This window comes from Periplaneta americana, chromosome 2 (genome assembly GCF_040183065.1).
Source record: "Periplaneta americana isolate PAMFEO1 chromosome 2, P.americana_PAMFEO1_priV1, whole genome shotgun sequence".
Classification (NCBI taxonomy): Eukaryota; Metazoa; Arthropoda; class Insecta; order Blattodea; family Blattidae; genus Periplaneta; species Periplaneta americana.
In genome coordinates this window covers 101,065,393-101,330,592 of record NC_091118.1, presented here as the reverse complement: position 1 = coordinate 101,330,592, position 265,200 = coordinate 101,065,393, and the positions used below count along the sequence as shown (strand labels likewise).

The 265,200-nt window shown below is 35.3% G+C and overlaps 1 protein-coding gene across 4 annotated transcripts; it reads right to left on the bottom strand.

The window, feature by feature from the left end:
- Positions 1–47,463: 47,463 nt before the first annotated feature.
- LOC138694468 (uncharacterized) lies at positions 47,464–223,263 on the bottom strand. Of its 4 annotated transcripts, none has more exons than XM_069818210.1 (15): positions 223,118–223,263; positions 162,437–162,767; positions 160,302–160,465; positions 138,980–139,217; positions 130,884–131,016; positions 124,384–124,541; positions 113,772–114,010; positions 110,858–111,046; positions 104,583–104,728; positions 97,851–98,141; positions 89,891–90,001; positions 85,612–85,765; positions 78,204–78,339; positions 65,422–65,639; positions 47,464–55,336 (listed from the first exon to the last, which is right to left on the bottom strand). In XM_069818210.1, exons 2-15 carry the CDS (start codon positions 162,571–162,573, stop codon positions 55,182–55,184), a joined length of 2,469 nt encoding a protein of 822 aa, XP_069674311.1. In that variant the 5' UTR covers positions 162,574–162,767; positions 223,118–223,263; the 3' UTR covers positions 47,464–55,181. The 4 variants fall into 4 exon arrangements, with proteins under 4 accessions (XP_069674311.1, XP_069674312.1, XP_069674313.1 ...); XM_069818211.1 differs by lacking the exon at positions 223,118–223,263 and adding an exon at positions 179,113–179,593; XM_069818212.1 differs by having other exon boundaries at positions 47,465–55,336; positions 162,443–162,767.
- Positions 223,264–265,200: the final 41,937 nt, after the last annotated feature.

Genomic DNA, 265,200 nt, shown 5'->3' with positions numbered 1-265,200 from the left:
CTGGAAAAATATGTCAGTGGCGGCATGGACATGTCGGAAGGACAGACATTGTGGTGTGATAGTGATGGAACATCGGACACTTTATCTGAAGATAACGATGTGCTCGGTAGTCCAGTTCATAACACGGCAACCAGTTCCAGTTCCTATGAACCATCACCTCCCAAATTCAAACGGAAAAATATCCACGAGCGGTTCTCTAAAATAACAATGCAAAGGATTTATGACAGTTTCAAGATTGGAAAGAAAAGCGTTGCAGCAACTGTCCGAAAATTTAAGACATCACCGGCAAAAGTGATTCAAATAGTAAAGGCTCTTGTGAGAGATGGTACGATAGAAAACAGACATGCTCGCATTCGAGAGCATATGTACACCAAATTCAGGAATGCGCGTAATGTTGGAAACGCAATTCACTACTGGCATTTAAAGACTTGGGCGAAAGAAGAAGCTATTTTCGTGGGCACTCCCAGATAATAATAATAATAATAATAATAATAATAATAATAATAATAATAATAATAGTAGTAGTAGTAGTACGAGGCGCATCCAGAAAGTAAGTTTCCCTATTAAAAAAAAAAGAACACAAACTTTCAGGAAAACATTTATTGGCAACAGGTACAGCAATATTTCAGCTATTTTTCAACATAGCCACCATTAGAATTGAGACACTTGTCGTATCGTGGGATCAACTTTTGTATCCCTCTGTCGTAGCACTCTGCCGCCTGTGAATGGAACCAGCGTGTGACAGACGTCTTCAGCTCTTCGTCGTTGCCAAAACGCTCACTGGAGGACAGGAATTTCTTGAGGTGGAAGAAAACGTGAAAATCGCTGGAAGCAAGATCAGGACTGTAGGGTGGATTATCAAACAACTCTCAGCCAAATTCCGTCAAAACAGCTGCTGTGCGCCGAGCCGTATGTGGACGAGCATTGTCATGGAGGAGCACAACACCTGCAGTAAGCATTCCACGCCTCTTGTTTTGAATGGCACGTCGCAATTTTCGCAGTGTTTCACAGTAACGGTCAGCGTTCACTGTTTCACCTCTTGGAAGTCAATGAGCAGAATGCCCTTCCTGTCCCCGTGCACATCACTTTCCGTACCGGCAGCGTCTGTTTGAATTTCATCCCGACCGGAGATCCACTATGCCTCCAATGCATTGACTGCTGCTTGGTTTCCGGGGTGAAGTGCGAAATCCAAGTCTCATCGCCCGTGACGATCCTGTCGAGGAACTCGTCGCCGTCATCATGATACCGTTGCAAAAATGTCAGTGCTGCTCCTAAACGTTGAATTTTGTGTTCGGGTGTCAGGTTTTTCGGCACCCACCTGGCACACACTTTTTTGAACAGCAGGTGCTTAGTGACAATCTCATGCAACAAGGATCGCGATATCTGCGGAAAATGGCTGCTCAGCTCCGTAATCATGAAGCGACGGCTCTCCATGATGCACTGCCGCAATAGCTCAACACGATCATCATTGATGAGGGACGGTCGCCCACTGCGCTCTTCATCATGGACACTTTGACGACCTTCGGAAAACTGCCTACACCAGCGACGCACAATCTGCTTACTCATAATGTTCAGCCCATAGACCTGACAGAGCTGCCGATGAATTTCGGCGCAGTGCTTTGTGGATTAAAGAACTTTATCACCGACCGAAACTCGCAGGCGGCGGGAGAAGGAATAAGAGCTTCCATTTCGGACCACTGCTGCCACGCTAATGGCACCAGGCGGGACCTGTCCGGCTGGCATATGATTGATACGTCATAGATCTGTTACGCATGCGCAATTGACACGGCTAATTACGTTTACTTTCAAGGAGAAAAAATCGGGAAACTTACTTTCTAGATGCGCCTCGTAATAATAATAATAATAATAATAATAATAATAATAATAATAATAATAATAATATCATAATTATTTTTTCACCAAAAATTATACCTTACTTTCACGGAATTTGAAACCGAGTAGAGTCAGAGTTTAATAATAAAGAATATAATTAACGAAAGGAAGAGACACAATTTATTTGAGCTGAAACTTCAGTGAATGAAAGCGAAAATACATTGTTTGTTATTAACTATACTTTGAATTCCAGTAAATACAAACACAACAATTACACACATGTTTTTTGATGAACTATGTATCATTGCTGCACTCCTAGATTTAGGCCTACGTGCCGTTTCAAATTGGTGAAATGCTTCAATTTTTAAATTTGGCACGTGTAGCTTGATCCATTTTCCGAAAATATACGTACTAATAAGCTCTTGTTTTGGAATCAGCCTCGAAACCACTAAACAATCCAACTTGCATCGATCTGCAGACCAAAGGACTCCCAAAATCAATTAGGCCTAAGTTACTTTTAGGAAATGGAACACATATTGCAGTTTTAAGATTATCTTGAAAACAGTGTGTAGTTTTCTGTAAGTTAAAATAATGCCATTTACGTTCATCTGCTGAATATCCCATAGTCTGGCAGTTAGAAATGTATTCCATGTCGCTGGAAGATGCTAGAGGCACTATCTTAATAACTCGTCTGTATCTGTGCACGTATGCCTCCACTTTTAAGAGAGCAAGATCATAAAATCCATCCTTAGAAATGTAATTTGGATGTACTACAATCTGTTTAACACGGTGTATTTCTTTGCTATCCTCATCGAAACTTACAAATCCCACATATATATCCAAATTCTGTTTACTCTTTGCACAGCGTGCTACTGTTAGAATCCAGTGATAAGTTATTATTGTCCCAACGCAGGCATTTTCACGATCTAATGGCTTATTTTCACCAAGAATTATAGCGAGATAAGGAAACTGATTACGTTGAACCACTTCAAAGCTTTGGATACCAGCTATTGGCAAAATGAACGACGATATAATAAAGACTTCATACCTGTAGCATATTTCAATTTGTTGACACATCTTCGCTCCTTTTATCTGACTGAAACTAGAAAAAAAAAAAACCCATCCGAAACAAACCTCTTGCAATACTGTTCATAAAAGAAAATAATAATTTTAGGCGAATATAAACAATCGTGTACAATCACTGCCTACTAGATACTGATAGATAATTGTACAGTATGGACAAATACCTTACTATAATAATACCGGACAGCTGATGGACACTTCGCGTCGGTACCTTTGTTGTAGCAGGACTGATTTCAATGACCTTCAAACCAATTTGAGCGTGATATTCTGCTTTCTCCCAGGAGTTGGCACTGACATCACACCAGCTACGGACCCTGACCAGCTAGCAGTTGACACAGCGGAAATGTAACACATACAATTAATACATCTAGGTACATTATGTATTCAAAATAAATTGGACCGATGAAATAATAAATCCGCCATTAACTGTAATGTCTAGACTCTAGAGTTCCTTTACAATGAGAGTTGAGACGTTGACTCCAACAACATTAAAATGTCCTAATGATTTGATAGCGCTGAAAATTGAAAAACAAAACTCTTATGAGAAGTAAAACCATGTATACAAATATTAAACTAATTTGATACATAATTTTATAATGTATTATATTATTTTATAATATAATTTATTATATCTAAAATACAAAAAATCATTATTGCAACTAGTTTGTCACTGAGAAATAAGGAAAATCTGTTAACTTGAATTTATTTGAAGCAAAGCGTTACTGGATTATGCAGTAAGGTAGGCGATGTTTGGATTCTGTGTCTCAACTCTACTCTCAATTATTATCTTAGCGTGTGCCAGGGTCCGTGGATATCTAGAGTAGTGCAATCAGCCGCCATTGTTATTCTATTTCAACCACTTGGGATAGCAACATTTAAAGTAAAACTCAATTTAGGCCAATGTCCGTGGCCCTTAAAATTAAAAAACCTGATTCTGGTTTAGGCTACATAAGGTACATTCATTCCCTTACAATTGTATACGTCAAATAGCGCGCGCTAGAATAACATTTGTCGGGATTTTCGGCGCAAAGAATTGCGGTACTCTGGATATCCACGGACTCTGGGCGTGTGCTCGATTATACTAACTTCTAGCGATTGAAAGTGGAACCACAGTCTAGCTCAATACGTAGTAAATATGCAAACATTAGGTAGTTGCTCACCACTAGGATCGCTAATATCGCCTCATTACAGGCAATGCAAAATAGTACCGTCACAGTCTATTGTTTATAGCACCCTCAAAACTCAAGCTTCGTGGAACTAAACGCCGGCGCACAGAGAAATAAAACACAGGAAAATTCGCTCAGTGTCAGAGTCTCCTTCAGTTACAAGCCGGAGCCATACGTTGCACAGTGTGCAATAACGCAAACCCAGCTGGACAAAATTCATAACTTCTCTGCATTCCAACGGATTGTTATGAAACTTTGTACAGACCTTATAGATAGCGCATATTCTTTGTGTACAAACTCCGACTACGATTGTGTAAGAGGAATTACCCCTTTATACGGGGTGATTTTAGATAAAAATAGTAACTTCTCTCTTCTCTAACAGATTTTTATGAAAAATTGTACGGAAGTTACAGGTAGGATATTTTTTTTTTTTTGTGTATAAACTATATTTACAGTTCCAAAAGAGGAAGTACCCCTTTGCAGGGGTGCAGTTACACAAGATAACGTCTCTCCTACAACACAATTTCAGTACACACACTATTTGACTCCACTTTTCAACACCTTTCAACAATCAAACGCACCCACATAACAGGCAGAGAAGTTCGATACGACGCCGAGATTTAGTAGGCTCTGAGGATGGTGTGTGAGACACCGAAACAGCTGTAAGCCGCACAAACTTACATAATTAACACGAGTAAGTCCGCTAGTTAATCAATTAATTGTAAAAGAATTGTTGTAACCGGATGTGACCAGCTATACTAAAGGTAAGCGCTCATTATATCGTATCGCACTCATCGGAAAAATCACACGGATCGGAAAAAGACTATCTTTGCTGTAATAATTATTGTTATGTAACTGCATTCACTACATCGTATGGCACGCATCGGCTCTTGGAAAATCCGTCCACGTTTCTCGGATGAGCAAGTTTTCCGATGCGTGCGATCATGGCCTTCCTTAATAAATCAATTTTAATTGGTCAACTGTTACTATTATGTTGTGCCATGTTCAGTGTCGCGCCAAAATGGCAGACGGAAAACTTATTTCGCTTGTAGAAAATTGCGAAGAATTATGTAATTTGAGGCGTCCCCACTACAGTAATCAAGTAGTTTCTTACATATATTATGTAACCAATATCTCTTTCGTTTCTTCCTCTTCAATTAAGACGCATGAAAAAATTACAAATTCTTATTCGCTAATACTGGTGACAGACTACAGTCGCTATTATTGAACACCACTACATTTAAGCAAGCTTAGGAATCTAATAAATATTGTAACGAATTTGGAAAACAATTTTCTCCACCAGTTCAAATGATTTTCCTCAGTGGCGGTCGGTGACTGTGGAACCTAGGGAAGCTACTAAGAAAGCATTGTTTTAAGAAACAGAAGGTGACCTCCACACTTACTTTAAGCCAGTGGTTCTCAAAGTGGGGGTCGTGTAAAGAGTGATGGGGCTCGCGAGATGATTTACAAAATAAAAAGAAATCCTTATTAACATACAATTATTTTGGGTTTATAAACCTAAACAACTTTGAATATAAAAATTAAAAAAGTGTCAGCAATAATAAAGTAAAAATAATTAATATGATAACTGTGCCTGTTTTTCAGAACATATCCTCTCAAATCTGGACTATGTATTGGATACACACACAGTGATATCATTTTCAAATTTGAGGTTTCTCGCTTTTGTGTTGATGGCAATCATAGACGAGAAACTTAATTGCCATGAATTACGAGGTGTTGCAAATGTTATAAAAAATTTAAGAGTTTCTTTTGCAAGCTCAAGATATTCTTTTCATACAAAACTAGTCAAGCTCTGCGAGAAAGGGTCTAGTGTCAACATCCCATCATATTTATCCTACATATACATATATACTTTTTTTTTATTTTGAATTTCAGCCAGTTGAATGCAACGGATTTAGTATCTATCCGTGACTGTCGTGATTGTTTTGAGTTTTTTTTCGGAAAGTACTCACGAAGCTGTTGCTTAGAATCGTACTTCTGGTAGAAACTTATTTACTGGTTTTGTATAAAATTTTATTATAGTTGCTTAAATTTTACAGGTATTTCTATTTTTGAAATGGAGTCGAGAACAGATATTGTAGTGAGGATACGAGGATCGCAAACTGAAACTCGCCCAAAAGTGAATCGCGGCTTCAAAAAGTTTGGAAATCACTGCTTTAAGCAAATGTTGGGGTAGCGTCTTAATTCAGTAATTACAGTATTGAGAAGAACAACATCAGAAGTATCAAAATGAGACAATTTTATCAGACAAGTGATGAGTAAATTGCTTTACATCTTTCGAATACTGTCAAAATACGAGTAAATAACAAAGTGCGTTTTTACTTTATAATTATGAGCAGAAATTCATTAATAGAACAATTTACAACATTATTTTCATGCTAGCAAAACAAAATAAAAAAAAATCTTCTCCTTCCTTTCCTGGCAAAAATGCCTATTACATTGTCAATGAAGTTTGAAGTCTGTTTCAAGGACAAAAGAAGCTCCTTTTCAATCGACATGAGTCCAAGTGCCGACAGTCGTTCCTGCCCCTGAGTATTCCTGCAGTATGTTTTGATCTTTTTATTGTCGAAAAGGATCTCTCTACAGAAGCACTAGTTGCAGGAAGCGTTGAAATAAGTGTACACAGTTTATAAACTTCCGGGAATGTATCACTGTCTAATTTTGTAAAACTATTTAGGAAAACACTGTCAGTGCTGTATAAACTCTGGCTTAAATTTTGCAAATGTTTCCAACACTAGACTACTTATTGTAGCTGTCCAAATATGAGAATAAAGTTGTCAATTACTTTTAAAAGCAGAAACACCTAAAAGAGCATGAGAGACACAAAAGTCAAGTCGTCATTCCTGCCTTTTAGGGATTATCTTAAATTAAGTTAATGCCAAGCTAAGTAACTCTATGAAGTCGTCAAATATTAATATTGAACACCACTACACTTCAGGATACATGGGAATCTAATAAATCTTTTAACGATTTTGGGAAAACAAATTTTCTCCACCAGTGCAAGTGATTTTTCTGCCCTCCATCTATAAGTATAAGTAATTCATTATGAAACCCCAGTTAGCATCAGTATTTTATACATCATGGTAATAATTTAGAAATCATTGTACAAAAACAGAATCCCTGTTCCAGCTGTCCAAATCTTTGCATGAAGTCCCCAAACATTATTCAACACTAGTAAACGTAATCAAGAATGGGAATCTAAAAGATCTTTCTATGAATTCCATAAAGATTAATCTATACTTCAGTTTTCATTCCAGCTCTATCAGTGTGACTATATTACAGCCATTTCTCATATAAAACTATTTAAAAAAGCACTGTCAGTGCTGTATAAAACCTGGCTTAACTTTTTCAGAGTCCTTATTGCAGCTGTCCAACTATGAGAATAAATTTATTTACTTTTCAAAGTAAAAACATATAAAAAAAGCATGAGAGACCTAAAATTCTAATTTTTTTCCAATTGTAAATATTTATGCATGAGCTCAGTCTGTAATGGAGCCTTATGAATGATAGATTTAGTGTTCGTACATTGTAAAATCAGCAAACAAAAGCACTTTCAGTGTTGTATAAGACCTGACAAGAATTAGCAATCACTATACCGAAATAGAGTCCCTATTGCAGCTGTCCATGTGTCACTATGTTGTCGTCAAATAATTTTCAACATCATAACACCCCTAGGGACAGGAGAATGTATGGAATCTTGCATGGAATTTAGAGAATATTTCAACTAAACACAAGTCGACATTCCTGCCATATAAGTACTGGTATGATAGTAAATTTAGCTACTCTGAAAAATCAATAACCTAAGTAACTCTCAAGTGTTGTATAAGTCCTGTCATGAAATTAGCAATCATTATGCAAGACTATAGCTCCCATTTTGCAGCTTACCATGTGTCAATATCAAGTCGTCAAACATTAGTCAACACCACTTAACCTATCAAGCATTGGAATGTAATACATATTACTTTCAGTTTGGAAAACATTATCCTACATCTCAGTTCTAATTCCTCCACCATAAGAGTAAGTATAAAGTGATTTATTATGAAAAAACATTAGCAGAAGCACTGTCAGACTTGTAAGGGTCCTGGCATGAATTTAGCAATTTCTGCGTGAGTCTAGAGTCCCAATTGCAGCTGTCTAATTATCTATATAAAGTCGTCAATCATTGCTCAACACCAATTATCCAAATATGAATTGAAATGTAATAGCTTTTACTTTCAATTTGAAAAAAAAAAACATATCCCCTACAAGTATTAGTGTAGTATTATTTCTTATCAAAATACATTAGCTAAAACATTACCAGTACCAGTCTTATGTGAGACCTGGCATGAATTTAGCAATTAGGATGCAAGTCTAGAATCCCAATTGCAGCTGTTCAATTATCCATATGAAGTCGTCAAATATTATTATTGAACACCAGTACACTTAAGCAAGCATGGGTATCTAATAAATCTTGTAACGAATTTGGAAATCAATTTGCTCCATCAGTTCAAGTGATCTTCCTTTCCTCTAAGTATGAATATAAATAATTAATTATGAAATACCACTGAGCAAAGCACTATCGGTCTTCTTATATATACCGGTATATATATATATATATATATATATATATATATATATATATATATATATAATGATAGTAATTTAGAAATCATTGTCCAAAAGTAGAATCCCTGTTCTAGCTGTCCAAGTCTCTGCATGAACTCCCCTAAAATTATTCAACACCAGTAAACGTAAGCAAGAGGGGTAATGTAATAGATCTTTCTATGAATTTAAAAAAAAATAAAGCTGTACCTGTACTTCACTCGTTTTACTGCCCTATAACTATCAGGTTTCTGATCATTTATTATTAAAAAACACCTAAGCAAATATACTGTCAGAGTTTTCAGAATTCTAGCATTACCGGTAATTAGGAAATATTAATATCCAAGAACTGAGATCCTAGTTCAGACGTCAGAATCAATATTGGAATCTAGTCATCTATTTCTATTCAAAACAATAAGCCGACAAAGTGTATGGAAAAGTAAGAAACCTTTCTATGAATTTGGAAAAAGTTTATCAAACAGTTCACTTGTCATTACTGCCCTATAAGCATCAGAGTAGTCATTTATTATGTAAACCACAGAACAAGAGCACTGTCAAGGTTATACAAATCCTGGCGTGAATTTAGAAATTCATTATGCAAGTCTTTGGTCTTTATTGCATCTATTCAAGCATCAGTATGAAATCTTAAAAAATTATTCAAAATCACAACACACTGAAAAGCATGGGAGTGCTCAAATTCTAATTTTTTCATTTTGTAAACATTTGTGCTAGCACTTAGTCGGTAATGCAGCTGTCTGTATAGCAGATTCAGTCCATTACTCTGTATAACCACATAACAAGGGTAGTCTGAGACTAGCATTAAAGCGTGACATGAATTTGGCAATAATTATTTCAAAGAACAGATTATGCCAGCTTTGCAATTGGCAGAATGATGTCCACGAACATTATTCAAAACCTAAGCAAGCATGACAATGTAATTAATTGATCTTGCTATGAGTATGGAAAATAATTAACGTAATTACACATCATTCGTCATTACTGCCCTATCAGTGTAAAATAATTTATTAACAAATACCATGAAGCAAAAGTACTGGACATTTGTAAAAAAAAAAAAAAAACCAGCAACTAAGTACCGATCACAAACATTAATATGCAAGAACACAGACTCTATTTCATCTGTCCAAGAATTAGGATGAAATCGTCAATTACTATTCAAAACTACAATATCACATGATGTATGGGAATGTAATAAATATTGCTATGAATTTGGAAATTTTTATCAAACAGTTCAGTCGTCATTACTTTGATGCTTACAACGCAGTAAAGTCTTTTATTATGTAAACTCACTATAAACAAAGTGTCAGTGTTATACAAGTCGAATGAATTTAGAAAATCATTATGTAAGACTAGATTACTTATTGCAGTTGTCCAAGTACGGTACTGGGTACCTACCAGTGTAAAGTCGTCAACAATTATTCAAAACAACAACATTCCAAAAGCTACAATTCTAATTTTTCCAATTTGTAAACATTTATGCAAAGTCTCAGTCGGTATTGCAGCTTCATACATAGTAATATTAAGTCCATTACTATGTAATAGATAAAAAAAAAGATGCTCTTAGATTTGCATAAGACCTAGCATCAATTTGGCAATAATTATTTTATAGTAGACTCCCTATTCTAGCTGTCCATGTGTCAGACTGAAGTTGTCATACATTACTCAACAACTAAACAAGCATGGAAAGTAACTAATCTTGCTACGAATTTGGAAAATATTTAACCTACACTTCAGTCGTCATTACAGCACCATAACTATCAGTGTAAAGTAATTTATTATGAAAGACCACTAAGCAAAACACTGTCAGAGATGTAAAATTCCTAGCATGAATTTAGCAATCATTATGCAATACCAGAGTCCCTATTTCACATGTCCAAGAATCAGAATCAAGTCGTCACTTAAGGTACTATTCGAAACTACAAGACCACTAGAACTATGGGAATATTGGGAATGTAATAAATCTTCCTATGAATTTGAAAAATTTTTATCCAACAGTTCAGTCGTCATTACTACCCTATAAACAACAGAGCAAAGTCATTTTCTATGAAAAGACACTCAACGAAAGAACATTCAATTATACAAGTCCTCGTATTAATTTAGAAAAACGTTAGGCAAAACTAGTGTCCCTAATGCAGCTGTCCAAGTATCGGTATGAAGTCGTCAAAAATTATTTAAAATAACATCCCAAAAAGAATAGCAATGCTACCATTATAATGTTTCTAATTTGTAAACAGTTATGCAAGAGCTCAGTTGGTAATATATTATTATTTTAATGTACCGAAGTACATATGATATTTCCATGCAGATATTCTGCGTCGTCATAAGATGAAAGAGTAATGGAACGGAGAAAAATTCTCTCTGGCACCGGGATTTGAACCCGGGTTTTCAGCTCTACGTGCTGATGCTTTATCCAATAAGCCACACCGGATACCCATCTCGGTGTTGGACAGAATCTTCTCAGATTAAGTTCCAACTCTTGGGTTCCCTCTAGTGGCCGCCCTCTGCACTATGTCATAGATGTCCACACACATGTGCTGAGGTGCACTCGTTATGAGTGACTAGTTGGCCAGAATCAGACGGAATAAGCACCATCTTAAATCACGAAGTGATTTACGCATATCATATCTTATATTATTATTTTAATGTACCGAAGTACATATGATATTTCCATGCAGATATTCTGCGTCGTCATATTGTTCCCGGCCAACTAGTCACTCATAACGAGTGCACCTCAGCGCATGTGTGTGGACTTCAGTCCTATGTTCATAGACGTCTATGACGTAGTGCAGAGGGCGGCCACTAGAGGGAACCCAAGAGTTGGAATTTAAACTGAGACGATTCTGTCCGACACCGAGATGGGTATCCGGTGTGGCTTAGTGGATAAAGCATCAGCACGTAGAGCTGAAAACCCGGGTTCAAATCCCGGTGCTGAAGAGAATTTTTCTCCGTTCCATTACTCTTTCATCAGTTGGTAATGCAGTTCTATGCCTAATAGTTTAATGTAAAAGCACAAGATTAATAATGTAATCTGGGACTTGCATAATTCTTGGCATGAATTTCGCAATAATAATCCAAAAATAGAATAATTATTTCTGTAGTCCAACTGTCAGTACAAAATAGTAAAACATCAGTAAAAACTACAACGCATAAGCAATCATGGGAATCTAATAAATATTATGTACTTCGGTACATTAAAATAATATATCTAATAAATATTGCCAAGAATTTGCAAAATAATTAACCTCAACTTCAGTAGTTTACTGTCCTATAAGTATCAGTGTAAGTTTATTTAATATGGAAAACAAGCAAGCAAAATAATGCTAGAGTTGTAAAATTCCTGGTATGAATTTAGCAATCATTATGCAGGGCTAGAATCACTATGTCAGCTGTTCAAGAATCAGAATCAAGTCGCCAATTACCAGTACCTGTACTATTCAAAAGAAGAAGTGCACAAGACTATGGGAATGTAACAAATCTTCCTATCAATTGACAACATTTTTATCCAACAGGTTAGTCGTCATTACCACCTTATAAGCATCACAGTAAAGCCATTTCTTTTGTGAAACAAGAAGAGCACAAGACTATGGGAATGTAATAAATCTTCCTATCAATTGACAACATTTTTATCCAACAGGTTAGTCGTCATTACCACCCTATAAGCATCACAGTAAAGTCATTTCTTTTGTGAAACAAGAAGAGCACAAGACTATGGGAATGTAATAAATCTTCCTATCAATTGACAACATTTTTATCCAACAGGTTAGTCGTCATTACCACCCTATAAGCATCACAGTAAAGTAATTTCTTTTGTGAAACAAGAAGAGCACAAGAACTATGGGAATGTAATAAATCTTCCTATCAATTGAAAACATTTTTATCCAACAGGTTAGTCGTCATTCTTTCATATCTAACATTATTATGAGACTTTGTACAGAAGTTATAGCTCTTGCAAGGAACAATTACTGAAAAGCAGTGGTGGCGTTACTGTCTGTTTTGACGTGTGTATGTAGGCACGTCGAGGGGGCAAGTACTGTATCTTCCAAGTAGATGAACAAATGAGGACATTGCTGTGGAAATAAACATAGCAAGAGAAAAATTCGAAGATAATTAAACGCGCAAAATATGAATGAAATAATGATACCGTGTGATACAAAACACATATTCACAAGCAATGGAACAAACTAAAGTCGTAATGTAAATATCACAACGCAAGACTGATTCTAACGATGTCATTTCTCTTCCGACTGTACTCTTGAATATCATTCTAGCTATCTCGTGACCTTTCCTGTCACCCGCTCTTCCTTATTGCATTGTTTCATTATTCACATTCCTTCCATCAGTATTCCCTGCCTGCGAGACCTATACACATAGCATATATATATATATATATGTATATATATATATATATATATATATATATATATATATATATATATATATATATATATAGTGTTTACAAACAATGATTACGTTTGTATAAGAGGAACTACCCCTTTATAGGTAGTGCATTTAAACAAAATTAATAACTTTTCTCCTACATAACAGATTTTTATGAAACTTTGTGCAAGTTACAGGTAGCATATGTTTTCTGTGTACTAACTCTTGATTATGTTTGTATAAGAAGAATTATTCCAATTAGGGTATGTGTGCACACATAATATTAATATTAAATAATGAAGAAGATAAATGAGACAAAATTGTGTGTGTGTGTGTGTGTGTGTGTGTGTGGGCGCACGCGTGCATGTGCTCATGCATGCGCGCTCAGAATAGTCCCTACTATCACTCCTCAAATATTTACTATTTGTCCTGAAACTCTCGGTATATATTTTTACTGACTAAATGTAATATTTTACAGAACAGAATGAAGAGAGATTTATCAGAATTACGAGCTGAAGTAGAAAGAAAAAATGAAACATTATTAGACTATGAAGAACAGTTAGCAAATATGCAAAGGAAAGTAAACATTCTCACGAGCAGGAATTATACTGCTGTATCAGTGCTGCAGATATCCACACAACAAAAGGACCAACTAATAGCAACGTTCAGAGAACTTATTATTTATATTGATTCTCTTCAAGACAATATGAATGCAGAATTTCTTAAAGTTACAGAAAATTTCAATGGACTAGAAAATCTGATAAACGACTTGCATGAAGATCTGCAGTCTAAAGACAGTGATATGGGTGAAACATTGGACTATGAAGAACAGTTAGCAAATATGCCTGTTACTGAAGAAAAAATTGACAGTATCAGAAACCAACTGAAGAAAGCTATTGAAAATGTAGAAGCAGGTTATAAGCTATGTCATAACTCACAGAGAGCTTCAGAAGCTGAAACACGAATGAAACTAGAGGAAATTTCGATGAAGCTACAGGAGCAGCAGGATGAGATTGATTGCCTGCGCTCACTAGTTGTTAAAAAAGAAGAAATTATACACAAAATGAGCATTGAGAGACATCGTTCAATAGCTAAATTCGACAAACTCCACATTTGTGAACGTGAAGCTAACTCAACTTCGAAGGGAGAAGAAAATGCTTCGATTTTCATTTCCTCGACCTGTGACATCTTAAAGGAGAAGTTCTCAACATTTAGTGCACAAAATTATAATCTTAAAGAAAAATTGGGAATATTACCAGGTAGGAACAACTTCAAAGGTACAAAAATACAAGTACCAACACATGAAAACACTAATCCAAAAAAGAATTTGAATTAAAGAAAGAAACAGAATTTCACTGAAGGAAAGGTAGATGGTGCGCAAGGAGAGTTAGAATTTATTGACAAGCAACGTAGAGATGAGTTGGAGAAAGAAAAGGCACAAAGATCTCACTTAGAGGCACAAGTTGAGGCACTGAAAATAGAAATCGTTAATCTTAAAGAAAAGTTAACATCTGTTCGAGTAGAAGCAGTTCACTTGAGCTTCTTTGATGACGTAGGTTCACCTTCGTCATGGCGATAGGAAATAACTTTTCAACGTCTTGGCAGAAAAATCGACCATGGTTAATATTTACTACTACTAACGATAAAGACGGACTATTGATGTTGTGCAGTGCTTGCGTTAAACATTCTCAGCAAGTGTGTAAAACAATTAGAACTTCATCTAGTGATTTACCTTGGTCAGGAGACGGTATAGCAAAGAAGAATAAGAAGAAGAACCTTGACGCCATATATAAACATGAAAAAATGTGTCATCATTCGGATTGTGTGCAGCAGGAAAAAATATGCAAAAAGCAGATCTTAGAAACATGTACAGTAAATGCACGTGACCTATACTTACTTAAAAAATCAAAAGGAAAAATGTGCTCCGATCTTAAAGTGAAATTTCTATCTGATATTGACAAATTAATTCGCAGCGCTGTTAAGGAAATAATTAACATTCCTACTGACACCCCGGATGCTATGTTGTATGCACCAAGAAGATTGCGAGGTTTAGGAGCATTTAAAGCCCAGTGGGAAGCTTACCTTCAGCACTTAAATATTTGTCAAAGACTTTTACACGTTGACATCCCTCATGTAGCAGCCACTCGGAATCTTCCAAACGAAATTGAACATTGCATCAAACAATTACCAATTACCTTCGATTCAGTGGCGGCTCCTGCGTATTTCTTAAGAGAAGGAAAGAAGGTAACAGGACGAATTGACACCTTCTTGAATTAAACATGCTACAAATTAGCCAACATGCACACATGTAAGACCAGGTAGTGTTGGGGTTGGCCTTCCCTTCTGTATAGCAATAATCTGTTCTTGTAAACTGAGTTTCCTAAATTTTCCATAAAATATAATGTTTTCACTTCCCTTCATTGTTGAATAATTCCACAAATTAACAATTACAAGGAAATTCACCTCGCAGCAGTTTTCGAGCACACTACAGCATCACACGAGTTGGAAGAGACTATAGCAACTAACTCGTAATCGGAACCACGGAAATGGGAATGGGAAATAATCTGAGGAACGCGAGAACACTGCACTCACCCACGTGGTCTGTGTTGTCACATGTACATTGTACAAGTTCCGTATCACATGCTTTTGAAGAATATCATTTCTTGTAAAGTCATACTACCATTATTGTTCAAATTTGCCAGTGCCCAATTTTTTATGTTAAAAATAATGTAGTTTGGAGAACCTACTTACTTTCAATTTCAAATATATTTGTACAAAACTGACAACTTGGCTGTTGCCCTGTCTGGTACACAATGAACGGAAGTGAATTGCAGGGGCCAAAAAGATCTGCGATACTAACGTAGAACTACTTCCTCTTTGTTTTATATAAACACGACTTTAACTTTCAAATATCCTTGAAAGTTTCAAACCATGAATAGTAGCCTATATAAAGTGCAATGAATAAAATTTTTGATTTATAATTAAAAAAAAAAAAGAAGTTTATATGGTGTCTTTCATGGCGTTACGTTAAAACTGTTTTATTGTGCCTCCTCCTAGTTGTGTTATAGTCTGGTTGAATGCAAGATCGTTAGATGGCTGCGGTAGCGAGCTTGCTGCACGACCAGTCGGTTTCTATTTCCCGCCCATGCGCTGATTCAGAGGAGGATCTCCTCCCCCTCCGTTCATTTACTCGCTTTAAAACTCTGCTTCTTTCTCTGGCAGCTAGTGCGCTGTTGTCTATGTCTGCTAACTGCAGTAAAGGAGGAATGGATTGGCTTTCCTCCACACAAACAATCTCGCATCTTTCTCACAGTTTTCTAGCAGCACATGAGCGCGCATCGTTTAAAACTCGATCAACCGAGGTTTTCTTATAGCTGTGAACTTAAAAATGATGGAATCTTCCTTGAAATTCAAGGCACATATTTTATTTGGTATTTACTTTCAAAAGAAAAATGTGAGGAGGACATTCCTCCCTTCCCTCCCCCGAGGAACCGCCACTGCTTCGATTGCTCTGAACGTATTTCTTCTCAAAAACTAAGAAAAGCATTGCGTGAAGATTCTTTTCATCAATGGTGCAAATTGAAAAGTAAAGGTTTGGGAGTTGTTTTCTATTCTCACTGGAAGAAAGGTAATTCGTGGATCTCAACCAAAAAGGGACTTCCGAGCAGTCAGTGGACGCAAGCCATTAAGATGAACTGTAATACAATACCTGTACGTACTCTCCCTGGTAGAACTCTTGACTCAACCCGTTGCAGAAGATGCGACGAGCAAGAAACGCTTCCTCACGTCTTGGGTTTCTGCCATCATGGAGAATTGCTCCGAATCAACAGACATAATACGGTTCGTTTTCTCATCGCAGCTTCAATCCGTCAGAATGCTTCCTATGAAGTTTATGAGGAGGTTGGTTGCGTCTCTTCTGATGGCTCTACTAGACGGGCTGATATCATCATAATTGATCAGCAGAAGGATAAGGGTGTCATTCTTGATCCCACAATCCGTTTTGAGATGCATGAGCAACAGCCACAAGAGGTGTGTCGTGGAAAACAAGTCATATATGAGCCTTGTTGTCAGCATCTTGGAGCACAATACCACATTACACATTGGACAGTTTTTGGGCTCATGTTCGGTGCCCGTGGCACGATCCCACGTGAAACTTTAAATCAACTTAAACAATATAAAATTTCTGATGCAACGATTGATGCCATAGGATCTCACGTGTTAAAAGCATCCTTAGCTATAATTAGTAATCATTTGTACCCAACAAAATTTTTATTGTAAATGATTTCCTACGTTTTCTTATCTTAATGTTTTTTCTTTTTCTTTCCAAGTGTCACAAAATTGTTTTGTTTACTTATTATTCTTTATGAATTGATTAGTAGGCTGATCTATCGAACCCTTATTTAGGGCGGCTTTTGTTTATACAAATTATCTCTGCTAAGGTGTTACGATCAGTTTATGTAGCCACAGAAAGAGAGTGAAGTTTTCGTAACCATCCAGAACTTAAACAGCTACAAATTGCGAATGGTGTAGATATGGGAACACATTTTCATACAGATAAGACTGCAGCAACAATGACTAATTTTATTGCTGAACAATTACTTTTAAAATGGTTAATTTTTTTAAATCGACTGACTTTTTTCCATTTCTGTGGAGGAGTCAACCGATAGGTTTTCTGAAAAACACTTGATTTTATATATTACGTATGTGAACAAACAAAATAACGCATGCTGCTGTTTCTATAACCTAGTATCAGTGGAAAATGCTGATGCAGAGTCCCTCGAAGAAAAAATGATCCCAGCTTTCTCAGAAGACGCTATAGGTGTGGAAATCCTTAAAAGCTTGTAGGATTTGGTTCAGATGGAGCTGTAGTATTTACTGGTAAAAAAGAAGGTGTTGCAGCTAGAATTAGGAAAACATATTTCCACATCTGATTGGTGTACATTGTATGGCTCAGAGGATGGACCTTGTTTCTGAACAAGTTTTTAGTGACGTCAATGCTGTTCATAACTTTGAATGCTTGCTAGATGAACTTTATAAAATTCAGTAAACCATATACAGCTGCAAAACTTAAAAACATTGCGGCATCATGGGTTATCTGAAAGTTAAAATGCAGTTTCATATTCGTTGGATTTCTAGTGAGAAGGATGCTTTGTTGGCAGTGTTAAAAGATTTTCGTTGTATCATGCAGTTCCTAAACTTAGAATCTGAAAGCCGTGAATTATTAAGTAGAGATCGTTGTAAATTGGCAGGGCTTTATAAAAAGCTTTCACTGAGAAAAAATATTCTATTGCTGGGTTTCTTCTGAAGTGAGGCTGAGGACTCACCATAGACCATCCAGCTTCAGTCCCATGGCTGGGGAAAACCTCCGAAGAACCAAGTATGTATTCAGCATTAAAACATTTTAAACGATGCCATGAATTCATTGTAATAAATTCCTAAAGCTAATAAATAACTTATCTTAATGAACTGAACTGATATTTTTTCTTCACTCCTTAAGAAAGAAAACTTGAAATATTTCAGAATTTACAATGAAAATAGGCTATATGAAACTCACAGTACATGGTACAAATTGTTAATTAATTATTTTTCAAATTTTGAAGGTTTGGCCAGCAAGGCAAAAAAATGACTCCATTTTTAAATGCAGCGTTGGTCACGAAAAATTCAAGCAAACCTAGAAAAATCCTTCAGCTTATCTCCCGTATTGTAGGTTACATCATACTGTTCGTGTCTTTGTAATTTAATTTATCGTAAATTATGTGATGTTATTTTTTCTGTAATATTAATTGTTTAACTTACACGTAATTATGGTAGATAAATTGCTCTTGTTTTCATTACCGGTATTGTACTGTAATATGAAATTACTTCTTGAAATTAATTACTGGTAGTAGTTTATTGTCAATAAATTTGTTCTTGTAATTCTTGAATAATCATTATTTTATCATCATTTTCACCATTATCATCATCAATAACAACATTGACCATTAACACTTTCATCATGGTTACCATTGTAAATAATATAAAATTAATAAAAATTGAAAACTGTGTTTGCAATGGAGTTATGATTTCTCAGTACAATTAAAACATTCTTGAGAATTTATTTTTCAAAGCTAGATTTTTTAAACAGCTGACCAATTTGTTTTGATGGAACAGTAGTATACTTGGGCTGACATTCACTTATGTGATTTTTTGCAGAAAGCACATGTCACTAGTCCCGTCACAAAATTTCAAAATAGCGAAAAGGAGGTCAATTCTGACTTAGTGCAATGGATATGTACGAAAAGGTTTCAGCAGAAAACTTGTGGTTCTCAGAAATTTATTCGTTACACCTTATGGTTTTCAAAGAGCAACATGGCACTGTTGAATGTGATTCTGATAATTCTGATACTAATGGAAAGGGTGTCGCAAGTGCCACTTGCTTTTTGTCGCTGGGTCACATTAGAAACTCCTTTCCTCATACAGTTGCAGTGATCGTAATCACGTTGTACCCAGAAATACAAATTGCTTAATGATCTAGTTTTGGTGGACTGATCGAGGGCAGCAACAAGAAGCATCCCGCGACTTCCTCAATCAATCTCCCTGAACACCCACTATCCCTTCACAGGGCAGCCACGACTGTATTTCCTTTTACCAAAATTACTTTCTTCACTTTCAACGACCTTTCCCTCACCACCTATAGGTAAGAATTTGACTCATTGTACTCGTAGATCGTCTAGTGACAAGCGACAGAATTGTCACCAATCAGTCATAGTTTTCGAATCAAATCTTTATTCTATCATGGTGGCTTTGAGTGACATTTGTATAGTCCCTATTATGTCGTGGGTTATTAGAAGCATCTACGTACGGAGTTAATCTTCTCAGAAGAATATTGGACAAAATTTTGTACGAAGTTAACAAAAGTGATATTATTGGAGATCATAAGTGCGGTTTTAGGCATAATAGATCGACTATTGCTCAGGTTTTTTGTATTCGACAGATACTGGAGAAAAAAATGGGAGTATAAGGGTACAGAACACCAGTTATTAATATTTCAAAAAGGCATATGACTCGGTTAAGAGAGAAGTTTTATATAATATTCTTATTTAATTTATTTAAGAAACTAGTTCGATTAATTAAAATTGTTTCAGTGTAACTTACAGCAGCATCTGTATAGGCCAGTTTCTATCTGATGCTTTTCCAATTCACTGCGGGCTAAAGCAAGGAGATGCACTATCACCTTTACTTTTTAACTTCACTCTAGAATATGCCATTAGGAAAGTTCAGAATAACAGACAAGATTTGAAATTGAACGGGTTACATCAGCTTCTTGTCTATGCGGATGATGTGAATATGTTAGGAGAAAATCCACAGTTAGGGAAAACACGGAAATTTTACTTGAAGCAAGTAAAGAGATTGGTTTGGAAGTAAATTCCGAAAAGACAAAGTATATTATTATGTCTCGTGACCAGAATATTGTACAAAATGGAAACATAAACATTGGAGATTTAGCTTTTGAAGAGGTGGAAAAATTCAAATTTCTTGGAGCAACAGTAACAAATATAAATGACACTCGGGAGAAAATTAAACGCAGAATACATATGGGAAATACCTGTTATCATTTGGTTGAGAAACTTTTGTCATCTAGTCTGCTGTCAAAAAATTTGAAAGTTAGAATTTATAAAACAGTTATATTACCAGTTGTTCTGTATGGTTGTGAAATTTGGATTCTCACTTTGAGAGAGGAACACAGATTAAGGGTGTTTGAGAATAAGGTTCTTAGGAAAATTATTTGGGGCTAAGAGGGATGAAGTTACAGGAGAATGGAGAAAGTTACACAACGCAAAACTGCACGCATTGTATTCTTCACCTGACATAATTAGGAACATTAAATCCAGACATTTGAGATGGGCAGGGCATATAGCACATATGGGCGAACCCAGAAATGCATATAGAGTATTAGTTGGGAGACCGCAAGGGAAAAGACCTTTGGGGAGGCCGAGATGTAGATGGGAGGATAATATTAAAATGGATTTGAGGGAGGTAGGATATGATGATAGAGACTGGATTAATCTTGCATAGGATAGGGACTGATGGCGGGGTTATGTGAGGGCGGCAATGAACCTGCGGGTTCCTTAAAAGCCATTTGTAAGTAAGTTATTAAAGCATATCTAACAGCGTCATGTTGCTCTTCGAAAACCATGAGGTATAACGAATGGATTTCTGAAAACCACAGGTTTTCTCCTGAAACCTCTCGGTACAGATCCATTGTACTAAGTCAGAATTGGTCTTTTTCCCTCTCTTTCATGTCTTTGCCACGTGGAAGACAACATGACAGCGAAGAAGCCCAGAGAACTGGAGCAAACAAAGATCTTCCTCTTGGTCTTCGAAGAGTTTAATGAAGAAATACCTTGACAGAACACTGTCAACACTAAAAAATTATCTCCCATAAGAACTATGGGGAACACGTGTGATCTCAGACAAAGAGCCTGATAATCCCTAACAATATAAAAAATCTAGCCATTATTTAAATTTAAATGTAAGTAGCAGTGGAAATATTTCAGGAAAATTTAAACTGAAATAATACTGTTATCAAAGAATGAGGAAAGCCCACAAAAAAACATACAGAAAACTAAGTAACTTATTATGATTAAATTGATATAAAAACGCTCAGAGAACTAGTAATTATAATGAAATAGATATAAAAGCAAACAGAGAACTAATTAATAGAGCCCGGAACTTAAGACACAAAAAGTTAATATTGTTACTGGCTATAGTTTTTAAATATAAGAGCCATGCCTCCACTTCTTTTAGATGTCATTCTTGTCATTGACTATTTTCCCTTTGGAATAATCCATTTATAAATTAGCACACAGTTTACAAGATCCATTGCCATAAAAGCTATGTCTCTTCTCCTTTTAGATGTCATTCTTGTCATTTTTCCTTTGGTACCATTGAAGGTCTTTAATCCATTTATAAATTAGCGCACAGTTTACAAGATCCATTGCCATAAAAGCTATGCCTCTACTCCTTTTAGATGTCATTCTTGTCATTCGGTACTGTTAAAGGTCTTTAATCCATTTATAAATTAGCACACAGTTTACAAGATCCATTGCCATAAAAGCTATGCCTCTCCTCCTTTTAGATGTCATTCTTGTCATTATTTTTCCTTTGGTACTGTACCATTAAAGGTCTTTAAACCATTTATAAATTAGCGCACAGTTTACAAGATCCATTGCCATAAAAGCTATGCCTCTACTCCTTTTAGATGTAATTTTAGTAATTCACTATTTTCCCTTTGGTATCGTTAAGGGTCTTTAATATATTTATAAATCAGCGCACGGTTTACAAGATCCATTGCCATAAAAGCTATGCCTCCCCTCCTTTTAGATGTCATTCTTGTCATTATTTTTCCTTTGGTACCATTAAAGGTCTTTAATCCATTTATAAATTAGCACATGGTTTACAAGATCCATTGCCATAAAAGCTATGCCTCCACTTCTTTTAGATGTCATTCTTGTCATTCAGTATTTTTCCTTTGGTACCGGTACCGTTAAAGGTCTTTAATCCATTTATAAATCAGCGCATGGTTTACAAGATCCATTGCCATAAAAGCTATGCCTCCACTCTTTTTAGATGTCATTCTTGTCATTCAGTATTTTTCCTTTGGTACCGTTAAAGGCCTTTAATCCATTTATAAATTAGCGCACGGTTTACAAGATTCATTGCCATAAAAGCTATGCCTTCACTCCTTTTAGATGTCATTCTTGTCATTCAGTATTTTTCCTTTGGTACCATTAAAGATCTGTAATCCTCTTTTAAAAATTTAGCGCACAGTTTACAAGAGCCATTGACCAGACCTTGTTTCTCTGTTGTCAGTTATTACATATCGGACTCTTGTGAACTACGCTTAAAAACCCTCCTTACCGACAGCACATCTATTCAACTACACTCATTGTCATTTTTAACTTTTAGTGTCTAAAGTTCCGGGCTCTAGTAATTGTAATGAAACTGTTATGTATGTATGTTTAATCAACAGTCCGAAGGCACCAATAAGGCATCATTCACGAAGAAACTAAGCCAGAAAAAAATGGGTTAGGGTGGCCAATTTATTTATTTTATTTATTTAACTAGCTAGCTAGTACAAATTAAAATTATAAAACAAAAATGTTTCTAGCTACTATCGTAAGAGCCAGGTTCATGTACGGTGTGGTCTTAGCCAATAATATAACGTAAAATTTACAAGGACAGTTTACTAAATACAGTAAGTAACTTAATTCAAACCAATAAATAACACAAGAGAAAAAAAAAGAAGGAAAAAGAGAATAAAAACACATTTAATATAAATTGACAATCAGACAGAAACATGAATATATTCGACAGAAATAAAAGGTAAAAAAATACACATGTTTGTTGATATTATATATCATGAATAATTTTATAAATTTATTTTTTAAAAGCTTCAATTTTAAAATATTTCAAATATAGAAAATGGTTTGTAATTTTATTATAAAGTTTTGGGCCGAAACTAGCACCATGTTTAAGAGCTGCACTTGTATGACATTTAGGCTCAATTAATGGGAAAGTAGACTTTTGTCTTCGAGTACGATATTCATGTCGATTTTTATGTTTTTTTTATTTGGTTTCTGCGGTAGTAAGTTAGTAAACTATATTTATAAATTTCCTCAATAGTTAATACTTTAAAATCTGTATAAATTAAATTTGTTGGGTAATCCATATTTTTGGTTAGACAAATTTTTATTAATCTTCTGCGTAATAAAATTAATCTATTAATCCATGTTGAATCTTTCGTACGCTACTTTTAACACTTGAATATAAATAATTGAATAAATGGCGATCTTACTCGTGTTAATTATGTAAGCCACACATGCTTAAATAATTAACACGAGTAAGATCGCCATTTATTCAATTATTAATGTATTAAGTACAGATTTATTATACCATATTGTATTAATGATTGTACTAAGGCTAAAAATATTATTCTCAATGCCTCCTTAGTGATAGAATTTCGAAGTATTATGAATTTATAAATTGTCTTTCTTATACTTGTACACATAAAATGAATTTGTTTATCCCAACGCAAATGCTGATCTATAATAATTCTTAAATATTTTACTTGTGTGGAAGGTGTTAGATGTCGGCTATTACAGTAATTATTTGTTAATTCATTACATGAAATATTATGTATTACTAAGTGATAATTATTCATAGGTGGAAGTAAACCTTTCGTTGTTAAAGAAAATGGAATATAGGTAGTTTTATTAGTATTTAAGGATAGAAGAATAGAGTCAAGCCAGTTTTTCACTACGTTAATTCCATTGCTAGCATTTAAATAAGTGTTATCCCAATTTTCCTCATTAAATTTTAGAACAGTATCACCTGCAAAAGAAAATATATTACCATCGTATTTTTTTAGATCAATTTTCAACAAATTATTAATATATAATTATAAATAAGACTGGTCCTAATACTGTACCTTGTGGAATTCCAATATCGATCAATTTATAAATTGCTATTATAATTGTCAATTTTGACTTTTTGATATCAATTTTCTAAATATGAACGAAAAAGTTTGAGTACATGCATTCATTCATTCATTCATTCATTATATTCCATAGATCTTACATGAGCAATGAAGCTTTAAGATGTGGAACAAGTCAAAATTTTACAATATTACAATTACAATTTTTACAATATTCTACAATTTTTACAGTTTAGTAATTTTCTACAACGATGAGATGAGGTCCGAGGATTCGCCAAAAGATTACCCGGCATTTGCCTTTTGGTTGGGGAAAACCTCGGAAAAACTGAACCAGGTAATCAAATCAAAGGGGTGAAATGAAGTGATGCCGAGGACTCGCCATAGACCATCCGGCTTCAGTCCCAAGGCTGAGGAAAACCTCGGAAGAAACCATTCAATGAGACCAAAGGGGGATCCAACCCAAGCCCGAACGCAGCTCCAGATCAGCAGCCCTGCAAGTCTGCTGACTGAGCTACATCGATGGCTCTACTAAAAATATACAATACATAGCCAATCAGATTATTAAATTTACAAACGCAAATGATCATTCATCAGTTGAGCTATATATATAATACAAAACAAGTAAGTTAATTAAATTTAAGGCATAAATAATTCAATCAGTTGTGATATACAGAAACTGATAATACATATCATGCACACTACTTCAAATTACAAACACAAACAATTTATCAAAAGAGCTATACAGATTACTATTCATTTTAAAGCATATACAATTCATCGGCCAAAACTAAACAAACATAATACAATACAAAGTAAGCAGATTAATTCATTAAGCTATACAAATTTGTCCAATTAATATCAAGTAACTCTTCTAATACCAATGTTTTCTAATTTTGAAAGAAGGATATCGTGATTAACTGTATGAAATGCTTTTTTCAAATCAAAAAATATTCCGAAACATTTATTTCCCATATATAATTTTCTCATAATATTCCATGTGACAGCTAGAATAGCATCATTTGTCCCTTTAGATGTACGAAATCCAAATTGAAATTCGCTCAAAATGTTTTTTCTAGATAGTTCACTAATCTTTTTTTAATACATTCTATTAGTTTAGCAAGAGATGGCAGCAGAAAAATAGGTCTATAATTGTTAAAATCAGTCCGATCCTCTGACTTATATAAGGGAATTACAATAGGAGTTTTCAGTTTTGTAGGAAAAACACCCTGTATGAAACACAAATTAATTATACATAAAAGTGGTTTTAATATATAATTTTTAATTTTCTGTAAGATAGAACTGGCTGTGCCATCATTACCAGGAGAAAGATTAGTTTTTAATTATAAATAATAGAAATTAATTCATTTTCCTTAATTGGAAACATAAACATTGAGGTACGGGGTAGTGATTGGTTGGAACATGGTTTTGTAAGTGATTTACAATTTCATGACCTATTTTCGTAAAATGATCATTAAAATTATTACCAATCTCGTTTTTATTGAAAACTGATACACCATTTGAGTTAATGATTTCCATTAGTGTAAAATGTTTAGTGGAAATAGTGTTTGTAGCTGCATTCATTATTTTCCAAAAAAAAATATGGATCATGTTTGTTGTTCATAAACTTTTTTTCATAATACTTAGTTTTTGCAGTTCTGATAAGAGTACTTAAGATACTTCTATAATTTTTGTATTTAATTAATAATGTACTATTAAATGGCTGCTTTCTAACCTTATTCGCTAATTTATCTCTTTTACGAATAGAACGAATTAAATCAATAGTAATCCATGGTTTTATTTTTTTTTAATTTATTGGAAATTTTTTGTGAGGACTGTAATTTACATTTATTAATATGACAATTTAATTGTTCATGAAATATATTAAAGCTAAATCAGCATCATGACATGTGTTTGTTTGTTCATGTTAGACATTAAAGTGTCAAAGTCAATATGATATTTTAAGTGAGGAGTATCTCTATTAGTTTCTTAATTATTATTATTATTATTATTATTATTATTATTATTATTATTATTATTATTATTATCATTATTATTATTATGTTCCTTTCCCCTGCCATTGCATACATCACTGATTAATACCACATTTCACTAATCAGGCTTAAGATGTATGCAACAATTGTTCTTCCTCTGACGCATCATCAAGTGAGATGTACCATCTGATATTAGATGTATCAGCAGCAGTGGCGTAGCGTCAATGTAAGCTAAAAAGCTCAGCTTCCCCAGTTAATAATAATTTCATAACAAACCTACAGTTTATGAACAAAATTATTTATTATTTTTAATACAATTTATATTTACGCGTTAAATATTATGATGCGGCAGCTTAGGATGATTTGTGATGCAGCAGTAAACATGAAGCCTGTACACACCAGCTTCCAATCCCCTCATTCTTCTGTGTAACCCACCCCGCAGATTTTCCATCTCTTTCTAACAAAACTACCCTGGTCACAAGGCTCGCAAGAAGCTAGCTTTACCATTGAAAAGAATTTAGTTTCCGAGTTATCCCTTTCGTGAGTTATGTTTAGTTGAAGTGTTAGTGTGCATTGTGGCTGATATAATAAATAATGAGTGAAATAACAGTTTCTGACACCAATTTACTTGAATGTTTAAGACGATTACATTTTCAAGACTTTTAAAGACTGTGATTTAAAAAACGACCGACTTCCTTGCTATCAGTGAAGGACACAACCAAGACAGACGCATACTTACGTAATTAATTACTAATACTGTATTTATTGACCGTTAATATTGTGATTTCTCTAAAATATGACAGGGAGTAAGCTATTGTTAAATTATACCTGTATGTATCTATTTGTTAGAGATATGTGTAAACCATGAAATCATAATTTACTACGTACTATTTGAGGTCATGTCTTATCGGTGTTACGAGGTTCCAACCAATCTTCGGACTGCTGACATTGACTACTATTTATTTTAAGACTATATTTTTGTAATACGTATTGTCACATGTACAGTAGTGGCAAAAAAAAAAAAAAAAAAAAAAAACTGGACCGACCCTTGTAGCTGATTTCAGAGCCTTGTTCACTCCAGAGCACGATAGACTGGTAACTAAGACTTTCATGGTTCGAATCCTGCCTGGGAAGGAAACTTTTTCTTTTTCCTTATTCAAATTTATTCCCAATACTTTTCGATTGCTGGTAAAATTCATGTTCTGGGAATAATAAGTTAATTAAGTGGTAAAATATCGCTGCAATCGAAAAGTATTGGGAATAAATTTGAATAAGGAACAAAAAAAAAGTTCCCTTCCCAGGCAGGATTCGAACCACGAAAATCTTAGTTACCAGTATATCGTGCTCTGAGTGAACAAGGCTCTGAAATCAGCTACAAGGGTTGGTCCGGTTTTATTGTCACTACTGTACATGGAAGACAATTTGAGTTAGCTTCCCCTGATCAAAATTTCATGCTGCACCACTGATCAGCAGTATCAATAATAGGTGGAAGCTGATATAATAAACTGAAACTATTTAACGGGAACGAACTCAACAATTACAGTACAGTAGTGAATAAAACAGTCCTTCTAAGACTGAAAGGTTCCACATACATCTTCGTTCACTGAACAAAATAGAATGGTCTGAATCGATACTGTGAATCCATTGTTATTAATAGTTATTCAACATGCACACAACAAAATAGCAGTGAAGTGACATCTATTTGCAACTCTGCAAAGTGAAGAGGCTACATCCGTCTAATTCTTTTTAGAGAATTATTAGGTATTCCAAAGCCAAATAGAAAATTTTCTGTTTACCCAATAAGAACCTCGTAGCCAAGGATGTTAAGACACAATTTGCACAGAGTGTTACAGCAGCACGTCAGCGGTTCGGGTACATGTCCGAGTGAAATTAATATAAGTAGTGCTGTCATGGGGGCCATATGGGACCATACGGCATATGGGAACCTACAGTTTTTTAATTAATCTTATGGGAGAAAATTCTGCCCATATGGAGCCATTCAGCTTATGAGTGTCTAACTTTTGTACATTGAGATCTGTACTGATCTTAGACTATTTCTTCCTGTTCTCAATATCAGGATTTATCAAGAAAAGTATGCCTCTACTGCAAAAGTTTGATGTAATCTTCTTTAAATTAAGCTGTTTCACAGTTTTATTAAAAGATAAATCAAAATAATTTTTTACTTCTTCAATAACATATAAACATTCATTAAATGGCGGTCAGAGGGATAGAGAAAGGAGAGTAAAATATATTTCAAGGAAGAAAATTAAGTCGTGGGTATGGTCAAGAAAAAAAGTACTATGACAGCACTGAATATATAAGTGTCACTTGTTTTTCTAGTGTACTCGTGTGATTTCTGAAAATGCAGAGAAAGACATTACCGACAAAGTATTTCGCCTTTGCCTCCAACATCGTGGATTCCCGGCAAAATGCTTTGCCAACTTTGTGAGTTAGTTTCCGCAAAACAATGTTGTTACATCTCTGAACTTTATGATCCAGAAATCAGACGTCTTAAACTGCAATTGAATGTGGACATCATGGCGCTTCTTTATTTGCATTGCCCAGAGCTTAATAAATTTCTGGTCATGAATAATAGCATGCTGTGCATGCATTTGCATAAAATATTCAAACACTTCACTGTTTAACTGTTGCATCAGATATGTTTTAGTCATAGCAGCAGGCGTTTTCAGACCTTGTTCAAACTTTTGAAGGACAATTTTGTTCTTTATTCTTATTAGGGTCATAACGGTCTTGAAGCTCACTCGAAACAAGTCATTGGACAAGCCTGAAAGGCACGATTGGGGAGGGTCGTCGTTGCCACCTTTCACCCTTGGTTGCTTTGTCCAAATTTTATATGCATCTGCCAAGTATCCATCTGAAAGTTTGGTTTGCACCCTCTTTGGTGATGGTGTGTAAGAGGAACTGCTGCTTTCGTGATGTGGCGATTGTTGCTCGTCATATGTTGGGGTATCATCTCCAAAGTCACTGTCTATGTCCTCATCAGATGATAATGCATCATCATGGACGAGTGTATATACTTCCTCCACAATAAGTTCTCCTCCAACAATTCCTTCTCGACTTGTTTAATTTTATAAGTTCAATTTGACGTGGTGTTTCCTCTGACAGGCCGAAGAAATCTGCCAATAGTTTCACTACTATTGCTGGAGTAGGCTAATAATTTCCATTGCTGGTGGGTGTGTGTCATACACGTTCATTTCCAGACAAGTTGAGCCTGTTGACACTGTTTCCTTACTTGTCAGCCAGTTCCTGAAAAAGAAAGACAATGAACATATGTTGCAATATAACACTCATAGTATATGTATAGGGCCATTCCATGTCAAATCAACACAAAAAAGTGGACTTTTCAACCCGACCACCTTAGATTTTCATTAAATTTGGTGGGATGGTAAATAACCTTAAGTTAATTAATTATGTAAAATTTTAGCCCTCAATAATGCACGATATCCATACAGCAATTCTGTCAATACGAGAAAAAATGTAAAAATGTCGCATACTATGTCAACAAAAATAATTCATAACTTCTCTTCTAATAGAGGTAGAATCTTAAACTTGGGCTTATTTTAAAGCTAATGGATCATACGTTTCAATAAAAATAGGTTTGCATCAAAGTAATGAATTCTTTATTGAATAGTCACGTGAAACACATTTTAATATTGAATATCTATAAATGCGGGACATAAATTATTTCGCGAAAAATGTATGTTATAGAGGTAAGAGTATTCTCCCCTTGGTGTAAGTTTCATTTTGGAAAAGTTTCAGGAATATCAGTAAAAAAATATATCAATGTATTGGTTTGTAGCACTTAAACCCGTCTTACACCAACACTGCATGCGCACGAGTTCCTACTTGTCTGATAAGATGTGTCATCGATCTGTCAGGCCCTCATGAGTGGCAGTTTATACAGCCTTCAATTTATACAAAACGTGCAATCTGTTTCAAGTGCAGTGTCGTTAGTTTTTGTAGTATGTGGTAGTTTTGTGCGATGTAAGGGAGTCTCGTTTTAAGTTATAGGCCTATGTTTGCTGCAATCCCTTCGAGAAATGAGGGCATTGTAATTAGAGGAAAAAGAAATGTTATATCGTGGATGCTTCATGTATTTCCTGATTTAAAACAGGAACAAAAGGTGTGCGTTATGTGTCGCAAAGAAATAAAAATATAATATGATGCTATTACGCAGAATCCTCATAATGACCCTAGTAATGAAGAATACGTCGACTCTACAGCAAATGTAAGTTCATTAAATACAAGTCTTTTCGACCAAGGTATGTTCCTTATTAAACACAAAAGTCTATAACAAGAGAAATATAAGAGACAGAAATTTGAAACTATTGTAAAAAATAAAGTCTTCGATATTAAAGACGCCGAGGAACCAGGACCTTTCTGATTCTGAAATTTTGTCTCAGTTGCAGGAAAATTTTCAAAATTCAGGTAAAAGTGAGAAAATCACCATTTTAACACTACTACCTAAAAGCTGGAGCGTAAATAGTATAAAAATTAGTTTCTTTCAGCTTTCGAATACATAATTCGGAAAGCAAAAGTCCTGGCAAAGGGAAAGGGAATTTTGTGTTCACCAAATCCGAAACCTGGAAAACCCTTGCTCGCGGCTGTTGCCGGTAAAGTTAAAGAATTCTGTTGTTCTGATGAGATAAGCAGAATGATGCCTGGTAAGAAATATTTGTTGTGATTAAAGAATCAGGGAGTAAATCACATGAGAAGACATTAATTATATGCAGTGTTTAAAAATTCTAACCCTGACCAAGAAATTGTATTCTAGCTGGAGTTAGTGGAATTATACTGTCTGTGTTTGTGTCCTTATCAGAATGTAAAACTTATGCCGGAAGCAATTTATTAAAGTTTCAAGTCTATGTGGATTTCAAGAAAATTTTTCTTTATACCTTCCAACTTAACATTTCTTGGCTACTATGGTGTGCAATCCTCCTCATATAAATTGCTTGTTCAGGAAATGTGCAGAATGTCCTGAATGATTCAAAATAAGAGAGGGTTTAGAGAAATGTTTTATATAAAACTTCAGTGAATCAGTGACCGACAAGCAGTGGACAATGACTGACTGATCAATGCTTGAGACCATAATGAAACCCACAGACAAATTTTTCGACTGTTTCTTCGAGAAACTTGGTGATTTACTGACTCATTCATTTATATCATCTGAACAAAGTACGTTTCTACGTGATATGAAATATTTTCTACAGCCATGCCAACTTGTTGTGTTATGCGACTTCGCTGAAAACTATTATTTCGTAATCCAAGATGAAATTCAGTCATATCATAGGACTAATGTGCAGACAACCCTTCACACTTTCGTAATATATTACAACGAATCGTCATCCGATACAGTCTCTATAAAAAATTTGGTAATAATTTCACACTGCCCGAAATATGACACTACAGCTGTACATCTGTTTAAAAAATATCTAATGGAGTCATTAAAACTAACATCTATAATTCACCACAAAAATTATGTATTTCTCCGAAGGATTCTCTGCTCAGTATAAAAAGAGGAAAAAATTTCCTGAACCTCACATTACATGAAGAAGATTCTGGATTTCCAACAGAATTGCATTATTTTTGCATATCGCATGGCAAAAGAGCATACGACGTTGTAGGTGGAACACTTAAAAGGTTTGCGGTTTGTGCTAGTTTGCAGAGACCATCCGATAAACAAATAACTACACCTAGGGAATTGTACGACTGGACAAGGGATCATCTCCCAAACATTAATACCGTTTATGTGACTTAAAAAAGCTATACTGAAGAGGAAAAAATGCTTGCTCTTCGATTTGCAAAATCCACCGCAGTGCCTGGAACACAAGTTTCATACAGTCCTGCTGTTTAGGATGGGTATTATACTTGCTAAGCAGTTTTAAAATGCAGCTGAAACAACGGAGCATCCTGTCTGGAAAGATGATCAGGCTATTTCATCTCAGCAATGAAAGGTAAGCATTTCTTACAGAACTTCAGGTTTAACAAAATCCATGTGACAATAATTTATTTCAAGTAATAATTTAAAAAATTCGAATTATGTAATACATGTTAAAGTACATAGTGACATTCAAGAATATGATCAAATATAATTAAATACAACGAATGTGTGGGACATAATTATCGCGACTTATACGGTTAGCTTACGCTTGCAGTGACATAATAATTTTTATCTTTGTAACTTATGATGATTCCAAGTTGAAACTTATCAGTTCATTATATCACTGATTGAGCCGTACTATATATTTTTTTCCTTAAAATAGAACCCCTGCATTTTTAAATATGAATATATGAAAATTGTTTCACCATGTTTTTTTAGTGTAATTTAATACATGCAGAAAACAATATAAGCAATAAAAACTATCACATATTAAGAATGTATCACCCAATTTTTGTAAATTTATCTGGAGACGTTGTTGAGATATATAATTTTAATTGAAGCGGCGTGCTTACAAAAATATGATTTTTCTTCATGTTTGAAACGCCACTGACAGAAAACGAAAAGCACAGGACATATGAAACTCGGCAGTTTTAGTTAGAGCGGCAGGTAAAACAAACCCTCAAAATTTGAAAGAAATCTGAGTCGGTCGGGTTGAGCACCTTGTTGATTTGATATGGAATGACCCTATAAGAAATATCATAGTGCTCATGAATATGACTGTAGAGTCTCTACCTGATGACCCTTGCACCTTAAATTTCGTATATCAAATCTTTGATACCCTTCTCTGTAACGCACATGCGTTGGTTCCCCAACCAGCAAAAATGATATCTACTATACTAAGTTACTGTTCCCTTGTTAGATGCCAGAATATATCTATGTGGCTAGATCTAATCTGATCACTATTTTTCTCTATGCCTCACATGTTTACAAAAAGAAAATCCCCTTGAGAACATTTAAATTGCAAAGTAAGTTTATTCAGAGTTAACAGCGTAATTTGGCTTAACAAGAATGAAAAATATTATGACATAAATATACAGGACAAGCGAGAAGCATATAAAAATATCTTTCTACCAGCAGCAAAGACGATAAAATTAACTATCACAGGAAAAAGAGCAATAGTAAAGAGAGAAGTCAGGAAAAACATAGGCAAGTTGGCAAGAATCTGTAGCCTATTTGGAGAACGACATAAGATTATCAGACATTTGAACAATGAGGAGAAAGATAATTTAATGATCAATGTTAAAAAATTGGGCTCAACATTTCAGAAATGTATGATCTTAAATAAACGAACATCTAGAATTATCATTTTCTGATGGAGCAATAATTGATTCGATTACTGCAGAAGAACTTAACGAAGTTATGAAAAAAATTTAAAAAGAAAAATAAAGCTCCTGGTGAGGATTTAATTGTTCAAATATTCTAGCCAGACGTCATATTTATCCAAATGTTAAATCTAATATAGCAAGAAAATAATTTCCCCGAAATCAATTGTAGTACCTATACACAAAAAGGGCATACTAGGTGTGATCATTAAATTCTAAGACCTGTCCCATAAATTGAAATAAAATTACCTGAGTTAAATTTGGCTGCCATTCCCTTCAAAGTAGTCCTCTTGGCCAGCTATACACTGATCCCAACGTGTCTGCCATTTTTGAAATGCCTCCTGGAAGTTGCGTTCTTGAAGACTGTCAAGCACCTTCTGTGATCTCCTCCACTGTGCCAAAACAGATCCAGATCCTTTAGCTTCACTTTCATCTTCGGAAACAAAAAAAAAAAAAAATAGTCGTAGGGAGCCAAATCTGGAACGACGACCATCTTGTTACGGATGCAAAACTGGTGTGTTGCCAGAGTTCTATGATCTGGCGCATTGTCGTCATGGTGCATCCATTTGTTCTCTGATCAGAGTTGTGGTCGTTCATGTTCAGAATGGACGAGGATCATTATGCACAATTTGTCGAATTTTTTCGATATTTTCGGCAGTGTTGCACGTGTGTGGTCGACATGGCCTCTCGTCGTCCTCCAGTAATATTCTGTTATTTATGAAACACGTATGTTTCCTGGACCAAATGTATTATGTAAAATCTTAGTTACAACGAACTTAATTTATATTCCAATTTTAATCGAAATCCGTTCAGCCATTATCGCGTGAAAAGGTAACAAATATCCAGACAGACATACAAACAAAAATTTGAAAAATGCTATTTTCGGTCTCAGGATGATTAATTGTACATGTTAACACCTATTATTTTTGGAAAAACGAAAATTACCAGAAAAATATCGGTTACAGATTTATTATTGGTATAGATTGGAGACAAACACGTCATTGATATACAGGCCCTGTGAGAGGGTATGGAAGGCATGGCTGTATCCTGGGGGCCCAGGGCTTTCAGGGGGCCCGGATAACGTGCTGGTAATACTACAAGGGAGAATCAAAAAGTAGCCTTAATAATTGTTTTATTACTTGAATATGTACAATAAGACTACAAACACTTCATCACTTTTCAATATAGTCCCCAGTACTTTCAATGCAAGTGTTCTGTTATACTATGTTGAAAAGTGATAAGTATTTGTAATCTTATTGTACATATTCAATTAATAAAATAATTATTCATCTTGATTACACAACTTTTAATACTGTATCACTTCGGAATATGTATGATAAGAACTTTCTTGTGTTAAATATTATTAACGTACCTTGTTAACATGTTTCGACCTATTTTCGGTCATCTTCGGAACTGGTCGTTGTTGGTCTGGCGCCTCTTGTTTCCTGTGTGGGTCCTCAACACACTAGAACAATATGAAATATACAGACACACGAAAACACACCCCAACGATATTCTCAACACACAGCTCAATTTTAAAACACATACACTCTTTGACTCTACACTACAAACGCACCCACACAGAAAACAAGAGGCGCCAAGACCAACAACGACCAGTTCCGAAGATGACCGAAAATAAGTCGAAACAAGTTAACAAGGTACGTTAATAATATTTAACACAAGAAAGTTCTTATCATACATATTCCGAAATAATTTACTTTTTGACTCTTCCTCGTATATAGATCATTTAAAATGTAAAACTGAAAGTAATAATATTATTTAACTTTTGCGACATTTTTACACACACGGATCATAGTGAAATCGTTGCATTGGGCGTGGCATTTACCGGGAAAACAGTTCTCTACCACGATAGATAGTACATGCTTGTTCCATCTCCATTCCACGCCACACACAGACTAACAGTCGTTTGGTTGGCTTGTTCGGAAGCTGACAACCGTGTATGTTAATGATTTAATCAATTTTGTTTGCAGATCATGAGTTATAATTTTCTTTACTTGGTTATTTAACGACTCTGTATCAACTACGAGGTTATTTAGCATCGATGAAATTGGTGATAGTGAGTTGATATTTGGCGAGATGATGTCGAGGATTCGCCATAGATTACCTGATATTTTCCTTACGGTTAGGGAAAACCTCGGAAAAAATCCAACTAGATAATCAGCCCAAGCGGGAATCGAACCCATGCCTGAGCGGAACTCTGACTCTGCAGGCAAGCGCCTTAGCCGACTGAGTTACGCCGGTGGCTGAGTTATCATCCTAAATCTGGTGCTCAGAAAAGGAAGGAGAAGGAGACGAAGGAAGAATTATCTAAGAAAGGACAGATAACATTTGAAAGCTTTGGTTTTATGTTGAAGAAAGTTAGAATGTGTGAACAGCAGGAGGAAGTGGAAAGTGAATATTTGGATCAAAGAAAAGATATTCAAGATGAAGACGAAGTAAAATCAGGATCTAATGAACGTTCCGAATAAATAAATACAACACGATCAGATTTTCCTTGCCCTACTTGCACCATGACCAATATCATGGGCAGCAACCTCTAGACCTTTTGATTTTGACATCGGGACACTAAAAAATTTGCAGTTTTCTACTGGGTTCATTCAAGAAGTAGTTCTTCGTGGGCCTAAATCACTCCTCAAAGAGTTTCCATGTGACATGGATGTGTAATTTAGTTTCTCATTGTGTTCTGCAATGAACCTTGAAAAATGGAGAAAGCGTACCAAGAGACTGACTGCCGTATCTTCAGCAAGTTGCACGTTCAGTAGTATGTTCTCTTGGAGGTTTTTCTAGTAGAAGAGACTCTATGATAAATTACCTACAGATAAAAATAGTCCTAGGCATAAGACTTCTTATCTAGAGTGGCGGAGCTTGGAGAAACCTTTAAGTGAGGATTTAGCAGCTGATGTGTTACATTCTAAAACCTTTAAGAATGAAGTGGACAATTGGAGAAAGATTTTAATCCGTATTTTGGATGTGATTCTGTTTCTAGGTGAAAGAGGCTTGCCACTGAGAGGGGATACCCACCTTATTGGTGAACCCAGGAGTGGCAACTTCCTTGGGATCTTAGAATTAATTAGTCTATTCAACCAGTAAACTTTAAGAATAACTTAAAAACCCTTCAACTCCTGAATGTCCTTACTCAAAAGAAACTGATCAATCTATCTTCAAATTCTGCATTGCTATGCGCATATTTACTACATTGCCATTAAAAGTTGTTTAGCCTATCAGCGCGTGCGAAGGGCTACTTCGCTCAACAATGTCGCAAGGGAGACTATCAAGTCTTGGCACCTTAGCTTTGGAAAGCAGTCTTGCACGAGAGTTGGACTTTGAAGAAATAATAGACTATTTTGCGAGTTGAAAGGCAAGAAAAGCTCCACTGTAGATTTCTTAAAAGTAATGTTCTCCTAAAATGTAAGTTAGTGACTTAGTGTGTGTGTCTATATTTAAAATAAACAATAGAGAATAGAGTAGTATAAAATATTTGTTCACTTTTGTAATGTCTATAACAAAAAGCATTGTTCAGTGTTATGCTACTTCACATACGAGTGTTCTCAACACTCGCATATCGTTTGAAAGAGAGGCCCGTAGAATCTTAGCCAGGGGGCCCATTTCGGCTCTCTATGGCCCTGTTGATATATACAAACCAACAGCAGTACACAATTCATTGATTGACTACTTTTTGCAAGTGATTTGGCTGTCATAGCATCCACTGAAAATGACTTTCAGTACTCAGTAGATAATTTGTACATCATACTGGGAAAATGTGATCTGAAATTTAATAATTAAACATATAACACTGGTAAGTTGCCCATTTATCAAACTTCTGTAATAAAGTGTTAAAAGTAGTGTACGCAAGACTCAAAATGAAATTTAATGTTGCAAGATGAAAGATGAGATTTTGCAGCCGAAATCCTGCACCAATCAAAATTTGTTTACAAAAATACATTTTGGATATAAATTATTTATCATTTGTTGATAAAGTTGATATACCAGAAAAAATTCCCAAATCTTTACCATTTGTTAAAGTTGATATACCAGAAAAAATTCTCAAATGTTTCAAAACACTGGGAAAAATAAATAAGATAATGAAATCCACAATAGTAAAGCACAGAGTAAATTACTAGAATATACCTTTACAATACCTTGGAAAGCCTTGTTCTCTGCAATAGTAGTGAGTCCTGGACAATGAGAAAGAAGAATAAAAGTAGAATAACACCTAACAAGATATGGTTTTTTGCGATCAAGTGCTGGTTATACAAGAAAGAATAATAAAAGAAATGAATATGTAATGCAAGAATTGTTGTTAGAAACGTCAATTCAGTGCATAAAACACTATCAGAATAATTAGAAGCATCATCTACAGCATATATATGAGACATTCCGTAAGAGAAGGGCGAACCTGCCAAATGTATCTGTAGAGACAATTGGTGTGTAAAGTATTTTACTTGTAAACGAGATAAGGGTGAAGCTGTCAAGGGCACGTCTGTAAATAATAATTACTTTATACACTGAAAAATCAATACCTCTATTGAAAATTGCAATTAAATGTCCAATTTAATATTCCAACTTAATAGTGATCATAGATGGCATTATGAATTCATGAATATTATGGGAATAATTTGAAAACAGTATACAGTATATTAGAAAAAGCAAAGGGTGTAGAATGAACTCAATAGTGCCAGACATTAACAGTGGCGTAGCATGAAATTTTGAGCAGGGGAAGCTAACTCAAGTTGTCTTTCATGCAATATGAGAAAACGTATTACAAAAATACAGTGTTAAAATAAATAGTAATCAATTTCAAGTCAGCAGTCGAAGATTGGTTGGAACATCGTACGTAACACCAATAAGGCATGACCTCAAATGATACGTAGTAAAATATGATTTCACGGTTTACACATATCTCTTAACAAATAGACACGTAAACGTATAACATTAGCTCACTCCCTGTCATACTTAGAGAAATCACAGTATTAGTATCATTACGTAAGTATGCGTCTGTCTTTTGGTTGTGTCCTTCATTGACAGCAAGGGAGTCGGTCATTTGTTTTTTAAATCACACTAATGTTCGTAAGTCAGTCTTGATAATACAATTGTCCTAAAAATATTCAAGTAAATTAGTGTCAGGAACTGTTATTTCGCTCGTTATTTATTATATCAGCCACAATGCACACTAACACTTCAACTGAACACAACTGACGAAAAGGGATAACTCGGAAACTACTTATTTTAAATGTTAAAGCTAGCTTCTTGGCTTCTTGCGAGCCTTTGGGTAGTTTAGTTACAAAAGGATGGAAAATCTGCGGGGTGGATTACACAGAAGAAACCAGTCTGCTTGGAAGCTGGTGTGTGCAGGCTTCTTGTTTACTGCTGCATCACAAATCATCCTGAGCTGCCGCATCACAATATTTAATGCGTAAATATAAATTCTATTAAAATTAATAAATAATTTTCTCCATAAACTGCAGGTTTATTATGAAATTATTATTAACTGGGGAAGCTAAGCTTTTTAGCTTACATTGACGCTACGCCACTGGACATTAATAACAATATAATAATAATAATAATAATAATAATAATAATAATAATAATAATAATAATAATAATAATAATAATAATATTATTATTATTAAAAAATAGCAGTAATAATATTAATAACAATAATAATAACAACAACAATAATAATAATAAGAATAATAATAATAATAATAATAATAATAATAGTAATAATAATAGTATTAATAGTAATAGTAATAATAATAATAATAATAATAATAATAATAATAATAAAAACACTTAATCGTACTGTGATGTGACATTTAAAAAGTGTCTGAAATTATTAATAAACAAAGATAAGTAGATGTCTGTCAAGTTATTACCCTTGCTATCAAAAGTGGTCTCACTTGTTCTGGGAACAGAGGTGCTAATAATCCATTACATCATCTTCATGAAGATGTTCCTCTGAGTCTGTCACTGCTAGTTGCACATTTTGTTTCCTGATCACGTCATCCAGAAACGTTCTGTGGCACATAGATAAGGAGAGCTTTCAGATCCTTTACTTCATCAGAAGTGAGCTTTATTGGCGTGAAATAGTACCTCTTTGGCAAAACCAGATGAGAGAGATAGGCCCATTCTCAATGCGACATCTGTTCACATCAACACTGGTTACTAGCTTAGAAGAATAGGCATTCTGGAGATCATAATCATCCAACTTCCAGAAATTACGAAATACAGGTTGTATTTTCTCCATACCTAATGCATTGAAGCACCCACAAGTACATGGCGGGCCTATACCACGAGCTTGCACATGTCGAGATGTTTTCGTACTAATGTACGATTCACCTTTGTTTCTTTTAATCTTTGCTTGTACATTTATCCATTTTTCGACATGCCTCTGACGTTTCCTACAATAACCAGATATACCTGGTTGATTATCACTGTCACTATTACTCATACTAAGCTATTACAATGTCCATAAATATACGTAATTCCTCACTATGGTTGTACTCGTCTGTGTGATTACAACACTGAGACAATGAATGGCGCGTACCTTCAGGCGGAGTGGCATACTCGCCCTTCTCGTACGGAGTAATACTGGGTGTTCATTTCAAAGTGTGTCATGACGTCACTGTTGTTGGGTCACCGATTTGAAGCGAGTTTCAGCTTATATGTTAGAGAAGTTGCCTATTATTTAAGGCGTTCTTCAATCTGAACTTGAGAACGTGTACGATATAACTTGAACGTCGTAGCAACAGATGGCGGTCTGTACGGTCTGTGTGCTACCATAACCTCTTTCGAACTGTGTTTTGCGCCGGCAAGTCGTACGCAGGGTATTTATTATCATCGGTTGCGTACGGTAACATTCCACAACACAAATCAAATGCTCCATGTCCATGTTGACCGTCGAAGTTAGTAATGTCAACAAATAAGTAAGTAATCGTCTTAACCCTCTCCCCATATCCCGACAGTACGTATTTCCAAACAGTTCACATTCCTGCCACTACCGGCGTTACCGTACGTATCAGTATGTACTCTTCAGAATGAACGCCGTACTTGCTAGGCAACTTTTCTGCCTCTTAGGTTATGCACCTCTGCGGAAGTGTAGGAAGATTGAATTCTCTAGGCTCATCGGCTAGCCACATGACGGCATACAGCGAGCAATGACACATTTTGAACTGAACACCCAGTATAAATACTATGAACTGTCACAGACTACGCAGTTTCTCCAACCTTACAAATAATGATAATTTCGATGTAGTAAGGGAGAGTCCGCCAACGTCTGCCAGGCTTATGTTGCAAATATGTGTCTTAAATATTCGGAGGAGTAAAAAACACAAAATTCGACCCTTGGTGGGCTTGTCCTTCTCTTACGGAATGGCTCATATGCATTGCAGCAGCACTGCCAATCAATTAAATTAAATTTTAATATAAGCGGGAAGAATGTATCTATGACCTCCATAAATTGTAAAGGTGTAGAATAAAAAATAAATTAAAAAACAAATGTTGTGCATTACTTTTGGAGCGACCCTCGTATTTGTTCCTCATTGTTATATTTTGCAGGAATGATTTTCTAGAGGATATCCTATGAGTTATATACAGTTTGTCCATTTGTGGCCATTTCCATCCACTGTTACTCATTAACACTACTTTAACATAAGCTGTACTTTTATTTCTGTTTACAACAAAGTCCAGAAAAAATTCTTCTTCGTATTGTACAATTACTTAATCATTTACTTTTAACTCCATTGAAGAAATGTTACAAAAGCTTGTGACTTCTCTACACCCTGGTCATTCTCCTTCTCTTTCGGATTCTAGCAACACATCAATAGGAGAATCAGATGATTCTTCAAAAGATGCCTCTTTCTTCCGTCATAAGATAGCACCTTTTTCAGTTCTCGTGTCTCCTTGTTTTCTTCTCTTTTATTTCGTCTTCCTTTCTTTTCTTTTTCTATACGATCTTTTCTTTTGTATTCTTTGCATGATATTTTGTACACTCATTAGATGTCGCAATTGATACAATCTTTTCTTAATTCTTTTATTAGATGTGCTTTTTTTCTGTATTTTGTTAAAATTAGGTCAGAAATTGCTGCTGCTGTTGTGTCCTCACTTACATCACAGAAGCACACAAATTGCTCTACCACCCTTCCTTCAATCGTATATCGATAAATGAGAGAAAATTGTAATTTATTCGAGACGTCAGTTGTCTGATCAGCTACTGTAATATGGTAAAAAAATCAAATTTCTGTAATTGCTGTTTAATTTCCTTATTAAGTGCATTGGCAACAGATTCAATTAAATCATTTTGAATACGATTTGATACATCTTTGAATACTGTAAATGTCTCCAAATGACTTTTTAGAAGAGGATCACACTGGGCGGTGTAGTTCAAAAGTTCTAAATAATTACTGCGGTTGTTGGACATTTTCGACTCATTGTTTCCTCTAAATGAAAGTTCCAATTTTGCAAGTAAACAAATGGCGTTTATAAGCCTTTTCAGAATGTCTCTATTGCATGTTACCTTTTCATTATGTAGAATAATACTTTGTTGTGTTTGGTCACTTAGCTCAGTTTCAATACACATAGTTCCAAAAGTCGCGAGTGTGCATTAGAAGCACATATATGAACAATGGGAACATCATGATTCCGTATTGTTTTAGTTAAATTATTTAGCTTGCTGTATTCTGTAGTTGTCCAAGTGGAGCTTCTGTCACAGCTAAACAGCAAACAATTCCAACAAAACATTCTGTTACACTTAACACTTCCAGTAAGCCAATCGCATCTTTCGTAATTGGTATTCTGAAAATAGCGAGTAATATTCTTTTGTTGCTGAATTAAATTTGACAATGCAAGCTTTGGTCTTCCTTTATAAATCAAAGTTTTCTTTTCTTCGAATGTTCTTCGGGAAAACGATATTTGTAACAAATCGACTATAATATTATTAACACCAGACATAATCAAAACTTTTTATTCACTTACATACACGTATATAATGTAACTATAAAATACCGGTACAAACACGAGAGAAACAGTACGTTTTACACTCGACTTCGCGCACACAGCCAGCCCAGGCAGGCTACTGGCTGCTTGGGGTATATGCATCTACTATGGACTCGTGAGGCTTCTCTCATTGGTTAAAAATTATGATGATGTGGGTTGTCATGGCAACTTCCATGCTAACCTGCATTCTGCACTGCTGGCATGCTGGCTGTCAGCTAGGGACCACAGTATGTGCATTGTATATGCCCCATCGCGCGACTTACAATTAACCAAATGTATTTAGAAACGTTTCAGAACTTTATGATTAAATAAAGAGAAAGTTTAATCATGGATTTACGTATATGTCGTGATTCTTATAATCAATCAGTGTTGCCCAAGCCGTGCTTGGGTTGCTTGGGTGGACTGCACGTCACTGGAAAAGAGGAATATGATTGATATTTGGTTTTCAATTTCGTTATTTCAAGAGACCTTAATTTAAGGTGATTAAAGAGTGAATCTTTAATATTATTCTTGTTGACATTAGGACTAAATCTAGAAACAAAAAGGAATTTAGTTCTGATTCTCTCTGGAGCCATTTATAAGTTGTTAGTAGTTAAGACTGCCAACTTTAGGACCACGTTTCTTAAATTTTTTACGAATTACAGTTTGAAAATCGCCAGAGTCATTGTTACTTGATAATGCAATAGTGCTGTTATCTGAGAGCACAGCAAGAGAGACGACCTCATTACCGTTATGTTGAGTAAGAGGAAATGAAATATTTGGTGCTGACTTCACATGATTGCGAGATTTTACAGTGTCAGACAAAACACTCCTGTAGGATTTAATAACAGGGTTAACAGTCTACTTTTGACCCAATTTAAAAACACTATGATCAGGCTTAGGGGGACAGGAATTTTTGACCATAATTTCAACCACTTGAATTTTGAGGGCAATATTCTTACTCTTTAACTCACCCATTTCTTTTTCCAGGTTTTTTACATGTTCTAGAATAACAGTTAAAGTATATAAAATAGTCACACTGTTGAGCTTCACCGTCTCGACTTGGAACAAAAAGAGATTCTGTACATTGCAGATTAGGTAGATCAAGTTGTCTAGAAGATGAGATGATCTTCTTTTCAGCCTTATTGTTGGGTTAACTGGAGTGTTAACACCATGAACCACCTTTGCAGTACTGACACACTTTACACACTTAAAGGAAGAAATATCTCCTTCCATGAAAATATCATATTTCACATCACTCAAATTCAAACAATCAAGATGAAATCTAAGGCCACAAGGCCCTGCACAATTTAAGAACTTTTATCTACCGAAGAAAGCAGCATTACATGTAATACATGTATCTTTGCTAGCTGATATTTTAACAGTGTTAACTATAAGTTAGTTATAGTATAGTTAAATGAGCATGCAGACGAATGTTATAATAACTGTGAACACTGTGAAAACAGCGGAGCTACACAAAAAGTCGACTGCTTTCCATGACGACTAGAATAATAATAATAATAATAATAATAATAATAATAATAATAATAATAATAATAATAATAATAATAATAATGATAATTTCAATCATAATAAAGTACCTATCATTAATAGTAAACATTTTGTTTGAGAGGAGCCTACTTAAACTAGTTACATCAGACCTCACCAAGGATTTCAGTCACAGGCTGCTACTGAGGAGATATTCAAAATGTGGATTGCAGGGGCGTATTTTGCGGGCTACCGGCGGTAGCCCAAGGAAATTACAAAAGAAAAAGTTTATAATATAACATAATGTAATAATTTTATATTATTAGTTTTACCATAGTAATTAAAATTAAAGTAATTGTTAGATATATTTTGTGTAATAATAGGGTCAGCGGTAGCCCAAACCCTTTAACCAGTATACGCACTGGTGGATTGAATATGGACTAAATAACACCAAAATAATAGAATTAAAGCATAACATAGCAAAAAAAAGAAATATAGTAATAATAAATTAGGCACATATAACCAATTAGGGTTGTCAGCTTCAATGAATGTTGGGCTGGACAATCCTTTCATCCACAAAGACCTATGAACAAACCGAGTTTTGTTAATTAAGTCTACTTTATACCATCTCACAAGATAAATAAGGGCGTGGTCACGAAAGTAAATTAATTGTTCTATAATAGGTGATGCTCTATCTTGTAAATTTATATTGGCTCATGTTGCAATTTGTTTTTTTGATAATATTGTTGCTATTATTATGATAATAATTATTGAAAAAATTGGTACAAAAACTTTAAATTGAAAATGATAAGTAACCTATTTTCTGTATTTCAATTTAAAATTAAAAATTTCCAATCTGAGCATGAAAGTAAAAATTCATTTTAAAAAAGTGTCAATATTAATAATTTGGACCTAAAGAATGCCCTTTATCACCTACTCCATTGAACATCTACTGTACGATACTTGGAGGATTTAGTGAACTGTTTTCAAAACAAGGGAGGAGCAATAGTAGAAAGAAGAATGAAGTTCATAGGTAGACCACGAGCTTCATACACTAAAAATCCTGAAAATATGCATGCAACTATGCAGTAAAAACTGTTGAAATATGTAGAAAAAAATACACTTTAGAGCAGTGGTTCCCAAACTTTTTGAAGGCGCGACCCACTTCTGGGTGAAACTTTCTGATGTTTATTGTTATTTGTTAATACGAAGACTTCCTCTTCCAGATGCTGGAGTATTAATTTACTTTTTACGTCAGGCTTGTCCACGCGACAGTGTAAATCCCCTGCTAGAATTATGTTGTCTTCTGTATCTATGTGCGAGAGGGCTTCAAGTATTATTTCAATAGCGTCGCTTGCGAATGTTGTTGGGTTAATATATATGCCTATAATTGTGAGAAGGTTAGTCTTTATGATGACAGTGTTTTCTGCAGCATGGGTGTACATTGGTTTTTCAATTCTTTCATTATAGAAGCAGGAGACTTTTCCGAAGGGTCTGCCTTTCTGATTATCTTTGACGAGTGCATGTAATGAATAGGGGCCTTCTATTTCATACTCTGTTGTCAAAAAAGTTTCTGTGAGGACAACAATGTCGAAGTTTTCAAAAATATTTTCTGGCATCATTGTAAGTGCGTTTCATAGATAGTCCTTCTATATTCCATAGCATCATATTAACTTGTGTTAGTTTCTCTTTCTCCTTATACATCAAGGGAAGCACTGTTGTAGCGTTGCCGGTGAAAGAAGAAGCACCTGATGCTTATTCATTTGAGTCAGAAGTCTGGTGTCTCTATTTCTGGGAGTTGGGCGAATGGGACCCCTACTCTGAAAGCTTTTATGTTTCCTCTTGTTGGAAGCTCTTCGCAGTCTATGTTATCTCGGTTACCTTTTCTATGCAAATATTTTATTAAGGTTTCCAGTGCGGTGTTTTCCCTCAGTTTTCCTACATAGAATCAGGTTCTCTTCAGTGCTGGTTGGAGGTCCTCCTCCTCCTCTTCTTTTGTTCCAGTTATCATAGTCGCCTAATTAGATTAGTGGCGTGTTCTTCTATATTTTCCTGAGACCATATCTGCCCATGATGGTGTTGCGGTGTTGTTTTCTGGCTCTATTGCCTGTACCTCTAATGTTGAATTTTGAGTTATCTGCATTATAGTGTTCTTTTTCTTTGTTGTTCTGATAGTTTTTCTGGGAAGGGTTGTTTGTCTGATCTTGCTCGAGACTCGAGTTTGAAACCTGTAGACTTTGAGCAGTAGGTCTTTGTGTTTGGTCCATGACAATTACCATGAGTCTATCTGTCATATTGAATTTTGCGGAAATTGTTTCTTCTATTTTTCTCTCTATTATTGTGGAGAATTTTTTTGAGAGGTCTATTTTGTGGTTCATCTTGCTACTTAAAGTACATATCTGTGTTTCTTTCGGGTTCCTTTGCAGCTGAAGTGGACTCTTTGCATTTCACTAATTAAATTTACAACTTTTTTACTGTGTTAATATTTAGGATTTACCTTAGCTGACTAGTTTCGAAGTCTTGTTCTTCATTGTCCAAAGCCTAGGACAATGAAGACTTTATTATTAAAAGTGTATATAGAAAAATGAAGATCTGTACATTTATCGCAGACAGTTTCCTAGTAATGATACAGGGATAACCAAGTTTTCTAAAAAAGCACGTAAATAATAATAAATTAATTTCAAAATAAGAATAAATAGAGTAATACTAGTTCAAAAGCCGCAATAAATACATTTCATAACGATTGCCAGTACCACGGCTCTAAATAAATCCACAATGACCATGGTGTAATATATCAAATTTTCATTAAATTTTATATTCCTTTAGTTTATTTTTACTTTGGGCCTAAATTATATATATAGACGTAAATTGAAACTTAATCTATGCCCCACATTATTAATATTTCATATTAGAAACTTTACCTTCGTTAATAATAGCCTACTCCCAAGCAATTTCAATGATGTGGGTTGGGGGGAGTATTCCCGCCAAAATTAAGTTTTGTGCACTTGAATATTCCCTCAAAATAATAATAAAAAAACTGCTGGTGCCACTACTGCTGTACTGTGTAGAACTGAAAACGCTTTATTAATATTAATTTATGACTAACATTTTCAGTATGTATGAAAAATTATCTGTATTCTTTTTCTGTCGTATTTAAATCTAAAACTTAAAAAAATATACTACAAGGCATCTGCGAGTTACCTGGGTATTGTTTATATTCATGTCTAACCAGTCTTTAGTGCAAATTCATATGGCAAAGAAAGGTAATAGTTTTCAATTTCAGTTTAATAACTACAAATCTACGTCACTTTTATATGTTCATCAATCAATCAATCAATCAATCAATCAATCAATCAATCAATCAATCAATCAATCAATCAATCAATCAATCAATCAATCAATCAATCAATCATTTTTCTTATTGACATAATATATTAAAATATAGCAAACATTTTTAATAATTCACAATTTCATAATACATTTTCAAGTTTCAAACTGCAAGAAACGATGTCTTTCACTGTAATAATTAGGCTTAATAGCATAATTGCTTCGTGTATAATAGCTACTTGGGAAAAGTAAAGTGACAGGCACTGACCTAAGAGTTCCTAGAAATTTTCATGCAGAATTTGAGCTATCACATAAAACTCTGCTCAGTTTAACTCCTTGTAGCCGATACCTTCCACTGGTCTACGTAGTAATCACATTAGTATTCACGATTTCACTGCAATACTATCTCTTTATAACTATTCTGAACGTTTATGTTTTTATATTTTAGAGTAGATTCGACACTTAGATCAGAGTTCTCCTCCTGCTAAAAAAATCCATGTCTAAAATGGACACCAATCTCAATTCTTAACTTTTTGTAATCTTTATTTTATTTATTTCATAAAGTACAGGACATATTATTAATTTGTCATTAGCACCGTAGGCCTACCGAATTACATTATTAAAACCAGAACAATTATACCTGCAGAATGACTCTTCTCATTTTTCTTTTTGCTCCCTATTAGATCGACCTTATTATTCCTTTTATATCCTTGTTTAGAATAAGATCTCTTTGAAACGTAACAAATTAACAATCATAATATACGGTATGGTACATACTTCCATGTATGCATTATTTTGATATTTATCAGAAGAAAATAAGGATGTTGCTCTCGAGGACTCAACGTTGCAATTTGCAAACTTTAAGCTAGCATAGCAAACTCCAAACATTACACATACACAACTGATTAACAATGACTTAGAAGGTGTCACTATTGATCAGTTGTGTATGGAAGGAGGTATATTGACTACATTTAAAAAATCTGGGATTAAATGGAAAACATTTCTACAAAAGAGTTTTCATTAGAGTTATATGCATTAGGTATATTAATCTAGAGTTGCTCTAATGACTCTTATTAAAGAATTAACGGTACACATTTATTAACATTTTTCCTCGAAGTCTCAAATATCTGAATTGCATCAGCCTGCCCATAAATTGGCAACTTATATCGGTCAACAGCCAAAATGTATAGGAGATGAAACCAACGAACTTTCACTGATTTTAGGCTGCTAAACACGATAATGACATTCATTTTGCATGAATAGTTCGCATTTTGCTCAATTTTCGGGATTGTAATGACTACATACTTCTTAAACAGTCGGTTACAGCCTCTACAAGAGTGGAGAAGGTTTTATTGCCTCCTGTAGGTCTAGTCAACATCTTCTCATCGGATATAAATATATTTGGTTGGGCTTTTGGTTCTGTGTGGTAAACGAGTGTCTTGTGGATGTGGATTTTGTGTCTTACTTCGTCTTAGAATATTTATATGTATAGTAAACATAAAGAATGTCTTTGTGAGTGTTTAAATGAGCTATTTCTAACACTAAATATAAACATGTCACGTAGATGTGTCAATAAACCTAACAACTTTTGTTAAATCTGTGTTGAAGTGACTTTTAAAATGCAGAAACGACACTTGACTTGTGTAGTTAAAAAACGTACTACCTTTACTTTGGTTGTAAATTGGGAGACATGGACAGGATATGGGCACACCATATTCGCTTTGTAAGTTGTTCTACAAATCTACGTGAGTGGCTAAGAGAAAAAGTGACGTATATGCCTTTTGCTGTGCCCATGGAGTGGTGGGAACTAGCATCATGCATTACAGGTGCTATGTTCGGTTCAAGTTTGTCGAGTGTAATGAAGTTCGATATTTAACGATGTTTGCTCTGCAGAAGAGGATCTGTCGTGTTTGTTCCACCTTGTTATAAAAGTATTCGCTGTCCTCCACTCCCATCCCTTCATGTTTTAATAGTTTAAGGATTTTAGCACAGATCTTGCGATTACTCTTTTATATGAAATAAGACGAAGTTTGTAATGTTTTGGTTGCCTCTCTCATGTTCGAACACTGCAGGACACTAGTGTGAATCGCTAAACAATGTAGGCTAAACATCTGTTATGATTCCTCCCATTCTCGGCATAAACAAGAAGAAAAAACGTGATGTCACCTATCCATATATTTTTTCTGAAGTCCAATGCTGTGGAGTAACAGCACGTCTGACCGTGAAACTCGTGGGCTCAGGTTCAAATCCTGGCTGGGACAAATTACCTGGTTGAGGTTTTTCCGAGGTATTACCTCAACCCATTAAGAACAAATGCTGGGTAACTTTTGGCTGAACCCTGGACTCATCTCGCTAGCATTATCACTTTCATCTCACTCAGATCTAGATAACCATAGCAGTTGATAAAGCATCGTAAAGTAACCAATTAAAAAATATATCCCCTCAGACTTTTGCCTTGTACTCCACAGTCATGGATTACCTGTACCTGTCCCTCCTATCTCCTACATAGATAATGATTGTGACAAAGGAAGCTCATTATCATCACCATCAGATGAAGCCATTTCCAGATCAGCATCACAAGATAAAGAGTATTTGCCAGAAATGTTACCTTCTAAATCTCACAGTGAACTAATTGATCTAGTATAAAGCAGAGTTGCCAGCAGGGGCGTATTTTGCGGGCTACCGGGGCTACCGGCGGTAGCCCAAGGAAATTACAAAAGAAAAAGTTTATAATATAACATAATGTAATAATTTTGTATTATTAGTTTTACCATAGTAATTAAAATTAAAGTAATTGTTAGATATAGTTTGTGTAATAATAGGATCAGCGGTAGCCCAAACCCTTTAACCAGTATACGCCACTGGTTGCCAGTATCGCGACTTAGGCAATAGGATGTACTTGAACAAAATGTTGTTGTTTTCTAATGCCAGGCATTTGACAATAAAGTCATTTGACCTCTTGCACTCCAATATTTTTCAAAGATATTGTCATGGTTAGCCAATGACGCACAGATTTTGAGATGTTCTGAATCCATTTCTTGATTTGAGTTGCACAATGGACAGTTCGGAGACTGATATATTCCAATTCTATGCAGATGCTTGGCCAAACTCATGGCCTGTTGCCAATCTAAATGCAGCTACAGACGATTTGCGTGGTAAATCGGGAATCAACTGTGGATTATGATGCAGAGAGTTCCATTTTTTCCCTTGAGATTGTGTTATTGTTTAACAAAATGTTAAAATACCGATATTGTGTTATCGCGATCGTCAGATTCCTTTAGAGAATTCTTTTTCCACTCAAGATGATTTATCTCGTATTTTGTGAAGACGTTGATGGCCTTATGGAAGCTCGACATATACAACATAACCCAAATGAATGGCGGTTTTTTATGGACTACTCGAAAGTCAGCTTGAAGACAGTATTGTTGCACAATTGCAATCAATTACCTAATATTTCAATAGCACATGCTGTTCATATGAAAGAGACATACGATAATATTGAACAGTTAATTAACAGTGTGAATTATGACAAATATAAATGGAGTATATGTGCAGATTTAAAAGTGGTGGCTATCATACAAGACATTCAGCATGGTTATACAAAATATTGCTGCCTCTTTAGTGAGTGGGACAATCGTGCATGATACAAATATTATGTACTGTAACTAAACAGAGATCCCTTCGAAAGAATATGGAACCAGGTACTAAAAATGTCGTCTTTGAACAATTGAGATCAAATCAAAATAATAATGTCAGCATTACATGTTAAATTGGGAATTGATGAAAAATTTCGTAAAAGGAATGGACCGAAATGAAGAAGTCTTTAGATGCCTCTTTCACAAATTTCCCCGACTAAGTAAAGCTAAAACCAAAGAAGGAATTTTCTTAGGCCCCCAAATAAGCAACCTGCTTGTTGATTAGTATTTTGTTGAAATTTTGAAGAGAGAGGAGAAAAAGCATGGAAATCCTTCAAGTCAGGAATTTTCAGGGAATTAGTGGACAATTATGTGTATGGTAAAATGGAGTGCAACGTGTCTCTTAAAATGCAATTTCTCCATTCCAGGGGCGGCTCGTCCATAAGAGCTGCGGAGCTGCAGCACTCCCTGCTTTGACAGGAAAATAAAAATAATATTTATTTTAATTTGTAGAAGAATTGTTATAGCTTTTATTGGTAAATTGCTTTATATTTCATCTGGCCGGAAATATGTACTATTATCTTATTCATTATCTTTTTGCGCGTCGACTGTATTGGAATTGACACTGCATTCAAAGTCGTCCTGGGATCTGCAGGGTGGTCAGCTCATAACGAGTGTGTCTTGCTAGGTCAGGGGGTAGAGAGGTGAAAGGAAGCAGAGGGAAACTGCCGCTGTTTAAACCCATATCTCGCTGCAGTGGCTTGCAGAGCCAGGCCACAAGGGATCTTTCCTCTCCTCCAACATCGCTATTGTAATGCTCCGTCAAATGGATTCTCTATTCCCTTGAAACTTAATAACAAAATTTTTATTTTCTTTTCACATACCGGTACTTATTGTTGTAGAATCTTATCGAGTTAATATAACGAAATTAATAATCTCTTTTGCCTTATTATTACGTACATATCCAGCCTCCAGCAGAACCTAATATTTGCCTTAACTCAAAATGATGGCACGAGTAGAATCCTTTTGATACAGCACGTAAAATACGAAAGAGACTTCTTTTCCAGTTTTAGAAAATTGTTGACCATCAGTTATATCTGAGTGTTGCTTTGGTGTGACGTCTTAATACCGTAACTTAACCAGTGCAAATTTGCAAGCATGAGTGTGTGTGAATTACAGAATATTAATTTTATTTTCCTCAACTTTCCCTCGCGGAGAAGATTGATGTAATGAAGTGTAATTAAAGGGTCGTCCGTTACCCGACTTAAATCTTACTTAAGCTTCATCCAAGCGAAATAGTGCATATATGTAAGGAACTATAACAATGAAATTTACGCTAAGCTAAGGTTACGTGGATGTGAACAAAAAAAATCTGTATTTTGTTTTCCTTGCCTCCTCTTCGGTGGTGATGCTGCGTGAACTAGGAGTGGTGTGACAGATTTAGGACATTTGCCTCTAAAAAGCAAAATGCACGAATCTTCGCAGTCTCACCTGAAAAATGTTGTTTCATTGGCTATGTTACGCAACTCATACTGCTGTGCAATTAAGTGAAACGAACAGAACAGACATTCTCAAACGTAATCAGGAAGTGAGAAAAAAACGTGAAATTATTTAAAAAAAAAATTGATTGTATCAAATTTTGTGGCCAATATGAACTTCCCTTTAGGGGACATGATGAAAAAACGATTCGAAGAACCCTGCTGTATTTCGTGGGTTGCTACAGTTCGTGTGTAATCTAAACGAGCCTCTTAAAAATGCCACTGTTTAAGGTTATTCTAAGACAATTCAGAATGAACTGGTAGATTGTAAGTTGAGTGTCTGCCGATCTGAAATTCAGACTGAAATCGATGGTATTAGTTTTTCTTAGGGATTAGCAAATGGTCCCACAGACATCTCCCAACTAAGTCAGGAAGTTTTGGTTTTTCGATATGTAGTGCATTTATTTTTGTCCTATACTTATTAGCAATGGTATCAAGAAGTGAAATTTGTATGTACCGAAATCTACTGCAGCTCTCCCAATCCACAAGTTCACGAGCTGCCACTGCTCCATTCGCATTCGGAATTTTTTCCTTGATAATCTTGGATCAGCAAACGATTTCACTGACAATTTTTTTACTCTGGAAAGGTGTTATAAGGGGAAATGAAGCTCATAAATGATAGCTGCTTACAGCTGGACATTAATAGGAACTGCCCCTGAAGTGAAATATAGAAGAAAGGCCAAAGAGAACGTTTGGAAGGTGAGAGAAAAGTTTTTAAAGATTTGCATACCATATCAGCGAGTTTGCTTATGGTAGTTTCAAATATACAAAATATTTTCAAAACATGAATTAACTAAGTTTTTTCATTGTCATTTTCGAAGTTAGCGGGAAAAATACATAAGAACTGAATAATTTTCTTTCGGATACACTCAACTTATAAAAATTTCTTGACTGGTATTACATTAAAATTTTTGTAGCTTCTCTTAAAAGTATTACACTAAGACTTAACTCACATGGACCACAGCACAACCACAAAACGGTGGTTCACTTGTGAGCGGTCAGGAATTAGTATGGAAACAGATGATAGTAAATCACACAGACCACCAACTAAAGTCATTGTCGACGTCGGTTGCAATGAGTGGTCAGTATCACCCTCAGAATTGTCGCTGTCGGTGGGCGAACACAACTCACACAGTGAGACATGCCGACCACTTGCCACCAAAACTGTATCTTTGGAAATGACAGGCACTTTCTTAAACTGTCGACGGCAAATACTAAGCTTGTGGTGTAGTTGTCGGTGTCCAATATGGACTTCAAGAGACTACAAAAAATAAGTCTGCATGTGATCAGTTCTGCTGACAGCATACCACATGAAACTGCAAAATAATCGCAAAGTTGTGGTCCGTGTGAGTTCAGCCTTAGAGTTAATGTTTTTCGAATATCAGTTCTTGATTTTATAGTATTCAATAGTAAACTTTACCAAATACAACTTTGATTACACGAGTGAGATGTTGTCATTTCATTCTTGTTTATACATATTACATATTTTTAATTAAAGAATTTCGGCATCAAATTGTATTTCAGAACCATGGATTTCAGACAATGGAGTTTTTGTCAACTAAGGAAAAAAATAATTTTTAAGCCCGCACAACTCAGAAGATGTACCATTATCAATACAGGAATTGAAGTTAATATTTCAATGCATTTTGTGATGGACATGGACAGCACTGAAACTGGTTTTTTCCATATTATTTTTTCATCATTCTAATCTATCACGAATGTTATCAGTACTGTACACAAATCAATGAGAAATTACAGTACTGAATATTATTACTAACGAAGTAATAAGGAAAATACTTCTCACTCATAAAAAGGAAATGGAAACCCTAAATTTAACGCCAAAGTATGAAATCAGGCAAAGTTATCGAGGAAATTACTTTACTTGATTGATTAATAATGGCAGAAGAGAAAAGAAGGAGGAAGATAAACAGGATGAGGCAGAAAATGAGAAACACGAGTATGAAAATCAGGGAACCGAAGAAGAGGAAACAGATGGGGAGAAAGGACAATGAAAAGATAAAAAGAGAATTAAGAAGTAAATAAGGATGAGAGAGAAATAGAAAAGAAGGAAGAGTATAAGAAAGAAAATTGGGAGAAAGAAGAGGAAAAAAAGAAATGGCAAAAGAAGAGAACAGAGGGAAAAAAAGGAACTACGGAAAAGGGACAGTCTCTCAGAAGTGGAGTTACAATCCTCATAGATATGTTTTGTATCTTCTTTTGGTATACATAGAATTTTAAATTAACCTTACAGATGGACTGATAAGAAATTAGTTATGAAAGTGATAGTATAACAGTAAAATCATTTTGACCGAGAGGATTACTGTCACATCAAATCCTTCCGTCATGTGTAATACTTGTGCAGGCTGTTATCAGCTACTGCAACACAAAGAATATACACCACACAGGCCTTTGTGTCTTGGAGCTCGTAATTCTAGCCATTGTTCTTGATTAGGGACGAACATTTCGGCCGGCATTGTATCCTGTCCCTCAGAATGGAGAGAGCCTCGAGGCGAGTTTTTGTCTCCTGAAAACAAAGGTAAACTTTGTAAGTTCAGCAAAAGATAATATATTACTCATTATCAAGAATCATGCAACTTATAGTTTTTTAAGTTTTTCATTACGTTTTTGCAAGAAAATTAATTAATATTAGTCAGATCTTTGTGATAAGTCTAATTTACTGCCATTAATGGCAGGTAGAAGAGTTCTCCTATTGTATTTTATTTCTCTTTTCGGTCACTATTACCAATCAATTACAACTAACATTATTTTAGCAAAGTACTTTCGAAATGGGGCATGTGGTGGTTAAGGTGTTGCTCTATAAACCGAAAGGTCGCGGGTTCGATGTGTCAGAGGAAGAACAATAATTGTTGCATACATCTCAAGTCTGATTAGTGAACTATATTACTAGTCTGCAATGTTTGCAATGGAGGGGAAAAGAAACTGGCCATCCTACCCCATTATCTTCTGGTTTAGTTCCCTCGAGTGATACCTAATTGGTGTCACTTATGAGGTTCTAACCAGTCTTCGAGCTGTTGACTAAATATAATTATAATTATAATAATTATTATTATTATATTATTATTATTATTATTATTATTATTATTATTATTATTATTATTATTATTATCATTATCATCATCATCATCATCATCATCGACATTATTAATATTTTGTAGATTTGTAGACATCCCCAACTAATTCAAATATGCTCGTAAATGACAAATTTCAACAGCTGACATCACCTTAGACGATATCACACAGAAGAATTGGAAGTTGTATTGAAAACATTAAGACAGAACAAAGCACCAGGAGAAGATAATTTAAATCTGAACTCTTCAAACATGCAGGACATTTTAATGCCAGATTTCTCACCTTCCTAATCACAGTATGGTATGGAGGCGAACCTCCTAGAAGCTGGCAGAAGACAGTTTTAATACCAGTCAGAAAAAGGGAAATATTAAAAACTGTGAAAACTATGGGGAAGTAAGCCTTTTGAATTCTGGATATAAAATATTTGCTAATGTGTTAAAAAATAAATTATATTACTTTCTGGGAGAAGAACAGATTGGTTTTCGGAAGGGAAGAGCATGTAGGCCTACTGATGGGTTCTTCACTCTTAAAATTCTAATAAAAAAATAGAGAGAATTTAACATGGGTACACACATTGCATTTGTAGATTACATTAAGGCATTTGATAGAGTAACAGAAAAAATTATTTACAATTCTACATAATGATGGAGTACCAAAACAAATGATTATCAGCGTATTTAACTTATACAGAAACAACTTAATATCTGTTAAAGTAAACCAATTAACAGAGGTCTCCGACAAGGATGTGGACTATCCCCTTTGTTATTCATATTAAATTTACATTAATACCATAATTAAAGACTGGAGACAGCTACCTCATGGCAATGTACCAATTACACGTAGACTCAAATTGACACTATGTTGTATGCAGACAGTGAAGTATTATTTGCTACTCTGAAGATGACCTCCAAATATCACTACATAATTAGAAAAAATAATCAGAAATTATGATAAAGAAAATTTCATATGATAAAACCAAAGTGTTTGCATTTAAAGGAAAAGATCCTATACCCAGCTAAATATGCCTCAATAACAAATTATTAGAAAGAGTGAACAACTTTAACTACCTTGGATATTCGTTATCATTTACTATAACCTTGACATACAAAATAAAATGATCAAATTTATAAAAACATTATGCACAATAAATTCAATTTTGAAGCCATTATTAGTTCAGGGGAATATACAAATAAAAAATTATAAAACTCTTGCCCGACAGGTTTTATCTTACGAATGCGAGGCTTGGACCATAAAAACTCCTGACTCCTCAAGAATAACCGCTGCTTAGCTGAAGTTCATGAGATGTACAGCTGTCAAAAGAAAAAGTGGCCGCTCTCCTGAAACAAAGTTCCCTTCGGGTATCTTCGCTACAATTCGGAGACAGGCGATGTTACATGTTGTTGGACCACGTTGCCTGATATCTACAGTTATAATTGAAGTATACTGTGTGTTATTCGATAGCATAATGGTAGCGTTCAGGCCTCTTATTCATGAGGTCCTGCGTTCGACTACAACCTCGTGCTCTTTATGTCCTTTTTTGTTCTGTTTTTGAGAGAGACAAACTAGACATAATGGCTCCTTTCTCTTTTATGATTATTTTAGTAATTAACATCAGGTTCATTAATATATTATGCCATGACTTTATCATTGTCATTATGATATTGTGGCTGCAAATGGAAAGAAAAAAGATTTTATTCTCAATAAAATATCTTTCGTGGCATAAACATAACAAATTTACTGGCGTCGGCCTTAAAACATTCAAACAATTAAGCGTTCAAAAAACAAAACAAAAAGCCACAATTCAATATTTAGTCTATCTTCCTCTTATCTCGATCATCTTGCAGTCGAGTGGGCATGGAATTGACTAGTCTTTGCAAATAGCGACTGTTCTTAGACACGATATTCCAGGCATTCTGAACATACACACATAAATGTTCTGTCCATGGGCAGGTCTTTCATTGCAAACCCAGCAATCTCCAATCTTTCCTATTTTCTGCCTTCCTCTTAGTCTCCGCATATGATCCACATATCCTAATGTCGTCTATTATTCTTTTCAACCAGAGACCCAACCAATTCCTTTTTCTCTTTCTAATCAGTTTCAGCATCATTCTTTCTTCACTCACTTTTTCAAACACAATTTTATTTCTTATTCTGTCTGTCCACTTTACACGCACCGTTCTTCTCCACATCCACATTTCAAATGCTTCAATTCGTTTCTCTTCATTTCGTCGTAATGTCCATCTTCTTTCCCCATACAATGCCACACTCCACACAAAGCACTTCACTAGTCTCTTCCTTAGTTCTTTTTCCAGAGGTCCGCAGAAGATCCTTCTTCTTCTATTAAAAGCTTCCTTTGTTCATGTTTGCAGTTTTCTTGGGAAGTATAGGCCTAAATGTGGTAACATCCCGTTGCTTTCCGCACACCACTATCTCTTTCGCATCTTATTAAATTCCAGGGGGCTCAAGCGTGGAGATGAGGAGAGTGGATTTGACTAATTGGGCCCTCTGGACTTCACCGAAAGTCACGGCAAGAGTTAAATATTAATTCTATCAGGATGTTTGACCTGGTCAGAGACCGGGAAATCTCAATTAGCCTTTGCCCCCCGCATCCTGGACTAGCTTCTACGAATCATCAGAAAATCTTAGAGTGTGATTGGGCCAATTTTTCCGAAAATGTTTCCACACTTTTGCTCTCGTAGCTCAGAGGACGAACGTCGGAATTTAGATGTCAACGTCTCAGGTTCAATTCCTCATTACTCCTTTTCATTTTATTGTGGTTCAAGATAGTATATTGTAATAATACAAAAAGAAAAACTAATACCAGTATTATGCAACTGGATTTTTCCAAACCTAATATTAAATTTATGTTATTTATATCGCTAAAGAACGATTACAATATAAATAACTTGAATATTATTTATACAGTATCACTAAAGAACGATAACACAATATAAATGATAAATATAGGTTTGTTTAATTAATATATTGCGAAAGAACAATAACAATATAAATAACTTGAATATTGTTTTATAATGCTAATGAAGGAAAACAGAATATAAATGATAACTTGAATATTATTTAAATCGCTAGAGAACGATAACAATATAAAAAACGTGAATATTATTCATATCGGAATTTCACAGATTTATTACAGATGTATTTAAGAAATTGTAGAAGAATAGTAATTAGTAACAGTGTCCTATTTATTCTTCTTGGAGCCAAATTTGTAACTTTTAAAAGTGTGGTTACTATGTTGAAGTGTATGTGTTGTAACGGATGCTTGATTTGTTATGTATGTGAGTCAGTTATGGGATGCTTGATGTCGTCGCAATGTCGTAATTATAGTTTGATTGTGTTTGTGTGACTATTGTGTATTAATTTATGATGTATGGTACGGAAAGCTGCATATTTGTGTTATAGAAGTGTTACGTATATGTGTTGTTAATGTTTTTGTATGTTTCAAATTGATACCTGATATTTGTTTTGCAATCGCAATGCCTAATTTACGGATTGTTTATGTTTTGTTTACATCGCGTAAGCTAATTTAATTTTCTTTTCCATTTCTCTTTATGCCTATCTTTTTTTGTGTATAAAACTATAGCCCTAACATACATATGTAAAATAGGGCTAACCCCCATTGGAGATACAATAATAATTATTATTCATATCGTTGTAATACGATAACAGAATACAAATGATGACCTGAATTTTGTTCATATCTCTAAAGAACGATAACAAAATATAAATAACGTGATATCCATAAAGAACGATAACTGGATATAAATGATAATTTGAATATCATTTACATCGCTAAAGAACGATTAAAAAATAAAATGAAAACTTGAAGAAGGCCCGAACCCACGACCTTTGAATCATTAAACAAGCACTCTACCGCTGGTCTACGAGGCGCAGATGTGGAACACTTTCATAGTTCCGGAACTGCTTATACAAGCACATGCATCGTGTAACATCGCCGCGACCTGAAGTGGACTTTGAAAATATTCACTGTTCACGAGTGCGACCACTTTTTTTTTTGACAGCTGTACTGCAGGAGTCACAAAATGGGATCACAAAAGAAATGATAATATCCTAAAAGAACTCACAACCGAACCAATATTACAATTCATAAACAGTTAAAGAAAAAATTGGGAAAATCATGTAAGAAGGATGGATAGAACACGCATCCTGAAGCAAAGCCTGCAGTATGCTCCTTGTACAAGAAGATTCGTTGGTCGCATGTTGTTTACACAGGACTGTCAGGCAGAAACCTGAACATAAATTTCAACGTCACATTGTCGACAAAGTAACGCTATCAATGAACACAACCACAGAGTATTAAAAGAATGCTAGAGAGTTAACACTGAATTTAAAAAAAGAAAATGTAACAATTTGCGTGTAAAGTAAAATTCTATCAGTATTGTACTACTGGTGGTAATTTTATCATAGAATAAGCATTTTATGGGGTCCATTATCAGGGAAAAAGTATCATCACAAAACAAGCAACCTGAAAAGACGTTATAATAAAGATATTTTCGGAATAATTTCGTAAAATCTCTGCTTGGTACAAATTCTGTCTTTTAAATATGTACCTGGTACTCTAACACGACCAGTTCAATTTAACTTATATTCAGATATAAGATCGAGAAAATAGTTGTATTGCAGTAAAGCACATATTATATATTTTAAATTGTATACTATACATTAAGGGAGAGAAACGCATGACTTTTTCCCAGGTAGGTACATGATTGTAGCATGAGGGCTTTATAGTGAGGGAAAAATTGTGTTTCAATCCTGTGTGGATATATGACCGGAAGTAAATATTGGTTTATAGACTACCAAGTGGTGATTGTGGTGACAGCACATGAGGCCCTTACCCGCTTACCCAATGGCCCCCCTACACCCTCCCGCCTTAGGTTCATACTGCCATGATGACCAAGCAGCACAGGATCCTTTCCAACAGACCTTCTAAGGTGTCGAAGCACTCTCGGAAGTGCTCTTAAGGAATGAATCCAGGCAGAGATATTGCAAAAGGCTTGGAACCCAGAGATGGTTTCGGAGAGACATTGCTCCTGCAAGTGGACGAAGACATGCGTCATGACCTGAATATGCCTATGGAATGAAATGATGAAGATGAATGATATGATATGAAATCCAAATTCTTTTTCTATGGAGAAGAGGGAGGGAAATTAACCATGGCAATGAAAATTCCAACCCAGAATTTGCCTAAGTAACTGTGAAAAACCACGGAAAAACCAGTCAGGTTGGTCGGTCCAGGGATTTGAACCACAGATCTCCCGCATGCGAGTCCTGTTCAGAACACAACCTTGCCAAAGTCGGGAGACAAATATAATATTTCCTCCATGAGGAAGAAATATTTCTCTCCCTTTAGAGTGTAATATAGCATCTTTGATCACATCTAACTGTGACATAGTTCTGTGATAAAAGTTATGGTCATCATCATACCTTTGATAAAATCTGTGACTGAGAAGAAAGAAAATGACGGACATTAAGTACACATGGTCTATGAAAACCGCAAAAATTTTAATATCACATTATGAGTCACATGAAAAGTTTCATCATCCATTATTAAATACACTTAGTATATATATATATATATATATATATATACAGGATTTCACCAGGGGCGGTTTTTCGGGTGAAGCTCGTGAAGCGGCACTTCATCTGTTTACTAAGCGCGGCTTCACTTATTTACAAGTATTTAAATATTTTATTTTATTTTATTTTATTTCACTTCAATTTTGTCTTTTACGTCCTGCATTGTGGTATGTTCTGCACTTAGGTATTCTGCATTATGGAACACCAGTCCCATAGTCTTGGCGCAGAATGGGGAAGGGTGACAATTGCAGCTATATCCCTCTTTCAGAGGTAGAGCTTCTCAATTTGCGGATTTGTTTACGGGTTACCATGGCAACGAATCCTTGTAAGATTTCTATAGAGTCTGTCTGCGAGGGTACTTGAATCGCTGACAAAACATTTCTCTTGCAGCTGCAAACACCTTATAGCTTCCTGCCTTGGCTCTTTTGAAAGGAAAATAACAGCACGCGAATACAATGAGATAAAATGCCTTGTCTTTCACAGTGTTCACACTTCTTTGTACCTGTTAATTTCAATTTGTGAGACGTGTGAATGGAGTGACTGTGTTATGTCTTGTTGCTAAAACGATATATTAGAAGATTAAGTTAACTAAGCAGTTATTTATTTTTAGTCATAGTTTTATAATTATTTTTAAAAGTGGTGACTCAAATATTTTTATTAACAACGAGGAATGTATCCTATAAACGATATAATGTGTAGCGTGTTACAGACACCATTTTCGCGATGGACTGAAGTTGATGAAAGAGATGTATTGTTAGCGGGGAAACCACCAGCATGGCTCAGTCAATTAAGGCGCTTGCCTGCCGGTCTGAAGTTCCGCTCGGGCGCGGGTTTGATTCCTGCTTGAGCTGATTACCTGGTTAGGTTTTTTCGAGTTTTCCCCAACTGTAAGGTGAAAGTTTGGTAATCTGTGGCGAATCCTCGGCCTCATCTCGCCAAATACCATTTCGCTATCACCAATCTCATCGACGCTAAATAACCTCGTAGTTGATACAGCGTCGTTAAATAACCGACTAAAATAAAAAAAAAAATTGTTAGCGGGGAAACCAACACTTGTTATTAATATATCGGCAAAAAAGTTGAAAAGGAAAGGTGCAAGATCTTGCACCAAACATTTTAAAAGTGCGTGGTACAGTGAATATCAGTGGCTGTGCAGTAGTTCTTATTTGGAAAAATTGTTTTATTGGCCCTGTATATTAGTTGGAATAAAAAAAATCGGCATGGAACTCGGATGGATTTTGTGAAAACAGATTAAGTTTTTGTCAGTTTTTTGAAGAGGCTAAAGAAAGGGGTGAATTTTCAGGGCGGAAATATGTTAAGCTGTCAGAAGGTGAACTTTTTCAGAAGTACAAACAATTATTTTTGAAATACTTGATGTCATATTTATGCAAGTTAACACTAGATATCAAGATATTGGACAGCTTCAGTTTTGCTCTTTTGCCAATACTTTAAAATTTCTTCAGTATTCTAATATTTTTCCTTCTAATTCCTTGCCACTCTACAAAAGACTTTCCCAAATTTGTTCAAAGTAAGTCGTTTGAAAACAGAACTAGAGCTTCTCTATGCAGATCATGAGTACCAGAACATTTCTCCTGATACAAGCACTGAAACTTGTAAGAGAAGACAAAGACGTATTGAAGAAACCTATAGGCTCTTTTCCCTTATTGTGACATTACAATCAACAAGCGTTGCAGTGAAGCGAAGTTTTTGTGTTTTTTTATGCACTCAACCGCATAAAGACAAATCTTCGCAATTCAATGGTACAAGAGAGATTAACATCTCTGGCGTGCATCTCCATTCACAAGGACTTGCTACATGATCTGATTGAGAAGCAGCCATTTCATGACGACATCATTGACAAATTCTCCATCCGTTGAGACAGACGAATCAACTTAATCTACAAAAACTAGGTAAGTCGTACATCATGTCCCTTAATAAAAGAGCTTCACCAACTTTTGAGGTTGCGAGCTGCCACTGGATTTCACATCTTCACACTGAAGTTTCCTCAGTAGAGTTTGACGGATTCGTTTTGTATCTTTTCTCCCTACCCAATCTCTAACCCAAACCGTCAGCTTAGTGTGTAAACCTTACTTACTTACTGGCTTTTAAGGAAACCGGAGGTTCATTGCTGCCCTTACATAAGCTCGCCATAGGTCCCTATCCTGAGCAAGATCAATTCAGTCTCTATCATCATATCCCACCTCCTTCAAATCCATTTTAATATTATCTTCCCATCTACGTCTCGGCCTCCCCAAAGGTCTTTTTCCCTCTGGCCTCCCAACTAACACTCTATATGCATTTCTGGATTCGCCCATATGTGCTACATGCCCTGCCCATCTCAAACGTCTGGATTTAATGTTCCTAATTATGTCAGGTGAAGAATACAATGCGTGCAGTTCTGTGTTGTGTAACTTTCTCCATTCTCCTGTAACTTCATCCCTCTTAGCCCCAAATATTTTCCTAAGCACCTTATTCTCAAACACCCTTAACCTATGTTCCTCTCTCACAGTGTGAGTCCAAGTTGCACAACCATAAAGAACAACCGGTAATATAACTGTTTTATAAATTCTAACTTTCAGATTTTTTGACAGCAGACTGGATGATAAAAGTTAGAGTTTAAACCTAACTGACAAAAAGGACATTTTACAAGGAAAACAAAAAAAACTGTTCACACCTGTGGAGTAATAGTTAGCACGTCTGGCCACAAAGCCAGGTGGTTCGGTTTCCAGTCGAGGCAAGTTACCTGGTTGAGGTCTTTTGTGGGGTTTTTTCTCAATCTATATGAGCAAATGCTGGGTAACTATCGGTGCTGTACCCCGGACTCATTTCACCGGCATTATCACCTTCATCTCATTCAGACGCTAAATAACCTGAGATGTTGATAAAGCGTCGAAAACAGCCTACTAAAAAAAATTGAGTATAAATTAACTCAGAAACATCACTATCTGTACTTTGGATTTGGTTCTAAAGTTTCAGAGTTTATTTATACTCAGTTTTTTGTTTCCCCTGTAAAATTTCCTTTTTGTTAACAGGTTTACACTCTAATCCAGCGAAATACGTTTTTTCTTTGATTTCTTCTTTAGTATTAATGCAATAACCATTACTGCATTTTCAGTTGCAACAAACACAGAACTATTGTGGATCCATTATTAGAGCTGTGATGAAAGATATGATAAAAGCTTTGTCGTAGTGTAATATACTCAAAATCTTACATTTGATTATATATATGATCAAAATTTTATCATATTCTGTGACAGATAAATTTGATAGTGTAATAAGGGAGAGACAATGTAGCAAAGAAACATTTCATTAGTTGCTATGACATTTCCTTACGCTCAATGAAATAGCTCTAGCAAACTTCAATAACAAGAGTTTCAGAAATAAATTGCGATAATTTATTCTCGGTCATGGAAAAAATAATACATACATAATGTGATCGAAACACAATTTTTTCGTCGTGATAAATCCCTCAGACTACAATCCTGTACCTCAGAAAAAATCATGCGTTTCTCAACCTTTTCTACGACTGGGAGTGAATTGTCGCATTTTATTTCTGAAATTCTTATTACTGAAACTCGCTGAAGCTATTTTTTTTTTTGAGTGCATATGCACAGATGTAAAGGAAATATCATAGCAACAACGATTTATATGTTTCATTGTTAATATTTCTCTCTCTGCGGAGGAAATGTTACATTTCTCTCCTGATTTTGGTAACCTAGAAACCGGCATTTACTCCCAGTCATGGAAAAAAATGTATTGTTATATACACTCTTAATTTCTATTAATAATAAACTTAAACGTATTTTAAAGATCTCTGCAACATTGCATCGCACTCCTGGAGAAAATGTGTTGCATCCAGACTAGAAGTCACTCCATTTAACGAAAAAAATGAGGAAAACTTACCAGCTTTGTCTTTATTGTCCTTTCTCACATCTGGAGGCGCTACCATTGCCACCAGCTCTCCTGGACGCCTGAGAAGCAAGCGTCCTACACCTTCACATCTGCGTAGCACCTCACTGCGTACCAGGTGATTTCGTACCTCAGTTAACAGCCAAGTGCATCCTTCAAGCCAGTCTGGCACTGAACCGAAGTCTACTAGAAGTTGTAATGCACCCCATTCACTGCAATATGCCATAAAAATTCAGATGATCAGAAACAGAATTCTTGACTACATTCGTACTTGGAGTAATTTTCAAATTAACTCACTTTATCCTCAACATTCAAACACTGTTATTTAATATAGAAATGTTAAATTTTCTTTTAGGAGTAATGTTTATTTACTTTTCTTACTAAATGTATTACTATTGATCATAAAAATATGACAATTTGAAAATTAGACAAATCATCTATCATGTAAAAGAGAAATTAACCCTGATAAAATCTTTTTAATACTACGCAGCATCAGTTAAGCAATATCTAAATAAATTAAATAAACTCATAAAATGTTAAGTAAATACTTTAAGGACCTATGGGGAAATGCAAAAATATGATTTGAAACTTCTATGACTTCGATTGTTTTATCAGTGGCTGCTTTTGACCAAATTGCAAGTTTGCAAAATCACAATTGAGGCCATCAGAACAATAGTGATCTAAGTAACATGAAAGATGCTCTGAGTTATTTAACTTTGGAAGTTGAAACATAGCATACCTTCAGTTCACGTAGTAAACTTTTTGTCCAACACAATGCAACTAAGTGATGGCGCTCAAGTATATCACTGTATCCCTCAATTTATATATTAATATGCCAGTGCACTTTCCTCATTTTTAGAAAATTTGTTGCTTATATCACTGAGGTTCTAACGGCCTCAATTATTCGACAACGCAGTGATCTCAATTTCTTGACACAATTATCGTCATGAATTTTTGTGAAAACTTCGTGAAATATATGTAATAAATAGGTACAACGGACATGTGCTCTATCTTTCCTAATGCTTTATTGAGGCCAACACTGTGCTTAGGCAGTTGCTCATGTAGTGCCACTATTACTGTTACTGTTTTCTACATATTGTAACTTTATTTACAAAACAACAATGTAATTTTATTATTTCAACAATAATTCCTTTCTACAATTCACCTTAAACGCTCTCGTCAACAATAGGATTTGCACTCAACACAGTAACACAGTATTCGTTATTGCACTCCACAGACGACAATGACAATTTACTTGGAATATTGAGAACAACAATGAACTGATAATTTTAACTAATGTTCACAAAGCACTATTTACAAATCCGAACTGTCAGTTCTCAGTTCACAGTTCTTTTAGCTCAATCACTCGAGTTCACATTATCTCGAACCCCAGACCTTAGCGACAGTCCACTGAACTTCGAAGTCAGGTCCCTCCAACTGCGGTCCACTGCACTCGAACTCAGGACTTCCGGCTCCACAGTTACGGACACAACTCAAGTCGAACTTGGTCCCAAAGCTGGCTTCACTGCTACCCAAGACTGGCTGGCTTGCTATCCACTGACTTTAATACTGCCTTACTGACTGACTGATGTTCACTTGCGTCTTCTCTTTTATAACCAAACCATAGTTTCTGGAGAGTTCGCGATCTCGAATAATCCCGATATCTCCCGTCTCTGTCGCGGTCGCTCCCTCTCCTCTCTTCGCCACAACACATGCCCCAGAAGCAGATGCGCGCGCAACCTGCCCATCACGGCCGACCTTGCACTTCCTTCTGCTGGTCGTGAGATCGAATCTCACGTGGCTATCACAATATTTTCAATGTGCGTACGTTAAACAACCCTTCTACCATTATCTATAATCGAAGGATAAGTTTCAGCTTACAGCGTCACGTGTGTTTTCAAGTGCCTTCCTGTGCATCTCACTGTATGTGTTGCTGTAAAGTGATTTATATTCTGAGGTGAATAGAGCACTTTTTTGAAGGGTTAGAACCTAAGAACCATATTAATTTTGTAATATGACGAATAATGTACCTTATGAAGTTATTAAATTTCTCACTCTGAATGATTATTGATTTTTTAAATAATTTATTAAGCTATTTCTCACATTATAGTTCTGAATATATGTAATGTCAGATTAATGTTGTGTGGAACATTTATTTGTAAATGACACTAAAAATAAACAAATTCCACAGTCCGTTATCAAAATTTTTTTCAAGATATTTCTTAAAAAACATTATTATTATTATTATTATTATTATTATTATTATTATTATTATTATTATTATTATTCTTTGTGTTAGTTAAACTGTTCGCAGTATTCTGTCAAACTTTCATAGCTGGTATTATCTTATCTGTGATAGCTAAATGAAATACGTCATGTGAAGAAAATTGGAGAAGAATCGGTAACACTCCATTAACTTTGGTTATGAGTAGTGGCATTATTTTTTCGCAATATACTATGTGTGTTATCGCTCTATTTCCCCTTAAATTTTTGACAAGAAGCTTTGTATTTGATCTGTTCTTTGGTATGTTTAAATTTTACCTTATTAGAAAGGTAGATAATTATATAAATGGCAGTGCTAATAAATATTTATTATTCCTTCATTTTAGCCCTAATTAATACAGTAAATGGATTTTTTTCACACATCTACATCAAATTTACTTTGACAAGCACTGACCATGGAGAGGAGAACAACCAGGTGCTCTGGATTGAAGCTACAAGACGCGGACAAAACCGCAGAGCAGAGATAAGAGGCACTAGGAAAAATCAGAACGGCAATCTGAAGGCAGCAGACAGGACAGGATGGCTATACGTGGGAAAAATACACCCGTCAATGAAAAAAGAGAATGTAATGGAGTACTTACAGGTAAACGGAATAAGCGGTGACATCGAATGAGGAACAACTGGATATGAAAGGTTATAACAAATCATTCAGAACTGGGATACCCTTCAACAGTCTACACGTGGTGAACCATCCAGACTTCTGGCCGGAAGGGATATTGGTTAGACAATACATTTTTCGGAACCCAAGGAACACAGGAGTATGGCTGGCAACCAGTGGCATATACTGGTTAAAGGGTTTGGGCTACCGCTGACCCTATTATTACACAAAATATATCTAACAATTACTTTAATTTTAATTACTATGGTAAAACTAATAATACAAAATTATTACATTATGTTATATTATAAACTTTTTCTTTTGTAATTTCCTTGGGCTATCGCTGGTAGCCCCGGTAGCCCGCAAAATACGCCCCTGCTGGCAACAGAAGTCCACAGAGAGGAAAAAAAAAACTAAGGTAAATGCCCGGACAGGAACACACAGCAAGAAACTAAATGCCTAAGCTGAAATATAGAAGGCCTTCTCAACGCTGTCGACCAAACAAATGACATATTCGAAAATTATGACCTCACAATTCTTGTAGAAACCTTCCTGAGGAAAGAATGGGACACAAACAGTTTTTACGCAGTACTTATGTTAGCAGAACAAAGCCCACTTGGAAGACCCAAGGGTGGAATCACTTGTCTGATACACCCTAAGCTCTCGCCTTTTCAAATGATCCACAAAACGGATCATATACTCGCCATAAGAACAAAGACCTGCTGCATCAGAGGTGTCTACATTCAACCAGAACTCCGGAAAGACCATATTATAGACGGGCTAAGCAAAGCTCTACTGAAAGTAACAAGAAACGAGATGCTAATACTGGCAGGCGATTTGAATTGCCGAATCGATCGCCCAGACACAAAAACAACCACCATAATAAGCTTCCTAGAATCAGAGGGACTGACACTGATCAACAATAAAGATACCAAGAGATACACTGGACCAATTGGGAGCAGCATAATGGATCTCGTCTTCGGAAATATGAACGGAGCAACCCTGGACTGCCAAAGAGTACTATAAAACATAATTATAAGGAAACATCTCCCTATAGAAACAAACTTCCACCTAGAAGATAAAACTGGCATCGCAGATACAGAAAATCATCCTGACACCTGCATATCACGGAGGATAATCGCCGACAATGTAACAAAACTGGCTGAAGTAGTCCCCAACTCATAGAGACGATTCAGAAAGAGAACTTAAACAAATCAGCAAAGAGATTCGAAGAGACAATATAAAGCTCAATTGAGACTATGCCCATCAAAGAGAGAAAAGCGAAGCCATGGTTCGATGCAGCATGCTTCAATGTAAGAAGAACAGTACTGAAGGCTCTACACAAGTCAATCAAAACCACATCAGTGGAAGATCTACAAAAATATGCACAAAAGAGACGTGACTATAAACAATTAATATGAGAAAAGAAAAAACAATACTTAATTAAGGAGGAGTCCCGGATGGTTAAAGAAGCAGAGGAGAACCCTTTCAGTATATTACACCACAGGAAGCAAAGATTTCCTAGGAACATCGATATGGAGACATGGACGACAACACTTCAGCAGAGTACTACAGCACAAGGAGACTAGGCCAAAACCCGTGAGAGACATCAGCGAAATAGATAATGCAGACCTTTTCACAGCAGATGAGATCATAACAGTGATCGCACAAACAAAAGACTGGAAAACTTACGGACAAGACAGGATATACAACGAACACCTCAAGGCAAGTGCCACAGTACTGAAAGATGTATGGACTGAACTGCTAAACCAATACATCCGTATGGCACACATTCCAGACAACTGGAGAAACTCTATTATAAAGGTCCTTTACAAAGGCAAGGGAGACATCGGAGACCCTCATTCCTACAGAGGAATCACTCTAGAATGCACACCTTTGAAGATCCTGACCAAGCTGCTGACCAACAGGTTAACCAAAATGGTAGACAACCACATCCCAGAGGAACAACTCGGTTTCCGAAGAGGATGGTCCATAGTACATGCAGTGCAATGCCTGCAACAGGACATAGCGAAAGCGTTAGAGCAACAAAAAGGCAAGCTTTATGCGCTATTCATTGACTATTCGAAGGCCTTCGACATCATAAATGGAGAGAAACTAGCCAACAAAGTGGGAAACCTACTGGGAGAAGGATCATTCGAAACATACTTACCAATAACTCGGTACAGATAGATGACAATCTAAAAAGATCCTGCTCGCTGGCGCAAACAAATGGGGTACTCCAAGGGGACCCTCTAAGCCCACTCCTCTTTAACATAGCAACAATGGACATAGTCAGAGCAGCGAACCAGAGTAATACACAGATATATATGTACGCAGATGACATGGTGCTGACATCCAGATCACAAGAAGAACTCACAACTGCTTTCGACCGTCTGACAGAATGGGCTAATGAAAATGATCTACAGCTGAATGACAAGAAAACGGTAATGATGGTGTTTCGAAAGGGTGGAAGATTACCAAGTAACACTGGCATAACATACAATGGCACCTCTTTAAAAATAGTGAACAGCTTCAAATACCTGGGGGTGACCCTCTAAACTGAAGGAAATATATATATATATATATATATATATATATATATATATATATATATATATACAGAATATGTCAAGGAAAGGTCGTCAGCAGCTATTGTTACAATGAACGACATCAAGCTTTTAAACAAGATGTCTATGCAAACAGCACTAGACCTTCTCAGACTGAAAATCACCCCCATCACCACTTATGGCATAGAGATAATATGGAAGCATTTGAAAAAACGAGACCTTATGGAGCTAGAGAGAATAAAGTCGACGTTCCTAAAGAAAGCCATGTGTCTCTCAAAATATACACTATCGGATTGGTATACAATCAATCATGGCCTGTTACCAATCTAAATGCAGCTACAGACGATTTTCGTGGTAAATAGGGAATTAACTGTGGATTATGATGCAGAGAGTTCCATTTTTTCCCTTGAGATTGTGTTATCAAATTTTGGTTGTTGACGTCTAAGTATGTAGATTTAATAAATCTTTTCACAGAGTAATACGTAGATTTAGTAACAGATCTGTAAGTAGCAGTGTTGCCCTTCTTTGCTAAAGCATCCGCATTCTCGTTTCCCAGGATTCCACAATGGGATGGTATCCATTGGAATACAATTCTTTTATTGAGTGATATTAATTGAGAGAGCATTTTAGTTATTTCTGCTGTTTGAGATGAAGGTGTGTGTTTAGAGACTATTGATAGAATAGCTCCTTTGGAGTCTGACAATATAACTGCATTTTTAAATTTATTGATGTGGCATAGAAGATTCCTGAGACTTTCACTTATTGCAATGATTTCTCCATCAAAACTTGTTGTTCCCTATCCAAGAGATCTATAAAGTGAGAAGACACAGCACGTAACACCTGCACCGGCACCTTGTTCTCTGGAGATCAAGGATCCGTCGGTGTATAAATGAAGCCAGTTTTGTGGAGGGTACCTAATATTAATTGTCTCTAAAGACAATTGTTTCAGTATTTCAGTGTTTACTTCTGATTTCAGTATTTCTTCTGTTAAATTTAGATTATACTCTATATTTAATAGAGTTAAAGGGCTTGGTTTAATTTGTAATTTTTCTTTTAAATTCGGGATACTGATTTTCTGTTTTAATTCTTGAACCATGGATATGAAACTTTTTTGAGTTTTTAATCTACAGAGAGGACTGTATGAATGCCAATAATTGTTTCCCAGTAATCTGATAAGTTTTTCATATTGAATCAGTGCTTTTTCTTCTATTGTCATTTTTATGCTGTTAATGTTAGTGAGGAATCTCATAGAATCTATTGGAGTTGTTTTGATTCCACCAGTAATGAGCCTGAGAGCTTAGTTTTGAACATATTCTATGTCGTTTATGAAAGGTGAAGTAATTAAAATTTCTCCGCAGTATGTCAGCACTGGCTGTATAAACATTTTGTATGTAGTGTTCAAAGTATTTCTAGAGCATTCCCATTTCTTTCCTGCTAGTCTTTTTAGAAGGGAGAATCTTTTAAGAGCTTTTTCAGAAATGTATTTCAAGTGGTTCCTCCATGTTAACTTACTATCGAAAATAACTCCAAGATATTTGGATTCATAAGTCCTAGGAAGATGTTGGCCAATGTATTGGATATTGAATTCTCTTTCTTTTTTACCAAGTGAAAATATTTGGTAGTTACTTTTGCTTAAATTGAGTGTCATCAAATTTGATGTATTCCATTGATTTAGAGCTTTAAGAGCAGAATTTTGAATTTTCCCTCTATGTCTGTAAGATCCGGAAGTCTACAAAACTATATCATCTGTAAATAGGGCTATTTTCATGTTTTATTCCTCCAATAGGGAGGGTAAGCCATTTATATAAATACTGAATAAAGTTGTACTGAGGACAGCGCCTTGAGGTAGTCCTCGATATGTTTGTCTGTAACTAGAAAGTGAGTTATTGAATTTAGTGGTAATGAATCTTTGACTAAGGAATTCTGATATCCATCTGAACATATTGCTGGAGATACCTAATTTCTGGAGTTTTAGTAATAATTTATTTCTCCAAACAGAGTCATATGCTAACTGAAAGTCAATAAATATTGCCAAGGTATCTTCTTTCTTGTTAAAACTGTCTTTTATTTCTTGTCCGAGGCGTATGACTTGTTCATTAGTAGAGTGTAGTTGTCGAAAGCTTGTCTTGGTGATAAAAGATTTTGGGATTCTAAATACCAAGTTAATCTGTTGGAGATCATTAACTTCACAGTGATCAGAAATATATGCAAATGCATATTTGTATCAGAACGGCATATCTTAATGAAACTTTGTCATTACATGTTTCATGTTAAATTAAGATCACTGACGCATAGTTGTTCGTGCATATATTGGATGTTAGTGCATATTTCGTGCATATGTTTATTATTTTTTCCTTTTCGTAGCGAAAACAGTTTTCTAGTTTTATGGACTTTGGTCAGACATGTACCGTAACTCTTTAAAGGACACATCAGTGTTGCTGGACAGTTGTTATGGAGCAGAGGAATCCAATACGGAACCTTTGTATTAGTAAGAGTTACAGAGGAGGTTCGGAATTCATTTCCGGATGTAAATAGTTTAATATACTCTGTGAAAAAAGTGTTTTTAAAAGCAAATTTCAGGATAAGCACATACAGAGAGATGCTGCAAATGTTCCTTTACCTCCAGAGCCTGTCATTACAAGATGGGGGACTTCTCTTGAGTCTGCTGTTTTTTACAGTGACCATTTTTTTTATAAGAGTGGTATGACATTTTAATTTTGAAATACATAATTTATTTACTGCTCTCAAATTTCCTTCTGATATTAACTCTTACTCATTCAGGTACTAAACTCAATTGACGATGAGGTTGCACGTGTTGCAGTTGCGAAGAAAGCCATGGCTTCACCCATGTGCATAAGAAGCTTGCATAGGTATATAAAATCAAATTTTTACATTCTTTCCAGCAGCATCAAGCAACTACAAACGCAGGGCGTGCAGCTTAGTGAAGCTTTAAAGGTGCTTGATGTTGCAATCAAATGTGTGGATGCAGCTGGTGGTAAACAAGGTGGGGTCATCTAAGAGAAATTGGCTATCGTTCTCGCTAAGAATGAAGGACTAAAGAAGATGAGGGTTATTAGCAAAATCCTTCAAGGGTATGATAGTGATATGGAGTTGACCCTACCATATTGCCGGATTATATGTTTTGTCCCCTCACATCATGTGATGTGGAAAGAACTTTTTATATGTATAAGTTCATATTTATTGACAGGAGAAACAAGTTGGATCCTGATAATATGGAAAGGATTATTGTATCACAAAGTTTTACACAATTATGCCTTATGAAAGAAAATTAATTGTCTGTGTAAAATTGGTTTCAATTAAATTAACAATAGCCATTAAGGCTGTAACTAAGAAATTACAGTGACTTTTTCTTTAAGCCCAATAATTTGAATATTTCCTGTTACCGGTATATGAAAAGTGTTTTGTTTTTCATAGGATTTTATCTATGGTAGGTTTGCCAAATTTTCAGTTTTTAGTGCATAAATGTGCATATTTAGGAATTTTTAGTGCATATATAAGCATATTTCGGCATTTTAATGCATATTTTCCTGCATATTTTAGGTTTTTTAGTGCATATATTTCTCAACACTAATAAGAGTTATGACTTCTCTTGGTCTTTAGGGAATCTGAATAACTACAGACTCAGAGAGATTTTAGTTTGTTGTTACTGAAGTTTACAGCACTACACACATTTCCTTTATTCAGAGACATTATTAAAAATTTATTAACAATCCATGCCCTTTTCATAAGATCGTGCTGGAATTAGCAATATTTGACTATGGTAGCAATCATAAGACCTATTGCTTCACCTTACCAGCCACTTGGGCGCTACTGTCGTATCAGCTGTCAAGTGTTGCCAAAAAAGTGTTGGAGTTGCGCGACTGTATGTATTAGACTGTGACAGTACCAGTATGTATTAGGCATTATGCAGTACCTTATTCTTTACTGTCTTTGGAAGTTAATTTAATATTGACGGGATTTAAACACTCTATCATGCATTTTGTTTGTATATATCAGGCTGTAATATCGATCGTCTGGTTCAAAAGTGCGACAACTCAAAAAAACAAGTTTTGAGATATCTTCAGGTGAAAGTTTCAAATAAATCACTTAGAAAGTAACAGAGTTCTGGTTCATAACCACGACAATTAGAAATGAGTCAGTATTCAGGACGAGTTTATCACAATCTTCCAGTTCATTATTAATACATTTCGAAATGTACTAATAATGAATTAGTAAAGTCCATAGTTATAATTATTTCTAAAGCAGTTTATTTAGTTTTTTTTCTTTTTGGTTGTAAATATGACTTATCTCAATACTGAATCGGAAAGAACTCCGAAAGGGGCTTTCAGTAGTATACATAACTAAAAAATGGCAATTTTTGAGTTGTCGCACTCTTGAACTGGACGATCGATATGATATTATTTTTCCTGATTTTATCAATAATTCAAAGAAAATTTCATAATCTAGTAAAAATGTAACAACACTAAAAGTTTAGCCCCTATATAATTATTTAAAATACATAAAACGAATAAAATCAGTTGTATTATAAATTGAATTAATTCAAATGTGTAGTTACTTTAAGGTACAGAGTATCATCACCTGTCCTGGATTCCTGACGAGAGAACTATATATATTCTTTTGGCCATAAAATTAAATGCTGGGATCTCCTTGTGTCCGGTATTGTATGTGGTTCAACTCGATGGACAGGAAGATTTCAATCATTCATAGCTGTAAAACTTATATTTGTAGCTATATTCAAAACATTAAAAAAAAGTTTCTTCGGCTAGCACAAAAATGTGAGAAAAAGAAATTAATCCAACTGATTGGTTAATGCAATAGATAACTTTTAATTTGTATTTCTTTTAGTTATATTGTCTACAGTAATCCTATTGGGTGCAATAAATAATTATAGCATCTACCTTACTGCAAGGAAATACATTGACTTCGGAATGGGAGTGTCGTCCTTTGAAAAATGGGCGAATAGCTTAGAAGAGAAGAGAAATGCTTATAATAGACTGAAGAAAGAAGTAGTTTTGCTTTGTGAAAAATGGGATCTCCTGACATAGACGTAAAAATATAACAGAAGCCAGAACATTTTTAAGAGTTGTGTGGCAGCCATCTCTGTGATAATGAATCAAATTTCAGAATTAATATTTCATTAAGTTCTACATAATATATGTTTAGCTGAAAAAAAGAAATGCATGAGCTGGAGTTGATGCAAGACTTTACTGATGCAAGAAGGAAACCATCTAATTGACCGTTTGGCACCAAGAATGGTGACTTTTTTCCTGACCCAGGATACTGGTGAGTAATTAATTATCCATGCAGCTTAACTTTCTTTAATTGATACTCATAATAACATTACACCATTAGACAGAATGCATACTTACTCTCATCTAGGTAATCAAATTAAAATAAGGGCCTAGGATAATACCTTTCGGGAGGGGGCTATAAACTATACATCCTCCACTACATGTGGTCACATGCACAAAACTGATAAACTGTTTATGCTTGATAAACTAAATCACGCTACTTACTCTGTATTAATTATCTACTATATATTTTTATATAATTTTCTATTTATTTCACATCTTAAATCTACAGGGACATCATTTTATTTTTACTAACATTTTTAATATTAACCTGGCTATATCTTTGAATTAAAGGTCTAGAACCAGAAACACCGCTTACTCCCCCTTCCAAGACTGGTGTTCGATGATACTGGCGTAAAATACAAATCTCTTTACTAGGTATAGGAGGGAAGGAAAGTAGTTCATCCATTTAATGTAAACTAGGGAATATCGCAATTTTGAGTTTGATAATTTTCATTAGGTTTTTGTTTAACCAAAATACAGTACTGTATTAACACTTAGTGTATTTACTCACGAATTGACCTATCCATTCGGACGTATTAATTATGCAGTATATATTATACTGTTACAGCACATTAGCATACAATATAGAGAATGAAGTTAAATTAAAAAATAATCATAATATGGATATTTAAACACATTTTTAAAATGGTGACCATTCATTTCGATACAGGCTTCAGTTCTTTTGTGCATATTACTGCACTATAGACTATTGTACCTAATTCCAATTACCAGTTTCGTCCTTCGTGCTAGTAACTCAAGTTGAAATAATTCTGTGCCTACTCTATAAAAAGAGTACTTTACGTACTGTAAATTTAATCTTCACTTCTGCCCGATCCGAAAAGATAAAATTACTCAGAAATGCTATCTATTGTCCGTCCAAGTAGTTATGTCGCAGGGTCGTAGAAAGGGGGGATCACATGGCAGTTAATTACTTAACGAGGCCCTTTTACTTAAGTTATTTTAAACAATTGTATAATATTACGTAGACGTCCAATTCCTAACAGAAAGTAATGTTTTTAGAAAAGAGCTAAGACAGCCCAGTTACTAGACTTTACAGAGGAGCGAACAGAAGCAGGTGGGGGAAACCAGGATGCGACATAGGCAAACGGACGACAGTATCTGTGCGAAAATATGATTCTATATTGAAAGCTCTTTTGTCACTGGAAAACGCGAACATATTTCTGGAACGAACTATACTCACTAACTCAGTACCGGTACTGCATATGCGGCCTTGTCTCTGTGTGGCGAACGATTGTAAGTTTACTAGTAGAGGTGGTGGGAGTGAAGTACATTCAAAAACTCAGGTACAATAAAAATTGAAGTAAAATTAAAATGATGTCCCTGTACAATTCTGATGTAAGATCTATGGAATACAATAAATTTAACGTAATATAGGCCTACTGGTAATAAAAAAATATTCAGTACAACATGGACACAATAAAGTTCAGTTAAATTTCTCATTTCCGGTAAAAATTATTCGTCCAGTCATTTCTTTCTCCACTATTTCACTAATAAAGCTTCATAGGTACGACTATGGGTAACTGTTGGAGCTAGACGTAACTTCGTCAACAGATGTCAAATCTTTCTTTACCTGATGTTAATAGTGATAGAAGTGACCTTGGCGAGCAGTTTAACTTGATTATATACAATAAAGGTAATTTTAAATTACATTATTTATCCTATCACAGTGCCGGCAGTCATTCGGCAGGCATTTTCTTTATATGTTTAATTAAATTTTCATATTTATTGGTTTATAATTTATATTTGTTGTTATATTATGGTTGTTGGTAAGTTCTATTTTTTTTAAAGAAAAAAAAAATAGATTGCAAGAAAAGGGAGGATATTTGTGTGTGTATAGATATAAGAGATGGAAATGCTTATTTGACAGTCATATCCTTGATAGACCCCAGCTTTTTTTTTCTCTCATACAGAGGAGGGACCCCAGAGGCTCACCTGAACTTTATGCGATGCATGTAAATATGATCCAACCAAGCTTCACAGAGCAACCTCAAGATCATTGCGCCCACACTTTGTTGCACTGGTATTGGCAGTGGGGAGACTGCAATAAGAACAGGACGCAACACGCGATCTGCAATAACACAGCACAAGTGTCAATAGTAGATTTCATTGTGTTTCTATCATAGACATTTGAATTTAGAAACATACGGTTTTTATGTTCTCTCTCTGTCTGTAAATAATCATCACCACCACTGCCACCACCATGCCATGCCACCGCTGCCGCTGCCACCACCACCATCTTTTAAACCACCTTTTAAACGACCAAATAGTCAACCCCAAAAACCCAGTATTTAATTTATTTAAATTATATTTAAAAAATCAGAATAAATCAGTCCCACTTACTACAATATGTCTCCCACCCCCTTATTACTTCCAGTTCCACCAGATGTTCATTAAACCAAGAACCAATGTGAGCACCGAACGACTTTCAGTTGTAGCCAAGCTAGCGTAGAACACACAACATGTCCAGCCATTGCATGTAAGTTACTAGCTCAATTTATGCATTTGACCATCAATACATTTATATACGTAACAGCAATATTTCATGTTTACAGTGTAAAAGGCTAAGCTGAAAATCGGACGGTGACAACTATAATTTGTAACATTTCAACAACGGCAAACCAAAGGAAAACAATAGCCAGGTATCACTGTAACTTATATTTACGTACCATGTTTCATATTGGTAAAGTTCTTCATTATGTGATAGTGAACATACAAGAACCTTGGTGTAACAACGATGCATAAGACAGGTCAATAATGATTTTAACATTTTAACATTGTACATTATGTGTAATTTAATAATATTTTAATAACTGAATAACTGAATTTGACAGAATAACGTCAATCTAACCACAGTGTTCTACAAGATATGGACAATATAGTAGAAGACCAATTAGTTAATAGGTTTTATTGTTAGTAATAATGAGTGTTTTTAATTATCTATATAAAATTGTTTCTCATGTTATGTTCAAATAATCAAGGGTAGACATTACATGTCTCACTCACACAGTCCATGTGCATCTATTTGAATATGTAATTAGGCAAACTTGCATACATTTGAAAATGGCACATCAGTGCCGAAAACGTTCATGTTATAATTAATTTATATAAAACTAGATAAGCATAGACGGCTCATCTCAAAAAAATTAATATATTATTACTACTTGCTTATCGGAAAAATCATACAAAATGAAATTAATCATACAAAATGAAATTAGACTAGGTTGACTAATGGAATTGTCCGAAAAACTCATATGTGCGGCTTCCTTATATTTCCTCTGTGTCAGAGAACGCTCAGTTTGTAGGATTGAAGTATTTTCCCCACTTTATTTTGTGTTCGGATTCAAAGCTGTGTTGTACTATTCTTGATTTATCTATTAAGCACTGTATATTCCGTTTGGTTTAGTGCCAACATACTGCTGATGACTTCGGGTTTTTCTTAATTAGAATCTCCACTGAAGCCAGGAATCAATCGATCAGTCATACAGAATAGCTGTACGTAACGATCCCAACAGTAGGTTTTTTCCTTTCTCTCCTTCCTTCCACCTGAAGACGAAGGGAGAACCACCCTTCGAAACGTTGTGTCTTAATTTTTTGATTGTGACAACCAGCAATGGAAAAAGTCCAAACCCCTCACCTAAACATTAATGATCCACCATTGCTTTCCAACCCCTCATTTAGATTACTCTAATTTAATTTAAAATTTAATTTTAGAAATAAGACTTTTTTACACTATTTTATTTGCCGACGATCAGGTCATTTTCAGTAATTCAGCAAATAATCTACAATAATTAGCTGTTTATAAACTCAATGAGATAACAAATAAATACAATATAAAAATTTCAGACTAATGTGATGGCATTTAAATGGAAAAATGAGATAAGATATAAAATAAATTATAAAGCAGATTAATAATTTTACGTATCTAGGATTTAATGTGTCTTATTGTCAGAAAGAAGATGTAAACACAAAATTAAACAGATTTCATAGAATCTGTGAAACAATTTGTAGAACATAAAAAAAAAAACAAATGAAAATTACACAGTTAACATTTTATAAAATGATGGCAGTACAAATTTTAACTTATGTATGTGAGAATTGGACACTAAACCTCTAGAATAAAAATAAAATTGAAATAGCAGAGATAAAGTTCCTATGTTTAGTAGCAGGACTAACACTTCTAGATAAAAAAAGAAATGAAATGAAGATATTAGAAAACATCTCGAAATATATTTTAGTCTTGAGGAAAGAATAGATAAACTACAGGATAACTGATACCAGCATATCTAAAGGTTGGAATCTAACAGAATACCATCCATCTTATTAGATTACAGACCTAGATATTGGACGTGCCCTAACCAGATGGACAGATAAATTCTCTTAATATGGAAGCAGATCAAAAGGCCTAAATCCATGAGAGAAGAAGAAGCAATATTTTAATATACTGTACATTAATGTACTAATTAAATTTAGAGATATATTTTATTTTAGTTTAGTTTTCTGTATTAACGTAGAATGTTTAAGTGCACGGGCGTATTTTGCGGACTACCGGGGCTACCGGCGGTAGCCCAAGGAAATTACAAAAGAAAAAGTTTATAATATAACATAATGTAATAATTTTGTATTATTAGTTTTACCATAGTAATTAAAATTAAAGTAATTGTTAGATTTATATGCGCTCTCTGCTCTCGAAAAGAAACAAGTAGTCAAGGCGGCATCGCTGGAGAAACCGCTTGCTACGTGAGGTAGCCTGTGACCATACCGCGCACGCTGTCCTGTAGCACAACTGCCCGTCCCCCCTGCTCCCTACTGTTTCTATCGTGCAGTGCAGGTGGGTGAGTTGCCGCTCTCGTGATCGGCTTCTACGAAGGCGCGAAGCAGCAATACGCTTAGTACGCTAGCAATTGAATGTGATTGTCTTCTTGCAGTGCATTATTTTAAATCTGTGATTTGTTCGAGTGTCTAAGAGTTATATTAATTGTGAATTATTAAGTTTTTAATTTCCCAATTAAGTGATATTGTGAAAAATATGGCAGAACAAGTTTCTGGGGAGGTTTGTGTTGAAAATGACTGTGTAATAGAAGGTTTATTAAAAGTGCCTTTTAACCGTCGTACATAACAACGAGAAAGTTGAAATTGTGAAAATGGAAAGACCAACTCCTGAGTTAAATTTGTTCATGGACGTAAAAGAAAAACAGCGAGAGTACACACGCCATTTCACTTCAACATCATATGGTAAGTGGAATTGGTTGTGTGGTACTTCTAAACTGTCTAAATTATTTTGCTGGGCATGTTTGTTATTTAGCCGCGAAACTAATGTGTGGTCAAAAGAGGGGTTTTCTAATATGAACTCCCTTCGAAAAGCAGTCCTAGAATACGACAAATCAAAAGCTCATATTTATAGTAGCATGAACTTTGCAAACTTTGGGAAGACAAGAATTGATTTACAGCTAGATAAGCAAAAAGCTCTACACATCAACCAACACAATGCTCTTGTGAAAAAGAAATCGGGAGATTTTACTGCATCTTATTAATGCAGTCTGCTTTCTAGGAAAACAAGAATTGGCTTTTCGGGGTCATAACGAGAGTGTGGAATCAGACAATATAGGAAATTATATTGAATATTTAAGTTCCTTAAGTGAATTTGACCATTTACTGGCCAATCATCTTGAGAGTTCAACAGTATTTCGTGGTACTTCTCTCGCAATTCAGAATGACTTAATATTTGCTATAAGTGGGGTTATGATAAAGAACATAAAAACCTTTTGTGGCCATTGTTGTTGATGAAACAAGTTACTGCTCTAATCAGAGTCAATTGTCCACTGTTTTAAGATACGTCGACAGTACTGCCAATGTTCAAGAACGGTTTATAGGATTCACAAATGTCAGTTCGGACAAAACTGCTGCTGCTTTGTTTCAGCATGTGGAAGGTGTTATAGCAGAATACAATGTCGGCAATAAGTTAATTGCACAGACATACGATGATGCTTCAGTTATGGCGGGAAATATTAATGGCTTAAAAACAAAAGTTCAAGGAAAGTATCCTCAAGCACTATTTGTCCATTGTTACAGCCATGTTCTCAATTTAGTTTTGCAACAAACTACTTCATCCATTCCAGAATGCCGCATTTTTTCAAAACACTGTCGGGTTTAGCTGCATTTTTCTCATCATCTCCTAAAAGATCAGAAAACTCAAGGAATTTAAGAACAAGAAACTCCCAAAAGTAGCACCAACTAGATTGAATTTTACATCTCGGCTTGTAAATACAGTAAAGGAATACAGAGAAAAACGGACTGCTTTCTTTAAAAATATCATTTGTAATGACTCTGAAGAAAACTGGGATGATGCTGTAAATGTGCAGGCTCAAGGATATTTAAATTTTTTCACACAGTTTCAGAATATATTTCTTCTTGAAGTCTATGCTAGAGTGTTCGCACATACAGATGTGCTCTACAATATTCTTCAGACAAAAAGTCTAGACATAGCATACTACTTGCAAGAGGTATCAAAGTTAAAAAAAAAAAATACTATATCAGAGTTCAGACGTAGTGGGTTTCCGTCCATATGGAGTAATATGGAAAATGAAAATTCTTCAGCCAATACAATGGAACCACCATTAAAGCGAAGAAAAGGAGATGATGAATTGAAATACAGGCAGCTGTACTGCAGCATACTAGATCGTATGCACATGGAAATTACTGACAGATTTTCTGATTATGGAAAGCTTCAGTTCACACATCTTCTAGATTCTCAAAAATTTTCTGCTTATAGAGAAAACTTCCCGAATTAGGCACTAAACAAATTATTTCAGTCCTATAACAGTCACTTTGATCAAGTACGTTTGAAAAATGAATTAAGTGTAATATATTCAGCAGAAGTCTTTGATTTTTCGAACAAACCTATCCATGAAATATTATCTGCCATATATGAAAACCAGCTGAACCAAGTTATTCCTGAAGTCCTTAAATTGGCAACATTAATTGTGACAATACCAGCTACATCAGCATCAGTAGAAAGAACATTTTCTGCGTTGAAGAGAATAAAATCCTACTGTAGATCAACTCATACACAAGAACATTTATCCGCCTTGGCACTAATATCCATTGAAAAATCATTTCTACAGAAACTTTGCAAGTGGCCCAACTGTAATTTCAATGACGAAGTCATCAACGTATTTTCGTCCCAATCAAGACGTCTGGAATTCACATAAATATGTAAGGAATTTTATTATAGGTATTTTAGAATATATTTTGTGTAATAATAGGGTCAGTGGTAGCCCAAACCCTTTAACCAGTATACGCCACTGTTTAAGTGGGTACCAATTCGGGAAGAATGTTCATTACCATTTCTGTAATACTCTGCATACATCTTGCTTCTCAGCAGCAGTGGGCTGATGCAATCCGCAACTTATTATTGGAAAAATAAATTAAATTTGAGCAGGCACGTTCCACGCAATTATAAGGAGTCGCTTGTCATCTTTCGTAATTCAAAAATTGTTTTTCTCTTCCAAGATACAGTACCTAAAATACGTAAAACTTAATTTATATAATTCAATTTAGGTACATACTTCTAGCTTTCTATATTTTAATTCCAACACTGCTGTCCCCTTCTAAGGTACCGGTACCTATGTATATTGAAATTAAATTTGCGAAATTATACAGAGTGAAAAAAAAATTAAAGCGACAAATTCTGGAAGGTTGGTTTTTCTAATGCCATATTTTCCCCATGCAACATTTATTCGCCCACATCAAGCGTGGTTCTATGTGAATGTGTGAGCATGCATAGATTAACGACTGTCTCATTGGCCTATCTCCTACCTAAGTGGTTAAATGTAGACCATTACTACAATTTATTGGCGACAGCATTGCCAGAACTGTTGGATGAAGTGTCACTTGCTACAGGATAAAGCAAGTGGTTCCAGCACAATGGGGTGCCGGCACATTTTACTCATCGTGTGTATGAGTACTTTAATCAACAATTTCCAGAAAAGTGAATTGGCAGAGGTGGTCCTGTGCCACAGCCTCCCCATCTTCTGATTTGAACCCTCTCGACATTTTTTAATGTGAGAAGAGATGCGTGATCTTATTCATAAATCAGAAGATCTGGTGGCCCAGACAATTGCAACAAAAGGGGAAATTCACGACAATCCTGCTGTTGTTCACTGCGTTAGATAGTTCATGACCCACCAGTATAAGCTTGTGTACAGGTAAATGGAGGCATTTTTGAACCTCGAGTGAAGTGATTATGGTGTGAAAGTGTTTTGTAAGACTCTCAAGGCATTGAAGGATGGTAATGGTTTGTGTTACATTAAGATCTGTTGTCCTCGCAAAACAATGCCTCACAAGAAAATATGACATTAGAAAAACTATTTGTTTTGGTGTCTCCTGTGCAATTTCCCAGTGTGTGTCGGTTTATTTATTTTTTTTAATCCTTTATTTAGCTACGTAAGTTTAGTTTTCCATATCTTAATTCTAACACTACTGCCCTCTTCTGATATGCCTCTTGGTGCCTGGAAAGAGTATTTTAGAACCTGTTTTACTATTTTAAAATCTACTTCAGGTACTTAAATGTGCTTTTTTTTTAGTTTTAGTGTTTAAATATCCTAGGTCTACTCATGAATATGAATAAAATCATTTGAGTAACTTTGACACTATGAGTGTGGATAAATGAGCTGATAGAGTTATGAAAACCACTTATTCGTATTTGTGTGTCATGTCGGAAGTTGTTCTGGACAAATAGTGATTATTATTATTATTATTATTATTATTATTATTATTATTATTATTATTACTATTATTACTTGCTAATAATGTTATTTTTATATACATCATATTTTATAGTTATAAAATTAACATTATGTGACTACTAACAACATCATAGGAATTAAACTTTTTAAACTTTACACAGTATCATGATGCAAACAGTAGCACATACTGCTGGCTGACATTTGTTGCCACAGTACAGTGGGGAAACATCTGAAACAGGCTGGAAGCTATTTGCCACTTACAAAATGAGAGTTATTTAAAGAGAAAAAAATCATAATGTTTCTTTATCTCTCTGTCTCTCTTTTTTTCCCCCAGCAACCTGCGTCACACATGTTCAAATTTACCCCAAATCAAAACATTATATAAACACGAAATAACAAAATATAAGAATACATGAATAATAATTCATCTATCCATATAGAAATAACAATAAAGGAGAAGCAATGTTTCCACCACATCCATGGATGCTACGATTTTGAATTGTATGCTTTAATATTGTCTTCAGTTAATACTCGTAACATCCAATATTTCCGAGCTGTAATGACCACAGTTCCTTGACTGGACTAATAAGACTCACCAAGATAGTCCCGAACATATGAGCTGGCAAGTTTAGGAGTTGCACTTGATGAACGTCTCCAGTAGCGTGGCTCGGGGAAGCACATGTGCAGGTTTGCAAGTCCGATAGTGCGACACACAGTCGCCATGCCTTGGATGCATTCCTCTGGCAACAACTGCAGCAACACAAGCCTGCAGCTCAGGAACACATCAACCTCTTGAGCTCCACCCGCCCCACTCCTGTATTTTATCACTTTACAGCAATGAAATATGAGTTTCATTTTAATATAATCTGAGCTCATGTAAGTCTCATGTAAGTAAATACAATTTACTGAGACCTTTAAGAGGAGGAGGACGAGAAGGAGGAGAAGGAGAAGGAGAAGGAGAAGGAGAAGGAGAAGGAGAAGGAGGAGAAAAAGAAAGATAAAAGCAAAAAAATATACATTATACATAATAAATAAAACAAAATAAAGAAGAGTTAAAAAGTGACATATACTTTCTCATTATGTACACAGCAAAAGAGCTTGGACCCAAACCATTTAAAGAGCCTTTTTCATATTTCAGTATCAACTGAGTTTGATACACCACTTGAATAAGAAAATCATGTGATTATATCACGTTGTTGACATGTAACACATCAATTGACACAACCAGAAAGCTCTAATAGATACTAGAGAGTTGACAATGAATTAAAAAAATACATGCAATTGACAATATAAAACATTCAAAAGAGACTGTTTTAGTTACACAACATGCCTCCTCTGGTTCTGATAAGTGCCTGTAGTATTGTAGTATGAGACTTGGCATATTCTCGATCAGGTCGAAGTGTTGCTGATTTAGATGATCCCATTCCTGGATCACCGCTCTTTTGAGGACTTAGACAGATGGTTGACGATGGCAAATGGCTTTCTTTAGCCTGTCCCAAACATGTTCTATGGGATTCATATTCAGTGAGAAAGAAGGTCATTGCATATAATTTATTCCAAAAGCCTGAATTCACTCATTCATGTAGTTGTCATTTTGAAAAATGAAATGTTTCCGACAGGGGCTGTCAATATTCTGAGTCTGGAAAATCTCTCTCCAGTATTTGATTGCAGTCATATTGCCTATTGTAGTCACTAGGGATGTCCGTAAGTCATGCATTATACCTCTCCCGAACATGATACTTCCACCTCCATTTCTCTAGTATTCTATGGGATGTCAGGCACAGGCTGCATCACTGAGCACTTTTCAAGTTCGAACTCTTTCTGGATCAGGTCTTAGACAAACCCTTGTCTCATTTGTGAATAGCACAGAACCCCAACTGTCTTGGTCCCATCCCTGATGCTTTTGTCCATCTAAACATGCTGTGTGATGATGTCGGTTAAGTGGAGGTATAAGTCATGAGCGCCTTGCATGCATGTTCATCCTGTGAAAACGATTTGTAATGGTCTGAAAGTTTATGTGCTTCCTAGTGGTTCAGTATTTTATACGTTTTACAACACCAACACCATCATGTTTTAAATGATATTACCACTTATAATTTACTTTCTTTAACTATTATTCAAAAGCAATAACTAAATAAAATCATTTAACATGCATCCAAATAAGAAGGTGCCTTTCTTTTCTCTATATTATATTCTGAAGGACTTCTCTGTAGTGTCAAAATAAGACATCTGACTTCATTCATAAGTAGTACAGTACATTTCAATTAGGTACAGTACATTATACAGTATGTATAGTCGCGATGCTGTTATTTCCAGCATGACTCCGCCTCTTTGCTTACGTCTTAGGAAGTGTAGGCTCTATAAAGTCTAGGTAGGTAGTATCGTTCCCGAGCTACCATACGAGGAATCTATTTGCCACACCGTTAAACATTATCATGTCGTAGCTCCTATGATAAATCAAACGCACTGTAATTCAGCAAATAATTGAGCGGCAAATAACGTCTTCGTGTGCTTTCTGCAAACGCCAATGAAAGAACCAAAATGGTGGGCGATTATATTAGGTATTTATGGAGCCTTAAGAAATGAATAACGTCTTCATAAGCGAATCACAAGACGCACACGTTTAAATGTAGCCGACCTGCAACGCGATTGGCTGCCTGAAATTAGAGCGACGGGACTATAGTATAATCATTTAAAATATTATTTTTCCATTGTATTTACAAAAACAGGCATTTAAAGAGATAAAATTGAAGAGTGTGATTCCAAAACACGTTCAGTCCATTTTTATGAAAGGACTGGGGTAATTCTTTTATCCACTGGTCTACGGACTGAGTGAGTTTTCAAGTGTCATACACAAACTTTTAGACAAGGATTGACATTGTTTTGGAAGAAAACGAGCTTAAAATATAATGATAGAGGTATCAAACATAATCATATATACATATGTATAAATCTTAAAATGGCCAAATGGACTGAGCGAGTTTTGGGATCACACTCTTCAATTCTTAGAATATCGGTATATTAGTGGTACCATATTCCATTTTATTTTAAAACTCAGCTTCAGTGGTTGATCCATACGTAATAAATTTAATGTGTTTACAAGGAATGATAAATTCTTGGACAATCAGTTGTTCTGCCTTGTCCTTCACTATAACTGCGATGTTGTAATGCTACATTGGGATTTGAAAACTTGGACCGAAACCGCAATGAAAAGTAAAAACAATTCTGTATAGTCTGTAACAATAAATTTATTTATTTCTCTTGGCCAAACACTTTGTCGTCGAATGATCCTTCTCACTTGTCTATTTATTATATATATGAGTTCTGCCAAATGGCAAGTCTTTCACTGTAAACCCAGCATTCTCCAATCTTTCCTATTTTCTGCCTTCCTCTTAGTCTCCGCAAATGATCCATATAAGGTAGGCCTATCTTAATGTTGTCTATCATCTGATATCTTCTTCTGCTCCTAACTCTTCTCCCATTCACCATAAAAAATCACTTAGAAAAATTGAGACAATTCTTGAGGTTCAACATCATTTTATGTTTTTGAGTACAAATAAAAAGCTATTCCACTTTTTTAATTACCGGTACTGCATATTCAGGAGTATCATTTCTTTAATTAGCTAGTATTCTGAAGCTAAAAATGTGTTGTGAATTCCATAGTTGCTTCGTACAGTTTTTTTTTCTTTTTTTCTACAAAATTACATTTTCTTACGCATTTATTACAAAAATTGTTACAAATCACGTCACTCTTGTAAACTGTTCAAGACGGTACATTAGGATGCATAATTAAACTGTAAGGAATCAAGTTCCTAAAGACGTATGATTTGTAATAATTTTTGTGATAAGTGCGTAAGAATGATGTAAATCTTAGTTGAAAATTAAAAACAAAATCTGTAGAAACCAATTAACAACACATTTTTAGCTTCAGAACACTAGCCAATTTAAGAAATGACACTTCTGAATAGTTCATTCTCTATTTGTAATATTTTTTTACCCTTAAAACTAAAGAAAAAAGGTATTTACTAATAATTTCAAATTACTGTAACTCTGAAAATATTGAGATTAGGACACATGTTTATATGACTTTTTTGCTCAAAATGTCTTTGGAAATAAGCTCCGTAATGGACAGTAAATCCTCGTGAATCGCCCTGTATTATAAATAATAAAACTTTAAATAAAGTGTATGTCCATATGTAAAAATAATGCTGAAACAGAAAATCCGTCATTTCCGAATATTAGTCTTAGATATTAAATACAAAATCTGACCAGTAATTTAGAGAAGTCACTGCAAACGATAGACCAATATCATTTTTCGGTGTCAGAGGTACGTACTGAAAATGTGTATTTCCACGAAAATCTCGAAATTGATTTTATATAAACTCTCAATGATTTATCTAATGAGAAAGTAAAAAATAAATTATGTTGAGGAAGAAGAAAGTAAAGTAAAAATGAAGATGAAGAATGAAAAGGGAAAAAAGAAAGTAAGAAAAAGAAAAGAGGGGAAGGAAACAAGAAGAAGGGAAGGGAGAGGAAATGGAGATAAGAGGAGTATAAAAAATACGGAGAGAAGGAGGAAGAGGAGGAGGAGGAGGAGGATGAGAAGAACAAAAAGAATAAGAAAAGACAAGAAGGTGGAGGGGAAGAATACGATGCATTCTGAAAGGAAATGTTCCTTATTATTTCTTGAAGCAGGAGATATTCCTCCAGTCTAAAAAAAAAATCCTCAAGAAAGCCAATTGAACTGAATATTCCAGAATACAAACCCTACATGCATTCTGGACTGTCTGTTCACACTATTATTTATGTGATTTATGTGGGAATTGACATTGAAAAGATATGAAATTTATAATAGCTGTCAGCTATTTATCTCACCTTCAATTTGAGAATGTTTTCACGGACCTCAGATGTAAGTTTCGCACGCATCTTGGCACAAACCATCACATGCTCACTATGAATCTCGGAGAAGTCTGTGTGATCTGTAAGCTGAGCATGTATTATGACTTCAATCAAATGTAGATAAATTATTAACATACAGTTATTGTAAGTATATATTTCAAGAACATCTTAACATAAATCGTCAGTAGCTGAAAAACAATATGTAGTGCCTCAGACTTTCCGAAAAGATGGCACACAAAATATGGTAACAGGATTGTTTGGTCATGAATAGAGGATAATTCTACTCGAAAAATGATTTCTTGTTAATTTTAAAGTAGGAAAATAATACACTTCTTAAAATGATATATAACAGTATTAAACTTTCAGTATTTCAATATCACAATATGCTGTGTAGTATATGAATGATGATGATTTCTTGTTTATTTTAAAGTAGGAAAATAATACACTTTTTAAAGCGATATATAACAGTATTAAACTTTCAGTATTTCAATATCATAATATGCTGTGTAGTACAGTGTTGTATGAATTGTGTTATACAAGGTGGGCCAGTCATACGGAAAGATTTGATGAGATTATACTGTTCATATGGAGAGGATGAGAATGAATATGACCGTCTCTTTTCTACCTACTTACTTTACAATTTATGACTCCTTAGGCGATGAGGTCACTATCTCCGCATTCCTTAGTAACCAAGTTGTTTGTCTCTACCATCTCAGTGGATTTGTGAGTAGATAAAACTTTCGATATTGGTCTGAGGTAAACCCTCGTTTATTTCATGAGAAACCTCTCCATGCCCAAAAGGTAACAGTATGGTGCTCGGTTTCATCAACTGGAATAATCGGCCCATTCTTTTTTCAGAATGAGGCCGGAAATGCAGTGATTGTTAATTCAGTGCGAATGTTGAAATGATACAGAACTTTTTTACACCACAATTCGCCCATTTTCCACTGTTTCAACAGGACGGAGTAACAAACCACACTGCAAGAATTTCGATGGATGTTGTGAATGCTTTGTTCCCGGACCGCGTCATTTCTTGGAAAGGGAATATTGCTTGGCCGCCTAGGTCACCTGATTTAACGGTATGTGACTTCTTCTTATGGAGACACCTCAAAATGAAGGTGTTTGGGGGCAATCTATCCAGAACAATTCCAACCCTAAAACAATGTATATGAGAAGAGGTCATTGCGATACCTGTCAATATGCTGAGAGGGGTTATGCAACAGTTCGTGGCCAGACTCGAAGAATGTTTCAATGGAGGTCACTTGGCTGACGCAATTTAAAAAAAAAATTTTTTTCTTATTCTAATGTTTATTCATGTACTTGTCATTTTTACTCATTAAATTGATATAATAATTTTTCATTCTTTTTTTTTTTTTTTTTTGCACCTTGAAATCTTTCCGTTTGACTGGTCCACCTTGTATTATACAGAGAGTTTCTATGCTGCCAGAGAGTGTGTTGTATGAGTTGTGTTATATTATACAGAGAGTTCCTATGCTTACCAGTCCAGTTAGTAATGTTCTGTCATGCAGTGGTCCAAAATGCAAATTTAGCGGGACAAACTAATAACTTTTCAGCTACCTAACAGATTTTTATGAAATTTTATACAGTAGTTACAGGTAGCATATATGTTTTGTATACCAGCTCTCGTTACGTTGATATAAGGGGAACTACCCCTTATATGGGGGCGTAAATAGACTAAATTAGTAACTTTTCTCCTATCTCAATGATTTTTATGAAATTTTACACAGCGGTTACAAGTAGCATATATGTTTTGTATACGAGCTCTGATTACGTTAGTATAAGGGGAACTACCCCTTATAGGGGGCGAAATTATACAAAATTAGTAACTTTTCTCATATCTGACAGATTTTTATGGAATTTTACACAGTAGTTACGGGTAGCATATATCTTTTGTATACAAGCTCTCATTACGTTGGCATAAGGGGAACTACCCCTTATATGGGGGCGCAATTAGACAAAATTAGTAACTTTTCTCCTATCTAACAGTCTTTTATAAAATTTTACACAATAGTTACAGGTAGCATATATGTTTTATATACAAGCTCTGATTATGTTGGCATAAGGGGAACTACCCCTTATAGGGGGCGCAATTAGACAAAATTAGTAACTTTTCTCCTATCTAACATGTTTTTATGAAATTTTACACAGTAGTTACAGGTAGCATACAGTATATGTTTTGTATACAAACTCTCATTACGTTGGTCTAAGTGGAACTACCCCTTATAGGGGGCCGCAATTAGACAAAATTAGTAACTTTTCTCTTATCTAACATATATTTATGAAATTATACACAGTAGTTACAGGTAGCATATATGTTTTATATACAAGCTCTGATTACGTTGGTATAAGGGGAACTACCCCTTATAGGGGACCGCAATTAGACAAAATTAGTACTGTAACTTTTCTCTTATCTAACATATATTTATGAAATTATACACAGTAGTTACAGGTAGCATATATGTTTTGTATATAAACTCTCATTACGTTGGTATAAGAGTAACTGCCTCTTAAAAGGGAATGCATTTAGTCAAAATTAGTAACTTTTCTTCTGTTTAACAGATTTTCATGAAACTTTATGCAGTAGTTACAGGTAGTACCTTGTTTTGTATACAAGCTCTACAAGCTCTAATTCTCTGGATTGTTTTTGTTTCGACCTCATACTTGTTGTAATGGAAAAGCTTTCTTGGGCAGCCACGACTTTTTCCAGGGGTAAGTTTTCTCTAAATTTTCATTACTATCACGATGAGAACCTAATTTGATAAGTACTGGGTGTTCATTTCAAAGTGTGTCATGACGTCACTGTTGCTGGGTCACCGATTTGAAGCGAGTTTCAGCTTATATGTTAGAGAAGTTGCCTATTATTTAAAGCGTTCTTCAATCTGAACTTGAGAACGTGTACGGTATAACTTGAACATCGTAGCAACAGATGGCGGTCTGTACGGTCTGTGTGCTACCATAACCTCTTTCGAACTGTGTTTTGTGCTGGCAAGTCGTACGCAGGGTATTTGTTATCATCAGTTGCGTACGGTAACATTCCACAACACAAATCAAATGCTCCGTGTCCATGTTGACCGTTGAAGTTAATGTCAACAAATACGTAAGTAATCGTCTTAACCCTCTCCCCATATCCCGACAGCACGTATTTCCAAACAGTTCACATTCCTGCCACTACCGGCATTACCGTATGTATCGGTACGTACTCTTCAGAATGAACGCCGTACTTGCTAGGCAACTTCTCTGCCTCTTAGGTTATACACCTCTGCGGAAGTGTAGGAAGATTGAATTCTCTAGGCTCATCAGCTAGCCACATGACGGCATACAGCGAGCCATGACACATTTTGAACTGAACACCCAGTAGTTCACTATGACAATGTTCATTTCGTTAAAAAGAAAACTCATATTCTTTATCCTCTTGCTCTCCAACGATAAATTATCTTATGGGAAAAATGTAACATTTTAGGTAGGCTACTATTACACCTTTTGGGCACTCGGGAAGTTTAATTGATACATAATTAACAAGCTGCCACCTTGAATCCCCTGAATTGTACTTCGGAAGCAAATTCGGTTCACAGATATTTAAACAACTGTGGTCAAGAAAAATTGCACTGCTGCACCTGGAAAGAATAGTGCGCATAATTTATTACTTCCGCAAATCTGCGCACCTTAAGATTTCATTTAAAATAGAGTTAAATACTCGAGGAAATGAAGAAAAATCATTTTGGGACGGAACAAAGGGTGTTTTTTTTTTCTCTGCCTTAGCCAACTCTGCACTCTATGGTTACATTTATATTTTGTCTCATGTCCATTCATGCTAATTTGACATGCTATAATAACATTAAATGTAACAAAAACAAACAGTGTTACATACCTAAAGAACTACTTGACATGTTGATACCAAATATGAATGGAATCGACCACTTACAACAGAGTTACAGCACAAAGAAAACGGCAGACTGGCGGCACTTGCTGAGTAAGAATGCTGGGTGCCGAAATGTAGCATGTTACAGCCTTCTTATCTCGCTCTGCAGCCACCTACACTGATTAAGATTATCAATTCAGTGTTACTCAGTTATATAGGAAAAATAATTTAAGGTTTTATTTCATTTTTTACATGTCATTTTTCTACTTTTGTCCTCCTAAATATGGATTTTGTGTCGGCTCAATGATGGTATATGTAAAGATTAATTTTTGGTCCTACAGAATAATAACCAACAATTAATGACGGTAGTTTGGAGCACCTGTCCCGAGGAAACTAAGGTGTAAAGGGTAGAGTGGAACTAGTCTGCATAGAGAAGCGTGCACGGACTTATCCGTATGCCGACATATGACCACTCATCGCCCCCCCAACAGATTTTGATAAGCAAAGGTTAGAATGGGGCCTGTCTGCCTGGGAACTCTCTGTATTCTATGTTTAATGCTATAACATATACTCGTATAATACTATGGGATGATTGGGCTATGTTAAACATATTGATTTCTAATACTGCATCATATATACGTTTCCTATGATGTCACAACCTCTGATTCAGATTCTGGCTGATATGTACCAATACGGAATAAAAAAATGGGCCAAATCTTGGTAGCAGTCCCCCTCTATGTAGGCAACTAGCGAGTAGTATACAGTACATTTAGGCGCTCGTGTTGACTGCACATGCGCAATAAATTGTATCTTAAAACTTAGTAAAATTAGGTGGCCCAAATTTTGTTTGTTTGTTTATATTATTATAATTTGCAGTACATCTCACTTGACGATATATTGTGTCAGAGGAAGAACAATTGTTTGTATACATCTGAAGTCTGATTAGTGTAATGATATGTTACAAGTCAGTGAAGTATGCAATGGATGGGAAAGGAACTTGCCACCCTACCCCACTATCTCCTGGCTTAGTTTCCTCATGAGTGATGCCTTATTGGCGTCACTTTTGAGGTTCCAAACTGTCTTCGGGCAGTTGATTAAACAACATACACACATCAAAATTGTCTAAGGAATAGATGATTTTATTAATAAAATTCTTTCCAAACCAAAATAAGTAATCCATTTTGAATCTTGTGTGCACTGCTTTTAACACTTGGTTATAAGTAATTGATTAACTAGCGGACTTACTCGTATTAATTATGTATGCTACAAAGAACACATTAAAGCAATAACCAGAGGACACAATACATCTACATACGCCGATCACATAACCAATGCTAACCATACATACAATAACATAAATGCAGACATGGAAATCCTACACATACAACCCAAGAACCAAAAACTCAACACACTAGAACAATACGAAATATACAAACACACTAAAACACACCCCGATCAAATTCTCAACACACAGATCAATTTCAGTACACACACACACACACACACTATTTGACTCCACTTTTCAACAATCAAACGCACCCACATAAAAGGCAGAGAAGTTCGAGATGACGCCGGGATCTAGTAGGCTCTGAGGATAGTGTGATGAAACACCGAAACAGCTGTAAGGCGCACAAACTTACATAATTAACACGAGTAAGTCCGCTAGTTAATCAATTACAAAATAAGTACTAAGCATTGGGCACACATAAGTGAGTTATTCATTTATCTATGCACCAGACACCATAGCAACCAGTGTTTTATTTTATTTACATTATTACATTGGAATTTCTCATTTTAGTGCGTCAGCAGGTAGGGTGATTAGTTGATTTGTAACGGAGAATTCGGGTAATTTCAACAGTGTAAAATATTAAAAAATAGTAGAAATGAATGCTCAACGTCGTCATTTAAGCCGCGATGACATGTTTAAGTGCAATTGGTATAACTGAAAACGGTGGAACACAAGCTGACACAGTGAGGGCTCTGAATACTGGAAGAGGCGTAATATCCAGAATGTGGAGTCGATATTGTGAATTTGGTAGTCCAGTATAACAACATCCAGGTAAACCGAGAGTTACAATTGCCGCACAAGACAGATTTCTGTGCCAGAAAGAATTTCAACTGCAAGCATGTTAAGAAGTGCTTTGCAGAATGTTGGGAATGTGGTTGTATCAACCCAGAACATTAGGAACAGATTACACGAGAAAGGTCTTAATGCCCGTCACCCATTGAGATGTCCAGTTATTCAACGTGGAAATCGAGAACCTGGTGTTTTGTGGTGTCAGCAACATGAAGATCGGAAAGATGATCAATGGGGTCAGGTTCTCTTTACTGATAAATCACGCTTCGGTCTACATCCAGATTCCAGAAGAATACGCATATGGAGACAACCAGGTCAAGCAGAAAGACTAAAATATTTTCAGGAAGTTTATAAATTCCAAAGAGATTCTATCATGAAATGGGGAGGAATAATGGCACAAGGAAGACTGACCTCGTTTTAGTTGAAGGAACACTAGGAGCAAATCGTTAAATTCAAGAGATATTGTAGCCTGTAGTCTTTCCCATCGCTGAATAAATTGTCCTGAATTCCTTCTAATGTACAACAATGCCACTGCACATTTTGTCAGAACAACAACACAATGGTTGGGAAGACACAATATTCAAGTTCTAAGGTGGTCTGCTCAATCCCCGGATCTTAATCCAACTGAGAATTTGTGGAATAACCTTCAAAAAAAAGAGTTCTACAACATTGAAAACATTGAGACTCTCGATCAGTTGTTCGCACGTCTCCAAATTCACTGGCAGAACATTGGTCAAGATGAAATCTTTCATCTCATATCTTCAATGCCAAGAAGGTGTCGAGCAGGAATGCAAGAGGTGGTGTTACTCATTATTAATGACAAAAGTTTTGTATGAAGTTCAGAAAAAGAGCGGTATTGTAAAGATTTCAAACCTTTGAGATTTTAAAACTAATCTGAGAACAAGTTATGCGTGTTTTTTAACATTATTACCGGTACACACTTTCATACTGTGTAGAATGTTTTTCTATACATTAATAATACATAATAATACTTGTATGTCATGTAGTATATTTCTTCATTGAGAATTAAATGAAAAATACTGTGTTTCTTCGACAATTTTGATGTGTGTATAATGTCATATAATATTCATGTACTGATACTACTGTATACGTTATGCTGCGCTATAGTATGACATGCCACAAATACAAAGTGTCCACATGAAACCTCCCTGATTTCAAATTCTAATTTTAAGGAAACTATTAGTCCTAGAGATGTGAGGTTTGTGGTGTAATGTAAAACAACTCAAAAAGTTTTGTATTTTCTGTTCTATTCTTTTGTTGCAGATATTGAATAATTAGCAAAGATGACAACAACAAAAAAGAGAGCTCAATGCGTAGTCTGGTACTCTGAAACGAAATCACTGATTATGGTCCAAAAGGAATTATAGATGAACTGGACCCACCAGATGTAATGACAATTAAGGCATGGTTTGATAAGTTCCTAGCCTCAGGGAGTGTTAACCGAAAGTCCGGCTCGGACAAGAAACGCACATCTGAGGAAACAAAGCCAATTCGTAGGCGCCTGAACGATTTCCACTTTATAAACATACAAATGAAGTCTTTTATATAGCACCTTATGGCCTGTTGTCAGGCTTCTAGTGAAGGCCTCCCTGATCTCGTTCATCGTAATTGGTGATTTTGTTTCAGAGTACCGCACTGAGCTCTCTCTTGTGCTGTTGCCATCTTTGCTAATTATTCAACACCTGCAACAAAAAGAATAGAATAAAAAAATACAAAACATTTTGAGTTGCTTTATATGACACCGCAAAACGCAAATCTATATGACTAATAGTTTCCTTAAAATTAGAATTTGAAATCAGGGAGGTTTCATGTGGACACTCTGTATATGTTATGTCTTGTTACATTAAGTTATATTACACTACTTACAGAGCCCATAATATTATCATCATCCACTTTTCCACTGAAAATGAATCATGTTCTTTTTCCTTAAGTGAGCAATTTGATGTTCAGGTGTTTACCTTGAGCATTTGGAGTTCTGAAAGGCACAGATTAACATCGGTCTGAGTGACTAGAAAGAACGCATCCACGGTCCAGGCATTAACAAGATGCCTCGCAGTGTTGGCTGCCCAGAGTCTTGCTGTATGCACAGAGTGATCCAGTCTGTGCAGGATAGGAATCTGCTCCACAAGAGGTAATTCTTCCAGCGCCTTGACAGGCAACTGATCGAAGAGAGTCGTAGGCTCACAAACATTGCTCAATGCTACTAACTGGCGTAACAAGTCGGCAAACAGCTCGCCACAGACCGATCCCTACCAAAGAAAAAACGAAAAACACACATTTTTATTTTATTTTTTTTTTTTACAATACAGTATATGAAAGTAGAAAAATGAGTTAGTAATATTCCAATTTAACATAACTTTATGAGTTGTTCTCCATAGTTGAGTCGAGTTATCATGCTCATCATTACATCCAAGTTTTATACGTTCATTATCTGCCTAGAGAGATGGATTTTTTTTTTAGTAATAAAGCAAAACTTTCTCTTGAAGGGGTTTAAATGTCGTTTACGTTTACACCTGAATGTTGGCAAAAGAAAAAAAATTTGCCTAATTTTTAAATACAACATTCCATTAATTGCCAGACAGACGATGAAAAAGAGGTAACATAGCAGGGGAGTATGCAAAGGGGAGGTTACTGGGTTTTGACCCCTCTAATTTGAACTTAAAAAAAAAAAAAAACATATTTAAATCTCAGTATTTTTTTTATCCATAATAGTTTTCCCTTCCCTAATTTTACACTGTCAGAGTAACAAAATCTGCATCGACATAAGGCATAATCACAGTCTAGTATATACAATCACGAAGCTCAATACGTAGTAAATATGCATCCATAGATAGTTGCTAACCACTAGCATCGCTATTATCGCCTCATTACAGACAATGTGAAATAGTACCTGCACAGTCTATTGTTCCTAGTACCCTCATAATCTCAAGCTTCATGGCTGTATACACTAGACTGTGGCATAATCCTCCTACCCTCCTTCAATATAATCCCTATGATTGATGCTGTGTCACATTCCAATTATGCTATCTCTATTCTAGAGAGACCTAGCACCTAGGTACCGACTTTGTAATAAAATGAAGCTGACACAAATATGAAATTTAACATTTTGAAAAGGTTCTTTTGACAGTTCTGCAATACAGATGTTAAATATTGTGCATTGTCGATTTTAAACTCATTTTAAGAGCAGTATTCACTTGTTGTTAGAGTTCTGACTTCATCATTCAACATTTTGTGCATTTGACAGTTCATATTTTTAATATAAATACTGTACCTATATTATAATAATATTAATAAACACACCTTAACTTGCAAATCTAGTCTTTCAGGTAAAGCACCCTGTGAAGCAGATTTGAATAATTTCAAGGGAAAAATTGTTCCGGAGCCGGGTATCGATCCCGGGACCGACACTGTCTCAACTTTTCCCTTTATATCCACACAACTCGCGTGGGCTGGCGAAACGCCAGAGACCCACATCGAGTGCACACAATCTCTGTGTGGCTTGGAATTGTGGTTTTCTGTTAACATACACAGTGACGTATATATTATGCAAATCTAGTCTTTCAGGTAAAGCTCCCTGTGAAGCAGATTTGAATAATTTCAAGGGAAAAATTTGCAACAGATGGCAGTTTGTACGGTCTGTGTGCTACCATAACCTCTTTCGAACTGTGTTTTGCGCGGGCAAGTCGTACGCAGGATATTTGTTATCATCAATTGCATTCCGCAACATTCAACAACACAAATCAAATGCTCCGTGTCCATGTTGACCGTCCAAGTTAATGTCAACAAATACTGTACATAAGTAATCGTCTTAACCCTCTCACCATTTCCCGACAGTAAGGAAAAAACTCACCTCAGTACGTGTTTCCAAACAGTTCACATTCCTGCCACTACGGGCATTACCATACGTGTCGGTAAGTTCTCTTCTGAATGAATGCTGTACTTGCTAGGCAACTTCTCTAGCACAGAGGTAATACGCCTCTGCGGAAGTGTAGGAAGATTGAATTCTCTAGGCTCATCGGCTAGCCATATGACGACATACAGAGAGCCATGATACACTTTGAACTGAACACCCAGTATAACACAGACATAGTAGAAATATCAAAATACAATACTCGAGTCAATGGACTAGTATAGGCTAGAAGAAGAGGGTTTCCACAATTGCAGATTAGCTAGAGCTTCTACAAATGCCTATCATAATAACCATAACTACAGAAATCATAAGAAAAACAATACATTAGTATGCAAATTATAAAATTACTGTACCGTATACAAGTGATTTAGAAAATAAAAATGAATGTAAAATAAATGTTTAAATGTTGTATCTATTTTAACAGTACCGTACAGAGATGAACATGCAATACATTGATCATTAGAGACTAGATGTTCAGGCTTTAAGAAAGGTAGATAAAGTAAAGCAAAAAATACTTAAAATATATAATATAGGCAGTAAAAATAGTATTTATGTTATTAAACAGTAATATTATTTGCAAAGAATAATCAAGAAAAAAATAAAATACTAGACTCACACCATTTAATGATGTTTATCATTTGTTACACACAACTATTATACAAGAAGCTTTTGTCATCCAGTCTGCTCTCAAAAAAGCTGAAAGTTAGAATTTATAAAACAGTTATATTACTGGCTGTTCTTTATAGTTGTGAAACTTGAACCCTCACTTTGAGAGAGGAACAGAGGTTAAGGGTGTTTGAGAATAAGATGCTCAGAATTATTTGGGGTTAAAAGGGATGAAGTTACAGCAGAATGAAGAAAGATACACAACGCAGAACTGCACGCATTGTATTCTTCACCCCATACACCAAAATGTATAATAAACCACATATTATATTAGAAAAGTAAGCTAAATAAGCTAAAAATACAAAAGACAACAAAATTAAAGCCAATCTAACTTCATAAGAAATTGTCTGAGCAACAGCACGTAGCCCTCCTAACAATGCACAATGTAGAAACATTAAATCCACACGTTTGAGATGGGCACTGCATGTAGCACATATAGGCGAATACAGAAATGCATATAGAGTGTTAGTTGAGAGGCTGAAGGAAAAAAAGACCTTCGGGGAGTCCGAGACATAGATAGGACGGTAATATTAAAATGTATTTGAGGGAAGTGGATATGATAGTAGGAATTGGATTAATTTTTCTCAGGATAGGGACTGATGACGAGCTTATGTGAAGGCAGCAACGAACCTCTGGGTTCGTTAAAAGCCATAAGTAATTAAGTATTGATCGACATTGAGAAAGAAACTGTGCATATTCTCAGCAACACGAATGAAAAGAATGTAAGTACAAGATAAATTATGTGGCACATTGTTGAAAAAAGGTTTTTTGAATTTCTAGTAGCTTTTTTTTTATGTATGTTGCGCTGTCTGTGAGAAATAGAAGAACATCATGATACTGAATTTCCTCTGCCCACTTGCATATTCAAGGCTGTAGTAAATAACTGAGAAATTGTTACGTTATTGGTGTTTTTCAGTTCCTCAGAAGTTAGAAGGAATGGGGTACATCCCTCTTCACATCTGTACAGTCCATGGTTCGATGTTTACCTTGGCTATATGCCTACCAACTGCATCTGTTGTTTTGTCAATGGAGATCCATATTTTATTTCCCCTAATGACGAATGTTTTTCATCATATCTTCATAACTATCATGCACATAGTTTTTTCTAAATGTGGGTTCACTTGATATGGACTGTTAAATGTACAGTATTTCTACAAAAATGTATTCAACGATTTGTTTTCCAATTTCCATAAAGTGATTCCTGCCTCTAGGAATGCTTCATACAAATCCATTGAAAAAGTAACTGCTTATTCATTAAAGCTGATGCTAAGAGTACCGGTAGCCTACATATTTTCTTCTGGTCAGCCATCTTCGTTGTAATAGAAACATGTTTAGCTGTTGCAATATGTTGTGTCATGAAATACTTCTTCTTGTGGTTTACAATCTTTTCACACACTTTACACAGTAAAATTTGTTGAAAAATATGACTTCCAAGCTCTTTAACAAATTTGCTCAGTTTGGTACTTAATGCTCGCTTATCTTTGACATGGTGGCAAATTGTGAACTGAAGTATAACTGTAAGACATTTACTAAACAACTGACTTTTCTTCTCAATATTTTTGTATTAAAAATGAGCATATTATTGTGAAAGGATAGTCTATCCCTTGTCGAGTCTAACAAAGGATGCCACCATAAATTCCTCAATAATTTTGGAATATGTATGATAAGACTTTGTGTTAAATTCTAACGTACCTTGTTTACATGTTTCGACCTATTTATGGGTCATCCTCAGAACTGGTCGTTGTTGGTCTTGGCGCCTCTTGTTTTGTTTCCTGTGAGGGTGTGTTCGTGTGGTATAATGTAGAATCAAAGAGTGTGTGTGTTCTGAAATTGAGTTGTGTGTTGAGAATTTCGTTGGGGTGTGTTTTCGTGTGTCTGTATATTTCATATTGTTCTAGTGTGTATCCTAGTGTTCTAGTATCCTCAATAATGTTTTAAATTGGTATTTCAGTGAAAATTTATGACGATCTGGTAGCGACCTACTTAAATTTGAACAGATTGTTGGTACATTTCCTTCATAAAATGGAATCTGCCGCAAGACATCCTTTCCAACAGCTGCGTTGGAACAAACAATTACTTGTAATTCCTGCCAAAGAAACAATGCACTACAATAACGAAAAATTGCAAAGTAGTACGAAATAGGCAGCAAAGTACAAAAAAGACAAAAATAAAACCTTCCCATAATGTTTGATAGATAACAAATATCATGTTTATACACTTAAATCTTTTCTGATGATCACTAATAAAAAAAAAAGCCATTTTGCCATAATTTGGGGCTCTAGCGATCAGTGATCACACAGTGAAACTCAGTGTAATTAATTATGCCCAGCTATAATTAAAAGCTCACAGTCTTAAGCAAGTTGCAGAGAAAATCGGTTAGTTTTGTGCAAGTCAGGAGATAGTAATATGTAGCAGAAGCGTTGACCTGTGTTAAACTGGTGAATATTTGTGCGTAATAATGAAATGGAGGACAGTACAGAGAAATAAGACCTAATAGCAATGAAGGAGGAGCATGGCAGAGCTAAGAAAGAAGATGGAAGAAATTCAACTGGAAAACGAAATTCTAAAAAACAAATGGGATCACTTTGAGAAGGAGAAAAGGAGAAAAAACTTATTTTTCGGAATAGAAGAAAATGAGAGAGAACAGAGTATCAATACATATGAGATGATATTAGGAGTGTGTTGGGAGTGTTTTGGTATGAATAAGTACAGGAAGCATTAGAATAGGAAAGAAGCAAATACAAAATTCAGAACAAGTTAGACCAATATTAGTCAAATTTAAGAGCGTGATTACAAAGGAGAGGATTTTGAAAAATAGAAGGGTGCTAGTGAACACAGAATAGATAACGACTGGAGCTACGAAATGAGAAATTGAGAAGAGTTTTAATCTCTTTTCTTAAAGCAGCACAAAGAAATGGACAATTCGCGAAACCTATCAAGGACAAAATTAAGATAAACGATTTGATTTTTAGTGTAGAGGAGTGTCTAGGAACAATAAAGGACTCGATTATAGACTCAGAAGAAAGGGAAAAGAACAGAAAAATTTTGAAAGAAAAAAATCAAGAAAGGCGAGGTTAGTGACACGAGTATGGTGAGTGTACATGACAGCAGCGAGGCAAGTGTAAAAGTGTTAAACTCAACGAAAATTTCCGGAAAGAAGGCAGTGACGTCATCTGAAGAAGAAATAGGAGTGACTTGAACTGGTATTCAGCAAGCACAGCAGTACATGACCTCAGTGCAATCGAATGGAAATAGTGAACATCTGACAGGAGCAATTCCGAAGCAGGTGATGGAACTAAGATCCATATCGAGGCTGACGAGAAGTAGAGTAATGCAAGTAGGAGATAATTGAGGTAGCAGTGATGAAGGAAGAGAGGAAAACAAGATGAAAAAGCAGTATGACATAAGGAAATGGTGTGGAAGGGAAATAAACCGACAGAAAAGAAAAGTAAGATCTAAAATAAAATAGCAGTGAAAAGTGCAAATAGTTAGAGATGTGGAGTGAGGGAAAATGTGCCATACAGGATGGGGGTCTAGAATTAGAAGTATAGTATTTTTGGTATAATAATGGGTGAGGAGTAAGGTTAGTGTAAGAATTGATAACGGACAGAAAAGAGTAGTGGAAGAATTGCAACAATAAATTAAAAGAAGTAACGACCTAAATGACTTGTACAAAAGGCGTTGTAAAACGGGGAGATGACACTGTATAGGCTACAGTACTAATAATGTAAAGGGCCGCCTCAACAAAAGGTATGTTGCTTAAAGACAAATATATTCATTCATTCAATTAAAAGCTCTGTGGCAAAGAACAGGGAGGGATACTGGTAATAATGGGCAGAAACTGATTAAACTCTTGAAGACAGAATATTCATTTTGATTTTGTTATGCACTTTTTATGTGATTTGTGTTTCTTTAATGTTTGTTCCATCATTTCCGAAGCAATTACGAGGAAATAAAAGTCCATTGAATCGAGGATAAGCAGGTATTTTATTTGATATGAGTGTGCTGAAAACATATCTTTTGTCTAGAAAGGATTTCTTTATTTTCATGTAAAGAAAAGTAAGAATTATGATTCCAGTTAATAATATCAGATAGAGACCATAGTCTGATTTACCTTATCTTTGTTTGTACTGTAGTGAAACTTTTTTCCTTGCACCAAAGTCTTTCTGAAAAGCTGATCCCATGACGTAATTGCAACATGACAGCCTAATCCATCAGCAAGACTATGAACAGCTGGTACGACGAGTTCTGGCACTACACCTAAAATCACATGAATAAAACACAATTCAGTATTAATTTGTCTCTCTATTACTTGTCTGTGGCAGGTCTTGCAACATGCTGATGCAGGTAGCACTAGTGTGCATATGACAACGAAAATGTTGTAAGCGCCACTTTTTCCGAATGTGATGTTTTGATGGAATAATGGTGTACATCCATATGCCTTTAAAGTGCTGCAGTCTCGTGGCAATATCTGAACTGGAAGTCCATTTATTTTTCCTCAAAAGTTTTGTATCCGTGGAATAATGTTGGATGCAACTTCATTGTCTCCAGACATACTTCATAAGTTAAACAAAGGTAAAAGAGACAGGCAAATGGTAGCGAATGTTAAGGTAATAAAAGGAAGATACGGAAGGGTTGTGGAAAATCAGATACAAGCAGGAATAGAGTTGTTCGAGATGAGAAATCAACACCTAACTTGGTAAGTGGAATAATGTTGCATATTCCTATTTCTCTTGTTTCAATAGCAATTCACCTAGGCATATTTATTTTAAAAAATATATTACGCGATGTATATTGGCAAATATGTATAACATTAGTCCTGACATTATTTATGAGTTATAGACATTCATGTGTCATTTTCGAAATACGTCTTACTACCATCTGCCACTGCCATTGTACTAATGTGAACAACAGGGATTACAGTAGGCTGCTGATATCGATTATATTGATTAGTTTAGAATAGGTTTGATCCTTTCAACAAGTCAGAATGTCTGATCTTTACCCTGAAACCTTAGTATGATATGATTTTATGCTCAAGTGTATAAATGTAAACCAGAAATACTACAATGCCAGACCCTCACACCAGTACAAGAGGAAGGTGCTTTCTTAGCATTCTATAAAGTCACAGATAAACAAACAGCATTTCTTTCAAACAAATGCATAGAAATGAAACCAATAGAATGAAGAATGGTAGAAAAAGCCGTGTCCAAGAGGCACTGTACCATTCGACTGGGTTACACTTATTACTCAGGTTAGTCCAAATAATCCACAGTGGGTTACATGACATAAGAACAGTTTAAAGACCTAAGTCCAGTAGAAAACTCTATTAAACGCTATTTGGAGTTGAAAATCACAAACGTAATTAGGCTCCAAATTTCTCATGATGATCCTATTTCTGTACGCACACAGGTATCACAATGTTCTGCAACCCTGGATGACTTACTCCACCAAGAAACCAAACAGAGGAAGACCTAGCAAACATTCAAGTAATATGGCATCTTGCCTTCCCACACCTGACCAGCTAAGTCCCCTACCAATCTCATTGGCAAAAAAAAAAAAAAAAAAAAGATCTTGTCTCGATGGTAGATTATATTCAAGATGAAGGTGCAGACTTGCTTACAGAATAATGTTTACTAATGTCATGTTCACTGATGTATTTCAACTAACATTTTGTTTTACTTGACATACATGAGTGCTTTAAGTATAAGAAAATATGCATTTTTTTATAGGGCTATCTACAGTATATTCCCAGTGGAAGCTAAGTTTGCTTTTTATTTCAACAGCAATTATTCATATTCTGTGAATGACAATCATTTAATGCTATAGTATAGCTACTGATATTTGCACGTTTCTAAGTAATAATGTCATTATTCAAGTCCATTTACAATTTGTATTCCGTTGTAATGACATGTGTGCGTGGATATACATTATTCCATTAAATTCATGTTGAAAATCTATTTCTTTACATTATGTTTATTTTGGAGACGTGTCTGGGTCGGTGTCTGCGAGTCTCCACGTCCGCGCGTGTCCCTGCATGTCCGCACATGTCCCTGTGTCCACACATGTCCCCCATGTCTGCATGCGCACACTTGTGCGTGCGTGTGTGTGTGTGAGGTGTGTGGGGGTGGGTGGTGCGTGCGTGTGTTTTTTCTAAAATCCATTGTGGTTATGATAACCAAGAATTTTTATTTCAATTTTTTAATGTGGTGATGTTTTTCTTGATTTTCAAACAATTTGCTAAGTGGTGCTTACAACATTATTCGAGGGATCTCTTCAATAAGTTGGGATTTTTTTTATGTATATATATGTGTGTGTGTATGTGAATTCATCTTTAAAATTAGACAGACACATGAGGTACCAGGACAGGAATGGTGATGTAACGTTTGCAGGATGATCCATTCTGACACTATAACTTACTAACTTACAAATGGCTTTTAAACCTGGAGTTCATTGCCGCCCTCACATAAGCCCGCCATTAGTCCCTATCCTGAGCAAGATTAATCCAGTCTCTTACCATCATATCCACTTCCCTCAAATACATTTTAATATTATCCTCCCATCTACATCTCGGCCTCTCCGAAGGTCTTTTTCCCTCCAAGTTTCACAACTATACAGAACCACCAGTAATATAACTGTTTTATAAATTCTAACTTTCAGCTTTTTTGAGAGCAGACTGGATGACAAAAGCTTCTCAACTGAATAATCAGGGCTGGGCAAAATACTGACTTCCAAGTATTTCAAATACAAATACAAAATACTTCAAAGAATAGTATTTGAAATACAAATATAAAATACTTTAAAAAAATTAACCAAAATGCATTTGTATTTAAAATACTCAAAATACATTTGTACTTCAAATACTCGATACAATATATAAAGGAATAAGAATATTACTGAAAATCTAAAATATTATATTAACATTAAAAGAATTTTTAACTCGAAGTTTTATATAAACACTGTAAATGAACATTCTTGCTTTTCCCAGTCAGCAATGAAATTATTCTACATATGAATAATTACTGCTCCCTTTCAAAAAAAAAAAAAACAGTTTCTCAAAAAGTTAATCAGATATGGATCCCCTTGTTGGTGAATGAATACATCCTGCAAAACAGAACAGTCCTTCTACAGGCGCAGAGGAACACAAACTTATATTATACTTTATAAAAGTTTGTTTCACTATTGGGTAATTCTCTAGAGTGCACAGGGTTTCCCTTTTCACCCAACAGTGCACAGGGTTTCCCTTTTCCATTGAAGAATTACATGAGCTCATACTTCGCAGTAGACATCTTCATTTCTTTTTGCTTTTCAAAGTCTGTTGTACTTGAGTTGAAAACAAAAATTGTTTTCATCATCTGAACTGATCAAAAGTGTAGCAGAGAACTGCTCAGCTGATTTCACACACATATTCTGTATCCTCTTCTTATCATTTGGTGAGGTAGTGTCAGGTAGCCATCTCATTTTAAATGATGGGTGGAAGCAAGCTGCCAAAATAGCTCAGTTTCCTACTGGGGTCAGATCAAACATCACTTTATATCTTGATGAAAGCGAACTTATTAGGAATGAAGTTACTTGGAATAGATGGCGTAGATTACTAGATAACAGAATATGTAATCTGCTGTTTTTGAGGAAAATTAATGTGGACAAAAGTTGGCCGTAATAGCACGTCTTCTCATTTTGCATTAAATCATGCACTACAGCAATGGATTCAGAACTGCACAATATTCAAGGTACTGAAACTCAATACTTTTGAAGGTTGGCAATCCCAGTTTTTCACATATACTGTTTATATCATGTTTTAATTGCAATATTTGAGAGGTTGAGTCATAAAGAGAATTCCATCGAGTTGGACAAAGAAACTTCAATGAATATTTCAAGATATCTCATACAATTTCTGAGGATTTGGGTCTCCTAGACCCATTCCATAATGCTGAACATTTAGCAAGTGTTGGGAGATGGATTCTTGATGCTGTTGGAAATTTCTTTAAGGCATTAAGGAAATCAGTTGTGATAAGAAAACTAAGTGTATGGCTGAAATGGATAGACAAATAAGACAAAAGTTCATTCTTCAAATCCAAATCCAAAACTTGAAGAAGAAGGAGAAGAAGAAGAAGAAGAAGAAGAAGAAGAAGAAGAAGAAGAAGAAAGTATTTTGAGTATTTGAAATACAAAATACATCAATTTTATGTATTTAAATACAAAATACTTTCGAAAATCCTTACAAATCACAAAATACAAAATACCAGTACAAATGTATTTCAAATACTGCCCAGCCCTGCGAATAATAACAGGCATTTCCCATATTTATTCTGCGTTTAATTTCCTCCCGCGTGTCATTTATACTTGTTACTGTTGCTCCAAGATATTTAAATTTCTTCACTCTTCAAGGGATATATTCCCAATTTTTATACTTCCATTTCGTACGATATTCTGGTCACGAGACATAATCATGTACGTACTTTGTCTTTTCGAGATTTACTTCCAAGCCTATCTCTTTACTTGCTTCAAGTAAAATTCCCGTGTTTTCCCTAATCATTTGTGGATTTTGTCCTAACATATTCACGTCATCTGCACAGACAAGCAACTGATGTAACCCATTCAATTCCAAAACCTCTCTGTTATCCTGGACTTTCCTAATGGCATATTCTAAAGCAAAGTTAAAAAGCAAAGGTGAAAGTGCATCTTCTTGCTTTAGCTCACAGTGAATTGGAAAAGCATCTGACAGAAACTGGTCTGTACGGACTCTGCTGTACGTTTCACTGAGACACATTTTAATTAATCGAACTAGTGTTTTGGGAATACCAAGGATACCAAGTTAGGATACAATTAATTAATCATTTAAAGTTTGTGTGACTGCAACCTGTGTATATTTTTGTATGGCTTTACTTTGTTTATAGTGTTTTTTTCTCTCTCTCTTTCTCTTTATTTCTTGTGTAGCTTTACTTTGTATATAGTGTATTTTTTTTCTGTTTATTTCTATTATTGTATTTGCATTCCTGGTGTTGTGGAAGAGAAGGCCTGATACTAAAATAAATAAATAAATAAATAAATAAATAAATAAATAAGTAAGTAAGTAAGTAAGTAAGTAAGTAAGTAAGTAAGTAAGTAAGTAAGTAAGTAAGTAAGTAAGTAAGTAAGTAAATAAATAAATAAATAAATAAATAAATAAATAAATTCAATAAGAATATTATATAAAACTTCTCTCTTAACCCAGTCATATGCTTTTTTTTTTTAAATCTATGAATAACTGATGTACAGTACCCTTATACTCCCATTTTGTTTTTTTCAATCTCTGTCGAATACAAAAGATCTGATCAATAGTCGATCTATTACACCCAAAACCACGCTGAAGATTCCCAACAATTTCACCTACATATGGAGTTATCTTCTCAAAAGAATATTGGACAAAATTTTGTACGACGTCAACAAAAGTGATAGATCTCGAAAGTTAATACAGTTAGTCTTGTCCCCCTTAAAGATAGGTACAATTATAGACTTCTTCCATTATACTGGTACAATTTCCTTTTCCAAAATAGCAAGTACAAACTTATAAATTTCGCTAGATAATGTGCTTCCACCCTCTTGTTTTAATTCTGCTGGAATTAGATCGATACATGCAGACTTGTACTTTTTCAGATTTTTTTATCGCAATTTCGACTTCAGAAAATGTGGGTTCGGGTATAAATGGCTCGCTATAACTTAGTGACTAATAACGCGATTGAAATAAATGTGGTCTCGTTCGATTAGGTATACGACTATGATGCAAGCATGATCTTGAGTTGAAACCACGCATGTGTGACGTGCGGGTGGGACCACGGCCATTGTGGGCATGAGCGAAAATTTCCAGGTAATATATCTCGTGACTGCAATGTGCTAGCGCACTGATTTTGGTCCCAAACGAAAGATCTCATCTAGATCTGTCGTTTAAGCAGACGTATTCACGTAAAACCCACGACCATGTTGCCAACACAGCTACACCCTGAGTTTTTCGAATTATTCCGACTGTGCTTTATACCCTGTCAATTGTTCCTTATCATCTAGCAATCATTGCGTCATGGCTAATTGTCCGACCCTAATAACCAGCACCAACACATCTCTAACACATACACTAGGACTTCAAATATGACGAGGCATTTGAACTGAAAACAGATTAAATAAGAGGAAAAAATACTATCAGGCAGGAAAATGTTAATTTCTAAGATTTCACAAACATGTTAAAAATTTTTCTCTCCATCAGTGTTGTGTAATAAACTTAAATGAACTTCATTTTCACTTCGACTTTTATAATGACGACAAGGACTATTATTTTTTCATGATTTTAAACAATAATAATCAATGCAACAGCAATCAATATAAAAAGCATAATCTTTAAATACAAAAAGATAAACTTACCAGAAGATACGAGTGAACTTAACCAGTCACGAAGTAAATGGCAGCTCTCAGCAGGCAGGGCGCCAACGAGAGGACCATCTCCCCACCAAAGTAGAACATGTTCAGAGAAAGCGCCAACTTCACCCCAGAGTACTTGTTGATAATACTCCATCACCTTGATTCGGACTTGCTTCGACACGCGCGGTATGCCTGTATTAGTGTAACATAATATTTTGTCATTATAAAATAATTCTCAAAAAAGAGGTACAGAAACTGAAACTAGAATTAATACGAGGCGCAACCAGAAAGTAAGTTTCCCGATTTTTTCCCCTTGAAAGTAAACGTAATTAGCCATGTCAATTGCGCATGCGTAACAGATCTATGACGTATCAATCATATGCCAGCTGGACAGGTCCCGCCTGGTGCCAGTAGCGTGCCAGCAGTGGTCCGAAATGGAAGCTCTTATTCCTTCTCCCGCCGCCTGCGAGGTTCGGTCGGTGATGAAGTTCTTTAATGCACTAAGCATTGCGCCAATTGAAATTCATCGGCAGCTCTGTCAGGTCTTTGGGCCGAACATCATGAGTAAGCAGATGGTGTGTCGCTGGTGTAGGCAGTTTTCCGAAGGTCGTCAAAGTGTCCATGATGAAGAGCGCAGTGGGCGACCGTCCCTCATCAATGATGATCGTGTTGAGCTGGTGCGGCAGTGCATCATGGAGAACCGTCGCTTCACGATTACGGAGCTGAGCAGCCATTTTCCGCAGATATCGCGATCCTTGTTGCCTGAGATTGTCACTAAGCACCTATTGTTCAAAAAAGTGTGTGCCAGGTGGGTGCCGAAAAACCTGACACCCAAACACAAAATGCAACGTTTAGGAGCAGCACTGACATTTTTGCAATGGTATCACGATGACGGCGATGAGTTCCTCGACAGGATCATCATGGGCGATGAGTCTTGGATTTCGCACTTCACCCCAGAAACCAAACAGCAGTCAATGCATTGGCGGTATAGTGGATCTCCGGTCAGGACGAAATTCAAACAGACGCTGTCAGTATGGAAAGTGATGTGCACGGTGTTCTGGGACAGGAAGGGCGTTCTGCTCATTGACTTCCTTCCAAGAGGTGAAACAGTGAACGCTAACCGTTACTGTGAAACACTGCAAAAATTGCGACGTGCCATTCAAAACAAGAGGCGTGGAATGCTTACTGCAGGTGTTGTGCTCCTCCATGACAATGCTCGTCCACATACGGCTCGGCGCACAGCAGCTGTTTTGACTGAATTTGGCTGGGAGTTGTTTGATCATCCACCCTACAGTCCTGATCTTGCTCCCAGCGATTTTCACGTTTTCTTACACCTCAAGAAATTCCTGTCCTCCAGTGAGCGTTTTGGAATGACGAAGCGCTGAAGACGTCTGTCACACACTGGTTCCATTCACAGGCGGCAGAGTTCTGTGACAGAGGGATACAAAAGTTGATCCCACGATACGACAAGTGTCTCAATTCTGATGGTGACTATGTTGAAAAATAGCTGAAACATTGCTCTACCTGTTGCCAATAAATGTTTTCCTGAAAGTGTGTGTTCTTTTTTTTAAAAAAAATAGGGAAACTTACTTTCTGGATGCGCCTCGTACATTTCAGTCTATATATGGGTGTATCAATAGAACTTTAAAGAAGAAAGCAAAGAAGAAAATACAACTGAAATACTATAACACCCTGCATAGTTGCTCATTGTGCTAAGTTACCTCGAATTATTACTAGTCTTGAAGAAAGAAAAATATCCTTGGCTACGTCTATATATTTAAAGACTGTGGAAGAAGCACTGGAGTTGATCCAGGCAGTTTCAGGCAAGATAGAAATGCAATGAGTAATAAATGCAATAGAGTAGTATCTGCCAATCTAAGCCTAAAAAAGAATATAAAATGTAGGGCAGATTCTCAGCTGTGAAAATGCAGATTCTATAATCATGGACCTGTTGATTATTGCTTGTTTCATATCTGCTCCAATTACCACAGTGGACGTTGAACAAACGAAGCCATGTCTTCACAGATTTTGCTGAAAATACGAGTTTGCTTAGCTCTTTCTCTGGACTATTACAGCAGTGCCACAGTGTTGGTACCTAATAGTTTGAAGTACTAGAAATTATTATAAATTAAAAAACGTCTTTGGTTTACCTAATATTTCGTGTCATTGTTGGACTATATACTTCAATTTTGGTCATTCTTTTTGTGGTATCCAAAGATCTTGAGTAAAATTATCGTTATATTCGATTTTACAAGGATTTGTACTTTTCGAATGGGGTGAAGTAACGGTACAGTCTTTGTTGGTTTGGTTTGTAATTCCTTATTTTACTGGTTTTATTTCTTTTGAATTGGGTTTGTTATTTTTTTTTGTTGTACTAGCTTGGGTGTATACACTGGGGGGGGGGGGGGAGGACACAAAAGGAAGTCTTACCCAAAAGTCTGTCGTGCCTTCAAAAAGTTTGGGAACCACTGCTGTATAGTATAGTCCTCACCAGCTTAGACGGCCTCACTCACACTAATCTCCAGAGTCGTGGCTGACCCAAAATATAATAAATCATATGGAGCATGCCTGTTATTTATGGAGCATTGCCACGTTTTCTTCCTCAAGCTGAATCTGATTCTGAATTAGCCCAGCTGCTGGATAAGTACGATTTTTTTTTCAATAGAGTAGTTAGTAGTTCTCTCACAAGCGTCTTATCAGCCATTACGTCATCACAGTACTGCAATACTTCTGAGGCCTCATGAGCCCAACATCGGACAGTACAATAGAGTCATAACAATGCCGTAGTCTAAATTCTAGAGCCATTAATACACGGCCGTCTACATAAATATAAACATTTGCAGCAAGATAGTTCGAATAAAGAGAGCAGCCTGAGACTTGTCTAAATTTGGCGAGATTAGACATGACTTGTTACTACCTGATGAACGGGATGGCTTGACGCCATTCGAGCCCAGCAGATGTGGGGCACTGCGTGCTGTCACACTCAGTAGAACAGACACATGCGTCTCCTCTTCCACCAGCAGGTGATCGAGTCCTGTGCTGTACGCCAGTCGAGTCTGCAAAGCAGTCAGTTCATCCCCTCCAACAACTCCCACTTTTTCCACAGGTGGCAGCACGGAGTTATTACAAGGCGGAGTCATGTGCCGAGTGAGTGCCCTGTAAAAATGAAAACCTCAATATGTCATTCATAGGCTAGTCGAAAAATCCTTTATTCAAATAATACTTCTACATACCTACTGTAGCTACTCTTTTTATATTTTCTGAGAAAGTGAGAGTAATGCCTTTGTATACCACTGTTTTTCAGAGACTTTTTATTAGATAAAGTTACCTACACAATAATTTGAACCATGAGAATATAGCAGTATATGAGATTTCTTTTTGTAGTTTTTGAAACTGTTTCTAAGAATGGAACCTGTAAATAGTTCCGAAATAATGTAAATTTAGCAAAAGCCACGAACTTAGAGCCAATACATTTCTCAGTAATAATTAAAATTAAATTCTATTTGTATTTTACACAGTGTTCGCCAGGAAACAGGTTTCACTCAGGAAAATGTTGTCGTTCTTTTACTGTTATAATTCGAATGCGAATGTCGAGGAAATTGACTTAATAATAGTAAGTGTTTGAACTGTCGACCATTCTCTTTACTGTATATTTGACATTTTTTAAAAATGATTTCTAGACACACTGGAATCCTAGACACATTGTGTGTTTCATTCAATTAGTATACAGTTGACTTCCATTCGATGCAGTTCAGTTTAGTTCATGACAGTGCAGTGCACATTAGAACAACAAATCTTCATTTATGACACTACCGGTATATTACGAATAAATTGTACATGTCATGGTATACTGTCTTTATATGGAAATATCCTGGAGTTTCGCAACTAACTGATTCAACAATCCAGAATTTAGTGAAAGAAAGTGAGAGACCGGCTGATTTTTAAATAAAAGAATATAAGGCGCGTAAATCATGTTCTAAATGAAGAAAATCTCAATGACAAAGGCTGTAGGCTAGAACAGTGTCTCACGAAATCGTTAAGAAAGTTAGCACAACAGTAGGTGTATCCAAGACATCAGCTTGGAAAGCGACGAAATTGTTAAAACTAAAGACTTATAAGACAACAGTTGTCCATACATTGAATGAAACACACCATGTGCCTAGGATTCAATTCCACCAATAGAGACGAAATCCAATGTGTGTCTAGAAATCTTAAAAAAAAAGTCAAATATACAGTAGAGAGAATGGTCGACAGTTCCAGCACTTACTATTATTAAGTCAATAAATTACAGTTCTAATATAATGTGTACAGTATGTCGCAAGATTTTGTTGCCGAAAAGCTGATATGCTGAATCACTGTTAAGCCCATGTCACTTTTCGAATGGCGCAGTACTAAGCGAAACCCATTTCCTGTCGTATATCCATTATAATATCATTACTGAATGACAAGTAACAATATACGTAGAAGAACAAAATGTTTTGCCCACACTGGTTTATTACTGCATCTGTTTTTACAATTCTATGTAAGTCAATCATAATAGCTTCATAACGACGTGATTTCTACAGCTGCAGTGTTTCATTATACTGCATTATTAAACAAAATCCTAAGAAGGAATAGAATGGAGCTAAGGGCAAGTTTCATTACCATTTCAGTTCGAGTGGATTAATTATACCTAATAGTTATATAAAAATGTGGAATTAATTAAACACTCATGAAAACTTAAATCAGTTCCAGAAGCTGATTCGCAATCTCTTTTGTCAATTCTCTGTCACATATGGAGTTATACCAAATACTGATATCTTTTTAAGTTTAATGTTCACATTCATAGATTCCAAGTCAGGTTGGTCCTTCTAGATTACAAAGTCTACACTTCGGATTTCCATCATTGAGTTCTATCTTACTTATGTGTATTCTAAGAGTGCAGTGTCCGTGAATAGAGGCAGTGCTATCATGAGGAGTTTCGGTGGGCTAGTACAAGGTTAACACAAACATTGAAATTGAGGACCGTTTTAACAAAACTCAACAAACGCCATTTTTTTTCGAAATGCGGGTTTTGACAGATTCTAGTCAATTGTAATGAGAGGAAAATGATGCAATGCTCATAATATCACAAAACTAAACATTTTCCGTTGAAAAGAGTGCCTAAATGTAGAGAGTTTTCACAAAACTCAACATCTCCAGTTCTGAAATTTTCACAAAACTCAACATATCCTCTAACTCAACATTTCACACTTCTATCCTGTTTCACAAGCTACAATATTTTACAATAATGTAATATATTTGCATTTTGACAACAGTGACACATTTCGGAGCTCAAATATTATATAATATTTTGTTGTTTCCTGCGTTAATTCAGTATAAATTTGGCCGCTGTTGTAAGTGCATGTATTTTATGAATGCTGATGAAAATTGGATAAGAACCCTGAGTATTCTAAATCCGTTCAAGCTACTGAAAGGGGCAAGAAGAGTAGAAGCAGAGTACGTTAATATAAGAGTAAGAAATGTATAGTTGCGCCTAAAAATAATGACATACAACCAAACTAGACTGTAATCATTGAGAACAGGAAAAAAGAAAACGTGCTGCAGGTTACTTCTGCTTAAATGATCTAATTAATTTTCGAGACAATTTATACAGAAGTAGCACAAAAGTTGAACAGGATAATTTTTTGCTAAGACATATGAAAGTTGATCTACCTAAACGGCATAGAAGGACTTCAAAAAGCTAGAAAGATTTGTGTCTATTTCATATTTCGTAAGAGGTGAAAATGGAGAAGGTTTCCCAGTAGGCCTATGTGCTGCTACGTTTAGAAAAGTGACAGGTATGTTATTACGACATTGAAGGATGACATAGGTAATTTAGAAAAAAATGTTTACTCACAGAAAAATCCTGAAATTAACTCTTAGAGATTGTTTTCAGATTCTTGTGGGTCTCAGAATAAAAATTTCATACTGATTGCTATGCTTGTTGGTTATCTGGAAAGCTCTGAAGTTTTTAAAGAAAATAAACATTTCTTTTCTATCCGTGACAATAGCTATATGCCTCCGGACCATGTGTTTCGATTGATAGAGAAAGAGCTGAGAACACATGAATACATCATATTGGCATCAGATTATTATGAAATTATGGCAATGTTTGGGGACGTAAAACTTTTGTGCAAAGGCTGGCATACTTGTGATTTAAAATCGATGACAAAAAGTAATGTAAAAGTCAAATTACCATTTAAATTATATGAGATGAGAGTACTTACATACCAAAGAACTTATAAGAATCGTGTAAAGTGTTATTTACAAAACACAAATTTTTCTGCACCAATACAAGTTCAAGTGTTTAAACCAAGAAAGACAAGTTCTTCTGTAATGTCTAAGGCATCTGACCTTTCACTGGTGAACCATGTCAGAAAAAACAAAGCTAATGATATGAGGAAGTTAATGAGTTACTTCCATAATGGTATTTCGGAGAGGGGAAGCAAGGTATTTTATGGTAAAGTTTTAAAGGGATATGCCAAAGATTCTGACAATAGAATAGATTATGATGAACCATTGCACTGAGATTATTCTGCACGATTTTGATCTTCAGTGATCTGTATAATGTATTGCACAAATAGAAACAGTTAATTCGTGCAAATAAAGATTTCTTGTAAGTCAATAACAAATTTTGGAAAAAAAAAAAAAAAAAGCTTGAAATTAGGTTTCAGTCTGTTCAATTAACTGTTTTTTAATTCAGGAGTACTTAAGCACTATTTTAAAATACTTATTAATGATTTTGATGAGGATTTTACAGATGCGAATGAAAAATAATTAAACATTTTAAGGTATGTGCATTTAAAAAAGTGGATGTGTTGAGTTTTGTGAAATTCTTAACTTTTGTCATATTTTTTCCAAATAATTAAGATAACAATAATAGTTCCACTTCATATCAATTAATGCATCTCTGAAAGAGGAACAATGTCCAATTTTTTCAGAATCATAGCATCAAAGGTCTGAGAATAAACTAAAAAAAACGTTTCCTGTAAAATTTTTAAAGTGGCATTTGTTGAGTTTTGTGAAAACGGTCCTCAATTACAGCTAAAAGTTGTTTCATAACACTTCCAAATAAATTTAATTACTGTTATTCAGCTCACAATGTTTTCCTAAGTGATCGCTTCACACCTTTTTATTACTGTGCATGAATGAGAAATGATCGTGTTTTAAATACTTCACATCTTATTTAAATTTTAGCTTCTAATTTTTATTTCGTTTCTCATCTAGGGTGGTGCGTAAATTGAAAATTATATTATGTATATCAATCACTATTACTAACATTTGGAACATTTGCCTTTATCAGTAACAAATCCTCCCATAATATTTTAATTGTGTGGGAGACAAGGAAGAAGAGATATTCAAATTAATTAATTTCTGCCATTCAAATTGTCTCACCCTACATATCTAATAAAAATGTTACTAACATCACTTGTCGTCAGTAAGTCCTTCATAATTCTCATCTTTATCCTTCATGGGCCAAACATTTCTTGGGATAAGATCAATTAATGGACTTTATATCAGGCCAGTCCTACTCAAATGCTACAGTGGCAACTACAGCCACCATGGCGAAAGCCAATTGTCCTGTGGTGTTATGCGAGAGAGACGACAGATGGGGGCTGATTGCTGTAGTGGCGGTAGCCGATAGCAGATAGCAGCCGGATGGAACACTGATTGATGCATGTTGTTGAATGGGGAAGTATTTTATTCAATAAAATTGATTGATAACTTCGGTTAAGTGTAATAGTACCATGCACACAGACTACATAAAACTCTAAAAAAGCAAACTTGAGGTACAATCATTCCGTCCAAAGGTTAATTTCTATTCTGTTGTATTTAGGCTCATTGACTCGACTTTTGTCAGTGTTTGAAAGGAACTAATTGCCCTATGTTTGGGGTGATAGTGTTTGATGAATGAATTCTCAAAACAGCTTCAAGTGATAAGTCTGACAAACAGGATCTCACCTTACATTTGTTGAAAGTCATTAAAATAAATAATTGTGCGCATACGTAGGAACTACCAACATTACAATTGATCTCAGGGTGAGTGAATGAAGACGAGGAAATTAATGTTGATTCAGGCTCTTATAAAATGTAATGAGGTCGCCACTATAATGGTAATATCTGTCTTTAAGGATGGTATCAAACTGAAGTTTAATCAGCTCAAGTTGCAATTTACTCAGTGCCTTGTTAGCAGATATTGAAAAAGATGTCATGAAAACTCCCAAATTAGGTTCAATTGTCACCATTTCTTTAAATCGCTCGTTAAATTGATCGTGCAGCTTTAAAAGAGCAGTACAATAATCTGAATAATCGTCCATTTTGCAATTTGACAAGTCAAGAAAATTAGGAGCAGGGAAATAGTCAAGATTGCTTTCCTGAAGCTGATTTTTGAACAGAATTGGCATTTGAAAAGCTTTGGTCCTATCCCACATGGTGCTAATTAACATGTTCTTATCTTGTAAACTTAGATTTAAGTCATTCAAATGAGACGTTATGTCAGTCAAAAACGCCAGGTCCACTTTCTATTGATCGTCAGACAGAAGTGGTTCCAGAGAACCTTTCATTTCCATAAAAAGTGCTATTTCTTTGATGATAGCGATTTAATCAAAACTCCTACCTGACTTAGCCATCTTACTTGGCAAAAAAAAAAAAAAAACGGAATATCTTGAACTCTGCGTCTAAATCAGTCAAGAACTCATTGAGTTATTGGTGATTGAGTCCCCCTCTCCTGCAAAAGTTTACGCATCAGATGACCATGTCAATAATCTGTTTAAATTTATCAAATATTTTTGAATATAATTGTTCCTGATGCAAGAAACAATGTACAAATGTAACTGAGGATAGTCCAGCCTCATTTAACTTCCTTCTGAGTTGTCCAACAAAACCCTGGCCATCCGATAACACTGCAGCGGCCACGTTGGTAGTAACACCACACATTTTGTCCAAAGGAAGTTCCATGTCTAGGTGTGACACTTACACAGTGTTAAATATATCTTCTCCTGTTGTTGTGTCTTTGAGAGCAATAATATCTAGTAATTCTTCTGTAACAGTAAAGTCTTTCTCTACACCTCTGATGAAAATGGTTAAATCGGCCATATCACCGATAATAAAATTGTATTTTCGTCCAAGACCAACGAGTACTGCTCGAAATTGTTCCTTTATCTTTGCACCAAGCTCTTGCACTCGCCAAGAGATTGTTTGGTGAGAAAGGCTTATCGAATCAAATTGTTTCACTGTAGACAGGCACAAAAATTCAAAACAGGACACCATGCACTTTTTAACGAATTCACCATCCCTGAAGGGCCGCCCATGTTTTGCTATGTTCATAACTACAATGAAGCTAGCAAGTACAGAACATTTAGAATTATTTTCCATATTCTGCAAAGAAAATATTGTTACAATACACTGGACAGGATGTACTAAAATCTAAATAATAAATAAAATTAAATAATAATTTCTAATAATAAATAATGATTTCTAATTTTATTAAATTTTGCAATGGTTGATAAACAAAATGATATATACCTCTTGGGAACTTTCAAACACCAATTTCAGTTTTGCGATCAACTCCTTTCGTTCATCACTGGTGATGTCGTGAGTCGCCGAATGTTTCAAATTGTAATACTTACTGATGTTATATTTTTGGTTTTCCATCCAATGTGACACACTAGACATGTATAATGTGGCGGCAGGCGCGCGTCTGGAGCATTCTAGAAGATCCTGGTGGCCTCGGGAGTGCGTGCGCGTATCCAGTGCGACATGGAGCGAGAGGGAGGCGCGGGAAGCAGAACTCAGGCTTCGCCAGGCGCCGAAGTGCAGCGAGGGGCGAGAAGAAGGAAGACTGTGAGACGACGCAGCACAGCGCGGGGCAAAGGGGAAAGAAGGCTACAGGCTGCGGGGTAGAGAAAGCAAAGGAAAAACATTACGAAACGTCTGGAAACAGATTGTTATGGAGGCCCAGAAAGTTCACGACGCAGAACATTCGAGAACGTGCGATTTAATAAATAAAAGCGCGAGAAGCCTTCGAGCGAGTCAGTTGAATCAGTAGCGAGAAATTGAGCCGGCCTTGGGCAGCGAGTGAGGTGGACCTGAGTTCGAGTAAGTCAGTTAGTTTAGTTTGTTTGTCAGCTGTGAGAGAGCTAGCTAGTCTTCAAGCAAGGTGAACCTGAGTTCGATGTGCAGCGAACTTGAGTAGGTCCGCAACTGTGGCAGCATCCAGGTGAGTACGGCGTATCAGGAAGTCTTGGATTCGAAGTGCAGTGAACTGTATCTGGAAGGCTTGGGATTCGACATACCGTGAACTTGAGTGAGTGAGCTAGAAGAACTAGCCAAGGCGAACGAACTGTGAACTGAGAACTGACAGTTTTGTTTTGTACATAGTGCTTTGTGAACATTAGTTGAAATTAGAAGTACATTGTTGTTCTTCTCAATAATACACGTGAATTGTCATTGTCGTTCGGTGGAGTGCAATAACGACTACTGTGTTGCTTGTTGAGTGGAATACCCATTGTTGACAGGTGTGTGATTTAAGTTAGAAATAAAAGTCGCATTATTGTTGAATAAAAGTTACAATAACCTTCTTCGTGTTGCGCAACGAGGTAATTGTCTTCCCCAAGAACGTTTGCTGCCCTCTCCAGGTGTGTTTACATCTGAATACCTTTTGGCCATTCGTACATAAATGCATGAACTCTTCTTATTTGACAGTACATATATAGTCAGGGAGCTCTCCACTTGGTCTGTCTCGCTCACACACATGCTGCGGTGGATTGAGAGAGTAGGCCTACATATCAAGTGGAGTGGGGTGAGATGGGGTTTGGTTCGCCCTAGACTGGGCTGGTGGCTGAGCCGTTGCTCCACAGCTACCGTGGCACTTGTTGGGCTGGCCTGCTTTATATCATCATCTTAATTCGTGGTATGCTAACTGGCAGTTGAATCTGCTATGGCTTAACTGTATAGCAGCTCTAGGCGGAGCTGATAGGAAAGAAAGCAAATTGTTAAATGTACTCACTTCTTACAGACAATGCTGAAATGTTGTTCTTCGGCTTGTTTACACTGCTGACATTTGCGCATAAAGTTTCCAATGACTCAGCACAGTTAGTCTTCAGAAATTGATGAAATTTCGCGGTGAATGCTTCCTTTTAATTCTTCCTTAGTATGCAGGTTTGACTTACACAAATGAAAGTCACAAGGATTGAGGTCGGCGGGAAAGCGGGCTGGCCATACATTACCTATAGTTACTCTATCTTGAAAAACTACAGACAGACTCACATGTTGTATGAGCCATCGTAGAATCTTGTTAAAACCATGCATACATTTTCTTAGCACTGTACACAAGCCGAGTGATAACATTTCTAGCACCTTCTGTAAAAGATGTGAGTACATTTAACAATAATGTTTTATTTCCTATCATTTCACACATGACAACAGTGGACTTCACACTGGGAGAAGGCCGCAAAATGTTTGCGCCTCTTATTTAAATTCACCTTATATAAAAATAAATAAATAGATAAACAAAAATCCTGTATAAAAACAAAATAAATAGATAAACAAATCTTGGAAATATTCTGCAATTACAGGTATGGTTCGAATTTTACTCACTTTCTGAGCTAGTCAAAATTAGAGTCGATTGTTTGAATATATTTATTTATTTATTTCATCAATCACTGTTCACGTCATGGCAGATTAGATGTATTCCAGTTCTTAATCTGCCATCACTTTTTATACAAATATAACAAAAAATTAATACATTTGAACTTATAAGTATCCTCTGTTTACAATCATAATACTACTAATAATAAAAATAATAATAATAATGATAAAATAATAATAATAATAATAATAATAATAATAATAATAATAATAATTATAATAATCAAATAATAAGTATACCTCTTTTATTTACAACTCCTACTCTCTTAAGAATTATTCTATTACTTCATTGACTACTCTTCGTAGTTTCTCATCATGTGACTACTCAACATTTATAATTCCATCTCCGTTAGAGCTTTGACTTTCTTTTCCCATTTAATTTTAACTCTATACAGAAATTTTCCTAATTTATGCAGATTGCTTGCATTTAGGTGACCATTCATTTTTTATAAGCTATTATAGCGTTTATTTGTAGAAATTTTTTATCCACCTAACTGTTTCGCAAATCATTCGTTGCCTGACACTTTAATGCAATATACATTGCGTCTTCAGCTAGTCCACACAAAGGACATTTATCCTTCTCTACGTTCCCTCTCCTATTCTTGAGTTTCCAGATACCTAATCTCTCTTCCCTTGAATTTAGTCTAACATATTCTTCCTGTTCCGAATATTACTTCACCTCCCTATAGTATTTTAGTGATCCTAGGTCTTTCATATTACTAAAACTATCTTGTCTTGAAATTTCGTTTGCCCTCTCTTTTACTATTCTTCCAATAGTTTTCGTGTTTATAGACCCTAGTTCTCTCCATAGCCAATTTAGACCTAATCTGTTTATTTCACTTTCCAGCTCTTTCAGCCAATTCGATTTCCAATTAGTGGCTTTCATACAAAAGATACATGTTTTCATAACTGTCGAATCATTCCTACACAGAATATTATCTAAATATTTGATTTTTCTTTCTAGAATAATTCCCAGACTCGAATCGGTTCCCATCTCTAGTAACGCTGCCAGGTTAGAAGCATTCTCTGGTATTCCTAGAAATTTTTTTACACATTTTGGCCCTTACTTTATCGATGTTTCTGCTGGATAACCTACTACCCCAGATCTCAATATTATATAATATTTTTTATTCTACTAGAGCATTATAGATGTTGATAAAATTCTTCACCCCAATATTCGGCCATTTATTAAGGCATCTGTCTATTGCTTGGAGTGCATTTTTTCCTTTATTCCGTGCCAATTCATTTTGCAACTTCCAATTTCCCCATCTGTCTATTATCACTCTTAGGTACTTGAATCTGGAAACACAATCAATTGGAATTTTATTCACGTACCATTTCTCTTTCTTACTATGCACGTTGCCCTTTTGCAGATCGGGACTTTTGATTTCTTTTCGTTTATTTTCAGTTCCCACGTTTTACAAACGCTATTAATTTCGTTAATCACCTCATGAAGCCCGTTGACCGAAAATGCTCCAATAGCGCAGTCATCTGCAAAAAGTAGTCCCGGAATAGGTATGTTATCTAACACTGGGCAATGAGAATTCACATTTGCTACATTATCTAAAATATTATTAAGATTGTTTGATTATATTTTCTAGTATAAAACTATTATATGACTTGATATAAACTGAAATTACGAAAGTTTTATTGTGAATTGTACTATGCAAGGTATCGAGTAACACAATATGAGATCTTAAAAAAATGATACCATAGTTAAAATGTTTAAAATGCTATTTGTCAGATACCGGTTCCTAATTTTTACATCATATTGTTGTCCACATCCTATGTCTCAAACAAGTCCTAACTACTAATATCTTCGATTTATATGCTAGTAGGTGTATTGATAGTTGACTTACCGATACACTTCAATACTTGAGTTGTCAGAGTTGTCTGGTGTTAACTCATTGCCACCCATATCTATGACAGAACTGGAGGAGTCAGTAGGCTTGTATGTGTCCAGCAATCCATCCACTAAAGAGCGACAGCATTGTTCAGCACGACACTGAGCCAACACCTGGGTATATAAAAAAACTCAATTTATTATGCATTTTTGTGTTTATAATATGACAAAATCGATTTTTCAAGTCTTAAGTCACTGGTACAGTACCTATGGAAGTTAATACGAGTATATAAATATAATGTCCCCACTTTCTCAAAATTTTGTGAAAGCTTTCAATTTAATGTTTTATTGTTTTGCTATTCATTCATAGGTAAGAAAGTGTTAATTACAATGCTCCCAGTATAGTCATTTTGTAAATCGGCTAAGAACCAAATAAAATAGCTATACAATGTTACACATTATTTAAATTTATATTAACGTCAACTCCTGTCAAATTATAAAATATTAACTCTAGTATACATACTGTATTTACAATCAGATTAAATAATAAATAGATACTGGAATTGTATGCATACAATGACATCAAAATACATAGCAGCTTCTGTGCGGGCACAGGTGGCAAGTGACTTGGCTGAACATTCGTCATCACATGGCTAGCTGATCCTGTTCTACTTGGGATTGAAATTACTTAAGTTACCGGTACCAGTACTCAATTCCGCAAAAAAACAGTACTAAATATGAACTGTTCTATCATTGAATTCACCTTGATTAGTGGTGTTGGAAATAATGCCCTTCTGCTATTACAAAATACTTGACAACTCTAACACATAATTGAAATTAAAAAAAAATTGGTGAAATCAGTTGTTTGAGCACGTAAAGTGGGTGTGGTTGGTCTTCAGTTATACATGTTTCGGGGCTAGTGCTGCCCCATCTTCAGTAATGTTTTTGACAAAATTCATTGGCACGATGTAAACTGTTTTAACCAATTTTATACCTAATTTGAATGATATGTTAGAATTTAAATTGTGAATACTGTAATATGACATGATACACCCAGTATATGATATATATTTCGTCACAGCACTTCTTACATGTAAGTTAATGGTGGATCTCACATTTTCATGTATACGGTACCACCACAGTCTAGTATATACAGTCGCGAAGCTCAATAAGTAGTAAATATGTAAACATTACGTAGTTGCTCACCACTAGGATCGCTAATATCGCCTCATTACAGGCAATGCAAAATAGTACCGTCACAGTCTATTGTTTCTAGCACCCTCAAAACTCAAGCTTCGTGACTGTATATAGTAGACTGTGGTACCACCATTAACAATCATTACAAATAACTTCTTTGCAGTATACTTTATTAAAACTATCATAATCCCACTCCCCTCTTGCTGCTCAGTCCATCGTCTATTTAATACATATCCTCCCTGTTTTTGTTATTCATTATTTATTCGCTAGTTCACATATACCTTACTCTTTATACCAGTCCACTTCTATAGCCGATTCATTATTCAGTTCACTATTTGCTATAATAACTAATATCCACCATCAATAATTCCTACTATTCACACCTTCGTTATTCTGACGGCTTGATATTAGTCTTTCTATCTACTCTTTTCTTAATCTTTTACTAGTTCGCTAATATTGGTCACTCATTAACTCGAAAAATACTATTCACTGCTTTTTATCTTAATAAAACAGGTCGTTATCAACACTGATCTCTTCCTCATTCACTGGTCACTCCTCTCTCTTCACTCGATTATCTTTCTTATACAATCAAATCTCGTCTCCTCCACGTATTTTTCATTAATTTTGGTTATCCCCACAGCTCACTTAATGTTTAATTTAATTCCTCGAGTTTTTTTACCATCACGCTTCTAAAATCTTTAAAATCCACAATAATATCCCCCACACGCACTACATTACAGTCTTTAAAATTTTTTATTTCAAATCCACCCTTATTACTACCCTACCATTTTTTCCCCCATTTTCCTACCATTTCTTCCCCCATTTTCACATCTCGACATGTGGATTAGCTTTTTCCCATCACTCTTCTTCTTTCCTTTTCCCATTCTGCTTGTGCCACTCATCCTCACATTCAAGTGTTTTCTTAGCAGTTCTTAGCAGACTTGCATTCATCTTACTCTGCAGTTTAACGTTGCTTCCCTCTCCATGTCGAGATATCATGTTTAGACTTCCTCGTTCGTCGTTATGTCAGTTTTTAACCTCATTACCATCTCCTGTTGCCATGTGTGACTTCGATTATCTGATGTTCCGTCCTTGCAGTTGGGATGATTTTTTCCCACCATTTCTGTTCTTTCTCTTGGTTTAAGTGGTTATCCTTGACTGTCGGCTGGCTGAATATTTCTTTCCTTGGCAAAACTGGTCTTTTCTCCCTTGAAATCTGTTCGCTGTTCATATTTATTCGTCTCTTCGGTGCCTGTAATCCAAATTCAGAGTGCCCTTCGTTTTTTAAGCAAAACTCCAGATCATAAAATTTACCATTCACTTTCAGCTTATCGTCATACATTTTAGCAAAATGTCCTTTCGATCTTGTGCTTTCATATATGGTAGTAGCCGCTTTCTTTTATTTCTGACTTCAGTTGACATATCTACTTCTATTCTCACTCCTGAATTACTAAGCTTTCTTCAGTTATTCAGAATAACTTCCCTTATTCTTGTATTTTTAAAGCTCAAAAGGACAGGCCTGTTGGGTCCCCTTCTGAGTCTGTACGAATGGTCATCTTCATCCCTCCACTCCAGATTAAAGATCATTCTACACATGTCCTTTACTAACTCCAAGGTTTCCATCTTTTTTTCACGCCCCGTTTCTTCAACGCCAAAAATTATGAAGTTCTTTTTCCTCATATTGCGATTGTAGTCACTCATTTTCTTTTTTAATTTATTGTTCTCCACTGTCAATTCCTTTAACTTCTCACTGATGCTCTCTATATTTCTGCTTAAATGTTCAAAAGTCTGGTTTTTCGTTGGTACTTCACACTGTTTCACTCCTCTACTAAAAATTGAATTCCCTCTCTCCTTAATTCACTAACTTTATCATTTCCTGAAATTACTTGCATCCACTCTTACATCTTCCCTATCTGTACTTCACTTCTTCCTAAATTTTAACTCAGGTCAAAGATCTTTCTACTCGACTAGGTGTAGTGTTGTGCACATGTGACTGCTTTGGACGAAGTTCTGCTGTAGACTCAACACTAGTATAAAACATGACTACAATGTCTATTTTAAGATATTTCTTGACAACTCTTAAGAAAATTGGCGTTTACATGTTCAAGTTTCTACTCAATATCATATTCAACTGTTCAAAAATGACATGAGTATTTCTCTTCTGTATTTATGTGCATTGATCATATCGTCAAAAAATATAGGCTCTATGATTCTTTGTGCTCTTATGGGCATCAAACGCCAGCTTTCTCATCTTGTAGAAGAGTTTCATGCCTATGTGGATTTTCTGCATTCCAATACCGGTAGGCCTACCTTATTGTTTTGGGTTATAACATGGTCGTGTAAATGGAACTATGCTTCTTAAGTAAAAAATATTATTACTGGATCCATTTAATCATCGGCAATACTTTGTAGAACCAAATCACAAAAATTCACTCTCATTACATTAGTCCTTGCTAGCAATTCATGACTAATGTCACTCTGTATGGCTTAAATTTAAGAATTTTAGTGACTCTGAACACTATGGTTTTAGAAACGCCTGTTTTTTTGTGCAAGCATATGGAGAGATTTCTGTGGAGTATGTTCTAATCTTTCGCCTATTTAATCGAGTTTTCCCTCAGTAAGTTTTGTTTGTTCTTAGTACTTTTATTCACTACAGAATCGTTTTCCTGAATTTTTCAGGTTACTGTTCCTATGCAGAATCTGAATGTCCAGAAATTTTGTTGCAAAATGTATTCATCCTCTTACACAATTACGCTCTTGGTAAGTCTCAACCATAAAAATTCTTTGCTGTAGTACATACTTTTTTTGTGCCATTGAACAAGCTTAAACTAATACAACTGTACGAATGTGAACTTAAAACAGGATTGCTGCTTCGGTCTCACAGGCAACTGATCTACTGTACATTATACTATCTACAGAGTATTCTATACTATAAAGTGGTCAGCTACAAGGTCAAGGTAGGAGACCAGGCGCAAGTGCTTTAAATCATCTCAACTATTGAATTTATCGCAACACGTCAACCAGCCATTGCAAGTGCTGTTGCAGTATAGCCCTCTGAGTCCTGAAAGTATAGTATACTATACCATACTTCAAACATGATTATGACATAAAATGTATGTGCAGAGACCCGAAGTTTAGTATAATATACCTGCATTTGTGCCCCAACCGTAACCTGGAGAATTTTTTCCTTATGTCAGTGACTTTTTTTTTAAGTGTACAATTATACTGAACTTTAGAATTAAAACAACAGATGTCTCAGAACTCAGAAGGTAGGTTTACACTAGATGCCTGCACAGAATGTGAGAGAATGCTTTGTAATATGGATTTATAAGATTTATTTTTATGTTCTCATTGCCTGTGAAAGGGCCAGATCTGGACCACTGGCCACCAGATGAATCACAATCAATTAAACAATGTCAATAAAATGACATTGATATGTAGAAAGAATAAAACAAATCTCATTACTTACTTACTGGCTTTTAAGAAACCTGGAGGTTCATTGCCGCCCTCACATAAGCCCGCCATCGGTCCCTATCCTGAGCAAGATTAATCCAGTCTCTACCATCATATCCCACCTCCCTCAAATCCATTTTAATATTATCTTCCCACCTACGTCTCGGCCTTCCCAAAGGTCTTTTTCCCTCCGGCCTCCCAACTAACACTCTATATGCATTTCTGGATTCGCCCATACATGCTACATGTCCTGCCCATCTCAAACATCTGGATTTTATGTTCCTAATTATGTCAGGTGAAGAATACAATGCGTGCAGTTCTGTGTTGTGTAACTTTCTCCATTCTCCTGTAACTTCATCCCTCTTAGCCCCAAATATTTTCCTAAGCACCTTATTCTCAAACACCCTTAACCTATGTTCCTCTCTCAAAGTGAGAGTCCAAGTTTCACAACCATAATGAACAACCGGTAATATAACTGTTTTATAAATTCTAACTTTCAGATTTTTTGACAGAAGACTAGATGACAAAAGCTTCTCAACCGAATAATAACACGCATTTCCCATATTTATTCTGCGTTTAATTTCCTCCCAAGTGTCATTTATATTTGTTACTGTTGCTCCAAGATATTTGAATTTTTCCACCTCTTCGAAAGATAAATCTCCAAATTTTATATTTCCATTTCGTACAATATTCTGGTCACGAGACATAATCATATACTTAGTCTTTTCGGGATTTACTTCCAACCCTATCGCTTTACTTTCTTCAACTAGAATTTCCGCGTTTTCCCTAATCGTTTGTGGATTTTCTCCTAACATATTCACGTCATCCGCATAGACAAGAAGCTGATGTGACCCATTCAACTTCAAACCCTGTCTATTATCCTGAACTTTCCTAATGGCATATTCTAGAGCGAAGTTAAAAAGTAAAGGTGATAGTGCAACTCTCTGCTTTAGCCCGCAGTGAATTGGAAAAGCATCATTTCAAAACAAAAATAGAACTCATCACATTCATACTCAAATCTTAAAAAGCAGATGAAGGTCAAATCTTAAGTGGCACTTTGTAGTTTGTTCTGAAGATTGAATAGATGGTCAATGGATTTTATTCCTGAAGCAGATGATGATGAATATTTTGAAACATAACTGCACATGACTACCTATGCATGAAATTAATTTCAGTTCGAAGTAAAATTTTATTTCATTACTTGAGTTCTCTATAGTAGGTACCTACTAAGTGTTAGGAAATACTGCATGTGTGATGGTTGAGACTTTAAGTAATTAATTTTGATGCATTTATAAGTATAAGCATTACTGTATTTTTTGCTAAATGAACTCTCTCTCCTGTACCTTAAATTGTAAATCTTTGTTGTAATTTCTGGTTCTGTGAAAAATGGGTTAAAGCCCTGATCACATATATGTCAGATTGACCATTCCCATATCATGAAATGGCAACATAAAAAAGAGAACAACCACTAGGATCTCCTCTGTCAAAAATGAATTTTTTGGTAATGACAGCTAGATGGAAGTACTGCTGCAAGCTATTACTCTTCTTTTGCAACCACTAGATGGCAGCATGTGAAACTGATAAACGTAGTTGTCTTGAAAGTGCATTAGCCTAATCAATCTGTTGTATGTGATCAGGAGTTAAAGTTTTCTCCAAAAACGTTATTGTAGCAGATCCTAAGATTAAATGCTTAAGTAGATAAGATATCTCTCTCTTTCTTTCTCTCTCTCTCTCTCTCTCTATATATATATATATATATATATATATATATATATACGGTATATATATATATATATATATATATATATATATATATAATATAAACAGAGAACTAATACCTAAATTCAGTTCCTAATATCATCATACCTGTAGGATCTTCGTAATTGACAGCTTGCGCAAAGGATGTAGCAAAATGGGGCATGTGTTGCGGCAGGAAGTAGCTATACCCTTGTTGTCTTTAGCACCAAGAGCCAAGAGATCATTGTATAAGCTGGATAATCTGTTAAAAAAAAATTAATGCATATAAGACAACTGACTTTAATTTCATCATATGGAACAGCAATTTAATGTGGGATCCAATTATGAATTTAGTGAAAGGTATGTGAAAATTTTAAATTTATTTCATTGCGGTAAATGCAGACAAAAGGAACACACAAACACACACTGACAACATATAAAGCTGGAATATAAAATCACAACCACAAGTACAGGTAACAATAAAAAATATGTGCTGTATGAGGGATACAGTGGCATGTAGAATACATTACCCAGTTTCAGGAATGAAATTGCAGTTGTATTGATTTGAATGTTTTATTTTTATTTTGGTTTACAAATGGAGAGTATAGGACTATAATAACAGAAGTAATTTTATTAATGAAGGGCATGCAACATATTTTCTCTCCATATGAAAAGACATTCCGAAATTAGTTCCACCTCACAACAAATTTTTCACTATGGTTCACTCAAAGTGTATAGTACATATCTTCTTATCACTTTAAAATTGCAGAATTCACGATTACAAATCGAACGAGTGGTCACACAGATCTGTATCTGCTATCGATTCTGAGATGTTACTGAGAGAGTCCACTCTGCATGACTAATTTTATATGTAAATTCGGACCTTCATGCCCATAGCAAGGGAAGTTGGTACCGGTATCATTATGTCGGTTCATGATCTAACTACTAATAACATTAGCATTCGGCTGTACAATAAGCATTTGAAATTTTATCATTTTTTGTTTCACCACGAATACCGGAATGAGTGCCCACACTCAGTGAGGGGAAGTATGTATTCTACGTCAAAACAAAGCATTAGCATGCATACACACATAAGTATACACGCACAACATACAAATTTATGTTGAATCTTTTGTACACTACTTTTAACACTTGGATATAAATAACTGATCAAATGGCGATCTTACTCGTGTTAATTATGTAAGCATGTGCAGCTTACAGCTGTTTCGGTGTTACTTGACACCATCCTCAGAGCCTACTAGATCTCGGCGCTATCTCAACTTCGCTGCCTGTTGTTTGGGTACATTCGTGTGATGAAGAGTTGTGTCAAATAGTGAAATTGATCTGTGTGTGACACACCCTAATCAAATTCTCAACACACAGATCAATTTCAGAAAACACACACTATTTGACACAACTCTTCATCACACGAATGCACCCACACAACAGGCAGCGAAGTTGAGATAGCGCCGAGATCTAGTAGGCTCCGAGGAAGGTGTCAAGTAGCACCGAAACAGCTGTAAACCGCATATGCTTACATAATTAACACGAGTAATATCGCCATTTAATCAATTACACTAGTCTGCGATGAAATTCCTGCCTCCAAAGTTTTAATGTTTTTAGGGTATTTTTAGCATGCTGAAATCAAATTCAAAGCCAAAAAGTTCCTATCACGTACCATTTTTTTGTTATTTTAATTTTCTTATAATATATGACGACAATTTATAGCGTAATTATTTAAACTGTAATACTTTAACATATGTAGGTTTAGTATGTTAGGATATGAAAACCAAATGTATTCAACATATTTTTAAGGTGTTTATATTGAAAACCAAGGACACTGGATGTTTCTTAGCAGATAGGGGGTGCAAGGACATAAGGAAGTTAGGGCGAAATAACGTGCAGCCTTGTCATTATTTTTATTTGTGAAAGATAGAAATGTCAGCCACTCCTTGGTGAGAGACTGAACTCAACTCGTCTAGTTTCTCTCACATTTCATTAGTCTGCGTTTCATCTGGAAACGAAACGAAATCAGTTTGAAGCTTTATTGTGGAGTAGAATGTTGAAAGTTTTTAGTTCAGTAAGAAAGTATTTACCATGTTGCATCGAGGATGTCTAAATAATCCAGACCACTTTTGTTATATAACTTATATAGGATATACACATTGCCTAAGCAGAGGTATAATATTACAGATTTTGTGAAAAAGTCATACCATGCCTATTTTGGAATCAAACTTGGAGACCAAAGTAAAGCTTGTGCACCACACAAAGTATGTAGAGTATGCACTGAAGAACTTCGTCATTTGATCAATTGGAGAAGATCGTTGCTATCTTTTGGAGTACCTATGGTTTGGAGAGAACAGTCGAACCATAGTAATGACTGCTACTTCTGTTCGTGTGATGTGAAGGGGTACGATTCTAAACATAAAAATCAAATCGTGTATTCATTTGTTCGGTCAGCCATTTTATCTGTACCTAATGTACTAATCCCTGTACGACCAGAAAATCTTAAACAAACATCATTCTATTGGTACTGACAACGTGAAATAGGTTTTAAATACTTTTTCTCCGAAGATGATAATCTTGGATATTGCAGTAATGTGAAAGAATTTATGCTAAAACTTGGACTTCCAAACTATGACCTAAGTGAATGGAGACTGTTCATTAATGCTTCCAAGCGAAGTTTAAAGGATTTCCTCCTTCATAACGGAAACATTTTTGGTTCAGTGCCCGTTGCCTATTCAGTGATCCTCAAAAAAATCATACACAAATTTGCAACTGCTGTTATTGCGACTAGACTATAAGAATACAACTGGCAAGTTTGTGATGATTTCAAAGTTCTTATTATGTTGCTGGGTCAACAATCTGGTTTTACCAAATTTCCATGCATTCTTTGCCTGTGGGATAGTAGGACACGAGTTGATCACTGGACTATGAAAGACTGGCCACCTCGACAAAATTTGGAAGTCGGTTGTAAGAATGTTGTGCGCCAAAGCCATGTGAGTTCTTCTAAAGTTGTGCTGCCATCTCTCCATATCAAGATTGGCTTAATGAAACAGCTTGTAAAAGCTTTAATAAGGAAGGAGGCTGTTTTAAGTACATATGTGAGAAATTTCCACTACTATCTGAACCAAATTGAAAGAAGATAGACATTTAATGGTCCTGACATAAGAAAAAATGTCTGGTGCAGCATTTAAAAACAGTATGGATGAAAAGGAGAAATCAGCATGGATGTTGTTTTGTGAAGTTGTTTCAAAATTTCTTGGCAACAAGGATCCTAATTACCGAAACATGTGGCTAACATGTTTGAAGCATACAAGGGATTTGGTTGTAACATGAGTATCAAAATTTTCTGTTTTCCCAGCTAGATTATTTCGCAGAAAATCTAGGATTTTTCAGCTAATAGTAAAATGAACGATTTCACAAGGATCTGCAGGAGTTCGAAAGAAGGTACCAGGGACGCGGGAACATCAGTATGCTTGGTGATCATTGTTGGATGTTAAAGCGTGAAATACCTGAAGAGAAACATAAAAGAAAGAGGAACAGGAGGTTTCTCAACCAAGAAGCAAGTGGTGTAATTTTTTGTGTGATATATTGTGCTAATTTATACATCCAATAGTGAAGTAAACAAGACAAAACAAACCAAAAACACTCTAGTGACATGTATGAACAACCATACACGTAATTTCAGCAAGTTGTGTCTTTTAAATATTGTTTTTGAATTTGAAATAAAAAAGTGAAATGAAAAAGTTTGTGATGAAATTCACGTAATCATAAAATACATTTAAGGTGATTTTGCAAACAAACCTGACGTGATACAAGCAAACGGATTAAAAATTCGGATTCAGCACATCGACATTATATAAAATTACATTACTTAGTTTAGGCAACAAACACAAAGTTGAAATTCGCAGGCTAGTGTTATTTATACAAATTTAATTTTTGTTATGATTAAGAAATTCCTTCATATAATATGTGACAAATCTGTATACTCAGGTAATTTCTCTCTCTCTCTCTCTCTCTCTCTCTCTCTCTCTCTCTCTCTCTCTCTCTCTTTTCCCCTATGTGCTAATTATTACAGAGCTTGCGTCGTCAATAGATTCTTCCAAAGAAAATATTGCAAAATATGGTTTCCTCCTGGAAGAAAGTACATAAAGGAAACTTATATGACATTAAATTGTACTTTATAAAATAGTCACATTCGAGTGATTAATTTCATAAGTAAAAATATCGAACTAATATTTTTAAGATATTTAATTTCAAAGTACCAGATTACATTACTGAATACTTCCTTTCTAAAGGAGTAATATTTTACATGAATTATTTATTAATAAATTGAAGGATTTACCGAAACACATCTCCAGGAATGCTTAATGACGATAGTACTTGAAGGGACAATAAAATAATTGCACATGGGTGTTGTTAAGGGAGATCATGAAGCAAAGAATTTGGCTGATATCTTGAATTCAAGAATTTGTCTCTTAACAATATATCGTCGGTTTACAAGCAAAACACATTATGTCAAAAATATACCAGTACTTCTGAGAAGACGTTTTTGTTCTGAAAAAACTAAATTCTCAAAATATTATTTTTAGTAAGTTGTTTCTCTTTATGTGTATTTCATTTTCCAGTTATTCTAATTTTATACTCCTACATTTTGTACATTATATACATCTTTTTCTTAGATGTAATATTTTTGTTTTTTGCTTGTAAATCGACGTTATATGATGACTGAACTTCATTATATTAAGGTGCCAGTAGAGTTGAGTTTTGTTGACGAGATATTCTGTGTCTTGATGGATCCAAATAGCACGTTGGTTTCTGTCGAGATGTTTAATTGGAATGTAATGAAACCAATATTTATGATCCACCTATAGTTTCTATTTTCTTGTGCAGATGACTCCGCTGAACCATCTGCATGTGATGCCTTCTGACGATAATTTCATAAAAGTACAATAATTACAATTTTACAAGCATTTTCCTTACAAATTTGTAGAAACAGATTCTACAGGTGTTTTACATAAAAAATTATAAATAAACAAGTAGGTACTAATTAATTTTGAAAATTTTGAACAAATAACTACAAATTTACAGGTATTCTGAAAGCTTTTATAAATTATAAATGTGTAACTGTAAAAATTTAAATAACTTTAACCTAGATAACTCAACTACAAACCTATGTTGTTATATATGATACCGGTACTTCAGACGCAGACCTTTCAAGAGAAAACTAAATTATGATTTTCAGAGCGGATTTGAATTTAGTGTAAGATTTAGGATATCAGCAATAATGCTGGAAGAAGAGCTCAGTATCATTGGGCAGAAGATAAAGTCAACCTACGTACTTTTTGAAATCAGACACTGTCATCAAAACAACATTGTGCGTTGCTCTTTATTGATTGGGCTAGTGACTACGAGTATAGTGCAGCGCATTCTGTTGTAGCACCTGAGAGTATCTCATTATTATTATTATCTAACCAACAATATAAGAAATAAACAAATGATAGTCAAATTGCAGGATTTATGACACTGTATAAATTCTTTATGAAACATCTGTACCGGTAATTATTGTACACGTTACATTACATGTGTCTATAACTGTACTATTATGGAATAGATCTCTGGTGTTCGAAAGTAAGAACACTGTTGAAATTCTGAAAGTGACTTCTCAGTATCTTGGTACCATAAGTGCCGTGGATAATATCATCGTCTTCCCAGATAACTTTTGTTTATTGTCAACCAAGAGGGCTATAATAGAGTCCTGTTGTGTCAACAGAAATGGTACTGTAACTGAAATTTTTTCGTGATAACTGGAAGAAAGGAGGAAATAATTCCCTATATTAATTTACATCGAAGTTTTATAATATAAAATTACTGGTACCGGTACCTATAACAAATTAATGTGTCCATTTGTATTTTAATTTACATTTTATTAGCGTTTCTTATGTCGATGGTTTTCAATTGATTCTTTGTTTAGTGTCTGCAAGATAATAGAATAGAGAGTTGACGAATAGGAAGATAAGTCCAACCTTAGGCTACTTTAGTCCTATTGTGTATCATGCCATGACAAATTAACATACATTCTGAAAGAACATTGGGACAAATTGTTTCTTTTATGCACGTCATGCACAGTGAATTGTCGTTCCATTTCAAAGACTCTGTCGAGAAATCATTCAAAACTCAATACTACACCAGTGCTGGATTGAGCTATGCACGGCCTGTATCAAAACATTATAAATGAGCCCCAAATTTATAAAAAAAAAATCACATAAATATTTAAAAATAAGTCAATTAATTGAACAGCAAAGTAATGTAATATTTTCACTTGCTATTCAGCCAGTTAAACATCAGTGCATTAGAGGTGGATTTAGCCTGGCACGATTTTGAAAAAAATTAATAAGTACTTATGAATAATGAATAAAGTACCCAGTGAAGAAAGCATTTTTTTTCTGGCTCAGATTCAAATTTATTGTGAAGAAAGCATTTTTTTCTGGCTCAGATTCAAATTTATTATCTAATAGAAATTTCATGCATGAAAAATAAAATTGTTAATATAAAAATATGTCTGCTTCCTCCCTCTCCCCCCGCCCAGATTAAAGCCTCTGGGACCGCCACTGTTGCTACATATAAATACTGTCAAATGTTAAAATTAACATAACTATAATTTAAAAATTAATTCTTCTAGAGTTAGGATAAGAACATTTGTTGATGATACTGAAAATGTTTATTTAACACAGAACTTCATTAGAGTGAGATTGTTCAGTCTAGTGCCCCTTAGTTCCTTTTTAAATTCTCTTATATTTTGAAAACAAGCGTTCTCCACTGCAGTTAGTAACCATGAGTGATAAATACATGCACAAATCATCTTCTGCATTTAGAAAACGAGACTCCAAATAATTGTCAGTTACCAAACGTTACAACTGTCAATCTACAAGATTTTTTTTGGTGCCAATATGAGAAACAAGAACAGTTTTCAACAGTTCAGTAAACTGCATAACTCTTTACCGAGGCTTTCTGTCAGGTTAGAACCGTTTAAGGATTATCAAAATGATTACGTTGATGTCAAAGCAAATTTCGATCAGCACACCGAAATTGTGAAAACTCGGTGATAAATTTGAATAGTTACGAAGAGGAGAATTTCTCTCCAAGGTTTTCGAGTAGGCCTATATCTCAACTATTTAAGCTAGAAAGGTGTAGAGAAGTACAGAGTGCTTATCGGATAGGACATGGGGCATCCCTTAAGCACTGCAGCCTGATGATGCTTTTTGTGCACCATGATGAAATGAATTCCGTGTATGATCTGCCAATCTTCACAGTTCTATATATTATGTATGAGTCGCCACATACCCTTCAGGAGAAAGGTAAGAACCTGCAGACTTACCGGTACAGGTACCTCTTATACAGAACTATGAGACGTCTAAAACTCTGACAAACAGCGATATGCATCTACTATGGGTGGCGGACAACAGATCCGACATCACACAAATACAGGAGACACCACATTTTTCGATACACATATATGATAATGAAAAGGGAATTTTGGGAAGTGTTAGTGAAATGACTAAGGGCAAACAGGAGAACCACGAGAAAAATCCTTACAACATTGGCTTTGTCCACCACAAATATGTCCATCATCGAGATATGAACTACGGTCTCTGCGGTCGGCATAAGCTAAAGTTTTAATAACTGAGCAACCAAGGACCAAGCAGGCTTAATTTTTAGCTATTTATGACACGTTTTAACCTGAAGGTGAATTAAAAATGAACGACTTTCTTGTCTTCAGTCAGGTCCCACCCCACCAGATACTTTATAAATTTTGTACAGGCACAGATTTTACATGCTATTATTATAGTTAGTGTTCAATTTCAAATCTCGTAATGGAATGGTTTACCCTTAGCAAAGCAGGGTGTGTTCATCAGGTGACTATGCATTTGATGATGATGATGATGATTGATGATGATGATGATGATGATGATGATCACTGATTAAGACCAATCTGGATTTGATAAATAATGAAAGTAAACTGTTAAACAATTAATCTCTTGAATTGCCTGGTGAGACTGAGCAAAAGAAAGATTTTTTTTTCCTTTAGGATAGTTGATTGAACTCATAACAAACAATAGGAAGCTTAGCACTTGATGCTAATTGTGCATAGTTTAGGAGTGCAGCTACTGAATACTATTACAAACTAGAAAAAAAAAAACTTTATGACTTGTTGCTCTAACCTGAACACATTCTCCAACATGCGGTGATTGTGGTTTTGTTCTGCTATATTATTACACCTAGCTAAGATCTCTGTCACTGTCTGGAAAGTTAGGTAAGCCACAGTAACTCGATCCTGCCACAGGATGTCCTTCCATCGTTTCGTTTTGAATTTACATACAGGACTTCTGCCCTTCTTAGGCGGCAAAGGAGAGTTACTTGCCACTCTGTAGCTCCCAAGAGAAGACGAATCTACGCCACCTGCAATCAACAGAGTCCTGAGTACTTAATCCTGCCAGTCAGATGCAAACATTAATTACCAAAAAAGTTGTTCTTCTTTCCAACATTACATTCAGGTATCGTAACTGAAACCTTCCTGGAATTCTAATACTCCAGCAGAGCTGAATTCCGTTTCTGAGGCTGAATGTCATATAACCAATTTTTTTTTTTTTTTTTTTTTTTTAATTCTCACATGATTTCAATATTCTTGTTTACTATGTGGTTCATAGAGATCAGCTACTTCCATATCATCAGCACCTATAGTTGTTAATAACAGGGATCATTTATTGTTTAAAGAGCTGTAAGTATGTTTTGTTGAAATGCAAAGAGGAAAATAAATTAGAGTGAAACTTTGCCTTTTTTGTCTACCCATAATGAAAACACCTGGAAGCCAGATTCAATAGTTTTGTGATAGGATATAAATGAGAATGATGACTAGTGAAATTTAATTTTTTATTTGAACCCTTTCATTCTGTGACAGGGTCCTTTCACGTTCCTCAAATCTAAAGTCATTGTACCCCGAATTTATTTCTCTTCTGAAGAAAGTCGTGCTGCACTTAAAATTCATCTGGTGTTGGTGAATCTGAACCCGCGATTCTAGAATTTAATGAAAAGCATGATAATCAGTTCATTTTAAAGGACGACATTATCAAAAAGGTTCCGTAGAAGTATTTCATTTAGCATATGAATGTATAATATACGAATTATGAGTATAAATGGGCTAATTTGAAGTTGAATGTTATGAATGCAGATTTAAATATACGTACTGTATAAAATAAATCCATAAAATATGTTAGCTAACTTACTATGTTTATTACTTATTTGAGGAAGGGCGTACATTTATAAAAAAATACAGAATAAAAACAGACAATAAGCCTACTAATATATTATCGCAAGATATGGGTTTATTGACGGAGTACTGTGCTCCTAGAAAACACATGCACAGAATAGAACTCTGTTATGGATATGCTAGGTATAGGCTTAATGTTCCAGAGGAAGAGATCATCTTTTAGGTTTTTATAGCTCAGAAGATATAAATTGTTTGATATCATAACACTGGGGCAAGGAATATCACAAAAAGATTTACGGAGTTACCTTCTGAAACTGGTTAAGATTGCAAGGCTACTGCTCCTTAATTAATTTCGCTATTTTAACATATAAGAGTCACAGATGTAACTGGGCCCCTGGAATTTTAGTACTGATCTAACCTGTCTGCATTATATTCTCATTTCAATTCCAACTACTGTTCCTATTTTCAGGGACGAATTTAGGTATAGTGCCGTCCCTAGGCAGTGCTAAAATTTGCCGCCTGCCCAACTCCCACAAACAGTTCGCCATTATACAGGTCATATTTAGCTTAAATTAGTTTTAAATGAAATGTTACAATTCAGAAAACAATAAATTACTGGAATCAAAATACATGCTTCTCACTTGTGAATTATAAAGATTTTCTTCCCACTTTCTTCACAGAGAAAGCATTGATGATGTCATCAAAGTCGATCTGATGAAGCACATCATACTCGATGCAAAGAAACATATTCAAACTTATTCACTGTTGAAACAAAATTGATTTGTGAAAGGAAGGCTGTGGTTTATTTTTAAGCATTGGTTTTGTTGGTGGTATAATTATTACGAGTATTTCTTACTTCGATAGGAAGTACAAAGTAAATTGAAAAATAAACTCCAACTCTTTGTGGAATAAACCTTTAATATCGAATTATATAGTGCACATGCTGGAAAGTGATTAAATTAATAGTCTTGTTGACGATATATTATATAGGAAATGTAACTGTGTGTGGTTACTATTCATAGCGGTCAATAATAAACACATATCCAATTTGATTTTAACAATGCATTCTTGTTTATACAAGCAGTTAAATTTAAGCAGTTCTATAGTACCGGTAATAGTAATGTAATACCGGTATTACAATATAATTATGCAGCTCCACACTTTCCTTTTACTCTTGCCGCAACCGCAACAATGCGACAACAAAACAATATCCGACTTCCACAAGGTGTTCAAGAACAAACTTCAGAAAAGATTTACCAACAAGTGTTTTAAAACAAATTTCACTGTAATATGAAAATGAAAAAAAAGGAAAGAAAAAAAAAAAGGAAGAGAGAGAGAGAAAATGTCGCCCCCATCCCCCATGTAATTTGCCGCCCTAGGCAAATGCCTAGGTCTAAATCCGGCAGTCCCTATTTTATTCTCGGTTGTTCAGTACCTACTAGAATTACATACCGGTACTGGTATGAGGGTTATTTGAAAAGTTCATTGCCTGACATATGAATTAAACTAGGATTATTCTGAAACAATCTTTATTTCTCAACATAATCTTCCCAGAGATTCACACACTTGGTCCACTGGTGCTGCAATGCTGCTATACCCTCCTTGTATATAAATTCCTCAAGGTCTGCAAAAAAAAAAAAAAAAGTCTGCTGCTGCGATAACTTCTTCATTTGACGGAAATTTCTTCCCAGCCAAGTCAGTTTTGAGCTTTGGGATAGGAAAAGAGAGAAGTTTGAGGGTGCGAGATCTGGTTAGTAGGGGGGAGGGAGTGTGCGGCAATAATTCGAACCGTAGCTCATGTAGTTTAGCAACCGCAATTGCAGATGTATGAGAAGGTGCATTGTCGTGATGAAACAACACTTTCTTCTTGGCCACATCTGGCCTCTTCTAGCGAATATTCTCTTTTAGTTGCTGCAGGAGATTTGAATAATATTCTCCGGTTATTGTTCTCCTCTTTGCTAGCTAGTAAATCATAATTATCCTCTTAGAATCCCAGAAGACGGACACCATGACTTTCTCAGCTGATTGAACAGCTTTTGTTTTCTTTGGAGGCGGAGAAGTGCTGTACTGCCATTGTTTCGACTGTTGTTTTGTCTCTGGTCTGTAGTAATGGATCCAGGTTTCATTGGTGGTCACAAACTGCCAAAAAAGCAGACGGGCTTTTGTTTCGTTGTTAACAAGCTTGGAACCCATCTTGAGGAGATCTTGGACATGCCCAAGACATTGACTAAGATGTGGTGCATCCGTTCAGTTGAGGTATGCATAACCTCGCTAATTTCCAGCACTTTCAGTCATTCAACACTATATCGTGAATTTTTTCTACGATATGTTCTACGATATTTTCACTTGTTGCTGTTACTGTCCACTGTCTTCCACACTCTTTCGATCATGTTAAACAGTGATGCCAATTCTTTCACAGTCGAAAACGCTGGAGCAGATTCCCCTAATGTAGCAACCATGTCTGCTTTAATATCTGTTGGACTCATTCCCTTTTTTGCGAAATATTTAATGACAGCACGAAGCTCAATATTTTCCATTTTTGTCAATCTGTTCGGCGCACTAACTTCGAAATTAAACTCCCTACACAAAAAATGGTTAACAGAAAATTATTATTTTTCATACTTGAACTAATGTAAAATGGCCACTAACAATGGTGGCATTGTGATACGTTTGCAATATCATCTATGTAACATACCACGAACTTTTCAAATGCACCTCTCATAAAATAAGCTTATCTGAAAGGTAATACGGTTTCCATTCATAAATGTAACAAAAAATGTACAGTATCAGAAATTATGAATGACTTTTGATAGGATTTTTTTGTATGATAAAGCATAGGGAAGTTAATCTAAAGTGTATTTTTAAAATCTAATAATGCAGAGGGAAAACATAAAATAATGTCAAATATCAATTTTGAAAAATGCATATAAGCTTACAGACAGAAAATTTATCCTGCGAAAACAAAAATAAATTATATTTTGAAGGTTTCAAACACAAACCTCCTGAGATATAGCTGAATAAAATACTGAAGTAATTAGCTGTTCAAAAGTTGGATATTTAGTCAGGCGTAAGTGAAAAATGAGGACAAATTTTACAGTGGCAATTTATTAAGTAACAGTACCATATTAATGTATTATTAACACTATTTGAAGCACTTTCGATGTGAGACGTCTATTACTCGACCTGCAAGGCGTAGGGTGTAAAAAAATTATGATTTTATGAAAAAAAAAAATCAAAATCTGATTTTTATTTAAATCAGATTTATTTAATTTAAATCGAATTTTTTTAAATTAAATCTTTGCTTACAAATTATTATTTGAAATTATTCTCAGATTGATGTATGTGTCATTGTTTATGAAGTGCCTAGGATGAATAATGAAATATCAATCTAAATAGACCTACTCTGTTTTAACAATATTTCTAATTGGAGTATGACACATTACAACATATTAATTTGAAACCAGTTCTAGCAATTATCGCTGTAAACAAACCGTAGCTTTATAGCAGAATGCAACAAAAGGAACTCTTTGTAGCATAACAGAATTTTTGTAACCTGTTTATCTTTAAAATATTACTAGTTATGCTAGTTTAAAAGAGGAAATACTGTACTTGGACCAAACTAACAAAGCTAACAGAATTTCGGGCTGCTTAGGAGACATCATTTGGAAAAATAAACATCTAAGAATTTATGTAAAAGTTAGAATATATAAATCAGTGATAAGATCAGTCTGTTCATATACAGCATAAACTAGACCAGAAACAAGTGAAACTAGACGTCTGTTGGAAACATGTGAAATGACAGTTTTGAGGACAATAGCAAACACAACTTTAAGGAATCAAATTAGAAGCGACAAATTGAGAAAAGATTTAGAAATAGAACAAATACTGTACCCAATTGGATAAAAAACAGAAGAAAAGAATGGGATGACCATATAACCCAAATGACAAATGACAACAGTAAAAATAACCAAGGACAAATTTCCAATTGGAAAGAGAAGCACAGAACGACCAAAGAAAAGGTGAAAAAACATAGTAAGGCAGTGGCGAAGCTCTTAAGAGGCTTTTGAGGCTTTGCCTATTCAAAAAAATTGAGTTATTATTCCTAGTAACAGTAGGCCTATAAGTTTGTAATAACAATGTATCCTAACACTTGGTTGCACTCCGATCCTTCCATATATTAAGTTCACTGTTGGTAGACATTCCAATATGGAGACTGTAGTGCGAGCAGCGAGGTTTAAGGCAAAAAGCCTCTAAAGCAGTGGTGGCTGATTGACTGAGGCAAGTGAGGCCAGGCCTCAGTCACTTGGCTTAACTGAAATCAAATTTTGTGTTTATATAATATATTAGTTATTTGAATGAAGCATATATCGGTGTAGAAGTATTTGAAAACTTTGTGATGTACATAAACCTGTTTTGCAGTAAAATTTGTTCCTAAGGCCAGGATTGCTTGTGCCGGATCTGGCTTGTGATGTATATGACCTGTTTTGCAGTAAAATTTGTTCCTGAGGCCAGGGTCGCTCATGCCAGTTCTGGCTTCTGCATTTCGTTTGTTTTGTGGGCTTTGAGGTTGCCGTTGAAACATAGCTCAGACACAATTCGTCTGGCCTAGTGGCCTGGTCAGCTTTCACTCCTCCCATCCATTGGCCGGCCTCAAGGGTGGAATGGGTTGGGTATAGAAGTGGTGACTTGTCTTCCTAAATAGGCCATAAATAACATAAAAATTCCCCTCTTTGGCAGTCAGAGACCCACACTGTTCTCTCCCCTTATGTCTCAGTTTATGACTTAAGCGAGGGTGTTGTACAGTAGTGAGTCTGGTCCGATATCGGGAAAATATAAACAGAAATAGATGCGAAAATAATGATGATGTAGTTAATTCATTGTTAGAGTGTCCTTTTTCGAGAATAAATTATTTTGAAAGAAAGGTTTTAAATAAAGAGAAAGCCTACCGAGATACCTATGCCATCACTGACAAATTTTTCTGACAGATAATCTTAAAACTCGAGTTTCTATTGCATCCTGATATGGGCAACATAAATGGTTAAGTGGTAATGTGGTGCAAAATAAACTAAAAAAAAAAAAATAAACCTTGTTTGTTGCTGTTAAAGGAAAACAATAAGAAAGAAAGAAAGAAAGAAAGAAAGAAAGAAAGAAAGAAAGAAAGAAAGAAAGAAAGAAAGTGTCTACTGAAAGCTTCAGCAATCTGAAAAATATTTCCAGGGGAATTTCAAGAAATACTTCTTCAGCTGAGCATAATATGGATTGCTTCATCACACTCGAACAATCACTGAAACAAACTCACAGCATAACTTATTTGGTGAGTGACATTATTATTTTTCATTAATAGTAATAATGATAATAATAATAATAATAATAATAATAATAATAATAATAATAATATTAATATTAATAATAATAATAATAATATTAATATTAATAATAATAATAATAATAATAATAATAATAATAATAATAATAATACAGTAATAATGGCATTAATAATATAATAACAGTACTAATTAATATTATGAATAAACATTTCCTATGGGAGGCACTTAAACTGGTTGCATCTGATTTCGGTCACCAGCCACTACTGCTCTAAAGACATGGCATGGCTACGACCTTGACTCACAAGCTTGAAGGGGACTGGGAGAGGGTATCGATTCGTTACACCTCCATAAGGGACGAGGCTAGCCTTCCGTCACAATATTATGTCGCGCTATATTGATGTTCCCCATTGGCAAAGTTAAGGTGTAAATAGTGCATAGGCTGAAAAAATCTGCTTACCTTATATCTTTTTATACAGCAGATGTTTCTCTCCTTTTCTATCGAAATATTTTTTGTGACACCCCCAAACAGAATACAGATATAACAATATAACTTATTTGTCTCAGAGCACCCTGTTAGCCAAGGATATTTCTTATACCACGAAAATTGAAAATTTCTATTTTGTCTTCCTCCATCTACTAATTTAATATGTAAATGTAGTGTTGTTCTCCTGTCATATCAAACTAAAACGGTTTCTCTTTCAATTCTACAAATAAATAATAATGACTTCAATATTTTCTCAGTACCGGTATGAGCCATTTTACACAAAATTAATATAATCTTCATCTTATGATGTTTGGTGACGTATACACGTCCGTTGATGTGACATATTAATGAATTTAAATACTATTATAGTCACAATCATGCCATGGTATGAAAGAAAAATTTCACAACCTCGAGCGAGAATCGAACCTGCGACTTCCTGTTCTCCGGTCAGGCGCTCTACCACTGAGCTATCGAGTTCGTCTCACGCCAAAGGCTTGGAATTATCCTTTCATACTGGCGACTCTGTTATAGAGCACTGTCCATAGCGTCTGATCTAGTCAGCACTGCTTATGGGTTGAAAGAAACTTTACAAATGTAATCTTCATCTTACGATGTTTGGTGACGTATACACGTCCGTTGATATGACATATTAATGAATTTAAATACTATTATAGTCACAATCATGCCATGGTATGAAAGAAAAATTTCACAACCTCGAGCGGGAATCGAACCTGCGACTTCCTGTTCTCCGGTCAGGTGCTCTACCACCATGAAATTTTTCTTTCATACCATGGTATGATTGTGACTATAATAGTATTTAAATTCACAAAATTAATATGTAACACACACATCACATGCACTTTTGATTAAACTAACACTCAACAACACAAATGATTAATAGAAACCAATATAGCGCGACATATTACTGACAGTAGGCTACAAGACTAGCATCATTTAGCACAGAGATGTAGCGAATTGATACCCCTTCACCGGTTCCTCCTCAAGCTTACGAGTCAAGATTGAAGCCATGCTTTTAGACCACGAGCTTCACCTCACACTGAACTCCCGGATCCTGGAACGACTGTCAATAGTGAACTTAATATGTGGAAGGATTGGAGTTAAACCAAATTTAATGTTACGATACATCGTTATTACGAACTTATAGGCCTAATGTTACAGGTATAACTCAAATTTTTTGGGTAGGCCAAACATCAAAAGCCTCTTAAGAGCTTCGTCACTGGTGTTCTCTGAAAGCGCTGCGTTGTTAAGTTTAGTTTAATCAAAAGTACATGTGATGTGTGTGTTACATATTAATTTTGTGTAAAATTGCTCATACTGGCTCATACTGAGAGAACATTGAGGACATTATTTGTAGAATTGAATGTGAAACCGTTTTCAAGGTGGATGTATGAAACAAAATAATGTTCTTAAAAGATAGAAGATCGACACCACATTTACATATTAAAATATAAGATGGAGGAAGACAAAATATAAATTGTCAGTTTATGGTATAATTAATATCCTTGGCTAATGGGGTACTCTGAGACAAATAAGTTATATTGTTTTACCTGTATTCTGTTTGGGGGTGAAAATGAGTAGTCATCTTCTTGTGGGGTCTGTGTCACAAAAAATTTGATAGAAAAGCCGATAAACATCTAATCTATAAAAAGATAAGCTATAAAAGGTACCAGTAAGCAGATTTTTTCAGTCAACCCAGTATTTACACCTTAGCTCCGCCACTGCAGTACAGGCAGATTATTAAAGAGAAAAAGGCATCATACCTACATTGGAAAAAGCAGCAGCAACAGCAGCAGCAGTTTTTCTAAGTCCTTTTCCTGTTTTTCACTCATTTGGAAAGAAAGCATAGGACGATCAAAGAGAAGGCGAAAACACACAGTAGAGACAGATTATTGAAGAGGAACAAGCATCAAACCACATTGGAAGAAGAAAAGACGAAGAAGAAGTTTATTTAAGTTCTCTTCCTGTTTTTCACTTGTTCGGAAAGAGAAACATAGGACGATCAAAGAGAAAGTGGAAACACACAGTAGAGACAAATTATTGAAGAGAAACAGGCATCAAGCCTACATTGAAAGTAGAAAAAGAAAAAGAAGAAGTTTATCTAAGTCCTCTTCCTGTTTTTCACTCGTTCGGAAAGAGAAGCATAGGACGATCAAAGAGAACATGGAAACATGCAGTAGAGACAGATTATTATTGAAGAGGAGCAGGCATCAAGCCTATATTGGAAGAAGAAGAAGAAGAAGAAGAAGAAGAAGAAGAAGAAGAAGAAGAAGAAGAAGAAGAAATAAGTTCTCGTGTTTTTCACTCGTTCAGAAAGAGATGCATAGGACGATCAAAAAGAAAGTGGAAACACAGTAGAAACAGATTATTGAAGAGAAACAGTCATCAAGCCAACATTGAAAGTAGAAGTAGTTTATCTAAGTCCTCTTCCTGTTTTTCACTCGTTCAAATGACAAAGGGACTAAGCTATCTTTGCTTAATATTCAGAGATGATCTCACAGTAGATAGCTGATTAGTAATTAATAATCTCTTTTGCTTTGAAACTTGAAGTGCAACTACTGGACCTGTCCCTGAATTTTGATCTTCATTGTCAGATGTTGCAGTATTCCAATTTTTTTATGGATTATATTTTATGCTATTACATTTTGAATATGTAACTTCATTCCAGTAACTAATTCCTGTACTTCCAAACCGTATGATTTGCATTTAGTTTTCATGTCTTTTCCACTTGTAGTGGGAAGGTTTTTAAATTCTTCCCATATTGGATCAAGTTTTCGGCCTGGATTACCTATTTCAATTTAACAGCAACATTCTTGCTACAACTTTATAAGTAGAACAACTTAACACACTCAATAAAGTGACTCTGTTAGCAAGTTACTACTACTGTAGACGAGTAGGGGGGCAGGGGGGGAGGAAGACATAAAATGCAGGCAAGATGAGAAATCATTATTTCTTGCTAATATTAACAGATAATGTTTGCTCTTTATCATTCACAGAGACTGAAATCTTGTGAACAGAAATGTACAAGAAAAAACTGTAGTGACATTGTGTTCTCGTTATATGTAGATTGAAAATTGGCAGTAAGTAATTATTATCATGTATTTACTGCAGTGTATTATTGTCTAATCATGTAAATGTATCAATATTGTGTATAACATGTAATAAAAGTTTCAGCCTCTTCAGTATAGAATCATAAGATAAATTTGTATTCGAGGAGCAAGATGTACTTTTAGGTTGGAGGGCATGATGGAAATTCGTGATGAGAGCAAAATGGAAAGCTTTCCATCTTACTCTTTGCTAATTAATAAAGCAAACATTATTGTAAAATGAATCGAATCTGGACAGTAGCGGCCGGTGATCAAAATCCTCGATGAGGCCAGATGCAACTAGTTTAAGTGCCTCCGATAGGAAATGTTTGTTTATGATATTAATTATTATTGTTATTATATTATTAATATCATTATTACTGTATTATTATTATTATTATTATTATTATTATTATTATTATTATTATTACTATTATTAGTCTATTCTTATTACTATCAATGAAAAATAATAATTTCACTCACCAAATAAGCTGTTATGCTCTGAGTTTCAGTGATTGTTTCAGTGTGATGAAGCATCCCATATTATGTGTTGAAATTCCCCTTTCTTTCTTTTCTTTTTATTTTTTTCCTTTGACAGCAACAAACAAGGCCAAGAGAAGTTTATTTTGCCTCACATTACCACATAACCATTTATGCTGTCCATACCAGGATGCAATAGAAACTCGCGTTTTAAGATTATGTGTCAGAAAAATTATCAGCGATGTCGTAGGTAGTCTCTCTCTTTATTTAAAACTTACTTTCTTTCAGTATTATTTCTTCTCGAAAAAGGACACTCTAACAATGAATTAACTACAACATTATTTCTCTCATTTGTTTCTGTTTATATTTTCCCAAAATACATAACAACATTGGCCCAGATTCACTACTGTACTACGAAGTACAATAGTAGAACACCCTCGCTTATGTCATAAACTGAGACATAAGGGGAGAGAATCGAGTGGGTCTCTGCCTGCCAAAGAGCTGGAATTTTGTTATTTATGGCCTAGTTAGGAAAACAAGTCACCACTGCTATTCCCACCCCACTCTACCCTTGAGGCCGGCCCATGTATGGGAGGAGTGAAACCTGACCAGGCCAGACGAATTGTGCCTCAGCTACAACTTTTTAAGCGTAAACTCAAAGCCCGCGAAAGGACATGAAATGCATTAAGCCAGACCCGGCACGAACGATTCTGGCCTCAGGAAGAAATTTTACTGCAAAAGAGGTCTATATACATCACAAGCCAGACCCGGCAAGAGCGATCCCGGCCTCAGGAAGAAATTTTACTGCAAAACAGGTCTATATACATCAAAGTTTTCAAATGCTTCTACAGCGATATATGCTTCATTCAAATAACTAATACATTATATAAAAACACAAAATTTGATTTCAGTTGAGCCAAGTGACTGAGGCCCGGCCTCACTTGCCTCAGTCAATCAGCCGCCACTGAATCTGGATCATAATACGTCAATTAATTAATTTTAATAAGGTATTTCTTCTGATTACCTTGTTGGGTTTTTTTTCGAGGTTTTCCCCAACCATAAGGCAAATGCCAGGTACCGGTAATCTTTTGGCGAATCCTCGGTCTCACTTCATCTCACTACATCTCGCCAAAAAATTGTAGAAAATTGCAAAATTGTAAAAAAAATGTAAAAATTGTAAAACATTTGTAAAATTGTAATTGTAATCTTGTAAAATTTTGACTCGTTCCACATCTTAAAGCTTCATTGCTAATGTAAAATCTATGGAATGTAATAAATGAAATTAAATTTAAAAAATGTATATCGTACCCTAACAAATTTCCCTTCAGCATTGAAATTGATAAATATCATTGTTACAGATGGTCAATAAATACAAACGAAGGACCAACAGTGAATGTTGGTTTGAACATGATATGGAGTTAACTCTACAAGTAGCCAGAGGTACAACTCTGGCACACGCCTCCAGAAGATATGGAATTCCACTGGGAATATTACATAGGCACTTGAAGATTGGATCATCAAAGAAAATTCTTCCTCTGAAATGGAATTGGAAATTGTAAGACATGCCCAAGAATTAGATAGAAAATTTGATGGACTGACGAAAGAATTACTCCAAGTATTAGCTTATGTATTGGCTGCTAGGAACATCCCATATCCATTTCAACATGTAAAAGCTGGCAGAGTTTAGATTCAAGGATTCATGAAATTATATATAGAACTGGCATTCAGGACACCAGAGTCAACCAGTTTGGCGAGATGTTCTGGATTTAACAGACATATGATCGAAAGATTTTTTTACAATTTAGAAAGAGTTTATGAGATGCATGAATTTTATAAAAGCTCACTTGATGTGTACAACATGCATGAAACTGGTGTGAAAACATCTTCAAGCAGGCCACCAAAAGTAGTTTCTACAATGGGGAAACATTAAGTTGGTGTAGTTAACACATCTGAAAAGGGAGAACTAATAACAATCATAGTGTGTTGTCATGCAGCGGGAAATGTTCTTTGTATTTGGTAAGAGGAAGAAATTGGCTCCAAGAATGTTCGATAAAAGTCCTACAGGGAGTAACGCCTGGTGCAGTGATTCATGGTGAATAACAGACTACACATCCAGTCAATCTATATATACCGAGTAGCCCAAAAAAATGTATACACTGTTTGTGCATCAATAACTTTGGAACAAATTGAGATAAAATTCTCGTTTTTTGGGGAAATTGTAACTTGATGTAGGTGTTCGAAGTAGCCACCATCAGCATCTAAACATTGTCGATGCCGCCGAAATGTTCCACGAACTACGTTCTATAGGCACCGTGCAAGCTCCTCTGGTGGTGACTGTTGTTACTAACTGCGGGACAGCAGCGATAGAGTTGTGCTTGAAGCATATGAATATGCTTAACAACTCAGGTTAAATGATTAGAAATATGGATGATCCTAAAAAGCGGGAAGGTAATGCAAATTGCTGTGTTCTTGAGTGTAGTAATGCTTACAGGAACACAGCAACCGATATTGTTTTTATTCATTCCCAAAACAGAAAACCGAAGCGCAACGACGCTAATTGTGGATCCATGCAGTACGCAGACGAAAGTAAATAAGGCTACACTGCTTGTAATCATAGTATTATTATATACTAGGCCTGATATAAAAACAGAATGTATATAGTATTGTGTTTATAAATAACCATTAAGTTAACGACAGGAATTTATCGTTTAAATTTCAAAAAGTACATAATTACTGAGTTCTTTACATATATATATATATATAATATTAGCAACAATAAAAAATAATATACTTATTTTTAAATGTATTCGTATCGATATTTAATTCTTGATTTCAAGTGCTGATGTTTCACCTTGGAAACCAACACCCGCAGCAAGAATTTGCGGTATTCATTTTATTGGGAATGAGATCAGTACACCCCCAAAACTAGCATACCGTTCCCAGTATTTTTATAAAAGATTACAAGAAAAAGACTGCCTCATCTCAACTAGCTCCGGAAAGATATGAAAGAGACGCATAAAGAAGAAGAAAAGATGAAAATTTAAGTTTTATGGAAGGCGAATGTTCAACAAATGTTATTTCGAAAAATGAAGTAGCCATAAAGGCAGAAGTAAATGAAACCATTCTTAGTGATTTTGTTTTTTCTTTCACAATTGAATTGTGTGAATTGTCTACTCAAGTGTCTATTCCATTACATGCCGAACTGAAGTCACATAAGAAATGTTATGACAAGCGTTCAGGAACAGATGATATGTTTAATGAAATGCAAGGTTTCCGAAATTATTCTACAATAAAATATGAGACAGAACTACCAGACTTAATGGGAGTGACATTTGTGGTTTCGAATATATTGTTAAAATTGCTGCCAATTGAGACACAATCATACCCGTAGAATCATAATAAGAAATATTTCCAATTCTATCATTTAACCCAAAAATAGCTACCATAGATAGTCGAAACGCCCCAAGATGTAGACCATACATATCATTTTTGCCATTTTTATTAGTGAATTTCACATCGAAAGCTTTCGAAAAATTCTGTCTAAGAGTAAGATTAGTAAAGAAAATCGTCTACTCATATTTTCCAATTAAAATGAAAACTGGATTGTCGTATTCAGCTATGAGAGTGATGTTCGGAGTTAATCGTACAATTATAATTATAATGTATTTTTACCGCCACTTTAATGTTGTTGACATCCACAATGGTTACTGTAATTTTGGGTTTTGGCCTAGCAGAGAAAGTATTCAGGAAACAATGCCTGCAATATTGAAAAATGTAGTGACAATTAATTGTTCAGAAGTGGAACAGTCACCCAATGTGGATCAGATGGTGGCCTTCAAGTCTAAATGCTACTGAGGCAGATCGAGTGACACTTTCATAACAACTGATTTCGGATTATTGACTTTATTAGAAGGTGGTGATGAAGTCAGGTTTTCCCGGAATAATAACAAACCTCTCCGATAAAGGGATCATTGTTGTTACTCCACCGTATCTGCACGATGGTAAATTAACAGCTGAAGAAGTCTAAACTCCTTACAGCGTTGCCAGTGTTCGAATTCATGTTGAAAGGTGCATTCAGCGAATTAAAATATACAGTATAACATTTTACACAAGCTATCAATTGAAATGCTTCCGCATGTTGATCTTGTTGTTGTTTAGTCAACAGTCCAAAGAGAAGTCTGAACCTCACAAGTGATACCAACAAGGCACCACTTATGAGGCAACTAGGCCAGAATATCATGGGGTAGAGTGGCCAGTTCCTTTTCCCTTCCATTGCACATATCGCCGACTAGCTACAAATTACACTAGTCAGACTTCAGATGCATACAAACAATATTGTTCTTCCTCTGACACATATCATCAAGTGAGATGTACAGCCTGATAACAGATGTACATATCAGCAAGAATCTCAATCAGAGGTAGTATGTTGATGATATCGTTCATATGAGTTGTTTTAGAGAATTTGCAGTCGCCCATTATTCAGGAAGTATAATTAAGACTACTTTTAGAATTAAATCACATTAAAATACGTAATTTATAGAGACATTATTATACATACAAATATTACACACGTCATGACATCAAATATAAGTATATCAATGTTTTCGTAATATGACTGTTCACCCTCATTCAATGGTCTGAAATCTGATTTAAATGCCAAACAACTTCACTGATTATTTCAGGAACTTTGTAGTTACATTTTTACACTCCTCTAGCAGTACTGAACTTTCCACTGAGTCTATAAAATAATTAAAGACTGGAGATTGCTCGGTTTGCAGTGAAAGACCTGCCCTTGGGCAGAACACAATGAATCAATGAACCCATTCTTACTAATATTACAACTTTTTATCGGCAGAAAGCCGCATGTAATTTCTATATCACACATGACTAGTGAATGACTGCGAGCCTGTTGTTAATTAGGAATTGAGACACTGAGCGGCGCCACCAGTACGATTTTGAGACCCATGCACAGTGCCTATAGCATGTCCACTGTGACAGCTGTACATGACATTTCGATTTGTTCTCGTAGCACATCCAGTGTAGCTGACTTTTCCTGATAAATAACATTCTTTAGGGTCAACCATAGGAAGAAATCGAGGTGTTAGGTCTGGGGACCGTACTGGATGCTAGACAGCACCTCTTCGACCTATCCATCTTCCAGGTACAGTTTCATCCAGATACACCCTGGCATCTCGATGGTAGTGAGCTGGTGCACCATCTTGTTACAGATAAAATCTCTTGTCTCCATACAGCTCTCAGATGGCATGTACAATAATTGTTGTCTGAAGCATCTCGAGATACTCTGCACTCATAACTGTGTCTTCAAACAAGAATGGCCCATTCAAACCCCGAGAGGACAAACCACATCACACATTAAGTAAATTGACTGCTTTATCCTGATGAATGTGCGGATTTTCGGGAGCCCAGTACACGTAATTGTAGCAGTTTTCAGTATAATTCAGTATGAATTGTGCCTCGTCAGAACAGACGATGTTCCCTGCTACCATAAACTGGGGTCACTTTGATAGTTTTTTTTCTTTAATGTCATGTAGTTTCCAAGAAAATTGTGTTATAAAATTATAAAAATTCCTACACAACCAAGTGACTGTCTAGATTCTCTATAACCTATTGACATTTCAATAAAATGTAACAGAATCTTAGAAAAAAATAAGTTATGGTATATCAAATTCACCCCACCTTATGGGGTGACTTTGATATGCCATTTTAAAATGCATAGAATTGAAGGAAGAGATAGCCAATGTATCAATCTCGCCCCACAGTAAAATCTGCCAAGCCATTCTCATACTGTAGCATGTTAAATTTATTGGATTTATGGGGTGACTTTGATACCCACTCATATGTGAATATAAATAAGTTCTAGGCTGCCTATTTTTTAAATCGTAAAAATATTTTTTTCATATAACAGAAGGACAGTGTTTTACACATACTAATTTTCATTTTGTACAAGATACAGTAATGGAGGAAAAAAATGTTGAATATTTCCACAATTTTACTGCTGTAAGCTATACCTAACCCCTTAAATCAACCATTTACATTATAAAAATCAATTGATTAAAATCATGATTTAAATCACTATGAAAGATTTTTCTATGTTTTCTTTATCTAGGCTTAGGACCATAACGAAAATCACGTCGAAATTAGTCAGAAAGGTAATTTTTATAATATGAACACAGTAAAGCAGTTGTAAAATTAATCAGTGTACAAGTTTTAATTTGTTATGATTACCGTATTTGCCAGCATATAAGACGCACCCCCATTTTTGTACATATTTTTAGGGAAAAATGTATTACTGAATATTGTAATAAATTTACTTACAAATGACTTTTTAGAGCACCTAAAGGTTCATTGCCGCCCTCATATAAGTCCGCCATTGGTTCCTATCCTGAGCAAGATTAACCCAATCTCTACCATCATCTCCCTCAAATACATTTTAATATTTTCCTCCCAGCTACGTCTCGGTCTCCCCAAAGGTCTTTTTCCCTCAGGTCTCTCAACTAACACTCTATACGCATTTCTGGATTCATCCATAAGTGCTACATGCCCTGCTCATCTCAAACGTCTGAATTTAATGTTCCTAATTATGTTAGGTGAAGAATACAATGCGTGCAGTTCTGCATTGTGCAACATTCTCCATTCTCTTGTAACTTCATCTCTTTTAGCCTCAAATATTTTCCTAAGTACCTTATTCTCGAACACTCTTAACCTCTGTTCCTCTTTTAAAGTGAGAGTCCAAGTTTCACAACCATACAGAGCAACAAGTAATATAACTGTTTTATATTCATCAAACACCTAATGAAAACAGTAAGGAATACCTTTTAATTTTCCTCAAAACCCAGAAAATTATACTATCCAGATCTAATGAAGAATCACTTGAAATCTCTTCTAAATCAAAATCTGAGTCCTCATACAACAAATTTTTCTCTGTACCATCCAGTGCATTACGATACTTAAATCACTCATCTAAAATTTGTGTGACTGCAACCTGTGTATATTTTTTATGGCTTTACTTTGTTTAGAGTGTAATTTTTATTTTTTTTTTAATTATTGTATTTGTATTTCTGGTGGTGTGGAACTTTCTGAAGTCGAAATTTCGATAGAAAATCTGAAAAAGTACAGGTCTCCAGGTATCGATCAAATTCCAGCTGAATTAATATAAAAGGGTGGAAGCGCATTATCTAACGAAATTTATAAGCTTGTACTTACTGTTGGGAAAAGGAAATTGTATCAGAACAATGGAAGGAGTCCAAAATTGTACCTACTTTTAAGAGCGGGAACAAGACTAAATGCAGTAACTTTCGAGGAATATCAATTTTGGTGACGTTGTACAAAATTTTGTCCAATATTCTTTTGAGAAGGTTAACTCTGTACGTAGATGAAATTATTGGGAATCATCAGTGTGATTTTAGGCGTAATAGATTGACTATTGATCAGATTTTTTGTATTCCACAGATATTGGAGAAAAAATGGGAGTTTAAGGGTACAGTACATCAGTTATTCATAGATTTCAAAAAGGCATATGATTCGGTTAAGAGAGAAGTATTATATAACAATCTCATTGAATTTGGTATTCCCAAGAAACTAGTTCTATTAATTAAAATGTGTCTCAATAAAACTTACAGCAGAGTCTGTATAGGCCAGCTTCTGACTGATGCTTTTCCAATTCACTGTGGGCTAAAGCAAGGAGATGCACTATCACCTTTACTTTTTAACTAAACTCTAAAATATGCCATTAGAAAAGTTCAGACTAACACAGAGGGTTTGGAATTGAGTGGGTTACATCAGCTTCTTGTCTATGCGGATGACGTGAATATGTTAGGAGAAAATCCACAAACAATTAGGGAAAACATGGAAATTTTACTTGAAGCAAGTAAAGCGATAGGTTTGGAAGTAAACCCCGAAAAGACGAAGTATATGATTATGTCTCGTGACCAGAATATTCTACGAAATGGAAATATAAAAATTGGAGATTTATCTTTCGAAGAGGTGGAAAAATTCAAATATCTTGGAGCAACAGTAACAAATATAAATGACACTCGGGAGGAAATTAAACGCAGAATAAATATGGGAAATGCGTGTTATTATTCGGTTGAGAAGCTTTTGTCATCTAGTCTTCTGTCAAAAAATCTGAAAGTTAGAATTTATAAAACAGTTATATTACCGGTTGTTCTTTATGGTTGTGAAACTTGGACTCTCACTTTGAGAGAGGAACATAGGTTAAGGGTGTTTGAGAATAAGGTGCTTAGGAAAATATTTGGGGCTAAGAGGGATGAAGTTACAGGAGAATGGAGAAAGTTACACAACACAGAACTGCACGCATTGTATTCTTCACCTGACATAATTAGGAACATAAAATCCAGACGTTTGAGATGGGCAGGACATCAAGCACGTATGGACGAATCCATAAATGCATATAGTGTGTTAGTTGGGAGGCCGGAGGGAAAAAGACCTTTGGGAAGGCCGAGACGTAGGTGGGAAGATAATATTAAAATGGATTTGAGGGAGGTGGGATATGATGATAGAGACTGGATTAATCTTGCACAGCATAGGGACCAATGGCGGGCTTATGTGAGGGCGGGAATGAACCTCCAGGTTCCTTAATAGCCATTTGTAAGTAAGTAAGGTGTGGAAGAGAAGGCCTGATGGCTTAACTACACCAGAATAAATAAATAAATAATAAATAAATAAATAAGTAAATAAATAAATAAATAAATAATATCAGACTTCTTAAATGATTTATTCACTGCCTCAGTTTTCACAGCATCCTATAAAGCTTTGACCTGTTCACAAACTCAGTATCGGTGTATAAGACACACTCTATTTTTCAGACCAATTTTCATGGGGAAAAAGTGCGTCTTATATGCCAGCAAAGACAGTAGTTGAAATTATAACCCTAATATACTCGATGTAACATAGGGTTTATAAATTTGGAATAAATACTACCGGTACTACAACTACTATTACTAAACTGTAATATCACTTGTAGGCAGGGCTGCCAGATACTCTCAGAAATCCAGGACAGGTGATGATACTGCGTGCCTTAATATGACTATACTTTTGAATTAATTCAATTTGCACTAGAACTGATTTTGAATAATTTCAAGGAAAAATTGTTCCGGGGCTGGGTATCGATCCCAGGACTCTTCACTTAGCGCGCGAACGCTCTACCGACTGAGCTACCCCAGGAACTATACACAACACCGTCACAATTTTTCCTTTTATATCCACACAACTCACATGAGCTGACAAGATGCCAGAACTCAACTGTGAGTGCACACAAATACTGTGTGACTTTAAATTGTGGCTTTCTATTAACGTACCTCCAGTAACGAATGTATTATACAAATCTAACTTTCAGGTAATAACTCCCTGTAAAGCAGGTTTGAATAATTTCAAGGAAAAATTGTCCCGGGGCCGGGTATCGATCCCGGGACCCTACGCTTAGCGCGCGAATGCTCTACCGACTGAGCTACCCTAGGAACTATACACGGCATCGTCACACGAATACCCGGCCCCAGAACAATCTTTCCTTGAAATTATTCAAACCTGCTTTACAGGGAGCTACTACCTGAAAGCCAGATTTGTATAATACATTCATTATTGGAGGTACGTTAACAGAAAGCCACAATTTAAAATCACACAGTAATTGTGTGCACTCACAGTTGAGTTCTGGCGTCTTGTCAGCTCATGTGAGTTGTGTTGATATAAAAGGAAAAATTGTGACGGTGTCGTATATAGTTTCTGGGGTAGCTCAGTCGGTAGAGCGTTCGTGCGCTAAGCGAAGGGTCCCGGGATCGATACCCGGCCCTGGAACAATTTTTCCTTGAAATTATTCAAACCTGCTTTACAGGGAGCTACTACTTGAAAGCCAGATTTTTAGAACTGATTTTATTTGAACTATTTGAATAGGGCCTAAACTTTTAAGTTTGTTACATTTTTCCTAGATTATGAAATTTCCTTTGAATTATTGATAAATTGTGAAAAAGTAATGTCATATTACAGATGTATACAGAAAAAAAAAATGCATTGTACACTGTTTAAATCCTATTAATAATAAACCAACTTCCAAAGAGAGTGAAGAATAAAATACTGTATAATACTTAATACATACTATAGCATTATCATTTTTATTTCAATATAACCCAATAAGAGGTGCCAGGTGGCATTGACGACGACGTTGAATACAGGCTAGAGAGGATCTTATAAATAAGGAATTTTAAAAATAATTTATAGAAATGAGCAAAATACAGTATTTTTCATATAGGCTATATATATATATATTTTTTTTTGACATTCCGGGACAAATACAACTCTATTCAGGACACAGGACACACCATTAAAATCCAGAACAATCCTGGGAAATCCAGGACGTCTTGCAACTCTGCTCTTAGGTACCATGGAAACAGAAGAATATAGCCACTTTCTTACATAATCGATTGTCTACGTACGATATTACTACCGGTTATACAAGGGATAACAATTTGTACTGGTATGGTGTTGCTAGAGATGTTGATTCTCTTAATTGTATAAACTATATTGTCTACAGTCCTTCAGTTACCGGTACCATAGATAATTTTTACAGGTATTAAGTAAGTGTTCTGTATGTAAGTTCTAAAGACTAAATTAATTCTGCAGGAAATAATAGGCACAATATATGGGTTATGCATTAGGTCATAGACCTATGTGAATATCGAATAAATTGCACTGCAGTGTTAAAAAACATATACTGTATTTATTACTTCAATTAGAATATTGATGTTTGACGCAATTGTCGGGATTTTCTTCAATCCCCTGTCAATTCTTTGTGTGAACAATGTGTTCATATTTTAGTCACACTGAAGCACAGTATATTAAAATACTTACTAGCAGGAGATTTTGTAGATTTGATGTCTGATGGCAGATCTTGTCGAGACAAGCTTTTGAAGGACTCCACCGATGCATTCATTTCATCTACAGCAGAAGTCAATTTCTCGTGATTCACTGGTTCATCTACTACTTCGGTACCATGGTTATTTTTTAAGGGATACCTATATTCAACAAAGAGGAAGTTGCTAGTGGAAAACTTGACTATTATTTTTACTATTCAACGTCATTTATTACTTTTAACAAATAGCTATAACATTTCTATACTAAAGAAGAAACAATATTTCTGTTTATTTAATATTATTAATTATATCATTATTAATGTCTGCATATATGTATTGAACTGTATGTAAGCATGCATCTCGCTTACTCATTCATTTACTCACACAATCAATCAATTTCAGTAGTGACCAATTTTTAGAACGTTGGTTTTGTTCGAAAGTGATCCGAGAGGTTCACTTTTTACTGTCAGACTGGTTAGTTTTGTACTCTTGGGTCAGTGGCGTATACTGATTAAAGGGTTTGGGCTACCGCTGACCCTATTATTACACAAAATATATCTAACAATTACTTTAATCTTAATTACTATGGTAAAACTAATAATACAAAATTATAACATTATGTTATATTATAAACTTTTTCTTTTGTAATTTCCTTGGGCTACCGCCGGTTTGCCGACTCTCCATTAAACTATTGCGCAACAAGACCTGTAAGATAACGTTACCAGATGTTCCCATTTCCCGGGGACAGTCCCCGAATTTTGCTTTTTGTCCCCAGACAAAATTTGTTCCCGGAATATCCCTGTATTTAATAATTTGTACTCACATTTCCCTAAATTTTCATTGTCAATATATTAATATCATAGTTAGCAGAAGAACTGAACTCCAGAAAAGAACAGAACATTATTCCATCATCAATTAAGCAACTTTTGGCTTATTTGGAAAAAGCAGTTCTTATACCACAACAAAATTCTATTGACAGTCTCATTGTGAATTGTATGAAAATGGTGTTAAATAGGCTTATCTCAGTTCTTGGGTTATTCATTCTAAAGATATCTATGGAATGGTATTGTTATGTTATCCTTTACGAAGAGATAAATTTGGAGAGACATTCCATTATTTTTCTTCAAATGTAGATGAACTTGACCTGGATGAAGATAATTTGATGAAATTTATTGCTTTAAGAAATATGTGACTTCAGAGAAAATAGGAAAGTCTAATGAAGAAAAATGCTGTGCTTTGCTCAAAATAGTGTGCATTTTTTTATTTTTCTCTAAAAGTTTATTGAACTATATCTGTGACTTCCTGGGAGTAATGCTTTGTCGAGAGTTTTTTTTTTTTTTCGATGAACATGATGTAGACTTCACATATATCCAGAATAAGTTTAGAAATTGTTCGAAGTATGCTTGCTATCTTAACCAGCTTCAACATGACCTATCAGATGTTTACTATAAAATTAGGATCCAGAGAAGATCTGTTTAAAAAATTCACTCCTGAAAAATACCAGTACGGTAGTTTAAGTAGTAGGCAACAAGTAGAATGAATAATTTTAGTGTGTAAATGGAATGAGTATTTTATTTCTTTAAATTGTGTGAAAACAATGCAAGTTATTGGGAAACAACAGAAATGTTAAAATTAGTTTTTCTTATTATGTCGATATCTGTCCCCGGAAATTATGAAAAAAATCTGGTAACCTTACAGTAGGATCTTCTACCTGTAAGTTATAAAATACGTACCATAGTATTGGAAGAATGGAACAAACTCTACAGTTTCTTAAATTTTGCTTCCTCTAAGAAATAAATACCGATATCAACAGTGATCAGGATAATTTCGCAAGTAGTAGGCCTAGATTATATTTTTAATAGAGGTCTGTCGCTGAAATAGGTATAAGTTTTGATGGCCACAAACTAGATATTTGTCTATACTACGATATTTAACGATACGAAAACAGTACTGTACTTTCCACATAATAAAGGTTGCAACTTGAATTATTTCAGTTAATTCAAATTGAATGCTCGCTCAATGTTTATAGACTTATTATATTAATGCTTTAAACTTCTAACAGAATATACGGTAATCTAAATTTAGTTGACAACTTATGTGAATAAATTACAGTAGTTTTTCCCGTTATCGTACCAGTACCTCTGTAGCTGTAGAAGAATGTCTCCAAGTTTTCCAGAGAGATTTGCTGCTTGTCTGTGGAGAATTTGACAGTCGTGGTAGAAGGATTGAGCTTCCTCGCTTTCCACCTCCAGCCACTCCCAGCCAGACATGGCGAAGCTTTTCCATTGGTGACTCAGATCAGCTGATGTCCATGAGAATCAGTTCACGGGGAAATCTGATTTGATTTATATTAGTCATTGTCGATATAATTATGGCATCAACACCTCGATTTCAATATATCCTTCCATGTACAGTACTTGTGAAGTCTGCATAAGAGGTATTATCCATGTTATCAGAAGATGATCTGTAAAAAATTACGAACTATCGTTAAGAATCTCACACACATGAAGTCCATAGTTTTTGAAAATGTATAAGTTGCAGTTGCATAGTCATAAAGGAAATGGCAGAAAGTGAAAAAGAAGAGAGAGAAAGAAACGATGAAACAAAAGAACAAATACCGGTACGTAGAAACAAAGAAATTAAGAAAGAACGAGCGAAAGTACGAAAGAAAATATATATACCGTAGGATAGAAATAAATAAATAAATACACAACAATTAAAGACATACAAAGACAGAACGAAAGAGAGGATGGAAAAGAAAGAAACGAATCTAGAGAGAAAATAAGAAAAACAATCCAAAATACAGGGACAACAGGCATAAAGTAAAATGAAAGGAGATGCACACAGAAAGAAAGTCAAACAGAAAAAAGAAAGAGGGGAAATAGAGAAAAAAAGAAGAGAGAAAAACAAATTATAAAGGAAAAATAAAGAATTATAGAAAATGCATTAGTTACGCGGAAAAAAAAAACAGAGAAAAACAAAGGAAAGTAAGAGCGAGGAAAAACAAATATGAAAAAGGAGTTTAGAAATTTTTTTTTTCCACTCCCACTGCCATAAGTATGCTATTAGCTTGTTTTTGGGGAAGTAAATGAATTTTACCGTGATAATAGTAATCACTAAAGCTGAGACATCTAGCACTGCAGGACGATATCAAGTTAACTGCATTGCGATGTTTGTCGAAGGTAAATAGTATGAAGGGGTGGGGGAGTGGTTGCGTATAAGCATGCGACTCAGGCAACAGAACACATTTACGCTGTGTAGTGTACAGACCTCCATGGTTGTATTACAGTCTAGTATATACAGTCGCGAAGCTCAATACGTAGTAAATATGCAAACATTAGATAGTTGCTCACCACTAGGTTCGCTAATATCGCCTCATTACAGGCAATGCAAAATAGTACCGTCACAGTCTATTGTTTCTAGCACCCTCAAAACTCAAGCTTCGTGACTGTATATAGTAGACTGTGGTTGTATTATCTATCTTACATAACGTATAATATTTGTAATGGCAGAATCATCAAATATATGAACAGTAAACAAGTTGATGGAAGAATTATAGGCACCTAACTTTTCACAGTAAGTGAGGTAAATCATATGAAATTTATGTAGCACAGAAATTGAAGGTACGAAACGTAAATTCGTAACACAACATTGTAATACGAAAAAAAAAAAAAAAAAAAAAAAAAAACATAAAGCACAGATGACAGCTTCAACTGAGGAAGAAGGACAAGAATCGCACCTAAGTTACAATTCAATGTGTACCACACAAAAAGATTTTTTTCACGATTTATGTAAAATGATGGTTATGTCAATAAACCAATAAATAACGTTGAAAATACACACTTTAAAAGCTCTATGCGAAAATACGTGAAAAGGAAACTCCCTAGTCAATCATCTTCACGGAAATGCTAAATATCGAAATGCTATTATGAAGTTATATCTCACATACGACTAAGTATAGGAGACAGTAAAATATGTGTCTCTATCGATGAAAGCACAGGCGCCGCTGGACGATTTGTTGCAAACGTCGTGACGGGCATTCTTTCACCAGACAAACCCAATAAAACTTTTTATTAACCTCTGAAATTCTTGGAAAGTGGATCATTTAAATATAATCGAAGTTTTTCAAACACCTATGACCCTCTTATGGCCAGACGAAATAAAATATGACAATGTAGTTACTTTCATCACGGATGCTACATGTTAAAAGCAGATAAGGAACTTCAGTTACTTTAGCCGAAAGTTATCCTAGCCTGGCTACATCGAATAGCCGAAGAAGTTCGCTCCTGCTACAGTGATGTGAACAGTTTCATATCGAATGTCAAAGAAATATTTTTAAGGCACCAGATCGGGTCACTAAATTCAGTGAAATGGCTCCTGGAGCCCCTCTACCGTCGCAACCCGTTGTAATGAGATGGCGGATATGGCTGGATGCTGCAGTCTATTTTGCTACACATTATAAAAGGGTTTGAAGACGTAATCAAAACATAAGTAGTGTTTACTGCAACAGACTCGACCAAGGCTTTTTGAGACTCGACAATCCAGTGATGATGACGTGACCTGAGCTCCAGTGTATTTGTCATGTGAGTATACACCTTATTCTCTGTTGTTTACTCTGTAGAACCGCGTACAGAGTCTGTACACTGACCTTCCCTGCTCTCTCTACTTGCTATAATATAGTTTGGGTGTACGTAACTTAACGACAAACGTCCTAGATGTCCCAGCTTTAGTAGTCACATTACTTCCCTAGGAAATTACATGAAAATATGTTTCATTCAACAGTCGTATAGCAACAAACATAGGAATACTCAAAACTTGACGACCCACCCAACAGTTCTGATTAGTGTCGTGCATTTCAAGCGCTATATTCGGTTCAAGTTTGTCGAGCGTGACAAGAACTGAATTCTGCTTTGAAGAAGCGGATCTATCCAACTCGCTCGAACCTGACCCTTCGAGCTCGCTGGCCTCTCCTACCCTCCCTTCCTATCCCTTCATGCTTTTACCTGCGTAAGGATTTTAGAACAAATCTTGTGAAGTTTCATTTAGATGTAAAGACAGATAATTTTTATTACAAAAAATCATTAAACATCCACAGAATATATGTATATATAGGTAAATCACATTTTCTTTTAAAAATGACAGTTTTTACTATAAGGTACCAGTTACCGACAGAAAGTACTATAATTTTTATTACATTCTTCACATAATATTCAAATAAATCACAGTTGCTCGGTAACAATATATAGAGTGATTCACGAGAATTTACGGTCCTTTACGGAGCTTATTTCTGAAGACATTTTGAGCAAAAAAATATCATTTAAACATAGTTCCTATTCTCAATATTTTCAGATTTACACTAATTTAAAATTGTTTGTAAAAACGTATTTTCTTTAGTTTGAAGATAAAAGATTAATTCAAATAGAGAATGAACCATTCAGAAGTATCATTTCTTTAATTGGCAAGTAGGCTATTATGAAGCTAAAAATGTGCTATGACCTCCTTAGTTCCATCGTACAGACATCTTTTTCTATTTTTAACTAGAAAAGTACATTATTCTTACGCACTTATCACAACAATTATTACAAATCACACCACTTCCACAGACTTAATTATTTGCAGTTCAATTTTGCATCCTAATTTAGTCTTGGAGAATTTACAACACATTTTAAAAAATGTCGCCATACACTTGAGTACACTATACTATATAACGTCTTTGGAGTACACTTGGCCGCACGCTTGTGAATGGCCCTCGTCGCGCTACATAACTGCATACGGCTATCTTTGATCTCTGTAGCGCTCGCGCTGGCTGTTGACTGCACACTGACCAAGAGCACGTGTTCACAGCAATGCTTTCCAATAACGAAACGTAGGCCTAACTCTGTAAATATTGAGAATAGGGCCCATGTTTATATGACTTTTTTTTCTGAACGTCTTCGGAAATAAGCTCCGTAAAGGACATATATCCTCGTAAATCACTCTGTATGTGTGACTATAGGCCTACGAATGATGAAAGTATTATACATGAACACATAATATAAAATAAATTGTACAAGTCCATAAAATAAATGATTTCATCTTCATATTATTACACATCATTATAACTTATAATGTCCAACTGTTAATAAATAAAATGTAGGCTATTATTTCATTTTCATACTACACATAATTCGTTGCAGCTTACAATATCCAACCTGAGAATAAATAAAATTATTTCATTTTCATATTACACATAATAAACTTGGAATACCCTACCTCTTAAAAAAAATCATTTTCATATTATACAAAATTACATCCTATACTATCCACTCTGTTAATAAATCAAAATCAAATAAATCATAGCCTACTATACAAAATCATTAGGGCTGAAGAAAAGCATTGATATCAGGGTAGCAAATAATTTCTATATACATTGTTTACATGTTTACAAAAATGCATCGCGTTGTCGGGTGTCTCTACTGTTGGTAATGAGCAGAGAGAGTGAATATCTGACTCTCCTCAATAGTAGACTTGCTTGAGTGACGTGAGGTTGTATCAGAATGCCGAAATAAAAATCCAACAAAGAACAGATAATAAAGAGAACTGAATTCAGAATATGGGGAAATTGTGTTTGACTTAATTGATAATGACATTTTTTGAAAATTTAATATTTGTTCCGAGTTAATTTGAAACACAAGTAATCTTGTAAATATAAATTGTATTATGAGTTCATTCATACGGAGCGGACTGTACAAGCAGCCGCTACAGTAACTAGTCGAGCGTGCACACAAGCATTTTGTAAACACAGAGCTCTACGTACGATCCAGGGTAGCCTAAATAATCAATATTTTTTTTTCAGTCCTAATAATTATAACGTACTATCCAACCTGTTAAATAAAATAAATGATTTCATTTTCATACTACACATTATCGTTGTGCATGACAGACACTAGTCCACCGCTGTGGAGTAACGGTTAGCATACCTGACCGTGAAACGAGTGGGCACGAGTTCAAATCCCGGTTGAAATAAATTACCTGATTGAGGTTTTTTCGGGGTTTTACCTCAAGCCATTAAGATCAAATGCTGGGTACCTTTCGGCGCTGGACCCCGGGTTCATTTCGTCGGCATTATCACCATCTCTAGAGACGTTAGATAACCATAGCAGTTGATAAAGCATCATAAAATAACCAATTAAGAGTAACAACGACAGACACTATATTCGGTTCATTTTGTCGAGTATGGCGAAGTTCGATATTCGCCGATGTTCGCTTTGCAGGAGGAGGCCTATTATGTTTATTAGCCAATATTATGAAACATTTGCTGTCCTCTCTCATCCCTTTATGCTTTAAATTAGCGCCTTGCATTACAGGCGCTATGTTCTGTTCAAGTTTGCCGAGTATGATGAAGTTCGAAATTCGCAGATGTTCGCTCTACAGAAGGAGGCTTTTTGTGTTTGTTCCACCTTGTTATAAAAATCACTGTCCTCCATTCTCACCCCTTTATGTTTTAACAGATCTTGCGATTAATCTGCTATATGAAATAAAACGAAGTTTGTAAAAACCTTGATTGCCACTCTCATGTTCCAACATTAGCCTACAGTACACTATTTTAAACCACTTAAGGATTTGAGCACAGATCTTGGATAGTTTGCATATGAAATAAGATGAAGTTTGTAATGCCTTGGTTTCCTCTCTCATGTTTGAACATTGCACAATAATAGTCAGTACTATGAACATACGCGTTTTTTTTATATATTTTGATTTATTTATACGTATATTTTTGTGAATGTTTAATCATATTAATAACAAGAAAAATTAGGCCTACCTGTACTCATTACTGTGCGTAACTTCGCAAGATGTGCCTGACATGCTTATGCAAGTAAAGTATAAAGGCGCAGGGAGAGGAGGAACTAAGAATTGCTAGGTTGTGTCGTAACTACGCACAGAGCGTTCGCTCACTAGGTCGAGCGGGCGGTGCGCGACCGACACGAAGGCAATGTAACTCACGGCAAACTGCCTCCCTCACGGCTCGGCAGTCCACTTCAGTCTCTCTGTAGGAGTGGTTGTGTTGACATTACATTGCGTGTTATTCTTCTGATTGTGTTAGTGAGGCGTTTAGATTTAGATTTAAGAGTGGTCTTTTTTGCTATTGTTGCTATGTGGAACGGTAACATTAGGAAGATTTCTTACAAATCGTCTTTTTACCTTTCCAAAATCACTCTTTTTCAGATAAGTCTCTATCATGAAAACAATTTTCTGTGATCCAAATTTCTATGTACCATGTAAGCAAGCTAATCTAAACACTTCACTGACACAATCAGAAGAATAACACGAAATCTAACGTCAATACAACCATTCCTAAATCTAAACATTAATCGAATCTATTTTAATATTATCGAATAGGGAAGTGCTTAATTGTATGCTTGCTGAGAATATTTTATAATCCTAATATATTTCTATAGTAAAATTCCAAAATTTGTCATTTCATTAAGCTAACGTATCTCTAATCTCAAAAGGAAAACAAGTTTCCTACATACAACGTTGTTTTACGTACCTCATTTGGTTCTGATAACTCAGGTTTCAGGCTACAGTATTTCTGAAGCTAAGATATTCTTTCTCTCGATCCTGAGTCTTTTCCGAACATTTTGTTTTCAATCATCCACGTTTCTTTTAAGCTTTCTTCCCGAATTTTCATGTTTTTGTGTTTAGGATGACAACAGTACGGGTCTACTCTCCTCCGTTCTATTCTACTTACAATGTTGTTACAGGATAGCTAACTATTCAATCAATCCTGCTCACACAACTAGTGCCCATGTGATTGTTAATGTAGTTTCTAGTGATGAAGAGGAACACATAACACCTGTTACATGGAAATCTCACTTTTGAAAATTGTGTCGCTTACAACGTTGTTACGGCCCATGCTTCAATCGTAATAATAGTAAGAGAAAAATGTAGATGTGTTTAGATACATGTAATTCTAAGAGTTAAACAAATTACAATTTAGTGTTAAATAAGATAATTTTGACTAAAGGAATTGAATCGCTCCATGCAGAAAGGGCTTCAGTTCATTAGACCTAGTTTTGAGAAAACTAAAGAAAACATTTTGTACACTGTATTCCTTTCTGCATAGAACTCTGAGCTTGACTCTTCAGTTTCTATCTTTCCAAGCATTGGACTGAATAGCTTTCTGCACAGGCCGGTGGAGCCAACCATAAAGATATGATTTCCATCGATATCGATTCAATTATTAAGATAATGAAGGAAAATTGATAATATATTAAAAATAAAAATCATATTCTATAAAAGTAATATTTGAGGAAAGATCATATTCTAGACTCGAAAAACAGTTTTTGACAATCGGTTTTTGGAAGTAGTCAATATCTGACAGCACCTTTACATTATTTCCATTAGAATAGGCTACGCTATTTTTGCTATTTACAATATCATAAACAATGTAGGGTTACATTTAGAAAATAAGTAGACTATAGTATTATTAAATAAAATACCTTGCATTACAATACACAACACTGTACACAAAAGTTTCAATAAAATGTGATTAATGTAGGAGTACAATCTTTATGATAGTGTAAATAGTAAAGTAGCATATTCTAGTGTACATAGTATAAATAATGTAAATTGTAAATATTCGTGTAGTTGTTAAAGTGGTCTATGTTTTGTTTTAACTTGACCAATTAGGAGTCGCTTAAGCAGCCAATGAAGTAGAGTACTTCACTTGTATATGCACGCGCGTAGTTCAATTAAAATCTCCAGTAATACTTAACCTTGTAGCCTAGTGGGACAAAATACGATCACTACTTATTACACCTATTGTCAATACCTGTTCTTCTTTTTCCTTATTTAGTCTTCCTGTGACCTCTCTTCTAGAATGTGGGTAAGGCCTATGTCTTTCTTTTTGGAATTTACGAGGCACTGCATCGTTCGAACGTTTAGGATACCTAAGAAGTAATTTCATAAGTATATCATCAGGTTGTCTGTAGTTGTCATAAATAACTATATACAAGGGTAAAACAATTTTGCATTTTATGAGACTTTTCCACAACTCAGTAATGTTAAATTGAAAAAGGATTAGGCCTATCCTTTGGCTCCCAAATCAAGACGCTTTTGTAAGATAACTTAAATAAGTGCCGTGGAATTGAAAGGTAGAATGGCATTTTAATCAGTGGTTAGTTGGTAATTCTCAACAGCTTATACATACAAAATTATGCATTTAATATAACGTACATTCATTAACAATGTAGATCTTCTGAGCTACTGAATTTTAAAATGTTTAACTTTAATTTATAAACTATGAATTTCATGTCGATTCGATTTATTTTTTTTTAATTAATGAAAGAATAATACTCTATACATTTAAACATAAAACAGAAAATAATTTGTATTCTTACATACCAACTATATGTTTTACGGTTTGTTGTTATTTTCCCTTGTAACAGAATTATAAACATACATTTCGCAGGTTAAAAATTTAATTCCTAGAATTTTGTAAATATGTATTTCTAAAAGTATAAAAACTCATTTTCTGATGAAAACCGTACTTATTTTATCATATAAAAATGTCACATTTTAGATTTTTTCATTATCATTTTCGTAACCAATAAGGTTGATTTAGGAAAAAATCATCTAATTTTGTCCGTGTGTCAAATGACGACTAAAATGATGTTAACTACTGTTATCATCACCATATACCATAATTGTGAATTGTCTATACAGAATAGGCCTACTGTATAATTAAATATTTTTATTATTTTCAGTCTATTATATGATAAGTTATCATACCATAGACTGACTGTATAAGCATTATAAAGAACGTTAACATAACTATATATGTACAGTATTGGGTATACATACGTAAGTACCTTATACAGTTATAAGACCGAACTACGTTTATGTTAATGATACTTTTAGCTGGTGATTTCTGTCTGAAACACGTATCATTCGTGTTAGAGTTTAGTTGTCTATTAGTATGGCATTCAGACAGCTGGATATTTACATATCAATGCTGCATTGTACAGTACATGACCTCTTGGTGCAAGGAATCTATGAAAAATTTGCTTAGTCTTTTATCACGATGCCACTATGTCACAATTTATAAATATAACTGATCTTCAAGCTGACAGTTGAAATGTCACACTTTCTTCACTTTTATATTAATATATTGTAGACGTAAGAAGTAACAGACAAAAGCTCGCACATTTCTATTGCGTGAGCAATCTGTTTTTATTTATAGACGCAAACAGACGCACGAGCCAAACAAGCAGTACAGTATTCAGAAATGCTGCACACAATACTAGCACTCCACAGCAAATTAATTTTACAGTTCAAATAATATGTTTATTTTTCATGCAGTCTGACTACAACAACATATTGTCTGAATTAACAATGGAAATTACAATTAAGTACTTACACTGACGCAGCGAGGGAGGTGTTTGGGGTTTAACCTCTCCCTCCCAAAGGCCCTCAGAAAAAAAAATGCTGTTAAAGCTCTGCAACATTATAACAGTGACTTACTTCTAGTTCTACACAACCTGTTCACAATAATGACAACTCATACTCTTGAAAGGTCATTTTCATCACTAAGAAAATGTGGATACCTTAGGAAAAGCACAGGGGAGGAGCAACTAACTGGACTGGCTCTTATGTAGGCCTACAGTACATGTTTCTGTGAATTAAAATGATGTGTTCAAGGAACTAGCTAAGAAATTATAAAGTTGAAATACACTGTGTCCGGTTTAAAAGTATAATAAAAGAAAAGTCCTTCGGTCATTTCGTCGCACTTTAATTTTTTTTATCTAAGCTCTAAATATTTTTAATTTTATCGCATGGTAACACTGTAATGAAAATTTAAATCTGTGCTCACTTATTCTCGATATCCTCAAGTACTGTATACGGGATATCTCGTTCGAAGTGTATTGTTCATACTGATTCAAGCTGAATATTTCCTTACGTGTGTGTCTATCCTTCCCATTTCTTTTTCTCGGATTCTATTTCATATGTAATCTAGGTTTTTATTTTAAGATATCTATGACCATGAAGATAGGTTGATACGTCTCACAAAATTTATGTTGCAGTCCACTGTGGTGATATTCTGCCGCGTCTGTAGTCCAAACAATTCGAAAGCTTCAGCCCATAATTCAGGGGGAAATGTTGATGTTTCAATATAGCTTTCCAGAATATGAGAAAATTGAAAATATCACTAACAAGAGAGGCCTCTGATATTAGTTTTGCAAAGCATCTGATGTTGGTGAATAGGAAAGACCAAAAAATAAAAGTTTTTAATCACTTTCGAATTTCAAATGTCTCGTTTCGAAGCTCCTAGTTTCATGTACCGTTTCCTTTCATTTTCATAAGTAAACTGTGTCCTAGTGAAATTTATACTCTGTAATTTACCACTAGAAAAATTAATTTTGACAGCATTATGTGATGTTGTTTAACAATCTAACAAAAGCTTTGAAATTATTAACTGTTTTCCACATCTTTGGAGCAACATTTCTTTACGAAGCACCACCTGTTGTTACATGTTTGGGTATTAGCATTTTGGCAAAAACAAGTAACCACAGAAATATTGGAAACATTAACACACTAATGTATGGTATACATCTGTTTCTGATGGAAATGGTTGGGAGCATAATAAAAACTACCATGAGCTAAACAATTAGGCTATGCATTCATTACTCATGAGAAAAGTTAGATTTGTTTTACAACCTATTAAGACAATTTTACTACTGCCGTTCACGTAAGAAAACTGTTCTCTAATGTGTGTAACTACAGTTTATACCAGAAGTTTAAGGACATCCCTCCGAAAGAGATGTTTCACTTGCATCCTTACACTTATGTGAAATCATCTGATGTTTATAAAGGGGCCAAATATCTATGAAAAATGAAGTTTTTACTGCAAACCCAATCTCTATCTTTAAAACTGTGGATTATATAACAATTTTTCTGTTATGAAAACTTACTGTACTTAAAAATACATTTTTGTATGAAAAAATTAATTTCTCCAGAATGGATGTATTTAGATCAATGAATTTTGGAATAGCGTTAGATATTATCTCAAGTCATTCTTCCACATCCCAATAACCTGCTACTTCACGTCCACATTCCTGAATTTCGACCCATTTTAACTTTTTTAAGAAATAAATCTAACCTTTCTATATTTGTAGCAAACGCCAGAACTGTTTACTAAAATGGAGGGAATAAGCTGATTGACCAGTATTAACAACTCCCAAAGTTATGGTCAGTGGCGTAGCTAGACTAATTATTTTGGGTGGCCAGATGTGCAGGGTTTACCTGACCCATCTCCTGACAATGCCGCTGCCGTCAACTCTCTTGAAACTCATTCTCGGAAATCTTATTTAATAACATGCAAAATTATGATAAACAATCATGTAAGGCAAACCTATACAAACGCTTCATAAGGTGAACTGGAGCTGTCGAGATTTCCTAGCAACGAATCTGTCGATCGCTTATGATGGTCCTTCAACAAATCCCTACTTTTCTCCTTCTCAATGGATAGAATTGCTAGATTACAAAGCCTTGTGCTTGACATGATTGTCGAATTTTTCTTCGTTTCAGAGCTAGTGGCGTAGCGTCAATGTAAGCTAAAAAGCTCAGCTTCCCCAGTTAATAACTTCATAATAAACCTGCAGTTTATGAACAAAATTATATATTAATTTTAATACAATTTATATTTACTCGTTAAATGTTGTGATGCGGCAGCTTAGGATGATTTGTGATGCAGCAGTAAACATGAAGCCTGCACACACCAGCTTCCAACCCCCTCCACTGTTCTATAAGCAAACTGTTTTCTTTCACGCATTCTTCAGTGAAACCCACCCCGCAGATTTGCCATTCCTTTGTAACTAAACTACCTGGTCGCAAGGCTAATAAGAAGCTAGCTTTCACATTGAAAACAGTTTAGTTTCCGAATTATCCCTTTCGTGAGTTGTATTCAGTTGAAGTGTTAGTGTGCATTGTGGCTGATATAATAAATGAGTGAAATAACAGTTCCTAACACTAATGTACTTGAATTTTTTAGGACAATTCCATTATCAAGACTGACTTACGAACAAAAGTGTGATTTAAAAAACAAACGACCGACTCCTTTGCTGTCAATAAAGGACACAACCAAAAGACAGACGCGTACTTTTCAACCATCATGGTACACGAGATACAAGTGGCTTACAGGGTGTGTGGTGAAGAACAAAATGTATTGTTATGTGTGTATTATGATGGAGAAACATAATTCTGAATGGTGTACTGAGGGGGTTTCTGATTTGAACAATTTCATAAAAAAGCCGAGAAACATCAATCATCGAAACAACGTTTACTACACAGCGAGTCGTTTCATCTCCTAGGATCAATTCGCATAGAGCATGCTCTTTCAGAATCTGCCCGCCTTCAAACAATGAAACACAATGAAGAAGTTTCGTCCAATAGACGTATTTTAGCACGACTTATTCAGGCAACAATATTTCTGTCAAAACAGGAACTTGCATTTCGGAGTCATAGAGAAAATGAAAGTAGTGGCAACAGAGGGAATTATTTGGAATTATTGGACCTACTTGCTCAAAATGAGTCATTAATTCGAAACCATCTGCAATCAAATTCTCTTTTTAAAGGAACATCTCCAGATATGCAGAATGATTTGATTGAAGTGATAACGTCTGTATTAAATGAGAAAATTAAAAATGAAATTGAAGAAAGTTCTTTCGTTTCTGTTCAAGCAGATGAAACCTTAGAGTATCGTGTAAAAGGCAAATGAGCATCATATTTCGCTATTGTATTGAAGACCGCATAGAAGAGCGATTCGTTGGCTTTTATGACGTATCTGGAGACAAGACGGCTTTGGGATTGTCCGAAGTTTTGCGCAAGGTTATATCAGAGTGGCAGATTGCAGGGAATAAAGTTGTAAATCAGACATATGATGGCGCAACGGTGATGTCTGGTAGGGAAGGAGGAGTGCAGAAACTGGTGAGACAATTCTGTCCATACGCTATTTTTATTTACTGTTATGCGCACCAATTAAATTTAGTGCTTTTGCATGGTTGCAAAACTGTGAAACAAGTTCGTTTATTTATATCTGCTCTAACTGCATTTCACAGCTTTTTCAGTAAGTCTTCCAAGCGAACGGTTTTGTTAAATGAAAAGGGGTTCAAATTGCCACAAGGATGTACAACTCGGTGGAACTTCCATTCTAGAGCAGTTTCAACAATTCTAAAACATTTCAATGACTTGTACAGTGTCTTCACTGCAATAATCGATGATGATTGTCTGTGGGATGGTGATTCCCGGAATTGTGCTGTGGGACTGAAGAGACATATGGATGATCCAATGTTTGTGTACTTGTTGTGTGTATTTGAAGCCTGCTTCGTATAGCTACATTGAGCCACTCTTCAGACTTTTGCAATCTACCTCTGCTAGTATCACAGTGTGTCATGCCGAAATACATCTTGCTATTCGCAACTTAGAAAATCTAAGAGAAGATATCTTCATTGAAAACTGCGTCGAGAAAAGTAAAAAGCTAAACAACAATTTGTCATATAATGAAAAACACCAAATATCTTTGAGAGCTATAACTTATGAAATATTAGATTCTCAAATAGTTCAAATGAAATTGAGATTTGAAGACTTTCCCCGTCTTGAGTTTGTAGAATTAGTTCAGGAAAAAAAATTCATGGACTACAGAACAAAATTTCCCTCTAATCAAGTGGCTGACTTGGTGTAACAGTATCCATTCTTTGATTGGAAACAACTTGAAAATGAACTACACAACATTTATGCAGATGAGAAGAAACAGTTACCTCCTCAGGAACTCCTAAAATACTTTGTGACTACTGGAATGGATTCCATATATCAAGAAACGACTAAGTTATTAAGACTAATTCTAACTTTCCCTGCCACGACAGCAAGCAGCGAACGGAGTATGAGCACACTCAAAAGGATCAAAACATGTCTAAGAAACTCCATGTCCAATGATCGACTGTCGTGTATGAGTGCACTAGCCATTGAAAAAAATCTACTTAGTGAACTCTCTTCAGAATCCTCGTTTCTGGAGTACGTTATTGACGTCTTCGCAGAGAAGAAAGAGCGGAGAACGGAGCTCATCTACAGAAAGTTTTAAGGTAAGGGCATCTGATTTTGTAAAATCATGTAGTCAAAAATAATCTTCTGATAAAGATTTTAACGTTGATTGACGTAATTATACTAATACTGTATCTATTGACGGTTAATATTGTGATTTCTCTAAATATGACAGTGAGTGAGCTGATGTTAAATTATACATACCGGTACTGTACGTGTCTATTTGTTAGAGATATGTGTAAACCATGAAATCATATTTTGCTACGTACCATTTGAGGTGATGCCTTACTGGCGTTACTTATGAGGTTCCAACCAATCTTCAGACTGCTGACTTGACATTGACTACTATTTATTTTAAGACTACATTTTCGCAACATATATGAAAGACAACTTGAGTTAGCTTCCCCTGCTCAAAATTTCACGCTACGCCACTGAATCATGTAAGGCAAACCTATACAAACGCTTCATAAGGTGAACTGGAGCTGTCGAGATTTCCTAGCAACGAATCTGTCGATCGCTTATGATGGGTCCTTCAACAAATCCCAACTTTTCTCCTTCTCAATGGATAGAATTGCCAGATTACAAAGCCTTGTGCTTGACATGATTGTCGAATTTTTCTTCGTTTCAGAGCTTTGAAAAGTTTTATATCATTACCTTAATGAATGACGAACATTTACTAATATCCATTTTTGGAGACTGAGGTGCTTCCGATAATGAATTTGCAAGAGCAAGAATATCGTCTAAATCAGGCCTGCACAAGGTTTGCGCTCTCCGAGCCGGCTCACAGCTCATGAGCGGAATGCAGATATTAGCAGCGCTCTGTATAAGGTTAGACTGGAAGAAGGGGTGATCTTGTACAAAATATATACATAAGGAAGTATTATTACGAGTGCTTATGAAATGAATTCCCGTTCAGTATTGCAAAACTATCTTGGACTATTATTAATTAATAAAGAAATATTTATTTTAAAGAAATAATAGAAATTCTATAGCTACTTAAATGTACAATATCATTTTGTTATATTTTTATTATCAGTACTTCAAAACGAGGTTTTGTGCTGTTGGCAGCTGAAAGGAACAGTAGCCTACTGATCGTAATGAAACATCAGTTACAGATGTTCGATGCCTGCCTTTATTAAAGTTGATTATAGAAAACAATTGCTCACAAATATAAATGTTGAGCCAAACATAGCAATCATTTTCACAGCCAGCCTGTGTAGTCGTGGATATTATTGCTAATGTTTAGTCTTGTAAAACTCAACCAGGCTAGTAGTATTATTCAAACGATCTTTAGCCCTTAGGTCACATTGAAGATCAATAAGTTCGAGCTGTAAATCGTTAAATGTTAAATGTTATGTTCCGTCTTTTAGATTCCTCCATACTGTACTGTATCAGTAGGTAAGCAACGTGAAACAGTTACTGAGAATAGGCCTACACACTGCACTCCACTGAGTGGTCGTTTCTCTCTTCCCTACCTATAGCAAGTCTATGTCATTCTGACATATCTTCCTCTCCGTTTCGGCGAGCGGTAAACTCGGCTCTCCCGCTCCGAAGAGCGCGCGCGCTCGTTGAGCGCTGTTTGTGCAGGCCTGGTCTAAACATACCAAATAAAATAAGGTGTCACATTTTTCTAGCCGATGTAACAATTCAGTAGCCTGCACAGCTTCCTTCTTTTTATCGCTGCCAGACAAGTTTTTAGGCCCAACCCAACACAGTTAAATTAGCTCTTGAAGAAATGAACGCATTTTTGACTTCTTACCTTAATGCTATCGACTGTAACTATTGCTCTGGATCCATGGTTTAGTTTTAATGAAAAGTATTTTCCATTAAAAACGCAAGAATTGGCATATATTTTGGGTGGGCCTGGGCCCAACTGGCCCACCAGCTGGCTACGCCACTGTATGGTGTAAGTGGCAGTGGCGGCCCCGGGTCAATTTGCTGAGTATTTCGAACTCAAACAATTTTTAGAAAATGCCAATTTTTCCTAAAGAAAGTAAAGAAACCAATCTGGATTTTAAAGCGTAAACGAGGTGTCACAATTTTTTTAAACAAAAAGTAATATTTGCACAAGACTTCCTTTCAGATATTTCTAACTCTATCCCAAAATTCATTGATCTAAGTGCATTCATTCTGGAGTAATTAATTTTTCTCCTACAAAAAATTACATTTTTCAGTAAGTTTTCACAGCAGAAAAATTATTATATAGCCTAATCGACAGTTTGAAAGATAGAGAGATTGGGTTTGGAGTATAAAACTTCATTTTTTCCACAGGCATTAGATTCCTATATAAACATCAGGGGGTTACATAAGTACAGAGCGTTCAAGCCAAGATGTCCACTCACTACCGGTGGCCGCGCGGCCTCCTCATGCTATACGGGTCTCCCGTCTCCCGCCAAATGGTGACCGTAATTTGCAGCAAAATAAAACTCATAATAGCTACCGGCGTAGCTAAGATGGCTAAGGCGCTTGCCTGCCGATCCGGAGTTGCGCTCGGGAGCGGGTTCGATTCCCGCTTGGGCTGATTACATGGTTGGGTTTTTTCCGAGGTTTTCCCCAACTATAAGGCAAATGTCAGATAATATATGGCGAATTCTCGGCCTCGTCTCGCCAAATATCATCTCGCTATCATCAATTCCATCGACGCTAAATAACCTCGTAGTTGATACAGCGTCGTTAAATAACCAAGTAAAATAAAAAAATAAAAACTCATAATACTAAAATAAAAGGCTTACCTTATTGTAGTAACTGCTGGAAATGGTGATCTTCGGCATTCAAGAATGCTTGACATCGCTTCAGCACATTCTCGGACACTTTCTGTAGTTCATTTTTACTTACGCAAAGCACTACACGGTTTTTCTACGGGTTTAACTTCAACAATTTAGTTGCGTGTTGAACTGAAGTTTTCGACTCTCCTATTCCTGGGCATCTCTGTGCAAAGATTTCTGAGAATTTCGTTTTAATCGAAAACCTATTAATTTCATCTAATGTTTCCTCAGTTAAGGCCCTTTTATTCACTCGACGCTTTTTATTTTGAACCGAACCTATCTTGTTAAATTTCTTTACGAGTCTTTTTTATTGTTTTCTTATTTGGCAGGACCATCGGAAAAATGACGTCTGAATTTACGGCAACAAGTTCTCCACGCATATTTCACGGAAGTCTTGCATATAAAAATGTGTTCTATACTGTACACCCAGCAGAGGCGCACTGAATATTGACTTGAGAGCCGTTGGAATGTGCCGTAACTAGCGAGACATAACGACGAGACTCGCATCATTCTCAGTTTTCATGGTAGTGGGGGACATTTTGACTCGAACGCTCTATACAAGGACAAGAGTGAAACATCACTTTTGAAGGGGTGTCCTTAAACTTTTGGTAGAAACTGTATGTTTTCGGCAGAAGCATAGAAGGAGGAAACAGTTTACAAAGTTTCCTATAAATTGCATGTATGAAAGGATCAATTTCAGAAAAAAAAAAACATTTCCTTTAATTTCGGCCTTAATCATCTTTAAGGGCTTTGCATATAAATCACCTGTTGAATTTCTTTTAGTGATGTACGAATTTTTTGGTTTTAATTAGATATGATGAAATGTTTTCAGTTTTGTCAACATTTAAAAGTTTATTTTAGGCCGTGTCTCAAAGCTACATTTTCAGCTGAAGTGAACTAGATTGTTGACTAAATAGCCGGATGTGGCACAGAAATTATGATCCAAAGCTACATAGTGCATAGCAATCAAGTCCGTAGTAGTTAGTAAACGAAAATGCTTGCTCGATTGCGGACTTGTTCACTAAACAAACATGGATACCTCATCAGAAATTGGGATTATGAAATCTGAAAATGCTTTGGAAGTAAAATAATATAAATATAATGTAGAATAACACGTTAACTTTGAACACCGACATTGTTAGTACCTTCTGTACAATGTTTTAAACATTATTGTAATATATTAACCCCTTATCTTTTCCACATAACTCGTAATGAAACTGCATTAGGACACTGCTTTTTTAATTCAGTGCTGTACCGTGATGTCATGGTTTTTAGAAAAATAATCTATAAAGAAGACCTTGTTTCAAGCATACATTTCCGAAGCTCCCTAGTGTGTAGTTTGCAAGTCACCTATTTGCTAGTCACTAGTGTTTAGTATGGACTTGAGCTTTGAGACACGGCCTTACTATGATCTGTTTTACTATAAACCATACTAGTTTCCTAACCACTACACAAAAAAGCAAATGCGTTACTATGCACTGCCACAGAGCCTGACTGCCATCAAGACTAACACTCTTTGCCTACGAGGTAAGCTACAGTAGCGTACACCGTACTGTGTTGCCAAACTAAGCATGTTGATAGTTATATACAATAAAAGTGATTTAATACAGTTATATGAACACTTTTTAATGATTGAATAAAATTAATAAAATAGGTTAAAAACCAGACATGTTTCGGAGGAATGCTCTTCATGGTTAATAATAAAATTTTACATTATTGACCATGAGCTTTACACAATTTATGTTCTTGTTACAGTCGTGGTACTACCACTGAAGATGGAGGAGCATTCCTCCGAAACATGTCTGGGTTTTAACAGATTGTATTAATTTTATTCAATTATTACAAAGTATTCATATAACTGTATTAAATCACTTTTATTGTATATAACTATCCTACTCATGAACACTGTTGCATCTGACCTAACTTATGTAATTTAATTAAGCATGTTGAATTCTGAACGTGCCTACATTAAAATACGAAATACGATGAAATTAAATCTATGTCATAAAGATAAAATGCGACAAAATGAATTGCAGCGAAAAACATTTACATTTCATGTTCACGCATCAACACAATAAGCGATATATGATGTGAAAGATAAACTCAAAAGTTTTTTTTCGGTACTGATATGTCGTGATAACGCATTGCATAACTGCATTGTTGCCGAGAAAGCATTATACTGCATTTGTGACTATGTGACTCAGCAGCAAATGGTTTTCTGTTTGCTTTAGTTTGAGACATATTTATTCCAATGAGAAGTTCTGTTTCATTCAAACTGTAATTATAAGTTACTGCACATTAAAGTTTTGATATCGTATTTATTATAGACAATTAAAAAAAAATATGCCCCCCCCCCCCAGAACAAAATTCTGGCTGCTCCACTTGTACTTATAACACTTTAATATGCATGCCATACTCTAGGCGTGTTCGAAACCACGAGTGCTATGTGTTATCTCATCCTCAGATATGTGTCATCTACTCTCTGGATCACAAAATGATCTTCCTAATATAACGAAAAGTCTATATTTCTCCATATGCTTTTTTTTTTTTTCAGATTGTGGAACAATAGCAATAACTTACACAAAAAAACTAAACCAACAGCTAAGAAATCCCCGTGGTTGATGAGTGAACTAACCACCGGCTTGTCACGCAGACGTCTCGAATTTGAGTCCCGTTTAGGCTGGAATTTTGCACTGAAAAGTAAATAGTGACACTAATGGTGGCCTTGTCCACGACCGGAGTTTCCTCGAGGCTCTCCCATTTTTCCATGTTTGTCACATACATAATTCCATTACGAACTCTAATCATTACCATTTCTTAGCATTCCTCTATCTCTGGAGTCGGCCTGGATAGCGCGGTTGGTATAGCGCTGGCCTTCTGTGCTCGAGGTTGCAGATTCGATCCCGGTCCAGGTCGATGGCATTTAAGTGTGCTGTTAAATGTGACAGGCTCATGCCAGTAGATTTACTGGCATGTAAAAGAACTCCTGCGGGATAAAATTCCTGCACACCAGCGACGCTGATATAACCTCGGCAGTTGCGAGCGTCGTTAAATAAACCACAATTTAAACATTTTTTCGATCGCTGGCTGTAGGAGCGCACAGGAGGCTGGGTCTAATACAAAGGGATAGTAGCTTATAACAGACGATTGATCGTGCTGCATCATACGACCCCTTTCCAGTAGGCTACTAAAATAAAAGAAAAGCTAAGCAGACGTAATTCGCTTAAATTAATAAAACAGTCGTTCTATATTAGTGCATCGGATATTCCTTTCCTCCTTTCCTTTTCCTTTCTTTCTTTTTTCTTCCTCTTTTCATGTTTTCATTCGTTTTTTCTTTCTTTTTCTGGTGCTTCTTTTTCTTCATTCCTTTGTTGCCTTCATTTTTATTTTGTTCTTCTTTCTTCTTACTTCATTTTTTTACTGATTTCTTTCTTTCTTTCTTTCTTGCTTTCTTTCTTTTCTTTCTTTGTATGGTGCTAAGCGCTTTCTAGAACTTTTAACGAAATCCATAAGCCTATCTTGACACATTGTCGACACATGACTGAACGTCCATGGCGTGGAGTATATACACGAGATTTCATCTCAAAGGACACAGGATAGGCCTAATATATTACAATAATAAACAAATATCCATGTCCTAGAAGCGATTGGAATCCACAACTTTGGTTTCTTCGTAATATTAAAAAAGCAAGCATTAGCGTTCGTGTTCATCACGGATGACATTGTGCATCCCTTAAAGTTAATAGAATAATACTTATTTATTAATTGTTGCACAATCTCTTATAATACAATTAAGAGAAAACATTGCATGTTGTCGTTACATTTTGTGTAAGTGTGAGCTGACTTTGAACTTTCAACTTCTACTCGTGACTATAGAATTAAAAGCTTTTATGTTTTAACTTCCTTCTCGGAACTTCGTTTTATCTCTTGGCTCCTGTGAAACAATTCTACAGGATATCACGATCAAAATGGCATGCACAGCTGCGGCTGTAGGGAGGTGGGGGAGTTGTTTTGTGGGACTGTCTTTCTGCCTGGTCTATAATTACGTCGACTTTTGGTGCCTTGCTTGGTATCACCGGGCACAAAGAAATAAGTTACTATTCCGTGACATTGTATGCACAGCGGCATCCTTCGGTATCATAAAGTCAATACAAGCTAATATTAAGAATGAATGAATGTATGTATGTATGTATGTATGTATGTGTAATGCATTTAAATTATAATAAGAGAAGGAACATTATTTCATTTCACAGAGTCGAAAAGTTTAAAGGCTGCTGGTATGAAACATGACTTCATTTATGGCTTAAAACTATACTAAAATATTTTCATTTCTCGGTATCTGAATTAGAAAATATAAATACGGTGAAATTTACACTTCAAATTAGAGAAATTATTAAGAAAAACTAACATGGCGACAGATAATTCATTGCTTTATTTTTTAACTGTTGAATATTAGTTACAAACTCTATCAACCGTTATTATTTTTATCATATACGGTATATTGTTTTTTATCTATACTATTTTCTTATTACTATTTAAATTTATTATTTGGTTTTTCTTATTTTTTTCATTACTTATTTTACGACACTTTATCAACTGCTAAGATTATCTAGCGTCTGGATGAGATGAAGGTGATAATGCCAGCGAAATGAGTCCAGGGTCCAGCGCCGAAAGTTACTCAGCATTTGCTCTTAATGAGTTGAGGGAAAACCAAGGAATTAACCTCAACCAGTAACTTTTTCCTACCAGGATTTGAACCCGGACCCGCTCACTTCACGGTCAGGCATGCTAGCCGTTACTCCACGGCGGTGGATCTTTTTCTTATTCCTTCTGTCTACCTATAATTCAATATTGAACTCCTGAACATGAACATTGCTTATACGGGGTTGAATTCATTTAACTTAAATTCACCTGCGTATGTTTTAATATTTAATATGTTTAGTATTGCTTAATAATATTTAATATTTTTTTTTCTACGGCCATACTGAAATTAATTTATTATGCAATGATCATTTGTATCGAAATGACATTCAGGATATTCGGTGTACAGTAGTAAACTCAATTAAAATAGAAACAACTATAAAACTACACATTTTCTAACTTAGAGTGCATGATGAAAATTGTTCAGATTGTCAATCAATATAGATAAATACAATATAATATTTGTTACTCAGTCAAATAACAAATCAATGTAAAATAATGACTTATATTATATGGTCATTAAGTTTTAAACACATAAATTACATATTGCAAACGTTTTCGCCCATTCAAGCATCTTCAGGCACAATTATACAATATCTCAATATCAAACTGTATAGTCATTACACTGGTGGTAGATAAACTGTTTAAAATTAATGATGTACAACATCACCATAATTAAAATGTAATGTTACAGGCCACGTTCAAACGACATATTATAACCCATCAATCATTGGACTCTACTGAACAAGAGTTTCACAGAATATTATGAAGTTTAAATCATAACACTACGTTGTTTTCTAATTTTAATATTGTTTTAATTTTATGACCTGTAACATTACATTTTAATTATGGTGATGTTGTACATCATTAATTTTAAACAGTTTATCTACCACCAATGTAATGACTAGACTTCGTGGAATTGCCACGAGAATCGTAAGGTTTACTACGCACGCGGTATAGACTGTATGAGAAGGGGACGCGCAACGGGTGGAGTATGCCTCTGATGTAAACACTGAGCAGTATACTACGGTTACAATAAAACCTGTATCCTGCATTCAAGAAATTCATTCATTCATTCATTCATTTATTTTATTCCATAGATCTTACATGAGCAATGAAGCTTTAAGATGTGGAACATGTCAACATTTTACAATATTACAATTACAATTTTTACAAATTTTTATAGTTTTACAATTTAATAATTTTCTACAATTTTTACAATGTTGTACAATTTTTTTTACATTTTGGCGAGATGTAGTGAGATGAAATGAGGTCCGAGGATTCGCCAAAATATTACCCGGCATTTGCCTTTTCGGTGGGGGAAACCTCGGAAAAACCCAACCAGGTAATCAAATCAAAGGGGGTAATCAACTCAAAGGTGTTGATGCCAAGGACTCGCCATAGACCATCCGGCTTCAGTCCCACGGCTGTGGAAAACCTCGGAAGAAACCAAAGTCCAAAGGGGGATCCAACCCAAGCCCGAACGCAGCTCCGGAACAGCAGCCCAGCGAGTCTGCCGACTGAGCTACATCGATGGCTCTACTAAAAGTATACAATACATAGCCAATCAGATTATTAAATTTACAAACGCAAACGATCATTCATAAGTTGAGCTATATTATAATACAAAACAATTTAATTAAATTTAAGGTATAAACAATTCAACCAGTTGTGATATACAGAAATTGATAATACATATCATGCAAACTACTTCAAATTACAAACACAAACAATTTATCAGTAGAGCTATATAGATTACTATTCAATTTAAAGCATATACAATTCATCGGCCAAAACTATACAAATATATACAATACAAAGTAGCATACTTTCATTAAGCTATACAAATTTGTGCAATTAATATCAAGTAGATTAATTCAATTTATAATCATAAACAATTCATCAGTTGAGCTATACATATTACCATTCAATTTACAGTAGGTCTATATACAATTCATCAGTAGAGCTACACAGACTAGTAATCATTTTAAGAACATATACAATTCATCAGCCAAACTATACAAACATATACAATCAAATTAGTTCAATTTACAAACTTATTTTCGTTAAGCTATACAATTCATATGAAGTAGATTAATTCAATTTATAAACTTAAACAATTCATCAGTTGACGTATACAGTACATACAATTCATCAGTTATGCTAAACAAAAAATACAATACATAGTAAACAGATTAAGTCAATATAAAAACATATTGTAGTTGACCTATATAAAATTGTACATGTCATTTAAGTAGAATAATTCAATTCACAAGCATAAACAATTCATCAATTGTGTAGAAGGTATGAGTATGTAGAAATTTGGTTAATTCTTTTCTGAACCTTTTCTCGTTGTTCTTCAAATCTTTAAGATAATTAGGCAGTGCATTGAAGACTGTTATACATGAATAGCGAACTCCTTTTTTAAAACAGCTTAGACTAACAGAGGGTAGATGAAGATCTGATTTATGTCTTGTATTAAAATGATGAATGTCTTGATTAGTACTGAATTTATCTTGGTTCTTAATATACAGCATCATTAGGGAGAGAATGTATTCACAAGGTAAAGTCAAGATTTCTAAGTTTCGGAAAATATTTTTACATGAGGTCCTTTTATGCACACCGGCCATTATTCTTATAGCTTTCTTTTGTAAAACAAAAACGTGTTTAGCTTCAGACGAGTTACCCCAGAATATTAATCCATATTTCATTACAGAGTGAAAATATGCAAAGTATGACATTTTAAGTAAGTTTATATCACCAATAGTAGATAAGGATCTTAATGCATAACAGGCAGAGCTCAATTTACGAGTAATACATTCTATATGCGTTTTCCAGTTCAAGTGATTATCCAATTCTAAACCAAGAAACTTTGTGCTTATAGATTCTTTGAGATGAGTTCCATTTAATCGAATACTGTAGGAAACCTGAGCACTATTGTGTGTACTAAATTTGACTGCACTGGTTTTATCAACATTAAGTGCTAGTTTATTTGCATGGAACCATTCATTCATTAGATTCAGCACTGTATTAGAAGTGTTTATAAAATGATCGTATTGTTTGCTTGAAATAATTACACTTGTATCATCTGCAAATAAAATTACATGGGATGAATTGTTTATGGTCAAGGCTAAATCATTAATATAAACTAGAAACAACAATGGACCTAAAATTGACCCCTGCGGAACACCATGTTTAATATTTCTAAATTCTGAATAAGTAACTTTATGACTATTTGGTACATTTATTTCTACTTTTTGTTTTCTATTTGATAAGTACGATGTAAACCAACCCAACATCTCATCTTTAATACCATAAAACTTCAATTTTTTTACTAATATACTATGGTCTACACAATCAAATGCTTTAGCCAAGTCACAAAAAATCCCACCTACATGTAGTTTCGAATTTAATGAATTTAGTATTTCATCCACCAAACTAAAAGCAGCATTCTCTGTCGATTTTTGTTTTCTAAATCCAAACTGTTCTAAAACTAATATATTGTTGGACTCCAGGTAATGATATAATCTATTATACATAACTTTCTCAAACACTTTTGAAAATGTTGTTAATAATGATATGGGTCTGTAATTAGCAATAGTACATTTATCTCCCTTTTTGTATATTGGTTTTACTATTGAATATTTGAGTCTTTCTGGAAAAATACCACATTGCATTGACAAATTGCATAGATAGCTTAACGGATGGGATAATATTTCAGAACAAGCTTTCAGAACTTTACTTGGAATTTCATCATATCCAGAGGAATATTTTGTTTTTAGTTGTTTTATCACATGCATGATTTCTGCTGCGGTAGTGGGAATAAATTTGAGACCTAAAAACTCAGTGTTAAATGCATCAGTTAGGTAACCAAGTGCAGCATCTTCTGGACAATCTTGAATGTTTAAGTTCTGAATAATATTTATATAGAAGTCATTAAAATGATTTGCAATTGATTTTGGGTTATCTATTTTACTATCATTGATTTTAATGCAAGTAATACTTTCACTCTTTGAATATCGATTAGTTTCATTTTTAATAATATCCCAAATAGTTTTAATCTTATTATCTGAATTTTGTATTTTTTCATTCAGATACATTTTCTTTGCATCTTTTATAACTTTTGTCAAAGTTTTACAGTAATTCTTGTAGTAATTAAGAACATGAGGATCATCACTATTCCTACTCATTAAATATAGATTCCTTTTTCTAGCACATGATATTTTAATTCCTTGAGTTATCCACATGTTTTTACTTTTACATTTTTTCACCACCTTGACTGGAAAACATTCATTGAAATAATTCGTAAATGTAGTGAAAAATGCATTAAATTTAGTATTAATATCAATGGTATCGGTACTATATACATTTTCCCAAGATTCATTTTGTAGACATGTATTTAAATGATGAAGAGATTCAGCATTTATAATCCTTTTTTTTATTTTTAGATTAACATTTTGGAATTTTTCACTCATATTGAAAACACTTAGAATTTGTGCATCGTGATCAGACAGGCCATTGACTAATGGTACTGTTGAATAGGAATTCAATCTACTTTTATCTATAAATATATTATCAATGGCAGTACTACTTCCAGCTTGTGTTCTGGTTGGAAAACTTACTGTGTGACTAAGATTATAAGTTTCAAGAAGTGAGTTTAATTTTCTTTTACGTGAGCTTTCTGATAGATAATCTATGTTTATGTCACCACAGATTACAAATTCGGTATGTGGTTTATAAAGTCTTTTCAATAATGAATCTAAGTTAGTTGTAAATTTCTTATAATCTCCCATTGGCGCCCTATAAACACATAAGATAATTAAATTTGATATCTCATAACCAATTTGTATTCCACAGATTTCAATATCTTGTTCGAGGCAAAAATCAGATATATCAATTTTACTAAATAATAGATCCTCTCTGATAAAAATACAGGCACCCCCTTTTTGGAAGACATCTCTACAGAAATGAGAACCTAATACATATCCATGTAAAGACAGTTGTAGTATTTCCTGTTGCTTCATATGATGTTCAGTTATACATAATATCTGAGGTTTATGCTTTTGAGTTGCTAAAGAAGTGATCAATTCATCAGTTTTTTGTTTTAATCCCCTAATATTTTGATGAAAAATAGTGAAGTTACTGTGTTCATTACTAGAAACATCAGAGCATTTACAATTTAGTTGAACTTGTTTCAAACACCTTACTGGTGGGAGGTTTAACCTAAAAAAGGAGAAGCCCTAGCATTAACTAACACAGGAATATTACAACTCTGCTTTTTAACATGGCTGCCTCTGATGCTATTAGCAATAAGAACCGAAAGGTGCTCCTTGCCTCTACCATTCAGATGCAGGCCATGTGACGTATATTCATACCTTCTTATAGGGCTTACATCTATCAAACCAATGTGTGATGCCCCAGGTCTCATCAGAGCCCGCTCAAGCCGCACATTCACACTCCGCACCCTCCTGTGAAGATACGGCTTGTCGTACCTGCTGAAAAGACTGAGAAATCCCACATTGGTATGGCTGCTCATCTCAATTATGTTGTTGACATCTTTCTCAATAGAATAGTTACAATCGTTATCAATACTATTACCTGGCCCACCCACTATAACTACATGATCCCTCTTAGAAAAATCTGAACTCAATTTCATCATATCCTCAACAACATTCTTGAGAGGAGCATTAGGCTTACATACACTAGATACTTCAAACTCATCGCCCAGTTTCGACTTCAAAAGTGAGGAAATACCTCTTGCATGGCTGCTTCCTAAAATCAATACTTTACTCCTACAATCATTAACCTTATCTGTTTTCTGACTTACCTTTACTAGTGTCGATACTGGGTCTGAGTTCTCCTGATCAACATTCATTGCTTGAAGAGCACTGAATTTGTTGGTCAGTATGATTGATGCAGCATCATCCGCAGAGAAACGTCTACTCCTAGATTTGGAATTCTTCGGTTTCATCCAAGTGTGAGATCTCCCTTTATTCGAAACACTATTGCTATCCTTCAAAGCTCTCAATTTATTAATTTCACACTTTGCCTCATCTAATTCCAATTCTAGGGCTCTGATTCTCTCCAGTTGATCGCGCATCTTTCTATCATATATACAATCACTACATTCCCAACTACCTTTGTCAACAAAATTATCAGGATCTATATCTATACATTTCCAATGAAAACAGAAATTACAATTATTACATACCAATCCTTTCACTACAATCCTTCTACAACTACGACAGTTTCCAGACAGAGCAGCCATAGCACACATTATGTATATACTGTACCTTATTTACAAATTCAATTTCACTCACTTTTCAATTTAATGTACTTACGTATATTAGTTTTAGGTTATTTCCACCCTTTAGTATCACCACACTATAATATTTCAATAGGCCAACACTACACTTTATCACTTCACTATACCACACTTTTCGACGTTGAAACTACACGACACGTCACTGCACTTATATTTCGGTCTAGATGAAACTTCACTATTTATGTTTTAAATTATTTCTACTTTGAAGTATCACCACACTACAATATTTCAATGGACCAACACTACACTTAATCACTTCACTATACCAGTACAACACTTGTCGAAGTTAATCTACACGATACGTCACTTCACTGCACTTATATTTCAGTCTTGATGCAACTTCACTATTTATGTTATTTAACACACGCAATTTCTTAACCAACAATAGTATTTATATTGAAATGTGCTATTAATAATTTAGCCTAGTCCTTGTTAAAATATGTAAACACGTTCTATATTAGGTGTTACAATTAAGCCTACTTATGTATCAATTAAATATTTCAACTTTATAAATAACAAAGAGCCTTAAAATTAGTCAACTTATGGGTTAAGAATTACTCAAGTTAAAAGAAGAAAAGGTCGGGAATAGTGACCAAAGTGTTGATTTGAGGTTAACTGTTTACAATATGGCGATTTATGTTGTGTATGAAATGCGAAGTATATTATTACAAAATTGCGTGGAAAATGGATGTTATGAATTTATGATTTATATGTCAAATGATTAGTGAGTATTTTAAGTATCTTTAAATATGATGCTATGAATATATATATGAGAATTATGTTAAATATGAGTATGAAAACACAGAGCTGCTTTATGGCAATCTTATCTCCTCAGTCACTACTACCAACCTAATATAATGAATGATCATTGAAGTAGGAAATGTCTAAACATATAAATACACAATTATTGAGTAGTGAGATATATTAACTCTTAAAATTTAATATAATATACTCACATAATTCTTGAATATGTGCATTGCAGTGAAGAGTTACGTACATTTTGAGCGACTGCAAAGTAACCTCCTCCGATGGCCACTTAAACAGTTTTTATATTGGGAAAATGTACGTTCAACAACACACGATGTAATACGTGCATATTTGAAGAACGGAAAGTCACTGCTTTTTAGTACACCAACTTCAGACGTCTTGTCGTGACCTGATAGTACATCATTTATAATACGAAGTTGTGAATAGGCAGAATTTTTAGTAATAATGTTTCTCAACTTACATTTCACGTTTTCTGAAATTAGTGAATTGTTATTTTGGATAACGGTTTATGATACTTTATACACTATATTAAGGGCTTCTGAGAGTTGTAGATTAGACGATTCTAACAGGGTGATGCTTTTGGACACAATTTTAAAATTATAATCAATGAACAGAATATCTTCCAATAGCTGTTCAGAAGGCAGTGATTTTGCAGCTGCAACAGCGGAACTGTCTGTGCTATCCAATGCATCAATTACCTCCATTATTTTGCCGTAGTATTTTGCATAATAATTAACAGCATCCAACCACGTTTTCCAACGGGTCAAGACTGGCTGCGGGGGTAAGGATATTCCAGGCGCAATTGTTTGGAACAGCAACACACTCATTGTAGTATGTTTGATTGAATTCTTGTCTGCAATGAACAAATGTTAAGCTTTGACTATTCCAACCACAGTAATGCAAAAACAAGTGCTTACATAGGTATACATTAGCTGTAGCTGCTCTATCTACTGTACCGGTCACATCTCTTAACATGAACTGCTTATACTACGAGACCGGGAGGTCGCTCACCTCTTCTATACTACCGTACATCGGCAACCTGATTGCATGCTGCGTGTGGCAATTCAACGAAGTCTAGTAATGACTATACAGTTTGATATTGAGATATTGTATAATTGTGCCTGAAGATGCCTGAATGGGCGAAAACGTTTGCAATATGTAATTTATGTGTTTAAAACTTAATGACCATATAATATAAGTCATTATTTTACACTGATTTGTCATTTGACTGAGTAACAAATATCTATCTATACACATTTTCTGTTTTATTGATATGCATATTATGAACAGTATAATTTTGGAACACAATTTCTCGTACACGTTAAAACTTACAAAAAGGAACTGTGATTTCAGACCTATATGAACTAAAAAAAAGGCCGTGTGTCAAAGCTAGATTTTCAGCTGAAGTGAACTAGATAGTTGTTGTCTAAAAAGCCGGATGTGACGGCAGAAGTCATGATCCAAAGCTACATAATGCATAGCAATCAAGTTTGTAGGAGTTAGTAAACGAAAATGCTTGCTTGATTGACGACTTGTTCACTAAACAAACATGGATACCTCATCAGCAATTGGGGTTATGGAATCTGAAGATGCTTTGGAAGTGAAATAAACTAAATATAATGTATAATAACATTTTCACTTTGAACATTGACATTGTTAGTGCCTTCTTCACAATTTTTTTAACATTATTGCAATATGTTAGGCCGTTATCTTTTTTACATAACTCCCAATAAAACTGCATTAGGACACTACCTTCTTAATTCAGTGCTGCACCGTGATTCATGGGTTTTAGAAAAAAAAATCCATGAATAAGGCCGTGTTTCAAGCAAACACGTCCAAAGATCCCTAGTGTGTAGTTTACAAGTCACCTACAAGGTAGTTATTGTAGTTACTAGTGTGTAGTATGGACTCGAGCTTTGAGATACGGCCTAAGAATCACTTGCATTCTTTCGTTTCCCACTGTCTCAAACGTCACTGTTTTGTTTCCCATATCTGAAACCATATTCATTCTTCATATTGTCAATATAAAGAAGTATATATCTAAACATTAATTTTAATTTTTAATAAAGCAATTAATGTTTGTCTAACTTTACTACCGGTCGTAGGAAAACAGTTATAAGCTATGCAACTCTTATACAGTGTCTATCAGTCTTATTCGTACAGGTGAAAATATGTAACAACATTGGTGATAAAGACACATGAAATGGAAGTATTACATTTATCTTTCAAAATTCTGTTCAGTAGCATTATGAATACAAATAAAACAAAAAGTAAATTCCATATGTACCATAAACACGTAAATAAACGAAATTTAACAAAATATATAATTTCTCTACCTGCCATTTGTATTCGTACAGTTAGTAACAAAATTAAATAACTATACATGAATAACATAAACAATTACGTTCTAATACCTAGTTGCATATCCTCTGGCTTTGATCACTGCCTGACACCTTCTCTGCATGGAATTTACCAACGTTTTATATTGCTGCGGAGTGAAATTTCGCCATTCTTCCAGCACAACAGTTTTGAGGTGTTCTTTGGACGAAATTGTATTTTTATGTACATTTTCCTTAAGTTTGGACCACAAATGCATGATGGGATTCAGATCGGGTGATTGAGGAGGAGTATGGAGTTGTTTCGGGACGTTCCATATCAACCAGTGTTTGTTCATTTCGGCCGTATGTTTGCTGTCGTTGTTTTGTTGGAAAATGCAGACAGAAGGAAAATCCATTTTATTGCACTTTCCTTGACATTATTTTTCAAGATGTTGTTATAGACTACATTGTCCATAATTGCATCAATTAAGTCGATGTTACTCACGCCTCTCGAGGACTTATAGCACCAAATCATTATGACGCCACCTCCATGTTTCACAGTGGGAAGATTGTTATCCACTTTATCGGCCTCATTCTTCTTTTTCCACACTCTATGGGCACCATCGGATCCGAAAAGATTAATCTTGATCTCATTACTGTCCCAAAATTCTTGCTCCTAATTTACATGAACTTCAGGAAATTTAATTCTTAAAGCTCGATTTTTTCTACTTACAAAGGGCCTTTTTCTTATCCTTCTACCATGACATCCATATTTATATAGGACACGTCGCACCGTTGTTACACTAACAGTCTTCCTTGTGGTTTTTGTCATGCGAGAACGTGGTTTCGGCACACTTAACGGTGGATTTGATTTTATTTGTCTTATTTTAAACCATTTTTCCCTCTCATTTAGTATTTTTTCTTTTAGTTTTCTCTTCTGATTTGCAGTAAATCCACGGTATTTGAATTTATTAACCACGTATTGTATCGTGGAATGACTTTCGTTTACTATATTGCCTATTTTCCGTAAAGAATAACCTTTAAGAGCCAGTCTAACTATCGTATTCTTTAGCTCGGCACTGAGTTCCTTCGACTTGCCCATTTTGAACAGAACTGACTGCTGAAGCAAAACAAACCCTAGAGCACGCGGTAATGCACACTCGCTGTTACCATTAAGGCACGGCACCCCCGAATAAGTCAAAATTACTCAAGTGTACGAATATAAATGACATACAGCTTTACTTTCAAAGTAATGTATTTATTAATATTTTTGTTAATTAGAGTTTAAAATAAAAACACGTTGTAAATTAATGTTCTAAGAAATGGTTTTAAAGCATGGTACACTACTATTAGTATATGCGTATAATTATTTTGTACATAATGTTGTCTTCTTAGTTTAAATTAGATATGTACGAATAAGGATGATAGACACTGTATAATGGCTATTATGACACTCGTGCAGTCGCTCGCTTTGCTCTCGTCGAGACTGACTCCGGTACTCGTGTCTCAATAATATGATCGTTGCATAAATAATTATTTCAAAACAAAATAACTGCTATGTGTACTGAAATGATCAGAAATTAAATTAAGTTTTTATATCGTAGTTAACGTTTATTTTAACCCGCTATGGAACTTAGTGAAGCGCGAGGAGCTATTTTACGTTCCTTCGCATTAATGCAGTCAGAAAAGTCTGCCCAAATAAAAACGCAGAACTACATCAAAGCAAAAACAAGTTTTCACAGTCTTTATTTTCAAGCATGTTTAATCCAACCAAAGTCCCTGCATAATTTATCTGTAAACTTGACATAATTTATTCCGTGTAGGCATTCTGAATTGTTGTAAACCTATATTCGTACTTCTTATAAAGCTCCCCTGCTTACCGCGCGCTGTTAAAAGGAATGTCTTATAGTTTGCCGTTAAAGTAGGCCTATACGTTTCTTGTGATTTGTGAGTGTGATTTTCTTTGTGTTTCTTACAGTAATAATTTTCAAATGCTATACACAACAATGCTGAAGAAGAGTTAAAGAAGAAAACAAGCAGAATGTAGGGATTTAGAGTGATATCGCTAAATTAAATTAGTAAAATAATTGGAAGACCAAGAGCAACAATTCAGCATATAATTGATAGGGTTGGCGAACGAAAATCGTTGGAAAATAGCCACAGATCAGGACGTCCTACAAAACTGGATGTATATAGCCTACTGAGAGAGTGTTAACTATGAAAATAAAGCAAAATCCTCAAATCAGTGCACCGAAATTAGCAGCTAGTGTCAAGAATAACTTTAATAATAATAATAATAATAATAATAATAATAATAATAATAATAATAATAATAATAATTCTGCTAGCAGTGTTCGTAACTGTCGAAGAGCTAGAGAACTACATACAGCACACAGAAAATGCTTTGTAAAAAAAAAAAACAGAAAGAAGAGATTATTAGACCTACACTTCGCCAAAACACACATCAACAAAACCCAAGAATTTTGGAACAAAGTCATTTTTACTGACGAATCTAAATTCAATATTTTTTCTTCAGATGAAAAAAGAAAAGTCTGAAGGACGAAGAATACACAGCTGCAAAAGCAAAATCTCCCACTCACTGTGAAACATGGTGGTGGTTAATGTAGTGGTATGGGGCTGCATGAGTCTCTCTGGGGTACGGACTTTGCATTTTATCGATGGCGTCATGGATCACCAACAGTAAATAAACATACTAAAGACCAATCTTCATACATCTGTAGAGAAAATGGGGATTTGACAAGATGTTGTATTTATGCAAGATAATGACCCCAAACACACCGCTTTCAATATGTGCTTATGGATTCTGTATAACATACCAAAGTACATTCTCCGGACATTAACCCCATTGCGAATTTATGGAAGCGTCTGAAAAGAAGAATTCGTTCAAGGCAAATTTGTAACAAGCAAGACGTGAAAGAATAGAGACATATCCCTGTTTCAGTAACTTCAAAGTTAATCAAGTCGATGCCACGCCGTTTGGAAGCCATCTTGAAATCCAAAGGGCTCCCAACCAAGTATTGGACTCCGAATGTAAAGACAAAAAACAACCATAATATGGAACTGTATCAATATATTTTGTTCGTTGATTTTTGTTGTTAATGTATAAATTATTTTTACGTGTTTTTTGTGTTAAAACAGAGGAAACTGCATTTATTTAACTTTGTAAAATATAATTATTTATAGTGAATAATTATATTAACTACTTCTATCTGTAATATTATATATCAATACATTTTAGACTTACTGTAACTTATTTGTTTCAGAGCACTCTGATACTATTCACAGAACATTCTCCTATTCTTCATCTTTCACCGTCTCTGCAGCTCATCTCTGGAACACTCTACCACAACATGTCAGAGACTGGCGGATATTATGTAATTTCAAAAATAAACTAATACTGCACTTTCACAATTCAGATTCCTTTCAATTATAAGCTTTTCTCTGTGATAGTTTTGTAAACATACTCTTTTTATTGTGGATTTCATTTAAATGTTGTATTTTTTTTCTTGTTTATTATTATAATTTTATTACGTTCCATTTGTTGTATTCTTCCTTACGTTTTCCCTGTTAACTGCTTGTAGACTACTGAGTTGCTTTTATTATATTCCAATCTTTAGATCTGTATTTTAATTTCTTTTTTATATTATGGTATTATTTTCATATTGTTTAGTGTCGATTTTATTATGCTACTATTTTTTGTAATGTGTTAGTATTCTGTTCTTATACTTTTTGTTAAATTTCACTGCTTGTATACTTTGTGACCTGGTAGAGCGTAAGAGAAGACCCTATGGCCTTAACTCTTCCAGCATAAATAAATTATTATTATTATTGTTATTATTATTATTATTATTATTATTATTATTATTATTATTATAACCAAGGATATTTCTCATGCCATGAAAATTACAAATTTCTTTTTTATCTTCCTCCACCCGCTATTTTAATATATGGTGTCGATCTCCTATATTTGTAAGCATATTTTGTTTCATACGTCTAACTTGAAAACGGTTATCTTTTTCATTCTACAAATAATAACCTCAGTGTTCTCTCAGTATGAACCATTTTACGGAAAATTAATATGTAAAAAAAAACACGTAAAAAGACCAACACAAAAAAACATACGCACCCACGCACGCATACACACGTATGCACTTTTGATTAAACTAAACTCAGCAACGCAGCGTTTTCAGAGAACACCAGTGCAAGAGGTAATATTGTGGCGGAAGGCTAGCCTCCTGTCATACGGAGATGTAGCGAATCGATATCCCCTCCCCGATCCCCCCTCAAGCTTGCGAGTCAAGGTCGTAGCCATGACTTTTAGAGACTGTTTAACCCAAGCGTTCTCAACCTAATGCTCGCGAGCACTGTGGTGCTCTTTTAAAGGCACTTGGTGCTCTTGTCATGCGAGTAAGAAAGTGCTCGTTCAGTCCTTTTTCCAATTCAAACTTCGTTGTACGATCCTGAACAATTAGTTTTCCTATCCTTCCATTATAATATCTTAGAGATCTGATAGGAATTCTCGTATTTCACATGGTGTATAACCCCATTCATTTCAGTGTGGACTTAAAACTCGAGATTATTCAAGAGAATAATATGACTGCTCGTGCGGAGCTTCAATTGATAGATCTCCATTCCTCCTCAGCACTGAAATATTTGTTCTACACGAAGAAATTCATAGCCTCGGGGAGGGGGAGTAGAAGATATAAAAAGACTCCAAATACTGCAAAGTGTTTCTATCAAATGCCCAACTATGTTCGGGACAACTACCCAGGCAGAAAACTTTCTCACTTATTAAATACCGTCATTTCTCATATGGTCCTGGAACACAACTATGGTCCACGATACAAAACATTGTAGAAGTAACATAGACCGTTCGTAGATAGCTGCAGTGACTTGTCTTCAAACTACAGTACAGAAAAAATATAGATAAACGAGGTACTACGTTATGGAGTACGAAGTTTGAATTAACCATAGTTGTGTTCCAGGACCATAGTTATGGGAAATGGCGGTACCTCAAGAACAGAGCACGATCATGATTGAATACTTCACATCTGCTGGACTGTTTACATGACGCTACAAGCGACTTCTTCTTGGACATCACTGAAATTCTGATCAACATTGAAGTTCAAGGTTATGATTAGTCTGGTAATTTTTTTAATTTATTTAGGTATTTGTTTATTTATTTTATTTAGGCTATGTATTCATATAGTCCTATTAAACCTATTCAATTTCATGGTGCTCGACAACTTAGTATTACATGCAGGCGGAGCTCACTATCTTCAAAAGGTTGAGACCCCTGGTTTAAACCATAAGCTCGCGGCTCGTATTCTTCTCTCCATAATGGAATGACTACCGACAGTGAACTTTATACAGGGTATAAGGGGTATAAATGCCATTATTTTAACTGATGATTATTCATGTAATAAGGAAATAAAAATATCCTTACAATATTTAACTAATTATTAAAGTTTACAATATTAGACGTCTGACAACGTTGCTGGATGGGGAGGAGTGGGGGTTCACAAGTACACAGTACAGCTCGAGCGGGTACAGACATACCGGTACAAAACAGATGCTCTGTTCTAATGCAGGCAGTGGCGTATACTGGTTTAAGGTTCTGGGCTACCACTGACCCTATTATTACACAAAATATATTTTTAAAACCCTATAATAAAATTCCTTACATATTTATATGTGAATTTCAGACGTCTTGATTGGGACGAAAATACTTTGATGACTTCGTCATTGAAATTACAGTTGGGCCGCTTGCGAAGTTTCTGTAGAAATGACTTTTCAATTGACATCAGTGCCAAGCCGGATAAACATTCTTGTGTATGAGTTGATCTACAGTAGGATTTTATTCTCTTCAACGCAGAAAATGTTCTTTCTACCGATGCTGACGTAGCTGGTATTGTCACAATTAATGTTGCCAATTTAAGGACTTCAGGAATAACTTGGTTCAGCTGGTTTTCATATATGGCAGATAATATTTCATGGATAGGTTTGTTCGAAAAATCAAAGACTTCTGCTGAATATATTACACTTAATTCATTTTTCAAACGTACTTGATCAAAGTGACTGTTATAGGACTGAAATAATTTGTTTAGTGCCTCATTCGGGAAGTTTTCTCTATAAGCAGAAATTTTTTGAGAATCTAGAAGATGTGTGAACTGAAGCTTTCCATAATCAGAAAATCTGTCAGTAATTTCCATGTGCATACGATCTAGTATGCTGTAGTACAGCTGCCTGTATTTCAATTCATCATCTCCTTTTCTTCGCTTTAATGGTGGTTCCATTGTATTGGCTGAAGAATTTTCATTTTCCATATTACTCCATATGGACGGAAACCCACTACGTCTGAACTCGGATATAGTATGTTTTAACTTTGATATCTCTTGCAAGCAGTATGCTATGTCTAGACTTTTTGTCTGAAGAATATTGTAGAGCACATCTGTATGTGCGAACACTCTAGCATAGACTTCAAGAAGAAATATATTCTGAAACTGTGTGAAAAAATACAAATATCCTTGAGCCTGCACAATTACATCATCATCCCAGTTTTCTTCAGAGTCATTACAAATGATATTTTCAAAGATAGCAGTCGGTTGTTCTCTGTATTCCTTTACTGTATTTACAAGCCGAGATGTAAAATTCCATCTAGTTGGTGCTACTTTTGGGAGTTTCTTTTTCATAAATTCCTTGAGTTTTTCTGATCTTTTAGGAGATGATGAGAAAAATCCAGCTAAACACGACAGTGTTTTGAAAAAAATGCGACATTCTGGAATGGATAAAGTAGTTTGTTGCAAAACTAAATTGAGAACATGGCTGTAACAATGGGCAAATAGTGCTTGAGGATACTTTTCTTGAACTTTTGTTTTTAAGCCATTAATATTTCCCGCCATAACTAAAGCACCATCGTATGTCTGTGCAATTAACTTATTGCCGACATTGTATTCTGCTATAACACCTTCCACATGCTGAAACAAAGCAGCAGCAGTTTTGCCCGAACTGACATTTGTGAATCCTATAAACCGTTCTTGAACATTGGCAGTACTGTCGACGTATCTTAAAACAGTGGACAATTGACTCTGATTAGAGCAGTCACTTGTTTCATCAACAACAATGGCCACAAAAGGTGCTTCTTCTATTTCAGATTTATGTTCTTTATCATAGCCCCACTTATAGCAAATATTAAGTCATTCTGAATTGCGGGAGAAGCACCACGGAATACTGTTGAACTCTCAAGATGATTGGCCAGTAAATGGTCAAATTCACTTAAGGAACTTAAATATTCAATATAATTTCCTCTATTGTCTGATTCCGCACTCTCATTATGACCCCGAAAAGCCAATTCTTGTTTTCCTAGAAAGCAGACTGTGTTAATAAGACGCAGTAAAATCTCCCGATTTTTTTTCACAGGAGGATTGTGTTGGTTGATGTGTAGAACTTTTTGCTTATCTAGCTGTAAATCAATTCTTGTCTTCTCAAAGTTTGCAAAGTTCATGCTACTATAAATATGAGCTTTTGATTTGTCGTGTTTTAGGACTGCCGTTCGAAGGGAGTTCATATTAGAAAACCCCTCTTTTGACCACACATTAGTTTCGCGGCTAAATAACAAACATGCCCAGCAAAATAGTTTAGACAGTTTAGAACTACCACACAACCAATTCCACTTACCGTATGATGTTGAAGTGAAATGGCGTGTGTACTCACGCTGTTTTTCTTTTACGTCCATGGACAAATTTAACTCAGGAGTTGGTCTTTCCATTTTCACAATTTCAACTTTCTCGTTGTATGTACGACGGTTAAAAGGCACTTTTAATAAACCTTCTATTGCACAGTCATTTTCAACACAAACCTCTCCAGAAACTTGTTCTGCCATATTTTTCACAATATCACTTAATTGGGAAATTAAAAACTTAATAATTCACAATTAATATAACTCTTAGACACTCGAACAAATCACAAATTTAAAATACTGAACTGCAAGAACACAATCACATTCATGAGCTAGCGTACTAAGCATATTGTTGCTTCGCACGAGAGCGGCAATTCACCCACCTACAGTGCACGATAGAAACTGTAGGGAGCTGGGGGACGGGGAGTTGTGCGACGTGAGCGGAACGGTCACAGGCTACCCTTCGTAGCAGCGGTTTCTCCAGCGATGCCGCCTTGACAACTTGTTTCTTTTCGAGAGCAGAGAGCGCATATAAATCTAACAATTACTTTAATTTTAATTACTGTGGTAAAACTAATACGGTAATACAAAATTATTACATTATGTTATATTATAAACTTTTTCTTTTGTAATTTCCTTGGGCTACCGCCGGTAGCCCCGGTAGTCCGCAAAATACGCCCCTGAATGCAGGGGCGGACAGGGCAATTGATGTTAACATAAAACGAGCAGCAAATACAAACTTTCAATCTCATTAATAGAACATAATGGTAAATTTCCATTTTATTTAACAATATTGCTCTATTTTTGTATTGTACGTCTAAAAAAGAAACAATTGTTTACTGCACAAAATCACACGAACTTTTTTCTAATGTAACATTTTAATCTCTCACGCTTCCGTAAAGAAATATCATTAAAAAATTCTGGTTGTGTGATTTTCGAAACGGGATAAGAGACTTCCAGTTTCCAATAATCGTTGAGAAACTGCTACAGAATTTACTAAATATATTTTTTTATTATTTTAATCCTACAGAATAATATCTGTTATGGTAACAATGAATATTTGAGGAGAAAAATTGTTGCCATAACAAGATATTATTCTGTAGGATTAAAATAATAAAAAAATCTTTAGTAAATTCATCTAGCTATAGTGCATATTTCTGCACAGATTGCTGTGCACTTTACTGTAAAATCCCGGCCATTAGTTACTCAGCTGAGTGCGCTCTTTGTACAATGGCAGTTGATTTGAATATATACGTCAACACATATGCCCACTAGGAGTCAGGCCACTAAGGGAAACAACACTGGAGGAGGGGAGTTCGATCCAGTGCTGTGGATTGGACTTCGGGGTAGCTCAATGGTGAGAGCGCTTGGTACGTAGAACCAATGATCCGGGTTCGATCCCCGGCGCCAGAGCGAATTTTTCTCCTCAAATATTAACTGCTACAGAAGTTTGCCGATTAGGTAACCTTCTTTGCGGAAAACGTTGGCGGTACATCCTTCTTGCAGCACTTGAATTACGACGACTTTGTCCATAAATTAATAACATATGATATTCCTGAACTGTGAATGGCATTGTAAGTAGATTATCGAATACCTGTACTGAACTGCCGTCCGCTCGGCAGGAGACCAGATGGACAGGGAGCTGTACGTCTGTGCAGAGTACGTCAGCTGAATGAATCCTGCTGAACATGTTGCCACGTCTCTCACGCCACAATATTAACAAATTTAAGCATGCATTATTGTTTAACTTCACGAAAACGTAATAGAAGACACAAATATTTATTTAAACTACCTAACATTGTTAATTGAGGCATTCAGAAGCAAAGTAATATAAATGACATTTTTTTTTTAAAGTGAGATAAGTATATATTCTAAATCTTTAACATCACTTCTGTTCAGAGAAAAAGTAATATAAATGCAGTTCCAGTCATTGCTGCGCCATGTTGGCCTTACACTTATATTACAATGCATACAGAGTTTTGACTGAGAGGCAAACTAATACAAGTGCGTTGTTTGCATATTGTTGTTGCGTTTCTTCTGTGTATGACTAATTCATTTGCCATAATGGAGAGAGGTAATAAATTACATATTCGAAACATCTACGTGGAAGGCCTGCACTCATTGAGCTGGACCAACTATACAGTGATTCAATAAGGATAACTTTTGCTAAGTGGAGCAACTTGCAATAGCTAAAGAAATTCATCCCACTCATACACCACTCTTTCTTTGATGACCTGAAGCATTAGGATGGCCCTATAATAAGGACTGTAGGACGTGCAAAAGTGCGTGGAAGAGGAAGTTGAAGGAATATTCGCGGTAGGAGGACTACAGATGCACTTCATGACAGAAACATAGATGTTTCAGTAGAGAGAGATATGACTTCATTAGATGAGCCTAGTGACGTAATGGACAGCGACTAAAGCTGAATTTCATCTAAAATTTGAAATTTTCTTAGCCCTCTTTTTTCGGAGTACGAAAAACCACATCAACTGTTGCCCTAGAAATTGAATATAATATTCAACCAATAAGACACTATGTATTAAAAAAGGATCTAAAATACATTTAAAATTGCAAGCCTCATCCAGATCTCAGATGTTCTTCAAACTGTCAGATAATATCCTATGTAATTTCTACAAAATAAACAAAGAAGAAATACCAGTCTATATCACAGACACGCTCATTGCTAAAACTCCAGTTGTAAATGAAATTCCTCCATGAAAATGGATAATTCCAGAACATTGCTTACAAATTCCACAAAATCATTTCAAAAATGATCCTTCATACATTCTTAAGTTAAATGCCATGGAACTACTCTGCAGCTCATATAAGGATCACCTTCAAATTTATACAGATGAATCTCTAGACCTTGATGATGGAACATCAGGAGCAGGGTATTATGTTCTAAAATATCAAGAAAATTACTTCATACCATGTTCAGCCTGCTTCAGTCTTGACACTGAATTGCTAGCTATTGATGCTGCTCTTTAGTGTGTTACTCAAATTTCTGAAAGATCTATTTGAATACTTACCGACTCCAAGGGGGCTATATTTAATATAATTAAATATGTACCATACCTATGCGCACATAGAATTATTCCAATTCAGAAACAACTAAGTGAACTAAAAAAACTCCAAAAGAAAATAAAATTTCAATGGAAACCTAGTCATTGTGGTCTACCTGGAAACGAGAAAGTCGATAACGTTGCGAAACAGGCAACATATTTGCAACCAAGACCTCTTCAAGTGATATCTCTATTCAATGCCTTTACTTCAGTAAAGTTTCATTTTATAAAGTTATGGATCAACAATTGGCTCTCTTCTGACAAAGGAAAATGTTTACAGTCCGTTAAAAAGAAACCGAATGACCTGTAAATTTACAAAAACTTGCCCAGACATGTTCAAACATTTTTAACAAGAGTCAGAACAGATCACATTGTCACATAATTGTACCTACACCGATTTCACCTTTCTGATACTCCTACTTGTATGTTGTGTAATAATCATGATGAAGATCTGGAACACATTCTTCTATACTGTCCATCCATAAACCACAAAAGAAGTCAATTAAAATCATCAGTATCAGTTGCAGAAGACACATCTCTGCAGTATATATTGACTACACCCTACCTCTGGCTAGTAGCAACAGGCGTCTATAATGAACACCGGTCAAAATACCTCTAATTTACTATGAAAAAGAAGAACTGAAAATACTACAGTGGACTATAGTTGACTTTATGTTGTCTGCAAACAACTGGACACATTAAGAAGATTGACTGATTGATTCTTTCGGTTATACAGACACATGTTTTGTTATAATATGATAATAAGAAAGCTCAAATGCTGTTAAGACAGAAATGTTTCAATGCTGTAAGCAATGTCCTTGTTCTTGTTTTAAATAATATAAAAATACCGAAAACCCTTGCACTTATATTACTTTTCCACAAAAATATTTTCGTGGCAAAATAATACAAGTGACTTTAGGACCCTATTTTACCTAAACAGTTTTAGAATAGATAATTTATATTTAGAAGTTAAAAAATATAGGTACCAACATATACAACTGTAAATTTACAGCAACATAGTCCTGTAACAGATTTTTTAATTTCCGTTTCAACTTCAAAGTCACTTATCTCAAAACTTACCAAATGTCACTTGTATCACTTTGCTTCTGAGTGCCTCAATTGTGAATTGATTAGTAGGCCAATCTATCGAACGCTTATTTAGAGCGGCTTTTTTTATGTATATATAACTCTTAGCTAGATATACCTACTGATGTATTGTTTTCGTAATTTTACTAACGATGTAAGCAGTATAACACAAATAAAGAAGGAAAGATTTTTTTTCTGGGAAAACTATGAAGTTTTGACCCTATGTTGCATGAACATTTTTTGATCCTATAGACAGTGTAGACCGTCCCCGACGACTGTAAAAAGGACTGCACTTATATCCCTTACATCCTGTATATGGAAGAATTGAAGTGCAAACAAATGTAATGATACATCGTTATTACGAACTTATAGGCCTACTGTTACTAGAAATAATAACTTAATATTTTTGGATAGGCTAAGCCTCAAAAACCTCTTAAGAGCTTCGCCACAGAACAATTTAGCAACAAAGGATGCTAATAAACAAGACAGAAGTGGATGCAACAGTGGACTGACAGATAAACGGAATGCCCAAACCCATTTTATTTTTGTTCAGGAGAAAAAACGCGTATTTCTGTAAAAATCAGAGCAATTTAAAGCTGTTGGTTTGAGGACAGTGCCTAATTCCTTGCAGTGGAGTTTCCCAACATGTTAACAATAAAATTCTCTCAAATTAACAAAATGAAATAAAGTCATTCTAGTGAGCTTGTTTTGCTGGCTTGAGACACTGTGTTGCAATTGTGAGTCATAAGGAAAGAGGAGGGGATATATCATCAGATCACAGCGAGGGCTTAATTTGTTCTCCTTTGTCTGCCATTCATAACATAACGGTATTCTAGTGGTTCACCATCTTCGGAGACAAAAACACCAGCTATTTTCTCTGCAGTAAGTTTATTGTACCGCCGTTCATCTAACCATTTCTAACTCAATATGTTCAACGAAACTTAAATTTACAGATGGTACGTTTTCATTTGCCAATATTTGTCCTGCATTTTTGTAGGAAATAGCATAAAGAGTGTTGGTAAGAATATCTGACAATGCTTGGAGTGTATTAGGCACCAGTGAATGCTGGACGTTATTTTGGCCACGTAAAACATTAGCATAATATATCGATGGCCCAGAACCAGACTGTTCCAAGTCCATTTTATATATATATTTTTTCAGAAGAGCTATTTTAAGCTCCTGACATTCAAAGCGTCATGAAATAATTTGGAATAGCTTCATAGCAACCTTATGGAGAGGAATATTTATAATTTTGTTCGATTCATATATGCAGACAAGAACTGGAACACAATGAAACACAGATTTCTTTCTTATAAAAAGTTGGACTTAGAACAGTCTGGTTCTCAGTCATCGATATGTTGAATCAATGATGGAAAATTGGCCATAAGCTCGTAATGAATTGTTAGTGGCGGAAGATCAGTGTTGTAAGTTATGTACCTATGTATTATCCCTGTATTTTCAACGGTAAAAGTTGTTGTGGAGAATCTATTGTCGAGATGCGGAAAAGAGGCGAATGCTATAGCAGAATTGTAGAATCTTATATGAGTCCTAAATAAAATTGTTCATCATAAATCATTAGCTGCTTCAGTGTGTCATTCGTTGCTGGTTGCGAAAATAAACTAACTCATCAAGGCAGCAAGAAGTGAAATGGCCTGCTATTCCTCCTACAGCAGAATAATATTCTTGGCAGTAATCAGAAACCTGATCGATTAAAACAAAACAATATGAAATTAATTTTGATGTAGGTTAAAGACTCAGAGAAAATAGGAAGCATGACTCAATTACTAATGTTCTTCCATAGTACTGGGGCCCGTTTTATAAACACACTAACAGTATTAACTAATATTATTAGACTCATAAAATCGTTTTATTAGTTGACTAAATTCTGTTTCATATACCGTAGTTTCCCCTCACTATGGTCCACATTTGTCACATTTTTCTTTGTATATTCAATACTATTCATCCAGATTAAGTGAAATTTTGGCTTCGGACTCATGTAAATGCATATTAAATAAATATTGACATATGTGTTTGAAATTATTTAATTACAAGTGTTAAAAAATAATAAGCATTGGTACATAGTTATATTCTGAGTTGCCCAACTATAGTCCACTCATATATTCATGCTTGGAAGCATGAATGGACTATAGCTGGAGCTGTAATTATTCGTAAATCAATACATTGAGTTTCTAATTTAAGGGTAGAAACATAATCTAGCACAGAAATATTAAAAATAAATGAAAAGTAATGGATTCTTTTTATTAGTACACATTGCATAAACACACAATAAACAAGTGAAACCTGGAAGTCATTTTCCTGCAATAATGAACAACTACACTGGCCGGAAAAAATACCGGGCCACCTGAAGTTTCTCAATTTTTTTATGAGGTGAGAATCAGAAAACCCATTATGAAATGAAGAAAACATTGCTTCCCAGAAAAAAACTCTGTTTTATTATCACTTGCGCTATTATTTTCAACGCCAAACAATGGATATAATTAAAAGGTGTATAAACTTACAAATTGTTTGAATTTTCTTCCAAATGTTCAACTGATTTTGTGGTCACCCAGATGTTACTAATAGCGGATATTGCCTCCCCGTGACTGTATCTGTAACCATTCGCCGATTCAACCTTTTGATCAGATTCTGGATGTCAGTCTGGTCGATACTATTCCATTCTTTAGTTAGAACATTTCGGAGCTGCTGTAAGTTGCTGTGAGGAGTTAGACGACTTCTAACTCGCTTCCCTAGCAGAACCCACATATGTTCAATAGGGTTTATATCAGGACTTCTTGCTGGCCATACCATCCTATTCAATCCAACGTCGTGAAAGATCCACACATGTTCAATAGGGTTTATATCAGGACTTCTTGCTGGCCATGCCATCCTATTCAATCCAACGTCGTGAAGGAGCCCATCCACGATTCTTGTAGCATGAGGGCGAGCATTCTCATTCATTAACAGGAACTTTTCACCAATATGTGGGGCATATGGTACCACATGTTAAATTAGATCTTCTTAGATGTATCTTGGAGCAGTCAAAGCACCTCCATTAATAAAAACAAGTTCTGTGTGAGCTTCATACGAAATTAGATCCAATACCATTACTGATCCACCTTGGAAACTCACACGTGAACTGAAGTTACATAAGAAAAACGTTCTCCTTCTCTTCTCCACACTCTTCCATGTCTATCTGTAAACTAAATCTAGATTTATCTGTGAAGCACATTCGTCGCTACTGCCTCAGGTTCCAATTAGCATGATTGTGAGCAAAACGTAATCGTTCAACACGATGTTGCTGGAGCAATTCTGGGCCTTTAGCTGGTCTTCTGGAATTCAGCCCACATTCATCCAGACGTCTGCTTACAGTTCTCTCACTCACGTTAACTTGTCTTATTTTCTGGAAGGCACTTCTGGTCCCAAGAACTACAGCCACATAACGCTGACTATTCCCATCTTCTATTAATGCAACCATTTTACTGAATCGGTAGGACTTAGTAAACAATGAAGTACTCCAATACTGCCTCAAAAGAGCTTACCAGTCTGTAGACGTCTTCAACATAGCTTGAAATGAGTCCGAGAAGTTTAGACACAATATTGCAAGAAGAACGAATCTCCTTTTCAGATCATTGTTGGCTATTACGTATTCAGTATTACATTGTTACGTATCACAAAATAAATGAATAACTAAATGAACCTCAGCACACCTACAATTATTTAAAAAATCCTACAATTTAAAAAAATTTTTAATAAAATGTTGTCGGCCCGGATTTTTTTTTTTTTTTTTTTTTTTGCCGGTGAGTATATATTAAAGAACAAAAGTGCGGTATCAAAATAAACTAACACATTCTTAGCAAAATATTATGCACATAAATTCAATGATAATATTTATTTATCATACTGAGAACTATATTCGGTAGGCTTATTTCTATCCTTTGAATCTCCACTTCTCTTGTAATTCTGAAATTGAAAAAACATCTCTCTTTTTCGAGACGCATATGGGGTCTTCAATTTGTTTTATTATGTTTTCCTTTCTATAGAATAAAATGTCTTCCATTTCTCGCCACCTCAGTAATTGCCGCTTCTTACTATACATGAAACAACAGCACCATTGTTATTCACTTCCAAAACTTTCCCTGGCCACAATTCCTCCTCATAAGTAACTACCATATAACTATGTGCCTTTAGCATTAATTTAACAGATTTCGTCTTCTTTTCCATATCTGACTCTCTGTCTGTAAATATGGAGAGTACACCGGAAACATCATAATCTATATCGAATTCAATTTCATCGCTCTCATAGTCACTTACAGGGACGGTTGTTTTCCTTCTACCCTGAAGTTTTCGTTTTACCGGACCATTATTCGTGCTAGTACCAATGATGCTGGAACAGCCTGTTTCTTTATTTACTGGACTATAATGTTAAATTGTGTTTTAGATTATATTGAGATACCGTATTTGCAGAAGTAAATAATTAAATTGTTCACATTTCATTAAAACAAATATTTCAAAATGAAATACAACTATGGTCCACGAAAAATTGTGGTACATAGTTGAGGACTGACTTCTAGCCTTGAGGTTAAACATTTTTCACGCAGAGTCCTTAACCTCTGCCAGTGTAATTATTACGTGAAAGTAAACACTACATAGCAAGGTTTAATTGTACAAACAATCATGTATCTATAATTTACCAGTTCTGCAGAGGAGAGCTTAATAAAACAGACAAACACAAACTGAATGATTTCGTATTTTCACACATTCAATAGAACGATGCACACTGACCCTGTTAAGCATCCATATCATTGTCACGTGTAATGGTAGATAGAAGCATCTATGGGGAACATAATTCCATCATAGTGGCGCCTTAAATGGCAAACACCGAACTCTTGGGGGACTAAGTAGTACATAATGCGTTTTGGACCATAGTTGGGTGCCTAGACCATAGTTATGGGAAATTACGGTACGTTTTATGAAACTCATAAAATACGTATACTACTATTACTAGTTTATTAGTGAGCGGATTCTATACGAGGTCAAGTCGCTGATGATCATGCGTGGTAAACAGTGGTTACAGTGTGTTTATATCGTTTGTAGCCATCTTTAAGAAACGATTTGAGGTTAGGTCTGACAAACATACTAGATACTAGTAGGGGGTATTGGTCCTCTGTTGACTTTTTATATTTAATGCAATAGCAGGCATTTCTATGTAATTTGTTTGTATCTATATTTAATATCCGTACGTATATTTGTAATGTAACATCTACTTTGTACTTATATCTAATATATGTTTTTTTATGTCATATGCATGTAATTTCATGTTATACGTCTCCTTTTTTGTGTCAGATATAAGTTTCTGTTGTAATATATAAGTAATATGTATTCGTAAGCAGTGCTGTAGTTGGGCCGGTACGGGCCGGTACGCCGTACCGTCTAAAATGAAAACTCGCTGTTACCGTACCGGAAAAAAATAGAGACTCGAAAATATATTAATTACGTTTAAATAATATTTAATAGACTTTAAAATGGAGGATGTTAGCTATTTGAAAAAACATTTTGATTTTGATATATGGCCTAAAAGTAGCGGCTGACATCTCGTATCAAGGCTTCCAGACTTCTGACCCAATACAGCAGTTCAGTGGGAAATCCGCATAACGGCGTACTGAGTATGGTGGTAAAGCGTACAATGGGTGGGGGTACTGTAGAATGGATGCCAACAAATTTGCAAAAACGGTAGCGAAATTCAAGAAACTAGCACACACTCTTCCTCTACCTCAAGAACCCATTGTTACTATAGACATCCAACAAGGAAAACTCGGTGCGCAGAAACCAGCAGGCGTGACTGTCTCGCGCAGATGACATATGCTCCCGTTCCCAGCATGCTCTCACGCCTACTGCAGGGGGGTAAGAGGGGTATAGCATGCGCGTCACGAGAAATCCGAACTGAGTTTTGCTTGTAGGATATCTATAGATAGGGTACATGGCTTAATGCAACTATTTATTATGCCATATACTCCCGTACAATTGTGCAGATAATCAACACATGGAGTGACGACTGTTCTGCAATCAGAATAATTAAAGCTCTAGATTTGAAGGTTTTGACGAATAATTTGGTTTTCATACAAACCCATTTTCAAACTGTGTCTGAAACTATTAGGCTACACGGTTAGAAAAGTCAGAGCAAGAGATGCCGGAAGCCCTCAAATTAGTTGAGGAAATGACACAGAGATTTAACGAGACACCAAGTACACCGGTTACTGAACGTGTAAAACAGAAGTGGAAATCAATTTTATGTAAAAATAACGGATATGGAACATTATGTAACATAAACAGCAAATTAGTGGACATAGAGTCACCCAAGAATAAAGGACAGTCTCTTGAGACTGCAATGATGTTAAGTTTTTTCCTTTTGCTCCTATCACGTCATGCGACGTAGAGCGCAGCTTTTCACAGTATAAACTTTGTTTAGCAGATAACCGAAAAAGATTTATGTTTGAGACACTGAGAATTTATCGTGCAGTACATTGCAATTCGGTACTGTAACTGCACTTCTTAAATACGACCAATAGGATAAATGAAGAAATTAAAATTGCTACATGTTTATTTCCACCATTAACATTGTGTATAATTAAACACAAATGCTTATAAAAGACAGGAGAATAAATGCATTTCACATTCTTTTCACATTGTCATTATGTAACGTATATGTATGTTCAGAATATACACATGTGTCTGTTTCCCAATACTACCGTACTCTACTCTAAACAGCAACGTTGTTACCCGAACACATCTCTACATTTCGCTACCTGCAGCGAGTCAACAACCTATAGTACATGCACAGTAAACTTATTGTATCGGGTCCTAAGTCTCGAAGCCTACATATCCTTTGCTTAAACCAGGGCTGGGCACCAAGAGCGAATTCTACTTTCTCAACCTCTTTCTTCCCCGCCGAACACCGCGTAGCGTTGATGCCGTGACGGATGAATATTAAACGTCCCCGTTTAGAGTTTGGATTCGCTTCCGGTGCCCAGCCCTGGCTTAAACGCTTGTCCATTCGTTGTTTTATCGAAAAGCATGGTCTGGCATTTCAGGAGTAGTTGTGATTTGTTAATTTCAAGCTTGCATACCGCCGTTGTATTTCTATAAGTAATTAACACTAACTTTATGGCATGGCGCCTCAAGAAAGCTGCTACACTGATTCGCTAATTTCAAAACTTGCGTAGATGTCTTCGCATAACACTAATTTTATGATATGGCGCCTCAAGTATTCTGCTGGACTGATTCACTAATTTCAAAACTCGCTCAGACGTAATGCGAGCAGTTTGCTAGAGGAGAGAAATATTGTTAGGCCTACATTTCGTGCATTCATGAATCTTGAGTTAGTTACATGTTATAGATTTTATTCAAATTTCAGCTAAAGAATGTGAATGAGGATTACTTTAATGAACGATATCTGCACAAGGGCGCCCGCAGGATCCAATCTTTGTGGTAGCAAGATGGTTAGAAAATTAGAGGAAATGGATGGACGAGAAGAGAGAAAAATGAACATGAAAAATAGCCAGTTCTGAAATATAAATTATCTTGCGCACGCATTCATAGTTTAAAGCACTCGCTTTTGTTGAATTATTTGCCGAGGGTTTGAGAAAACATGTATCGAACACATAGAGAAAAATAAAAAAAAGCGCATAAAAATACAAATCTCAATGGTAGCAATTGGTACCACTGGCTACTCCCTGTGGGCGCCCTTGTATCTGCACTAAGAAAAGGAATACTTTTCTAGTAAAAGAGTTCTTAGGCTTTTGTTCCTGAAAAGTGTTGTTGGGTCACCGGTGTCAGTGTTTAATTTCTTGCCTTATATGCAATTTTGGCTGCGATCTGGAAGGAGGTCTGCAGAGGAGATTGCATGACGAAGAAGTAACCTTCGAAAAGAATAGTACAGTACGAGTCCGTACGGAGTCTAGTCTGACCAAGGAGATTTCAACAGTACCTCCTAAAATTTGTTTCCAACTGCAGCACTGTTCGTAAGTAAGGTTTGTACATTTGTATCGAAAATGTATTTAATTATACCCTTACGGTAAAGTAAGGTTCAATAAATTTGGATATTCAATAAATATTATCATTATTATTAAATTATGATGATGACTTATTATTATTATTATTATTATTATTATTATTATTATTATTATTATTATTATTATTATTATTATTATTATTATTAGTCTATTGCTATGTCTAAAATATTAATAGTGTACTAGAAAGAGTCTCTGAAAAAATCTTAACTGTTCTTAATTTATGCCAAGTTAATTCCTTCATGTAATACCAACAATAGAATGGTTGCTTTCAAGTGGCGGTCAGCAATCTGTCACATTCACGAACTGACCCAAAACTTGAGTTAGAATAGAACTTCTCGAGTGACTTCGTTTGAAAGACTATTTGTCGCCTTAACTGTTGGTTATCTTTGCTCATATTGCCGCTGTCAATCTTCTATTGCCAGTCAAGCAGTTTGCGTGTGTTCTTCATTGTGTAAAAGCCAACCGTCAGTTTTCTGCGGCGAAATCCATAAAAGAGCTTTTGAAAAGAAAATTTATTTTAGAAGAAGAGTAAGCACGATCATAAAGGACCGCTTTCAACCTCCTGCTATTACCTTGACTTAAGATGATGTGGGAAATTTAGGATCGACAATAACTTCCTTAGTGGAAAGAATAGTGTATACAGAAGTTCTCGTCATTAATGAATGATTAACCAGTGAATAGAACATGTATAAACGTTCAGTGCTGAATATTTTTATTTTACAGTGCCAGGAAGTTATATTTTGAAGTCCAAGCAAAAATAACGTCTTAATAATATGTCAAGATTCAATGTACTGCTGATCAGTAAACTTCGCGACAAATTTCATTAGGCCTATGATACTGTATGTATTTTCAAGTGGTGGGGCTGTTTTCTGCGAGACATTTGAGACAGATCCATAAATAATGAAAATAATTATATTATTACTCAAACGGCAAAGGAAAACGTTGTACTGGCTACAAATTATAGATAGGAGAAGTGGACATTTCTCTTTCATTCATTCCAAGTTATCTGCCCAGGGATAGGCATTTCGCTGCAAAACCAGCATTCTCCAGTCTTTTCTATTTTCTGCCTTAGTCTTAGTCTTAGAATTAGAGTCTGGCTGGGCGGAAGAGAAGACCTACTGGCCTTAGCTCTGCCAGATTAAATAAATAAATAAATAAATAAATAAATAAATAAATAAATAAATAAATAATCAATCATCATCATCATTATTATTGTTATTATTATTATTATTATTATTATTATTATTATTATTATTATTATTATTAGTCTCTGCATATAATCCATATATCTAACCTTTAAATGGCTGATCTTTTTAAAAATTGAAATATTTTTATAAGAAGTTATGTTTGGTTTGCTTTATGTCTACTATATTATATCCTTTTCGTATTTTAGTAATACGCTCACTGGTGTTGGAGATTGAGCATGTTTCCAAATTGGGAACGTTGACATGTTACTAAAAGAAAAGTTATGATAATACATTTTGAAACATTTATTTCACTTGATACATTAGAAAAGTTTGATTTTTTTTTTGTAGTTCCTTTTCCCCCATGCTTTATCGCCAGTTAAACTTTTTTATTTTCCGAACTTCACTTTTTATGGAAATATTCGTGACAATATTTCTTGTAGAGTCTTTTCTCACATTTCACACACATGAGTCTAGTGTTCTTCTGGCACAGCACACACCTTCCCTGTGATGTCTCCCCTAATATGTGGTTCACTCCGTCGTAGCGTATATCCTTTATCACTGGAGCTGTAGGCCCTCCTTTACGTTTCCTGTCAGCATGGCTGGATTTGATCAGAGCCATTGCAACCGTTCTCCGGAACTGAAGGTGTGTTATTTTCTGTTCTGGATGCAGATACTGGAAGAAACGGAACGCTGCTGTGACAGACATATTGAGTCCGTTCGAAAAGAAACCCCACCATCATTTTTTAGACCTTAGTATCGGTCGATAACTTGACGCGAGTCGATCAAGTTGGTCCACACCTCCCATTCCTAAATTATACTTGTGTATCAAGTTAGGTTGTTGCACCTCCTTCTTGTTCTCAGATTTCGCTCTTCTGTGAGTCTTCTGAACAGGGGTTGCAGTGAAGTGATTACTTGCCACAGTAACCACACCATTGTCGTTCCATTTGACACATATGATCTTCCCATCGGACTTGTAATCAAATGTTCCACGGTCCTTTCTCTTCAGTTCATTTGTGGCTACTAGAGGGCACTTGTTTGTCCTGTTTTCTCTTACTGTGCCACAAGCTCTAAAATTCCTTTTTGTAAGGTTTTCCAGTAGAGAATGACTGGTGAAAAAATTGTCAAAAAATACTATGTGGTTGTTAGAATTGGGCACAATGGAAAGCATGTTCATCCCAAAGGCGAGCCATCACTCTCTAATTTCCCACAGTAGATTTCCATGTTGTATGGGTAGCCATCGGTAGCACACAACATCCATATTTTGAAACCAAAACGAATTGGTTTGTTCTTTATGAACATTTTGGCACTATGGTGGCCGTGATAAGGCACCATAGATTCATCAATACTAATATTCTGGTGGAAAACACCGAACTGTTGAAACTGTTTGTTGAGACTCTCATAAAATGGGATCACTTTTGCCACTTTGGATTTCACCAGGTTATTATTGTTTGCAATATGTAAGTACCGTTCTATTTGACGGAATCTGTCCCTAATCATCACTTTACCAAATATAGGAGCTGAAAGATCTTCACATGTGGACCAATAATCATTCTCTCCGGGTAATGTGTGATAACCACTCACTAATAATAGACCCAGAAATTGACACATCTCTTCTGTAGAAACATCAAAAGAGTGGTCATTTTTGTCCCTTCTTGCGTATACCAGTGTCTGTTTTACAATTTCTTCTATCATGCCTGGTGTCATAAATAAACAGAAAATCTCAAATTCACTTTTCCCCAAGTGATTTTCCCCAACCCTATCAATATTATCTGGTGGATCATGAAATGCCACCTTTTCGTTCTTCATCCAGTTTCCTCCTTGTGTTTTGGATTTCTTTGAAGGATTTGGAGTTTCATGTTCATCACTTTCACTGTCCGAAGTATCACTATTATTCAGATGAATTTCCACTTCACCAGGTACTTCGCTGGGCGGTACATCCGAGTCTAAAACATCATCTTGAACATCCTCCTCATCACTTTCAATATACCTATTACCCGATTCTGGTGGAATTATTACTACATCTAATTCCTTATTGCTGCAAGTTGCTTCAACTGAATCCACTGCATCCTGCAGGTATCGATATTTTTTCACATTTGAACTGAAATAAAAAGGGAAAAATATAATACCGGTACTTGATAGACAGTGAACATAATTATACAATATTCTTGAAAATAAAATAAGTAAATTAGGTATACTTGCCCATAAAATTTCTTAGGATCCATCTTTCCATTCACTGATTATCATACGTAATCGTTGTAACACAAATGTAGGCTATACTAAAACGAGGCAGCACTGAACTTGTAACAACACAATCTTCCAGCTCATGTTACTGCTTATATGGGGTGGGCAAAATAAAACTGGCCCGCGGAAAATATATATGAAATATATGAATTTATATCTATAAGACTGACGCGTAAATGACCCTGACAATGCAGGAAACCGTGATTTCGATGCAACAATGGGTTGCTGTCACATGTCCGCGCATGCGCATCTCCCGCATGCTCTACCCCGAGCTTCGCTGTGTCATAACGTTTGAGTTAGTGAGAGGAGTAGACGTATTTAGTGGTCAGTTGAATGCAACACAAAATGGTTCTCTGTGATGTTCATTAACAAAAGTCAGTCTTAAACAGTCTTATAACTATTTATTAATGCAAATATTACAGATTTTTCGGGCACGTTTTTATTTTGCCCATCCTGTAGTACTATATTACATTCCAAGTATTCGAAGCTGTTCACTTGCTCTACTGACATTACTCTTAAATGTCAAGCATACACAAGCATGTAGGTTTACACACATTAATTAGCACAAAAGACAACCGCAGATGTTATCCGTAACGCAGACTTATGTTCCGATTTGAGTTGCCGTATTATAAAACAAAGATCTGAAATATTAACATGGATTTTTAAGCAAAATTATATTCTTGAAACTATGCTTGTATTGCAGGCCTGGCGGTCCTTGGCGGTGCCGGCGCCAGGGTACTATTTTTCAATACCGGGAGGCGCCAGGGCACTTTTAGGATTTTCATATTATCGTCAAATTTTGAATTTATCAAAAATCATATTTTATTGATAGCCTATTTTAACAGTTCAGATCTAACAACTTCTATATCTAGATTCAAACTCATGTACCTATTTTCTTTTGATATTCCATAAGCATTCCTGCGGAAATGGTGTTGATAGTGGTCGTGGTGATGACGATTACACACACACACACACACACATACACATATATATATATATATATATATATATATATATATATATATATATATATATATATATATACAACGGAAGTATAAACAAAGATTCTCAGGAACTGTCTAAATTCATTAGTTCTTATCCCTTAAGTCAATGATAGTAGTAATGAATTCAACGTGCGATATACTGTATTTCTTGTGTAATAATTTATTGTAGTTACATAAACTTAAGAAGTATAACGTTTTATTTAAAAATGGTCAAAACTAGCGAAGTATAGTTGACCGACGCCTCACTCGCCTCTTGTTTCGTCAAGTGGGACAGAACAAACATGGACCACTTTAACAATTATACTAATATTTACAACTTAAATTATAATTTATAATTATTTACACTATGTACACAAGAACAGCTTTTTTACTATTTACACTATAATAAAGAATGTAGACCTAAACTGGTGAAACATTATTAAGCTTATGCACTGTGTCGTATGTTGTAATGCAAGGTATTTTATTTCATAGGGTCTGCTTGTTTTGTAAATTGTGTACAATAGTGTAAATAATGTTTGATCAACGTAAATCTTTATTCGGCTTTTCTACAGCAGGCAACACTCAAACTTCCAACTTGCATTTTTGTAAATTCTGCGGTGCGGAAATCTTTGACAGGTGAGGTGAGGTGAGGCGAGGCGAGGCGAGGCGAGGCGAGGCGAGGCGAGGAGGCGAGGCGAGGCTAGACTAGGCTAGGCTTTTCGTATGCCTTGCGTATACGTATCTGTGACAGGTTAGGCTAGTTTAGGCTTTTGGTATACCTTGCATACATTATGTGAAATGAAATATGCACTTTTCGTTAATTTTTAAGTGTTCTACCTCTTTATTTCACGTGTTAAATAATCACTTTTAGGTTAAATGCACCGATCAATTCTTTCCAGTTATTAGCTATTTTCTAATATGTTTTCAAGTCAACTGACGTTCTATATCACTTATTCACATTCCAAACTTCCTTCCATCTGAAAATTAGACCATTATTTCATTCTTTTTTTGTAAAAAAAAAAACCTTCAGTGTATCGTGCTATAGAAAACTCCTTCATTCTTTGATAGCGTAATAGTGAAAATAGCGTATTTTAGTGCACATAGTATAAATGTCTGTTAAACATTGACTACTTTAAAAACCGATTGTCAGAAAGACTGTTTTTCGTCTCTAGAATATGATCTTTCCCCAAATATTTTATGTTATTTATATTGGCTATGTGTTTTATACTGGTTGAGGGGAAGAGAAGACCTTATGGCCTTAACTCTGCCAGTACCAGTAAAAATAAATGAAATAAATAAATGAACAAATAATTTAAATTGTAGGAAAGGTCAACATAGTATCAATATTTATCACTAGAATGCATTTTCAATAGTCTCCGAGGTCTATTTTTGAATCATGAATAGAACGTCAACTGGAGCACAAACAATATGTAAATGTTCCCTGATAGTAGCTGTGCCACGCGCCAAATATGATGTTAGCCAATAGAGTCTATGAACAACTAACCTTATCTCCGTGGGATAGAATACGGTCCCTAGTCATAACTGTCAAAATTGTGTTTCTGATTACAAATAATCTTCCTCACTATTGTTTCAATAATCGTTAATTAATATTAGGATCTAATATTTGTAAATTTGTGTGTGTATGTGTGTACTGTATGTATTAATGCGTACTACATAATATGTAGCACACATGTACATATTATGTACACGTCCCTATATACACAACTGTCCATCAAGGCAGTGGCATAACAACATACATAATATTATATTGTAGGTCCGCCTGCAGGAACCAATCGGGCTCCATCATAGAAACTTCGAAGAATTGGGTAAAATTTTCGTGGGCTCCCATCAGGACTTTAGCCAGCCGGCGTTGCAACGGTCTCAAAGTTACGCCACTGATGCACTTGTATGTGTGTATGTACATACTTAATATGCACATGTAAAGCGTAAACATGATAGCAGCCACTGGCGTGGCTCAGTCGGTTAAGGCACTTGCCTGCCGGTCTGAAGTTGCGTTCGGGCGCGGGTTTGATCCCCGCTTGGGCTGATTACCTGGTTGGGTTTTTTCCGAGGTTTTCCCCAACCGTAATTTGAATGCAAGGTAATCTATGGCGAATTTTCAGCTTCATTTCGCCAAATATCATCTCGCTATTACCAATCTCATCGACGCTAAATAACCTAGTAGTTGACACAGCGTCGTTAAATAACCAACTAAAATTAAAAAAAAAACATGATAGCATAGATGTGTGTATTGGTGAATACTAATTTTTCTTCCATTTTAAACTATAAAAATTACGGAAACGATCGGATAATTTTATAAATATAATTATTTTGTATTACTCGGGACAAATAGGAATACCACTGCAGTCCGAGGGCGCCACTATCGTGTTTATATGCGTGGGGTAACGGGGAGCGGAGGGGAAGACAGAGAGCATGTACACAACCTGCAAAGATGCAGTAGCCTACCTACCCGAGACACGTATGAACAACTCGAAACGTGAACTTACATTGAATATAATAGCAGAGAAGAGGGCCCGGAGTAAGATTCTACATACTATTACATGTCAAAATGTTATCCATAGCTGGAAAAATGCGCTATGCTATTTAGGCATACATTGCGTGCCCGAAATGCTAACTTTCTAGCATTCTTTCGCTATGTTTTTTTTTCTCTCTCCCCACTTTTCAAAATTACACACAATGCTACCACTATGTACAGGGACATCACTTTATTTTTACCAACATTTTTAACATTAACCTGGCTATACTCGGAAACACTGTTGCCCCCTTCCATTATAGGAGTTTGATGTTACTAGTGCAATATGTAAACAAATCATTTTACTAGGTATAGGAGGAGAGAAAAGTAGTGTATCCATTTATGTTGTAGGGAAATACGATATTACGATTTTCAGTTTGATCATCACTTTTACGGAATTTATCTAAATACAGTAGAGTAGTAACATTTTTTTTCAAAAACTCAACTTTTCAGGCGCCTATGTTCGTTATGTAATGTCTACTTTATTTAGCATATTAATTATTGATGTCCACACCTGTGGAGTAACTGTCAGCACGTCTGGCTGCGAAACCAGGTGGCCCGGGTTCGAATCCCGGTCGGGGAAAGTTACCTGGTTGAGGTTTTTTCCGAGGTTTTCCCTCAACCCAGTACGAGCAAATGCTAGGTAACTTTCGGTGCTGGACTCATTTCACCGGCATTATCACCTTCATATCATTCAGACGCTAAATAACCTAGATGTTGATACAGCGTCGTAAAATAACCCAATAAAACAAAATTAATTATTGATGCTAACATACAATATAGAGAGTGCATTTAAATTGAGGGGGTCATGAGTAAAGGGCTGTAAGTGCACTTAAGTTACTTTTGAGAAAATGGGGTTTAAATATTTAAGCTTTCGTAAAATCGGTGAAATTTTTATTTAAATTTTAATGTGTGATGCGATTAAAATATCCCTTTGCCACTAAAATTTTAGATACTTTTTCTTACATTGGATGCACTTAACTCATGTTATTACAAATGCCACTAGCATTCCTTTGCTTCTAGCCACCTCAATTCAAAAAAAGCTAATCTAAATTTTTAAACAAGTTGCTGAAAATGGTTGCCGTTCATTACAATGCAGGCTTCAATTCAGTACGCATATTATTAAAAACATTTTGAAGCATATTCTATGAAATTGAATTTATCGTTTCTTGAATATAATTTTTTAGTACGATATTATTAATATAGGTTCTTTCTTCTATAGAAAACGCAATCATATTTATGAAACACACTATACACTGCAGTGTTTACTTCACTGCTTGAAGACTTCGAATGCAACAGCGGCCGTAAGTTTGTATGTCTGACGGGAGCAAGGACATTAGTGAAGGGGTGGGAGTGAAGTACATTCAGAAATGCAGGTACAATAAAAATGCAAGTAAAAATAAAATGATGTCCCTGTATAAAATACTTCCGAAGCAGTGTTGCCAACCATACAACATATGCTTTGAGAATCCCATAACAGAAAAAGGAAATAAACATATTTAATATATGGACCTATTTTGTACATACAGCTTGATATATATTGTACTTTCTTGTGTCAGTCGTGTTTCGTGGTAGTGTAGGGACAGTAAGAAATCAGATGTCATTGTGATAGGTTCTGACTTGAAATAGTCGCAACGGAATCAGAAGATAGTATTAGTAGCTCTAGTAGGTCTTACTCCCAAAAAATACACATAAAGTATACCTAAATGTACAGGACGGAAATAAAATTGTAGAAAATTATGATAAACAATTCCTTAATTTAAAGCTTGGTTTTGCTCTGATGAAACAAACTGTAAAAGGGCTAGATGTAGTTCTGGCTCTTATGTTCCTCTGTTGTTGATCCTTCTGAAGATCCACCCAAAATACGGAGACAGCAAAGTGTTTAAAAAACCATTTATGTGCTGATATTTAATTTTTAACAATTATTTCCTAATGAGAATTTTAAAAATTCTGTAGAGGTAGTTTAGATAAAATAATCAAAATAGGCCTATTTTATATGTAGTGTGCGATCCTCCAATCAAAAGTACGAAAATTTGGAACCAATTGTGCAATGCAGTCAAGCCTCAGGGCTGGCAAAGCTGTTCGAAATAACTTCCTTTCCGCACAGTAACAGAACAGCAACTGATTGCATCAATATTTGCTATTGAATGTACTCCCGATATAGTAGCGCCATCGAGCAGGTTTAGAAACAAGCCGCCAGTATAGCTATCCCAAGTAGTAACATTAGAGCAATAATAAACTTGTGCAATGAGAAATGATAATATATCAGTTGATTGAGCTAATGTGTGTACGTACGTGATACAGATTAAGTCATTATAGTTAAGAATTTGATTTACGCTGAAACCCAGTCCGTATGTTATGTAGTCTATGTCTAATGTCTATATATTATACTATAAATATATACAGATAAGCCTGTGTTGGCTACTGTATATATAGAAACATCTGTTTACAGGCGTTCGCGTGTGTAAATATTCTATTATAGTAGGTTCGTTAAGGATATGTCTTCCAAAATTAATGAGATTATGTATCAATAAACAGACAATACTGTACCAGGAGAAAGTCTCAGGGGGATGAGACGCAGAGGGGCAATGCTGTGAATGAATGTTGATGTCATAAGATGTCATAAGGTCACACACGTGAGTACACGCATCTCCATTGGCTAACTCTCAAAGCACAAACGATAACATTGATACACACATATCTGTACTACCCTAGTTACAAAATTAATCATGGTTAATCTCCTGGTCTTTTAATCCCTCCATACAGGAAATAACATATACAGGAGAGCGCATGTTTTTTAAGCTGACATTATAACGGTAATATTATCTATCTACTTCGCTCCAGTAGATGACGCAATAGTAAGCACATTACTTTCACGGTAATCTCCTGGTTGAAGAACAGTACGTGGACATGAACAATATACATAATATAATTTCAATTTGTATGGCGTATTAACTGCAATGAAACAATTGCCAACTCAAACACGAGGCACGTACTTACCAGCGATTGTCACCGCAGGAGGCGTCTCCGTCGAACACACACGCCACCCGCCCGCACGCGGAGTACTGACCCGCAGACGGCACCCACCCCTCTGCAATCAATAGCCGAACGAACAGGTGGACGCCTCACTCAGCGGTGCCAAGCGGTGCTCACATCTGCAGCGCAGTTCCGATCTAGGTCGTCAGGTCATGGTCCCATTGTCTCTATGGTCAGGGGCGCCTCTCTTGCTGCCATTTACACTAACTTAACGTAGCGTAGGTCGATTTCTACGTCTTTGTCAACTTGAAAATAAAACATAACCTTGCATCAAACAATCTAACTACAATGTCATTTTCGTCTCTCTCTTTAGACCGTATTTGCGACTTGCGTGCAGGTTGTGCAACATTAGGCCCAACACTACGTGTTGTACGTAATTTTCCATAACATAACATATTTTGTTAACTTGCGACTGAACCTCTATCTTGTGTCAAGAATTCGAAATATAACGCCGTATTAAAAAGAGCAGGGTTTCATACATATTTATGTTCTTTGTGTAAAAATGTTCTTTATTTTTACACAACCAACATATATGTATTACTAACAATAAATTGCATGATTCGCCTTCCATGACAGCGGAAAAACTACGCGTTAAAGCGCCAAGTAGTATCAATAATGGTGCTAATGTGTAAGCAAAACAAGAGAGTAAAGGCTCATTCACAATGACAATTAAACATAACGTAAGCGTTAACTTAACGTTACAGTAAAATCAAGAAGCCATACCATCATTCACGATGGGAACATAAACATAACAAAAAACATACTTGGTAACCGTGGAAACATAACACGACGCCATTTCCTCATATTCTGTCGTATACTTCAGCGCTCCACGATTGTGTTCTGTTTACAAATCACGTAAGCATAAGCATGAAAGTTTGGAATTTGCAAACTTTCATGTTAACGTCTTACGGTAATGTTTATGTCAATGCTTATGTGAATCATTGTGAATGATCCCATTTGGTAGCCTGGGCGCAAACTTCTGTGTTTATGTTTCGGTTATGTTTAATTTTCATTGTGAATGGGCCTTAACGTTTCACTTTTCAGGGTGCATTTACACAAGTTGAGCGCAGCGTTATGTACCGTTAAACTGTTGAACTGAAATTAAATTTACGGGACAGGGACACTATTGCCCAGCACCGCGACCTGTTACGATCTATTGCACTAATTCTCAAGTTCGGCGCATTCTCAAATCCACACTGGCCAACTACACTAAAGCGCTTTCAGAATAAGAAGGCATATAAGGCGGAGCTAGTTCAGGCCGGTCTATCTCGACTAGCCAGTAACAGTGAAGCGGTGTTGCCTAGTTAAATCGTCGCGAAGTCTCGCTGAAGCGTCGCCTATTCATTTATTTCTTGCGCGCACAATACTTATGGCTAGGAATGAATTTTAAGCTATGCCATTCGATAGAGCTACGAATTCTGAACTCAACAGTACAAGAATGACAATTATATGTCAACTGGTTCGCGTGTTATCGCTTTAAGACTAAACAGAGATATCCAACTTACAACATAGAACATATTTTGCTCTGAAGTCCCTCTCTGTAAACGAAGATAGATTCTGTTTATTTTCAAATTCAGACGTGGATTAAAACATCTGTTATACGCGAAAGAATAGTTCTACACTCACAGGTGAGGAGTATAATTGTATTTTCAGTATATACTGTTTATGATGCAGTGCGTGTCAGTTCTTCACAAACAAATAATCTCACTGCAGAGGCGTGTGGTTTAGATGTACATACGTTATCTCGTATTCTCGGACAGGGCAAAGAGACAATTCAAATATGTGATATACCAGTATTTACCTCTCCTGGAAAATAACGCAAAACAAACGTGTTAATTATTTGGACGATTTTCAGAACCGTGTATTACTTCATCGTATAATAATTAAAATAGACTACATTAGTAGTATGTGTTAGCAGTGCCATTATAGAACGTGGAAAGTAAGAAGAAAGCTGAGAAAAACCACAGATACGATTTTCATTTTTCATTGGAATATTATACGTGGTATAAAACGAAATATTGCTTAAACGTATGAGATATTTGGTTGATATTGTAAACGTAAACACCCCTGCCTCTTTTTCGATGAGTTATACGAAGAGCATAATAAAAGCTTTTAAGATAAGCAATTTAATTACATTTCACTTTTAAAATAAATATAGGCATGCTAGAAACGAGAAGATTTTACAATTCCAAAACTCAGTTTCTATTTTAAAAACCTCGCGTTATAAGTTACATAATATATTACATTTTATACGTTTTTTTAATATACAAATTTGCCTTAAATATATTAACGATATTATTGGGTTACGGTTTTTACATTCACTTCTATACTAGTAGGATATGCCACAGGCCAGAGTGATAGAACATAGAACCCTGGACCTCTAGGTAGGTATAAGCCTGAGGATTAAATTAAATTAGATAGGCTTGATTTAACAAAGTAAAAGAAAGTAATCTTCAATTTCAATATGAGTACTGAACTGGACCTCTAGATACGTAAAGGTTAGAGAATTAAATAAAATTAGATAGACTTAGTTTTACAGAGAAAAATAAAATAATCTACAGTTTCAGTATGAATACTGAATTATGTATGAACACATAATTATTATGCTTACGTTGCATTATAGCTAGATTCGTAACCAGAATATAGAACCCTGGACCCTAAGTAAGGTATAAGCTAGAGAATTAAATTAAATTATATAGGCTTCATTTAGCAGAGGAAAAATAAATTACTTTTCAACTTCAATATCAATACTAAATTACGTTTCTACAAACATGTTTACGTTTTATTATCGCTAGATTCGTAGGCTGCCCCTACAAACAAACTGTATCTCATCTTTCCTCTGGAGAAATAAACAATAATAAATTGAGCACTGCTGTACAAGAAAGTCTAAACATTTGGGTACAGTTTCTCGCCCTCAATTATTTCAGGAGAGAATTTCCACATGTCAGATAGTGCAATACAATATGCAGCATTCCTTTTTTAAATGAAGACATTCTTTGTCTGACATTAGCAAAGTAAATTTCTACATATCTGTCACTTTATTTCGCAAGTTAGTGACTCCAAGATCTACTGATCTGTGAAGCGAAGAATAATAAAAATTGGGATGAAAATTACTTCAGTAAGAGTAATAATATTTAAAATTACACACAATGAAGGAACGGATCTCGACCCGTCCTCTCGCTTGCAACGAGCAGCGACTGATAGTTTCTGTCCTTATCTGTTGCTGTCTTCCACGTCTCGTACACCGTGCATCGTCTGACAACGCCGTATTGCTGCTAGCACTCGATTGGCGTAGGCCATATGCCTTCTTATTCTGAAAGCCCTTTAGCCTAAGGTTCGCTGCGTACCCAGGTTTCGAGCAGGCAACCCACCTCGTCTCTAGATCAACCCCTCCGTGCGTCGCTAGCCTATGTTCTGGAATGATAACAAAATGGAGAAATGACGGAATGATGTAGATACCTAATATGGGAAAAACGGGAGAACCCCGAGAAAAACCCAACTGCGACCTTGTCCGCCACAAGTGTCACTATGGATTTTTCAATGGAAATTTCAGACCTGACCGGGACTCGAACCTGCACCGCCTGCTCTACAGGCTGGAAGTCTGACCACTTAGCCATCGCAAGGGTGTTACGTATCGTTAACCGCAGAAATTCTAGTAGGTATAATAGACAACTACCGGTGGGCCCAATGCCGGCGAGTCGAAATGGGATTTTCGATGGACAAAGAAGATATTGTGGTAGATTCACTGTTTCTCATAATTCAGAATTATCCTTGTTATCCAGAGATCATTACAATGGCGTACGTCGAAAATGTCTCGCACAAGAAATTGGGATTTTCATAAACTTGGCATCAATGCCTGTGTAATTAGAGTACGGCACAGTACAAGGCAGAACAACTTAGTACTACAGTAGGTACAGTTTGCATGGTAAAGTGCAATGCAATGTTTTTACTTGAGACAATATTAATGTATTTGAATAATATATTTAAATTGCCTATTTTTAGAAAGAACGTGGTCTCAAGCAGCGCAGTACTGTGATCTGTGTGGAAAAAAACTGTTGAAAGCTTATGAAGACTATAGTGTAGGCCTATATGTTTAGGATTGGCTAGGTTACTTGTAAATATTAAATGACTTTACAAAGAAAGTTGGAATAATGTAAATATAAGCGAAGTGACTTTACAAGGAGACTTGGAACAATAAGCAAAATATTAGTGTAAGTGACATTTGTATTACAGTTGAATGTCTGAAATGTAGAAAGTCAGGAAAACACACATGTGGGATATGTGCAATAGACTTATTCTAAATTGGGAGAAGCCATTGACCTTTATGGAATATGTTTAAGCTTATGTTTTTGTTATTATTATTATTATTATTATTATTATTATTATTATTATTATTATTATTATTATTATTATTATTAGTTAGTCAACTGTCCGAAGACAGCTTTGAACCTCAAAGTGACACCAATAAGGCATCACTCATGACGCAATTAAGCTAGGAGGTAATGGGGTAGAGTGGCCAGTTCCTTTTCCCCTCCACTGCATACTGTATATCGCTGACTAGTAACATATTACACTAATCAGACTTCAGATGTATATAAACAGTTGTTCTTCCACTGACACATATCGTCAAGTGAGATGTACTGCATCATAATGTACTGATAGATGTACATACTGTATCAGCCAGAATCTCAATCAGAGGTAATTATTATTATTATTATTATTATTATTATTATTATTATTATTATTATTATTATTATTATTATTATCTATTTAATTTTAAAAACAGTTATTTAACGACGTTTTATTAACTATGTGGCAATAAAGAGGTTTGATCCTAGCAAGTTGATATTTTGGAGAAATGAGTCCAAGGGTTCGTCACTGAATTATTTGATATTGGCCTTTAGTTGAGACAATTTTAGAATAAACCTAACCAGGTAATCAGTGTAATAATTGTTCTTCTTCTCACACATATTATCAAATAAGAAGTACTTCCTGATAATAGATGTATCAGCCAGAATCTCAATTAAAGATACAAATGAACAGAAATTTTTACACAATTGTACATACCTATATAATTTATTAACAAGAGGAAATGTAACAAAATAATGTGAAAACAGACTTTTTGTTAAAGGATTTATACCAAGCAACAAGTAATCAGAACACAATGCAATGTGCGGTACATATATCTGATAAGCAACAAGTAATCAGAACACAATGCAATGTGCGGTACATATATCTGATAAGCAACAAGTAATCAGAACACAATGCAATGTGCGGTATATATATCTGATAAGCAACAAGTAATCAGAACACAATGCAATGTGCGGTACATATATCTGATAAGCAACAAGTAATCAGAACACAATGCAATGTGCGGTACATATATCTGATAAGCAACAAGTAATCAGAACACAATGCAATGTGCGGTATATATATATCTGATAAGCAACAAGTAATCAGAACACAATGCAATGTGCGGTACATATATCTGATAAGCAACATGTAATCAGAACACAATGCAATGTGCGGTACATATATCTGATAAGCAACAAGTAATCAGAACACAATGCAATGTGCGGTACCTATATATATCTGATAAGCAACAAGTAATCAGAACATAATGCAATGTGCGGTACATATATCTGATAAGCAACAAGTAATCAGAACACAATGCAATGTGCGGTACCTATATATATCTGATAAGCAACAAGTAATCAGAACACAATGCAATGTGCGGTACATATATCTGATAAGCAACATGTAATCAGAACACAATGCAATGTGCGGTACATAAATCTGATGTATACATACAGACACTTTAAATCTACAAAAATAATAAAACTTTTTCAAATGTGAGATCAATGCAACTCTTACAATATAGTAACTCCTGTATAAAATGTTGACCGAGTCAAATCTTATTTATGTCAAAGTTGTCTCAACTTAATGCAATATTGTTAGGCCTATATAAATAGCAAATAATATGTTTTATTCACAGGTTATAATCATTTGAAGATCTTTACTTTGGAAATTTTAATATTACAATGAGTCTAGATTTTCCAATTCATATTTATTTTCTTGGCTCATAAAGTATTTAATGATATAATTATGCCACATTCTTGTCGAGTTTTATGAAGACTGTCTAACAGATTCTACAGTCTGAGTTTCGAAGCCTCACATCACTCCAAAAATCTTACTTCACATATGTAATGATTCTCAGTACTGTAATTGCTTTTGAAGAATAGACAATTTGGTTGGTATAGGGATAGGGTAGGAAGAAATGAGTTTCGAAGAACGTTCAACTTTCTTAGTAAGGAATACGATAATGTATAACAGTTGAACGGTTATTTAAGGGATTCGGTACAGCTTATAGCAGCAAAATTTTGGAAATATTCAACATGTTTTTCCTCCATTACTGTATCTTGTATAATAATGAAAATTAGTACGTGTAAAACACTGTCCTTCTGCTATATGATAAAAAAATAATTTTACGATTTAAAAAAATTATTTATATATATTTTTTTCAAAATTCAAAATGGTGGCAGTTCACTGTGCAGTGATGAAGCTTTTCCCTCATAACTCAAAAACTATCCAACATTCTGTGATGAATTTTTTTGCGTATATTTATGCATGCCATATCTACAATATGATGCAAAATCACTTCTCTACCTTTAATAAATTGTCTGATAAAAAATCAATTCTTAAAAAAATGTCAATTATCAATATTTTCTTCCAACACAAAATTAAAAATAAAATATATTAAGGAATGTAGTTGAAAGAGCATGATATTGTAAATATGAATTTCAGCAATAAAATAAAAGAGAGAGAACATGAAAAAGTTTACAAGTTTATGAGTTATGAGGGAAATGCTTCATCACTGCACAATGAACTGCCACCATAATTTTGAAAAAAAAAAATATATATATATATATAATTTTTTTAATCGTAAAAATAGTATTTCATATAGCAGAAGGATAGTGTTTTACACATATCAATTTTAATTACTGCACAAGATACAGTAATGGAGAAAAGATTTTGAATATAACCAAATATTTTACTGCTGTAAGCTGTACCTAACCCTTTAAATGCAAACTTTCTTAAAATGTTGTAGAATAAACACCGCTGTACACTGAAATAAGAGTTCACAGCAATCAGTAAATGTATTTCATATAATCTTGCGCGCAATTGGGTGTTCAGTAAAGAATATCACGTATAGTTTGTTATTTTTTAAACAGTACCACGCACACATGGGTGTTTTCATGCAGAATCCGACGCACAAATTGGCGTTCTTCACACAATCTCACATACAACAGATCTTCTTTCAAACATTCCCACCGAAACGGGTTATGTAGTTATATTCATTTCATACAATTATAGTAGTCTTCATTCTTCATTTCAAAAGGGAATGCCTGTGCAGGGACTGTTTTTTTCTCAGTCATGTATCTCAAATTATATACAATCCGCTTTACTTCCAGGGAAGAAAATCTCAGTATACATTTATTTTTGTAGAAGGTTGAGTGTATCTCGTAGCTATTGTGGAAGTATTGGTAAAGAGAGAAAGCTATCCGTTTCGAAGTCATTTCATAATCAGTAAATATTTAGATTGTGGTAAATTGAAACAGAGCTTCCATCGCTGTCTAACTTTTTTAGATATCTATGAAGATGATATTCTGGTAGGGAAAATGATCAAGAGTATATTTATTCTTTTTATACTTTCCTTGTTAAAGAATAAACTTGATTTCAGCTGATTAACAAGAGAATATGGATAAAAAAGGAGGGAGTGAGCAGAAAGAAGGAAACCCGAAAACATCACTTGCAACTGGACAGAACTTTACATGGAGTCGTGTGAGATTTCATCGTTAATATTCATCAGTACATTTTCTGGGGACTCTGCACATTGATATCACTTGACAAATCTAAGAATTATAGTACGCCATAAAATTGCATTTCTTACAAGATATTACATTAAGCTTATCTGAACTGATTCATTTTAAATAAAGGTACATACAATTAATACTATTTTTCTAGTCAAAATGACTGAACAATAAACAATACATAAAAAACAATAACTTATTTTCCTCACAATCAGGGAACTTGTTTCCAAGACCTGCATCATTATGCAAAGTAACCTAAATGTGTTACTGCATGGGAAGGAAAGGACAAAATGTATAGGCAACGCATAATTAAATTTTCGGCTAAACTTGCCGTTATTTCGAAGAGAAACATTATAGCCAAAGATTTTTGCAACATACTCGTACTTTGTAAAATTAACAGGTTTTTAAACAAGCTCCGCATTTGTTTCGATGTGACAGTTTCTTCGATATCAAAATAAACCAACAGCTATAGCCTGTAGATGAATATAGCATACAATGAATTTTCTTTGAATTATGGTGATTGGGATTAGCGGACTTCGTGAATGAATTTCACAGCTTCTTTTTGGATATGACAATTAAAATTTTGCACATGAAAATTACACACTATCTTTAAATAGTAATTATTAATGCTTTACCACAGCCTAGTAGATACAATCACGAAGCTTGAGTTTTGAGGATACTAGGAACAATAGACTGTGCAGGTACTATTTCGTATTGTCTGTAATGAGGCGATAGTAGCGATCCTAGTGGTTAGCAACTATCTATGAATGCATATTTTCTACATATTGAGCTCCGTGACTGTATATACTAGACTGTGGTATTACCATGTGATTTATGTAACAATCACAGATTGTTTCTCGATATAACAAAATCAAATTTAAAGATAAAAATTACAAGTATTTTATTTTAAACACGTACTGTAATTGTATTGAGTTGGATACAATTGTATTTGATTATATTTAAGATGGGAGTAATCCTTTACGTACGGCAACTTTTTTTTTATTTCTATGCACTCCTCGCTACCCAACATTGTTGATCCAATCTTAAACAAATATATTCTACTTTAAAATATTAATTTTACCGAAAAAAATCTTTTTTCTTTCATTAAGAAGTTTACTTTGAAGGTTAAACATAAAGATGTGTATTGAAATCAGTCTGCTACTAGTATTCGCTGCTAATTGACGTCAAATTGTGTGTATTAAAACTGATCAGCTTTAAATTTTCACGTTCTTAAAAATCAGCAATATTTAAGGATTTTAAATTTACTGAAATAATTAAACCAATATTATTTGAAGACGGGTTGGGTCAGATTACGTTAGGTTATGTTATGTCAGGTTAGGTTGTAAATATTTGGCATTTCTTGAGCAGTTCACAGAACTGAAAATTTTATTGAAGAATGAAGCATTGAACTATAAAATATTATCTTTTAAAACGGAAGTGGGTTAATGAATGAAAAGTTCATTAAGAATCGTTGCAGGCCAAGTTGTTTGCGTTCGAAGCCTGTTACTAGCACAGGCAAAGTTACAGCAATTTGGGTAACTTTGTATCGATCAGTGTAACTTTGTACCAGTTCCCAATTTTACTAGAAGATTTAATTTCACATTTCCTGAGTGTGATATCTTTAGACTGAGGCCATCTCCATAACCTAAGACCTCTATGCTTTGCTTTCTATCTATTATGTCCGGTCCCTGAAGAATACTTAAAGCTCCACGTGGTTAAATATTGTATTCTGTTTATAATATCTCGTTTATGAACAATTTTCAGCTTTACATTGTATGCATATAATTTCATCTTATCGTTACAATTATTGTAAATGTTAATGCTTATCCCCTCTTCTTTAAAATACAATAGGGACCTCGTGAAATACATAATCCTATGTCTTCTAAATTATAAAATTAATCCGACAGTGGTTAGATTTCAGGGTTACTTCGTAACGCTATAAAGTTTGCATTATAACATTGATTCTATTATAAGCATTCAAATTGGATTATAAATGAACATAATTAATTTGTTTATTAAATAACATGAGGCAATTATTACATAAAATTAATAAAAGATGTAACTATAAGATCTACTACAGACAAATTATAAGTTTATATTGAAGAATTATTTTTGTACTGTCCCACACGGTTGGATTATTAATGACATTTTTTTTTACTTTGTTTATTCAACTACTATTCTAATTTTACACTTGTCTTGGATTTCCATAATGCGTTGACATTTTTAGATAGCAAGAGATCAAGAGGATTCTTCAGAGGAAGACAGCATGCGTCGAAACTGAATATAATATTATCAATTCTTCGTGCAATTCAAGTCATATTGAATATGTATAGCAGAAACTATTTAAGATCCATCCTATAATACCTATAAATCAATGGACAAAGACAAAATAGAAATCGTGAAGAAAATATTAGCATTAGGCCCAGGGGCGGCTTTCGAAGGGGGGCTGCGGAGCTGCAGCACCCCCAGACATTTGTGGCTCTTGTCTCGTTTTATGTTGTGAAATACATTTATTATACAGTCTCTATTTAGCGGCTCGAATTTAAAAAAAAATTCGCTCTCATTGACATGCACGCAATCATTGGTGAAGTCACTTCCTCCCCTGGTGCTGCCAGAGCGAATCGAGAGACAAGCGAGCCCCTACCACGCCACGGAGGTGAGAAATATGTTCCCAAATTGAAGTAGCGGAAAGCCGCCATTTGTTTGTTTGTTTGGAAGAAAACGCGCGGGATTTCGAAACCGCTACTTGAATACGCGTTGTATTGCGTATCCGAAAGCTAAATTTTTGTTTTTATTTACAGGAACAATACTTCCTTTCCGATATACCTTTAATAACGTGTTTCTGCTGTCAGCAGAGTTGCTAGGTTTTCTGCCAGGGAAACCTGTATATCAGAAGCTAACCTAAAACGTTACACTTATGATCACTTTGTCATAAGATTTATAGTTGTTTTGTGCAAAGTAGTGTTCGCATTCTTTTAATGTAATATTTGCCTCCTTGAGAAACACAAAAATAAGGACACACAGTACAGTGCACACTATAGGCTAATCCTTTTTTCTTTTATTAACCACGAATATGTTTTAAGGGAACGAACAGGTGAAAAATGTGGAAAAATGGAAAAAAATACAAATTTTTGTTTTTATGTTCATAATTTTATTTAAACCTTCTACTTTCATAATATGGCCTCATTTTTTATTTGGGAGCCCTTTAAACCGTGTCACATGACGTTTAAATGTCTGCTTGCACGTGCTTCGTTGCCCTTTAAACGAGCTGTCAGCTCTAAAGTTTATGTTGAGCTTTGTAATTTGAATAAAGCGGGCTAGTTTTTTTTCTGGTGTGTATCTAGTGAAATTAAGTTTGTTGTCACTCCTGAATATACTATCAGCTTGCCTGTCAGCCCTGCAAATACTTCGTTTTGAAACTGAACGGCAAAATATTGTTTGTGGACCGTTTCTTCTCGAGTTTGTGCGTTTGTACGTGAATATTCATACTTGTTTTGCTGATTTCGTGTTATTTAGGATGTTATTAAAGTTTTACACTAATTTTGTATTCAATTAGTTGTATATATTAGTGTGAATAAGTTAGTATAAGTGCATTAGGTTAGGAATCGTCACAATAACATTCAAGACCACGTGTATAACTCAACATTTAGCATTTTAGGCATAGTTTTAGTTTTCTAAACATGAATAGACTAAGTGACATTCATAATAAGGGCAAGAAACGATCAAAATATGCTAATAGGGCTAAAAATTTAGCAAATATAAGGTGGAAGAATGCCAAAACTATTGTGGAATGTGTGCAACAAGAAAATGTGTTAGGCCTAGTTGGTGATAATGAAGATCAAGTGTCGAAAGAAACAAATAATAAACAAAGTGCTAGTGAGATAAAGTTGATAAAATATGGCAACTTGCAGGAGAATTCAAATATAAGTGCCCCCCAGTGTAGTGAAGACTACACATTAGTGCATGTAAATTTGTGGAGTGAACTGTATAAAGGAGTAAAATGTGGTGAATGTGGAATGGATAGTGCAAAAGCTGAGCTTACTGAACCATCAGGCTTTGCATTTAAAGTGATAGTGAAGTGTTATAATTGCAACACAGTGTTGAATGAAATGTATACAAGCCCTAAGGTAGGTAACACTGAGTCAACTCGACCTCCCTTCGATGTAAATAGGAGAATGGTCAACGCCTTTGTTACCATGGGAAAAGGACACTCTGCTATGGAACAACATTGTATGGCTATGGGTATGGCAGGTTTGAGCTCACCATCCTTCAACTCTCACCTGATAAAACTGACGGAAGAAAACAAACTTGTTAGACAACATGTGTTGAGAAATGCTCACTCTGCAGTTAGACGAGCTCACATGGAAGTGGACAGTTCTATTAGTGATAGTGATGTTATAAATATTGGTGTGTCATACGATGGCACATGGATGAAGCGTGGACATACATCAAAGTATGGTTTAGGTTTAGTCATAGATATTTTAACAGGGATAGTGTTAGATTTTGAAATAATGTCAAAATATTGCAGTACTTGTGAAAAGACAGAAAAAAAAATGGATGTTGCAAGTGACGAATATAAACAGTGGTATCAAAGTCACAAAGATGCTGGTGTTTGTGAGAAAAATTTTGATGGATCTTCAAATGCCATGGAGATGAAAGCTGCAGAAATTCTCTGGACCCGGTCCATTAGGTTGTGTAATATGAGGTACACAACCTTATTGTCTGACGGGGATGCAAAAACACACCATCACCTTCAGCAGCTTCAAGTTTATGGTGAAGGCATTGACATTAGAAAAGAAGAATGTGTGAACCACGTTGCTAAGAGAGTAGGTAAAGGTCTACAGAATATTGTTAGGGAATGGAGAGGGACAGATTCCTCAATCGGAGGCAAAAAAAAGGGAAGTCTGACTGCAGAAATGATACCTCGACTGCAAAATTACTACAGAAAGGCCATTATTGATAATATCCCCGATGTAAACAAGATGAAGAAAGCCATCTATGCAACACTTGACCATGCAATGTCCACGGATGACAAGCCCCTGCATTCAAGATGCCCTAGTGGTGAAAAGTCATGGTGCTTCTTCAACCGGGCCATTGCGAAGCAAGAAGCTGTTCCGAAGCATGACTTGAAAACCATGAAGACAGTGTTGCGACCTGATGTTGTGGCTAAAATCATGCCAGTGTACTGTAGACTAGCTAGTGATGAACTTCTTAGCAAGTGCACTGCAGGAAAAACTCAAAATGTGAATGAAAGTGTTCATAGTGTGATATGGCGGAAGTGCCCAAAAGAAATTTTTGTATCAAAAAAAAAAACTTGAAGTGGCTGTTACTTCTGCTGTGACTGAATTTAACATGGGTTGTACAGCAAACATTTCCATGAGAGATTTAATGTCAACAGTGAAATTATCTCCTGCAGCATACAAAATTGGCAATAGGAGAGATAAGCGTCGACTGCAGCAAGCGGCTACTTCAACCAGTGAGAACTTCAAAACAAGCAGGAAGAAGCTACGTTTGTCAAAAAGTGTCACTGAAAGTAGGAAAAAGCAGCAGGAGGGGTCAACATATCAGGCAGGAGGGTTTTAAGCAATTTCCATAATGTGTAAGTACTCAAACATAGTGTTGTACTTTAAAACTTGATTTTCTCCCTTTTAAATTTTATTACATTTTAACATGTTCAAATTGCTCCATATGATGTATTTCTTAACCAATAGTGATGAAATTTTTACCACAAGCCCACATTACCTAAAGGAAAAAGACTGTCACATGGATTTTTAAAATATTTATTATTTGCCAAGATATAAATTGATTAAGATGCATGAAATTAATTTTTTTCTTTAAATTGGCACTCACCCAGTTTTGAATTTTTTTCTCAGTAACTAAGAAGTGCTAACTAAAAATCATGTGATAGATGTTTTATTATTGTTAGAGGAACTGTTCTATATTTTTTTTAAATTCATAATGTTAAGCGTTCATCATGCAGCATTTTTTAAATATTAATTAGTATTAATTGGTAAATAATTAATTTCTTCAAAACTAATTAAGATACATTGATGAAATTTATAGGGATGTTTTAAATACATATCAGCACTCTGTGGTAAAAATTTCAGTCCATTAGCATCACAAATGCATAATTTGAATATTTCACCTGTTCATTCCCTTTTTGTGCAAAGTAGTGTTCGCATTCTTTTAATGTAATATTTGCCTCCTTGAGAAACACAAAAATAAGGACACACAGTACAGTGCACACTATAGGCTAATCCTTTTTTCTTTTATTAACCACGAATATGTTTTAACCATTCGGTACTAAATTAACTTTGCAACTTTTCTTTTTCGGAACCGGTACTGCAACAGTACATCCGACGATGAATTCATGTTTAAACATAGTTCACTAAACTATAAAACGCAGGAATTGTATGTGTCTGTTATATCAAAACGATATCTTTAGTGCCACTCAACGCACCTAAAATACACAATGTTTATTAATTGCGAGAGCAGCAACTAGGTACCGAAACGTATTAATCAACAATGAGGTAGAACTAGGGGAACTATTATCTTGCAAGTAGAGTTGCCTTACGGCAATCAGCTGGGTTACCTCACAGACTTACTAAATTTCCGCGGGTTACCTCTATGTTTACAATGTTATCACTTGAATGAATATATAAACAAAAATATCGGATAATAGGAAATACAGACTAACTTGTTTAAATTACGTTCTAGGCTATTATCCCTCAAATCGGGATTCAACCAGGCTGTAAGGCTTGCATCATTTTCATAAGAACTCTGAATGTGAATATTCATAACCACGGTTAATAAAAGAATTAATGTCTACTTTTTAATTTAATTTGTAGGTTAAACTGCTGTATGAAATCAAAAAGCATTATTATTATTATTATTATTATTATTATTATTATTATTATTATTATTATTATTATTATTATTATTATTACTTGTAGTAGTAGTAGTATAAAAATTGTTTCATTAATCCGTAACTAAGACAAGGGTTACTTTCAATCAGTCATATTAAAAATTAATCTTTTGTAATTTATACAGTTTCTGTATCTTCAAATTCGGCAAATGCACTGAAACAACAGCTGTTTGAAGAAAAGGAAGGACATGGAGTGGATGGAGGACAATAACAATGTATACGGTAATAACGTAGTTTGAAAAGTAACAACTATCTTCGGAATGAGTTGAAACACTGAATGATTCATTGTAGGGTAGAAATTCTCTCTGCGGATTGCACCTATCCATTTTCGGTTAAGGGAATCTTTACTCAGTGGAAACCTGAAGCACAAAAGTCGTATAAGTACAATAGTTTGTCTTCATAACATAATACGGAGCAAAAATAATTGTAGAAATTAAAGATTAACTAGTAAGTGAAATGTAACTTTCCTTCCTTCTTTATCTGTACATCCGTGTACATTGCTGCATAGGCGGAGTTATGGGGGGGGGGAGGGGGCATGGGGGGGCACTGTCCCCCAAACTTGCCTCAACTCTTTTTTTTTTTATTAACGTTAGAAAATATTGAATTCATAATATCCTTTTTCCTTTTGTTTATGATTAAAAATTTATGAATTAATGTCTTCAGATCATGTGTCTGGACTATAATATTTATTTTAAATTTCTGAATATATAAGAATTTCTATACCTCATTTGAGGAATGGAAGCACTGAAATGTTTCCCCCCCCCCATACTCATGTGTTAGAAGTCTGCAGATGTTCAGACCGCCACTTGGAGAAATATGAATAACATTCTGCACAACAATGCAGAAAAGAGAAAAGTGATCCCAGTATACAATGTGTAAACTTAAAGACGAGATTAAATAAAATAAGTCAGAGTTTACATTTCATATGATATCTTCAGGAAGGTAAACTTCATACAAAAGAGTTTCTGTTTAGCACTGTTACGTAGTATTTTTGATGTATGGATATGTTTCTGTAAGAAAGAGAAATAAGAGGGAAATTGTTTTAAGTTACGCCCTTTTATAATTTGTAGTAGACCTACAGTTCAAGCTTTATACAACTCGGTCCGAAACATCGCGGATATGAATGTAACACTGTAAGGAATATGCCTCCGAAAATACCTTTATTAAATGATCATATTTCGATATACTGTACCACGGTCAAGCTACAATGGATAGAGGAGGTAAATGGTGTCCCCCATAACCCCGTTATATGGAGATTCTATGGTTTTGCTTTGCCTCCCCCCCCCCCCCAAGGAAACGGTTCTCTCTCCGCCTATGCATTGCTGCAATTAAAAATAACACGAACGAATCTGTACTTGTTCAGCTCAACCAAACAAATGGCCGCCCATCGGCTGTTCAGTTTGGGAGTATAACACTAGCGCCAGTGAGCGGTCTAGCGGTTATTTAGTAAGTCTATGGAGACAAGGACGGATGGTGAAGCCACTTCCTCCCCTGGAGCTGCCAGTCTCGTCTCGGATGCTTTGGGCGTTAGTTTTACCCCTCCCCCTGCTAGCCCCTTTCCATGAATCCAGAGTTTCCAGGCAAGACTTTATATTAAGGCCTCTTGTTTCCAGGCGCTGCAAAATTTGCAGCAGTTTGTCAGTGGCGCGCAGTTTTAAATACATTTTCTTTAATGTTGTGAGTATAACAAGTGCAACAATGTTTAATTCTGTACAATATTTACAGTCTATTCAGTTCAGTACCTTAACTATTCAGGAGAAATGTGAAATTAAGTGCCCATCATTTGAATCATAATAGAAAGAACCACTAAACAAAATAGCCTACAAAGCTAGCATATTTTTGCTAATTTATCCAGTATCCCTGCTTTCTTCTCTTGATCTCCACACTGTCTGTATTAGATTAATGTGTTTCAAAGACAATTCCATTAGCTGGAGCAACAAGATGGAGTTTTAAAATAAGAACAGTAAATGTTATTCATGAGAAGAAGGAGCCATTTCTAGAATGTTTTCAAACCATAATGGAATCTGAAACATCTAATAACATCGCAATAAATGAGGCAAGCGCCCTGGTGCTTACTCTTGAAGATCCTGAATTCAATTTCTGGCTCAGTTTTTTTCATTTATTGATGTATCATATAGATATATTATACAACCAACTACAACATCGCCATTTAGATATTTCTAAGGTTCAAATCTGCATATAAAAATTAAATTATGGTCTATTTAACGACACTCGCAACTGCAGGGGTTATATCAGCGTCGCCGGTGTGCCGGAATTTTGTCCCTCAGGATTCTTTTAAATGCCAGTACTGCTACTGACACGAGCCTGTCTCATTTAAAAACACTTAAATGCCATCGACCTGGGCCGGGATCGAACCCGCAACCGACTATGCTACCGAGGCCGACTCTGCATATCAAGCTTTGTTAATGCCATACGGAACAGTGCACAGTTGAGCAGCGAGATCTGTGAAAATGAAAACTCTAAAGGGCGTCGTAAGGCCGAAGGGATTCAGACAAAGGTTGCGGCAGCCAAGGAAGTGTGTGACCTCATTATCACACAAGCTAACACCCAATTCCAGTTCATAGATCATCTGATATTATCTTCTCTTCTGTGTCAGGAAAAATTTGAATGATACAAAAGCTCATTTCCTGAAAATGACCTAAATGTAAGCCTACGTGTGAAGCTTTTTCCAATGTTCGATAAAGACAAACTAAAAACGGAACTCACTGTGTTGTATCAGAGACAAGAATTCAGAAGTATCAGTGACTCAGTCAAGCTCTTGCAGTTTCTTCTATCTGAGAACTTGCAGGCCTCATTTTCAGAAGTTGTGAAACTACTACGCATAGCTATCACCATACCAATGACAACTTCCGAACCAGAACGTTGCTTTTCGTGTTTGAAGAGAGTAAAATCCTATCTCAGAAATACGATGAGAGAAGAGAGACTGACCGCATTACCTATGTTTTCCATTGTAAAGACTAGGTTAAACGACATATCGAATTTTAATAAGAAGATGATTCAAAAGTTTGCAACCTACAAGACAAGACGCATGGAACTAATCTTTAAATAAGGTAATTGCATGGTTTATTTTTGTATGCAGCCCCCCTGAATTCAATACCCACGAGCCGTCACTGATTAGGCTCGTGGGTAAAAGGTGGCTCGACGGTAAAAAAGTTAATAATATAATTTAAAATGTTAGCCTATGCATAATATAATTCTTAAATTTAATAATAATAATAATAATAATAATAATAATAATAATAATAATAATAATAATAATAATAATAATAATAATAATAATAATAATGTCTTTATAAAGTAAATTTATTGAAGTAATATCCAGCACATATCCAATGACAGCTTAGCTCTAAGAATACGTAGGGCTATTACCATAGGAACTGACTCTCAGGCGGCCATTACTGCCTTGACAAAAAAAAATGCTTGTAGTAAATTAAATGCTGTCCTACCATGGTATTCAGAAAACAACTGACACGTCTCGTAGAAGATGGAATTACTAAGTTATCAACTTTCTTAGTTATGTAGAAATCCATGAAAATGAACAGGCAAATCGTTTAGCTGAAAGGAATTCTAAATGCCACAACATACAGAGAAAATATCTCTATCTTTGGCCTATTCCTGAATTGAACTAATGGTGAGGAAGAAGACGAGAGAATAATCATGGACAGGGAGCTAATGGTAAGCAGTGGATGGACCTGACGTCTGCTGTACCTCACAGAACCAACCCCCTTCTGAGGTCGCTGGTGACAGGACATGAATATCTTCAAGCTCACTTACATCGAGTTGGTGTGGTGGACAATAGCCTACGCCCATTGTGTGAGAAAGACAGAATAGACGCTGGACATCTAAAAATCTAGAAAGCCCTTAATGACATAAAGAATCATCACCACATTAAATCTTTGCAACACAGTAAGCCAAAAAATGAAAACAAAATGTAATTTTTATGTTTTCCATACCATGACTCAAAGCTTTGATCATTTTTTTTTTAATCTGAACTCTGCACACAATTTCAAACAAATAATGATCACTGTAAGCGACCACTATATCACACTAGGGATTTTGATATTATATACGAATACAGCATAATGTGACATTTACAGTGGTTTTACAAATGTATAATTTATTAATGTTGCTGTTTTTATAGTTCAGAGACATCATTCTTTCATTACTTTTGATGATACAATTTAAAGCAGTTCTTTATCGTTCAGGCACAGTGCCACTTTGCACATTGAACACAGATGGCATCTCTATGTATCCTTAAGAGGTGTTTGCATAGTGGAACAAAAATGTGCTATAATTGTAGAGAAAGAAAGAAAACTGAATCTTCTGAACAACCACTATGTTGCAAAGGGCTAAATAAATATATTGGACCGCCAGGCGCCGAATGGACGAAATGCAAAGGGCGGGCACTGGATGAAGGAAGGAAATGTAGAACGTGTAATGGTCATTCAGACATAAGGAAATGAGGTATTTAAAATGTTCTTAACAGGAAGACAATGATGATGATGATAATAATAATAATAATAATAATAATAATAATAATAATAATAATAGTAACTTACTTATGACTTTTAAGGAACCCGGATGTTTATTGTCGCCCTCACATAAGCCCACCATTAGTCCTTATCCTGTGCAAGATTAATCCAGTCTCTACAATAATATCCCACCTCCCTCAAATCCATTTTAATATTATCCTCCTATCTACGTCTCGACCTCTCCAAAGGTCTTTTTTCCCCCGGCCTCCCAATTAACACTCTATATGTATTTCTGGATTCGTCCATACGTGCTACATGCCCTGCCCATCTCAAACGTCTGGATTTAATGTTCCTATTTATGTCAGGTGAAGAATACGATGCGTGCAGTTCTGCGTTGTGTAACTTTCTCCATTCTCCTGTAGGCCTAACTTCATCCCTCTTAGCCCCAAATATTTTCCTAAGCACTTTATTCTCAAACACCCTTAACCTCTGTAATAATAATAATAATAATAATAATAATAATAATAATAATAATAATAATAATAATAATAATAATAATAATAATAATAATAATAAAAGTTGCTGGTTTTGACACATCTGGACACCAGAGCAAGAAATTCTAAAATGATATACAGAAGACAACTTCTTCACATACGATTAACCGAGATAGTAAATTTGATTAAATACCGGTAATGGTTCTCAGTTTAAATTTTCTTCAAATACATTGGAGAGAATAAAGCATCCAGATGTCACTATGAATCCAAAGTTTGACACTTTAACAAACGACAATTTCTTTCAAAACTATTATTCAAATAAACCTGCACAAATATAGATATCTATTTCAATTATATGTTTACTACATTTAAAATCTATTGATGTAACTGAATTCAAAACTACTGATATACAGTCAAATTTTGATTGATCTCATTTGTGGGAAGTGAAGTATGATTTTATTAATGAACCGCAAATATGCAGCTGAAGTACAGATGCTACGAAAAAGTCCCCGTTTTGAACCGAATAGGGTACGAATGTCAAGTGACAGAGTAAATTTATGATGAAAGCAGTGATTGAACACTATGTAATAACTGAGGATGCAACTGAAAATATTAAAAATTATGATTGAATACTGATATGGTAATTGAGAGTTCAATACTAGTAAATTAAAATAGTTGGGGATTAAACGGTTAAAATATAATTGGAATCTAAGCAATAATTACGACTTTATTGTAAGTAATCTAAATAAATGTGGACTGCACAGAGAAAAAAGTAGTATTCACTGGAGTGGTCTATTCCAGTTCAGTGATGCTATTAAAATCCAAACATCTAGATTGATAGTATCCCGGGTAGGATTCCGTGATATGCTAGACTGCTAGAGCACTTACGATCTAACCAATGTTATCAATGCACAAAGAGCCAATTACCTGAAGCAATGTCAAATATTTCGCAAACAGGTGCAACTAGTAGTGTTAAAGAAAGTAAAAACAGCTCCATGTGAATGAGAAACGCCAATACTTTAATATTCAATTTAATACAGCGGTCATCATCACAGTGCACCCTCGGACTAGCATCTCTTAGCCTACCCGCGGATAAGACATTGCACTGGCATGCATCCGTGGCTGCTAGCGAGTATGCTTCCTCTCTCTCCTTTCTGCAATGCTGTGCATATTGCGATACACTTCTTACCCGTTACCCATTTCAGAGAGTGGTGACGACCACTGATTTAATATAACCAATGTAGACTTGATCAATTGTGAAGTAGACGTACACGAAGCTGAAAATTTAGTGAACTAATTATTGTCTTTGAACATTATCGATTTGGATTACCTCATAAGAGGATATCTGGATGTTGCGACAGAATCATATCTATCCCACTTGCTAGATAGGCTCTACACATTGCTTCCTTCCTCGTGTGAATTGGGAAACAGACATCAATATCAAGCATGGAAGGAAACAAGAAGTTGGAAATAAACGAAGAAATAAAGAAAAGGTGGAATATAAGCAGAGTAACGAAAACGAGTGTATACGTATACCATTACGTTGTGACGTCACGTAATTATCTGTCCTGGGAGCACCATCTTTAACTCTTGACACAAATTACGATTTAGATTAATTTCAAGGTACCAACGATAGATACAAAAAGAGAAGCAAAAAAATATAATGATATGCGCCAAGTAAGTCTAACTAGTGACGGAAAATCGAGTTACTCCGCTGGACATGTGAAGGAGATGACTATCTTCGTGAAATTATTTTCTGAAAGATGATTAGAAATAATAGAGTACAGTAGATCAATTGTAAAAATTGAACTATTAGATCATTAATCTCATTAACGGATCTGTTTAATCAATTATGAAATTAATGGAAGAACTAATTGTTGGCAATATCGTCATGGAAGACGACAAGATAATAATGTGTTCCCCACAGAATATGAAATCTGGTTATTTCAAAGATCATATGGAAATAAACCAGAGAAACGGAAGAGAGCTAATATTCTGATCGACATAATATATTAAGTCTTGAAAGACTGTGCGCAGTGGAGTTACGCCAATCTTAGTTGGACAGTAATGATAGCACTTGAGCTTATATTTATTAACATTTCTTTCAGTAGAGCAACGAGAAACTGAACTGGACAGTGATAGCAGAAATTGAACCTGTCTTCATTAGTACATCGTTTAATGGAGCAACGAGAAACGTAATTGGACGGTACTAGTACCAATTGTGCCAACGTATTTATGAACGATTCGTTTAGATAAGCAAAAAAAATATATTTATAGAAGTTGAATCTATATTTGTTAACGCTTTTAGGACACTTCGATCACCTTTCTTTGTTTCCTTCAAACGCATTCAACCTTCGGCCATTTCACATCGTCTACAACTTTATATCTACACACTGTACCTAGTATATCTAGCTTAACGTGGAGTTGAGGTTGACAGCTACTATACAAGGCGAGTTGGCAGGTGGCGAATAGTCGGGATCCAGTGCTAGCTTATCTGGTGCTGAGTTGCTCCTGAATAGTCTACTTTAAAAAGAGATTCTGGACCAATAACCCCCAAGCCAAGGCGTTATGTGTACCTTGTTCAAGGCTGAATGGCGAGTGGGTAAAGTACGTCTCTTACGTGCTTCTCAGATACATGGGGATCTCTGGGAGTACTCACCCTTGCACACGCATTGGGGGCCCTGTGTTTGTAGACGTAACTTCCCCCGTACTCGTGGGACCCAAATGTCTAACGTTAAGAAACCTATGGTTGGCTCTAAGACACCTTTATCTCTTACTGCAGAGGGTGTCTCTATGATGCACTCCGGCAGTTGACTTACTTGCGGGCCCAGGAATGGGTCTTAATACCCTTGTATCCAGGAAGGGCGCTGATTCAGTGCACATCCAAGACCCATCCTTCTGGAAGGCGCTGAACAAATCCCTTCCATCTCCCAACTGCCCCTACCATGAGGTCTAATAAAACCTTACCAAACTATCAAGATAAGGGTAAGGAAAACAGGCCTCTACTCTCGGGAGCCGAAAAAAGGAGGAGGAAGTTTCAGAGGGAAACTGCGCTTGCGGGGAAGGCAAATGCTGGGACTCTACTTCAGTCTACAAATTCTGAAAGACTTGAGAAAACAGGGAACTGTAGGAAAGCAAGCGCCAAAGATAAGAGACCACTTCATAGTACAACTTGCCACTAAACGGCCACGAGGAGGCACGGGTCTCCTATGCACAATCCGTGGCAGGAATTACTCCTCTCCGCCTATGCCGTCTTTCGAGAGGGCAGGCAGGAGGAATGATTTACAGAGGAACAGCTCCTGGATTTCTCGGACGCTGTGTGGGAGATCGTAACCGGGATGTCTGAGGACGCCGTCTCGCCCAGGTTCGAATCTACCAAGTTGTAGAGAGGATGCCTACTGGTTAAATACTAGCGTGGACGAAGAGTCCAAGGAGTGGCTTTGTGCATATTAGCCACATCAAACCTTGGGCAGAAGTTAACCTGGTAGCGGTGAGGCCTCTAAGCTTTCTAAACGACAAAAGACAATGCTTTAGATTTCTGAAAAAAAAACGTCATCCAACCCTGGAGGTGCTTGGGGTACTGGAAAACTAAATAGTGGTCTGGAATCTTCCATTATTGCCTTTACGAACGCAAGGAGGAAGCTAAAGGACTACGTTTAGTAGTAGGATTGGATTCTCAGTCGGTATCCTATTTGGAGAAGGTTGAATTCCGACCCTATTATAAAACAACTAGGGTCACAGTACCAGAATTCAAGATCAACAGTAGTTCGTCGGACACTGAAGAAGACGCAACACCAGCGTCGAAACGGGCCGTCTGTCCAAGGTACATAACCTTTTTAAATACATTTTTAACACTTCTAACGTGACGACTGAACAATTTCAAGATTTTAAGTTTTTAAATAAAGTGTTAACGTGAACTAGAATCAATGAATATTATTTATAACGCTAAAGAACGAAAACAGAATATAATGATAACTTGAATATTATTTATATCGCTAAAGAACGATAACAGAGTATGAATGATAACTTTAATATTATTTATATTGCTAAAGAACGATAACAGAATACAAATGATAATTTAAATAATATCTATATCGCTAAAGAACGATAACAGAATACAAATTATAACTTGAATATCATTTATATCGCTAAAGAACGATTAAAAAATAAAATGAAAACTCGAACAAGGCCAGAACTCAACCTTCAAATCATTAAGCGAGCACTCTACCGCTGGTCTACGAGACGCAGATATGGAATAATTCCATAGTTCCGGAACTGTTTTCACAAGCACATGCATCGTGTAACATCGCCGTGACCCGAAGTGGACTTAGAAAATATTCGCTGTTCACGAGTGCGGTCACTTTTATTTTTAGAACTGTACATAGTTTGAGTAGGATAGTCATCGGTATTAACTAATTCATCTCATTTTGTAGTGTTGCAATATGTAATGGGAGTTATTCTGAGAAACTTCTACGTCTGTGGCTGAAAAAATTGTTATGGAGTGGAAGTAGTATAAGTTAATCGATACCCTCATATTAAAGCAACAGGCAAGAGTAGGTATGTATCAATTATTTAATAACATTTGGACAATTTGTCCTATCCATTTCCGTAAACAACATTCTGTTTTCTAAATACAGTATAATAAAATGTTAACCGTAGCCAAGGCATCATTTAAAAGTAATATCACTTTAGCTTTCCAGTATGTTGCATATAATAGCTACATATCTACATATTTTGCATATAAATTCGGGGTCTGTATGTAGCCATAATTCTTTCGTCATGTGGGACATTCATACGCACATCATATAAAACTACCGTACCTTTTAGATAATTAAAAGTATTGTAACCAACAGGAAGTTTAAATTATATTTTATTATTATATCGTTCAAAAGCATTGCAATTTTAACTTTTTTAATGTAGACAATGAACTGCAAATTAATGCCAATTAATATCAATTCAATGCCAGCAAAAATGTTTTCGTTTTGCGAGTTATCTTAACATAACCTAAAAAAGTTAGTTAAGAACATTTGCAAACAAATCACGCTAAATGTTACATATGCAGCTTCTTTGCAAAGTAAATTTTTTTGCAGGAGTAGAAAGAACGAGATGTAGGTGAGTCCACGCCACATACAAATTGGATAGCATACATAAATTTATCTATTACCATAAAGAGCCTTTTCTAGAAGAAAATATATTTTACTCTCATAATTGCTTACTTACTTACAAATGGTTTTTAAGGAACCCGGAGGTTCATTGCCACCCTCACATAAGCCCGTCATCGATCCCTATCCTGAGTGAGATTAATTCAGTCTCTACCATTTTATCCCACCTCTCTCAAATCCATTTTTATATTATCCTCCTATCTACGTCTCGGCTTCCCCAAAGGTCTTTTTCCCTCCGGCCTCCTAACTAACACTCTATACGCATATCTGGATTCGCCCATACGTGCTACATGCCCTGCCCATCTCAAACGTCTGGATTTAATATTCCTAATTCTACTTTCATGATCTACGAATCCAAAAGAACGGAAACTCTACTTATTACATTAGGTCATGGATCGATTTTTAACCATAATACTAGCATTATCTTTCCATGGTGACAATTACATAATTATGATTACGTAATTAAAAATTATATAATACAGAAGGCCATAAAGTATACGATACATTAGCTTTATTTGACAGCGTTCAGAAGTAAAACTGTTAGAAAATTTATAATTTTTGTGATCTTAGTAAATAAACATATTTTTAAATATTTAGGATTTTGTATTCTTCCATGAAACATACCTTTGCTCTAATTTTTATTTTTGTTATTACCATTAAATAAAAGAGTTTGTTAAAAAATTATGCGATAAACTCCAGAAAATGAAAACATTCATTTTAAAATTTATTATAGAAAGATTTTAAATGTCTAACACTCTGAAAATATGTATGAATCGCGGTTTCACGTTCATAAAAAAATCTTAAAATATCACTTCAACTCCCCTTCTTTGTTACATGAATTAAAATTAAAAGTAGTATGAAAATACATTAAACTAGTTAAGTTCAGCTGGATATTTAAAGTCAGTTAAATCATTAATGTACACTACAGCCTCCATCTTCAGACTTTTGCAATCTGCTTCATCATTTACGACAGTGATGTCAACTGATGCCCATAGGAGCAAGCGCGCGCTTTAGATCCCAGGAGAGCCTGAGCGCTTTACAGCGGAAAGGAAAGAGACAGACGAAAGAGGTAGTATATGTCGCTTGGTCGAGCTATATACAGGGATGGTCAGCTCTGATTCAATGGATAAAGGGAAGAGAACTTATTAAAACTGTATCCATGCTAATTTTTAGATTTGTCTGAGAAGTATAAGTGCATTATAAGAATGTAAGTTTTAATTTTAATGTTCATTTTTCACAAGTTTGCTTTTTTATTCAAAAGGAATATTTTCTCAACTTTTTTACAGAAAAGTGAAATTTTCAGATATGTTTGTTTAGTAGCCTTACAGGTACTAAAACAATGTTTTCGTAAATCTAATATGTCGTAAATACGTATTACTGAAGACAGTGTATTAAAATGTTTGAAAAATATTCGCATGGAAAATGTTTGTAAGGAAATGAATTAACAAAGCAAATACTGTTACATAAGAAACAAAAGATACGTGCATATATGTTGGTAAAACGTCAGCTCTATAGCTTCAGCAGATTTCGAGATAATTTAATATTCTGACTACAGAAAGTTGCGCACCAATATCACCTAAAAGCATAATGCGATAGGAGTTTTATTGTGTAATATTAGTTACAGCTAAAACATATACCTAGGCAACTTTGCTTTGTACTATAATATTGTTTTGATTACTTTTATAAGGCTAAAGATACCATCAATATCAATTTCAACTTAACATGTCATATTCAGTGTCTTTCTTTGGGATAACACTTTCTTTATGAATGATGTGTTTAATTCACTTAGTACAGTATAGTTGTAGTTATTCTGGAATTTGTGTGAATATTCCTTCTTTACTCTTTATTATGTTATTAGTGTTCAAAACACAACTGCAATATTAGGCTAAGAAATAGGTGTTAGTACTTTTGTTTTACAGACAATATAGAAAATAACAAACAGAAAGAAGCCATATAAAAATAACGACATAAAATTTCACGTTCCGTTTGAAGTTTGTGCACCACTGTTTTCTTAATCCAACAGGCTGCTTATTCCTCCTAGCATACCTAGCGCTTGATGCCCACGCACGACGCGGACGTCAAGGTCAGAAAAATAGGTTTGCTTTGAGATCACTGATTTACGATTTCACAAAGTGAACTTCTGACCTTTGCACACAGAAGATGTCACTAATTACAATGTATGCCATTGGAGACATTGCAGCGTACGAGTATTTTATAGATATATCGCATGGCCTTTCAGTTACACACTTTTTGAACACACGGAGCTTCATTATAATTTCATAACAAATTCAACAGCTCTAAAACACCATTCTGGAGCTGGTATCAAAGTGACATACATCAAATACAGGGGAGTTCGTTGAAGAGTGTAACATGGACAAAAAAGATTACGACGTATCTCCGTACAACAGAAAGAGGATGTGGGTCGAGTATGGGAAGCATAGGAAACCCACAGCGGCAACACTTCCGCCTGGTTCAGTTTATCTTTGTCGTAAAACTGTGAAATATAATGAAGACTTAAATCAGGTTACAAGCTATAAGTCTATTGTTCACATTCTTTTCTTCCTTTCGTTTACAAACTATAAGTAAATTTAATGTTATGATGCAATTATAATGATTAACAATAGAAAAGTGTTTGAGAAAATAAAGAATGTCCATTTTCATAGATTTTATGGTATATAGCTCATTCTATAGGTGAAAAATTGGACTCCAGAACTGTCCAATCATAAAAAAATGAAGTAACGGTTAGTATATCTGATCGTGAAACGAGCAGGCCCGAGTTCAAATCCTGGTAGGGACAAGTTACCTGGCTGGGGATTGTTCTGAATTCTTCCTCAGCCAATTAAGAGCAAATGCTGGATAACTTTCGGCGTTGAACCCTGGACTCATTTCGTTGGCATTATTATCTTAATCCTGGTAGGGACAAGTTACCTGGCTGGGGATTGTCCTGAGTTCTTCCTCAGCCAATTAAGAGCAAATGCTGGATAACTTTCGGCGTTGAACCCTGGACTCATTTCGTTGGCATTATTATCTTAATCCTGGTAGGGACAAGTTACCTGGCTGGGGATTGTTCTGGGTTCTTCCTCAGCCAATTAAGAGCAAATGCTGGATAACTTTCGGCGCTGAACCCTGGACTCATTTCGTTGCATTATCATCTTAATCCTGGTAGGGACAAGTTACCTGGCTGGGGATTGTTCTGGGTTCTTCCTCAGCCAATTAAGAGCAAATGCTGGATAACTTTCGGCGCTGAACCCTGGACTCATTTCGTTGCATTATCATCTTAATCCTGGTAGGGACAAGTTACCTGGCTGGGGATTGTTCTGGGTTCTTCCTCAGCCAATTAAGAGCAAATGCTGGATAACTTTCGGCGCTGAACCCTAGACTCATTTCGCTAGCATTATCATCTTAATCCTGGTAGGGACAAGTTACCTGGCTGAGGATTGTTCTGGGTTCTTTCTCAGCCAATTAAGAGCAAATGCTGGATAACTTTAGGCGCTGAACCCTGGACTCATTTCGTTGCATTATCATCTTAATCCTGGTAGGGACAAGTTACCTGGCTGGGGATTGTTCTGGGTTCTTCCTCAGCCAATTAAGAGCAAATGCTGGATAACTTTCGGCGCTGAACCCTGGACTCATTTCGCTAGCATTATCATCATAATCCTGGTAGGGACAAGTTACCTGGCTGGGGATTGTTCTGGGTTCTTCCTCAGCCAATTAAGAGCAAATGCTGGATAACTTTCGGCGCTGAACCCTGGACTCATTTCGTTGCATTATCATCTTAATCCTGGTAGGGACAAGTTACCTGGCTGGGGATTGTTCTGGGTTCTTCCTCAGCCAATTAAGAGCAAATGCTGGATAACTTTCGGCGCTGAACCCTGGACTCATTTCGCTAGCATTATCATCTTAATCCTGGTAGGGACAAGTTACCTGGCTGGGGATTGTTCTGGGTTATTCCTCAGCCAATTAAGAGCAAATGCTGGATAACTTCGGCGCTGAACCCTGGACTCATTTCTTTGGCATTATCATCTTAATTTCACTCAGATGCTAGATAACCATCGCAGTTGATAAAACGTCGTAAAATAAATCAATTAAAAATCTTCTTGTCATCCGAACAGAAGTAAGGAAAGAAAGAAAGAAAGAAAAAAAGAAAGAAAGAAAGGAAAAGGAGGGGAAAAAATGCCACAAAGATAACGCATATTATTTACTCTCTCATTGCGTATTTTGCTTTTCGCAGAAATTTATCTTCCTACCAATAATACTTACAAGCCATTGTTCAAAAGATATAAAATTAAATCTTTAGCTGGATGATGGTGCGAGGCTTGTTGCGATATAGCCTACTTTTGAGATAACCCCATAGGAAGTAATCAGCTCACGCTGTTCATGGTTCAATGAACTGTCTGCGAAACATGTTTCCAGGACGAATAATTTCACGATTTGGAGACATTGCCTGGCCGCCAAAATCTCCTGACCTGACTGCAGCTGATTATATCCTATTAGGTTATCTCAAAAGTAGGGTGTATCGCAACAAGCCTCCCACCATCATCCAGCTGAAACAAAACGTAAGGAACGAAATTAGTGCCAACGAACATGTTCTGCCGGAGTGAGTTATGCAGAACTTCATAGCAGACTGTAGGAATGTATTAGTTTCCGTGGAAATGTAGTTTTTAAAAAGTAATCGGACATTAGTAAATTGCATTGTAAGCTTACTAGATTTAGTGAAAGAAATATTAAGATATACGGTCTTTGAAAAACTATGTTCCAGTTTTCATTGAATTTTATTTCAAAACTACGCAATATGTCTGACATTTGTGAATATGTGACCACTGATAAGTAGACATCGGATTTATAAAATGCGTATTATTCTGTTTGCTATTATATAAGATATGAAAATAAAAGTTCGGAGTGTGATTCAAATTTCACCTGTTTTCGTATGCTACGTTTTATTATACATACAATTGCATATTTACGGTGTTGTTGCATATTTTACAATTTTGGCATGCTTTGTGCATATAGGCCTGTCTAATGTTTTTTAAGCATACTAATTTAATATTTATGGCACTGTTACATATTTTATGATTTTGGCATGCATTGTCGTTTCTAGCAACTTCCCTTAACCTCGGAATCAATTCTTACACACTGCTGTCTTTTATTCTGACAATTATTGTAGTTAAAGAAGTTCCTTGCGGCATAAATCCAAGTGATGTTTTAGCACTCCAACGTTCACAGAACATTTTAAAAAGTGAAACGATGAAGGGGAATTTAAAAATTTACCCCAGGCAATATATAAACTAGAAAACTGTGGTTTGTCCATTCATCGCTATGGAACTATGCAAGCTGTTTAAAGTCGTTGAGGAAGTGCAAAATGAACTTTTGTGAGCCTTTCATAGAGCTATGCATATAAAGTAAGGGGAAAACTGTGCAATGTTACAAAGAAAATTCTGATTTTAAAATGTTATGCTTCATAAACAAATATCTGCAAGTGACAATGTAGATTCTGTAGAACTTCCAGAAGACATTCCTTCTAAGCTCGTTAGTGCTTAAAAACGCTGCCCAATCACATCTATGGATATTGAGAGATCCTTCTCTGCATACAAACTCATATTACTAACCAATAAACGTAATAAATTTAGTCCTGAACATTTGGAGAAAATCATCATTTTATGCTGAAAATCAAATCACAGCCAACAGGATGATATACACGGAACAACATTCAATGTGAGTGTCTAGGAATAATATTTTTAGTATATTTTAGTGCATATTTTTATAATCCTTGAGCATGTTTTAAATATTTTACCAGGATAAATGCATAATTATGTATTTTGACCGTTTTAGCGCATATCAATCCGATTTCAATTGATCAGTATGCTTGGAAAAATAATAATCATGATGGAACAGTGTAATAATGATAAATAAACTGCCGTACACACTACAACATCGTGTTTATAATGTGAAACGATTTTATTAAACAAATAACGCTATCACGCTGCAGCGTGAATTTGAAGAGAAATTCTAATGAAGAGAATCACTCAGCAGGTGTGCAATAAACAGATTTGCGAAGAAGTTCGAAACTTAAGTGAGCGTACTGGATAACAAGAAGTGTATCGTCGCGTCGGTAAGAAAAGGTCAGAATGCAGGAAAACATTCAGCGTGTTACTTAAGTTTTGACACACAAAGTTCCAAATAATCGATAAAGCGTTTAGCTCAGCGGTGACCAAAACTCGAGCTGCAGTGTTTACATGCGACAGACAGCCTATGAAGTAAGGAGACGGAGGAAAGGTATTTGGCATGAAAACTACAACCAGTGGTGGTTCCTGTACTAACATCTTGATCAATCCCGCGGATAAATATCTCAAGTTTTGCTGTATCAGTAATGTCACTGGTGTCATCAAGAGCCAGTGAAAAATATACGATTTTTCCTGCTTCTTTTTTAACCTTCCTCTCGAATAAAATCAGGAATTTTCTAAATTCTTCTCTCGATACTTGGTCGAGAACTTCGTAGTTTTTCAAAATTAAAAACTTCTTATGGACAAGTTATTTAAGCTATTTTAATGATTACTGTTTTGTGAAATTCTGTTCTATTAAAAAGCTTTAGAACACGAGATATTTCAAACCCCATTAGGTAGCTGACTTCCTTACATTTATTTATCTCATCTTTCTCTTCCTGACTATGATTTAAGACATGTCAATTCCTGGCGTTTAACAGTTCGTTGGCACATAATATTGAATCGGTTTTTCTACAATATTATTATTAAATGAATAACTAATAAATATATAGTTACCCTCATCTAAAGACTAAGAAGATTAAAATTGAGAGAAAACCTAATAATTTTATCCTTCTAGGGAGAAGATCTAAAAATATCAATATTCATGCACGTACAGAAGAATTATAGAAACACATACTTAGTGATCAGTAATCATAATAATAATAATAATAATAATAATAATAATAATAATACATTATTCAGCGTGGCAATTAATGTTTCTATATACTCCTAATTGAACCGCTGAGCAAAGTAAACATATTACATTTTGTCCGACAGAACAACAAAAAAGTTCTCCTTCTCATTCTTTACGAAATCACCTCTTACTGCTTGTAGAGACAAAGTTTGTAGAGTGACATGATACCGCCATTGCTTGCCTTCAATATGTGAATGAAACACACAGCAATGTATAGGAATCTCCTCGTATCCGTTGAATGTCTGTGATTACACGATGTAATCACGACATCCTCTTTGGTAACCGCTGGACTGTAGCTCAACAACTCAACTTTTCAGAATCAACAACGTACAGTATAATTCGAAAAGACGTGAATCTCTTTTCGGCGATCGGAGAATGCTATGGAATGATGACGAAATGGAGAAATGGTGACGGAATGATGTAAATGCCTAATATGGGTGGATAGAGATATAGTACAAGCTCACACAATTTAACAGTTTCGGTACCGGTACCAACTTCCTAGCTCTGTTGACAGTACAAAATATGTAGTTCAGTGATGCTCATTTCCACTTGGGTGGATAAGCCAACAAGCAGAATATGCTGTTTCTATCAGTTAACACCGTGATGAAGACTTCTTAAAATACTTGACTTTTCGCGGATTGGATCCGGGACGGATGAAATGATTGTCTAAAGCTCCGTCTACACAGATAAACATTTGACAACAACATGTTAAATGATAACTGTTCACTGTTTAAAATTCCAACATGTTGATTATACATCTAAATGATTATTGCACACTCGACTACAGTATATATTTTTTTCACGCCACATTAATTCAATATTAATTATCAATATAAATATACAGTATCATGTAAGATATTAACTCGATAATATAAGCTCTTTGCTGTACAGTAAATAACATATTAGTTCTATGCACGCACACTTTGGTTCATCCTGTCTTACCAACTGAAGTAGCAGGGTCGAGGTTGACACTGGCAGTAACAATCCGATTGAGGGAGAGGGTTAGTGGACAGGTTGGTAACGTCTAATTTTTCTTCTCAATAAAAAAAAAATGGGTGAAAAATATGATTGATCACTCGGTTATAATATTCGTCTTTTTCTCTTATAACATTGCAGAAGATATGAAGAGCACAGGATAAAAATGTGGTAAGTCCAAAATTATCGATTTTCTGTTTTAGAGGTAATGTAACAGCTCAGGTATCTACTGTAGATTTGTGTAGTTTAACTGTACAGAATAACCTCATTAGTCCAAAGAAATTTGAACAATGATAACCCAAAGACAATACAGTATACGAGTAATGGATTTTGAAAACTTTTAATTTGCTCTCCTGTAAAAACAGTAAAACGTGACTTGTAAGGTTTTTCTCCTGTATGTCATCTTTCGACAATCTCAGTTTGGCATCGTCGGATGCAGTGGCATAGTCAGCAGGTGGGCCAGCTGGGCCCAGGCCCATCCAAAAAATATGCGAAATTTGCGTTTTTTTTTATGGAAAATACTCGTCATTAAAACTAAACCATAGATCCAGAGCAATAGTTACAGTCTATATCATTAAGGTAAGAAGTAAAAAATGCGTTCATTTCTTCAAGAGCCAATTTAACTGTGTTCGATTGGACCTAAACATTGTCTGGCAGCGATAAAAAGAAGGAAGCCGTGGAGGCTACTGAATTGTTACATCAGCTAGAAAAATTTGACACTTTATTTTATTTTATATGTTTAAACGATATTCTTGTTCTTGCAAATTCATTATCGGAAGCACCTCAGTCTCCAAAAATGGATATATGTAAATGTTCCTCCTTCATTAAGGCAATTATACAGTATAAAGCTTTTCAAAGCTCTGAAACGAAGAAAAATTCGACAATCGTGTCAAGAACAAGGTTTTGTAATCTAGCAATTCTATCCATTGAGAGGGAGAAAACTTGGATTTGTTGAAGGACCCATCATAAGCGATCGACAGATTCGTTGATAGTGAATCTCGGCAGCTCCATTTCACCTTATGAAGCGTTTGTATAGGTATGCCTTGCGTGATTGTTTATCATAATTTTGCATGTTATTAAATAAGACTTCCAAGAATGAGTTTCAAGAGAGTTGACGGCAGCGGCATTGTCAGGAGATGGGTCAGGTACTTTCTAAACCCTGCATATCTGGCCCACCCAAAATAATTAGTATGGCTACGCCACTGGTCGGATGTAGGTTCCTATTCAAGGATTGTTTTCAGTTTTTCCAAAGTTTGTGTTAAACCTTTTGGTGCATTCTGTATACGCTTATAAAATAGTGTTATCAGTAAGAAATAATTTGTTCCCTAAGTTTTAAAGAGATTTTATATAACCAGAATGATGTAGAGTTGTAGACAGTCAAAATAATCTCTGAATAACTCCTAACAAGTGAGAATATGTGCGCAACTTAAATTGTGACATTGTAACAATTTTCTTTCTTAGAATTTATTATTAGGAGTGTTGTACATTGTAGTCTATAATGATTTTCTTCGCGGATAAAAATGCTCTACCTTTCAAAATCAAACATTTAATGTATATCGTTTTCGCACCAGTCACCGATGGTACAGAACATAGAAACCAGCTTGAAAAGATTCAATCGATTGCAATTTCATGACTTGAATATTAAAGATACGCCATAAATAACAACGTCTCATTCATCTCAAGAAAACTTTCGTAAAGGAAAGACTTTTCTTACATACTGGATTAGAATTTTAAATCATTATTTACAACAATGTTATCAAGCTTTTCTCTTAATAAAGTTACTAACATTAGATGTTCAAAATATAACTTCGTAATATTATTCATTGTTACCGATTTAATTACCTCTGTGAGATTCTGGCTGATATGTAGGTACATCTATTATCAGGCACTACATCTCACTTGTGTCAGAAAATTGTTTCTATGCATCTGAAGTCTCATTAGTGTAATATGTTAGTAGTCAGTGACGTATTCAATGGAGAGGGAAATGAACTGGCCACAATAACCCGTTATCTCCTAGCTTAGTTGCCTCATGAGTGATGCCTTATTGGTGTCACTTATGAGGTTCAAACCTGTATCCGGACAGTTGGCTAAACAACAACCAATAAACTTCATACAATTGCATGTTTTTGTTGATTTGGCATAATATTGAAAAAGTAAAAGTGGATCTTTGTCGATCATGGTTTTTAGGTTCGAATGAAGTCAACTTTATTTTGCATAAATGCATATTTCGAAGGTTTTCCTTTTTAAATGCATATATTTTTATTTTGCATATTTAAATGCATATATTAACATTTTTCCTTGTTTTGCCTGATTTATTATCTAATTTCAAAATTTCTCTGTGATAAAAATAAGAATAATTTCCAATAAATACTAAAATTATATGAAAAGCTGTATAGCCAGTAATTATTATTAGCTGGTAATTCCTGTTATCGACGAGAAATTGCTGCGACGACAATGTACTGAACTGTATACTTTTTCCTAGGTTCGGTTGGGTCGTTTTCCACTTTAACATGAGACTAGCTAGCTCTGTGTACATATATACTAGCCGTGTAAGTGTAGCCTAATGTTTCAAGAGCCAGAGCGAAAATTCGAGTCGCCTGTATGTCATTCAGACTTTTATTATAATTTCGTAGAACAAAAAATGTACGTACAGTATTTAGACACCTGTGACAATAAAGCCAATTATTGTCGAGATCATGAAATTGCTGCGACAACTAGCTCATGTTGTAGTGGAAAACGACGCGAATTTTCGTCATGGCTCCTGAAACATTACACTTACACGATATTTACTGTACATAGAGTAGTGGTACTCATTATGCGGCCCGCGGGCCGCATCCGGCTATGAAAAACATAAATTGCGGCCCCTGAATTAATAGACCTATTACTAAGCTTACTTTTTTATGGGAATAATTTTTTTAATTTCTGTAATAACGTGCAACTGGAGAAAACTTTGGTTACCCTGCATCATTACTGCCAATGAAGGTTTCAACTACGACACGTAGCTATTTGTTTCCTTTAAAAAGGGTAGAGTCAAGTCTCATGTGCTTATTATTATCTTGATATACTAATGGATTATAAACGCGTTTATTTTAATAGATATTATAATAGCGTGCATTCAAATTTTGATAAGAAGTGCCCAAGACAACTAAGAATAGAAACTGAAAATGTTAAAAATTTCCATATCTGAAGTGAAAGCAATGTATTCCACTGTAAATAAAAACGAACTGAAACCAAAGCATTCTATCATGTAGCAGAAATTAAGCCATTTACAGATGCAGAGATTGTTAAATTAGTGTCTTCTAGCTGTAGGCCTATGTGACACTTTATTTTCTAAATTTCCAAAATAAAAACAGATTAGAGATAAAAAAACAACAATTCAACCTGCTCGTACTGATATGATTTTGCAGAAGAATAGTAAAGTCCGCCCTTAAACTTCAAAAACACCAATCATGTATTATTATTATTATTATTATTATTATTATTATTATTATTATTATTATTATTGTTATTATTATTATTATTTTAATAATAATAATAATAATAATAATAATAATAATAATAATGTATGTATATGTATTTATTCACACTGCAAATGGGTATATACCCGGTGGCAGTGGTAACTAATTACACTCAGTAATGACAATAATAAACAGAATTAATAAAAATACAATTAATAATAAATTAATAATAATAGTAATAATAATTAATACTAATGATAATTGTTTTATTAAGTTATTTTACGACGCTTTATCAACATCTTAGGTTATTTAACGTCTGAATGAGATGAAGGTGATAATGCCGGTGAAATGGGTCCGGGGTCCAGCAACGAAAGTTACCCAGCATTTGCTCATATTAGGTTGAGGGAAAACCCCGGAAAAAACCTCAACCAGGTAACTTGCCCCGACCGGGAATCGAACCCGGGCCACTTGGTTTCGCGGCCAGACGCGCTAACCGTTACTCCACAGGTGTGGACCTAATGATAATAATTAATAGTAATAATAATAATAATAATAATAATAATAATAATAACAGAGAAAATGCTAAATTAAATGAAGCACGATCACTTAAAATAACATTTAAAGTAAATCTAATTTGCATCTAAACCCTAAGTTCGAACTAAAAACCACGAGTATCTAATTTTACGTATCTAGAGGTGCAGGGTTCTATATTCTGGCTAAGAATCCGGCTATAAGAATATAAGCATATCTGTTCATATATAGGCCTAATCAGTACTCATATTGAAATTGAAGATTACTTTTACTTTGTTAAATCAAGCCTATCTAATTTAATTTAATCCTCAAGCTTATACCTACCTAGAGCTCCAGGATTCTATGTTCTATCACTCTGGCCTGTGGCAATATAAACTTACGAATAATGGTATTTATACAGAAGTTAATATGAAAACCGTAACACAATAATATCGTTAATATATTGAAGGTAAAATTGTATATCAGAAAAAACGTATAAAGTGTAATATATAACGAAAGGTTTCAAAAATAGAAATTGAGTTTCGGAATTATAAAATCTCCTCGTTCTTAGCATGCCTGTATTTATTTAAAAAGTGAAATGTAATTAAATTACTTCATCTTATAAAGTTTTCTAATGCTGTCAAGGAATAATGTTGTTAATACTCTTCGTATAATTCATGGAAAAAGAGGCAGGAGTGTTTATGTTTATAATATCATCCAAGTATCTCATACGTTTATGCAATATTTCGTCTTATACCATGTATAATATTCCAATGAAAAATGAAAATCGTACCTATGGTTATTCTCAGCTTCTTCTTTCCACATTCTATTACAATGGCACTACTAACACATACTACTAATATATTTCAAATATTGTACGATGAAGTTATACACAGTTCTGAAAATTGTACAAATAATTAATACGTTTGTTTTGCATTATTTTCCAGGAGAAGTAAATTCAGGTGTACCACCTATTGTAATTATCTTTTTGCCCTGTCCGAGAATGCGATATAACGTATGCAATTCTAAGCCACACGCCTCTGCAGTCAGATTCTTTGTTTGTGAAAAACTGACACGCAGTGCATCATAAGCTAGTCCTTTAGAAATATTATATACAGAAAATACCATACTCCTCGCCTGTGAGTGTAGGACTATCCTTTTGCGTATAACAGATGAAACACTAGAGCCACTTGCAAACCATTCAAGAGACGTTGTAACGGTAAGTTACACATCACACAAGAGAAAACATTCCACATCTGAATTTGAAAAGAAACAGAATCTATATTTGTTTACAGAGAGGGACTTCAGAGCGAAATATGTTCTATGCAGTAGGTTGGATATCTCTGTTTAGCCTTAAAGCGAAAACACGCGAGCCAGTTGACATACAATTACCATTCTTGTACAGTTGATTTCAGTACGTGTAGTTCTATCGAATGGCACAGCTTAAAATTCATTTCTATAGTCGGACCATCGGATCTGTGCCCCTGTAAGATATGCGAAGTGAACCCTAATTCCTTCTCAGCCTCGGTAATTCATTTCTCTCCCTGCATTCCTATCTCTCTCTTTTCTAGCTCTCTCCCTTTCTGTCCCCCACTACTCACAATTTTGGCCTTCTTGCGGGACAGTTTATTTGCACTTGCAGTGCAGTGTTGTCAACTCAACATGAATACTATAGCACGGAATGGCGAAATAAATATTATTAAGCAAGTACGTAATAACATTTTGCGATGAAGAGAAACAAACAGGTCAATATATGTTTCCTATAAATCAGGCAACGAAAAGAGCAACTGATATCACAGGTGAGACTTATTTTATTTCAATTGATTACCGGTACGTATTAAAATTACTTACTTAACTAATACTAATAATACAACATTTTATGTAATTTATATAGACAGGTCAGAACTCCTAATAAAGAAAATCAGGAGAGAGGGAGTCTGTGCAGGAGATGAAAAGCTAGAATCACCAGAGAAGAACAGACCAAGGGAACTTTCAATTATTGTAGAAGATATGAACCGATGTATATTTTAAGAAGAAAGATACAAGAATATTATACCGTTCAGAAAGAAGTTTCAACATTGAAGAAATTACTGAAGCTTGCGAGAGAAGTAATAATTTCCAAGGTTGGAGAGAAAAACTACCAAAAGTGATTCGAGACATGGGATTTAGGTTTAAAAAATGTAGAAATACAAGATGTATTTTGATTGAAAGAAATATATTGTAGCATGGAGGACCAGTTATTTATGATGTGGTTTAACGTGGTGGGAGGAAAGCGGGTGGAATGGAGTGAGTACAGGCGATAACTTTTCCAAGAACGACGACAGCGCTGAAGGGGCACAGATCCGATGGTCCGACAATAGCCATAAGTATTGTGCGCGCAAGAAAGAAACTAATACGCGACACTTCAACAAGACTTCGCGACGATTTAACTAGGCAACACCGCTTCACTGTCACTGGCTAGTCGACATAGACTGGCCTGAACTATCTCCGCCTTATATGCTTTCTTATTCTGAAAGTTCTGATATCTCCTTCCTATAAAATTTTTGTTCTGTCCCGATAATTCTGAGAAATAAGTTCATACATTGTTCGTTATTATTATTCTGAAGGGGAAGGACGAATCCTAGCGTTATTTTCATCCACTACAATCATCACAGCTAGGCGCATTCCCAACTCACATCAGCTGACTACGCTAAGGTGTCCACGCGACGTTACCGTAGTGAGTTCCGAAATTACAGGAATTTTTCCTAGTAGAAGTTAGCAGCATTATAATGGAAACGCTCGACACAGCAATTAGACAGAGAAATTCCACAGGTCGGTCAGCGATGCATTTATAAAATCGTATTTTATGAGACAAAATGTATCAAAAGAAAATAATATATATTTATAACCCCATCGTAAAGAGTGAAGTTTGACAAATGAAGAATAGACCGGAAAAATTGTTAAATGCAATAGAGATGGAGTTGTGTCGTAGATCTGCAGCAAAATCAAAATTTGAAAAGATTCCAAAATTTGTTAATGCCAGAGAAATTATGTCTGTCCCTCACGCAATAACAGATGAAATAAAAACAAGACAACTATGTAATAAGGTATAGACATGAGTGGCGAACGTCTGCCGGAGTTCAACAGGAAGAAAGAAAAAAGGGAGACCGAGGAAGAATTGGATGGAAGGAGTCAACAAAGAAATGAGAAGAAAGGTCTTGAAGATCGGTGGATGGAAAGGGAATGCTGGAGATTAAGTGTCGGAAGACGTCAAAGAGCGCTGTGGAACCGGAATGGAAACTATTGCTCTGCTTACATATCGATTTCCTGCAACCCAAACATCATGTTGCAACTGAGGAGCAGCGAGTTCCGACTACGTGAATCAAAATACGACTTCCAGTGAATGAATGAATGAATGAATGAGAGGATAAGCATTTAAAAGATACGAGGTCTGAAAATGGAAAAGTAATTGTGAGTGGTTTAAGGGCCAACAGTAGGAGAGGAAGGAGTAGCATGACCTACCGTAGTTTTATTTATCTCAGGAGAAGCAAGAGAAGAAGTCATTCTTATTACTGAAACTAACTTCATACAAAATGATCTCCATATGTCCTTAAATTTAAAACGTCTGTCCTGCCTTTGCTGTGAGCATTTCAAAGTAACAAGGACAGTTGGAATTTATCTCTCAAATCCTCTATTTAGTTATGACATGCTCTATGTCGCCTTCAGCAGGGTTACGTCAATTCATAGTATTAAAGTGCAAGTCATAAATGGACCGAAACAAGGCAAAATCGAGCAACACAAACTTAGAACAATGTACAAAAAGAACATTTTGGAGATATCAGACAATTGCACATACCGATTTTCCTTTCATTAAAAGATAGGCCTACTCTTCTTCAAATATTACTTCATAATAACCAGTTTCATTAAAAGTCAATAAATAATATTGGTTGTTTAAAAACCATTTTTTTTTTCAAATCCTGCATTACCTATGTACAGCGCATGCATTATCGTTACATCAGAACTACAATGTGTTATCTTGACAAACTGTGGTTTCGAGATAAACTAAGCTTTAAGTTAGCTTCATTTTGTAGATCAATGGTGCTTGTCAGTTTCTTGTTGTTTTAGCTTCATATTAAATCAAAAGTTTGTTTACATATTGCACTCGATGTTCAATAGCAATTTTTATGCTCATTATTTAAAATATGATTTTTGAAAGATATTCCACTGTTGTTCTGAGGTAACGTTATGTCCAGACACTCCCCCACTCTTCCTACAGGGCTGCGCACGAGATCGGATGAGTCTAGTTACGAATTATAGGGAAATGGGTTAGTCTGTCTTGAACTCGGTAGACACACGCCCGACCTTCCCTCTTCTACTCCTACCCCCTCTACAGAAACGTTGTTCCCGTACTGCACATCGCGAGTGACTTGACAAAATGCATGAGCTGTATACAGGCAATTTTCAACGTATTAAAACCTGAAAGTAGGAAATACAGTAAGTACGATGTTTTTAAATTTAAATTTTACTCTCCTTTCTCCTCTCCCCCTTCCCCCTCCCCCTCCCCTCTCCCCTCTCTCCTCTCCTCTCCCCTCTTCTCTTCTCTTCTCAAATAGTCACAAGTTACGAAATGTTACTATTTTGTTGAGTCAGATACACTTTGCAGGAATATGAAATGTATAATGTTGTCTTATTATTTTATGAATTCTGTAGCGCAATAAATCATAAAACTGTGTTTCTTTAATCAAGAATTATCTGCCGTTATTTCTTGAGCGAGATACATTTTGCAGAAAAATGAAATGTATAATATTTATCTTATTACTTTATGAAATTCTGTAGCGCAATAAATGGTAAAACTATATTTCTTTAATCAAGAATTTTCTGCCGTGTTGGACCATAAAATATATATTTTTTTTTAAAGTGACTAAATAGCCAACGAACTTAGATATCAAACTAGTACTGTTTCATCTTAACCAGCTCAGACTGGCTTCCGTGAATGCAAGTCACTCTACTTTATAATACGAGCAAACAGGCAGGCTTTCTTGGGTCCCACATGGACTGAACCCATAAAACCCGGGCTGAATGGGTTCAGTCTTAAAAGTTAACATGCTTTGTAGCGTCACCGGAACCCAAGCCTGACGGAAAGCAGTTGCGAGAGTGAGTCTTGCCTGATTTGCCGGTGTCCAGTTTCAACGTTAACACATTTCTATACACGCGTCTGAGACCGCT

Excerpts from the sequence above, each read along its gene's own strand:
- LOC138694468 (XM_069818210.1), bottom strand. The coding sequence starts at position 162,573 with ATGTCTGGCTGGGAGTGGCTGGAGGTGGAAAGCGAGGAAGCTCAATCC. Across the intron at positions 139,218-160,301 it reads ATCTACAAAATCTCCTGCTA|GTGGCGTAGATTCGTCTTCT; the intron begins GTAAGTATTTTA and ends TGTTGATTGCAG. Across the intron at positions 114,011-124,383 it reads TCAAGTATTGAAGTGTATCG|GGCACTCACTCGGCACATGA; the intron begins GTAAGTCAACTA and ends TCATTTTTACAG.